This window comes from Strix uralensis, chromosome 8 (genome assembly GCF_047716275.1).
Source record: "Strix uralensis isolate ZFMK-TIS-50842 chromosome 8, bStrUra1, whole genome shotgun sequence".
Classification (NCBI taxonomy): Eukaryota; Metazoa; Chordata; class Aves; order Strigiformes; family Strigidae; genus Strix; species Strix uralensis.
Genome location: NC_133979.1, coordinates 35,531,773 through 35,820,130, shown reverse-complemented (window position 1 = coordinate 35,820,130; position 288,358 = coordinate 35,531,773). Strand labels below are relative to the sequence as shown.

At 38.0% G+C, this 288,358-nt stretch overlaps 1 protein-coding gene across 2 annotated transcripts; it reads left to right on the top strand.

Annotated features, from left to right (window-relative positions):
* Positions 1–57,274: 57,274 nt before the first annotated feature.
* Positions 57,275–282,424, top strand: BRINP3 (BMP/retinoic acid inducible neural specific 3). Of its 2 annotated transcripts, XM_074877281.1 has the most exons (8): positions 57,513–57,630; positions 75,370–75,655; positions 181,353–181,543; positions 191,160–191,350; positions 213,225–213,330; positions 216,680–216,916; positions 240,972–241,194; positions 281,044–282,424. In XM_074877281.1, the coding sequence occupies exons 2-8, from the start codon at positions 75,420–75,422 to the stop codon at positions 282,158–282,160; spliced, it is 2,301 nt and encodes a 766-aa protein (XP_074733382.1). In that variant the 5' UTR covers positions 57,513–57,630; positions 75,370–75,419; the 3' UTR covers positions 282,161–282,424. The 2 variants fall into 2 exon arrangements, with proteins under 2 accessions (XP_074733383.1, XP_074733382.1); XM_074877282.1 differs by lacking the exon at positions 75,370–75,655 and having other exon boundaries at positions 57,275–57,630.
* Positions 282,425–288,358: the final 5,934 nt, after the last annotated feature.

Genomic DNA, 288,358 nt, shown 5'->3' with positions numbered 1-288,358 from the left:
CCCAGGATACAGTTAGCTTTCTGGGATGCAAGCACACATTGCTTTTCATCCACCAGTATCCTCTAGTTCTCCGTAAGGCAATGGCTTAATTCATTAATTTACTAAAGAACAAAATAACAGTAAAAATTGGAGTTTTTCAGCATCAGATAATGTATTTCCCAGGTGTTGAAGTGTTGGAGAAGTTGGTAGAAGTTATTTTCTAGCAGGTTTTTCAGGTTACTAAGTTAGTACAAAGCAACTGCAGTTACCTTTTCTTAGACTTTTGGTATATCAGTGACATAGCCATTGATATTACGATAATATCAAACTAGCCTTCCTTAGTAGATCACTTGGACAGTCAGTCTGTACTTTAAGAATTAATGTTAGCTCTAACAAGAGACCAAATCAAACATGGAGAGCTTCCAGGAAAGCTATTTCCTGTTTCTATATAGTAGACATTATTTACAGCTCCAACATGTTATACACAGGTTGAGTAGTAAATCTGCTTATTCACAGAAAGAATAATGTGTGCCAAGTAAATAGGAATACTGAAGGGTAAGTATTATGTAAGCATTACTTTTGCTTGGAACACTAAGGTTAGATATTAACAAACGTTCTAATAAACTGAAAAATGTCCAGAGGATTAAATGCTAAACCTAGATAAAAAAGCCTGGTTTTCAATCTTATTGAGTCCCCTTGTGTTTTAATTGTATGCTGCTTTCAAAGAATAGAGCAGTAGTAATAGTGGCATACTGCTGCCGTTCATTAACATCACATTTCGATTGTAGGTATAACTGTTTCCTTTCTTTCTCTTACTCCGTTTGCAACTTTGTTCATTCTTATCTTAGAAACACAAAATCACAGAATAATTGAGTTTGGAAGGGACCTTTGAAGATTGTCCAGTCCAACCCCCTTGATTAAGCAGGTTGCCCAGGGCCATGGTCAGTCAGGTTTTGAATATCTCCAACAATTGACTCTCTTGTTCTAATATTTGACCACTTCAGCAGTAAATTAAAAAAAAAAAAAAAAAAAGGTGTTTCCTTATGTTTTAGATGGAATTTCTCATATTTCAGTTTGTGCCTAATATGTATTTTAAGTATCTTATCATTATTCACTGATGTGTTTTAATTGATGTCGAAGCTATCCTGTGGAAGGTGGTTCCACAGGACATATATCTTCCTAGGTCAGCAAGATGAAAACCAGGCCATGTTTAACAACCATTAAGTAAAATGGTGGAACTCTGTCATGTCCCATGGTGCTTTTTTAAAGAAAGACACATCTGAAATAAAATTAAACCAAATCTAAACTACAAAATGATAGTAATTGTTCTTCTCCCCCCCCCTCCTTTTTGGAGGAGATGTTGAAAACAAGAAGAAAAACGGTAAACGCTGTAAATAAGGTCTACGCATACTTCAGTACATGTCATTTCTAGATTTTCCTATTTCATTGTAACAGCAGGAGAAAAACATCTTACCCAAGGCTGGTAAGGAATTTGTCTACAGACTTAAATTTCCTTAGCTTTTTTTTTGTTGGAACTGAAAAACAAATTAAGCTTTATATGCTATATTGCTAATTTAACTGAACTTTATCCTTTTCTCTGAGTAAGACTGAAGAGTTTACAAAAGATTATTTTAAACACATCTGTCTGCAACTAACATGTTGCAGGTTTTCCAGTGCAATTTTCAGTCCAGCTAAGAAAAAAAAAGTGCTCTGTTGATGCTGATGATTTTTTCTTCCCACTCTGTATTAAAGCAACACGCTCATTTACTCTTGGCCAAAACATAGACATTTGGTACAATAATTCAGAAACACATCAATGCTGTCCATAGAGGAGAGGTCCTTGAGTCCAGCGAATCAAGTGTTTCAGATGTTTCCTTGGTGACTCAGAAAGGGTGATAAAGCCTTTGTCACCAAATACCGTGTTCGTTTCAGAGTCCAGTTTTCTTCTATATAGTATTTACATGCTATTTCAGAGACAATGGAATGAATTATCACCAATTATCATTCCTTATCTTTCCAAATCCCTCCTTCCATTTCAATTACCATCATATCTGTTGTATCTCAGAACATCTTAAAAAAAAAATGTCTGAATATTAAGTGTAATAAAGTAGATTTACCACAAAATAACACACAGTACATTCATTATACACTATATATGTTTTGTGACAGGATAAGATGATATCCTTTTTCCTCCAAACATTTCTGACTGTTCTTGCTTAATTTTAACTTTAATAATCAGAGATCCCATAATGACTTCTTTTACAGTTTTGAGTTACAATTCTTTTAAACAAAAGAAAGTTTACCTGCTAACCACTAAAGTTTAACAGATCATGGGGGGGGGGGGGGGGGGGGGGGGGGGGGCGAAAAGGGTTTCTTTAAAAACAGGAAAAGGTTACAAAAGGAAAATGAAAGGTTACAAAAATAATTTCACCATCATTATTCAAAGCAAAGGTTCAATGACAAACTGAGTAGTTCTACGTGTTCTTGAGTATAAGCCTACTCTCTGCTTATTCTCCCCCTGTTCACTTTCTGCTCATTGGGAATCCCATTTACCAATAACATTCGCTGAGCTAGTCCTGTATATCCAAGAATGAGGAAGGATTTACATGAGATCTTCTTATCCATACCCTTCCACTGAGGTTTTACACAGGAAGCTGTGCATGAAACTGCTGGACGATGATCCATCATTTCAGATTAAGTGACTGACTGTTGATGAACCATAATAGTCTACTGTGCTGTTATAGAAAAGCAGATGTAGGAAAGTACAAGATGTCCTTGGGATAAATTCAAAGTTGAAATAAATAATGGTATGAATTGGTCTTCATTTGAAATGAAATAAAACCTAACCAGATCTGATTCAATTGTTTGAATGGCTTTACCTTTTCAGTTTAGTTTTTAAAAAAGTAAATCATACTCAAGAGGACAGCAACTTATGTGTTTTGATGGTGAATCTCCATAAATGTTTGTTATTTATAATTTTCACAAGCAACAGCTTTCAGGATTAGATTTCAGGACATTAAGTCACTATATATGACCACAAAGCCTAGAACTAGCTATTAACTTCTAGTGTAAAGATAATGTACTTTTCCAGCACCTTTCCATTGTAAACTGCTGAAGAAAAATAAAATGCAGCTGTGAAATAAACAACAGATACTCAGGGCTAAAGCTATTTATTTTTACAGTTATCAACTACTGAAATGAGTGATTCTGAAAGAATTGTGGCAATTGGACTATATGCCAAGGTGATTTCAGCAAAAGCACCTTGTGACTGGAGATGTGCTACAGGTGACTTAAACTGCCATTGTTAGTACAAATATGTCAAGCATATTTATATAGTACAATTCTAATTTAATAGAAAAACACAATTAAAAAAAATCAAACTGCAAATCTGATTTTATAACCCTTCAGAAAACTGATATAACTAAAGTTGGCTGAAAGAAAATCACATTTGAGGTGTAAGAAATGGATCAGGGAGAGATTTCAAGAAATCACCATGCTGAATGCTTGTCCCAAAATAGTATTTGTATATAAAATACAGTAAATAAATACTTGTCCCAATTTAATATTAAAAAACCCCCACAAAGATTCTAACATCAAAAAAATTGTTCAAGTAGTGGAAAGGCCTAATCAATAGACTGCCACCCTACTGTAGAATGTAATTTTTCATCTATTTAATAATTCAGTGCTATAACATATCAAAAACAAAGTAGAAAAAAAAATCTTAAAGCAGTGAGCATGACAAAAACATTGAAATATTAAAATTCCCCAGAGTTGGGGGTTTTTTTGAGCACTATCTTATCAAAGGGTAAATAGAAGACCACTTAAAAAAACCTTGCAGAACCATTGACATCATTTCTCTAACTCATTAGGCCTATTTAATTTAATTTTGTGGATATAAAGCCATGGGCTTACCTAATCTTTAATAAAATGTCAGTTTCTGATATATGCGAATTATTAGGATGCAAAGTTAAAAACTGGAGAATTTTACAGGCACTAGTTTCTGGTTTTTAAATCTGCAAGCTACCTCTGCCTTCTAAACTGTATCCTGTTTCATTCATCTAAAATATTTAGCTGCAGAGATATCATGTCATTCATTTTATTTACATTGTAATGAGACTGTCAATGCTCATTAAAAGTGGTTGTTCTCAAAATCTGAAACAGATAAAAAGCTAAGGAAACAGTAAAACAGTATAAACAACCTCTTTTGTGTGTACATCATCCATCCTCACTGGAGCAGTGGATTGACTCTTGTATCTTGATCTCACCCTATTGATTTAGATAATTATTAGAGAAGGTGATTGAGTTACTCATTTTCATTCTGCCTGCTGCCCTGGTGCTTCCTCAAATATTATGTAAAGTCCTTCAGATTCACATATACTCAGTAGTTTTTATGACTGTGGATCTTCAATATATAATTACCAAACTGTAAACTGCTGTGGATGTTCCTTCCTTCCTTCCTTCCTTCCCTTCCTTCCTTCCTTCCTTCCTTCCTTCCTTCCTTCCTTCCTTCCTTCCTTCCTTCCTTCCTTCCTTCCTTCCTTCCTTCCTTCCTTCCTTCCTTCCTTCCTTCCTTCCTTCCTTCCTTCCTTCCTTCCTTCCTTCCTTCCTTCCTTCCTTCCTTCCTCCCTCCCTCCCTCCCTCCCTCCCTCCCTCCCTCCCTCCCTCCCTCCCTTTCTTCTTCTGCTCCCCCCCACTCCCTCCTTGCTCCTGAGAGTCTCATTTTAATGAAATAAAAACCAGTTAAGTTTTTGGCAAATAAGGATGCTTGCCAACTGTATCTTCTATCAAGTATCTAGATTAGAAAGTCCATACAAGTGACTAACTTCGAGGGAAAAGATGACTTTGCAAAGTAATATTACACATACAATATTTTTTAATCTCTTCTGTTCACCTGTCACAAGGCAAGCGGAAATATAAGATTATGTTTGTAGCAAATTTCCTTTCAATTAAGAGAAAGTGAAGCTCAAGTTTATCTATACCTATCACTTGGATCCTAAACAAAGAGAATAAGAGAGCTTCTTTTAAGCTTATGAGTCATTATTCAATCAGTAGAAAGATACAGATTCACTGTATTTAGAACTCAATTCTCCAAATTTCACTCATCTGGATAACAGTTTCTTACACATTCCAGTAAATTCCTGCCACTGTAGAGCAGCGAAGTATGCAAGAAGAAATCAAGATGTTCCAAGCAAACAAATTGTGAAAGATCTAATTCCACATAACTTGCCTATAGCATAGGTTTGCTGCAACTTAATACAACTGCAACCTGTCCTAGACAATCTGCTCTAGGTGGCCTCCTTGAGAAGAGGGGGTGGTCAGCATGGTCTGAAGAGGTCCCTTCCTATCTCAAGCCTGCAGTGGTTCTGTGAATGTATGTATATGCATACATCAGGGAATTAGAGATCAGTGGGATGGAAGTGTTTAAGAGATTGATAAATCAGATCAATTTCAAACTTAAGGATTTTACTAGACTGATGTTTATTAACAGTACACATTGCAATGATTGGTTCTTAATAATAATGCTTAGCGCTACATACTTAAATAATTAGTGATAAGGAGTCTGTTTCCTGCTTTGCTCTGCAAGACCAAAGGGGGTGATGTTATTGGCCCCCTCTACACCCTTTGTATCTTGCAAATTTTACTGATTGCAGGTGATTTCCTGAACCCCGTTTGAGCAATTGTATCCTAAGTCTTTGTTTGGCCTCTTGCAGTTGCGTATTATTTATACATTTATGGTTGGCTGTGTTACGAAATGCTTGATGATGGTTGTTTTAGTAAAGTTATAATGTTACAAAGTACTGTCACTGGTTATACAGGTTTAGTATACTTTGGTCTGGTTCTAAAGCAAGAAAACTGTAATCACATCTCAGTCTGCTCCCACTTTCTGGATGCTATAGGCCTCTGCTTCGGCTATAGGTTGACAGTAAGAATTTTACAACTTCTAAAATGATATGCTAGAATATACTGTCACCTCATCGTAGTTGGATGTATGTCCTCTTCTAAGTGAGAAGCTTGCTGTCACTGACTGAATATCATATTTATAGATCATCTATATCTAGGACTCACGCAAAAACCTTGTGGGGACAGAAACGAGGCAAAAGTATTAAGCCCTCTTTTTTTTTTTTTTTTTTTCTCTGTAGAAAAGTGGTTAATTCCGTTGTAGTATATATGATCTGAATAAACACCCTGTAAATCTTCAAGGATACATATGCAAACAATGATGGCCCAGACTCTGCTTCTATTAGTATTTCCAAAGGTGTATCATTAACTGGGTATTAAATGTGTTAAAATTTATAGCCTACTGTATAAGTACAAGTAGAAATCAATTATTGTTTCTATTAAAGTAGGAGTTATGGACTATTAAGCAATGTCTCAAATGGACCAAGGTTATCACTGAAAAAAATTAATGGAAAACATTCTAACCCAATATGCTCATGAGCTCTCATAGAAAAAGCCTTAATCGTCAGTATTTCAAAATGATGTAGCATTACTAATCAATACAGAGGTAAGAATGACCATCAGATTATATCAGACCTCTGTGTAATGAAAACTAATGAAGTTTATGGAGAAATGACACATGTTCACACACTTGGAGATAGGCTAAAATAAATGAATTTGCTTCACAATAATATGTAATTAACTAGCAAATCCCAGACTACATAAGACTTTCATTGCACAGCTCAGCTGCTTCTGTACAATGGACTTTGTATAGGTCTCTAGTGCTCTCTAACAGCTGATAGAGCTTTCAGAGAAATAGCAGAATTTTGAAATTAAGATGGTCGCTTAGCACATTTTCAAACCTCAAGACAGTTCATATGAAAGCTAATTTAAATTAAAATTTCAATTAAGATTTTGAGACTTGGTATTAAATGCATTGCTAAGATTCAAATATAATAAATATATTACACTTACTTTATCCACTAATTTAGATTTTTTTAAATTAAATTAGATATTTTCATATAAATCCACTGATATTGTAATTATTCTTTCAGTTTTAATCCAAATCCCACTTAAGGCAATTGAAAACCTCTCAATGCCTTCAATGGTACAGGATCAAGCTCTTACTTCTGTTTTTAAATTTAGTTTTGCCTAGGAAAGAACATTGATATCTACTAAGTGGTGACAAAATGAATAACTTCTGCTCAATTTTAATATCCTTTATCTATGTAAAATATTGCATAATACAGCTCCACATACAGATAATTGCAGGAACATAACGAAAAGCTAAAATTTTCTTGCAAAATGACAAGCTAAACTGTGTTCAAAGACCTGTCTGTATTACAGCTATTATTAAAATAATTTACCATACTGGGTAGTTAAACAGCCCTCTTACATGCCTTCCATCAAACAGTGGAAGATGGAATTCAGAAAAACACATCACCTTTGAGTTGAAAAGATAACAAAAAAGGTCATGTTATTTTAGTGAGCCAATGAGAAAAATAAATTAGAAAAAAGGAATTAAAGTTATTATAAGGATGGGATAGTCCTCTTTCAGCCTGTAAACTGCAATATTCTAATACTAGCAAAAGGTAACCTTGGAAAGACTTGCCTTAAGCTATCTAAAAATTCTGAGAGCAGCTTATTTTTATCCAAAGTGTTTAATTCAGAGGAGGGACAAATGAGTGTGCAGAAAACCTAACCCCAACACCCTATCAAAAAGTACAGGGTGGTTATATGGATTCTTGGTGCACTGACACTCATCCTTCCTGAGTCCTCCAGTCTTCTCTTTCCAAGATCTTCTACCCCAAAGCACTGTAAAGGACTCTTAAATTGCGGATGTGCATTGCAAAGGCATTGTGAACAGGCTTCCTCACTTCTGCTGGGTCTGAAGTATAAATATTAGATACTCGTATAATTACATACTTATAGAATTATACATTTTTATAAGTACATAATTATAGTGTAATTGTCCACTGTTTTAAGATTTCTCCTCACTCAAGAGAAAAAGATGATAGAAAACTAGATTTTCAGAACAGTTTAAAAAATTAGATGTTAACTCCACCAGATCAAACAAATGGAGCCTCACAGGAGACCTGTGGGGTTTTTCAGACACATACTCACATGCATACATATATGGAATGCCTTCAACAACACTAGTCAAGTACTTAAAAATTATTTTTCCATTTTAAATGCAAAGATTATGAAAGGAGAAGGAAACACATACATAGTAATGTTTCATGGTGTGGAATATTTATAAGCATACTTGCTGTTTGTTCTACAGGGATGAGAAAGGTTCCATCTCAAAGGTTCAACAAAAAAAGAAAGGTAAATCCACTTTTCAGTGAAATAATTTTGAACAAAATAATTCAGTAAATCCTATTAAATATTTCAGGCAGAACTAGTCTTTACTTATTCTCCTGAGGCCTAACAGTTCAATGGCAATCACACAGTGAAGCACAGCCTTCCTCCCTCACCAATTTCTACTTCTGAGAAAACAAATGAGATCTCATGCACGTCTCTTTCTACCTGCTTTTGCACACTTATGAAGCTTCATCCTGCTATCACTAATTACTCCTGTTGCTGGACTGTGGAAGTCACTGATAGCTTTTATTACCGAGGGCAAATAGTCCTGCTTATCAGAGACTCAGAAAGAAACTTCCTTTCTTTAGAGCGAGGGAGCTATCCCTTTCCAAAAAGGTAAGGCTGATCAAACAAATAATTCAAAGAAAATGTGTATGAAAATCCATTCACCTTTACTCTTTACTTTTTTAAATGTTGATAACTATCTTTATAATATATCATATCCTCATAGAGATAACAAGTCAATCTCCCTGCAGAAACCTATAAAGGTAAATTGCAAACATTTCTTCCAAAGCTTTTCATTTGGAAATACAAAACGTCAAGAAATTTTAGAAATTGTTGTGGAATCCCTATGTTTTGAGATACTTACTATTCGACAGAACAAGGCCCTGATCAACCTGGCTGAATGTTACGGTCAGACTTGCTTTGACCAGGGAATTGGACTAGCAGACCTTCTGAGGTCCCTACCAGACTAAACTAATCTGTGCTTTTATGACTCTGTATTTAAAGAGTGTAATTGTCCAAGATACAAATATCTTCAGAGTTTTCTTTTTCCTTAAATGTGTGTTGAATTCACCAAAAGGATTTGGTGACAGACAGAATCAGGTTATTTGGTTATTCTTAGTTTGCTTGTTATATTCCTTAAGACATAGGGGAAGCTCTGCTGAGTTTAAGAGCATTTTTGGTTTCCTGAAGGAGCCTGCATGCAGGAGAAACGTGATCTACCTCTAGCTGTGGCTGTTTAAAAGTCACATCACAAATGTGCACACACAGGGGGATGCCTGCTGTCTTCTTTAGACAACAGACTTAGTGAGCTCCTGAGTAAGACAAGGAGAATAATTGTTGATTTATGAAAGAAATTTAGCTGATCTAGGCATACAAGTCAAATGTTTAAAGAAAAAAAGAAGTGAAAACTTTACTTGTTTTCTCCATCTTCCCACAGTCTTGATTTTTAATTTTACACAGAAAACATCTTGGTATTTGACCTTTTTTGTCATGCTAGAAAGTTACATGGATGTGCCTCACTCAGACAAAAGAAAAATAGTTAAATGTGTTGGGAAAATTATAATTTCATACTGTATTGGGTCAAACTTCTTTGTGACTGGAGTGGAGTTTTCTAGTTCACTCAGGGTTTCATCTGTTTCACTCAGTCATACACAGACCAACTGTGATGATTACATTTTCTCTGCAAAAAGAACTGTTGTTATAAAGCAAATGTTACATATTTTTACAGTTTTTAGATCTCCTGGTGGTCATCTTCCTGCACATCAAGAGTGGCTTTCAAACTTTGCCCTTATAGCTCAGAAGTCATACATACAGGTCTGCTTGGAGGCTTCTGGGGATGGAAGACAGGTCTCTGACAACACAGATAATTAACTGCAGGCATTTTGTGAATACCTGCACTCGACACATAAAATATCTGGTATTATTAGGATAGCAGTGGATGATCTTGCAGTGGTTCTCCTGTTACTCAAACAAGCAACCAGGTGGATTCAAATGACAGTTATGTTTTATTGAGCACAGCGGTTGAAACAGAGGGGTTAAATTTGTCAAATACAGGGGAAACACCCATTCATAAGCACATGCACACTCACCTACATGTATACTGGTCCTGGAGGCATGCCAAGCTGACTAGGATCAAACACCCCCAGCTGCAATCCATTTTACATCCAACATAGGCCAGACCTTCAGATGTCACAGAGGTGTCATAGTCCAGGAAAGTCATACTAATTTCTATCAGCTGAGTTTATTTCTCAGTGGAAGTGCAAGATCCAAAGTGCAAGAATATTATTGTGCATAAGGGGATAAATCATGATTACACAAAAAAGATAGAAATTATGTACTGATATAGGAGAATCAACTCATGTTCTGTCCTCATTTAATCTTATTTAATCTCATATTAAGTAAATAATTCAATGTTGTATCATATTTTAAGGTTTCTCTACATAATACTTAAAGCTTTCTTACCTAAATACGCTGTTCTTGGGAAAGGCTCAAAATCAAGATTAGAATTCAAAATGGTGTTGATATGTGAAAACAGTGGTCTAAACCCCAAATGAGATGCAGTTCAACAGGTGCATATGCAAAACGCTACACTTACATGCAGACTATAACGCAAATATTAATAAGGGGTATGACTGAAAGGTCTACAAAGGAGGATATGAGGTTTAAAGAGTCATAAGCATGCATAAATCAATAGTGCATTTCTGCTGTAAACAGAAGAAAATGTGCAATATATGCTCAGGAATACCATATATCAAACACATAAAACAATCCCTCTATGTTATTCAGTCCCGCTACACTAAGGATCTCTGGGACAGGCAGTAAATTTCCAGAACAATGCAGTGTCAGTGAAGTTCAATCTGTATTTTCAGCTGTCTAAGGCTTTCACTAAGTGTCTTGAGAAGCTGTAAGCAACGTGCTCTGATCTTGATAACCTGCTAATTAGGTGCCATCAGCATCTCCTGTCTATATAGATCTCATCCTTGCTATTCCTTCTAGTGTTTTTACACACTTAAATTCTCATTCAACCTGAATTCATACCAGTCTTAATATTTCTACTACCAATCTCAGCTGAGGAAAGCTGTGCAGGCATATGTAGGATTGTTTTGTATCAGCTTGGTACAGATCTGCCACACCAACAACAACTTAATTCATGGCACAAAGAAGCACATACAGGCAAAGGAGCATGAACAAATAAAGATGGTACATGTAACTTTTTAAGGCTATTAAAAGGGTGTATTCACACAGATGAATGAAGACTGTTGCATGTTCATCCTGCATTAAGATTCTTATTATAAGAGGCTTACAATGTTTAAGAGGGAATAATTCAAATTTCAGTAGAAATTTTCTATTGTAATGTTAAACATTTACCTTGAGTTTCTTGAGATGAATACCTTTGCTGGGGTCTTGTAACAATCAGTACAAGTCAAAAATGGGAATAAAAACACTGACCCCCCTCTTATAAGAAAAGGCAATACTTCATTTTTTGTGAGACATAAAACTGAAGATGATCTGATATGAAATCATTTTGATTTGTGCCTGTGGAGGATCTTAATCACAATTTATAGAATAATTTATTGGTTAAAAATATACAGATTTATCAATTTCTATAGCCTGACTTACACTCTGATTGCAAAAAAAATAGTTTCAATTCTTAGAGACATTAGTTTTTAACCAATGCAGCAATCTTACAGTTTCTTCAGAGTAACTGAACGCTGAATATGCCCAGTTAGCTCTTATATAAATGTTCATGTGGCATAAGATAGTTGACACATATTGCCTTGAAACTGCCTCTGCATCAGCAAAAGGTGAGCTAGTTTGCATGTTGCTTTTAGAAATGCTTTGGGATGAAATTCACAATGCAGTTCCAGCTTTATTACTCTTGGTTCCAGCATAATTTAATTAACAGGAAGCTCCTTTTCCACTATATGCCAAAATGAAAAATAATTATAGAGTAAATATTAGATTACTACAAATACAAACAAAGACTTAAATGAAAATTATCTGTGACTATAAAATAAATTATATAATGCAATTTTGTAAGAAAAACACAATATTTCTGTAATGTGACAGTGAAATGTGACAACTAATTTTTATTTTCAGTGAACTAGGAAATATAGATGTTCAGAAAGTTTTCTCAGAACAAAATCTGGAGCTCAGATTTCTTGTTTTTAGGAACTGATTGGGACAGGACATCCATTTGAGATATAATGTTCTTAATCTTTCATTTGAAAATGCATTTCACTAATTCTTGGAATTAATCAAAGACAAGGTCAAATCGCTTATGTCACCCTATGCAAAGAAGATGAACGTAGATCACATGGGGAGAAGTATGTCTAAAACACTGCATTCAGATCCAGATGCAAGGATGCACATGCATATAGTTTTTCTGGGGTTTCAATTTCTGTTCAGTCTGTTTAAAGAGCATGAAGATAGACAACAAGGAGTTCACTCCTGTTTAGAATCAGATTCTAGATGTAGACTCAAGCCTTTTGGCATCTGGAATGAGGAAAGCAGTTTTGACTCAGGGTAGAGAGGCTTGTTATTTGTGTTGGCATGTGATGGAAAGCACATTTTACTTCTTACTAGTACCTATGTATGTAAGTTATAATTTGTGTAATTAGAAAAGTAAAAAAAAAACAGACTTCACTCTAACTGCCAAATTACAGTAAGGCAAATGGTAAAGTAATATGTAGTCACAGAACATTTAAAACAAACAACAGGAACTCTATTAAGAAAAGCTTTCCTGCAGCCGACATTAACATAAATTTCATGGCTGGGGAAAAAAAAAAGATCCAATGTTGCATGTTTTCATAAAATTTTTCCAGCTCTCCAAGACATTCATCAGAGTCAGTTGCCTTCTACCTAGGCCTGCTTGTTTGCAAACTCATTTTCCACTATGGGACAAAGCAAAAAATATTCTCCATTATCTTAAAGTAATTGATTAGCGATCTTAAAGAGTGATTTAACAGATTAGATGTCCTCTGGATGGAGAATTTCTCTCTCTCTCTGACCTCTGTTCCATAAAAGAACTCAGCTAGAACATCCTGTGTTGTTCCACCTATATCCCTCATAGAAACATGTTGAATGTCTTTTGTTAAATTTTCTGCCCAGGCCAAACAGAACTAATGTGATACTCAGTAACTATCAACTCAACTAAAAAGTAATGAAGCAAAGTAAATCAAAGTAAAAACCAAAACAACACAAAGGAAAAAAAGAAAAAAAAAGAAAAAACAGCCCTGAAGTAATTTAAGTAAATCTCATTTGAAATGGAGCCTCTCTTAAAATTCTAATAGATTTTGATAAATAACAAAAAGATTGTTTATTTGTGTAAAGTTATTTTTCTTTTTATGCTTTAACAAAACCATTTTCATTTCATCTCCCTTCTGTATTTTGTTTCAGCTTCTCTGAAATGCAAAAAACCCACACCAAACATGTTAAAACATAATATTTTAAACATTCAAAATATCTCTTTTTCATCCATTTGTACCCACTTTTGTAGCTGACTGTATTTACAAGACTACAATATAGGCAAACTATAAAGAATTAATACATTATATATACTATATATATCCACCTTAAAGTTAATACTTTCTTTGCTGTCAGAAAAAGTTCACATATATTCATAGCTTATTACTCTTTAAAATGAAGCCGCTGACACCATCAAAATACTTCTTCAGGCTGCCCTTATGGAAGGAATCAATCCTCATGTCCCCCACAAAAAAGGTAACATATTGAATACCAAGCAATTCCTACTGGAAGATTGTCCTGGTTTTGGCTGGGATAGTTAATTTTCTTCCTAGTAGCTGGTACAGTGCTGTGTTTTGGATTCAGTGTGAGAATAATGTTGGTAACACACTGGTTTTTCAGTTGTTGCTAAGTAGTGCTTATCCTAAGTCAAGGATTTTCTAGTTTCCCATGCTCTGGCAGCGAGCAGGTGCACAAGAAGCTGGGAGGGAGCATGGCCAGGAGAGCTGACCCGAACTAGCCAAAGGGCTATTCCATACCATAGAATGTCATGCTCAGTATATAACAGGGGGGAGTTGGCCTGGAGGGGCCGATCACTGCTCGGGGACTGGGTGGTTGACAGTCAGCAGGTGGTGAGCAATCGCACTGTGCATCACTTGCCTTTTCTTGAATTTTATTTCTCTATTTTTTTATACTCTTTGTTGTTCTTACTGTTGTTATTAATAATAATAATAATAAATAATGTAATAATAAATAGTAATAATTGTTATTTTATTTTACCATTCTTATCTCAACTTATGAATCTTACCTTATTTTTTGAATCTCCCCCCATCGCTCTGGGAGGCAGGAAGAGTGAACAAGCAGCTGAGGGATGCTTAGTTGCTGGCTGGGGTTAAACCATGACACAGATGAACAAAGCATTCTGATAATTCAAGGGCAAATTGTTCTAACTAATAAATAATTGCTTTATCTCTAATTATTCTGAATTGAGTTGTGTTGAAAGCCCACAATAAAGCGGAAGGACAAAATGCAAAAATGCATTTAATTTTATGCTAAACTAAGAAGAATTAAAAATTTGTCTTGATGTCCTTTCTATGAGGAAAAGTACATTCGCTCCTAAAAACTGTTTTCATTTTTTTATTCTAGGATCAAAAGTTCTGATTTGTTTAAGCCAAAGTCTGGAGGCCTAGCCAAAAGGCAATCAGAATCAAAGGCTGCCTCCCTGCAATGTTTCAAAAAGAGAATGGTTAATCATTCATAAATAAAAAGCAGAGTATTCACAGCAGACCTCTAGCTGCTGTGTAATGATGTATGGGGTTCACACTGACAACTCCAAGAGACAGTCTCGAAATAAAACTAAAGCCCCTCTTAAGATTTGTTCTAATCTGTAGAGAAAAGCACAAAAAGGTGAAACAATCACAAATGTAAAACACCACACGGGACTGAATTGTGTATATTTGCCATTAGCCTAAATAAGAAATATTTTCTTAGGTGTGCATCCCACTATTGCATACTGTGGGCTAAAGAGAAGGAATGAAGGAGTGAAGAGAAAGTGTGACCCATGGGCAAGAGCTAGAGTAGGAGAAAGAGAGCGATATCTGTATAGGCAAAGAAAAACTTCCTAGATCCTACTTGTGTCATGCAAGGATAAAAGATCTCTGAGAAATACCTTAGAGATAAGCATTTCTCTAGCCCAAGGCACTCCTCAGTTTCTTCTGTCTTTTATTTCCTAAGATAGCACCATTTAAGGCCCAACAGAACCAAAAATATATTATTTACAGCTTAAGAACTCTTGAAATTAACTTTCATGAAGTTGATTAACTCCACTGAATTTTAAATTACCCTTAAAAATTTCCTTCTTAATTTATCCTTTTTATCTTTGGATTCCCAGTTTGGAGAGAAACTGCAGCTCTCAATTAGTCTGAATAAAAAATTGTTAAAAAATATAAGACAATTTTTTTTAAAGATCTTTGGAATTTTATTTCATCTTAACTAGTTATGAAGATCAGTGTATATATGTTCTTGTTCTTCAGGAAACATTTTTGGCAAAAAAAAAATGCTGTAGCATGTCTCTGAGAAGGAGGGACTTCCATTTTATACTTTTTAATGGTTAAAACAGAATAAATCACTGAAATGGACACCTGCAGTTAAATATGAAAAATTAATTCAGCATAGTAATAAATAAAATAACATCATTCTCAGTGGCCCTAATTAGAAATAAATCTCAACAATCTTCTAACACCACTTCTTATGCTTCACTAAAGCAATTAATTTGAAAAACAGTCTATTTTCTTAAAAACTGAAACAATTAACTGGTCTCTATTTACCCACTTCTGTAGCAAAGGGAAAGATATACTCAACACAGAATCTATAACCTCTTTTACTTATTCTTGTTAAATTAACATAGAAGACACTTATGCTCCCAGTAATCACAGAATTAATGGGAAAATAAGGAAACAAAAGTCAAAACTGCTGACTGCTGACTCTGTTAAAGGGAGTTGAGCTTAATTTTGTGTCTTCTTTACTGTTCCCCTGCTTCTGCAGGTAAATTACAGCAATCACCACCCTGTAGTAGTTTAGAGCAGGCAGACCTGTTCCCAGGAAAAGTACATCACTCTAGAGGGCTCCTTCTGAATGGCCCTAAAATGACTTCTTGCCCTTGAATCCACCTTCCTCTGATCCCTGTTCTGAAAAACAAGGTCTAGAGATAGTTGGCATTAAACTGTTAGTCCTGTTTTTAGATCTATCCAAGACTCTGTGGAGTTCTAAGTTAATATCTCCTTGTGTTGATCCAAGGACAAAATTATGGAAAGTTAAATTAAGACAGGCTTAGGGGTACTTTTTCTTTTCACGCTTAAGCATCAAAGCCATTACAGCGGATTGAGACAAGAACTAGTATGCCAACACAGAGGGCAGTGGCCATTTTTATTAGCCAGATGGAAGTTTATGTTTGCCATAAGATACTTAAATCTTTTAAAGCTTCCTATGTTGGTATTTACAGCGGATTGTGTCCCTCGTGACTTCCAGCAGAAAAAGTGCCCTGATGAATGTAGCTGCGGGTGGTTGATGGGTCAGGTGGAGGTCGCAATTTTGGTAGAGCAGCGCAGAACATTTTGCAGATTTATCATGCATTAGTGTCACTTGTCTTTCAAACATCCTTAAAATACAAGTGTTAAAAGGTCCAACAGACCATCCCTTGCACTGAAAAGTGAGACGAACAATTATGAAATAAGTGGAGCTGCATCTAGGCAAGAGACGAGTCAGCTTACAAGATATATTTTCAATGGGACTTCCGGAAGTTGGTTTACTGTAATATATGATATTAGTTAATGATGAACACAAAAGTAAAAAATTATTTAGACAAACTCAATATGAATTAAACAGCTTAAGGATTTAAGTTTAGTTGGTTTATTCTCCTCTAGATGAAGATACATAGAACAAAATCCAGGGAACATCCACGCAGGCCGTTGTTTATGTGGAAATCTCTGCAAGCTTCCAGAGGCAAAAGTATTTGGGACACTTTAGTTTGTGTCTTCAGACACATGATGATTCAGTAGAATCATCTGTTTCAGTTAATTATTCCTCTTATTACTGACATACTTTCTCCTCTTCCTGAACTGCAGGACCTGACCTCAAGCTCAGTCACTCCTGTGAAGCAACCCAGCCAGAGGCACAGAGGTGCCTAACATCTGAGACAAGAGCTGTATGACAAGAACTAGGGAATTCATGTTAACAGGCTGTTAACAGGGTGAAATTCAGGTTTGTGCCGTAGTTATAATCATGGTGTAGCTGGATATGAGGGCTGTGCCTGTGTCTACACCTAAGGCACTTAGTCCTTAACTCCCTGGTTGGTTGAAGAACTCCCCATCAAGGGATACAGGTTGAAGCTTGTGTTGGGTTTGTGTGTGGTGGGGTTTTGGTAGCAGGTGAGAGGTACAGGGGTGGCCTCTGCTAGAAGCTTCCCCAGCTCCAAGTCAGACACGCCTCTGGCCAAGGCTGAGCCAATCGGTGATGGTGGTAAGGCCTCTGTGATAAGATATTTAAGAAGGGGAACCTGCAGTGGAGGAGGAATGAGGGAAATACTGTCACATCTTAATTTCTCGGGATGACAACTCAGATTTGCCAATTCTCAGGTCAGGATTAAGGTGAAACAACATGAGGGATTCTTCAATTCACAAACTCAATTTTTATTTGGTCACAACAGATATTGTCATGAAACTTTGTCAGTAAGCCTTGCAACCTCTGCAGCAAGTGGTAAACTTCACAGCATACACTGACAGACCTCACAACATATACCGACTAGTGACAGAAACCTGTAACATGTCCCAACAAGCCTTAAACATGTCCTGACAAACCTTACCTTATATGCAGGGATACAGGAATAGAGAATGGGAGAGAAAAGGAGAGAAAGAAAGAAAAAGAGAGAGAGATGCAGGGAGGGAGAGAGAAAGACAAAACCCAAAGATTTGACCAGTCCTGATTCCAGCATTGGTCCAGCCAGTCTAGGAGTCCAGTTCCAAAGGGGCACTGCCACCTGGGGCTTTGACTCCTGTCCTTTTATAATTCTTTCCCCCTCTGCCAGGCAGGCCCTTGGACTCATTAAGCTAATTAGGCATCATGCATAGTCTGTGTTTCTCGAATTCTCTTTGCTTTGGTGCATGTGCAGTTTATACCTTCAGATTCTTCTAGAAATGGGTCTGTGGGCTTGGGGGTCACTGGGGTGTTACTCCCCCTCCCTGCAGGTGTCACTATTCCCTGACTGCTCCTTTTGGTACCTGTCATGAAAACGGCTTCTCTATTGGCTCTTTATGGAGTAGCTCAAAGCAAGGAAGTTCAGCCCCAAAAAAGGGCTATCCCACTTCTGTGGGACCCACTCTTCTCACCATGTCTTCCTGCTGCTGCCTGCACAACCCTGGCATGTTCACAGAGACCATCTTCTTTACCAAAGTTCTTTATCAGATGATTGAAACTATGGTTTCATTGGACCATCACAAATACCTCTGCAGACACTAAGGTCAGTTGAAGAAGAAGAAGAAGAAGAAGAAGAAGAAGAAGAAGAAGAAGAAGAAGAAGAAGAAGAAGAAGAAGAAGGAAGCAGAGGAGGGGGAGGTGTGCTGGAGCACAGGGAGTCCCTGTAGCCCATGTTGAGAGGGCAGGTCGTGCTCCTGCACCCACGGAGGTCACCGGTGGAGCAGATGCCACCTGCAGGCCATGGAGGACCCCACGCCAGAGCAGGTGGCTGCACCTGAAGAAGGCCGGGACTCTGAGGTCAGCCCATGCTGGCGCAGTCTGTGCCTGAAGGACTGCAGACCATGTGAGGGACCCATGCTGCAGCAGTTCATGAAGAGCTGCAGCCCATGGGAAGGACTCACGCTGGAGAAGTTCATGGAGGACTGTCTTCCATGAGAGGGACCCACGTCTGGAGCAGGGGAAGAGTGTGAGGAGTCCTCCCCCTGAGGAGGAAGGAGCAGCAGAAACAACGGGTGACAAACTGACCATAACCCCCATGCCCTGCCCCCCTTGCCACTGATGGGGAGGAAGGAGAAAAATTGGGAGCAAAGCTGAACCTGGGAAGAGGGAGGGGTGGGAGGAAGTTGTTTTTTTAACTCTGATTTTATTGGTAAATTAGTGGTAGTGTTCAAATTAGATTGATGTTATTTTTTCCCAATCAGATCTGTCTTTTGCCTACGACCATAATTGGTGAGTCATCCTTCCCTGTCCTTATCTCGATTCCTATATATATTTTCTTTTCTCCATCCACCCAGGGGGGAAGGAGTGAGCAAGTGACTGTGTGATGCTCAGTTTCCCTCTGGGATTAAACCATGACAAAACTGGAGGTTTTGATGGTATGGCAAGACAGGACTGGTTTTGTTGGTACAACAGTTTGAAGTAATTAAACTATTACAAGTCAAACACAGTTATTAAATAACTAAGTTGAAGTATGCCTCCTAACAGAAAGAACGGGGCCACTTCTGGTCTGTGGAAAAGTCCTATCAAGCTCACTTCCTGCACCTGGAGAAAGGAAGATGGCTTTTGAGCAGTGTTTCCTGAACAGTCCAAATCCTTCCCCTTCGTGCCATCACATAGAAAGCCACTCAGATCTGCACCAAGCAGAGGGCAGGTGAGTGGTGGAGAATGGTTGCAAACAGTTGTTTCTACAAGGGGTGGGGGTGGTCAAAAATCTTTTAAAAACATGTCATCCTGGTTGGCCAAATATTACTGGATCCCCCTGTTCACTTCCAGTGCTTTGAAGACTTCTTTTCAACTAGAAATACCTCTTTAAACAAAATGTGGCTTTTGGGAGTGTTTTTCTCCCACAAGCAGTAGTTCACTAGTGAATTTTGCAAACTAATTGCAGGGAACTTGGGGATCTGCTTGTCATCACTGCTTCACACTGAAAAATGAAATCAGAGACAGAAGTTATAGTCATATTATAAAAACAGAAGTGCCAAGAAATAAAGTAAATGATCCCTCACTGAGCTTTCCAGACTGATACCAGAATATAATTGGTGCCCGTGTCAGACACGTAGGCATACGTGATATGGAAGCTACAGAAAGGCACAAGAAAATCTGTTCTGCTTATGCAGTTTAACTCAAATCAGTACCAAAATTTTTTATTGATTTTATTGAACAATACATAATTAAATGGCAATCACAGAGCTATACGTTCAGGATCAATATCAGCAATATGACATATAAATGACATCACTAGACACTGAACAGCTGATAATAAAAGCCTACACATTTCTAAAGACCCTTTTATAACTGTTGCCACAAAGTTCTAAGTATGCACACACACAAAATGTCATTCACATACTCACACAGAGCCACCCCCTTGCCCCTCCATGTGTGCTACCAGCACACATCCCCTCTCCTGGCACTGCAGGTTCCCCTCCTTGCACATACCCTGTGGGAGGTGTGGGTGCTCCAGTTTCATGTATAGCCCTACCGCTCCTCACACCCCGCTGACCCACACTCTGGTGACAAATACCACCAAGAGTCACAGATGCACACCCAAGGTGGGTCTCTGTGTTTCCCCTGTGTTGTCAACGCACAAGCTAGGTGCTGATATCTCACAGTGTCTGGTGGGGAGGGTTGTTTGTGAGGCATAAACATACGCCTGAGAGGGTTACTGGAAGGGTGACTTCTGGTGGTGTCAAACCCAGGGTTACTGCTGTCTATTACCCTCTTCTCAATCCTAGGTATCCCCCTGCAATATATTTTTTCCCTCCTTAATTTTATGCTTTTCCAAGCTGACTCCTTCTTTCATCCAATGTCTCTTGGTCATGCTCTGGATATGCTTAATTTGGTTGATCATCATCTTAAGCAAACTCTGTTATTGTTAATTTGCTCTTGATCATCATCAGTGTTTGGACAAGCATCCTCTCAGAGGAGAGAGCTTTGGGTATTCTGATCAGACACACTGTTCGTACTCACATTTCTCCTGAGTTATCCAGGTCATGTTACCAGGAAGAGGTGTACTGAGTTTAAGTGGCAAGGTTTTGGTAGTGGGGGGCTTCAGGGGTGGCTTCTGTGACAACATGCCAAAGCTTTCCCCATATCCAACAGAACCAGTTCCAGCCAGCTCCAAGATGAACCCGCTGCTACCAAGGCTGAGTGAAAGCTGTTGCTGGCTCTCACCTTCCCTTAGCAGCCACTTCACAGCTGCCCTGTGAAGAGGAGCACACGCTGGAGAAAGTTTTCTGGCAGGACTTGTGATCCACGCTGGAGCAGCCCATTCCTGACGGACTGTGTCCTGTGGTAAGGACCCACTCTGGAGCAGTTCATGAAGAACTACAGCCCATGGCAAGGACCCACTTGGAGAAGTTCATGGGGGACTGCCTCCCATGGATGAGACCCCACACTGGAGCAGGGGAAGAGTGTGAGGAGGAAGGAGCAGCAGAGACAACATGTGATGAACTGACCACCACCCCCATTCCCTGTCCTGTGCAGCTCAGGGGTACAAGGTAGAAAAATTTTGAGAAGTTGAACTCAGGAAGAAGGGCAGGGTGGGGGGAAGGTGTTTTTAGATTTGTTGTTATTTCTCGTTATCCTGTTCCCTTGTTAATTGGTAATAAATTCATTTCCCCAAGTTGAGTCTGTTTTGCCCATGACAGTATTTGGTGAGTGATCTCCCTGTCCTTATCTCAATCCACCACACTTTCAACATATTGACTCTTCCCTGTCCAGCTGAGTAGGGGGAATGATAAAGCAGCTTGGTGGGCACCTGACACCCAGCCAAGGTCAGCCCAACATAGGAGACTATTCAGATTGCCCAAAAATAGATGGAGAGACATGGAAAAAGTAGAGATTTTATTAATTACTTTTTCAACTTTACACAAAAGGATAACAACGTATTTTCAAAATGTTATTCACCTGAATGAAGAGAGTTTGGAGTTCTTGCTCTGGCAGAGCTCCATCAACTTCACTTTACCCACGTGGTGCGTCTTGTTAATTCTGGCACCTTCTTACATCTTTAAAGTCAAATATGATGTTACAGGTCGTTTACACAACAGTGGTGTAATTATTTCTGCTTTCCATCACAATATGACTTTAACATATGCCACACAAAAACCATACTGGCACTTTTATCTGGCACACTGCCTTACTGATGCAGATTTAATTTGTTACCTTTTATGAGTTCTACTTTCATGTGTCCCACATCAACACTGAATCTCTGAAGTTTTGAAATAATTCTTCCTTAGGTGTATTAACTTGACATTTTCAAAGTTCCGTCTCATTGTGTTACTCTTTCCCAACATTGCTGAGTCCCTTTGCATTTCTTTTCCTTGACTTTAGTTTTGCTTTGCGTGTGAGTTACCAAGGACCACAGTGTTCACTTATCAGAGATGCGATAGTTAACAGATAAAAGTGGCAACTTCATCTTCACTGAGCTGAAAACTGCCTTCTCAAAATCCTTTCTGAACTTAATCCTAACAGCAATACTGTTTCATGTTAAAAACAGCTAACTCATTTATACTACACGTAGTCTTTTATCAACAAATTTGTTTTTTCTTATGGTATACAGCTGACATATATGAAGTTTTCTTATGTTCAGCAAAACATATGTTCTGCTTCTCAGTTACAAAATCAATGCATTTGTTAGTAAGACGTTATTACAGGTAGACACTCTTATACCTATACTGAACCCTTAAAATCAATCCTATCTTCTGCCTGAAGCTAAGTAAAATTAACATAAATTTTCACTATTTATGGTACTGAAAATCTTATTTTTCAGTAGGGAAATGTTTTGCTGATTAGGGATACTAATTACATTCAGACACCAGAGTGAAAAGAGCAGACGTATTTTACTAGAAATAACTAAATAATATAACAGAATAATATAGAAAACATACAGTAAGAAAAGACAAACTAGCGCGCTTAAACAAATAGGAAAATACAGGGTAATGCATCAAATCATTACTACCTGAGAGAGAGAATAGTGATTAAGAAAGATACATCACCACTTGCACCCGTTACCACCATCCAGACCCGCAGTCGCTGGGGAGCCCCGGTCACAGCGAGGATTTGTTGAGCCTGTCCCGGCAAGTGGGAAATCCTACACGGTGCCTCCACCCGTAGGTGAGGCTTCCAAAGTCGCTGTGAGCGGGTCCAGCCTTATATACCTAAAAATCAGTAAGCCAGAATAGCTGGCACCTTTGTTTTAAGCGGAACTATCTGGTTTCCATCTCACATTAGGTTCCCCCAGAGCCTGGCCAGGGCTCAAGGGAGAAGCTCAGGGAGTTTCCCTGATTATCTAGTTGATTTATGAGCAAGGTCACAAGGCCAGACAACTGTTTCTGTGGCCTTGTTATCTTGCTCACACATAAAGAAATATAAGGATACATTCAAGATAGACATGTTTTATGATGTTTAAGCTACATCTTCTATGCATAGTTCACTAATGACTACATACAGAGTTAGCAGTTTCAGTTCAGGGCCTGTTGCTCAGGCTTCAGTATTCCCACCTTTTACATCAGAACAGTTGGTTTGCTATAACTTAGTATAATACCTGTTAACACAATGGTTATCAGTTATAAAATGTACAGGATTCATCTATAGGTCAACTCTGGCTTGGGCCTGTTGTCCAAGCCTTAGCACTTCAGGAAACTTTCACAGAGGAAAAGAGAATACAACTATTATACGTGAATTCAGCCAACATTGCTATATAGTTTGTCTTTTGAAAATGAAAGGTACCAAAAGAAAAGGAACTTCCCTAACTGGGTTATTACTGCAGAGTATGCAGGCAAACATTTTATCCACCAGTAAGTCTAGGATTTTGTGGCTGTGTTCTTAGAATAGATTCCAGCAAGATCACAGATGAGATGGCAGCAGGTGGAGGAATTACCATGAATAAAACAGAACCAGCAGCAACAGAGAAGGTGAGCAGCTGTGCTTAGGTACTCGATACTATTATGCTCTCACTGTAAGATTAATTCCATGGGCATCTCATTGAAATTATTTAGCTGGCTGGCTGGATTTTCCCCTAGACTTGTCTGATAAGTGATTTTCCTTCCTAGAGATGTATTTCAAGTTTATCATTATAAATTTAGGATAATGGCTTAGTAGAGGCTTAACAAAAATCAGTAAGTGTTGCTCAAGAGAAAAAAATATAGTTACATTCCTCTTGCTTTGGAGGTGCTGGAAGTACTGTAGTAGATTCTAATCTTTCCAAATTTGCTATGTGTCTGCACAGTACATTCTTCTTTTTTCTTGTACTTACCATTCCCTCTTGTTCTCAGGTGCCTTCACAGAAGAACCTTTGTTGGGTTGTTTCTGTTTCTCAGTCTGTCTCATCTACTGAAGGATAGCCTGCTGATAACATGGTAAGTCTTTTGATTCCTGTTAATATGTACGTTGTAAAACCCTTGTCAGCAAATTGGATGTTAATAGAAGCAAAGGCAAAACCCCGTGTGGCCAAATTCCCAACAAAGGGAAATCCAGCCAGTGGACTACACTTAACTTTGGTATGAACTGAATCTGAGTTTACTGTTTTTCTGGAAACACAGATGCTGGTGCTTCATCATTGAGTCCCTTTTACCCAGAGGTGAGAGAGAAAGTGGGATTCTTGTAAGCAGCAGCAGATGGCACTTCTGACTATTTTAAAGCAGTCATATTAACAGATGCAATTGAGAAAAACTGCACGGACTTCACTTTTTTTTTTTTTTTTTTGGTGATGGGTAATTTTGGAGAGTTTTGTCAGCTGATTTTGTCATATTGTGAGAAACAATAATTGGTTATTTTCACCTATAAAGTAGTCCCTTTGCTCAATTCTGATACTATGGAAAGAGCTACAAAGGAAGGACAAGAAATTCTGGACTTCTTTAAGGAATGTTTTAAGTTGCTGCGCTGTGTCAAACAAAACAAAGCACACAGATTCAAATTTCTTCTTTTGCTCCTCCCCCTGACAGTCCATATTTATCTTTTCTTAAGGTTTTTACCAGTAAACATTGTGTCAAAATGTATTATTCCACCATCTCTTTCCATCTCAGGCTGAACTGTGACTACAAGTGTTTCAAAAAATGTCTTTTGTAAAGAGGAATTGAGGAAGATGTTCCACAGTTAATGAAAATGTTCATGTAAAATGATTCAAGGGTCTTAGCTGGGAAGAGACACATAAAAGGCTGAAAAAATGATGTATTAATGAAACATTATGAATTTTCTGCTCTGAAAAAAAAAGTAAAAATTTTAATTTCAGATTAGACAATGCATTTTCAATCCAAAATTCAGTTCATATTTTATTATTTTATATTATATTATTATTATTTTATATTACATTATATTGTTGTTGTTGTTGTTATTTTAATCAGTCACCTGCACTGTACTTTGTCCAAGTACTAAACTACATTACCCTAAAATTAGTCCAGGGGAGGCATGGAGGCTTTAAGACTTAGTTGTTCTTGCTTCCTGTCTTGCTTAATGAGATGTGTGAAGAAGAACTGACAGCTTGTTAATACATGGCTAAGAGCATGCTCTTTTCTTCTAGCTTACTCACTTGCATGGGACAGCAAATACTGTGCCCCAGGAAGTGTAGGTCAGGTCGTGTAACATAAGTCTGCTTATACTTGAGAGAGGAAAAGCAACACAGCTCTCAGGAATATAAGCGAGCATTTTATGTTCCATTAGTCTCCTTGCTTTTATTTGCACTTTCTCCAAGAGAAACAGACTTTTATACTATACCTGTACTGACTTATAGCCCATTATACAGAGAAACTTGAGAAATAAATTTGCAGGCATTCACATGTTCCTCAAACCACTCAGCTCTGAGATGCTTTACACAGTGTTATCTCCCCCGCAGAATCCATTAATTGACAAGTCTATTGATGGCAAAAGTGCATGAGGAATTCAAGGTGCATAGCCTGAAAGTAAGAGGAAGGGTTGATGGTCTTTGGTGTCGTAGTACAGGCATATGGACCTCCAAGCTGTGTGCCCGGGCTCTGCACCATGGGCTGCCCAGCAGCAGTAGTGCCATGCAACACAATAGACGCACACTCTAGAGCTGACCATTGGAAGCCCAGAGTGCACATGAAGGACCATGTGATATTTGAACTCGCCGTTAACCACCTCACCCTTGAGCTGAGCCTGACATGCCCACTTTTTCATGCTATTAAGTGAGGCAGACCTTTTTTTTTTTTTAACACTAGCAAAAAAAGGTAGTACTGTGTGTTTGTAGTAGCAGTGGTTACCTTAAGACTGCTAACTCCTCAGAAAAAGAAAATCAGGAAATTAATTGAGTCCCACAGAAGACTAAAGATTTTTCATTTGAAATGTTAGCGTGAAAAAAGGCCTTTGCTCCACACAAAAATCTGAGAATCATATAAATCTGACAATTCATATAAACCCTCAGCAGAGAGGCTGAGTAAAATGAGAAGCTAGTAGATAGCCTAATAAATGAAATAGAGAACCCAAGTAGAAGTTCTCACAGATTGAAAGAGTAAAATCTTTAAAAGAGTTTAAAAACCATAATATCTATTTCCTCACAGTCACTTTTATCTGTAACAGAAACAAATCAGAGCCCACATAATTTGACAAACAAATTTCAATATTAAGTGGGTTTTTTTTAATTTCTCCATACCTTTCTAGACCAGAAAACTTTGAAGCATCCTTATAGCTCTCTTGTATTTGTTTACTAATCTCAGTGATTGTTTAAATCTTCTCCAAGTTAAAAAAATTATCTCTCATTCTTTTCCAATGTGTAAACGAAGCACAAAATTGGTATGTCTGTCCTTTTGTATCTTTTTTTGGTCAAAGACAACTAGTAGAGTTTAACAGCCTGCAGAGCAAATAGAATATATTTGAATCTAGCCTTAAAACTGATATTTATTGCCAGCATTTCTAGGCCTGTCAGTATATAAGGAGCTAAACATAATTTGACATTTCTGCATTCTAATACAATTCATGGTTAATTAGGTTACCAGTATCACTGACAAGGCTTAACACTGCCCTTTTAGGAATTTTTTTTTTTTTTTAATAGTGTGTGCAAATGATCACCTTGAGTATCTGTGTTTTCAGAAAGCTACCTCTTTTCTTTGCCATATGCAAGTGTATCAGCACTTTTTTACCTCCACTGTAAATTGTCAAAAACCAGCTCCATTTTCTCAATACATGTGTGAAAGAAAACATTAGTTTGTCGCTGTGGTACCACAAGCTCAGTTAAGAATCCTAACATTTCCAGTAATTACTGCATTTGGGTTAGAACAGTAGTCCACACAGAAGTATGGGCAGAATTGAATGCAAAGTTATTTTTCAAAATCTATCCTCTACTTCAGTACTCTGCCATGTTCTGTTGCTCTACAAAAATGCTGATAGAAAGACATATTTGAAAGAACAAAGAAAGCAGTAGCTCCATTTTTATCTGAATGCTACATATACTATCTATCTGGGATGCCAAGAGTAATTGAAAATATAAACATTTCTAAATTAAACCTAGCTATCTCCTGGTCTTCTATGGATGCTAGATCTTCCACTAAAATTTTAAGCTGTCTTGTATACAAATGCTTGTTGTGTGCTGCCTTTCTTTAGCTCATAATATCAGTCTCTAGAGAGAAGAATCAATCCAGAAAGTGACGTTTCACAGAACATTTTGCCTGACCAAACTACAGCATGTACATTCAGATCGATAGAGTCATGTATTTCTTCCCTCATAACTTTGTTAAGACAGTGAATTTTAAAATACAACAGCAGTATTTTCTAATTTCTGAATCTACACATCTATTTTGCACTGCCTAAAAATGGCATCCTCAAGAGACTGCACTGTCTTGAAATTTTTTTGTGTAAGAATTTACAAAGTGCGAGTAAATATTTTACTACAGTCTTTCTCTTACATGGAGAAGCCCATCAGAAAAGAGAAGCTTTATATCAAAATAAAATTAAAAGTTTCTCAATATAAGGACAGCAAAAGGGCCAAAAGACAAGCGATGCATCTCTTTTTCCAGTCACTGGGGCCTTCACCTGACTGCCATGACTTTTCAAATATAATGAAGAGAGCAGCTTACCAACTACATCTGCCAGTTTCCTCAGGACCCTGGGATACATCTCATTGGGTTCCATGGACCTGTGTATGTTCAAGTTCCTCAGGTGGTCCTGAACCTGACCTTCACTTATGATGGGAGGGACTTCATTCCCCCAGTCCCTGACCTGAGATTAAGGAATTTGAGAAGTGTGAGAAGAGAGATTACCATTGAAAATTGAGTCAAAAAGGTTGCTGAGCACCTCAGCCTTCTCCATGTCAGTTGTCACTATTCCTCCTGTTTTATTTATCGAGGGAGGGCCTATGCATTCCCATCTTGTGGTTCAGTTTGACCAGGTGATCATTACTCAGCCATGCCGGTCTCCTGCCTTCCTTGCCTGATTTCTTGCACATGGGAATCAAGAGTTCTTGCACTCTAAGAAAAATGTTTTAAATAGCTGCCAGGTCTATTCTGCTCCTCTATCCCTGAGGAGAGCTTCCCAGGAGGAGCCATCCACCAGTTCTTTAACTGAAAGTTCACTTGTCTTGGGTTTCAGATTTTGACTATACATTTCGCCTGGTCTACGTCCCTGGAGATCAGGAATTCCACTAGGGCATGACCTCTGCAGCCCAGGCTAACACCAGTCTTCACCTCTCCAATAAGTTCCTCTGTGTTAGTGAACAACAGGTCCAGTAAGGCATCTCCTGTAGTTGGGCTTTTGAATCACCTGGGTTAGGAAGTTATTCTTAATGCACTCCAAAAGTCTCCAAGACTTCTTGTAGCTTACTGTGTTGTATTTCCAGCAGATGTCAGGTTGGTTGAAATCCCTATCAGGATCAGGGCCTGCGAACATGATACTTCCTGTAGTTGAAGTAAAAACACTTTGTCAACTGGTTCTTTTTGATCAGACAGCCTGTAGTAAGCACCAGCCACAAGATTTCCTGTGTTGGTTTGATCTCTAATTTTCACCCATAAGTTCTCAACCTCTGCACCGCTGTTTTTCAAAGACAGCTCTGTGCAATCAATCCATTTTTTTACATAGAGGGCAACCCCCCCACATTCCTTCCTTGCTTGTCCTTCCTGAATAGTTTGTAGCCACTGACAGCAGGACTCCAGTCCTGTGATTCATCTCACCAAGCTTCAGTGATAGAGATCAGATCATAACTTTCCAACTGCACGGTGGCTTCCAACTCCTGTTTGTTACCCAGAAGCAGTCCAGAGCTTTCCCTTGACAAAGCAGAGTGGACTAGGAGACCTTCCACCATCCCTCAAACTTCTAGTAAAAAGATGCAAATTAAATCTGTATATAATGAGAAGTAAATGCTGTCTCTATCTGAAAATGACTCAAGACTATGTCTAAATTATACATCATCTCTGATTATGAATTTTGCTGTGTGCATGTTATTTGACTTCCAGCACTGTCTCACATCTTCTGTGCACTGGAACTGAGCTCCTGGATGTGAGCAAGTACTTTAGCAGTTACTTTTTTTTTTTTAAAAAAAAATCCTGATTCCTCAGTGCCTAGTCATGGTCAAGATTGTCAAAGAACCCAAAATAACCATAATTTTTCAGTTGCCTTCTTTCCTCTTGCCGTGCAGATGCTTTGTGTTCCATACTCTAAGTATATAAGGATGGTATGAGAAACCTCTTCCTCCATGGCAATGACTGGGAGGTTTAGAGGGTCAGAGAAGTTAATGCTATGCAAGATTAACAGGCCTGATGGACTGTTTTGAATTGTTTGTTACAAAGCTCATGGAAGTTCTTGAAAAGACTGTCAATGATTTTTTGCTTTAAGAGCTGATCCAGGCCCAGTAATGATCACACTTTCTGCATCTTGTTTACGTTATAGACAAGTGAGCTTTTATCCCTCTAAAATAAAACTGGTTTGTTTAGTTTGAGTTGGACAGTCATAGCTCTGTCTGAGTCCCTATGAATTATTTTTAAAAGGGCATAGAAATAGTTCTGTAATTGCAACTGTATTCTTCTGCAAACATATATTTGTGGATAACAAATAAGGAAAAAAATTGTGTCATTATTGCGTACTACACAGCATTCTCCTATTATATACTCTTTTGCACTTTTTGCTATGAGATATAATTACTTAAAAATCAGAAAGAACTTTAAATATTGTCTGGTCATCTGGGAATCTAATTATCCATTCATGCTCTCAAATTAATTTCTGTCACTGATGGGAGGACTGTGTTTCCATTTCTAGGTTAAAAATACAAGTTTTACAAGGCAATAAAAACAAAGCCTTCTGGGTAGTTTTCAAAAAGCTTAGAGATGTATACAATTTTTTAATTTACTTTTTAATTGTAAACTGTATTTTCCAACTCAGGAAGGTAAGAAAATCAAGTTAACCTTAGACATATTAAGCAACATTCAGTCAGAAAATCTTGTGGCTTCACTGAAGTTACAGATGCAAAGAGTTAACTAAATTTACTTTCTGAATTTTTTGTTCTTTAAAGAGTTGGTAAAGACTTTTTTTTCCCTCCCCATCCTTTACCTCTCCCAGAAAGGCCCAAATCCATAATAAAATGGTCCATTAATTTTTTATAGTAAGTTAATTGATGGGATACCAAGGGATCAAAGGACACATTGAACATTTGTTGTCTTCTCCACCTCTTCTTATCCTCTATTTTTCATTGCTTGAGAAATGAAATGTGTAAAAATGGAACTACCTATCTAAAGCCAAGCCTACAGAATGTTGGGAGATTCCCTTTTATTTCATTCCTAAAGTCATGCCCAAGGCCAAGGCAAAGTGACGTAACCCTTGAAATATATTGTTTAATTGGCCAACTACAGAAGTGCAAATTCTGTTATTGAATAAGACCAAGCACCAACATTTGAATAACTCATAGTAACACACACAATATTTTACCCAAATGCAACTTTTGTCAGCTTAAAGAAATGTTTTCTTCTTCCCTATTCCAGTTTTCCTATCACCAAACTTTACATGTCAGTGGGATATGTTGCCAAGAAAGAAGCACTACTTTGTCTCCTAGTTCTGAGTATGTTGCAGTCTTCAGAATGCCAGAGGCAGGGAACATCTGCAGTAAGCATTTCTAGTGACAACCTTTCCAAACCTCCACAGCCTTCCAGTTTGACACACGTAAGCTATAACCCTACTTCTGACTGCTGAGTGGGAATACAGATGATACAGTTAGTGGAAGACTTCCCCAGTAACAGCTGAATATTTATTTGGCAGTGGCCACTACAGCTTTGGCAGGGAAACATCTGCTATTGATTTAGGTAGAAACAGAATTTCATCTTTAAAACAAAGAGAGAATTTATATGCATATTCTAATAACCGATGGTCCTAATTTTGACCAGTGAGTAGTGCAAATCTTGAGACTTTAGTCTTCATGGTCTGGTCTCTCCCTCACCCTGGTAGCGTACATTAACTCCTATTGATACATAAATACACTTATTAAAAAACTGCTTTATGATCTTATGACATACATTCCACTTTTGTAGCAGATGGTACTTCTTGTTACTGACGTTGATCACATTTGTTTTCTAGTAGAAAGTGCAACAATATCGACATAACAACAAATTTAATATGTGAAAATAAAATGAGTTCCTGCATTCTGTGTAGGGATGTTAAAGTCCCAGAAGACCTGGCTTTGTCTGACAAGGTGCAACCTCAAATACACTTTTTTGAAGTTATATTGCTCAAAATATTTAATCATGGCTTTCATCTTAAAATCTCAACTTTTCTTTCTCCCACAATGTCTTTGCAAAGGCAAGCTGTTAGACATCATCAGAGATAATCACTTCAGGATTTCCACTTTTTCTTTCTAATCTCCTCTCCACTCCAGTGACATGTTTATTCTATAAATCTAACAAAAGATCTAGCTTTTCTTTTTCCATTTATATGGGCAATATTTCAAATGGACATGAGGCTTCCCACTGCCTTAAACATAAAGCTGTCTTTTGTGGTCTGTGCCTACATTCAGGTATTTCAAACTTACATACAGGAAAAAAGTATAATCAGAACTTCACAAAAGCCAGAAGATAACAATTTGCATGCAAGATGGTAAGAACAAGTCCAGAGAGTATCAATTTACCCGTAAAAAGTTAAGACACGTGACAGTACTCCCTGGTGCCAGGGATCAACTTTCATAGCTTAAACATCTCCTAACTCCTCTGCTGCTAGATGGAGGGCTGTGTTTTGTAGGGGTAGTGCTTCGAGGGGCAGTCCTACCCTGTGACTCAAGACAAGCTCAACAAGCAGGCCCAAGGTTCAACAAGATCAAATGCAAGGTTGGGGCAACCCTGCTATCAGTACAGGCTGGACGATGAATTGATTGAGAGTAGAACTGTAGAGAAGGACTTGTGGGTACTGGTGGATGAAAAGCAGTGTGCACTTGCAGACCTGAAAGCCAACTGTATCCTGGGCTGCATCAGGGGAAGTGTGGCCAACAGGTCGAGGGATGTGATTTTCCCCTTCTACTCCACTCTCGTGAGACCCCACCTGCACTGCTGTGTCCAGCTTTGGAGTCCTCAGTGCAGGAAAAACATGGACCTGTTGGAGCAGGTCCAGAGGAGGGCTACAAAAATGATCAGAGGGATAGAGCACTCCCTTCTGAGGACAGGCTGAGAAAGCTGGGGTGGTTCAGACTGGAGAAGAGAAGGCTCTGGGAAGACCTTATAGCAACCTCCCAGTACTTTAAGGGGGCTTATAAGAAAGACAGGGACAGACTTTTTAGTAGGGCCTGTTCCTATAGGACAAGGGGTAATGGTTTTAAACTAAAAGGAGAGTAGATTCAGACTAGATATAAGGAAGAAATTTTTTATGAAGAGGGTGATGAAACACTGGCACAGGTTGCCCAGAGAGGTGGTAGATGTCCCATCCTGGAAATAATCAAGGCCAGGTTGGTCAGGGTTTTGAGCAACCTGATCTAGCTGAAGATGTCCCTGCTCATTGCAAGGGGGTTGGACTAGATGACCTTTAAAGGTCCCTTCCAACCCAAACCATTCTATGATTCTATGAGTCAAAGGGGCAGTTGTTATGTAACGAAAAGGGAAAATGCTGCCCTTCTGCTTCTCTCATCCTGTCCAGAACTCCCTCTAGTATCTCTGCAAAATTTGCCAACAGAGCTGCAAAGCTGTGAGCCAGCTCTGCCCACATAAACTCTGCCAGAGGAAAACAGCAATCTACCAATGCTTTTTCTCAAAGTGCTCTTTATTACTGAGAACAGGAAGCTTTTATTCCATCCCTTTTCCTTAACCCCTGTTCCGCTAGTTGCTGATCTTGGATTAGAAACTGTTAGACCTGAAAAGAAAACTAAGGAAGTACTCCATTTGGAAATTAATTCCTCTTAAAAGGGAGGGCAGATCTCCACCTGTTTCCCTCTCAAAATCTCTAATTGCTCTGAGGTCTCCTAAAGAAAAGTGGACTTTTTCATCAAGATAGTCTTGTTATGTGCAGCAGCAGCAGCAGCTAGAGAAAAGTAATCTCTATATGTAGTTAAAATGCTCTGCTTTGGGCTTATTGCTGTGCCATAAATATTTGCATAGAGGTTCATGGAGATTTTGCTTTTGTATCACATCTTAGAAAGTTCAACTATTTTTCCCCCATCACTGCTATCCCCTTCATTAAGTTTTACTGCAAGGGTATCTTTTAAAACAGGTCCTAAAATTTTTGTTAGGGGTGGGTTTCACTGTTGAACTGTATATTATAGAATCATAGAATATAGAATGGTTTGGGTTGGAAGGGACCTTAAAGACCATCTAGTTCCAACACCCCTGCCCTGGGCAGGGACACCTTCCACTAGCCCAGGTTGCCCAAAGCCCCGTCCAACCTGGCCTTGAACCCTTCCAGCGAGAGGGCAGCCACAGCTTCTCTGGGAGACCTGTGCCAGTGTCTCACCACTCTCACAGGAATTTCTTCTTTATATCTAATCTAAATCTACTCTCTTTCAGTTTAAGACCATTACCCTCGTTCTATTCCTACACTGCTTGATAGAGAGTCCCTCAACATCTTTCCTGTAGCCCCTTTAAGTACTGGAAGGCTGCTATAAGGTCTCCCTGAAGCCTTCTCTTCTCCAGGCTGAACAACCCCAACTCCCTCAGCCTTTCCTTGGAAGGGAGGTGTTCCATCCTTCTGATCACTTCTATAGCCCTCGTCTGGACCCGCTTGAGCAGGTCCATGTCTTCTTATATTGGGGGGTCCAGAGCTGGACACAACACTGCAGGGGGGGTCTCATGAGAGCGGAGTAGAAGGACAGAATCCCCTCCCTCTACCTGCTGGTCACGATTCTCTTGATGCAGCCCAGGACACAGTTGGCTTTCTGGGCTGCGAGTGCACACTGCTGGCTCATGTTCAGCTTTTCATCCACCAGTACCCCTAAGTCCTTCTCCTCAGGGCTGCTCTCAATCCACTCCTCACCCAGCCTGTATTTGTGCTTGGGACTGCCTCGACCTATGTGCAGGAGCTTGCACTTGGCCTTGTTGAACTTCATGAGGTTTGCACAGTCCCCCCTCTCCAGCCTGTCCAGGTCCCTCTGGATGGCACATCCCTTCCCTCCAGCATGTCAGCTGCACCACACAGCTCGGTGTCATTGGCAAACTTGCTGAGGGTGCATGCACATTATGTGACATGTGACATTATGTCACACGCGTGCTCTGCATCACAAAAACTAAATCAAATCCATTCCAGAGAAGACAAGTCAATTTTTCAACCGGGTAGCATGGATAGGTTATCTGCAAAGTGGAAAAATAAATTTAGCTTCTTTCCTAAAGTTCTTTCATGGGCACAACCTGGCTATGATTAGTTAGCTCAGTACTCCTTTGAGTGGATGAACAATCTTTTTTATTTTGTAGCATGCAACAGCTATTTGTGTATGTCCTAATTCTGTCCAAATTACTTCAGGCTACTAATCTCTACCTTCATTTAATCTCTTACATGTTTGTTTCTAATTTAGCTGTCACTGTATTTAAATGCCTTGCACTGGCATCTGTCTTTCCCTTTTAGGGTATTTTAGATCCTGTATTTTTCTCTAAGGTCGCAGTTTCCTTTGTGCACTCTTGACAGAGTCTAGTTTCTCATTCCTTATGAAGCATTTCCTTTGTTTCCAGTGTTAGTCTAAGTATCTTCTGTCACGTTTTTTTCATCTTTTCCGGCTTCATATAGTCTTCATATAATATCATAAAATGAAAAGCTCAGAGTATTCCAAATGAGGCTTTGCTATTGCTCTATATGTGAGTATTCAAGTTCTGATTTGTACATCTCACTTCAGAGACATAATACATGCCAAGACATGCCAAGACTTTGTTTACCTTCTTGCTGATACCAGACATTGTGCAGATGGCTAATGCATTATCCTTAATCACTCTCACATCTTGCTACTGCTCTGTTTTGTAGATGAGTGTTCTTATTTGTGCTGTAAAATTTGCATCATGGGGTTCTGGTCTCCATCTCCACTTTCCTTACACAAGGGATAATCATATCCTATTGAATCAGACTGGAATTTAGGACCATGGCACAGGGATGCTTTACAGGATGGTTGCTTCCTCAGAACTGCAAGAAAAAATTGCAAATGCTGTTTCTGCATCTTATACTCTCCAGGTTTTTTTCCCTTTTTTTTAATTCAGGGAAATACAATGAGTCATTCTAGCTGATGACTCAGAAATCAAGTGGCTAGAGATGTTTGAGAATGTATTCTATATCCAGTAATATAGAACATAGATATTTTATAGCTAATAAGGGCCCTACTAGACCAAGTAATGTCAGAGGCCAGAAGTCCACAGTATATTTACAAGCCCAAAAACTAGTTGGCACGATGTACTGAATATAGTAGCCCCACCTGTGTTTGTGCCCAGTATAGCATCCTGTGCTCTCTATGGCTTAATATTAAATATCTATACATAGCAGCTATCGCAACTTCTTTGTTCCCCTCCTCACAACGTGTTTTCTTACATAGAAGGATCTCAACCGTGGATTTAAATAATATTCTGTACAAGCTGAACTCACTTGAGCTCCCTGAATGCTGCGTTAGAGTCCTGCGAGCAGCCCTGTAGCCACTGTGGCCCTGGCAGAATTGAGTGACTGTTTGTTATTTGTGTGCCTAAAATAATTCCAAACTTCCAGTTCCCGAATTCATTTGTTTGTCCGTGTTGTTTCAGTCCCTCTGATTGAGGGGGTAGACAGGAAGCAAGAGCAGCTCAAGCACAAAAAGGGAGTATAAGTGAATCTTCTTTTAAGCCTGCTAATTTGTACCTCCCTTTCTGAAGCACCAACATCACCAGAAGAAATCTTCATTTCCACTTGAGTTCAGAAGGAACAAAACAAACCATTTAGGAACAGCATGTGAATTGGCTGAGCTGTTAGGTCACAAAAAGTGTTCTGTTTGCAAAACATCCATTCAGAACCTCATTACTCCAAATGAGCTCCACCTGCACTCCATTATCACAGCTTTTTTTTTTTTTTTTTAATTAAAGTGTAGGAAAATTTCACCTTATCTAGAATCAAGTCTGTGAAACGGTAGGGAATAGTGTTAGATGGGCAAATTAATATTAAGGTGGGTGAAACATGTAATTGAGAGTAAAAAAGTTGTACATGAAATACTGCATCATTGTAAGTAATAGGATCAGAGGCACATTTGTTATCTAAGTGTCTTCTGACCTTGCTCAGTTCTCAGGCTATAGAGACTTTTATAAGTGGAATGTATTATTCAAGTTTTTGCCAGGAAACAAAAATACTTTCTCTATTCTGTTTTATAAGAAACTGATTCCTTTCCTCTGATTCCTTAAATGAAGCAAAGGACAGTGAACAGGGACAGTGAAGATCAAAAAAGGAACCCCAAGAGGCAAATATGACTCCCTCCTTGAGAAAATCGTTGTTATCCTAGAAATTTTGAAATATAGATGGTTGATATTTTGAATTTCAAAAAATAGTTCGTTAATAAAAATCGTCATCTTTCCTCTTATCCCACCTCATTTTCCAAACACTTGTAGAGATGCTTAAGACACTGTTGTGAGAGTCTGAAAGCATTTTCATTACACCCTGTCCTCTGATTCTGTGTTTTCCAACTAGCTTTTTCTTCCAACCAGCTACCCAAACCCAAAGGACTGTTTTAATGTACTACCTGGAGAATATTCTTGTCTTTCAACTTTCCACTTATTTCTTACCCCTAGGAAGTTTGTCCTTTCACTAGACCTTGCTTATTGCAGTGTTTTAGTCCTACTCAGGCATGCCTGTTTACAAGCAGGTCATGCTATGTTCGTGAAAACAAAGTCTGTCATTACAGTCTCTAAGGGTTCAGAGCAACACCTACACACTACAAGACGTTGCTTCTTCTGGAGAGTTTTTCAATGCATTATCATGTTTTCTTTAAGATTTTCAAGAAATACTTTGTGATATTTTTGTATTCCGCTTAAACCATCAGAGCCAATTTCAGTTTCACATCCCATATCAAGGTCATTCATTCCCTTTGAATAATTATCCCCAAGCTATGCAGGAAGCACTGTACCCTGAAAAAATGTAGATTTGCTGATTTTCTTCAGCACTTAGATGAAACCAAGACCTCTTGGTGGGTAAAGGGAAAAGTAAATAGTTAACAGGCTAGTAATCTGGTCACACAGACTGCAAATGAGACCCATATCTCTTTTCTACCTGATTAAGACTGTAGTCTTAAATATAATTTCATATATTCCTGATGACTACCCAGCTACCAAGCTATTAGTTGTTCTCTGATCATGAAGGTATACAGGTATCCCCTCCAAGATCTTTTGTTGTGCAAGTTTAGCCAGAGCCAGTACATTCCCACTGAGACATTTCAGTCTTGGGTAAATAAACATTTTAGAGAAGCCAGCATCACTATACTGACAGAGGATTCCTGTGCAGCTCAACTTGAATGTAATCACATCTGAAGGGCTTGTGTAAGTGAGGGAAAGAGACTGCTGTCAGAGAAGATGTAGAGGCATTGGCTAGTCAGTTTACTGACTTCTTTTGATTATTAGCAAAAATATTTGAATTGTTTTCCTTAAACCTGGAGTCATACCCAATTTTTAGAACCTGTCAGTGCAGAAGAAATGAAATTTTTGTTCATCCAAATACAGCTTTCCCTGTACTTTACTAATAAGATTTTTACCCTAGTCTGTCTGAACCACTTATATTACATATGCAGAAATTCATTAATACAGGTTAGCTTTAAACCTGCCAATCAATGCAAACTATATCAAATAATATATGGTGGTTTGTATTTGGATTATTGCCACCATCAAATGAAAAAATACTCTACTTCAAAGCAGAGGGGACCCATGGCATAGAATAATAGAAAAAGAGCCAAAGGGTTTATTAAATTTGACACCTAATCTTTCCATCAAGCTTACAAAAATAAGACTGTTCTGCAGTACTGGCCTAGAGCATTAAAGAAGCACTACTGCGAGATGTAGTGTTCTAAGACACTGCTGTAAAAATACTGTTTGAATATAAATGGTGAGAAGCTAGTTCTTATTTATTTTGCCACACGGTCATGTAGCTACCATGGACCACTCTGGAAAGCTGTTGCGCTTAAGAATATGAAGAATTGTCCTAAGTCTGGGAAGACGGCTAAAAACAGATTTCGAAGGTACTTCACCTAAAAGAAGGAGGGTCCTGCTGTGGCCTTAAGCATTGTGTCACTGATTTAAAACATTGTGACAACAAAAGATAGAACCTTCCAAAGTGCCAAGCTCATTAACCTCATAACAGTGGCTCAATCGTTTAATGGTTATTCAAAGTGAAAAGCAAGAGTACCATGTACTCATGTACTCACTCAAAGGTTCTGGAAATATGTTTAACATCAAGAAGACTCCATGGTTATGGATTTCTCTCTGCAATAACGTAGTTGTGAAGAGTGAAAGTCTAACCTAGGCGCTGTTACCCTTGAATCAGGATGTCTATTGTCCCATCTAACATGGTGTTACTCTTGCATGATGAACCTAATCACAGAAGTTCCTGTTGCTTAGCTCGGTTGAATTACCTAATGGGAAAGGAAAAACAGACATTGGCTGGGTAGTGGTCTGTGTTCTTTTTCAAAGACTTCAGTTACTCTAAGATTCCACCCAAGAGCAGTCCTAGGAAGCATGTTCCCATCTTGGAGCTCAGACCACTGATAAAATCTTAACAATCAAAATGTTGCTGTATGCATAAAGAAAAACTGCATAGATGACACTAAGTTCTGGTTTTAGTCACATTAATCTTTTAACTGCCTAATAGCCAAAATTTTCTAGTTGCTACAGAAAAACCTCATTGATAATGCAATAAAAATTAAACAGAAAATGTTATTCCTAGCACCTACTGCTTTGCTATGCCTAGCCTCCCAGTATTCCTCTGTAACCCAAGGTTGACAGCTCTGGTCTTCCTCAAGGATTTGGGAAAGAGGGCTTTACCATGTGCAATTACCACCCTGAAACATTTTCTGGGCTGATTATGATACCTATGGTGAAGGTTTTGTTCTCCTCAGTCTTGGGCCCTGCCTGAGACTTTTACTAGTAATGGCTTTTTTTTTTTTACTAGTAATGGTAAAAATCATATCTGTTGGGTTAAAAACTGGTGAATAAGTTTACTTATCTTGTTTCAACTCATAACACTTTTACAAAAAGCCGAGCTTTCACCATACTGTTCAGCACACTGATCTCATACTAATCTAAATGTTTCGGTGAGTTTAAATTGGTGTGGTTCTCAAGATTTTAATTTCAGTACCTCAAGTGGGCCAGATGCTTACTTGGTTTAATCCATGTACTTCTGTCAAAGTCAATTAATCTGATATAATGCCAGTGCAGGATTGTATCCACTGCACTTTTATCAACCTGTGATCAGGAAAAACCCTCCACTATTTTCACTGAGGATAGTGATAAGACATTCATTTCAAAGGCTTTCTATTTTTAACGGTGGCTCCCTGACTTTCTTCCCTCTTCGTGGCTGCATTTTATGAGCTGCTGGATCTGTCAGCTGAAATGACAAATTTCTAACTCAATCTCTGTTCATTCAGATAGCTGAATGTATAAAATAATGCATGTAAGTACACAAATTACAGATTTAGTGGGTTTGATTGCTATGCTTTTCCAATTCTAATTTCTTTTCTACCATTCCTGTAGCATGTATGTCCTCTATAATACTTTTTGTACCCTTCAGCAATTATCGCATGACCTTAATGTTGACATCTAATAGAGAATCTGTTTACCTACGTTCCTTACAAAACTCTTCATTTTAATTGACAATTTGCACTCTTCATCAGTTTACAAATAAATTGGATTTTTAAAATAAATAAACAGCTGCTTTTTATGTGGAACTATTGGTAGCAGAGATAAGAGCTTAGGTGACTTTGTCCATTGCACTTAGTAAAAGTCTCTTCCTGGTAGTCGCTGAAGTCTTTTTCTCCAGCCTTCTGGCTGCAACACAAACACATGTTTTAGCCTTGATACCATAAAGAGGCCCCATTAATTCTAAAGTAGCTACCATGAAAGGAAAATCAAGTAAATATATTGTGTGAGTCAAAGATATAATTGTAGTGCCTGGAACAAATAATTTGTCTATCTTATGTCTCTAATACTTTCTTTGAGAAACTGTAACATAAATTAAATTATTGCTTCCTTATGCTGTTAATATGGATCTTAACAGGTCTATACAGGTATATACAAGTCTACCTGGTTTAGAAAAGCAGCACAAATATTTCAGATCAGAAGGGAAATCTGAGTAGTTACACTTTTGCTGAAGATGGAGACAAGACACCCATTGCAAAGAAACTGTTATTGTTTGTGACACTTCTACTTCTTTTCTTTTCTATTAAGTATTTCCTGTACAGCTGGCTCCCCACAAGAAGCCTCAGTTTCTATTCTGCTGTCCTATTTGCCCCAAAGCAACCTATCCTAATGAACAACCTACTCATGGCAGAAATGTCTGGACAAGAAACATGGGAAAAATTATCCTAAGCTTGTTCAAGATGGGCAGATGGCTCTTATGATGTAGCACAGGGAATACTACAACATTACTAGAGGGTATTATTTGTCAAGTTATACCAATAAAGAGGAGAAAAAATAATTGTAATGTTGAAATTGATCCAACCAACTAGTTTGAAAAATATATTTATGTTACAAACAGCAGTGTGGTTTTAACCTTATTGAAGTTCAGTGTAATGTAATGTACAGGCTCCATTACATGCTGTAAACTCTGGGCTATGAAACTGTCTACAGCAAAACCAAAAGACTGAAGAAAATGAGGAACAGCATGCTTATATACATTTACTTAAGGATCAAATCCTTTATGGATGGAGATGAGAAATAAAGTGATTAAAACACTTCCATAACTTCCAGAAAATGTTTCTGTGACTAGAAAGATGATATTGTTGTTTAAAAAAAAAAAAACCCCACAAAAAAACCAACTTTGGAGAACATGTTTATTTAAAAAATACAGAGTGAAATTAAAATGATGAGTATCAGGGTAACTCCTGTCATTTTGGTTTGTTCCTTGTTTTTTCCCAAGGTCACAGTCTCCTGACTGTCAATATTGCTTGCCTGCTGTTTGCTGCCTGCTGTTCATTGCCTGCTGCCTTGCCAAGAGAACGCTTTTGCTAAATCCTACCAGAAAGAACCTGGATATAATTGACCCAGGTCTGAGCCAGGTGAGTGCAAACTGTACCAACCTTCTTTCCCACAATCCAGGAAGCCACCAAAACCACTGTCACAATGACTATGTACATGTCTTCGTGCCATATTCCATTATCTCACACACCTGCTGAGTGTCATGCTCTTCAGTGTCATTCTCGTGAACTGTGACATTGGCCTCTTATAGTATCAGGTACTCTGAATGGGGAAACCCAAAATAACAGCACATTATAAATAAGCTTGGACTTCAAGGAAACTCTGGGTAAAAGTATGGACCATGCAGTCATGAGAGGTCAAATTTTTGGCAGTAAAAATGAGACACTTAGTGGATCCACAAAGACAGATAAACAAGACATGCTATTATTAATCTCCAGTTGTATCATTATCTGGAATAACATTGAAACGGAGTTTCTAAAAGACCAAAACTTGTTCCAGAGAGGGGCTGCTTTCTGGATCATGTTTGATCCAATCCAGTGCAAAAAACAGTGAAAAGCAGAGTAAAGAACAAAAATTATAACCATTTGACTGACAGGAATTTCTCTAAAGATTTTAATATATGTTATATACACTGAGCATAACACTGGAAAGCACAAAGTAGATGAACACGTAGGAACCCTTTCAGTGAAGTGCAGCATTCTCTCAGTGTCAGATGGCTTCCAGCCATTAGATGCCCATCAGTATTACTAGACCTCTTAATGAAACAGGCCTAGTTTTAAGTTTATTTGTAGAAACTCAGCACATCTCTGAACAACCCTTATAAAACCCCTAAGGGTCTGCACCCCTCCATTGCAATTTCTGAATGGAATACTGCTAGTCCTAAGGTAATTGGTCCACATAATCCAAAAGCAGAAGTTGGGAAGACTGAGTGCCAGCTGCTGTACAACACAGAAAGGTGATAAGGACATTATGATTGACTGCGAAAAAGCCAGAGGTAAATCAAGCACAGACAGGACTGACAGCAAACTCTGGGATTTGTCTGTCAATATAGGCTTCTTACCTATACAGTGCATTGAGAAAACATTTTGTAAAGAATAATATACACATAAAGCTGTTCTGATGAACATGCATTATTATCCCTAGAGAAAAAAATGTAGCAGAAGTGTAGAAAAACAAAGATTTGGGAGAAAATAGTGAAAGAGATTTGTGGTTGGTTGCACTTGTTTTATGAACTTGTTAGGGTTTCAGAGGTTAGGCTTCTCTATCAGTCTGTGTTTACTGTGTCTCCCAGGACTGGAATTCCTGATGATCAGGTGCTCTCATCTAAATTCAATGCTGACATCTAGATTCAATGAATAGGTGCCATAACTGCTTTTTATACTCTAACTAAATATAATAAGGGATTATCGGTTGAATTCAAACCAGGAGTGTGCTTTTAACGTGAATCTGGTCATCATTGTCACTTACTGCACTTTGGTTTCCACCATGGAACAATCTCCAAACTGAACTCCTTATTAATAAAATGAAACCACGATACTCACTGTAAGTGTTCGAGGACAGTCAGTCCACAGATCTAATCTGGCTGAAGTATCCTTACCTCTCTTCCTGAAACATTCAGGGTGAGGCTTTCAGGTCCTTAATACTAACTCTTTCATTCCACAGATCCTCTCTGGTTGCACTACACCTTTTGGTAATATTTGGCCTTCCAACCCTCAATGGGGCATTAGTTTGGGATTTGGTTGTCTCCAAACCACAAATCCAACAATGGCTACTCAAGGGATGTTGGAGGACAGGTTTAATGCCTTTGCTGACTATGATCTGTCAGTCACCAGCATGATTTTGCTCTGTATAACTGAAAGTGGTATGTACTGCATCTCTACATCTTGAACCTGCACTTGAAGCTCAGAAGTATTTGCCATTTTGTGGTTCTGTTCAGGTCCAGATTGCCACAGAGAATTATAGCCCCAGCCCCTCAAATGGAGCAAAGAAGCGGAATATGCCATTTGAGAACCATCGTACGAACCAAGCTTGTGCTCTTCTGAGGCTAAACATTGTGTTGAGACAGAGACCATCTGGTCTTTCTCTTGGACCAACACTTCCCAAACTAGACATCATGCTTCTGGAAGTGTGACTGTAAATGGTGTTATGAATGCAGCCACAAGGACAACTGCTGTCTTAAATAGTGTTCAATATCCTGTTTACATAAATGTGAAAAATCTGAATTAATATAGGCACTATTAAGATGGTTCTAAACCCCTCAGAGACAGTCCCCTTACAGCAGAGGAAATTTTCTGAGGCCAAAGCATAATTTTCCACTTTGTATTGCCAGTGTATAACAAAGCAGACAGTCCACTGTACGGGTACAAGGCTCTATTTTTCTCCTCCCTTTGGAAACCTTTAACTGTTGGTAACGTTTGGGGTTTTTCAAAAAGGGAGTGGAAGTTACTCTTCAGTCTGAAATTAAAACAATCTTAACTACCACCTCCCTCAAACTACCCAAACTGCTGTGGTTTGCGTACAAAGGGAAAATACTAGATTTTCATGTCAGTTGTTCTCTGGAGCACCTCCCTCTCTCAAAAGCAGGTTGGGAGAGAAACTTGAGACTCCTTTGTACCTTTTTCAGTGTATGAGAATGCAATAGATTTGTACATTTTTACTGTATCTGCCCTCTGAATATTTGGTCCTTTATCCTTATAGTAATTGCCCTGTTATTTCCTTGTAGTTTCACTGTACTTTGGCACTGGACAGAAATTATCTTGTACTCTCATGCTGATCTGTCTTTCATAAGGACTTCAGAATAGAGGCAAATTAACAAAGCTGATAAAGTCCTAGGGAAAATTCTATTGTGCCGTCTATAGCAAGAGCTGAGGAAGCTGGCATATAAAGGAGAGGACCTCTTTTCTCCTGATTTTGTATTTAGTTCATTGCCTACCTTGACAACTTATGGAATGTGCTTGCCAATTTTTTTTCCAATAATAACTTTAAAATAAACTAGAACAGACTCTTTCATTTACGTATAGATTTTGGCCATGGCTCAAGAAAGCACTCAGGCATATTTTTTGATCCATTTCTCTTCAAGATGGCATATAAGCACCTGAGCAAAGATAAACACACAGGTAAGTGTTAAGAAAAGCATTAGGCAAACTCAAAATCTGAACTGAACAAAGGTCTCTCTTCACATAGCTTTAAGGTCCATCTGGAAAGTCAATTTCCCTTCTGTTTGCCTCTTCCATCTTCCTTCAAAGAAAAGGCATAGACAAAGCTGCCCGTCAGTGATGCTGGTGGTGCCTCTGTGAAAACGTATTTAAGAAAGGGCAAAAATTCTGGACAGGCAGAGAAGTGAGGGAAAAAAGTGTGAGAGACAGTCCTACAGACACCAAGGTCAGTGAAGCAGGAGGGGGAGGAGGTGCCTCAGGTGCCAGAGCAGAGATTCCCCTGCAGCCCGTGGAGAAGACCATGGTGGAGCAGGGGAAAAGAGTGAGGAGGAAGGAGCGGCAGAGAGGAGCTGGTATGGACTGACCACAACCCCCATTGCCCATCCCCCTGAGCCGCTCAGAGGTGGGGGAGGAGGTAGAGGAGCTGGGAACGCAGGAGTGAAGTTCAGTCTGGGGAAAAGCAGGGGGAGAAGGTGCTGTTTAAATTTCCTGTCTTTGTTTCTGGTTTACCAACTCTACTTTACCTGGCAGTAAATTAAATTATTTTTCCCCAATTCAAATATGTTTGGCCCATGACAGTAACTGGTCTCAGTAACTGATCTCCCTCTCCTTGCCTCAACCCACGAGGTTTTTCATCTTTTTTTGCCTGCCTGTCCTGTCGAGGGGTGGGAGTGACAGAGTGGCTGGGTGGACATCCGGCAGCCAGCCAAGTTCAACCCACCACAAGTACAAATTATTTCTATCACAAGAGGTACATGGAGCACTTTCTGCTTGGTTCATGCACAATTTCTACCAGCTTCAATGGTTAAGAGTTAGGTCATTGTGAATGTACTTAGAAATCTTTTCTTTATGATGACACATTACTAAAATAAGTTTTAAAGAAACTTTTCTCAAGCTACTTAGAGGCTGAAGTTTAAATATTTGTGGTCACTGAGGGGAGGGAGAGCTTATATACTTACCTCCAGGAAAGGTTTTCTGTGTCCAAAATAAGACTGTGTTTAAGACTAGCCAGAGACATCAGCCATTGTGGTGACATGTTTTGGGAGAGGATTCTTTAAATAATACTGGAGAGTATCTGAGTAGGATGAGAATAACTTTGGGTGTAGAAGTAGATTTTTCATGAAGAAGCTGGTAGGATCACTCTGCATGTCCTTTAACCAACTTGAATGAAAAATCTTATAGAAAACTTGTTAGGATAATGGTTTTAATTTTCCAGCACTGCAAGATGTTGCAGGTGATGATACAGTAATTACTGTGCAATGAGCACATTAAGAAACACCATAACTTAAAATGACTTCATTGTTCCAATTGCTGATCTGAGAATGGAAAATACTCCCAGTACTATTATAAACAGTGAATACATTGACAAACTTTGCAGAAAGTTCTTCTTTGCTTCTTGCCAACTTTACAGCCCTACAGGAAGAGAAATTGTTTAACTAGGCTACTGTAAAGTGCACCACAATTACATGTGACAAGCATAAAGTATTACTTTATTTATTATGCACCTTTTTTTCGACTGTTGCATGTGGTACCTTGAAGAATAAGATAGATCATCTACATGCAAACTTATGAGATGAATGAAATGCAGTGCTGGAAGAATGGGATGTTAAAAAAATATTTGAAAGACATTTATCTTGCATTTCTACAGAAACTTAACACTTTTAAAAACACTAAGATCTGGTGACCATCAATACATGTTGTTAAGTTCACTTCTTCACAGGCTTCTAGAAGTGAAAGGGACTTATCATAAGAAGAATTTGGCATTTTGGAAGAACTGGAAGATTTGAGTCCACATATGTTTTTTTTAGTTTAATGGCAGGTTTATATCATATACAGTTAAAATGCAGTCCTTAAATATATTTACAGTTGAAGTCGATTGCAAGTTGTCGGTGAAACGCCTGGTAAATTTTGCCAGAAATTGACCTATAGAAAGTGGAGATTAAGAAGAACCAATTTTCTCAGATCTAGAGCAAAACTTTTAGTTAGCAGTCTTACTTCAGTTAGCCAGCAATTTTCAAGGCAGGGTGTAGAGGATCTGATCCAGCAACAAGTGTCTGTCCCACATGGTTCAGAAAAAGAAGTATTTGGTAACCCACATACCCATCGACAACTAAAATGATCTAGTGTCTGATCCATTAGCTACTTTTGCCACAGAGATTGTTCTAATTAAAATCTTGTATGTTTTGGATTACTTCTAATTTGCAAGCAAATCAGGAACAATTTTACCATCTTATTTTTCTGACATTATGAAAAATATGTATTTTCATACCAGCTTGGGTTTTCATACGTTTTAATGATTCTTTAAATACAAAACACATAAAATAATTTCCGAGTTATAAACAGTAGACCTTACAGGTATAATCGATCCCTATGTGATAGCATTCCACAGATTAGGCAGCATCTCCTCTCCTTCTGCCATGCTGTCATGACACCACAAGGCAGTATTGGAGCCCTGCAAGGGCCATGTGTGCAAACTTGCAATAAGCTGGAATTCTTTAACCAAAAAAATGCCAACCTCTCTAAGATCAAAGCATAACAAGTAAGCATAAGAGATAACAGCAGGCAATGTGGATGGAGGATTAAGGCAGTGATAAGATCCCTCAGTTATACTTATCAGTTGTGTGCCTAAGTGGATGATGAAGCCACAGTCTACCTACAACCAAAGCAAGCTGGATGCTGCACAATCACATCCTTATCACATGGCATATGCATGGGCTCCCACAGGTGCTTGCTAACAAGTGCTAAAGCCTTTTAGGTTCCCAGATAAATCTTCACCTGCATTATGTAAGACTTTAGCTTCACTTAAGATGTCAAATACCAATAAATATTATCGACCTCCAACAGGGGCTCTAACCTAGCCCCCACAGGGTTCACTGATCCCATACATACTTTACAGCAAAAACACAGCAAAATGAGGCCATCAGAGCCTCCATGTTTATGTGAATAACTTATTTTTGTGTGTGTTCAGTCACAAGCAGAGTAGCATGGAAAATTCAAACCATGTTCAGTTCTCAAGGAAATGAATGACCAAATGAAAGGACAAACACAAACAGAACTCAGTGGAGAAACATGACGGTGGTTGACAGCTACTTAGAGAATGACACATTGCACCAAAAGCCAGCTAATAATATTAGTACTATTTGTATGAGAATGTACTCCCGCCTTCTTAAGTTTTTGTTCTTGTTTTCTGCACTTTCATACATTTCTTAGGATCATACGTAAGTATTTATTTAACAGAATTTGAGATTAGATGAAAAGGAAATCTGCATGGAGCTATATTATTTGTCAGACAAGACCACTGTCTGTTTCAAGAACTCCGCAACTGCTGAAGCAGAAGGACTTCTCTATTTCCAAAACTGGCCTGGGAGGCTGTGGTGGGTTAACTAACTGGGTAGGTAGCTGAGGCCCTACCCAGCCCCTTGTTCACTCACTCGATCCCAAAGCAGGGTGGGGGAAGAGAATAGCAAGGGCAAAAGTGAGAAAAACTCATGGGGTGAGACAAAGCCAGTTTAGCAAGTGTAAAAAAAAACCCCTCAAACAACAGCAAAACAAAAAAGCCCCTCCAAACCAAAAAATCCAAGTGATGCCAAGGCAGTCACTCACCACCTCCCACCAGCAGACTGATGCTCAACCAGTCTCTGAGCAACGGCTACTTTGGAAAAAGTCAGCCCCCAGTTTTATTGCTGAGCATGATGTCACACAGTACTACCCCTTTGGTCAGTTCAGGTTGGCTGGACTGGCTGTGTCCCCTCCCAAACTCTTGCCCACCCCCAGTCTGCTGGCCTTTGGGGTGGGAGGATGTGCCAAGGTGGGAGCACTGCTCGGCAAGGGCTAACACAGTGCAGTGTTGTCAGCAGTGGTTTAAGTTGCAAATCTTAAACACAGCACCACACAGGCTGCTGTTAAGAATATTAACTCCATCACAGCCAAACCCTAGAGAAAATTAAATATTCTTAATCAAGAGGTTTGACTATTCTATAAAACTCAGCCACATACTGAGTCAGTATATTTTTCTAATCACAGTATTTGGTGTTGTGGCCCACTTTTTTAGTGAGTAACTTGTTTTGAAGGTGTGAAGTAGAGCTTTATTTCTCCTACTGTGAAAGGAAAATTCACGTTTGAGAATTCCTTTTATTTTTGTGAGAAGGATGAGTTAAATATCCTTGTCCTTGCTGTCTTTTTTTAATTATACAGAGAAAATTGTTTTACTCATTCAGAAATCAGAGAAGCTGTAAATGTTTTCTTCCTGTACTCATAACTGCATTTTTTTTATCCTATTTATGCAATTCTTTGCACTAGCAGGACCATAATTCTGACTACTGAATATGAAAAAAAAATTCATGCTACAGTTATTTCTTAAGGGTAAACAATGATTGGAGCATTAACTGTAAGGTACAGTTGTAAGGTAGATTGGTTAACTCCATACCAACCGTATTTGGCTTAACACACATCAGCTTTTAGCTACAAAATTTATTCAGACTATAACAGTGCTTAATTGCCTCAGAAAAGCAACTGCCAATTATTTTATGTACTGACAATGAGTTGTCCAAAAAATTCCAGGAGTTGGTTGAGAAGACCTTCTATTGCCTCTAGAGAGTCCAAACAGTGCTCAAGGAGAGCATTACCTTAGGGTTATTTTGTTGTTGAGGGTTTTTTTACCTAGCCATCTAAAGTACAGGACTAACGGGGACATTGAGATTATCCTGTGTTAATATGTTTTGTCAGTGTTGCTTTTGATGTCTTTATCTGGAAAAAACAAGGAAACAGATGTCTGATCTAATGTTCAAAATAGGAACACAACTTAGTGTTCTGCTGTGTCTGAGATTTCTGCCAAAAAAGATCAAGACAGCTAACTCAAAACTGAATGCACATATTTTTTCGAATCAGGTCCTAAGATTTTATTTACTTTCCCTCTAATGTTACTTAAATAAATGCAACTGAAAAGACAGCTTTCTGGTAAAGACTTTTGCACCACCTTAAATGTACAAATTATTGCTGCCACGTGATTCAGCAAAGCACATGCTAGAGAGTAATCAAAGATACAAAGTCAACCTTGTTTGCTGAAGTTTTGAAGTGCCTGCTTAAAAACAAGCGAATTCCAGAGTGCTTCACAAAATACATTTGGGCTTTGTGCTCCACTGCTTTGACAAATGGAGAACATAATCAAATAAATGATGTAAGAGACTCCTTTTTTACTGCGTCCTTTCCTTTGTGAGTAAGAAGAGAACCTGACATCTTCCTACTATCAGTCCCACACCAGTCGGGAAGCAGAAATGCTGCAAGGGTGATGGCTGCTGCTGACAAGAACACAAACCTATTGTGCACCATAATGACCCAACCCAAGCTGTTGCAAGACAAGAACTGTTAAAAAACAAAAAAAGACTTTATACATATATTACTTATTTTTCATATCATTATGTTTGAGTTGGAAATTAGGTAAATGGAGTTCATCCATCCAAATTCTTCATGCTTTTTCTATCTCATTAGCTCCATAGCCCAGGCAAATGATAAATGCTTGTAATATTGCTGTATTTTAAGTGCATGCTAGAGACTGGAAATGCATTGAACAGACTGTTCAAGAAACTGTATTGTTCTTGTTCATTGTCATTAGTGGCCCATGTATTTTGATTCTTATGAGGTAATGACATATAATAACAAAGGTTATTTTCAAATCTTACTACAGATCTTTTGCTCTGCTCATTTCTATGGGAGATAACCACATCTATTGAGATAATGCGCCAGATGTTATTCAGGAAATGACTATCAATTTGAACCAATATCTGTAAAATAATCTATTTTTCAAATGCAAATTGCTTTCTGTACATGCCCTTTTCTTCCCAGCATAACCACTCTGTAAAACTCTACATTTCTAGTGTGTAATTCCTTGACACTGCAAAGTGTGAACTGGGAATTTTACTGGTACCTGTCCGTTGTTCCCTTTTCGGTCCGTGAAAATTTCTTTTATACATTCTGACAAATATTTTTTTTACTTCTGCAAACATTCATAAAGGGAAAGTACATAGATTCTAATCAGCATCTCTTACCCCTTGAATACAGAATTGCTTTTGCTATAACTTAGAGTAAGTCTGTCTTTTACATCAGGCATCAGATATAACAGAACTTCCCTTGACTCCATTACCCTTCCAAAAACTCATCTTGCCTGAAGGTGGGTCTTGCTCTTTTACATGCACCACAGAAAATGCATTGAGGAGTTTTCTATTCATTTCAACGCTTCTTCTGTCCTCCATCATTAGTTCAAATGCATTTCAGACTCTGACTCTGCAGGACAGAGATTTTTTGTGTTAATACCTTGCCCAGTCTGGAAGAGACACAATTCTGAGCACACAGAAGCAATGCAACACTAAAAGCTAGATTTTATTTAAGTTTATGTGACAACACTAAAATCAGGTGAGGATAGAAGCTCAATAGAAGATGCATGGCTTCTGTATTTAAACACAAACGTACTAAAAGTACACCTTAATTCCTCTACAAATCTGCTGAAGTATTAGGACAATGCTTCTCATACTGCTCGTGGGATGGAGGCCTCCATTCCATTTCCATCATATCTACTGGTAGTACATATTGCACTACCTTCACAGGACATTCCTTCTGGTACTGGACTACTACAGCCAGAGACTAAATTTCCTCTAAGAAAACCAGGCATTTGATGCATAGAACTCTCCACCACAATGCTTCAACATGATTTAAAATGCACCTCCTCCTTTACCTTGTTCTCTACAATTGTCTTTTATCTTTCCATTTTCTTGAAAGTAACAGAGCCTTTTGCGATTTTCTAAAGTCCAGCTATCAAGAAAAAGTGAATACCTGAATACATCCGAGGTCATTTTAAAAATACCAAGCCCATATTTTTGCCTGCATGCCATTGGTCATGGAAACATGGCCAAAATATGCCTTACCTTAAAAAAAATAGAAAAAACCCGTTAGGTAACAGTACTGTAGAACATTATTATTCTTATTGTCCCATGGATTTGAAGACAATTACTTAATTTTCTGTTGCCCAATTCAGTTCTAATGTCAAAGTTGGGAAAACTTTAAAGAAGTCAGCTGATTTTACCTGTCAAGCTGTGTGATAGCAGTCACCATTTGCTTTATGCAATTGTTTATAATCTACAGTTATAAACAATGCCTATCACATACAGCCAGTAAACCCCTCTGCTCGTTCAAACACATAGTTTCTGGTTAACAGGCTGCTGTGTGTATTTGTAGTGCAAGGAGACAACCTTGTATCATCCTATGTAGCATAGATAATAACAGCTGTGAAGATGCCACAAAGGAGACTTAAATCTTCCAAGAAGTGGGGGCAGTAGATTGCCAACCCCTAGAGAAGTTCATGCTTCCACACCTCAAGTGCTATTGTATCCCTTCTAGACATGTGTGTCTAGCTATGTCTAGTGAGTTCATGTGAGCTTACAGGTCTTGCAATTAGTATCTTCAGAGAGGCTATCCTGTCTCAGAAGACTGACACTTAATGATAGCAAGAGCTTGAAAAAAACCCCCAACCTTTAAGTTAGTCCTCTGCTGCCAAAGGACAGGGCAAGTGAGTATGCAATCATTGTTAATGCTGTATTTCTTTGATCTAATTTTTGGGGAGAAATTAAAGAAATTCTACAGTACTAGTTCATTCCCTGTAAGTGAATGTTGGAAAATCCTAAAAATAACCTCCTCTGCAAGAAAAGAAAAAGTCACTGGATATAATTTTATTCAAGTGAATCACAAGTCTGTTAAACCAAAAATGTATAGGTCAAAATATGTTGTTGGTGGACAACAAGCTGAACGTGAGTCAGCAGTGTGCCCCTGCAGCAACAAAGGCAAATTGGATCCTGGCCTGCATCTGCAGGGACATTGCTAAGAGAGGTAGAGATGTGATCATCTTGTTCTACTCATCGCTTGTCATGCTGCACCTGGAGCATTGTGTCCAGTTCTGGTTCCCACGATGAAAGAAAGAAATGGACAGAGTGGAGGGGGTCCAAAGAAAGGCCACGAAGATGATCAAAGGGCTGCTGAACCTGCCCTTTGAGGAAATACTGAAAGAGTTAGGTCTTGTCTTCCTAGAGAAGAGAAGGCTTGGGGCAACCTCATCATAGTGTCCCAGTACATACAGGGTGGCTACAAAGAGCATGGAGGCTCTCTCTTCATAAGGAACTACATGGAGAAGACAAGGGGCAATGGGTACCAGTTGCACTGGGACAAGTTTCATCGCAACATAAGAAAGAATTTTTTTACAGTAAGAACAATCATTCAATGGAACAACCTCCCCAGCGACGTGGTAGGGTCCCCATCACTGCACATTTTCAAGATGCAATTGCACAGGGTGCTAGACAAGCTCATCTAGGCTCGTTTTCCCATGAAAGGTTGGACCAGATAATCTTCTGAGGTCCCTTCCAACTTGGGCTGGTCTGTGATTCCATGTTTCTCTGATATGTTTATAAAGAAACATTCTAAATAAAGCATATTAGTTTTTATAATGAGCAAATACAGGACTTGTTTAAATACGCAGTTCAATTTATCGATGCAAATAGTAACTAGAAATGAATCCCAGGAACATGTGATGCATTTTTTTCAAGGAAAATATGAACACTGGACATAGGCAATTAAGCATTCCCCATGTTTTCTAGTGGAATATGCAAATTTGACATTCAAATCAGACTTCTAAAAAAACCTCACCCAAGCAAAAACACTAAAAACATAAGTAGGCCAAAGTTTAAGCCTTTTTGCTCTAACTTTAATTACTTCACCATAATTTCAGTTAAGGGCAAGGCACTCCAGTAGGTTATCATTTTGCTCCTCCCAACTGTTTCAAAAGTCAAGTACTGTTTCCCCTGACAAAATACGTACTGGATGGAATTTTTAGATGGAGAATTTACAGCAGAGTAGCATGCAGAGAATTCATTATAGCTGGGAGAAGGAAGGCACTTTAAGAAGGTGACAATATTGTTTGCATAATAGGTTCGCCTGTTGCAAACTAAGGGTAACTGTTGAACTGGCTTAATAAATTACATTTTTCAGTAGCTGAAGAGAAGCATGCAGCAGGTTCTGGAAGAAAGAGGGTCAAAAGGCTGATTATATGAAGTAAAAAAATAAAATGTTAGTGAACATGCTGTTAAAATGTGCATTTACCAACACAGATACATACTGCTACTTTGTGCAGATTTACAGGACAAAGGAGTCAAATGACCTGTGACTCAGGGCCAGAAGGCTTTTAAGATGGGAGGAGGTGATGTGCTTCTCCCCTCTCACAGGATACTGTGCAGCTCCTGGGTTAAGACTGGGTCCCAAGTTTGGATTTAGCATTTTCAGCCGGTGGTGTAAGCTCCTGCCCCATTTAAGTACCATTTTTTCCACTGTTTGCAATTTCAGTATTCTGCCCTATAATGAGATTTTGTAGCATTAGATTCTAAGGCCATAGATTACTAACACCATTGAACAAAAGGCATCATAGTCCTCTACAACACTTCAACTCTGCTTCAGGACTTCTTTAAGGGCTAAAGTCTGGTGGCAATTAGGTCTTTGAATTGACCACAGTGGAAGATCTGTGATGTTACTCCAAGGTAACCTTTTTTAACCTTTAGGAATTGGGCATATATACACAAGCGAATAATATCAGAATATGCTTATTAGATTTAAAGTGGGAAAGGACCAGAAGAGGTCATATTAGTAGAGTGTAGGAGTCTGAGCTGCGCTGGAGGGAAGTTAGTGCAGGCAGAAGAATGCAAGGATGAAGACAAGGCCAGCAAAATAAGGCTGACAAAACCACACAAGATAGCAGATAAGTGAGAAACACCTGTGGTCAGCAAAAGCACACAAGTCTGAGCAAAACAGGGTATGAGATAAGGGAGTTTTTGGCAAGTTTTGGGCTTTACGTGCTAATTGCAATTAACCAATGCAAATGCTCGTAGAGGCGCCTGAACAGCGCGTGCAGATAACCTGTAGCCTATTAGAAGATAGATGAGTGCGTGTACGGAACTTAGTAGAATATAAATGTAACCAGGATTGGGAAATAAATGGACGATCTGATCATCATATTGGTGTTGTGTTGTTCCTGTTCCCGCATGGAGAAGTAAGGACCCCGGCAAATGGTGACCCCGACAGTAGAAGAAACAATGTTGTACTGCTCTCTAGATGAAAGAAGTTGGCAGGGAGGGAAAGGGAGCACAGCGAAATAAAGATCAGGCTATGTCCACTGCACCTCTGGATGCTGTGAAATGAAAACTGAACCCAGTTGTGAAGGGTCTGAGCCAAAGTCTAGTGAAGTCAGTCTCTTCTCTTTTATTGGGAGGGTCGTACTCAAAATTCTCCTTGGCTGGTTTAAGCTACCTTTGGTGTGAAGTAGCTGCAGAACAATTTCAACCTAGGACATCATTATGGCTAGCAAGAAACCTAAAGAGGAGAGCAGAAAACCATTAGCATACCAGCAAATCTTTTTTTATACACTCACACGGACACACACACATATATAAGCGTCCACTGGATCTTGCTAGCATTGGCAGTAATGGACACTGCCATGAAGATACTGCTGCCCACGTGCACCCTGGCACTGTTGATCTATCCCATTCACACACTATGTCTCTTTGTCTTTTGTTTTCTCTGGGATTTTATCAGTTCTAGAAAATGGACAGTACTCTTATTGAGTCTCTTGAATCCAAAAGTCTATTTGATAGTCATTGCAGGCCTGATGTGCAGCAGTCTTTGTTAAGAAACACAGTGATCTTTACATAAACAGTCTGACCTTTGTAACTGGCATTTTGTCAGGATGGGCTGAAGGCGGGAGGGGGAGAGAAGAGGGGGAGAGGAGCCTGTGCTACTTGTTGCTGTAAGAGAAATTGTATTCTGAGGCGAAGAGGCAAGATGGTATGCCTTTCGTTTTTATAACTGCATAATGAATCATACATATGCCTACATACTTAACAGCTACTACACTTGAAATGGACACTGCATTTTTTTCTTTACTAACCGTAACATCCTTCCTTCACTCCTTTTCTCCCCTCCTCTCTAAAGAAAAAGACAATAAAAACCAAAAGCAGTCTAAATCATTGCTAAGATCAGATCACTCCACAATTCTTCGGTATGAAAATGATTAAGCATGCTGACAGAAACAAACCAATGTGATGCCAGAGGAATCTTGGGTTTCTGCAGCTGCTGAACCTCTCACAACAGATTCTGGAAACATAAAACTGCCAGACTGGCAAATGTACATGAACACTTCACACTGGTGCTTAGAGAGATAATTGAGAGAAGACAAAAACCTTCTTGATCAAAAAGCTCCACAGAAACGAGTCTCTTTTGCAGACCACATGTGCAATGGCCAAGTGCTGGTGCAATCCGTACTGTCCAACGTATACATCACACAGCCTGTATGGTCCCTGTGCTTATGGATCCTGGGAAGCATGGTGTGAACACTGCCAGGCTACCTTGCCGGCTTGCAGGGATGCCAAAGCTTCTTGTCGATGTGCAGGCTGTTCCCTGACACGGACCGGCTTTCAGTTTACTAGCAGCAAGCTCTCAGCTTAACACAGGGAAATACGTTTTTATTAGCCATAAACGCGCGTGTCTGCTTACAGCACATATGTAGGAGAGGGACCGGGGGAGGGGGGGACACACCAAGCGCCAGAAGTGCTGGCGCTGCCTCCCCCTCCCACACACACCTTGAAATTCAGCACACACTCTGGAGCCACTATGCGAGGAAAAGGGAGATTTTTCCACCGACTCAGCTCGTGATTTCCATACAGAGCGCCTAGAAGCGCCGGGAAGGGGGGGATGAAGGGAGGATGCTTCGCTTACCCAGGGCGGGGGGGGGGGGGGGGGCACTGGTGATTAGAAGAATTTCCGCCCCCTCCGCTCCCCCCGCCCCGCAAATGTGTCTCCCCCGCCCCGCGTCGCTCCGAGAGGCCGGTTCCCCCCGCAGGGTCCCCCCCGCCGCCCCCTGGCCCTGCCGGGGGGACGGAGAGCGGGCCCGGCCGGGACGGGGTGGGGGGACGGCCACAGCCGGGCGAGCAGGCAGGTGCCGGCAGGGAGAGCCAGCTCCGGGGAACCTGTCTCCGGAAAAAAAAAAAAAAAAGAAGGATCTGAAACAAAGGCTTGGCCGAGCGTGTGGGGAGAGGCTGCGAGCAGGGGTCCTCTTACCCGGTCGATACCGCCGCTGAGGCGCGCTGGATTGCGGATGGAGGAGGAGGAGGAGGAGGAGGAGCGGGTGCCGCGCCACCCAGCAGCCGGCCCGCGGGCTGCCCCCCGCCGCACCGGCCCCCCCGTGCCGTGCCCCCCCGCGGTGCCGCCTGCCCCGTCCGGGCCGGGGCCACCCCGTCCTCCCCCCGCCCGGGTCGCTCCCCCCGGCGAAGCTGCCGCTGTCCGCCCCCCGCTCCGCGGCTCCCCGCGCCCCTCCGCGCAGGCGGCGCCCTCCCCCTCTCTCGCCCCCCTCCCTCCCCGAGGGACGATCGGCCAAGTCCTGCGAACCCTGCGTGGGCGCGGGGGGCTCTGCGGGGCGCGCAGCCCTGGCACCCCAGCCCGCCCCTCCACCGCGGCCCCCGGCGGGGTGAGCCCCCCCCGGCCCCCCGGTGCCATCTGGCCTTTGCTCCACCTGGCCCGGCGAACCCCCTCTCCTCCTGCCCGCAGTTGAGATCCCACAATTTGTTATTCTTTCCTTGAGCATCACTACCATCACCACCAAAAAACCCACCCCAACCCCAGCAAATCCTATTCCTCCCCGCAACTCCTCTATTCGGATTTCCTTCCCACTCTCCTCCTCCTCCCCCCTCTCCCCCCACCCCTTTCTTTGGGTCTCGAGCCCGTCTCTCCCCTGCACACACACACACACACACACACACACACACCCGCACGGTGGGGATGGTTTGGTGTACTTGCTGCTGTGCCACGCAGAGCTGCTGATGGTTCCCAAAGTCCCACCACCACGCAAAGCCCTCCTCTAGCTTGAAGCCGGAGATCATGGACTATATGCTTGGAGTCGGGATGCATTTTGCTCACAGCCGCTTCGCCTCCTGCAATTTCACCCGGTGAGTAGGTTTTATTTCACGTTCAGATTGCTTGTTTTCAACAAAAAGGACACTTAAGGAAAAAAAAAAAAAAAAAGAAAAGAAAAGAAAAGATAAGCAACGTCTCCGTTGCCTCGCCTTGCTTCTGAACCTTTCAGTCGCCTGGCTGGCTCCACTTTCTGAACTCGGAGGAATTATGAAGCACCAGCCCTGCTCGCCCGCAGCCAGCCGTGCGTTAGCCACCGCTCTCGGCACTAACTTGCAGCCCGCACCGCAGTCTCCCTGCCGAGCCTTTGCCATTCCACTGCTTGTTCATCACATTTTATTAATGTTTTCATCAGGCACTGTACCTGCTACATTCTAGTTTAACCCTTGCAGATACAGCTGCTCGCACAGATGCTGGAAGGGCTCAGGATTTCTGCCCGTGTAGGAGGATGGACAGAAATCGGTGGGGGGTGATTAAGGGAGCTGTGAGCTTGGAAAAGTTCATTCCCCATCCTGATCCCCCGAAGAAGCTTGGACTGCCTTGGGGTGGAGAAGTGTTCTCCAGAAGGGACGGGAAAGGATTTCCAGCCCTAATGAAATCCGTCCTGTCGCTCCTGCTGGCAGGTGAGGGCGGGCGGGGGAGGCCGGGGGGGCTGCAGCCGGCTCTTGCCCGCTCCCTGCCCGCTCCCTGCCCGCACCCTGCCCGCACCCTGCCCGCTCCCTGCCCGCAACCTGCCGGCACCCTGCCCGCACCCTGCCCGCGCTGCTGCACCCCAGCGCACCTCCTGCCTTTAGTTATTACTCTTTTCGGGGATACCTATATTTTTGCTGGCCTGAGGAGCGCAGGGTAGGAGCGAGGCGTCGCACGCTCACACATGTATCTACCTACGGCGTTTTTGAAGCGTAGAGTCTCTTTTGAATCAAGCAGGAGCGTCTTTACTTTGAAAGAAAAATAGAGAAAAGGACCAAGGGAAATAAACACTTTTTGTTAAAAAAAAAAGGACAGGGGCCTTCAGAGTGCTATTTGCAGCTAATACTTCCAGTATTTCTATGTCTCTAATTAGCGTCAGAGATCCATCCACGTTCAATAGCAGAAGGTGTCGAGGGAACAGGTCACTTCTCACGGGGAGCATGGACTTGGGCTCTGTTTACCTCTGTCATTTGGGGGGGCAGCCTAAGTGTGTGTGTGTGTGTGTGTGTGTGTGTGTGCGCGCTCATGTCTCCAAAACAGTACACGCAGAGATCACAGGGAAGGTGCTAAAGGCTTGGAAGCAGGTAGACATGTCGGTGAGACACACCTGAGGTCCGAATTTATTGTGCAGAGGACGGAAAAGATCAATGTCCCCTTTAATACCGTGCTCCCGAGAGTGTGTGTGTCCCCCCCCTCGCCTCTCTCCCTCCCTCCGTCCGTCCCCCCCCCCCCCCGTCTCCAAATTGCTGGCTGATGTCGGGAAAGGGGGAATGAAAAAGCCCTTCAAGCGTGGGATCTAGAATTAATCTTTCCTCCAGCTCCCGTTTTCTCCCAGCAGCTCGAACCCCCCATGCCTACTTCTCTTCTAAACGTCCATCTCCTGAAGGTTTCCCCACTGACGACCTGCCCCCGCCCCCCTCCCCCTCCCCGCCTCCTCCTGCCCCGGGCCCCTCCGCACGGGACTGGGCTGATTAACCAAATCCCAGCCATTTCTACCAAATTACCCGTCTCTGCCGCCTCCCGCACCAGGCTGCTCAGGAAAGTTTCCGTGCAGTCATCCCCCCTTCCCTTCCTAGGTGTAGAGGATTACCCAGGTAAACGCGTTTCAAAAGCTCTACCTGATTGTTAATTTTTTTTTTTTTTTTTCTTTCCCCTAACCCTTGGGGAAGAAATCCCAGGAAGTCCTGAGGGATTAACTCGCTGTTGGAAATAGCTCAGCCGGTGAGCATCACCTCGCCGTGCTGGTTAAGTGAGAGCGCTCTGCAGAAGAGATTTATGTGCCCATCAGCAGAATATTTCCCGGGTTTAAGAGCACTCTATATTCCCTCTCTGCCGACGTGGGTGGGAGATGGTAGGACACGGGATGAAGGCAGCGGAGTTGTTTAGATCGCAGTCACTGTGATGGATCGCAGTAAAACTGACCCAGGGTGGACAGGGTGGCGTTTCTACACACGGCAGAAAGCGAGGGGACACACACTCACACCAAACCCTTCGCATACAAACATCCAATAAATCAATGCAATTAAGGTAGGCTTAATGGGCGAGTGCAACAAGCAAGCTTAATAAAGAAGATTCCCATGAGCCTGGATGGTTCATTTCCAGCGCTCGGCACTCCCAGACCAGAGGATACCTCTGCCCGCGCTGGGCTGGATGACTCAGAACAAAATAGGAATGCCAGGCGGCAGCCTCGGGGCTTTTTGCTTTGTTTAGGTTGGTTCTTTTGTGGGTTTTTTTTTGGTTTTTTTTTTTTTTTTTTACAAAAGACTGGCAGTGTGTAAATACCTCCCGAGCCCCGCGGCGCATTCCCGAGGGAATAGCCCCAAACAGCCCTCTCCATTTAAGTGTCCGGCCTCCCTGCTTGCCTGTGTCTGGCTTCCCTGTCAAGCATCACCTCCGCCGCTCTGCTGTGTCTCCCCTGGAGCTGTGTGGGTCTGGGACTCCCTTTTGGCCCGGAGTTGATTTCCTAGTTTCAAATATTGTCGGTGGCAGGCGGACACCCAGGGAGGGGCTCTGGCAGGCGAAAGATGGATGTCCAGCCTGCCCGGCCACCGGCCCGGGCTTAACCCTGCGCCCTCACCCGCGGCCAGTGCGTGTCCTCGGGGCGAGGGGCCCGCAGCAGCACCAGGGGGGGCTCCGGGCGGGGCGAGCTCCGGTAGCCCAGTGCCCGGCAGCGCCGGTCCCGGCCGCGGGCTCGCCCGCCGCTCCGCAGGGCGAGGAGAGCGCAGAGCCCCGGGGGGGCGGGTGCTTGCCCCGCTCCAGCCCAGAGACCCCCCGTCCGTGCGGGCTCGCCAAGGGGAGGGAAAGAGTTAACCAGGGGTTGCAGGGGGCTCCGAGCAGGAGTCCGGTGTGCGCCTCACAGATGCACCAGCCAATCCCTGGCAACAGGAGCACGAACTATATGTAGCGTGGTGTAAAGAGCGAGGTAAAGAAAATAGAGTGCAGACTGGCACAGTACCTTGGAAGACAGGAGACCTGCTTTTTTTTTGGGCTACGATTTCTGTGCTGCTTAGAGACCATCATGCATTTAAAAAGGTAAGGGCTTTGTTCCCAGCGGTCTGTACTGCGGTTCACTTCCGAATTCAAGTGCATTTTTCTGGGTACCTTTCATTAAATTTAGCGCAGAGTGGGAAGAAAGTGGAATACGGTACGATTTACTGTTTGGGAATTTTTTTTGGAAGACCGCATCAGTTTCAGCTTGTAATGATTTGGTTTAGAGATTAAGCAAGTGTGTGCATGTGAAGTAAATTCATGGGTAGCAGAATAATGTACCGTATGCGATAAGTGAAGGCTGTTCTACTGTAGCATCAAAATCAGTCATGGATCCATATCATATGAAGGCCAATGCGAGATGAACCTGATTTGGAAAAAAAACTATATAGAGTAATTCAGAGACATGTATCTGACAAGCAAGTCTGGCAGATGAAACAGAAATAACTTATTTCCTAGAAAAGCCCATGTCTAACTTTATTTAAACATGGCATCACAAAAGAATGCTATAAAAAGAAGTGAAGTCAAAAGCTTATAGAGTCTGCATGTTCAAAGATGAGTGACTCTGACACATTAAGTATACTGATAAAGCTAGAGTGGCCCTACTTACATTTGCAAGACATAAGAAATAACTTTGGAGGAGGAATCCATTTGGATATCAGACTTTACAGACTGCTGTCAATGCTCAACTCCAACCATACAAGGGGTTACTCATTTTAAATAGGTGCTCTATCAGCTTCACCATCAGACCCAGCTTTGAGAACAGAAACACTTGATTGTATCTCATCCTCTCTCTCTCTAAGCGGAGCAACAGAACTGTAGTCTTAGACGCTTTGCGGTGCTGTCCAATGATCAGAGGTCCATAATGAAACTACCTACAAATTCTTGCCTTCAACCATTTTTCTCTCTAAATCATGTACATAATTTAAGTGAGGGAGAAAAAAAATAAAGATCTGTTATATTTTCAGTAAGCTGTTCCACCTCCAGTGAGAGCTAACCTCCCCAACAGATGCTGAGTTCACCAGAGTTGCTGTGTTTGGGGTGCTTGTTCATGAAACGCTGAAATACTGTGAGTGAAAACGTTAACTAGGAAACATGAAAACAAGCAGCTGAATGTTTTGCAGATCTCGCTGCAGAAGGCAGCATTTGTACAACAAGCCAACAAAACAACTTGAGGATCTTGGAGTGATGTAATCACCCCATCTCATCCTTCCTCATTTTTTCTATTACTGTCTGAATGCTGTTGTGAAGAATTAATTACAGAAGTCTACACATTGTTTACACCAATGTGTGTCTGAAAAGTTAATTCTTTAGTCACATAGATTGCAGTGACTTTTCACTGCTCTCAGTGCCAGGTAGAGACAATGATTTACGGGAGTAAAATATTTTTACTCCATTTAGATTAATTTGAAATTGACTCACCATGTATGACTATGATCAGGCTTAAGAGATTTCTTGTTTGAGATGCAACACCTACTGAAAACAAAAGACAGCTCTTTTTACCAGCAAGCTTGCTTCTTCAGCAATTTTTGAAAATCTAAATGGAAAATGGGAAGATCAATCAATTCACATAAGTTTTTGCTTAGAAGAAAAAGGGAGTGGTGGGAAGTATTAGGTAACACTTTCTAGAAACATTAAGTGTTTTCTTGTTGTCATGTATGCCTAGTGCAGCCCTTTCTTATTGCTCCCAGAGCTTTGTTTCTCCTCAAAATCAGAAGTAAACATTGATTTTTTTTTTTTTTTTTTTTTTTATTCTTCTGGAACACTAGTAATCTCATATGGGAGCAAATTCACAATTTGACAAATAGAGCCAAAATACTCTTGCAGAAGGGTTGCATTAAAGAAAACTGTCCTGTTAGACTGCTGCAGGCAGTAACTTACAGCTAGTTGTTTTATGAGGAAGTTATCTTACTCTTCTTGATCTCATCCTGAACCCTCATAAGAGGGAGCATTTTTTAAAAATAAAATTGCAACCACATTCTCTTCATAGCATTGTTTTCCTATTGTTCAATATGTCTGCTGTTCAGTGAGGGCCTGATCTTGCACAATTAAAGGAGATCAGAGCATTGCTATTAACTTCACTGAAAGCAAGATCAGTTTCCAAGATAATAATTTGGAACTAAAATGAACTTCAGATTTAGAAAAAAAAAGCACAACCATCATGAAGTTACATGCTGCATACTGAGCAGTGTAAAGCTTTGCATATCTTGAGTCAAATAGCATTAAAATACTAAAGAACTGAAGGATTTTTAACCTGATCTTATGTTGTTTTAGGTCTCAGGACTCTATCATCATTGATAAACCAACATTTTTCTATATGAAGTTGAGGAACATTAAGAGAGCTCCATTTTTTGAAGTCCCCCCCTGAGCTGCAGGCGTTCAGTACCTTGCGTCTTAAGTCATCATACTGCTGAAAACTGTAATGGGAATAATTTGGTCTCCTAGCTCTGAAAATAATCATTTATATATACCATAGTAGGTGTGTATACATAAACATAGTTTGTATATACATATGGTTCCATAGATATAAATATGGATGATATGCACTGCACATACCCACCCATTCATCCCTCTGCACACATGGGATGTATATTTACTCTTTTGCCCTGGCTCATACCATGTGATCGATTATTCAGCACAGTCTTTTTCCTGTCTCCCATTGAGAGTCTCCACTTGCTCTATGTGCCACAAAATAGCGTGCTGACAAGAGGAAAGCAGGACACTCTGCCATGTCAAAGCTTTTCATGTTTAACTAATGAGCCTCTCACAAAGGCCACAGATTTCGTTCCACCTTCAAAAGAAGATTGACCAGGCAATATATACTGTTAGCTAAATTAAGACTATTAAACTGTAGTGGTTTCTCTTATAATGAGGTGAGATTCTAAGACTCGTCAGTCAGATACCTTTACTGTAGCGGTCACATTAGTGGTGATTAGAAAATTCTGCTAATTTGCAGTAACACCTTCACTACCACATCTACCAGCACTTGATTAATGAGAAAAGTGGTTTCCAAGGTATTTATTATACATTGTCAAGTAAAGGACTTAAATCTGGGGAATCAGAGCACTACTCTACACCTTTAATCCCGTATTATTCATGACTACTGACAACTCGATAGAGCTAATTTAGCTCTTTCAGTATTTACAATCTATTGGAAATAACAAAAAACACCTGGTTAACTGAACGTGGATGACCACGCCAAAATCAAATGGGATTATTAAAATCTGTTATAAATATATTTCTTCATCTTTTTCTTCTTTCTCTATTTGAGATCTCTATTTCTAAGGAGGCTTAACATCACTGGTGAAAAATACTGCTGCATGCTGAAAAATGGTATTGGCAGCTCAAGAGTATATCTTTAATTATCTATTTTTCACCTAAAACATTATTGAGCCCTCAGCAGTTTGGAGGAGAGACAGAACAAATATTTATTACAACAAATCTTATCTTTAATAAATTTGGGGGTTTTTTGTACTTAATGTGCAGCCCTAAAGGTTAGAATTGCTGAATTCTGAACATGTAGTTTATACATATATGTGTACTTTAGCATCTTGACAGTGACCATATCAGCACTTGTATTTACTTACAGGAAAGATTTAAAAACAGTGTAAGCAGAATGTCAGCATTCAACCTTTTGTTCTTCCATCCTGAACTGCTGGCTGATCTACAGGGCAGAGCTGATACCCACCTCTTTTCCTCAAGAGTGTGTAGATGCTCAGCATTTCTTGCATTAATCACCTTATTCCTTACTTTTGTACCAACGTTTCTAATGAAAATGCTTGTTTATGTAAAGTAGCAATGTTTATGGCAGTAGAGACTCATCCTGCTGCCAGCCTCTAGAGACTATGAATTTATTTCACATAGAGCCATTAGTTGGTGATGGCCATTAGTTGGTGGTGCTCTCTTTTTTAATCACTGCTCCTGTGGGATATGAATCTGACTCATTGGCTTAAAAAGTAAAAGCGTTAGTAACTTACTAAGTACCCTTTAAGCTATCTGTTAGCATAAGTTCATTAGCTTGATTCACATTAGTTGAAGAGACAGTAATGGCTTTTTTTGAAAGGTAATCTTACTTATAAAACACCTTAATTTCTTCATACTGGTTTGTCTTGGTTAGGCAAAGTCTAGAACATTTCCTTTTCCTCAGTCTTCCTGGAGAAAAAAAACGAGGCTATAATAAAGAACCTATGTTCCGCATACTTAGAGAGACTGCAGTGATCTGTAATCTCTAATAAACAGACTGTGTCTCATTCTGCACTAAAAAGATACTAGTTGAAAGTTTAAAGCTTTTCAGCATTAACTTAGCACCTTTCGACTAAATCTGAGTGTGTTTTTCTATGAGCTACAGCAAGAAATTTTGTACTAACAAAATTGATAATTTTCTACTAATGTGGTTTTAGACTATTACGTAGCTAAATTAAAACAGTAGGGAGATTGTAATTTGTGATGAGATACTAAAGCCCACACTTTCTCTACTTGTACCATGATGTTCACAAGAAAGACATCTTTTAGCAGACATATTTTCTCTCTAATTTTGTAATTTCTTCTAAACTTGTCAAAAATCAAGACTTACAGGGAAGCTTTGGTGTTATATTTATATGAGATAGCAGGCTGCCCAGTACACATGACATAATTATTACTTGTACAATCAAGCTTTGTGTGTTATCTGTCCTGAGATGCAATTAGGTCCAGACTGGCTTGCTGAAGCTTTAATCTTTGCTCAGTCAGGCATAAAGTCCTTACTCTCACTATAAAAAATTAATAGCTATAACATGAACATTTAAGAGGACCTGGCTACTGCCCATATACTAGCTACAGGCTTAGAACGTTGCAGCAAAGGGACTTAAGAAGAGTCATGCAACAGTTTACTGTAGGATCAGATGTAGAACCATGGTCTCTTGAATCCTCTATGAGTCCCGTCTAGGGAGCTTGCACAACAGGGAGCGAGTTGTTTCTGACAGGACAACAGTGGTGTAAGTTGATTTTATTTTTCTGCTAGAATAAATAAATTGAAGCTTAGGAACTGAAAGGAGTTTTAACTATCCATTTACACCAGCTGAAAACCAGCTACACCATCTGTGAAATCAGATGTAAAATATGTTATGAGCTGTGGAGCACTTTTGTCTGAAAGACATAATGGAGGAACAAACCAAAAACATTATCATTCTATTAGATATCAATGTTAAGAAATAAAATATATGAAATCGTCCATTTTTACTGCAATGTATCCAGCAAAGTGCACAGAACGAAAAATGCCATGCCATTAGACCTTTATGGAGATTATTTCTAATTAATGGTCTAAACTGTAACCACTCATTTTCACATGGAAAATAAAATCAAGAAGAGTATAAATCCTTGATCAGATATCACCTACGTATCCCATGCCTGAGCCAGAGCTCCTAAACTGAGAAATTCATTCTTAGAAATAAAAAAAACCCCATTATTTTTCTGATAATGTTTTGAAACAGGAACAGGATTATCAATAGGTTAGGTAATATTTGAAGGGATGGAAGTACATGGAACTAGGCTGCAAGATGGATTTTGTAAATATGTCCCCATTACAGTCAATAGAGTTCATTGCTTCTTTGGCCCTCTTCTTAAGACCAGAGAACAGCTACACACCATTATTTTTTCTCTTCATTATCGTACAAACAATATTAGCACTCCAACAGCTTCAAAGAAACTTCTATTTTTGTCTGAGACTGACAATCCCTTTCTTCTCCATCCTTTTCTGAACATTTGTTGCAGAATCTCCAGAAACAGAAATTTTAAGTAGCAACAAAAATAGTAAGCCACTCTGATAGTAGAATGAACATCTTCATTTTTATTTTATGATATTTTTGTCATCCAACAATTTGAAAGTACTCTATAGACATACGTGTTCAGGTTTCACAATACCCTTCTTGCCTGATGTCATGAACAGAAACTATAATCAAAAAAGGTTAAGGGACTTGTCAGTGGTTATGCAATAAAATCAGAGCTATACTTAAAGGTGGGTCTGCTCCAAGTACTCTCCTTCCTCTATAAAACTGAATCTTCTGTTGGTGAGCAAAGTTTCCTCCCACCCCATCTCATTTTAGTGTGATATGAATCCTTCTGCACTGGAGAATAACCGGTTACATTTGGATTGGTCCTCAGCCTTGAAAACCTAGAACCTAAAGCCTTAGTGTAGAACCTGTAAATAGCTGCTTCCTCCCATTCCAAATAGCCCTGGGTTTTAAAACTAGTAGAAGGATGAAATTAAACAGGTAAGAGCTGTTTGTTATTCTGATGTGGTTTACTGGATATAGCTAACTTACATGTGTCTTAGTATGCATGCTCTTTTCATGGCCAGCTGATACTTAGGGGATAAATTGGGCCAGAAAACTGTCTGGGCACTAACAGTTATGGGTGAAAAGGAGATATACTACTAGACTAGTACTTTGTGACTTTACAGTGATAGTTTAATATTTAGTTTTAGGGTGCACTCTTTGCAAATCCTAAGGACCTACTAAATTGCCATTAAAATACACCCAATGAGATTATCATAGCAGAGTATATTGAACATTTTGAAGTTAAACATGAGTTTTTAAAAATTCCAGTAAGCTGGAATCCAAGCTTCTAAATATCTGTCTCCCGTTAGGATTTTCTACAAACTTGAATGCTTCAGTATGCAAAATTGCATGTCACAGTGATAGATGTCAGCTTGTGCCTGAGGAAATACTGGACCAGAAACTTTCCCTATGCTGTTCTTTTTCTTTTCCTGTAGCACAGATACCAAACTTATTCAAAAAGAGATTGTTCTGTTTCCATTCTAACTCTCTAATTCAGCTGTTTTAGCTGAAAATTTTTGGACGATTTGGGAGAATGCTTAATGTAAGTTGTGCAATGGAAGAGTGACTTAAGACTGAAGTGTCACAGTTCTACATGCAAAGATTTTTTGCACATGAGACAGTCCATGTGCACTCATGGACTTTGAAAGATGAAGACTTCATCCCCTATGAACTTTATGATTGCTAAAGTACAGTCATCCAACCTGGAGCAGGTTTAAAGCTTTTGAACAGCAGGTTTTTCTGTGGCTTTGTGGCATCCTGGATGTCCGTCAGCTGAAGGCCAGGGCTCGGTCAGTGTCCTGCTTAGCTGTTCCAGAAATGAACTTCATTTTAGCTCCTTGTGTGACTGATGGATGCTATCCGCCAGGGACTTGGGTACTACCCCTATTTAAAGATAAGGAACTGAGACACCATGAAGACTGGGTGGATTTCTCTCTGTTATGCACCTACACAATTCACGTTTGAGACGTCCAGGTGCCTCATGTCCTTTCACAAACACCGTGCTCTGCCTTTACGTGGTGGAGGAGTGTGGCTCCTCCTGGCTCACAAGCACGGAACGAGGGCTAAAGCAGCCAGCATCTGCAGCCGAGCCAGAGGCTGAGCTGTGGGATGGAGATCTCCAGGCAAAGATGTGTGCGGCCAGGCCCAAAGTCCAGCCAGAGAGCCCCGGGGCTGATGCGGGGGCTGGGACGGTCACACCAGCACCACCCAGGCAGGGTATGAAGGTCCAGGAGCCCCCCTTCAGCTCCCAGGGGTGGGTGGAGATCCCAGATGAGGCTGGTGGGGAGGCCCGTTTGTGCACTCAGGGCCCTGACAGCTGATTTCTTCCTCTCCGTGTGTTCTTTGCAGGAACAGATTCACTCATTAAGGCAGAAAGACTGAAATTGCAATCTGGGGATGCTGCCCTACGTCATCAGCTAAAACACATAAAGATCCATTTGCACAGGAGGATGAACTTAGATTAACAGATTGAAAAAGCACCTGAGGGAATTTATACATCATGATCTGGGCAGCAAAGGAAAAAATTAGGTCTTTTACAAATATCAGGCATTAAAACAATTACCTCAGTACACCTGACAGCCAGTGCACACTTCAAGTGCTAAGGAGACTGGCACTAGCTGTGGCGGGATGCAATAGAGAGCACGTGGGTACATCCAATTAAAGACTCACAGGCACTTGCAGGAGTGAAATTCTTCACGGACAGAGCAAACACCCAGGCACATTTCGCGGGCAATAGCTGTAACCTGCGGCAATCAACTCTCATGTTCCAGACAGACCCAATGATGGCTGCAGAAGTCAGGCTGACATGCGCTCTCTCTCTTTCTGTGGGTGCATTTTATTTTTGCTCGTCTTCTCTGAAGGCTAGGATGAGGAGAAAATAGCAGGATTGCTTTTACGAAAAAAAGAAAAAAATCAGACATCCTGTTTGTTCTCTGTTTCAGCTTTTGAGGACATAGTTACAGGGGTCTTGTCCTTGTCTCACATAGAGAAGAGAGAAGAAAGCTGAAAATCGGCAGTGGATGAAGCTCAATTTCAACAAAGAAAAGGTGTCGCTTTAGGGTGCACGTAGGCAAAGCAGATGCCAGGACCTAATACGAGGACCCCACTTATTTTTAGGCCTGGAATGTAAAACTCACTTAAGGATGTTAGATGTAGAATTATTTTCTCCTTTCAGATTTGCCAACATACCTGCTTTTGAGTCTCTGCTGAGGACAGTTCCTAGGTCAGGACTTATTGCAGCTCACAGTGAGTAACAGAGAACAAGCTGATTCAACGCTGAAAATCATCTGTTGACAAATACATTTTGTCTATCCAGATGCCTTCTAATTCTTGCATAACGGCACAAGCTGTACCCTGCAGCTCATGTATCGGATCTAGTGGCAGGGAAAGCTCTCCATCCTTCAAGTCCCCACACCCCTATTCTGTTTCTTAGTTCTACCAAATGTACATGTTGGCTCTCTTGTTACTGCACCAGCCTTCTGGTGGTTCTCAAAATGTGTGAAAGCTAACTGCTGTCAAACAGCTGCCTGCGAGCACAGGACAGAGTGGTGCACCTCAGCTCATGACTCGTTTTGCTATCCTTCAGGACGTTCAGCTTGGGAGAATTTATTCTGTGGATTTGGGTATCTTCCTTTGAAGAACAGAATCCCTGTGGTGGCTGAGAGCAGAGGAGAGCACTGCTATACTCTCCTCCTCTGTAGCTGATAGCAATTGCAGCGCTTTCTGCTCTTTTCTTTGACAGCACGTCATCAGCTTCATGGCTGTTTCATTTACACCGGACTGTGAGAATTTTGAGGACAGGTGCCTCCCTGGGTCTCATTCATTTAAAGTTGTTAACATGTGAAAAATTGCTTTTTGAAAAAAAAAAAAAAAATCACTGATTATAAGTAGGCCCTGTAGTGCTTTACAAAGGTGGGCAACACGATCATCACACTTCAGATGAGGAAGTGAGAGAAAAGAGACATAGTGATAAACCCAGGGTCTTACAGCAGTTAAGAGTCATATCTGAGACTCACACTACTGCTTTATTCTTTATGCAAAATTTCTTTCCATTTTTCAGTGTCAAAATACCTTTGAAAAAAATGGTCCTGGCTTATCTTGCCTTCTATGAGCTTCACTGCTTTCCATCCAGCTGCAGCAAATAAAATGCTGTTTCTTGTTATTGATGCGAAGTTGAAGTCACTGGTAGCATCCGTGAGAATTTTGTGTAAGAGTTAGAAAATAAAGAATTTACTTCATTCCTGTTTTCCACGATGTGCACTCTAAAAGAAATATCAAGTGTACCCTGTTACACTTAGTACTGTACTTCATCAAAAGCAGTAGCTTTGAAATCCCAAAGGCTAGTAAGTGGATGGAGGGATGGAGCACCAAAAACCTCATAAATGATAAAATTCTGGTCTTACTGAAATCTGCCTACTAAATTGGTTGTATTCCCCACATCTGTTCTTGGATTTTTTCTTTGTTTGTTTGTTTTTAAAGGGATATATACTTATTAACTATTATTTTGATTAGTTAAAAGAAAACTAGGCTTTGTGTTTTGCATAAAAAAGCACCATCTTAGAGACATTAAGGTTTCTAACTCTTGTGGAGAGATGAACATAGGGTTTCCTGGTAAGTTACTTATTACTTTCCTTTGAAAGGACATAGCTGAGAATAACAATCTTACGTTTTTATTTCATCATTATGGGAAGTTACAGCCAGGAGAATCCGACTTCAACATTGAGGATTCTCAACCTTCCATGGAGAGCTGGAATGTTTCAACATTTTAATGGAATTCTATTGAGCATAAAGAACAAAGGGCTTCAGAGAGATCCTGGTCTTCTGCCTTTCCGCTGTCAGAAGGAGATCTCTGTGAGATGCGAGGAGAAAGCGGGAGTGACAGAGGCAAGGCTGTGCTCATTTCTGTGATGCTGACAGAGACTGCAAGGGCATTGTTCCATGTGTAACAGAGGAGGAGCATCTCAGACCAAGGCCACAGCACCTCCCAGACTTGCATGATAGAGAGACATACTGAATGCCCCGATCTTATTTAAAATGTCTGTACATTTAGTGTACAGTTATTGTATTTTTATTCTTGAGAACTGCAGGTGTAGATGTGGCCCAAAAAAGCTACTGATGATACCTAATATCAACTTTATTGACTCTTATATAAAAGGTACTCCACTAGTGAACCAGCAGCGATCTATTTAGTAGCTATAACTCTACTGTATATTAGCACATCTGTTCTATACATGACTCTCACCTCTTAGGAAAAAAAAAAAAAAAGGTTGCATGCAGTGAGGTTTCCTTGAGAAAATTTTATAGTGTTTTCATTTTAGAAAGGACTTATACTTACTGATTTGCTTTTTCTTGAACATTGCTGTCCACACATTTGGGCTGGTCCTATATTATTCTGTATATCTTAATATACATGGGTTATCAATTAATATTCTGTAAGCAAGAGAGCTCCACCCACAAATCAAGCAGAGACTTCAATTTGTACTGTTTTAGGTACAGTAGCTTAGTGAGTTCATAAACTACACATATGTAATTATATACCATTTCTAATGTTAAAAAATTTATTTACCTTAAAAAAGGAAGACTGAGTTTGGTGGGCTTTGCCCTACAATAGGATGAAAACAAAAAGACTACAGATGTTCTGTGTTCTTGTTCACAGCTGAAGCTTGATGAAATTTGTCCCAGTGGCCACAATGTTTGTTCTGTACTTGCCAGTATTATATTTACAGGTGATGTAAGTGCATGGATTTTACCAGTCTTCAGCACGCTCTACATGTTCACGAAAACTAGGACTTAGCTATGGTGTTTCCAGAAGATGCTGAGTCAAATTCATTCTGCATTAATGCCAGTGAGGAGACAATGGATTTCTAATAGAGAAGAATTTAGCCCATTATGCTTCTTGAACTCACTCTAACCTCAGAATTTCGAAGAGGAAGGACTGAAAACTTATTAGCATTTGGAAGTGGTAGCTGGGTAAAACTCTGGGGATAACAGAAAGTAATTGTTCTGAGCAGCTATACCTGATAATTGTCCTCTAAGCTAGCACTTCAAAGAGGCAGCATGTTGACATGACAGTTTTGTTTGAAGATGTCTTCTCTACAGAGCATCTTCTGCACTTTAAAACCCACCAGCTCTGTTACTTAACAGGTGTTCATCTATTTTTCAGTTCTCACATCCCACCCTGAAACCAGCAGGTGCTCTACCACAAATTTAATTCAGATTATTCCTCCCTGGAGTTCTGTGACGGCTGTTGTAACTACAACCTTTGTATGCTCCACATGCCTATAACAGCCTTTTAAAAATGTTTTTAGGGCATTTACATTCATTAGAGAATCTGAGTATTTAAAGTTTTGAGATATTTTTGAGACTGTAACCTTAGGAAAATTCCTTAGGCTGGCATTTTCTAAATTATCTTTTACTAGGAAATACACATTTGAAGTCCTCTAAGAGCTTAAAAAAAAATTTAGCCTTGGTCTTTTCATGCTTCAGTTCCCTGTTTGTTAAATTGAGGTAAAAGTTTACTTCTCAAGGGTGTTATGAGAATTAATGCTATACAGACTGATTCTACAATGGCTGGACAATATAGACAAGTGGGTAAGTATCAGATGGAGATGCACACATTATTTCACTCTCCCTAAGGACTAGATGTATATTTATAATCTTTTGGAAAATACCTTCATATATTTTTAAAACAAGGAGACTATTTGCTTCTGTAACTACACAGGTTCTCTAAAGGTGTTTTGCCAGTGGTTAATTTACGACATGCCACGAGGTGTAGCATTAAGGCAAGCACAGAGCAGGGTTCTTCACTATTCCTTTCCAAGTGCTCATTTGGTCTAGTTTTAGGAAGATGCTACATATACAAAGTAATTCATTTTCCAATCCTAATATTATCATTTTGAATTCAAAAGGGACTCAATTAGTCATCATTACAGTTTAATGGCCTGAAACACTTTAGTGTTAATAAGTACCTGAAAAAGTAAACTCCTACTTCTTGTAATTTAAACCATTACATGATTTTTCCAATAGAAAAGATAATTTAGGAAAAATAGAACCTTATGTCTTAGCTAGCAGTTTTATAACAGCAGTAGGTATGAAAATTAAAATTCTCATTATGCTCTTTGAAGCTTCACATAATGTCAAGAAATTATGCCCAAGGTCTTCCTAGTCTCTGAAGAAGATGGTAGAGGGGAACGACTACACTGTGCAATATATTTTTTCCTGATTGGTTAAAAAAAAAAGATAGGCAGAAGTATTTGTGGTTTTTCACTCTGCTGTGATGCAAAAGCTGGTCTGGCCTGTCTGGAAGTGACTGACATCTTCATTTACGTGGAGCTAATTTTTATCATGATCATCTTGGTTTTTATGGTCCAGGAGATCAATCCATTGCTTTTCAGTTTTGCTTCAGATCTGTGCATGCTTTTTCATATGATGTGATGAAGTTTACACAATAGTGTAATCTCACATACATGAATTTCAGCCCATGAAAGAAAGAAAGTACCAATCTAGGGAAAAGATACTGAAACGTCATACAGTATACACAGATCTGCAGGCTTTTTGCATGTAAGTGATTGCTTGAGAGTATAAAAAATAAGTAGAGAGATCTTTGTTGTAGGCTCCTGGAATCTCATTTCAAAAGGATTTATAAAATTAATGCAATCTGTGTTTTATGATCATAAACTGCTGCATGGTTGTAACTGTTTATGGTCGCAACTCAGTGCTTTGGCATATGCTCAGCATGAAATATAGGAATAGGGTCTTTTTTTTTTTTCAGTGAGCTTACGTACACATTTATTGTTTGCAGGATCAGGTCCAAATCATGTTACAAACAATTCCATTTGTGCCTAAGAAGACGATAAACCTTGACTATTTCTCTGGTTGTATAGACAGATTATTATATTCTCAGACTGCAGATTCCCGTTGGCTCATATGAACTTCCGTGCTCTTCTGGAGGCAGTTAACTTCCTGCAGCTGATATGTTTATACTCTGTACAAAAGATTTCAGAATATTAATGTCTCAAACATATGCACAGAGCATATTTATTCAGCTACACCATTTCCATTATAATGGACGGGTGGTACTGAGTGTGCAGTTGCAGAACTGTTCTGTTGGAAGCATCCTTCATTTGCGGTACACTTAGAAATTAAATTACTGATGGTAAAGAAAAATTTCCCACCAAGTAAAAAAAAATCATAGCAAGGGGCACTGTAAAAATGTCATAATGAGTGTTGTTTTGAGTGAATGTGAATTAAAAAATGTTTTTCCCTGTAAATTCATCAGCTAGAAAAAAAAGCTCTCACACTACTATATTTTAATTAATTCTGTGCTGGTTTACCTTACACTGAAAACAAGAACTGATTGTTTCTATATATTTAGGAATCTACATGACCTTTGTCATTTCAGTATTTTTGAGAACTTCATGCTCTTGCACAGATGTTTTCACAAAATCTGAGCAGGTTATAGAATCATTATCCTATTTCACAGGTATGGGACTAAGGTATAGAGAGAAACTGTGGCTTGTCTTCACTGAGTTCCTACATGAGGCTATGGCTCATACTTGATATTTGATTGGGCACCCAAACAATTGTTTACGCTCCATTTAAATAGTATTTCTGGGCTGAGCCATTGGATCGGAGTGAATTGGACTGAAAGTCAATTGCTGCTGTTAGGGATACTCAAAAGTGCAGCGTCTGGAGCTTGAATAACTCGTTGAACTCATCACTGTGGGTAGCTCCAGTGCTGGCGATCAATGCAGTCACTCTTTGTCCGGCTACACTAGTTTGAACAGAATAACATGAGCCTGTTAACTACGTTTGTAGTGAAGACAAGCCACTAAGTGACTTTTCCAAGGACATGAAAAAAGAAATCAGCCTGGGTCTTCTGAATCCCGTCTGTTTTCTGTCCAGTATCTGAACTGCGACCTTATGCATAGACATTGCTGAATGATTTTGTACTGACGCTAACAGGCAATAATTCTTGTGTTACATATTTTTCATTAATGACTAGCATTATTGGAAAAAACCCCAACAATCCCTTCCCTGATAATCTGTGAAGGTTTCCCTTCAACAGTAAATATTATTACTGATGATGTTAATGGAGACATTAGTTTCACAGCATTTGAAGTACTTAAACACTCCGCTGTTAACTAGCCTAATGGGGTTTATGGTAATGTAAAACGTAATAAAGTAGAGGCCACTATCTCTTTAAGCTGAAAGAAAGGAAACTTGTTTCTACTTCCAAGGGATGCCTAGTGTGTGCTTATCTAATTGACTGTGTATTTTGTCTAGGTGTTGAGGGAAAGCTAAGAGAATGAAGGCTCTAAGTCCCCAGTGGAAGCATGATATGGCGATGCAGTGCTGGTGCTGAATTGTTCTCTCTGATGGCTCTATGGGAGTGGATAGCACTGAGTCTTCATTGCTGGGTTTTAGCAGTTGCTGCTGTTTCGGATCAGCATGCCACAAGCCCCTTCGACTGGCTCCTCTCTGATAAGGGACCCTTCCATCGCTCACAGGAATACACAGATTTTGTGGACAGAAGTCGACAGGGATTTAGCACAAGATACAAGATTTACAGGTATGAAGCAAAGGGAAAGCAATTACAGAGATATCATCCTTAGAAGTTGTAAATTATCAACAAGGGTTTCCTTAAGGGAAAGTTTCAGATGTGGGAACAAATCCATAGACACAAAATTCATTGCTGAAATATATGCAAGGCCATATATGCAGTGTGTACTATGGAAATGCCTACTTGTGTTGTTTCTATTTTGTTTAAAGAACTCCTGGTAATTGATTATGTTGCTTTGGAAAACGTTGTTTACTACCTAACCTCTACTCTGCCCTAGCGACATACTCAAAAATGTCCCAAGGTATTCAAACAGCATCTTTGATTGCAGAGGGCTAACATGGAACACCTTTGATCATGCAGCAAGATCCAGTTCAATTGCTTTCAGTGTGGCTTATCAAGACATAAACTGAGACTTGAAGAATGAAATTGTGGCTCCACAGATACTGCTGGCAAAGCATGGACTTCATTGTACAAACCAGGGCATTTCAAAAGTGACTCAAAAAGTTCAATGCTAGTTTATATCAGTGTTTTGAGAAGCAGTTTTCTCATCCCTGAGGGACTGAACAATAAGACCACTGTGAATTTTAACCCAAATTGCAGGTGTTTGGTCCGTCACAAAACTCAGCGTTAGGCTGGCCCAATTCAAACTGAGATAGGAAAAAATGGGAAAAATTCAAAAGTACAGGTCTGCTTGAGAATTTGTGCCTTGCTGTAGAGTTGCTTTCATGATACATTTGTAACCTGCCGGTTTCAACTCTTTGAGCCAGCACTGGTGAAATAGCTTCTTAATCATTTGCAAGAGGTAGAACTCAGTAACATCCAATAGGTTTATCAAGGACATGGGAATGAAAAGGAGAGTTTAATAGTAGTAACCTAATGACAAATAGAAAGAAGAGGAGAAATGAGGGAGCGCGAGAGATTAAGAACTGAGAAAAGATCTGTAAGCAGAGAGACTTTTTCACTTCATATTGTTATAGATTCCTCCTGGCAGCAAAAAGAAAGGGGTGGCAGCAGGGCAGTACAGGACAGATTTTTAACTTCCCTGATAACTCTCCAAGATATAAACACAGACAATTTTGGTATGGAAAGACACACGCTGATTTAATCTAAAACCATGACACAGCTTGTGAAAATTTCATACCTATTTTAAACTATTATTCCCTAGTGGTATCCAGCTCTTTAGAAGAGTGGTATATGCTTATATTATATTTAGTCCAGTGTCCAGTGACCCATGACAAAACTGCTGGTCTCAGTCTGTAAAGATTTTATTTTTAAGGAATTTACTTAATTCCTTTCCTAAATACATGCAGTAGAGGGCACTCTGTTGCAGGTCAATTTTGCAGTGAGCTCCTTTGCGCTATATAGAGAAATTAAACACATTTTGAAAATAAAGTGTGGTTTGGAAATATGCTTGATGAAGTGGCTTGTCTTAACAGAACAGCATTGCCCAATATTTACTGTATTTTAAAAGCCAGCTGTCAGGACCAATAATGTAAAGCCAATAATGCAGAGACTGAGACAGCATATTTTATTCCTATTATTCTGTATTAGTCAACACTGAACCAAAATTATCTTGCTAAAAACATGAAAGATGGAATTGTATTTCATTTCAGCTCTTTCAATCAGGTCTTTGATAACTTTTCTCATCTCAGCCATCATTACAGAGACATTGTTAAGTTTTATAGATCTGTAATCATATCGTTAATATTTATTTGGGTTTGTGTATAGGTTTCCACTGACTTTAATTTACACAATCTCACAGAAAGTGCTTCTTGTGTTTATTTCTATCCTCTGCCTATTCCCTTCGAGAAATGAGCCAGGAAGCCAAAAGAGGCACAAGCTACCTGAATTAAGAGAAAAGCTGCAATTTTTGATTTAGTCCTCCAAATACAAACCTTACTGCAAAGCTCTCCTGTAAAATATGGTCCCATTAGCAAGTAGTGCAGAACATGGTGACCTTGTTACGAACCACACACTGTAAATTTAATCCCTGTTGCTTTTCTATGAGCTTTCCCAGGCTACAAGATCTGGAGTCTAATTGGTCTGTTCATTCCCTCACTTATCTTTTACCTAATGAAAATGATCCCTCAGGGACACAGTCCTGATTTGAATGGAGAGGTAAGGAAGGCGAAAACATGGGCCTGCACTGGCTCAGCGGGATCACATTAACAAGAGAGAAAGGTGCCGTTCCAAACAGTGCTAACAGGACGGCCTCCTTTCCCTTTGCTCTTCACTTCAGCCCTTAAAGCCCACACCCGAGACCTGACCACTTAAGAGTAAAGGCGGAGGAAAGTCATCTCCCTTCATTTTAACATACATGTCAGGTCAAAATCCATGGGGCTGAAGAACACTGAAATGTATAGGGTGAGAGACTCCAGCAGATTGTGTTCCGTTTTGAATCCTTTCTGATAGGATGCTGGTAGCACAGTGGGGTCAGACAGAAAATTACTGAATACCTTTTTTCTTTTTTATTTTAATTTTTTTTTTTAATGGCACAAATGTGGCAAGTAGCTGCAGACTACCTAAAGGTGTGCCTCTCTTTTGGGGAAGGAGTTGGCTCCAAAACTGATGGGACTGTGGCAAGTAGCCCCTCTCTTTCCATGTCTCCAGACCAATGGCATTCAAGCCATACACAGAAGATGACCCATTTATATCTCTTTGCCAAAACCTAACAAATACTGCTGCCCACGGGAATTAACTCAGGACAACCAACCTAACACTGGGACTAGGTGTTTACAATTAACAGCAATTAAATGGTCTCAATAAAAATAACATAAAACCAGTAGTGATTTGCACATACTGCATGTAGTATTTTAAAATGTGTTGGAGGAGATTTCAGCAGAAGGCTGCTGTATGACTTTAGTTTTCTAACACCGGAACAATTACACAGTGACTAGAATGATATTTTGATTCCCACTACTTTTTCCCCTCCTGTGGCAGTCTCAGGAGAGACAGTAATGATGTAGAGAGAAAAAAATCTCAAGTAAATCATTAAGTTCCCAAATTTTTTTAATTTCAAGATAACATTCCTTATTATAATCAAGATCATCTTAAAAAGCAGACAATACCTGTTATTCTGTGTTTGGTTAAATCAGGTAGTGTATATTTCTGTAAATACCTAAGTGCCAGAGATGAAGGCCTTTATTTTGCACCATTGTTTGACACTGATTTGAAAGGATCAAGGTCACATACTGCAGGCCCATGAAAGATATAGAATGATTAAAATCAAGGTAATAGGACAGTAGACTGGAAAAACACATATTGAAGAGAACAACAAAGAATATTAAAATGAAGATTTCTTGAAACTTGATGGAAGCATTGTCATTATTTTTCAGCTATTGAGTAAAACAATGTTGTGCTACTTGTTTTATTCCTGTCATTTGCATGACAGGAGACAGACTGATTTTAAAGTCTAGTTTCACCTAAAAATATATGGCAATTGCTTTCCATAATGTCCAGTAGTCTTATTTTTTTCAGCTCTTAAATTATATAGCCTGTTTGCATTTAAATAGATGGAGTCCAACTTTCAGACTAAAACAAGAAAAAAGTTATCACTAAATGGACTCTGTGTTGGCATTTCTATTTCCCCCCTAGCTGTTTGTATGCCAACGAGGCAAAAAGCAAGAGCTTTGTGTCCTGGTCACTATAAACAAGTGTTCATCTGACCATCAGTCTGATCAAAATCGTAGAGATGAAGCCAAAGATTGGTACTGAGGAGCACACTTATTAACTGAGCCCTATTTTTTATGAGAGGTCTTAACTTAAGCGTAATATGTTTCTTAATATTTCTTATGTTTCCTAATGTTTCTTATGTTTCTTAAAGTTACACTCTGCCTTGTCTCCCTATCTGGCCTTCTGAGCAGAAAACAACTGTGTGATAAAAACAATAGATGCATAAATTATGGGAAGGTAGCAGTAGAAAAAAACTACTGTCATGCTTATTTTAATCTATACACTAAAGATCAGTTATGTCCATGGGCAAACAGACTGAATCTGTAGTGTGCTTAGCTCCCCAAGGAGAGGAGCTTTCAGCAGTACAGGATAGAGCTGAAAGAGACAAATATAGATGTAACAATGTTTTATCTATCTGTAATAATGTTTTAATCAGATATTGCAGAACACTAACTAATTGTAACTGATATTACCAACGTTGCTATAAGGTGGGAATGGTGGGCTGGTTATGCTGATTATGTGGCAGTGTGCTATTCCCTATAATTCTTTGAAGGAAATATCCTGCTGCAGGATATTCGATAATTGCCATAGTTCTTGGTGGCATTCATTGCCACTGATCTATAAAGCGAAATTCCAGGAAAGCACCTGGATGGCTGCTGAAAACCTCTAAAGTAGTGGGAATGCTGTGTCAATGTTTTATGGAAGGTGGCTCCTGTAGTTAATATCAGTAGATATTTTTGCAAGGAAAACCGAGTTTATAATTTGTTATTTAATACACAATGGGAGTACTGTGCCTCTTATGTAAATCAGTTACCCAGACAAAGGAATTTCAATCCAAACAGAATGAGATGAGAGGTTACCAGGATGGAAAGAGTGATTATGAAATTATGCAAAGAACCTACATTGTATCAGAAGAGGTAATTTCCACAAAGATAGGGAAGTATTCATGCTATCAAATAAAGTCCTGAGGAAATCTCCTCAGGGATACTGTGTAGTTTTGTTCAAGCAAAATGATTTAAAGTCTGAAACAGATGTGAAAAATCAGAGGAAAAAAAAAAAGCCTAGCTTTGTCTTTTAAGGCAGAAATGTTTGGCGCATCTAGGAAAAAACCAACCAACCAACCAAAAAACAGCTGAAAGAGGATACAATTCCTGTCAATATACATATCATATAAATCAAAAGCCATCACTGTCATAAAACCAAATTGGTATTAACTGGCTATGAATAAATTTAGGCTGGCTATTTAATGTTATTTATTTATTAATTTATTTAAAGGTTTCTAATCATTAGAGTAAAATAGTTCTGGGATGTATTAAGTTACAAAACCTTACCAGTTCTATGAACGGGGGGGAAAGGGTTATAAGATGTAATGCTTATGACAATGGACTAGGTTTTAGTAACCATTGATATCCCTTTGAGGTAAGTATCCCTAACAAGTGTAGAATACTAGTTTGTAAAAGAAGGAAAAATCTCCCAAAGAACTGAGTAGCTCTGTGCAGCACCGTACTGTGTGGCCTAAGAAGTGTTCCTTTAGAGGTTGTTTTAAAAGGGATTGTGTTTGTTCATGAACAACTAAAAAAATAAAAATATGAGAAAATAATGCTATCAAATTAAAGATTATTTTGTATTAGAACATACTGGGTTCCTCTCACATGTTCTGAATCCTCTGGTAACTGAACCTATAGGGTAAAGTGAGCAAGACTGGAGATTGTAGTAGAACACTCACTAATAAGTTTTAATACTTGTGTGTGAGGTTAAGTAGAGCCAACATTAAAGTCGGTTGTGTTTTTTATGCCTTACCAATATATTTTAGCTCACAGTTATCAATAGACCTCCTGACACATGTATACTCCTGACAGAGTGTTAATAAAAAACCTAGGGGGTTCAGTTGAGAAGGTACACATCACCATGCCCTGATTTGTGATTTTCACCCCAGTGTTCTGGAATGACATTTCCTTGTGCTTTTCCTGAGGTTGCTTTGAACTGATAGTTTAGGAATTTTAAGGCATTGAGAAGAAATAATAAACTGTCTTCAGTAATTTCTTCCAGTACAAATGTTTAGTAAAATGGAGGGCTGAAAAAAGATGTCTGCCATCATACCTTTCAAAAGGCTAAGGAAATGACGATATGGCATTTCTTGGTGCTGTTATTTTTGATACATTTGATTGTACTCTAGAAACCATCAGCACCATTTTTTGGAAGGGCCCGTTCGGTGCTGGTACTGTTGTCTTTTTGAAATAAGACTGCTTCTTTGGAAACTAAGACAGGAGCTCATTTCTCAGACATGAACCTCAGTTTCCTTAACACAGAACGTCACATACAAAACCTACGAAAGGTGAGGGAGTAGTGACAGAGGAGTGGAACAGCATATATCAAAGAAAGGAATGAGGCAAATTAGTACTGTAGCAGTTGAGGACAGAAATGGCCTGTAGTCAGCAAACTGTAGCTCTAATGGGCAATGATGAGGTAGCTCTCAACAGGTAGCTTAGCAAACTGGTCAACCATTGCCTTCAATTCTTCAGAGCCTTTGCTTCCTTGGGCATTGAACTGCATGCACAGTGTCACTGCTGGGCAGCCGAGATCTGGGATTATAAATGCACCAAAGAGCAAACAAGTTTATGTTCCACAATTGCTGTATCAGTAGGGAATAAACAACAGGAACAGTTCTGTTTGCCTTTTCGAGAAATTCACTGTATCAGTAAATTGCTTCTGGCTTGCACTGTAATTGGCCAGCTTGCTTTAGGGAATTTTCCATTCAACCTGGTGGATAAAAGGTACAGTAATCGGATGGATCATCATTCTCAGGATGTCTATGAAAGGCTAGACTACTGAATGCACAAAGTCTTCTTTTTAAATCCAGTGGCTCATAGGCTGGGGACAGAAAGAGCAGCTCAGAGACAATTTCTGGGATTGTGAGTTGATAGATTTCCACTGGAAAAATAATATTTGTAGTCTAGTACACTGGCCTCATTATTATAGGCACTATAGGTACACAGAACAAAAAGATGCTGATTTTGGTCCTGAGGAATCAAACAGCAATAGTTTCCTACAGTGGAAGAATAGTTTAATTAAAGTAAGGAAAAAAAAAAAAAGTTGGTCATTTTTAAAGAATGTCTGGATCTGAAAAATAGCATTGAGTTTCATTTCTGATTGTGATATACTTTAACAGCCTCTCTTAGTCTAGTTAGCTGGGGTTTGTGAAACTGCTTGCATGAGTACATACCTGAGCAAAATAAAGGCTTTAAATGACCATATTTCCAGGTCTAGCAATATTTGGACAATGATCTCCAAAATCATCTCATTTCCAGTCCTTTGTTTTAAATGCAGATCTCCTTCATAAGAAAGTTTTACCTTTAGGGCCTAAATACCTATCAGGTAGTGATGCTTTACAATTAGCAATTCCTATTATCAGAATTATATTAGTTTCTTGATCTAAGTATCCAAGGAATTCTCTGGAAGTTACATGCTTCTGAAAAGGTGGAAATAAGGAGCGGATAATTTAAACAGAGAAGCTATGTATACATAACAGAAAACTTGCAAAAATGTTTTCAGCTGAATTATAACTGGAGCCTAGTTTAGTTTACCAGTAATCTCAAGGGGTTGACAAGTACATAGAATGGATGTTCACAGAGGTGAAGGAGTCTTTCACTGACGTTCCTATGGATACTTGTGGCCCAGGAAGAAGGGCAGACTGACATGAGGGGCTCAGAGATGGGCAGGAACATCCAAAGAGAGGTAGGGAGTTCTGATTCCCAAATTGTCCTTCTCTTTCCAGCTCTGTTACATATGTGAGGCAGCACAGCAGAGAAGTCATCTGCTCTAGGTAAAGGGCTAACACTTACGACTCAAGAGCACAGGATAAATCAAGCTCACTTCTGACACCGATCCACAACATCAGCCCTCAGCCCACCTTTGAAGGTCTTGGGAAAAGCATGACCAGATGCTGATGAAACAGGGTATTTTTTTAAGAGATTCTGGCTTCCTACAGAATCTTGTAGAAATCTCAGTGAACAAGAAGAAATGTATCTGTGAGCCTTAATCCTACAGCATTCCAAAACCTCTACACTGTTTTGCCACTGACCAGGGTCAGACCTACCCTATATCCCCTCACTCCAGTTTGTTGGCTCAGTATTAAACTACTGGGTTTCAAAACAAGAGTTTCTCTCTGTGAGATAAACAAGTGCTAACGTTGGGAAGGATAATAGGGAACAGTGCTGGCTAGGCCAGCAGGATTAAGAGTGTTCTCAGGAGTCAGTTTGACAAGAACACAAGCGTGTTTAAGCTTGGCAACAAAAGAGAATATCGATGCCAAGATTGCCTTCTGTATTTTTTTTTAATAATACACTGCAGGAGTCTGTGTTTTGACAATCTCTCTTTGTATTTCTTCTTATTTGTTTGGTGTATTTAATCAAAGATCCCAAGGAAACTCAAATAGCAAGGAGAAAAGTGAATCTTATTTTTTGTAAACATTACTATAATCTATTTCCAGAATATACCCACTTCCAAAATCTAATATTTTAGGGATAATTATTAGATCAAACCTCCTACTGATATGCTTCCTTAGAACAAAGAACATTTATTGAGAGAATATGGTGTGTCATCATTTCAGTTAGTAAGTTCATAAATCATTTAAGTTGCCCTAAAAAAATTAGGATAATAGAGGCTGTAACTTAATGGTTTCATGCAATCACTGAAGTAGTATAAAAGCTGTTTAACACTAATAATAGATTCATTCTTCAGTCAGCAGGATAGTCTGCCAGGATCTTGGGCATGAAATCAGGTCATTTTCATTAATTCTTTGAAGATTTTTGGTTAGCTGGGTCTTTGTTCTTTATTTGACCTTCCTTTTCATTTTTGTTTAAATATCCCTGCTAGTGCTATCACTGATATTCAAGATGTAGAGGATTTCAAATGCTGATGACTTTCATAAAGGGGAAAAACAATTGCCAAGATTTCTTTTGGTTACTGAAAAAAAAAGAAAGAGTTTTTTTATTACTTGAATCATGTTCTCTGTGCTTTCATTTTAACCCCTATATTGTTATTTTTCCTTACTGCTGCTAGGTCAGTAGTCATCTCCAAACAGAATGGCTTTCAGGTTTTTCTTTTTGTCCATATGTTAAGTCTATATGGGTGGCATGTTATATCTTACATAGAGAAAAGAACTGAATAGCACAGAAACCTTTTCTGTATAGAAAGACAGTGGTATTGGCTGGAATGTATGATTCTTTGTATAGAAGGGTATTTGTGTCTTTTCCATACAGAAAAAGAACAACTGACACCAAATGTGCTCATTGAATTTTTGTCAGTTTCTTCTACTATCATTGACTTAAGGTCGTGGTCAATATCTTAGAATTCAAATCATAGTTGTCTTCTAGCGCTGATTGATTGATTCTACAGGTTCTACTAGTCACTATTCTGGTTGTGAATTTTTATTGTGTAGCTACAGATTCATTCCAACAGAGACCCTTGTGAAGAAAAGCAATACTTCAAAATAATGTCCTGTTTCTCCATTCTCCCTAGAATCCCAGTATGATTGTTATGGATAGTAGTGTTCTTAAGGTCATTAATGGCTCCATATCTCAATTCATCTTCTGATGCTCTCAATTTCTACTTTATTTATGCAGCTTGAGAAGAGAAGATACTTGTACTGACCGGACAATTTGATATATATGGAGCTCTGAAAACTGCACACACAAAGCCCACTAGCAATTTAGAAGTTGTGTATGCAGGTCTCACATGCATAGAAGAGATAGCGTTTGGCTTTAAGTAATAAATGTTAAATTCTCAAAGGAAAAACTCATATACAGGTTTTGACTTATATAAGTAGCATAATTTAAAATCAAAAGCATAAGTCATTCTACCAAATATTCTGAAAGATCAGCAGAATCAGACCTGAGGAAATATAATTGATTAATTTAAAATAAATATTTCTATTTTAATTAATTTTGAACTATATTCGTACAGTTCTTGAAATTTAACAAATAGGGATTTTTAACTTATACCCTGACTGTTAGTAGTGGAATTGGATGCTTTACTAGGAACTCAAATAGAGTATAGCTTTGCCTACTGATAAATATGCTCTATTAATAGAAAGTATACAGATACAACACATTTTTATCCAGTTACATCTAATTGTATTTTATTTAAACCACATCTAGCCATTTACATAAAATACTGGCTATAGTTTATAATAATAAACCTAAATTCTAAACATTACACAGCACAACCAATCTGATAACCCACATTAACAAACACAATGAAGTCTTTTGTCTACATTTCACACATTTAACCATGCAGAATAAATTAAAAAATAATTATTTCAACTGATGAAAAATGAAGGACCTGTAGTGAGGTCTCTTGTTACAAAGAACTGTTCATTGCCATTTTTCTTTTATAAAAGATCTAATGATGCTTTTGGTGACAAACTACAAGACATAAATAAGTTAGAATAAGTGGAAAACATGTAGTCTGTGGTGCTTGTTCATTTACTTCTTTCTAGAACCCAAATATTTGTGATTACTGCCAGAGTGAATCGATGTGAACACCAGTGCATGCGTGTTTATATACATTTATGTGCATATATATGCACACACCTATATGTATATGTGTGCACATGTATGTGTATATATGTGTGGATATATACATACATATATAAAAATATATATATAGATGAGTGAAAATAAATGAGTTTATTCACATTTTTGCAGTGAGAAGAATCTTGTTTATTAAAAGGCAATCTTAGATCTTCTACAGTCAGATGTCTGAATAAGAGCCCTTGACCAGTACTTTAATGAAGTTTACTCTGGACACTTCCTGATGAATCAGAGGTCCAGAAATTCTCAATAACATTGGCAATGCCAAAAGATCTTTCCTTATTATATCCCTGTGTTAAAAAGCCTGTGTTGGAAACATTCTGTCAGAACTGGCTGCATTTTCCCATGCTTTTGGTCAACTCTAGGTTATGCCACTTACATTAAACTTTAGCTTTGGCTACAATAAAGGACATCTGAGAACCTGTAACACATTAACATGAACTGTCTGTTTCATACAGGGGTAATTATGACTTTGCTCCATTTTTTTTCTCAATCTCTGTATTATTCTAGTTAAATAAATTAACCTTGACAGGGTATAGTTTTATTATGTGTGTATAGAAAATATATATATATATGCATGTATGTGGCTACAGAAGTTCTATATTTAACTCCCAGTTTTCCACAGATTCCTTCTGTGATAATGTCATGTGAAATCCATATGTCATAGACCTTCATAAAATCATAGAATGGTTTGGTTTGGAAGGGACCTTAAAGACCACTCAGTTCCACCCCCCTGTCATGGGCAGGGACACCTTCCACTAGCCCAGGTTGCCCAAAGCCGCGTCCAACCTGGCCTTGAACCCTTCCAGGGAGGGGGCAGCCACAGCTTCTCTGGGCAACCTGTGCCAGGGCCTCACCACCCTCAAAGTAAAGAATTTCTTCCTTATATCTAAACTAAATCTACCCTCTTTCAGTTTAAAACCGTTACCCCTAGTCCTGTCACTACACTCCCTGATAAAGAGTCCCTCCCCATCTTTCCTGTAGGCCCCCTTTAAGTACTGGGAGGATCTTCATTTGTGGATCCAAGATGTGCTCATGCTTGGACAGTGAACCCTCTGATAAGACCTGTCAATATATCTGTTTGAAAAACATTGCAAGTTTTGCATAACTCCTAACTTTCAAGGAATCTGAAAGAAGTTTGTGCTGAGTTCAGTGTCCAAGCCGTGTGCCCAAGTTAACAGCATGTGAGTGCAACACAAAAACTGACTCCTGATCAGTTCTTTCATAAGACTCGCTAGCCTCTGTTTCATTGCTAATTTCCTCAAGGATTTCTTTCCTGCTTAGACACCTTTGTCTTTTAACTTTTTTTGCTGTCAGGGATTAAAGAGTATCTGAAAGATATTTTTATTTGAGTTGCCTCTGAAATTTGCTTTTCCTTTTAGTAAAACTATTTCTCATATGGTTGACTTTGAAGGTCCATCTGTTTATTTAGAATTTTGCCTGAAGAAGTAATGGTTATGTCTATTTTTACTGCTTTCTCCATGGCCCTGGATAAGCACAAACAAATGGGTTCTTGTTCCCTGGTTCTGACACTGAAGCTCTGTGTGACTTGGGTATGCGTGCCCTTGGTACCGAAAACTTCAAGGAGTGTTGGATAGCAGTACAATATATTATGTCCTCTGACACTCACCCTTTCTTTTATGAGAGACAAAACAAACAAACAAACAAAATAAATAAACAGTTCAAAAAAATTTTTGAGCATGATGGTTGTTTTCCCAGACAGTGAGATTGATAGAATATGAATAACTTAAAAAGGAATTTTAACCATAGCAATTGAGTGGAATTTAAAGACAATTAACATGAATGTTTAAACTTAAAAGGTTTGTGAACTAGGACATTAAAATGAAACAAAAATAAGTGTGCTTCTACTTCTGAAAAATGTCTCCATGTACCTATTCTGTATTTATTGGGAAACAAACTTTTATATATAGCAGACACATTTCTTTCTATTTCTCTTGTCTTCACAGTTAAAACATGAGAATTCCAAACCACGAGTGGGTTTGTAAGACTTCATATCATTGTTGATGGCAATAAAATAGTCTTCGTTTGATAGTTATGCTAATACAAAGTGAGATTTGGCAAGTTTCTACACAACAAAAATTGAGGTCACATGACTCCAGTTTCTAATTCAGTTTGAATCTTTGGAAATTCCCGTGTATGGCTGATATGCATGGGTCAATATTTATGTTTCCCTATGAAGTACTGGTTCTGTCACAGCAATTGCAATAAAACAGTAAGGAAAGGTCAATTTTAGTTCAGTAAACTTGGTAGTTATATCTCAGAATTTAGCCAGGGAACGGGACTTTTGAGAGAGAAGGTGGAGTGGAACAGAGAGAGGTCCAGTTACATGTTATCAAACGGATTTTTGGCTGATAGTTGTGTCTGAAGACAGTGTGTAGCTGATATGAAGTGGTTTTATTCTCATGAAATCTGCATTTCTGAGCTGTGGTGAAAAAAAAGCTTGTGCTTTTCTTCTCTGTTTTGATGTGAGATCATCCTGAAATGTGCTAACAAACCAGTAATTTCTGAAGGTGCTAGTCTGGCAAGCAACATTCCTTAAAGCCAGAAAACGAGAATGATGGTAACAATCCCAGGTGTGGAAAGGCCACTGGAGCGATTGCCTGCTAACACTATCTGCTGAGTGCAGGGTAAGAGGAAAGTAGCTGGAGCTTAATACCCACAGGGTAATTACAGGGAACCAGCTGGTTTTTGAGTGCTATAACGAATACAGATTGTTTTCCTACACCTTTTCTGCAAAATAACCTCTAGTCAGACCCAGCCACCAACCAGAGGTTATTTTGCAGTCAAAGCATTTATAAGAGGGTCACTCTTTTGCACTCACATTCCACTCTGTGGGGTCATTTTCAGGTGTGCCTTCGTGATCACATTATTTTGCCCATTATGACTTATGGTCATAAAATGTGAAAATAGTTTTAAAGAGATTTATGGTGTAACATGTCTAGAAATTGGTGAAATTTGTTTGAAGTGGGACAGTGAGTTCAAAAATTATTTGGAAGAGATATAGCATATGCCTGTAACACCCACCTATATTTGCTACCACAAAGCAGTTGCATAGCCTCAGTTTTTTAAGAAACAAGGCTAGATGAAATCTAGAATCAGCATCAGTTTGAGAAGTTGCATTCTTGACTGATAAGGATCCTTAATGCCACTGGCTTGAAAACGTACCAGCTTACTGAGGTGAGATTTTGAGCTAGAAGGACAGGATCTTAGGCCTCCACTGACACCTAGAAGGTGATGCAGGCTGGTTCCTCATGGCCAGATTTGTAACAGGAAACTCAGCACCATCCCATCTCCAGAGTCCCTTTGTACTCCCTGCTCTTGTGAAGGACACCTAGACAACTGAGGGCTGAGAACAGCAGGGCACATTGCAAGGTGTATTTGTTCCACAGGTTATATGTGTCCTTGTTTTATAGTAGGGAACAATTGGAGTTAATTGGCATGGAGTTATGGCAGGTGGTGGTTAATTTTTCAGGAGCTGGGACATTTGTGTTCTTGACAAGTAATGTCTTAGCAATGTAGTCTGAACTTAATTTTTTTAAATACACAGTTCTCAATTCCGCCCCTGACCCTGATACATTTGTTTCTAATTAGAGAAATGGAATATGGATTTAATGCTTGCTGATAATTTTTGCTCTAGGGATTGTCTAATGACCTATTGTGCATGGAGATTTCTAACAGCATTATAAATTGTTCATAGAAGTAGACCATAAAGTACACAGGGCGTAGATGACAGACAATATAGCAAGAACAACTTTCTGTTTGGTAAAAGTATTTTTTTTTAAGTTTTAGGCATTGGATATTACATCCCAAATCCATATTATGTTTTACTATTTTCTTATGGAAGGATGTCACTATCACACCTGGTGTTGCTGCTGGGAAATACTACATTAATGGAATTATTTGTTCTTACCAGATCAAAGCAACAAGGTGGTTCTTCTCCTCTATTCTGCTCTTGTGAGACCCCATCTGCAGTACTGCATCCAGCTCTGCAGTCCTCAGCGCAAGAAAGACGTGGGCCTGTTAGAGCAGGTCCAGAGCAGGGACAAGAAAATGGTCAGAGGGCTGGAGAAGACTCCAAGGAGACCCTAATGTGTCCTTTCAATATATGAAGGGGGCTTATAAGAAAGATGGTGAGAGACTTTTTACCAAGATCTGTAGTGGCAGGACAAGGAGCAATGGTTTTAAAGCAAAAGAGGATAGATTTATATTGGCTATAAGGAAGAATTTTTTTACGATGAAGGTGGTGAGGCCCTGGCACAGGTTGCCCAGAGAAGCTGTGGCTGCCCCCTCCCTGGCAGTGTTCAAGGCCAGGTTGGATGGGGCTTTGGGCAACCTGGGCTAGTGGAAGGTGTCCCTGCCCATGGCAGGGGGGTTGGAACTAGGTGATCTTTAAAGGACACTTCTAACCCAAACCATTCCATAATTCTATGATTCTAAGAATGAATGTGAGAAGCTGTGTGGCTTTCCCCATTCAGGCAATCAGACAACATGAACAGTTTTCCCCTGCACCTTAATGCTATTAATCAGTATACTTTGTGTCAGTTTATAATTTCATGAGATATGTCACTGAATGTCTCACCTGTTGGGTGGAAGGTGGCTCACAGCTTATAACTCAGAAACAAATACAATTGCTTTTTTTTCCTGCTTTGCTGAAAAAACAATCATTAAATTATTCTTTTGCCACAAGGCTAGGTAATACCTTTTAATCAACGCTGAAATGCAATAGCGGAGCAAAATGAAAGACTTCACATTACAGATGCCCTGGACAAAACCCCTCTAGTTGTTTGCCCTTTGACTGTTACTAGGTCCTGAAAATCAGGGACAGCACTATCTCTGTAACAACGTTATGCAAAAATGACATGGAGTTACCTGTAAAATAGTCTTCTGGGATATCAAACCCACTATCTCACATGAAGTAATCCATCTGCAGTTAAAGCGAAGAGTCTGAACTGACTGCCTGCAGAAATTTCTGGGTTTAGACTAGCATGAAATGGTATGTTGATCTTCATTGTAAATAGACAGGCGTACACAGAGGAAAATATATAAGTATAAATGTGTCCACTGTGGACTTAATGCTGAGACTAATCCAGCAAAAGGATTAGGATTTTGGATTTATTTAACTCCTTTCTGACATAAAGAAAGATGTTTTTATCACTGATAACAAATGGTGGAATTTGGAACAGCAGTATGGAGATTTAATTCTCATGCTGTGAAATGAGGAATGGTCACGCTCCTCACAGGCAGAAGCAGAAGGTGGCCTTCCCAGCTAAGGTGTTCAAGGACTATACCTTTACTTTTTATGAGATCTTCATCTACATCTAATGAATGCAGTACATAAATGTGATCACTACCCCACTAGATCCTGAGCCATCAATAATTTTCCACCAAAACACTTGCTTCATGGCAAGCCAATGACCAAATAAATGAAAATTTAAAATTTTTAGGGATTCATTGAAAATTTAAATTCAAACTTGAAAGAAAACAAGAATTTTTTTCTACATCCAAGATATCAGAGACTGTTAAGAATTTGCTTCTCACCACCAACCACCACCCCAAATGCCTCTAATGCCTGATTTTCTTAGATTTTTTTTTCCCTAGGAGCAATTTTAAACACCAATAACTAAGAGTCCTAACGCCACTCCCAAATTAGACCTGAATATAGAGGAAAAAACTGTCCAATGTGTTTCAGTTTTGGTTGGTGTTCTCATCCTGTTCTATGGACATGGTGTGCTGGAAACCAAAATATTCTCTTTAAGAAACTGAAACATTCAAAGGTGATTTGCATATCAGAGGGGAAGTTTAGTCCCAGTTATGTTGGTCCAAACATTGTGCGAAATGATAATGATATAGTATGGAGGAGGTACAAATGCTGTAGAATGCAGGACTTTAATACCTGACACTAAGCAGTTAAATTCTTCTGGTTTGTTACATTTCTCTAAGGTCTTTCCAAGTTAGTTGAACACCTTTATCACACCAAACAGTACTCTAAACCACCAGTTTCACTGAAGTCAAGGTTATAATTAACTTTTTACTCAAAAGTTTGAGAATATGTGTGAGTATGTGTGTGCAGATTTTGAAACTCATTTTTAGGCAGATAGGATGTTAGACACACACCCTGTGTTTCCTCTGAAGTAGTTTGCAGTAGTTTCTGTTTTCAACCATTTTTTTATGCTGATAAGCTTAAAGCAGCAATTTCAGGAAAGAACACAGCTGTCTGTTGTAAACACCTCCTATTTCCTGGTCTTCTCTAATATGCTCATGTCATTTTTGCTGTGCAAATCTTGTCAAGTTGATGGTATTTGTGAAAGGATTAGCTTTATTCTGTATCTTTCTCCACTCTATTGCCAGGGGTATGCAATGGTGCAAGGTGATTTTTTTATTCAAAATCTGACAAAGCATAGAGTAACACACTCCTTGCTATCCAGTAATACCCTGAAAACCAAATGGAGTTCACCTTTACCATTTTACTGCAATGCTTGTTCCTACTTTTTTTTTTTTTCTTCTTTTTTTTCCGAGCTGTAGACATCCCATAACTGCAACATGCAATGGACTGCAGAAGCAGGTTTCGTCCATCAGCTAGAACTGGCATTGTCTTTTCTATTTAAAGATTCACAGTCTTCATGCAGCGCTAACTGCGTAGTGCTGCAACACTTTCAGTTGGTGAGGGGGCTTTTGTTCACGCATTGGTTCATTGGGAAAAGTGATTGAATATTGCAGGATGGTAACTGTCCCGCTCTGGTTTTACTAAACTGGAAAAATTAGCCAGACATGTCAGATGTAAAGTGATAAAATTGTAAGCATAAATTCTAGTTTTCCAGTTATGTATTTATGTGATTTTGTAGGATGAGTGCTACTCAAATATGAAATATTCTTGTATCTCGCTCTTAAAGCATAAGGTGTTTTACACATTTTCATCTTCTGCTCTGCTTTAGTTTCGTGACAAAATACTAATAAAGGTAGGGGAACAAAGCTGATTCTGAGTCTCATATTAATTACTAATAAAAAGTGGCCCATGTAAATTCTTCTAAATACTAAGCCATCTCTTGCTGTCAATATAGACACAATTCACTGATCAGCAGCAATAAAGGCTCTTTAATTGCATACTTTTGTTACACATATTTCTAAGTAAGCATCTTGAAAGTATAAAAAGCATAATTAAAATCTATAATTCGACTATCTGGGTCCATTGATAGAAATATAGCCAGATTTTAAATGAGCTTTAACAGTTTAACAGCTCTGTGCTTCAAAGAAAAGTAGATTAATACAAATAGCCTGCAGGGAAAGATAAAGGCTCAGATCTCAGCAATCTGAAAAACTTTGCATTTCTATGGAATCCAATTTCAGGCTACACAAATAAAGTTAGGAGGATGAGTAAACTTGCTGCATAGAATATTTTGTTATCCTAACTATTGTTGCTCATTGAATTAAATTTGATCATTCTGCTGAAGTTCCAATTTTGCTTCATTCCTCATGGTACAGATCTGTTCTGTCTTTGATGTTCTCTAAATATCATTGAAGCTAACGCCATATCAATTAAATAAGCTAAGTACTGGGTTTTTTCACTAGTCAATTGTTGTTGAAATTTTCTATACAGCTTAGCATTAACATTCAGAACCAGATTCTCAAAAGAGCCTCATATTTTCAAAAGACTTTAGTCCTTGGTGTGACATTTGTTTATTTATGTACACACTTAAGAAGGGTAAGAGCTGTACTGAAGAAGATGGCTCACTAATTTTCAAATTAATAGCTAGGATGGTTCCACTGTCATTAGTGGTCTAACACATTAAATTCATATAAACAGATGAGGTGTTTAACAAGATTATGTCTAGTATTTTGGATTAGTAGGTTCAGATCCTGACTGCAAAAACTTTGGGATAGAGAATGATAGAGGAACGAAATAAATAATTATGTGAAGCTGTAAAAATAAAAGAAAAAAGTTCAGTCTACCAAGAGGAAATCTTGATGGCTTTGTGAGGTAGAGGAGTTTCATACAGGGGTATGAGTTACAGGAGGTGACCTAGTCCTATGGATTTGAATATTAGGGAGCATGAAAGAAGTTTGCAGAACAACAGCATTTATACAGAATAATGAAATTAAGAGGTCTTCAAACAGAATTGGGGAAAAATGTACAGGTGACAAGTTCAGATAAGAAATATATCATTGAATGAAAACATTTCTCCATAATAAATGAAAAGCTACTGAATGCTTGTGATCAGTTCAGTCAATTTATCTGCTTTGATTATTATGGTTAAGCCTTATTATAGTTAAAAAAAACCCCAAACCAAAACACTCAACAAGCTGTGTGATGGTGTGTTTGGTTGCTTGCTTTCTTTTGGGGACTAGTTTATTTCTCAAATTTTTCCAAACAGGTCAAGAAGTATTTCTGAGAGGAGAGAAGCATTTTGGCTGAAATGTTACTGTTACCTGCTTCTCAAATCTCTGTGTCCTTTATTTCCCTGTTATATATATTAGGGGCAGTGGTCTCGTAATGCACCCTGTATCGAGGTGATAAGTGTTCTGCATTAACAGTCCAGGAGCACAGAGGCAGGAGAAAGTCACGCACATGTTGCTCCATTCTCTAGAAGAAGCTGCCACATGGGAAAGAGGGATTAAAAAACCAAGAATAATGACAACTAAAAGACACTGTAACAATTCTTTTCTTTACGTGTCGGCTAATAGGCATTCAGATGGGGGTTGTTTAAGCTTTCAGTTTTTGGCAGATGGTGTCTAGGGCTGGATTTAGCTCAGTTAGTAGTGGATGGGACTGTGAATGGTAATGTCTCTCATCCCTGTAGCCTGATTGGAGGTCCCACAGCACCATTTCCCCATATGGTACATTTTTCTTCTGTTGAAACCACTGATTGGTTGTAATTGTCATTAAAAAGTAGATCTCTGCTCCTGAATGAAAGTGAATTGGGCTATTCCTTGCATGGGTACTTATTTGTAAATTTGAATAGAGCTGAATCCACAGCATAGCTAAATAACTGGATAAGTTACTGGCAACTTTATGGATTGCCTGACACTGGAGCATAAGCAGATACAAGGAAACTTGAGTTCTTCTTCACAGGATTTGTCTCCTAAGTCCAAAGGGGGTAATAAAAATGTGGTCTGCCCACCTGCTACTCCTCATTAACTGAGACAAATCACTGGAGAAGCCTTAGTTGGCGGGGAGTGGGTGACACTGCCCCTGTGCTCTTCGTACACCCCAACCTACTCTTATTCTGCTCTGTCCAAACATGACAACAAGCACCCTGAACTGGTGTAGATCAGGAAAATAGCCTGTGACAAGAGATGGGTGTGTGCAGATAACCTTGTCCCTGGAGCAAGGCAGGAACCCAGGCACCAATGCAAGTCACAGTGTGCACCTTCATCTCTCCTGAAACACCAAGCCTACAATGCTTACCTGGATTCAGAGCAGAAACCCACGAGCCTGAATGAACAAGTCTGCTCATCAAATCTTAAAAGATTTATCCTGAGCTTTCTTAAATTGAATTTTTCTGATCAGATATTTTGGGGGAGAGCAGAACTGAGGCCTGACAGACTTTTGCTAAAAAAATGTGAGGAAAAACAGTAGCTTTGTTGTTTGATTGGTGTGAGGTTGGTGCTGTGCTGTGGAGTAACCAGATCAAATAGAAATGTTGGTCAATTCAACCAAGCTTCAGAAGTTTAACTTCATTTTCTCAAGATAATGTTACTTCACTGTTCATTGACAGCCTTTCATGAGTCAGTATGCTTCCCAATCAGAATATTTTATGATGTACTTGTTCTGAAATTCATTTGCTGCTTTAATTTGAGTGTATACATGTGTGTGTACCTGCATAATGAAATTTTTCATCATCCTGCCTTCGTAGGATGCTTTATGTGGGCTTTGAGAACATCCTGCCTTCATATTAACTGTTACAGCGTTGTTATGTAAATGTAAAAGAGCTCTAGGCTTCTCTGAAATTAGCTGATATTCATGAAATAACCGTTGTGGTAAACATGTATGCATATGTTCACGTCACATAATCGTGTGCACAGCTGTGTATAAAGAGATGCAATTTTGCAGGATACTTTACATGAAGTTGGACTAATAGCTTCACGCAATCATTCAGATAACATCAACAGCATTGTTAAACAAACCCAGCAGAAATGTGAGCTTACTTTGGGAAGTTACTGCTCTGGAAATATTTCAGCAAATATTGTTGGTTCATATCTGTTTCATCTGTTTGTTTTAAAACAGACTTGTGGAAGGGCAATGCATGATAATATATCAGTAGCATCAGGCTGGAGTTCATATGTTTCCCCTATTTAAAGAGTGAACTGCCAAACTGCATACTTTCCAGTGGTGGGCTGTTCTCAGTCTCTGAAACTGTTTTTCAAGGAGTAGTAAGTCACTAGCCAGACTAAGGAACTCTTCAACATTAATTCATAAATACCCTTGGTGACTCTAAAACATTTCCTCCAAAACTGAAGACATCTACTCTGTGCCAATGTCACAGCTTTGTTGAACTGCTCTAGGTACTGTCAGGACTGACATTTGCTTTGGAAATCTAAAAACATAATCAGCTCCCTGCCTGCCATCTCTCTCTTTATGGAACTGACTCTAATGTTAGAAATGATCTAATTCAGAATGTCAAATATTCAATGCTGATAATTCCAACAGTTAAAGATCTTTCCCCCAGTGTCTTTCTGCCATTTAAAAGTGAAGTTGTACTGACAAAATGCTGAAATAAATATATTAACATTACTCTCTAGTTCATTAGGTTAAAGTAAGAAGTTGAGACTGATGTAGGCAGAAATAGTTACAGAAAATCCCAAAGAAACAAAGTTTATTCAAAATCTCTTTCTGCCAAAATAGTCAAGATGGTATATGCTAAGCACTGCATTATGCAATGTTTTTAGTTCTACCTGAAAAGAAAGGGAATAGCAACTAGATAACCCCAAATTCAGAAGTAATACTGCTGTAACCTGTTATCCTCCCCAAAATCCCTAGACATAGATTCTTCTCTGTAACCATCTGGATACAGGTTCCTAGAGTTTTTATAAAACATACTTTCACCTAACAGTTGAATTTAAATATAACATCTCTGTTGCAGACTTGTGGGATAAGTGTCATTTCACTGTAACAGTTAGCATATGGTGCTTGGCTCTGGGAGAAAGAAAACTGAAGTCAAAGCCAAGTTGTTGGGAAGCTACTAGCATGTCTATATGATAAACTGTGCAGAATTTCTTCAGTGCTTTGGGGCTTCTTTCTCACCTACTAGTATTCTGGTATTTATATCTATATTTGACAGTTTTGGAGTGGTCACGGATATCCTTGGAGAGGAAGGAAAAAATTCTTCAAAAATTCTGGTGTGTTGGCATATGTAATTAAAAAGCTATTACTCCAATTAGTGAGTGTCTCTTTCAAACTGCAAACCTTGGATGAAAATAAAGTACACTGAGCAGAGGGACCCCTTTGAGCATGACTCATAGATTTGCTTGCCCATCTGGCCTTTCCCAGTCACATATGCTACAGATCTCACAAACCTCTTGGCAACAACAGGTGAAACACCAGGTTAGACCCCAGACAGCCTTTGGTTTTCCATTTATCTTCTCAGCTAGAACAGTCTTTTTTCCTGTCTGCTTCTTATCACTTCAGTTTTCTTACTAAAACTGGCTTTTAGCAGAGCACTAATCCAACAGTCTTTTTAGAATGGAAGCTGCATTTGTAAGGACCTTGCCTAGCATTGCTCAACCGTTACATTACTCAACATGTGTTTTGCTGGGTGAAAAAAACCCCTACATTCAGATGCAGCCACTCACCTTCCTGTCATGTACGATAAAGTTCACTGAAAGCCTCTTGCAGCCTTAAACCTGCTTTGAGTGGGGAAAGCTACACTGATAGATGAGATTTAAGCATCTCCTACAGTGTGCCTCTTAGGGCCCGACTGGACAAAACACACCACAACTTGTCCTATCCACAGCTACTTAGTATTTACCTGTGGTTTTAATCTTGATATGTTTACCTCTCCTGAAAGTTAGTTAGTGCTTGTAGAACATGTCAGCCTGTAGAAATACTGGTTTTTGAAATTTTTTCTATATTCTCAGAAACAGTTATAGCCCTGGCAATGGCAATGCAATTTTCACTGGTCTCATGCCATGTCAAAAAGCAGCAGTTCTGATTCAGTAGTAACCACAAACAAGGATGATATACTGCAGGTTTTAAACACTTTTATTAATGATCTAGATTTTACAGCTAAATAACAGTTCACCATCTGAAACACAGCTCAGTATCATTTAATGTTCACAAGATTTAATTTTGAAAGCACTTAAAAATTATCTCAAAATTATTTTTGGCATTCATATTTCATTTAGGCACCCATTTAAAGCAGTGAGTTGTCGAGGACTAAGTACTTCTGCATGATCTAAACAGAAATCCCTCCTAAACATTTTTTCCACAGCTCTTCATGGCAGTTTCTGGAATTATCTACTTCATTATGAAAACATCAAAATGTGTGAATTTAATATGGTGTAATGACTTTCAAAAGAGTACAGATATATAAAAGATGTTTTGTGATTCTGTAGAGATTTAGATTGTGGGAAATAGTCACAATTCTGACCAAAAAGTAATTAAAATTCTAATTTCAACTCCCCTCTGGAGAGAACAATCATCCACCTGTTTGTTTTAGTTCAGATTTTCATTTTGTAAAACTCCTGCAGTTTGATTTATTGAAGAATAAAAAATCACACCAACCAAATAACCCCTTGTATTAATATCTAGACAGAAAAAGAAACAGTAACATTCAAGCTCTTCTCTTTTCTTTCTAAAGTTCTGTATTAATGAACTATGAAAGTGACCTGAAGTCTTGGTTGCTGAAAGTTTCCTTCATTTTAAGAAAGCTTTTTGTAATTAATTCTTTGTTATGCTGAAATATTAACACACTGACTGTCATTGCACAAGTCGGTATTAGCAGTACTCAGTGCTGTAATCTCCCCCGTTGTCACTGGGAATGCAGTAATTATGGTGATATTTGAGAAGAAAAAAACACAAATACAGTGAAAATGATGATTTTATATGAGCTGCACACTCATTTTTCCATTATTTCCTCATCATCAGTATGACATCAGTATGACATTTTGGAGTTAGTGTTTTCTGACTGCTTCTCATCTGAGTCTCTGATCAAGTCTTTCATTTGAGAAAGTCACTCATGCAAGCTCTCAGTTCTTGAAAAAGTGGTAACTGTCATGCTGCTGAAAATCTCGTTTTCACATTGGTATAGTTATGCCTAAATCATCCTTTGAATGTATCCAGAATAAGGGTTTACCTGTGGGGGCAACCTCATGGCTCTCTGCAGCTTCCTGAGGGGGAGACGTGGAGAGGGAGGTGCTGAGCTCTTCTCCCTGGGATCCAGGGCAGGATGTGAGGGAATGGCTCAAAGTTGCACCAGGGGAGGTTCAGCCTTGACATTAGGAAGCATTTCGTCTCCAAGAGGGTGGTCAAACCCTGGAATGGGCTTCCTGAGGAGGTGGTCAGTGCCTCAAGCCTGTCAGTATATATTTTAAATGTTATTTTGGAGAAGCAGACTGTATTCAAATTAGAATTGTATCTGGCAAATTATTTCATAGACTAAAATGTGAATAAATTCTGCAGTCCATCTTTTTCATAATGAAAAACTGTATTTCAATTTCAGTGTTCTGTCTATTTTAAAACAGAATGTCCCTGCCCATGGCATGGGAGGTAAATTAGATGATCTTTAAAGATCCCTTCCAAACCATTCTATGATTCTGTAATTCTAAAATAAGCTTTTTTCTTTCTTGTAGAAAAAGTACAAAAAAGTTTATAGATTCCAGAATCATGTTAGGTTTTTTATGTGTTGATCAAACCCCTGGTACCACTTTGCAAAATTGCTGTTTCATCATGCCCTTCTCCTCTTGTGTTCTTTTTCCCTCCCAGTCTGGTCAGAAGGGGGAAAAAAGGGAAACAGTAGTAGTTAACTGTAGAACAAAGATATTTTGTCACATTATTGTTAAAAATAAACCAAATGAAAACCCTTAAAAAACCCCGCAAAACCCCCAAAACCCCCAAACAGATGAAGCACTCTGTATATATTTCACAACAAAAGCAAGGTTCTTGCAGATTGCGAATAAAATCTCGCTGGTTTTAGGGTTTACTGTCTCTTCAAGAATTCAAAGTATAGTGGTCATCCACTAAAATGGACACCATTACAGATGAATGTTTTATTGCAACTGTTTTCATTTCAACCATTTACCTTTTAATAAAGGTAATAAAGTCACAATAAAGCTGTGAATTAACAGTGTTTGTGCCCAGAAGTCACTGTTTGGGAAATGATTCTTAACTAGTGCAGTTCCTTAAGGTCATAGAACAGTTTCTTCAACTTGGGTAAATAAAGTTGCCAAATGATTCTTCTTTTTTTGTGTGCGTGTTCTTAGGGCAGCAGTCTTGCATGCCCTACTGTTAAGTTATCCTGCGCACTAGCTGCTATAATACACATTTTTACTTTACATTTTAGATGTGTCTGCAGTCAAATGAATCTTCAAGAAACTGTGGCACTCCCTAAAATGAGATTCCATGCTATCACTTTGGCTAACACATGCAGTCGAAGGCTTGGCAGAAACATACATATTTCTGATTATTTTATCTCCTGCTGAAACATGAGTAATATGTTGAACAACTGGGAAAAGGAATATGTTAATCTCTGTGTTAGGGAGGTCTTTGGGTTTTTTTGTTCTTTAGAAGTAATGAAGCATGCAGAGATGTTGCAAAGATTCCCAATTATGGTTAAGTAATACTTCTGTCCAGAGCATCTTTGCTTATATTCCCATCATTTCACAAAGGGTACAAAATAGTACTTGTCCGTGTGTCTTTCCCTATGGGGTAACTACTGCTATTGAGAACAGAGCATTTTGTTATGTGTTACTTTTCCGTAACATGCTACTATGACTTCCATAATTTATTTGTCCTCAGTCCTTATGTCTATAATATATCATATTGTCATTTCAATGTTCCTAGCATCTCCCTTCCCGGGGACTGAGGCCCCATCTGCTGATCTGACTTGCTACCTAGGGAGTTTTGTTGCTTGCTGGGGTCTCAGATGTGGACGTTGTGGAGAGACTGTCTGACCCTTGGACTATTGACAGTTGCTGCTCATCCACATGGGCATCAATGTTACTGCCAGAAGAGACTTTTGGTGTTTTGACAGTGACTGAAGGTCTCTGGGGGCTCAAGGGCACGGAAGCTTAGATGGTGTTTCCTTAGTACCCCCAGTGAAGTGGAAAGGTCAGGGAATGATTGTGGGATCCTGCAGGTTAACACGTGTACTGACAACAGGAGTTTGTTGTTGACTCTGGGACCTTCTTTGTGGATCAAGGAGTGATTGAGAGAGGTGGGATCCACTTGACAAAGTAGGATGAGCACATCTTTTCCAACAGACTGAACAAAGTGGTGAGGAGAGCTTGAAACTGTGAACAGCAGGGGAGGGATATAATGAACCAAAATCACATGAGGAAGTGCAGGACTGTGTTGGAGAAAGAAGAGTGCAATATGGTAGGCACAGGAGCAAAGAGGCAAAGTATGTGTACACAAAAACATGCGACCTGGCAAATGAATAGGATGAACTGGAGCTCAAAGAGCAGTCACAGAACTACATTATTATTAGAATAATAGAGACAGGGTGGGAAAGCTCATATAGCTGCAGTGCTGCGATGGATAGATTCAAGCTGTGATGGATTAACCTGGACTAAGGAACAGATGCCCAGACAGCTGTTCTCTCACTCTCCCACCTCAATAGGACAGGGGGAGAAAACAGGATGAAAAAAGCCTGTCATTGAGTTAGAGACAAGGAGATCCCTTACCAGTTACTGCCATGGGCAAAAGGGACTCAACTGAGAGAAAATCAATTTAATTTATTACCAATTAAAATAGATTAGTGTAGTGAGAAATAAACCCCCCAAAATTAAAAGAACACCTTTCCCTACCCTCCTTTTCCCAGGCTCACATTCACTCCTTCATTCCCAACTTTTCTACCTCTTGCCCCCCAAGCAGTGCAGGAGGATGGGAAATGGGGGTTTATGGTCCATCCAGAACAGTTTCTCTGCCACTCTTTCCTCCTCACCCTTTTTCCCTTCCCCAGCATGGGCTCTCCATGGACTACAGATTCCCAGGTACATCCTGCTCCAGCGTGGGGTCCTCCAGGGTCTGCAGTGTAGGTATGTGCTCTAGCATGGTCCTCCATGTGCTGCAGGGGAACAACCTGCAATCACCATGGTCTTCACCATGGACTGCAGGGGAATCTCTGCTCTGGCACCTGGAGCATGTCTTCCCTCTCCCTCTCTGGCCTTGACTGTTCACAGTCTTGTTTCTCCCTTTTTTTCCCTTACTCCCCCAACCTGTCCAGACTTTTTCCACTTTCTTACATGTGTTTTCACCCACTTGGTTAATGGGCTCAGCTGTGTCCTGCAGTGGGTCTGTTGGAGGTGGCTAGAACCAGCTGGAACCAGCTGTGTCTGGTACGAGTGTATAGTGATATTCAGGATCTGGAGGGGAACGAAGATGTAGAATAGCAGAGTACAGACAGACCTTGTGCTTTAGAAGAGACTTTGGGTTATTCATGGAACTGAAAAGCTCATTTGAAGGCAAAGGAGCTCTGGAAAGTTGGCAAGACTGCAAGGAGATCATCCTCTAAGCATCCTCCAAGACACTCAGGAAAATAAATAGATGTATCAGGGGACCAGCATGTCTAAGCAGGCAACTCATGACAGAGCTTTAAAGCAAACAGACATTATACAGGAGGTGAAAACAGGGACAGGCTACCAGGGAGAAACTTAGCAACTTTCTTGAACATGCAGCAATTGTGTTAGAAAAACTAAAGCTTAACTGGTGTTGAGACTTGCAAAGGACAAGGGCATTGAAAAAAACCCATACAATTATGTAAGCAACAAAATGCTGAAAAAGGAAAATTTGGGCCCATTTCTGAACGGGACAGGTGATTTAGAGACAGAGGCACAGTAAGGCAGAGAAATCCAATGCTTTCTTTGCCTTGGTTGTTACCAGCAAGGTTTCCTGTGCCCCTAAACTGAGTGAAGAAGTTCAAGGTGAAGAAAGGCTACCAGCAGAGAATGAGGATTGAGCTGGGGATTACATGAGAGAACTTGAGCCATGCAAGACCATGGGATATACACACACATCCGGGGGTGCTTAGAGGACTGGATGATGTCCTTGTAAGGCCCCTTTCTGATGTGCTTGAAGATCCATGATGACTGGAGAAGCTAATGTTGCAGTCATGTTCAAAAAAGGCTAAGAGAATGATCTGAGAAGCTGAGACCTCTAAGAACACATTTCTGGGGACATAAAGAAGAAGAAAGTGGCTGGGAACAGCATTGATTTACCAAGGAAAAATCATGTCTGACCCACCTAACTGACTGGATTAGTGGTTGAAAGAAGAGCATTGGATGTCATTTACCTCAGCTTTAGTAAGGATTTTGTCAGTCTCTCACAGTATGCTTGAATACAACTTTTGATATTACAGTCTAGATGGGAGGACAGTCAGATGGATAACAGGTTGAATGATTGGTGTCAGAATGTCATTGTTAATTGGTCTTACTCCACCTGGAGCCCATTAACGAGCAGAATGTAACAGGGCTCTACCATGGGACCTGCCCTGTTTAACATCTTTATCAATGACATGGAGGATGAGACAGATCTTAGTCTTGTCAGATTTGGAAATGACACCAAACTGGGAGGAAGTGGAACCATTTGACAGCTTGAAGGCAGGACTGCCATCCAGAAGGGCCTGGAGAGTCTGGAGAAGCAGGCATAGAGGAATCCAATGACGTTCAACAGGAACAAATGCACAATAATAGTGCAAGAGACAACAGACATAAATTGCAACAGAAGTGTGTAGATTGGGTATAAGGAGAAAATTTTTCTCCACAAGGACAGTTAAGAATTGAAGAGGTTACCAAGAGAGACTGTACAGTCTCCATCTTTGTCTGACTTCAGGGTTGACCATGCTTTGAGCAGGAGGTCAGACTAGAGACCTCCTGGGGTCCCTTGCAGCCCTTGGACCTGTGATTCTATGACCCTTATAATGTTATAACAGTGAGCTATTGAGAATATATTGACTATCATTAGAAGTGTTCAGAGAATATTTTTGTGTCAAATGTTGACATTTCAGTAAGAATAAAAGCAAAAGCAACAATGGTGCTTTGGGATGGCAATAGGTATGGTTGGTTTTCCCCTCCTTTTTCCTCTTTGGATTGAGATTGCTTATCAGCTGTGCTGCCCATAAAATGTTGCATGTTTGATGATTAGTTCAGTACAGCGCTGTGACTGAAGCTGCATTGTGGGAGAGGTAAAGTATTCATCACCAGAGGTAATAGAGTATGAGGTGAGTAGACTGAATCCTTCATGAAATTCCATGTTACTGTTTTCAAGTGAGAGCACTTTAAGTTTTGGCCGAACATGGAAGAACTTCTCCCTACCCTTACCCCTCCCAAAACCCAGCGAACACCACTCCTCCCTTTTTGAAGACACAGCTTTTCATGAAAAAAGGAAAAATGAAACTCTGTGAGGAAGACACATACTCTGTCTATACTTCTAACTGATCAAAAGCATTTCTCATTGAAAAGTGTTTAAATCCAGAAAAACTGTTGTCCAACTTCATCGTTCATTTCTGTAGAGAAAGGGTATTCCATTGTATTTTCCTTATGTATGGCTCAAATATATCTGCTTTATGAGCTGAAAAAAATAGGCAGTGGTAGTGCACGTATTCTGGGAGGTTTAGCTCTGTGGGTTTAAAAGAGTAGAGTGGTCTTTCTTCATTGAGTTCTAGGAAAGTTCTGATTTATACATCTCACTAAGGGACTCAGAACTGACTGCTACCTGAGAAAATATGGATGACGAGTCTTATACGCTATTGTTTGAAATAAATTAAGAGTCCAGGGTTTAGAGTGCTTTTTTCAACTTAGAAAACTTATGTCCAAATCCTCTTTTCCTTATAGTTTCACTGTGTGACCATGCACAAATCCTTTAGTCTGCTTTTCCAACAGATAAAACCAATTTCCTGCCTCACAGGAATCTGTCAGAATGAATACATGCAAATGTGTCCAGGTACTACAGCAAGGGTAGGGGGCATGGAGATTAACTGAATGCCACTTTTGCTGAATCTGAACTTGCTTGATCTTTCCCATTTAGACCACAATGTGTCTTTCTAAACTGAGCTCTCTGGGTAATAATATATAATTGTAACCAAAGGAATTCTTGTTATTAATTATCTGTATAACGATAATGTCCATAATACTTTCTCAAATATTGAGCACATGATCATTAAGTTAACAAGGGGCACACCTTCTTATTTAATCTTTCTATAGATGTAAGGGGATTATTTCCTGTATATGTTTATGTGTATCTCCTTAGCTGAATCTTCTAGAAATGAAAAACATAGTAGGAAGCAGTAATAGTGATTATAGATTGAGTTTATCATTAACAAGTTTCACTTCTGTTAGCAGAGGGAGGAATTTAGCTTTTTCAATAGCAACAACGTGTTGCATGGTTTAGTCACTGGTATTACAGCACTGTTCCAATTTTCTGTGTACTGCAGGTATCTTACAGTGTGTATTGTGGGTTTGATTTCTACTTCAAGGTGTTTGCTTTTTATAGAAGGAAAAATAAAGTGATGGGTGGAAGATTTCAGGACAAGTTTTCCAATCCTTTTATCCATGAAGAAGTAGGATCTGGCTTTGTGAAGGAGTGATGGTGAGATGTGAGCTGCACAAGACTTGTAGTTCAAACACAGCTCCACACGGCTCCCTTGCTAAATTTCTTGCAGCTGAAGATGATAAAGTACAGGGTCACAGAGGAGGTACAAATATCAGAAAAGTCTGATTAGAATTTTCCCTAGACTAACAAGGGGAAGAAAGAAAGTGTATCCCAGAAGTAGGAAGCTGAAAGGAACAAAGGATTACTGTGGATTATCCAATAAGCATTAGTTTCCAATGCAGCCTGGTCACGTTGAAGAATTTGTAGGCATTTATAGGACTTTGTCGCTATCTTCCATAGCTGTTAGCACTGCAAGGAAGAATTAGATCCAGAGTGCTTAATTCATGATTAGATGTACTTAAGAGAGAGACTGCTGTTCAGCCACAGTTCCTAGGGTAATATCATTCACTTACACAGGAAGCTTTCTTTCTAATGGACAAATTACAAGGCACAATTCACCACTGCCCTACACTGTAGTACATGAGACCAGGTGAACTCAACAGACCCTTCTAGCCTTAAAACACATGAATAAATGAATCTCTGAAATAAAGATGCACCTTGCATGTTACTAGAAATGAGGGGACAGTCCACACAATGAGAGCATTTGCTGCACTTCCCATATCACACAGTACATTGCAAGTACATTCCCTGCAGTATTTACACTGCATTCATCACTAGGAGTACTTGAGTACCATACAGGGATGATCCGATGCTTGCTTTTTTCCTCTGAATCGTTGGAGACAGTCTGAGACAACTGGGTCCTGCTGTCACGTGTTTTTATCTTGGTGTGTTAAAAAATGGGAATCAGCAAATATGTATAAAGCACTGTAGCCAAGACAAATTTTAACAATTCACATCCAATACTTTCACTGTGTTCACCTTTTGAATATCTGTTTGTTACACCCAGCCAAGGTGATGGCAACAATAATAAAGTCGTTCTATGATTCAATACCTTTCTTTGCAAACGCTGGAGTTGCAAGCTAAACTTTTTAGTGTGTTCAGAGGTTAAAAAGTGTTCTTCATATCACAGAAGAACAAGTGCAAAAGCAATATTGATTTCATTCATTATTCATTGGACAGAGGTGCAACAGGCACAGATTGGTGTATTACCAAAGTTTCTCTCCTTGATTTACCTGGACACAAGATTTTGCAGCACAGGGACTTAACTTTGGAGACAGGCAGTTAAAGGAAAAAAATCCATTGTTTCTTCTGTTTCCTTGCATTTACAAGTATTAAATTACTTCAAAGATGAATTTAAGAAAAGGTGTTCCTGTTTTGAAAAGCGAGTTGCGAGTATGAAGAGTTACTATGCCTCTGACTTAGAATGCGCATGAGATGTGAGATAGTAAGGTAGTTCCTTAGGAAGATGGAAAGAACTGGCAAGTGAGCTTTGTAATTGCCATCATGATTTGACTATTTCTTCAGCAAACCTAGTAGATGTGCAGAAATGGAGCTGGGTAGGAAAATATTCTCCCATGTTAAAAATAGGTTTCAGATACTGGGCTGCACAGTTTAAATATAAAAAAGTGTTTGTGAAACAAAAATCCAAAGAGGAATTATTCAGCTCAGCTAAAGATCTTTATACATTTTTAAAATGTTGAATTTTGACTTTTTCACCTCATTACTCTCCCCATTTTCCAGATGGCTTAGGAATATGATGAACAAGAGAGATACATGTGAGACATCATGCTAATCTTCCTTGTGTACAACCCATTGTTTTTTTTTCCCCTATTTTTGTTTCCTGTCTTTTAGCAAGTTATTAATCCACTAGCACGTCTTCTCTCTTGTCCCATTGCACCATGGCTTCTTTATGAGCTTTTGGCTAGGAAACTTCTCTAATGCCTTTGGAAAGCTGAATGCTCTAAGATTAAAGTGAAGCTGTTTCTGTTTGGATGGGGAAAAGAACACTCTCCCTCTGGTAATCCCCTCCAGAAGAACTGTAATGGGACCATCAAAGCCTGCCCATTTTTCTTTCCATACAGCAGTGGTGCTCTGGGACAAATCCTGCCACAGGCAGAGCAAATATTTGTGCCTCACCAGAGACGTTCTACCTTGTATCCACATAATACTCTGCTGATGTTGATCAGACCCTGTTCCTATTTTCCCAGCACCTTTCATCATGGCTCACATCCTAAGCAGTAATAAACCTTTACCAGCCAAACCAGCATAATCAAATTCCTGGGTCTTGAACCAAACTGAGGAGCCAGTGCTAGGTAAACACGTGTCTTTGCAACACCCTGTGATCACATCCTTCTCATGTAATTTGTAGCTGTATAAGATTTAAGTTGTAAATGAAGACTGAAAATTGAATTTCTAGTTTTACTGAGTAGGCAAGCCAGATTGCCTGTAGGCTTAGTAGCAGATGTATAGTAAAACAGGTCTCAGTACCTTTTCAGTCTCATTTATGGTGCAGAGAAATCCACTTGATCCTTGCAGTACCATGAGACAACAACGGTGCCAACAGTGAATAGTGAAAGAAATCAAAAAACTTACGTAGAAGGTATATCTTTCTTCTCTGGGAGATTTCCTGCAGATAGTCTTGTATAATATGAAGAAACTACACTGAACAACTTCAAGAAGGTATAGTTTAAATCACTAGTATATTTTAATGTGCCCTTTGACTCTGGTTAAAAGCTAGTAAATGGGATTTACACAACATTGTGAAAAAAATTCATTGTGACAGTTTATACACACTGTTTATAAAGACTGAATTATTCCCATATTTCTGTGCCGTAAATTTTGAAACCCTGTTTTAAAAATGAGTCAGATAAACCTCAGTTTTGATTCTGAATTTATCTTTGGGAAATCATCTGTTTTCTCCAAAGCAAAGCACTTGCTTTTGTTGTTATCAACATGTCAGTCAGTTACTATTTTGCATGTTGTCATCAGTCAGATTATTATTCATAAGGTACACAATGATCTCACTGAATATAAACATATTCCAACTCCTGGATTTATAAATGAAAGATGTAATTTTGCATAAGCTGAGACCTCATGCCCTTTGCTGTCTCCAAGGGGATACATCAAGTTAGTCTCGTGTGTAAGATTTCATGGAGTCAGGAGACAAGACAGGGGAAATATAAAGAAAATATGACCCAGCAATTTCTTCGGAAGTTAATACTTCATCTGAAAAACAGCAGTGTTCACCCAAATTGAAGAATGTAATGTCTCCACCGGGGAGCGGCCTTCTGATATTCTCTATTCTCTGTTTTCTCTGCTTGCCAAAACTGATGAAACCATTCTGTACAATAACATGTCTACATAGCTCTGAGGCATAGAATCAAAGACAAAAAACAGAAGGAAGACAGGAACAGTACTGACTGGTTTGTTGAGCATGGGACACACTGCATGTACTTCCCATGGACATGAAGGTGCAGCTCCATCAGACAAAGAGCCATTTTGCCCCTCTTGCTTCAATGGGGATATGTTGCTAAATTCACTGGGCCACTCCACGTGTTTATACAGTGGGAATATAAATATATAATTTTTTATATTTATATAAAAATATATATACAGTCCTTCAATGAAACAAAGAAGTCAGGATATTTAAAAAAGTGCAAGTTATAGCATACAACTAAATCTGCAGAATATGCTGTCACAGGATAGTAGAAGGAGAAGTATTTTATCTAGATTGCAAAAAGGTATGGATGTTTCTGTGACTAGCATTGACAGCTGTAGATTTTCTAACATAAAATTGACAAGGCTGCTAGCATTCATGTGTTGGTTTTTAAACTGGTAACCAACTGGGCAATGAAGAAATTTGCTTCCATGGTAAAGTATTGCACAATTAAGGCTTATCGGTTGAGTGCTGAATGCCTTCAGCTTCCAGTGAAGCTGAGTACCTCACAGGCTTCCATCCCCTGCCAGATGGTTTGTGGATGTTAATCCACCCATCTGTGAACCATCCACTCTACCACAGCCGGAGGTGAGATACAGAAAGCACTGGAACAGTAGCCTGTTAAACCTCAGTCATTTCTGTATACTTGCACTGAAATGTGTGTCAAGAGACAAAGAGGATACAAGGAGGAAAATGTAAATAAAGTGGGAGGAGAATTATAAATTCATCAAAGAGGCAGCCTTAAATCATACTAAGTTATGATCCTATTTCTCCAAAGGAAACTTCTGGACAGGGATATAGATATTGAAAGCATTTCTAACATCTGTAATTTATTTCTATTATTTTTTTCTCCTAATTTTAATGTGATAAATTTACTGACCATTTATTTATCTTATTTTGCTCATTTGGAACTTTTGAAAGTGACAGACTCTACTTACAAAATCCCTCTATTTACAAAAAAAAAGTAAGTCTCGGCACACATGTCGGCTTCCTCCTCTGCATCTTGTTGCTGTGCTTCAGTGGCACTGATGGGAGGCACTTTGGGGGACAAGAGAAGAGAGTACAAGGGAAGAGTATAAAGTCATCCTCAATTCAGAAAAGGCTTTCTGTCCCTGTAAGAATCCCACCCAGAGGTAATCAGGGCTCTTCCTGAAAAACTGGCATTGAAGAGTCAGAAAACAGAAATTATTTTATTTCTTAGTCAGCTAGTGTTGGTTTTAAAATTGCAGTCTGTGTGAGGTGAGGCTCACCTTACAGTTTTACATCTGCCAGAGAAAAACCAAATGAAGTGACTATCGGACACTAATTTTCAGGAGAATATTTCACAGATAAAATATTTTGATTTTGAATCATCATCAGCTGCCAACCTTTTAAAGAGTATTGAATTTCATTCAGACTGCCTTATGACACAGCCACAGGTATGTTAAAAGAGCCACTTGACCTTGGAGAAATTAATATATGAGTAAAGCATATGACTTCCACTGTTTGACTGGTAACTTTTTTATGCTTTCTGCAGAAACCAGCTTTTAGGTATTTTTCCATGCGGTAATCTCTCCTTTCACCCTTTCTTTTCCTCTGATGCTTTAGAATTTGATATCTGTCCTCCTATAGCCCAGTTTAATACTTTATTTGGGTGGTAAGTGGAAAATGTACAGATTTTAAATAAGAAGAAAAGCTGTCTACAGCCTTTAGCCTTCCTTTGGTTTCCAAGATCTGCTGTGTAAAGCAATGAAGCTTGCTGAAAATATGTAAAACACCATTTGCCTTGGACATCTCACCTCCATTTAAAGTAGTTTTGCACCTGGCAATGAGGTCATGATTAAAAACATATTCAAATTGGCTTTTACAGAGTACTGTCACAGCTCAGTAATAATTCTCTCCCATCGAACAAAGAAATTCATATGATGTTTCCCTTTTTTTGAAGTAGAATTTGTGAAATGGTGTAATAGGTTACGTTCTCTAATCTCTCTGAGACTTGGAGCTCATTACCACCCTAAATAACTTCATTGTTTTCCCATTATTTTTCCATTCCATTTATCGCACCTTCTAAGAATTACACGGTAAACATGTCTCTCTAAGAGTCTGTTGAACGCTTATCAGATATCAAGTAAAGTTGTTGCTTTACCCTTTCTATCTGAGAGGTCTGATCCAGGCCTTTTGGAAGACTGTAGGAGGAAAACACACGTAGTTTTACAGCTGGTACAAGGTAGAGAAAGAACCCTTAGCACTCTGACAAAACACTCTGAGCATAGCCATAGCTAAACAATCTCATTCATTCGGTATACTTAAAAGTATCGTTGGACTAGAGAAAAGATCTCTCATCTTGCAGAACTGACCCTACAGTGTGAAAGGAAGAAAAGTGGTTTATCACCTCATTCCACAAAGAATTGGTCTCATAAGTGAAAACAAGCATCTCTATCTTTTTAACAGGCTGGAGAGCCTTTGGGTAATTATCCTCCCATGAAAAATGGAAATAAATAAACTGTTGAATAAGGACATTCACAGAAGAGAAATTTGAACAGGCTTTCTATTTCTTTTCTTCATATCAGATGATTCCTTTTCTTTACCCCAAGCATGCATACATAGTTTTTTTTATCTGACCAGCCCATTTTCCTTTTTCTAGCCTCTGGTAAACATAATTGTGAGCCTATAAAATCCCTCTCCCTTTATCTTTTATGGGGATGCAGCAGTAGTTTGCAGCAGCTCCACACATTTTCAAGTCAGTAAAAACGGCACTTACTCTAATGTAATAATCTTAGAAACCGCATTTATTTAAGCAGTTAATGACTCTTGCTACAGTAAGTTTTCATTAGCTTGTTTTTTGTTTTCACTTTATTTTCAAGTCCCCTCTATTGGGCAAGGAACAATGAAGCTTCGTATCGTGGCAGTTTTTGCTTCACTTGCAAACAGCAGCCGTTCTCTGAACCTCTGATTCTGTGAATCTTCTGCACCATGCTTCTTTTTCCATAATACTGTGAATACCTCTGAGGTTACCTAGGCACATCCAACGTAAAGAACCTGGTGGGCTCACATAAAGACACTCACTTTGCAGTTCCCTGGGAGATGATTACAGTCTACAACATTCAAGAACTTTGCCCGTTGAAGCATGCCCCTTCCCTTCATCCCAAAATTACTACACTGCAAATAAAATGTTATTTTTGCTCTTTGTTACACAAATTGTTTTAGATGGAATACTTACAGATTTCAAGTGTCTTATGCAGAGACTATTTTGGTGACTCTCCTTTTCATTCATCTTCTTACGTTAGCTATATCACCTTTCTTATTAAAAATTTCAGATGACCTTCGTGCCATCAGTATGAAGGCATGTTTATCGCCAAGGAAATGAAATGCAGTAAATACATAACTAGATAGATGTATAACCACAGTAACAGCTTTTTTGTATGAGAAGTAAAATTCAGCTGACTGTGACACTTCTGCGTCTAGATCACCCTACCATTCCCTCAAAAAGGATTTCAACCAGACTTTTTCTACATCAACTGCTCAAAAGTCTCAACAATTATATCGCTTTACACTTTCTATGCAGGTATAGATTTAGTTGCTTCTTTTCTATATGAAACCTCATATACTTCAGGACATTCTGACAGTTCAAATCAGGGTGTACTTCATTAAATACTCTCTGCTTTAGAAGTATCTTCCAAGCCACTTGGATTTTGTGTCTTTCAGAAATCTTTATGCATTTCTCTGTGTCTTTGTGAGGCTAGAAAGGTTAGCTGGGCTAGACTACAGGATATAAATATGTAATACTAAAATTTTAAAAACATCTAGGATGGTTTGGGTTGGAAGGGACCTTAAAGATCACCTAGTCCCAACCACCCTGCCATGGGCAGGGACACCTTCCACTAGCCCAGGTTGCTCAAAGCCCCGTACAACCTGGCCTTGAACCCTTCCAGGGAGGGGGCAGCCACAGCTTCCCTGGGCAACCTGTGCCACTCTCACCAGAAAGAATTTCTTCCTTATATCTAATCTAAATCTGCCCTTTTTCATTTTAAAACTCTTACCCCTTGTCCTGTTCCTACACACCCTGATAGAGTCCTTCCCCATCTTTCCTGTAGCCCCTTTTAAGTACTGGGAGGCTGCTATAAGGTCTCCCTGGAGTCTTCTCTTCTCCAGCTGAACACCCCCAACTCTCAGCCTGTCCTCACAGGGGAGGTGCTCCAGCCCCCCGACCATCTTCATGGCCTCCTCTGGACTCATTTGAGCAGGTCCATGTCCTTGTGATGTTGGTGGCCCCAGAGCTGGACACAGCACTGCAGGTAGGGTCTCACGAGAGCAGAGTAGAGGTGAAAAATCACCTCCCTCAACCTGCTGGTTACAATTCTCTTGATGCAGCCCAGGACACGGTTGTATTTCTGGGCTGCGAGTGCACATTGCTGGCTCACAGTCAGTTTTCTATCTACTACTACTCCCAAGTCCTTCTCTGCAGGGCTGCTCTCAATCCACTCATTGCCCAGACTGTATTTGTGCACCACACAGCTTGGTGTCATTGGTGAACTTGCTGAGGGTGCACTCAATCCCACTGTCCATGTCTCCAACAAAGAGGTTAAACAGCACCAGTCCCAACACCAGCCGCTGAGGACACCACTTGTCACTGCTCTCCACTTGGACATTGAGCCATTAACCGCAATTCTTTGAGTGCGACCACCCAGCCAATTCCTCATCTACTGAGTGGTCCATCCATCAAAGCCACGTCTCTCCAACAAGGAGACAAGGATGTCATGTGGGACAGTATCAGATGCTTTGCACAAGTCCAGGTAGATGACGTCAGGTGCTCTTCCCTTATCCACCAACGCTGTAACCCCGTCATAGAAGGCCACCAGATTTGTCAGGCACAATTTGCCCTTACTGAAGCCATGTTGGCTGTCACCAATCACCTCCTTATTTTCCATGTTCCCTAGCACAGTTTCCAGGAGGATCCACTCCGTGATCTTGGTGGGCACAGAGGTGAGACTGACTGGCCTGTAGTTCCCCAGGTCCTCTTTATTTCCCTTTTTAACAATGGGGGTTATGTTCCCCCTTTTCCAGTCAGTGGGAACTTCACCGGGCTGCCACAACTTCTCAAATACAATGGGTAGTGGCTTAGGTACTTCATCCGCCAGTTCTCTCAGGACAGGTGGATGCATCTCATCAGATCCCATGGACTTGTGCACCTTCAGGTTCCTTAGATGGTCTCAAACCTTATCTTCCCCTACAGTGGGCGTTTCTTCATTCTCCCAGTCCCCACTTTTGCATTCTGCATCTTCTGTAGTTTCCGGATGTAAAAGTAGCTGTTTGTTTACAAAATAGGTAATGAACGGTAGACATAATAAAAAATCAAAGGCTGTTTTTTGCATCTATAGCCAGGAACCATATAAATATATCTACTGATGGAAAATACTGTGTCAGATGCAGTGCAAGACCTCACATTCAGTTTAATCCATACTGTGTTTTCTCATTAAAACAAAGAGCAAGAAGTATGTTGTGAATCAGAGACAGAGTATTTCCTGAACTGACCTCGTCTTTGGTGCCAGTAATAGAACTGGGTTGTTATTAAACCACTGAGTGTCATGCCTCTTAACTGCCCAGTTGGGCCATGTCTTTTTACGCACTTATGCTATTTGCATCACAGTGGCAGGACATATGAAAAAAATCCTGGGGCCATGCAGCTGCCATTTCTTCAAACTACTGCCACTGAAGCACACTTAAGAAGTTAAACAAAATGTGTTTTAATAACTTCCTCGGTGTTCAGACCAAGGAATATAAGCTGACACATTGGACTCAAACGCAGAAGGTCCCTGTGTACCTGCTGAGATGGAAGCATCTGAAATAGAAGAGACAAAGGAAGCATCTGACTGCCTGGGCGAAAGGCAGCCACAGCTGCCACTCCTGGGGAGAGCGTGCAGCCTGTATAGCCCACTTCTTCCATGTGCCAACTCCCTGAAAGGCAGAAGAAAGAGCTGTTGTTTTTCTTGGTGAGAAAATCTGGTTCTCTAGTGGGTTAGATGTTCTGAACAAAACTGGTATCTGAGACACCAGAAATTTGTTATGAAGCAGTACAGTTCAGTACCTCACTCAATGTGGGCTGGTGGTTAAAGTTGCCAATAAGCCAAATTACAGCAGCATAATTGGTACAAATCAGTTGTATTGAACTAGTGCTCTAATAGTTGTGAACACTCCGGTTATTTCTTATTATAAAGAGAAAAAGTGTTTATATAGTTGAAAAAGATCCATCTATAGAAACAATCACACATAACTGGGAGACATACGACCCATAATCTGTCCTAGTGTCTTGGCCAAAAGGCCAAGAAATGTTAAAGCAAATGGATGTGAGCCCCAAAGCCTGGATTACTTTCCATTCATGAAGTTTATTTTCCCTTCAGCTTTAGATGGAGAAACCATTCTTCAGTTCCTTTCCTGTGCCTGACTGTGCTGCCATGAACCGTTAAACGCCTCTCATTTCACATCAGCAATAGTTCTACTCCAGTAGTGGATGAAGCGATTCATCTGTGGAGCTTGTATATATGTTAAAGTTTGCCTAAGAGCTTAATGCTGGTTTGGAGTTAAAAAGGCACTACATAAATGAAAATTGTTATTCCCTATTAATCAAAGTCAGAACGTTTACTTACTTTAGTTGCTTTATTTTCAGTGGAGGAAAACACGAAGTCAAACAGTAAAACCTTTTAATAGTGATCTTTCTGAGCCAAAAAAATGGGGACTGTGTCAAGGTGTTCTCTTTTTTCTTTCTGTCTCTTTTCTTCACATTTCAGTGTACCATCCCATAGTACCATCATCGCTGCCTGTATCATTAAATTAGCTTGATTCAAAACCAGACAATCAGTAAAGGATGGTTCCCTCCCCTTTCATAGTAACTAGAACATTAGGAAAAAAATGTAAAAAAAATTTGTTGCATGTATTAAAAAGTAAAAATGAAAATCATTTTTAAAAGTTTATAGTACAGATTAACTAAAATAGTAACCCATAAGAGGGTTATAAACTTAAATTGTCCCTACTACAGAATGGGAATAAAGAATCTTTTGATATTTCAAATTAACAAAGCAGAGAAAGATGAATTTTTCCTTTTTTTAAGGCATTAGACTGGAGACTTTTTCTCCTCCTCCTTTTCCTTTTCTTTTCCCTTTTCCTTTTAATGTCAATACAGGAGAAAAAGTAGTATCTTGGGTGTTATAGTATTTACAGTATATCTTGTAGTATGTGTAGAATATCTTGTTATTCAGGTTAAAGAAGACCACATAAGCCAAGAAATGAATGCATGGGTTCCTGTGGACCACCTCACACCCCATGCTAAGCTCACCTTGGAGGTCGAAGTATTCATTAACAACAAAGAATGCTTTATTGTTCTTATTCAAACATACACTATTCCATCAGAGAAGAAATCAGATTTATCATTAGCCAAGCTAAGGAAAGAAAATTAGTCCCAGAGGTAGAATAGTGAAAGAGAAGGAAAATAAGTGAGTGCTCTGACTCTTGGCGCCCTGGTAAATGACATGCTGAGCTGCAAACTGGGCTCCACTCTGGCTATGACAAAACTGTTGATGAAGGATGCTGCTTAACTTGCTGAAAGCAATGTTTTTGCACTACCTTTCTGTTGTACAGTTGCATTTCTGCCGCTTGACCTGTACACTCTGAGCACTTCTGCAATGTCACAGTCAGCCTGACTAGGCAAGAAAAGACAAGGCATCCCTTCCTCCCTTTCTGGAAACAACCCAAGCTTAACCAACCTAAGCCACTGCAACACCTCACTCAATGAAGATTTCTAGATGCTCCTGTGATGAGAACAAATAAAATGTTTACATTTATCAAGTAGGAAAGAAACCCTATGAATGTTCGGTCTGGCTTCCTGGGTAATACAATCATTCAATAATTTCTGAACTGAGCTCTTAGCTACTTCAGATATTTTCAGTGATGCCACATGACAGCATATGTTCAGCCAGCTGTGGATGCCAGTTTCAGTGCCTGGGATCAAGGAATTTACAATAATATTTTGGAATATCTGGTTTTCAATCGCCTACCAGAGGATATTCTCAGGAGTATTTTGTGTGATCCTACAGTATTTCAGATAACTTGGGATTTATCTTCAGCAAATGAGTAACTGCCTCACTGGCTAAACTTTCAAACAGTTAGTTATTTTCCTTTTTCTAAAAGGAAATTCAGTCTGGTTCTTCCAAAATTCTTTATTAGCACATTTTATGTTGATGTCAAGACAGTAATATTTTCAATACTTGTTAATATTGATAGGCTTGTTCCTCCTGGTATCATCTTTCTATAACAACCACTATCAGCACAGTGCAACTATAGGTAGGAGAAATGTGCATTATTTGCTTTAAATAACACATTAGAAGGCTGACCTTACAAAAACTGTACACGGTCTTATTACAATAAAGGACATTGTTGTGCATGTTTGTTCAATATTTAGATTAATTCAATCTCATCAAAGTAAGAGGTCTGTTGCTCTGTGAAACTAATATATACCACACACACATAATTACAAAACTTTCCCCCATTCAATTCAGAGAAAAATTCATTTCAGTGGCAAAGTATTAAACCTATTGTTATTGACTAGCAGATGTATTTTCCTTCCTGGTTTTGATTTAGGAACATTAAAAAAAAAAGGAGAAAAACCATCTTTTTCCTCTCTACAATTCCAGTAAAATCACCTACATTGTATATGACATTGTATTCTGCTGTAGGACAAGTTATAGCTGTGACAAAATAATATGATTACAGAGACAGCTCTTCATAAGAATGGAATTTTTTTTTAAAAATAAAAGGAGGTTAAAGAAAAGGTATAATATACAGCTATAATATACCATACAAAATGTATCCCTGGTAATATAAAACAAAGAGTAGAAATTACTGAACAGTGGACAATAGGGATGTAAAATACAAAACCTGGAAGGACTGTTTCACCTTTTTTCATTTAATTGCATTATATTTTTAACTTCTTCATCCTCTGTTAGACTTCAGTTATTTTTATGGTTTAGTCTCTCTTCCTACAGTACCTAACGGGAGATATTATAGAACTAGAGTATTTAACAAAAAAACACCTCAGGTTTATTATTTAAAATGTGCTGATAAGAGAAAACAATTTGTTTTGTGATGCTACAAATTCAAAGGCTTCTGGTTTTGGTGTTTATGGGTATATGGATATTCTCGCTTGGAAAGAAAAACTATTGAAAAAACACGTTATCAGCTAAAGTCAATGTTATTAAAAATAATTGTATTTTAATTGTACCCTCCTTAATGAAGTAATTTTTATTTGCAGAAAAGAAATAAGTTCTTTGAAGAACAATTAATATCCAGTATTAGTAATCATGCAAAACAAGTTTTTGACATGTTGTGATAGCCTTTGGGGCTACATCTTTGTATACAAATGTCTTTCCACGGTTTGTGTGACCTTAGTAATAAACTCATGGAGTTTAAAGAAATTCTGAAGTCATAGTTGATACTTTTCTATACACCATGCCACGTGGCCTGTCATTTGCACTGGATGAAAGATAACTCTGTTTTGGTACTGAAGACCTCTGAAAATTATCTGAATTGCACCTTTGGAAGTGAAGAGCCTGTGCTGGCTCTTGCTGGACTAATTACAGCAACGTATTTCTATTCGTGGGAGTTAAGGTACAGTAGAATACAGTAAAAATGGAAATAGATTTGGAAACGCATTGGGGCTTCAGGGAGAAAAGGGCTGGAAGTGGTGACACACCAAGACCTTTGGTCCCAGCAGTCTGATTCCCACTTTGTCTTTGTTAATAAATGGCTGAATAATGTTTGGTTTTCTGTGGTAGAAAGGTATGAAAAACACGTGGTAGTTCTCTATAGCAGCAAACCTCTCCTGTCACAAGCTATTATGTAGTGCTAAAGCACTACGCATTAAAGTGATTTGATGAACTCATTAGGACTGAATTCAACTTCTAGAACCTGTCCTGTAGAAGCAGTGAATGCCTCAGAATATGAGCATTTTGCTTGAGTGAATTATACAGGATTTTGCAGGGAATAAGATAGTCAGAAATGCTTTAATCAATAAAATCTTTGGTAAATATTCTCTTCCTCTGAAATACTAGGCTTTGGTTAGGGAGAACTAATTGATTAATTTTGAAGGGTTTTCTTTCCTTCTGTTTTTGGACTGCTGTCTGAATCCTCCAGCACGGTAACCAGAGACCAGTACTGGCACGGAGATTTCTTCCCGTGTCACCACCAGTTCCATTTTTGTGCGCTCAGGTGACAACATAAACTTCAGTGGGGTTCTCATTAACACAGAAGTCCTTCTTGAATGCATATTAAATTTACCATGAACCAAACATAGTACTTACCATCCCATGTACATTGACAAGACTTTATTTCTATACTTTATGGTTGGAGCTATTAAGCTCCAATATTTCTTGATTAATATTTTTACATTTGGAATCAGAGGATTTCTTTATATAAGTCTCTGTTTGAGTGGTTGTTTACAAGTTTGTTTGGTCTGCCTTTACATTCCCAATGATATATTAAACATGGTTTGGATGTTTTATTGTGAGGATTAGTTCTAAAGATTTCTTTTTTTATTATTGTTGAAATAGATTTCAATGTTTGCTTTTACAGAGTCTACCATGTTTTATTTTTAAAGTCCAGAGTCCTTAAAGTCATATCGGTGATTCTGGTCAAGAAAAATTAAAACTGGTGTTATTTCTAGGAAGAATATTATTAAGTAACTTTCCTACATATTTTTTTTTTTTTTTTAATTAGGAAACTTTTTTCTATATATGAATACTGTTTCATCCTACTACACCTGTAAGGAGAATGACATGTGTGATTCTAAATACATTCTACTACAAAGATAGCCAAGACTAAGTTCTGTTTAATGGATTCTGGTGATGATGATGACGAAGAATTTTCTTTGGTTTTATTCCCCGCTCCCCTCTCTTTATGTTATGATCTTATAAAAGAAAAGTACGGGCTGAACCCTTAGGGCTGGAGAAGAGGTTGAGAAAGCTAGGGCAGAGCTGCTTTCAGAGGAAGCAAACAAGTGAGTTATAGTGGGAAATTAGAAGCGTGGAGGAGTCAGATTGTGGAGGTGAGGGAAATCTCTTGAAGGTCCTGGGAAATTTCTGAAGGGGTAGGGCTCAGTGCTTCAATGTATGCCTGTTGAACTGGTGAAATTGAAGCCAGAAGTAGACAGATAGAAAATAATGCATAAATTATTTTTTATTTTTTATCTTACCTTTTCCAGTTGCTTTGAGTTTTGTGTATTTTAAAAGTTAGAGCGGTTAATTTTATTTATTCATTTCTTAAATCTTTATGTGGCTATTAGGACCAGGACTTTCAGTCTTTTGGGTAGTTCATATGAAGGAGAGGTCAACACAGATCAACCTCGAAGGTCTGTTCAGCTTGGGGTCTCATGACAGCTAATGCCCACTCTTGAGGGCTGGCTTGTCTCTGAAGGCAGGTTTGGGCTCAAGCAACTGCTTAGTCTCCTGCTGAAAGATATCATTATGTTTCAGGATGAATCCAAATATATCAGGGATTCTGTTTTCTTGGCAAGTGTAGCTAACATCTCTTTTTGAATTTGAACAATATCACAGTGTGTACTTATGTAGGCTGGACTAACAAAGGTGTTCTTAATGTTAAAATAATAAGCAATGCAAAGTCATCCTGTAGGAAATGCAATCAGAAGATAGTTAAGCACAATTTAACTACTTCCAAGGTTTTAAAGTAGCACCCAATCTACTTGTGTCATAATGCAATAAAAAAGAAGATTTTTGATGAGCTGACATTAGTCTCATTATTTAAATTAATTATATTTTTTTTTGCATATACTCCTCCTGGTGTCCAGACAACAGACTAGTTTTTCACAAGAAGTATTTATGGCAGTAAGCTTTTATTTCAATATCAGGCCCTATACTAGCTCCTTATCAATTTTTAAACTAATTTCTGTTTTGATAAATTAATAAACACTAGCCCACCAGTAGCTAATTTTCATCTGTTTGAGGGAGGTATTGCAGATAACTGCAGCTTAGAAGGCAGGTTCATGGAGTCTCTCCCGTTTTCTGTGTCTGTTATTGCACAGTGGTACTTTCCATGCTTACCATGAAAAGTTTTAATTATTTCTAGCAATACAAGATCTGTGGACATTTATGGCCATTAAATAATTTCTAAAGGACATTGCTATCCTTTTGCTTTCTGCCTGCATGAACTGTAAATATCCTTAGCAGAGTTCTCTTGTTTCCCTGAAGTATTTATTTATTTACAGCAGCTGATCTGCTTTTACAACATACTTTTCATTTTCGTAACTTCAGCTCGTAGTTATCTAGTTTCACAAACATTTCCAAGGGTTTTGCTAACCACTCTTCATTGCAAATAATTATTCTTTTTCATGGATTCATTTGGAAAGAATTTCTTACATTTTTCACTAGATATAATTTCAATGATTAAGATACTGTCTCTGGCATTCCTTGAGAGCCACATTCGATACTCTGAAACACGGTGAGTAGGACCTTGCTTCAGGCATGGCCCACTGAATTACTTCGATTCATCCTGTGACTGGAAATCTGTCCGGAAAAAATACTTTTCTTCATAGCCTCACAATAATTCAGGAGATTAAAGCAGATAAAACTATTACCTCCATCCTTGATGGTTTTCACCACTCAGATGGATAAAGCTCTGAGTAGCCTGGTCTGCCCTCAGAGCTGCCCCGTCTTTGGGCAGCAGTTTGAAGAAGAGATGTCCTGAGGTTCCTTCTAGCCTGTAATACATGATCCTACTGTCACAATCAGCATCTGTTCATAAAAAAATGTTTTGTTTGTTTGTTTGTTTTAAATACATTATTTTATTAGAAAAAAAATAGAAATCATAAATGCTTAGCAAGAATTTAATGCTTTATGTTAGTTTTCAGCAGTGAAGTCTCTGAGTATTTTCACATTTATTTTGATATTACTCATTTTTTCTATTTTTTTAGGACTATACATATTTTTTCCAATTTTTGTAAACTGGACATCAGGGGCTTAATTTTTCTCAGGTATTTTCTTCAGTCTTTCATTCATGGATTATCCACAGTGCTAGTCACGCCTGTATAGAGGGAGGGAAGTCTCTCTGATTCACCTATCTGTAATGAAATTTGCATTAAGCTTTCATGACAAATATGTCAGTGAGTGCATAGGTTGTTGCTGACCTCCCTTTAGGTCTTCATACTCAAAATTATGTCCAAGTCTTGCAAAATCCTTCCACTGGAAAAATTTACTTTATACAGAGAAATGAAAACTGACTTGGCTGCAAAAATAAAATATTGCTTGCAATTATCACCGTAAAGGCGGTGTTGCCATGTACTGAACTTGTATACATTTAGAGATTTTGTCATCAGAAGATGCTTTAAAGTGTCTCAACCTCTTAAATAGGGTAGTCTCAAGTAGTCTCTGAAGCCTGGGTAACCTAGTCAGTATTTCTTCTTTCATAGCCAGTCTACCTACAACTGATCATTTGGATGTAGGATTCAGAATTAAAATGTAAAACAGCTTTTGCTTTACAAGATTCTGAATATTTCTACCGTGGTTAGCAATTACCTTTTTTTCCCCCTCCTCATTAATAGAATTGTTTTTTAAAATTTACTTGTATTTTATGCTTACTGTTTTGGACATATCCTTTTCCATCTGGGGTTCTGAGTGTCTGGTTTCTTCAGAATCTCTCAATCCCCATTTTATTGATTAGGTGTTAAGGGTCTGAGCACCTGGCAGCCATGTGGTGCCCTGCTCTTAGAAATGTATCCTGGTTTGAATTGTGTAACTTTCAATATCATTAAGCATACATGCCATTTATCTGCATGAAATTTTAAAGAAACCTACCTTTTCAGAAACACATTCTCATCTCCATTTGCAACTTTGACACAGCCATTTCAAGATTTTCATCAGAAGGAGACATATGTCTGGGAAAAATTGCTTTTTATCAACTGCCTCTATCATCTTCAATGCTCAAAGCATGGCCAGTGTATAATTTAGAGTCACAAAGCAAGTTCTACCAAATGATGATTTGCTTCCCAGCACCTAGTTTAGTTAGACTGCTTTGGTTTTGTGTTTGAACATGTCTGCTTTCCATAACTGCAGTATGGAGGAAAACTACAATTTATTTACACCTAGCTAAAAATATGGAACTCGGATTTAAGGTATGAAAGGCCCGAACTTGAGAAAAGTCACATGTTGAGTTCCTCAGTTTGGGATGTGACTCAAACAAAATTACACTTGTGTTCTCAAGCTTCTGCTGTTTGCCTTTTGTTATGGAAGAAAGACTTCAGCAAATAGACAAGTGTTACAATGCCGTCAAGCTTACATGGGAGAATGTTTTATATTTTCATAGATAAGATGTTATTTAAAACACTTGTAGCTAAGTGCAATAGTAACAGAACTTGTAGCTAATTAGTGCGATAGTATAAAAAGTACCAAAGATCACCTGCAAATGGATGAAGCTGCAACCATCATGTCCTAAACAGCCTGAAAATCCACTATGGTCTACGGTGTAGTTATACACATTTTGAACGTATCTTGCTGCTTCACTTCCAAAAGGACAAATATACCATCCAACACTTTGTTCAAAATCAGACATCTAGAAAGAACTAGAAAGACTCCAAGTCCTAAGTCATCTCTTAGAATTGTTTAAAAACCTCTGTGCACAGTTTTGCAGTGTTTAATTAAGGTATTAAATCTAGTACACATTTTTCATTTTAATGTTTTCAGAGTTTATTAACTACAATATTTTAATTTTTTAAACAAAATTAATAAAGACATTATTTTAGAAAATATTTTTTAAGCCCTAATGGTATTAGATAACCAATGTTATAATAATAAGCTTACAAAAAATCCAAACTTTATAATGTAATATATGACACAAGTCAAGCTATGAGATAGATTAAATAAAAGACAGTAAGAGATAAATAAAAGACAGACAAATTCCAGACAATGGGGCATCAGGGTCTAGATCACTGCCTTCAGTGTATCTGCCTGAAGAAGTTCATGCCACCATGAAAGACTGAAAAATAGTCAGTTCACTTCAATGAAACAGCTGGTGAGGCTGTTAGAAACTCTGTTTTCCTTGTTTCCTGTGTGTCAAAGTGGAAACAATTATCTCAATTAATAGTCCTTTAGACTTGAATGTTCATACAGTTATTATTACTGTCTTTTTGCTTTTGATGATGAGATGAGAAATCAGTCTTGTCTATCAGCTAACGCAGGTGGTATTGGTCACAAAAGTGACTGTATGGTTTAAATAAGTAAGGTTACTAGAGACTTGCAGCTAGACTTGCCAGAACAACCCTTTCAAAACATGAAATATAACATTATGTATAATATATGTAAATTCCTGTTAGATAGTAAAGCTGACTAGGTTTTAACATAACAAAAAGATGCTAAATAGAACTAATGTGTTTAAGTTAACAAAAGCTGAAGCATCATCCATTAGAAGACTGGAATTGTAGTTTTAACTGTTATTTTAGTAGTTATTAGCTTCTTAATATGCTTCTAGCTGTCATGAGAGATACTTTAACTCTCATCCCTCACTCTGAGGCAGCAGGTAAACACTGTTTTATTACCTCTGAAATTATAGTAACTTTGGATCCATATTTTACCAAAAAAGCAGATTGCATATTCAGGATTATTTTTACCTTCAATTTTATACACTTGAGGATTTAATATAATGAGTTTGAGAATCCGTTATTATAAACACAACAAATTATCCACAGGATAATGGATGGAAAGTGATGAATTACCAGAACATAAATCTATAACATTCATTCATGGTTAGTAATAACAGAAGAATGGCAAGGCTGATTTATTACTTGCTAGTGTATCTATTTCTGTTTGTGACTTTTTAAATTATAGTACATAGAAAAATTTAATTCAAGTTATTAAAATGAGAAAACTATTTTCTGTTCTCTATTCTGTAACTACAAAGATTTTAATTTTCTCATAAATTTTGGAATAAGCATAACATTCATCAAAGTGTAAAGAACAATGTTAGACATATAGCTTATTTTAAATCTCATATTTCATCAACAGAAAGGATATTTGTGTCAGACAGTGCAAGAAGTCTGAGCTTTAGGAAGCCTATCAGGGAAAGAAATCATCTTTCATAAATATCTGAAATCCTCACACAGACAAAACAGATTAAATCCATTTAGATGTCAAAATAATACATATAATATTGGTGTAATGGTTTTATTTCCTGTTTGAGCTGTGCTCTTTGGTACGTTGGAGAAGTCTCCTTGTGATAAATTTCAGAACCTCTGTCTCTGCAGTGCTCTAAACTCTCCCAGAAAGCAAGAAAACCACCGGTGTTTACCTCTGGTCACAGTCCCATAAGTAACCATACCTAAAAGGGAACAAAATATCAGAAAGAAAAAATCAACTTTTATTCTTATTGTCCCACTGTTGACAGCTTTATCTGGTTATGGAAACATATTGTTTGCTAGACAGAAGCTAGAAACCAGTGATCTGCAGTGTAGAAGGGCAAACATCATTAGAAAATTGATAAGACATGGGATATTCCCTCCTGAGTGGTTAGAAATTACTGGGGAAGTGTCACCTCTTTTCCTGGGTCCTGACTCACCCTTCCGTTACTGGCTTTCAGAAGGTATATATATAAAAGCGCAGTAGCTATGGTATGTAGAGTACACTTTCAAATGGAAGTGGAAAAGCCACAGGATGAGGAGACATAGCTATCTGAAGTTGCCAGGTCTTCCAGTGATAACTGAATACATTACCTGTAGTTATAGAGAAGATGGAGCCAGGTAGAGGCATGTCAAAATACCACAGGGAAATGATCAGAAGTTGCAACAAGAGAAATTTCAGTTGGACATAGAAGAAAACAAATGTCACTCTCACCACAGTGAGAGTGGTTAAGCAACAGAATATGTTGTCCACAGAGTGAAAATATGAATATCTCCTTTCTTGGGGATATTTGAAATGTGACTGGATAAAGTGCTCAAAACTCATCTGAAATAGTCTGGAGCAGCCTGAGCTAATGGGGCATCCTTACAGCAGGGAGTTGGACTAAAAGAGCCCAGAGGTTTCTCTCAATCTAAATTACTCTCTGAGTCTATGAAATAATACAGAACTTAAGACTCTTCTTTCAAAAAACCACTCATGGTATTATAAAGATTCTTTCTTTGATGTTCAAACATGGTCCAGATGTGGAGGAGGAAAGACACACGCAACAAACTACTTCTAATACTGCTACAATCATTTTTCTAGCAGACTATCCAAAAAGATTCAAAAAAAAAAAAAAAAAAAAGGATTTAAAAATGGGTTTCTCCTTCCTAATGGGTTTTTATTCACTGACACTTTATTTTATTGATTTATAGCCTTCCAGTAATTTGACTGATTTTTGCAATGGACCAGTATGAAATTTCACTCCAAACAGCAATTTTATTTTACTCAGGGAAGAGAAATCTAATTGACAGTTAGATCAGCTTTCAAAGCCTAAAGTAAACAACAGGCCAGTTAAAGTTTAGGTTCTCAGACAGTGCCCAGCTGTGATTTAATATCCAGAGTTAAACTTCAGCCCAGACTTAGGTAATATTTTGCCACTTCAAGAATTTTCAGCTCTGCTTTGGTGTTGGAGCTTTTGTTCTTACAGAGGGGATCTTTCTGCTGAGCCAAGGACATAAATCAGACTTAAAATTCAGAGCGTTCTCAGGGCTGCCTGTCCTCCTGAAAAGATTTATTAGCTTTTAGTACTATCACATAGTTAGCCAAACTGCATTAGCAGAGTTACTTGAGGAAATGCTGCTCTGACAGACAGTCTGAATAGAAGAAAAATAATGAAAAGTTTGATAAATTCAGGTAAGATAAGTGATCTTAACAGATGAACAAGGGATCAAAAGGATGTGTTAGCTCATATCTACAGGAATGCACTTTAACAATTTGCTATATTTTCTGGAAATAAGTGTTCCCATGGTGTTTGTCCCTTTACAGCTAATGGGAGATCAGGGTGGTTTCCTTAAAGATACCATTTTAACAAGGCAGAATTTGAATCCAGCAGGTAATTTCCCTTGAATCAATTTCTACTTCTTTTTTTTTTTTTTTTTTTTCTTATTATTTGCTGTTAGATGTGTCTTATAGTTTAACCTTCTGAAAAACGTTCTGTTCTACACCAAAAAATGCTGGTGATAAGGCTATTAAGGCATCTTCTATGTTCAGATTAAAATTATTCTTCAGAGAGAGCTAAGGAGAAATAGTTCATACAGGCAGGCAAGAAGAAAAAGGGAAGAAAGTCATGTGGGTTTACAACAGTAGAATAAATGCAGAAACTGGGAAAGCAGCTTGATTGATCCATAGGATTTCTTATCTGACGTTAAGTTTTTGATCAGGGTACAGAGGGCACAACTCTGAGAGCCGCCTAAAAACTGCACACATTTTGAGAAGGAACACTTACACAGATATAGAAAAATATGGATATTTATTTATTTATACATATTAAAATCTATATATTTAAGTAATTACTGCAGTGTGCTAGTATGCACAAAAAAAAAGATACTAAAGGCTGCTCATGCTTTTATGAAAACACCAGCATGTTCTGTAACACACTTAAATGAGAGCTTAGTATAAGCCTGTATTCAAGGCTATTCCAAAGACTTTATAAGCATTTAAGAACACACTGAAGAGTTAACACCAGAGATGGAAATCTGTGGAATTTAAAGAGCATGCTGAATACTGTGACTGACAGTAAACAGGTGAAGATTGCTTTGTTGCAAAGGATTCTTAAAATAGAAGTTCCAGACAGATTATTAAAAGATCCTTTTCTGAACTAGAGTCCTCAGCTGAGCTTGAACCTGGCATTTCCTCAGTCTTTGTTTCTGTATTGTGTGCACTTCATTCGACATGATCCTTTATTTCATACACTATCAGCGTGCAGCAGTGAGAATAACAATCACTTGCTCTAAAAAAAAGATCTAGAATGTGTCAGTCAAACAGGTTACCCAACATGTTACACTAGTTTTCAGTGCAAGAAAACAGACCACAGATGTTTACCAGTCAAACCTGTTGCCATTTCTAAATTTTGAAATTCCTCATTTCTTAAGACAAAACTGCTGCATCTTAGTGAGAAGCAAATATTTTGACGTGAAGCAAGACATTACTAATAAAACTGGACTCATATCTACGGTTTTGCAGCTGGGTTGCATTGAGTCATACTTCTTTCTGTTGCAGCTTTTGCATGACATAGCTACCAGAATTTGCATCACTGTAGAACCTGATATCCCCTCTCTGTTCATGCCCGTGCTTCCTACAGCAGAACAAAGTCTGAGAGTGCTTAGTACCTGAATGGGTAGCAGCAAAAAAGGGCTTGGAAAAAGACACATTTATCACCCCTGTTTCTTAGATGGCTGTAGTGAAGCAGAGGTATTTATCAAAGGTCATATAAAAGCTCCCTGAGGGACTAAAAATCTGAACTCCTGTAGGCCATATGCTGAATTTAATGCTTTACCAACACAATACCTTTTCCTCAATTCAATAAGGAAAATTACAACCTTTAAACCAGTGACATGAATATACGCTGGACAGGGAACCATATGAACATCTCCAAGCATGATGTGTATTTCTGTTAGAAATGGTGCACTGTGGTTTGCATTCAATCATTATATACGTTCATTTGAAGAGTATATAAACAGCATATTTATATTTATGAAATGCTCTATAGTTTTGCAAGCCATCAAAGCAGTTTTATTTGAAGGACACTTTTCCTGGCTAGGAATAACTCTTAACTTGAATATATGGGAACTCTTTTGTGTCATGTTTGAGGAAAATGGTTAATTTGAAGCAATAGGATAACAGCAAATGGATGTAAATTTGTACATGTAAGACTGCTGGCCAAGCTTTAGCTCAGTAAGAGTAATTAAATAAAATTCAGATACTGCAAATTGCATGCCACTGGTTCAATTCCAACACAGAGATTAAGAAAATATTTTTTTGCCACAATAAGAATTCAAAAAATCTGAGCTAAATTATCAATAAAATTGGCAATTCAAGCCTTCAGGTAACTTACAGGAAAGTGGCCTGACTTCACGCAAATCTGCAATTAAAGTAAAGATAAAAGAGAGAAATCATTCTTTTTGGTGTCATTTCTGTTTCATTAGATTAGTTGGTTTCCGAGGATAGTGAGGGAGAGACATGCTCTCCTAATAGTCCTGGATGATACACCTAAAAAGGCAAGCAGAAAATGAGTCACAGAGGTTTGTCAGGTAGCTGCAGCTTAAACAATGAAGCCACAAGGTCATAAAACAATCTGTGAAAAATGTTTATCCACAACTCTTCAGGACAAACCTTATCTTTAAAACAAAGTCATTGATGCAGCCGAATTTCCAAACCACTAATGATACCCTCAAAATTGACATAGAAAGGGTGTAATTTTCACAGAAAGCTTCCTAAAATGAACAGATTTAATTATTTTCATTTCAACAGCTCTTTTATTTTAGTATTGGACCATTAAAAAAAAAAAAAAAGCAAAAAAAAGTTTTAAAAAAACCAGAGTCTAGTTTAACTTTCTGTTAGAGATCATGATCAGGGACAAAGACATTCAGGAGTAAATCATGAGCTTGCAAAGGATATGATGATTTGGAAGTTACCTGTTCGGTTGCATAAACATCTATTCATCCACTATAAATAAAAACATTTGGGAATCTTTGGCAGCAGGCTGGCCAACATAGTGAGGTGGCTTTAAACTCAAAGGCTTGGGGTGTCCAAAGTGGCAACGCTCACACCATTGCAACCAACTGGGGAATAAGCCAGGCCAACCAGAGCAGCCACAGATGTTCCTTAGCTGCCTCCCAAGATGACAACCAGAAGAACAACCACCTCAAGTGTGTGTACACCAAGGCACGCAGCCTGTGGAACAGGAGGATCTGGAACTCCCTGTCCAGTCATGATATCATAGGAATAACTGAAACATGGTGGGACAACTCACACAACTGGAGGATCACAATGAATAGCTATAGGTTGCTTCATAATGACAGGCAGGGAAGAAGAGGTGGGGGAGTCACACTCTATGTTAAGGAGAACCTTGAATGTGTAGAAGTCAACTACAGTGATTGTGGAAGCTCTATCAAATGCCCTTGGATCAAAATTAGAGGGGTTGTGTCCAAGGGGGTCATCTTATGGTAGGCATCTGCCACCAACCTCCAAACCAAGACGGTAAGACCAACAAAGAAACATTTGGGTCACTTAAGCAAGCTTTCAGTTAATGGAACCTGGTTCTTATGGGTGACTTCAACTACCCAGACATTGTTGGAAGAACAATACAGCAGCTCACACATCATCCATCAAGTCCCTGGAATGCATAGAGGACTGTTTCCTCATACAAGTGCTCAACGTGCCAACCAGGAATGAGGCACTGCTGGACTTGCTACTCACAAACCAAGAAATCCCACTTTGTAATATCTGGGTTAGTGACAATATTGTGGAGTTTGGGATCCTGCTGAGCGTGCTGAAGGTCAGTACTAAGACAAAGGTGTTAGATTTTAGAAAAGCAAACTTCAGCTTGCTCAGAGTTCATCTGGGAGGCTTCCATGGAGGATAAAGAAGCCAGCGAGTGTTGGGAGTTCTTCAAGACTGCTCTTCTGGAAGCACAGAAACAGTTCATCCACTTCAAAGATAAGGGAAACAGGTGGAGCAGAGACCCCCCCCGGATTAACTGCAAGCTTCTGAGTCTTCTCAAAACCAAAAGAGAGGTGTACCAGAGATGGAAAAGCAGACAATTGCCTATTGAGAACTACAAGGGCATTGCCAGAGCACACAGAGATGCCATTAGAAAAGCAAAAGCTCAGCTCAGATTGAAATTGGCCAGAGACGTCAAAAACTACAAGAAAGGGTTCTTCAGGTATGTAAACCACAAGCAGAAACAGAAGGAAAATATGGGCCCACTGTTAAACAGGAGAGATGAACTAAGATCTTTTTTCTGGCCAGCTGTATTTATGACCTTACATTGCTTAAGCTAGTGGGGTCAGCTGATGAAGTAATATTGTCAGTTTTGATTGCCATTGCCATCCCCTTCACTGGGAAGGAAACAGTGCTGAAATACTCCACTGAAATATTTGGAGTCTGCCTGGTTCTCAGAAGTGATTTGCACTGAGGTGTTTATAATCTGTTCACAAATTTTACTCGTGGGAGGAAAGTAGCTGAGAGCAGCTCTTCAGTGAGAGGATGCTTGTAAATGGCATCACAGATAGGTTTGTCCCATTCTCCAACTTTGCTCTCTATCTGTGTACCTGATAACAGCAGAACTGTGCTCAATTTAAGACTGAGAGTAGTAACACTTAGTTATGTTACACTTTTTGGTGGCTTTTTGGTACAAGTGTATTCTGTTGTCTCAGGGACTAATGGATATTGCTGATATATCTGAAGCATCTGTCCTGCTTTGGAAAATCGTTGGCAATGAGTTCCTGATTAGTGACTGACCAAGCTGTAACTTGGGCAATGAGCATTTTCTGGATAAAATTTGACATATCTTCAAAGATGCTAAGGATGTCATAGGGTTGGGTACATCAATAAGTTGGGTACCATCAGTAGTTATATATAATTTGTGCCAGATGGACCTTTTTAGGTTGAAAAATGTTCAAATAATAAGGAATTGGAGGCAGCAGATTTCATTCATTTCAAGAATGAAATGTGGTGGACAAGGATTATTTTCATGAAATAATCCTTTTTTGCATTCTCTGGTAGAAAGAACTTGTCTGAAAGCTTGGGAAGCAGATTAAGTTAAAGGCTCTCCTCAGTTTTTGATTGTGTTCAATTATTGAACGCCTTTTTTGTAGATTTTGGAGCTCTGTTCAGATGCACAGTTATCTGCTGACAATCTAGTAAAAATTTACACTGCTGTAATCTGAGAACTCACTGTAATCATTTTATGCTCGATTATTGGTGAGGCTGGTCCACTGAGTTAGAGTTCCAAAGACAAAAATTTGTTTACATACTTTTGCATTATTACAGTTAAATTCAGCCTGGTTCTTGTCCTTCACATTTGGCACCTATTCAGTTTAAATTGCTATTTTTGTTTGTAAAAACTATGGGATGTTTTGACTAGACCCTTTTTGTGTCTCCACCTGACACTCCTGTATCAACAGCTGAACATGAATGCTTGGTAAACTCACTGTTTCAGAAACAGATGTCCCTTGATATCTAAAAAATTTCATCTTGCCGTACTTCTAAAGAATATCCAACATGATTTCTCCAACTCACCACCTTATTCATTTTATAGTCTTTTTTTCTTATTTCTTTAAAATTTTGATGACTTTAGAGAGTGACATTTAACAAAAAAAAATTGTGTTTGACTTTTGTTATTCAGCATCTCAAATACAATTATCCTATTAAGAGGAAGAAATATTTCAGGACCATATATAGGAGTGGCCATTTTATATTACTGTTCAGACTCTGAAGGTGAGACTTTAACAAAAAATTCTTTCAAAAAGAAAAAAACAAACCTGTAAAAGCAACAGTGTTTTCAAGAGTAGTATATCTTTCCCCATTAAACCATATCAAGTCTTACCTCAAGTATATTTCTGAGTTTGCCACTTTCCGTTCTTGTTCTAGTGACACTGAATTAACCTTCTATACACAATATAATCTCAAAATCAAACAGTTGTTAAGACCTTGAAGGTAAAAGTCTAAAGATGGCATATGTCTTCACAGAATTACTTGTCTGAATGAAGTTGTCTGTCGTCTTCTTTTTTTTTTTTTTTTTTAAAGAAAGGGAAAAGTAAAAATACCAAGCTTCAGCATATTTGGGAACCCTATCCTTGTTACATTGCAGAAACCAAGTGCTCAGCTATCATGAAAAACTGGTTGTTCTTTCATTAGCAGAAGTGTCATGTTTAGGATTGAGTTCATGTTCACTAATACTTTGAGTTAACTTAACTGGTTTTACATCTTTGCCTTGTGATGGAGTATAAAAATGAAGAATTAGTCCCTGAAGTTCCGTTTGTGCCCTCCAGCATTCTATGTGCAGCCTCAGCTACTGTACCGACTGACTTAAGGAATGACTATCTAAATATCTTAATAATTTAAAAATAAATGTTCTATTTATGATAGAAATTCAGTGTGCCCATTACTGCAGTATCTCTCAGTCTTTAATGCAGTCATCCTCATATCAATTTGGAAAATAGGGTACTATTAGGAAGACCTTATAAAGGGATAAGCAATAGTTGACTGGCAGTACTATGCCTGACATAAATGAAATTGTTTATTGCTGAAATCAGCTATAAAATAAAAATGAAAACAGAAAAGAACTCCATCTCATAGGGTAACTTAAGGAATATAGAGGGCTTAGTTGTCAAGACAGTTTGAGGAGACACAGATCAGTGTCACAACCTAGACTGGAAGCTCAGAGAGTCACAATGGTTCTGTGATCCCCTCAGGTTAAATTGAGGTGAAACAACACCAAATGACCAGTTAAAATGTTTTAGTTGTGGTAGAAAACAATTTGAACTTGGAAAAGGATAATAAGCACTGTGGTCTCTTATAAATCTATAAGAAAGAAGAGAAAGGAAAGAAAAGAAGAAGAAAGGAGAGAAAGAGAGTCAAAGAAATTTGGATCACCACCCCTTGATCCAGCGTTGTCTCAGGTCTGGTAATCTTGGGTGGTGGGTGCACACACAGAAATTTTTCTGTCACCTTTTTAAATTCATCTTATCAGCCGATTAGCATACTAGACAAAGAGAGGCAGGTATTCCATGAACTCATTTCCATGAGAGATGGGCAAAAGGAGGAGCATGGGTTCTGCACGTGCACTGGGGGAGAATGGGGTACATTAACCCTTTTGTCCAATTGAGTCAGTGGTGGCAATCTCCCCCTACCACCTTTACCTTTTCCTCAGTTTTTGTTTCTTGGGCAATTATCCAGTCATTAGCTTCATCTGGTTGGTTGTTTATCTTTCTTATCACTCTTTTAGCTCTTCTTTGAGGCTATAATTGTAATTTAAAGAGGTTAAAAACATGTGGTTTTACTCAGTCTATGTGTCCTCCCTTCGAGGCTTATCTAAGGAATTTGGCTACACAACTGCAAGGGAGCAGAGTCACGCACCCTTAGATACACTCTATGCTTCCCTGGGCAGATAATTCATTCCTTAGACTAATCACAAAGGCCACAGTTTGTCCGTGAGGTTTTCTGTGTTGGTGAATGTTTGAGGCATTACTTCTTTGAGTTCCTTACAATCAGTTGCTTTTTTTGTTTTTTATTTCTATTTGAAGTTTGAATCACCAGAAACCCTTTGCCAGAACTGACAGCTTTGGACTTGCGTCAGTTTGATTTCTATCATTTTTTCATTCCTATTTCCCTTCCACCCTGTAACAGGAACTTCCACACGAACTGTCATGGGGGAATTTAGCATGGGGTAACACAAGAACAGAACCTTACCACTCAGTGTCACAAAATCTAAAATTTTTCTGCTTAGCAGGATTGGAATAACGTGCTCTCATATTTCTATCCTTGGACACTCACACATTTCACACTTATGCCTGCCAAGGCCACAGATCCTCCAGTCCAGTTCAAACCATCACCTTGTGCCCAAGGGGACAGAACACTCACTACATTACCTGCCACACCTGAGTCCTGGGTGGTGGTCCAGCCCCTAGCTACAGCAGTGCCACCTTGGGCTTTGACTTCAACACAGTGTTGGATGTTCCTGCACAGAGCTCACCATGGATAGACTATTGTTTTCACTATTTATTGCTTTACAAATTAGATTGTCAGCATAAGCCACCAATGGCTTTGCTAATTACATCATACTGGGACAATTTCTTTGTTTTCCTCCCTGTCTCAAAACCAGAAAGTGAACTGTCACTATTAATACACAAAGGTGTGCAGAAAGAAAGAAACCTGCAACAACAATTTCAGAAGGACATTAGGTAAGCTTTGTAAGCAAAGCATTCTTGATAGCATTTACCATGTAATCTGCCATCATAGCATGCTGTAAACACAGGAGTTGCTGCCTATCACAGTGTAATTTTTCAGTAACATGGCATATGCTATTAATCTTGTGTTACTAATGCTATTAATGGTATTAATCTTAATGTCTTGTGCAATAATGTAGGGTCATGATGCTACATTCTTATGAAATCAAGAGGTCATTTCACTATACAATTATGTGTACCAGTACGTGAAACTTCAGCATTATGTTAGTATTTAAGAGCACTAACTAGCCGGTGATATTGCTGACACGACTCTCTGAGATCAGCCCACACTGGATTAGCAGCTCACTGATAGTACTTTTACCCTTTACTCCCCCATGGATTTTTATTTCTTAGACAGAGGTAAGAGATTACATGATTTAATCTGTTAGTACATTTTCTAGTGTCACCTGTGTTTGTAATGACATGACCAGTGCCTTGAAGTTTGCATTCGTTCTTCCTGAATACAGGTATTCTGTTTTATGTGTCATGAATCTAATTTCAAAGCCATGCCCTGAAAAATGTCTGCAGTTGCCCAAAATGGTGGTTAACTTTTTTGTGAGATTATATAGTTCAAGACTGAAATAATAATTGTCTGGGAAACAGAAAATGAGCAAATTCTAAGCATGTTTCATCTTGGCATTTCCAGCTAAATGTGATTGTCATTTTGGGTAACTAAATCCAGAAAACTGGCCTGAACAAATGTTATTCTAAAGCTGTATTATTAGTCTGTTTCAAATACGATGCTATACATTATCATATGCTTACTCAGAGGCAAAGAAAAAATGGAGAGGAACTCTGACAGGAGAGACAAGATACATGACAGAAACCATGTGTAAGGAAGGCTGTAATAGGCAAATAATTTGAAAATTTTGCCATTTCTTTTAATATTTGCTTCATAGCTTTTTCTGAAACATCATAGCTTTTGAAAGCTGATGCATGGTTGATGAAATAAAATATATGTAATATGTTTGGATAAGTTGTCAGCTAAAAAAAAAATTCTGCCTACATATAAAAGGAACATAGAATCATAGAATCCTAAAATAGTTTGGGTTGGAAGGGACCTTAAAGATCACCTAGTCCCAACCCTCTTGCCATGGGCAGGGACACCTTCCACTAGCCCAGGTTGCTCAAAGCCCTGTCCAACCTGGCCTTGAACCCTTCCAGGGAGGGGGCAGCCACAGCTTCCCTGGGCAACCTGTGCCACTCTCACCAGAAAGAATTTCTTCCTTATATCTAATCTAAATCTGCCCTTTTTCATTTTAAAACTCTTACCCCTTGTCCTGTTCCTACACCCCCTGATAGAGTCCTTCCCCATCTTTCCTGTAGCCCCTTTTAAGTACTGGGAGGCTGCTATAAGGTCTCCCAGGAGCCTTCTCTTCTCCAGCTGAACACCCCCAACTCTCTCAGCCTGTCCTCACATGGGAGGTGCTCCAGCCCCCCGACCGTCTTCATGGCCTCCTCTGGACTCATTTGAGCAGGTCCATGTCCTTGTGATGTTGGTGCCCCCAGAGCTGGACACAGCACTGCAGGTGGGGTCTCATGAGAGTCGAGTAGAGGGGAAGAATCATGCCCCTCGACCTGCTGGCCACACTGCCCTTGATGCAGCCCAGGAGACAGTTGTCCTTCTGGATTGTGAGTGTACACTGCTGGCTCACAGTCAGTTTTCTATCTACTACTACTCCCAAGTCCTTCTCCGCAGGGCTGCTCCGAATCCACTCCTCACCCAGCCGGTATTTATGCTTGGGATTGCCCTGACCCATGGGCAGGACCCTGCACTTGACCTTGTTGAACTCCATGAGGTTTGCACGGGCCCACCTCTCCAGCCTGTCCAGGTCCCTCTGGATGGCACATCCCTTCCCTCCAGCATGTTGACTGCACCACACAGCTTGGTGTTGGTAGCAAATTTGCTGAGGGTGCACTCAATCCCACTGTCCATGTCTCCAACAAAGATGTTAAACAGCACCAGTCCCAACACCAACCGCTGAGGACACCACTTGTCACTGCTCTCCACTTGGACATTGAGCCATTAACCGCAATTCTTTGAGTGCGACCACCCAGCCAATTCCTCATCTACTGAGTGGTCCATCCATCAAAGCCACGTCTCTCCAACAAGGAGACAAGGATGTCATGTGGGACAGTATCAGATGCTTTGCACAAGTCCAGGTAGATGACATCAGGTGCTCTTCCCTTATCCACCAACGCTGTAACCCCGTCATAGAAGGCCACCAGATTTGTCAGGCACAATTTGCCCTTACTGAAGCCATGTTGGCTGTCACCAATCACCTCCTTATTTTCCATGTTCCCTAGCACAGTTTCCAGGAGGATCCACTCCGTGATCTTGGTGGGCACAGAGGTGAGACTGACTGTCCTGTAGTTCCCCAGGTCCTCTTTACTTCCCTTTTTAAAAATGGGGGTTATGTTCCCCCTTTTCCAGTCAGTGGGAACTTCACCGGGCTGCCACAACTTCTCAAATACAATGGGTAGTGGCTTAGGTACTTCATCCGCCAGTTCTCTCAGGACAGGTGGATGCATCTCATCAGATCCCATGGACTTGTGCACCTTCAGGTTCCTTAGATGGTCTCAAACCTTATCTTCCCCTACAGTGGTGGTTCTTCATTCTCCCAGTCCCCACCTTTGGCTTCTGTGACTTGGGTCTTGTGGCTGGAGCACTTGCTGGTGAAGACTGAGACAAAAAAGTCATTGGCTACCTCAGCTTTCTCCATATCCCGGGTAACCAGGTCTCCCATTTCCTTCTGAAGAGGGCCCATATTTTCCCTAGTCTTTCTTTTATGGAATTAATGACTAAATACAATTAATAACTTAATTTACATAATTCACAGAAGACATAGTCAAGGGTAGTGAAGGTATAACTTTAGAATAAGCTCTCTTTAAAAGGGCATTTCAATGCACAAATTTGCTGTTGATGTTACTCTATGATTGAATATTAGCAGCATAGTATTAAAAGACTATCAAAAAGTCTCAGAAGAGCTATCATGTCTTCTGGTGAATGTCTTTCAGTTTTGGACCTCTTTCAAACAGGTGTCTAGTAAACTGATCACAATTTTGACTGCTACGTCTAAGGCAAATATTTGTAGAACTTTGAACCAGATTGAAGGATTATGGGTTTTCATGCCCTGTGATATGTACAGGGGGTGACACACACAGCAACAACAGCCTTTTTTCCCCATGTTTTGTCATCCTTGAATTCCTACAATGAGTCATCAGCATTTGTCATACCTTTCTCTTGACTTGGGCACCTCCATTCCAGTATTTGGTCCATCGCCAAAACCACAAAACTCACCTCCTGAAGCTTAAGGTTACTTTTGTAAAAAACTCAATTTATATATTGATATCATGAGTCCATAGTGAAGGCTGGTCACAAGAGAAAGAAGAATCCAATGCTAATACTCAAGTTGGCTGAAGTATGATCCACATTCCTGAGAAATTATATCATTGAGCATGGCCTCGCAGTCCAAAGAAAATCTGTAACACTGTTATAAGGAAAGTTCTGCACTCAACTTGTGCATACCATAGAAACATGGCATGAGAGCCCAAGCTGCAGCTGATCCTGAGGTGTGGGTTTGGAGCAGGGTCAGACCACGGTATCTTCCATATTTCCTTTTAAAATGCCCCGAGTCCCCAGGCTGCAGTCAGCTGAGGGGCTACAAGCAGTGGCTTCTTTCCAGGTTCTGGTGTTCAAGTAAACACTTCTTGCAGCTGCCTTTCTTCTACTTCTAGCTGAAATGGTAGAAAGGAATAGAAACAGAATGTAAAAGAAGCTGATCCCAAATATTCTGCTTGATTTTTATATTATGGTTCATTGAAACAGACAGAAGACTTTAGCTTAGTCTAATCCTCCCTACCACACATTTCTGTCAACAGACACACACACCAAAATCCAAAATATTTTTTCATTATTTACAAGTGTGATGGAATACACATTGTAATTATCAATTTATTTGTTACAGAGTTGATCTAGTTGATTTGAAAAGCTGTTTTCACTTACACAGACAGGAGCAGAACTAGCCTGTAAAGTTTATGGAACAATTTGGTATATAGAAATGTTACCACTGTAAACATTTTGCTAAAGAAACCCAAATCAAAACTGTGGGCTGCCAAAAGATAACACAGGTCTTTACCTGTTTCAACGTTGTTGTTGCTGCAAATCTGCGTGGTCACTTTTTGATATAGGACTAAAAACCGCATTGACATGAAATACGGTTATGAAGCATTCATTTCTTAGAATCAAGAATTAAAAGCATATTTTACTGTCACCATAAAATATTTATTCTCTCTGGCACAATGCAGCATTACTGAGTGTACACTTTCAAAACCTGAATGTTGTGAATGCAGACTGAGCTGGTGCTTTTGACAGGATAAAAGTGGTTTAGCCCATTTAAAATTGGTTAGTCTGTGTATATGAGCGCAGAGATACAAATCCATAGTTTAGGATACAAGTAAAAAGTGTTTTTCTAAAGGAACATTTCTTAATTTCAAAGTCTTGTCCAGCTGACTTAACCAAGAAGAGCTTTCTTTTCCTCATCACTGTGTACCATGTTTTATTCAAGTCACACGTGCACAGAACTTTCACAGTATTCCCTTATTGTCAGATAATTTACTTTCAGCTTGATCTTGACTAACTGGCCAGAGCTGGTTTTGTTCATCTGTGAAACAGAAGGTCTTACATCGGTGCTAAAAGTGTTTATGGAATGCAAACACTGTGGAAATACCATCAAAAAGTATACGTGCATGAGAGTATTAGTACTTTAATTTTAAGCTGCTGAAGGAACTCATGTGAGCTTTTGAGGTTTTCTGAGCAAGGGTAAGTTCTGCTTACTTCTTAGATAAGACAGGGTTAAACTATATTGCAGAATATATAAGTTGTCACTATTTTACAGTGAAAGGAAAATTCAAACTGGTAATTTGTGACCAAGGAATGATCTGGCTCAGAGGGCAAGAAAGCTCAGCTGCAGAAGGGGTTAAACTGGCTGGAAACAGGGATACCAGAGATAGAAGGACTCCTTGAAAGGGAATGATGTTTCCCTTGATGATGAGATAAGGAACAGCCTCAGCATTGTCTCGCAGCCATCCTGGAATGGGAGGGCTCAAGGGGCCACCTCTGGGCAGCAGAGCTGGGCTGGGGGATGGGCCCAGGCCGGGCTGTGATGTCCCCCATCATGGGCTCATGGGATGGGTGCTGGGGCCAGTTTATGTAATGAGTTGAGTAGTAACACATCTTTGCAGACCCCTCATAGAACTGCTTATGGTTGTAGGACACTGCCCAATGTATTGCTCTTTTTTTTTTTTTTTTTTTCCCTATTTAAGCACAGATCTGTTTAATTTACCTCAAGGGGTACCGTAAAAATTCCCCAACAACAGTCATGTTAATTTAATGTGATAAGAGATGAATGTAAAGGCAGATTTTTATGATGTCAAATTTCTGTTATGGATTATGTCTTTTTTGCCTCTACCAGTCTTGTTCATTTCTACTTCCAACACCTTCCTTCCTCACTGCCCACATCTAAGCTTATTTTATTTCTCAGTACAAAAATTTGCTATGTCTAATTCTACTGCCCTTCTTTCTAATTTGCATCTGCTTTGGGTCTTATCACTAGAGCCTTCACTTCCAGTGACTCTTCATAGATTGTGACTTTGTTTGGGCTTTGTATTTGCCTTTGTTTCTAATAACAGAAGAATGTTCCTGGGGGGGATGGGGCAGAAGCTGATGAGGTTTCTGATCATCATTAGGAAGAGAAACTGAAATGCCAGTTTTTTAAAACACAGAGATATATTTTTGAGACAGTTCTACATAATCCTTTTGAATCCGTTTGAAAAAAGGAAAATGAGTCCCCGTTGATTTTGAAGAGTTATATCTAAACTGAAATTCAAAAGGGAGAAAAGATGTGCTGCAACTGAAGCAAGAGAGTTTCATATTTAAAACAATTTTCAGTGATGAAATTTTAATTACATTCTAGCATATTTTTTTAAAAAAACAACTTATTTGTTTCCCTGTAACTTTAGAATTCTGAACAAGATACTTCATTGCAAAAGTTTTGGAACAAGATTATTCATAAGCAACATTTCTTTGGACATGTTTAAATGGTCTTCAGTTATAAGATATACAATTCCACTCTAGTACTGTATGTGAATTTCTTTCCAGGAATGCAAATATATGTGCATTAAAGCCAGCCATATATGGCACTAGTGTAGCATATTAGGAACGAGCATTTCTCTAACATCCCTTTTCAGAAAAGCAGATCTCACAAACACTGCCCTGTCTCAAGGGCAGTAAAAGATGACAGCATGGAAGTAAAATCAGAATCTTACAATAGCTGAATAGGTTTTGAGCGGTAGAGTGGTTGCTCTTCTGCCTAATTAGACACTCAAAATAAACCCCAGATAAGAAACTTAAGAGCTATGGTAGTTTGCCATTGAGGGCTATATTCTGGTTTCCTATGGGAAACAGTTGAATTGGAGAGGGGGGTACAAGAGATTAAGAGACATAACCCTGCAGTTAGGTTTCCAAGTAACCCAATTAAAGTTTGCCTTGGAGCTAGTCGTGTTCCCTGTACTATCCTTGTTGATTAAAAGACAGTTTTAGTTCTGTTTTTAAAGAAGATTTAGCAGACCGGATTCTTGTCCTACAAATGAAGTTTGCAGACATTGTTCTGATAATGGCACTACTGAATTTAGTAGCACTACGCTAACAGCAAACCTTGATCCATACATAAGTAAGCAAGCAGAACCCTTACCTTCATCCGCATCCATTCTCTGTACTTTTGGGAAACTAATGTTTGCAAGGAGAGAACCTGACTTTACTCTTCAGTCACTCTAGACCTTTCTTTTGACCAAGAAAAAGCCCTTCCCCTTTTGTACACTTATATGCAAGTCTCAGCCACAGTCTGGCCTTATGTAGTATAAGAATGGGGATTTTTCATGGTTGATTCTCCTCTAAATCCAGGGGCTTTCCACTGAGTTCATCCCTGCAGTTGAATTCTAGAAGATATTGAACAAAGGAAAGCATCTCAGCAACCATCCTAAATGATTTATGATATGTTTCTCATTCACATTATGCCTTATGCTTTGATGCAGATTTGTCTAACCAGAGTGTATGCAGGCAAATTCACACACACGCACACTGTAATAAGGCTTCCTACCCCTCCAGGAGCTTTGAAAAGATGTAGGCTACTTATCCCATTTTTATTCATTGATCCATCCATCCTTGAAGCAAAAGACATACTATATTTCATAGCTTCAGCCACAAGGACCTCCAGCCTCACTGAGGAATTTTCTGAACCACTGACTCTAATTTCCATATTCTGGGGAGAACACTGGAATGCATTAGATTAATATCTGAATTTTGTAAAGCATTTACTATCATAGCTCACAAGAATTATTCATGAAAATAATCTATCTTGCCTTGGCTATGACCCTTTGGAGGAATTTATACTTAAAAATGCTTAAATGTAAATGTCTATGAGGATGTAGTTGATGTAGGGAGCAATCATGTCAACCCTAGACCTCAGAATGAAAATAAAATTAATGTCACTTATGTAGTCCCTTATCCTACTCAAGGGATGAAGCACAGAAGTTTAGAGTCAGTATAATGTTTGAAAAGTGCTTTGTTATAAGTGACTAAGATATTTTGCCTGACATTATTGTTTTTAATAATAACAGTTTTAGGCTTACCTGCATATAACTACAAGCTTGCTTATTTTCCCTAGGAGGCTTCTGGGTGCATTTCATCAATTAAAAGAATATTTTAGAAACCATTAACAATACTCTGCTAAAAATTGACAACACTCACTCAATGCCAGAATAAAATTAAAGCTGTCATGATACCACTAGTGAAAAGCAAATTCCACCCACACCTTTTTACAAGACTTTGTTCCTTCATTATCATTTCAGAGAAGGAAAGACCATCAGATACCATAATGATGGGCATCAGTGAGGTGTTTACAAATGCCATGGAACTGTGAAAGGGAGGAGAAGATTTTTTATAACCAGTTCTGGGAAAGAAGCTTCTGTCATCTCCTGAGGTGATGTGGAAGAAGAGTGACAGGTCATTTAATTCAGGGAGGTCATCTGGGAAATATTATTATATGTCACACAGTAAGAGCAGTCTTGGAGGATGCCTGGCTGCTGCTATGTGCTGTGGTATTTAGGTTATGGGTGGAAACCAGTAACACTTTCAGAACCAGTCACCTACTAATCAAGGGAATTGTTACAAACCAGGAAATCATATCAGAAATTAGATGGTTAATTTTTGTCACTAGTGCAGAAAGAAACAAGAATAAAAATAGATACTAGCTTTGTTCCAACTCTCAAGTAAAAAGGTGAAATTATGACCATTCAGAATAGTTGCATTTACTTAATGTATATCTAGTTGCTTGCTTTTAATTTACATACAACCATAGAGATGGATAGAAAGACATTCATACCCTCTAGTTTGACTATTTTCAGGAGTTTCTGATTTCCAAGAATTTCCTATTCCAGGAATCTCCTGTTCCCAAAAATCCCCTATAACACATCTAATAATAACATAAGCTGGGGAATTCTGAACTTGAAGTTTCTTAAGAAGAAGGCTGAGCTCGAATTTGCCTTTTCTCTGGGCAGGCAGGTTCGATGCTTTCTAACCTCTGCATGTGTGTTTTAGTGATTGAGATAAATTTTGTGCATTTTATGCCTTGAAAATGATAGGAGCTATCAATTTAATGAGCAGTTCAACTTGTTATAGCTCAAGTACTTTGCTCAATTTTTTTTAGTGTGCCATGATCAAGTACAACATCAGGGTCACTAAACTATATTTTCATACTTTAATTACAAGTCCACATATGTGATTGACTAAAAAAGTGATAATTTTGACCTCATAGAAAACAAATAGCTTCAAAAAAATGATACATACCAGATATTCTGTTAGTTGCCTTATTTTCCTTGCAGGAAAACTACATGTAACCCTGACAGAGAAGATACAAGGTTAATGGAGATGCTGACATTTAATGCTAGTAGTAAACATTCCAGAATACAGAAAGCTAATTATTTACAGCTTAAGCAGTGAGAAATTACAAAGCTTGTCTTTAGACCTTGTGGCTTCTTGGATGTTATTTGTATAGGTGATGTATACACAAAAGGATATCTTTTACACTATATTTTCTTTACTGTATTCTCTATAGACATTATTGTTCTGAACTTTCTGAAGGCTAATATCTCACAGAACACAATAAAAAGTGTTTATTTAGAAACACTTCCACAGCTATAATACTTCTTTTCTTACCCTGTAATGCTCCTTTTTAATAACTTTCAGCTGAAAATACTGCCCTTATTTCCCAAGAGTTCCTCATGTTTACTAAATCACCTGTATTGTCCTTTATACAAACCTCCCCACAAAACCAGCTTGTAAAGTCGTAAGTAAAAGATTATTATTTCAAGTAGCAATTCATGGGAACAGAGCAGTCCCTTGCACTTACCAGAAGGAGTGATGTAGTATAATGAAAGCTTCTTATTCTTTTAAACAGTAAGTCTTTTAGGAAGCTTCCATAGGTTTTTTCTGTGAATGGTGTGCACTATAATAATATTTCATAAAGCCTGGTGTGTAATGTCATTTCATACATTTAGAAATTACATTGCACTTAAGTAATAATTTTTTTGTAAGATTTGAATTTAAAGAACTTTTTCTATACCACAAATCAATTATTGGTATTAATTATTAATAATAATAATAATTATTATTAATTGTTATTATCGATTATTTTAATCCATAATGTCATGGTAAGTACCAAAGATGAGTAAACTATGAATTTAGAAAATTAAATGTGTTAGGTGTTTTCTTAGAAATTGTGAGAAATTCATTAGAGATTTCTGATGTTAAAATTTTGTTTTCCTTATTGCTAGAACTAAAGGAAGCATGTCATCTCCCACTGTGATTCCCTCTCCCAAGACTATGTAATTGAGGTCATGAATTAGAAAAAAATATATTATGTCCTTCTTGTGCCTCTTTGGCTTGACTTCGAATGCCTTTTTCATTTGGCACTGCAGTTGGGACAAGACAAATCTACATTAATTTTTGTATTGCAATGGGTGTTGGAAGATAAAAAAAAGAGGGGGTGAGAATAAAATGTTTGTAAAGTCAAATGTCAAAAACCCCACTTATCCTACCTTAAAATCTTTTTATTCTTTCTTGTAGATTTTGGTAGGGAAAACATTACCTGTCTTGTTAGTGCAGAACCCTCGCTTTGAAGCTGAGCATTCTCCACTCTGCATTACACTGATGGGAATTGCCAACACTCAGAATTTTGTGAGCTTGTTTTTTTTGGTTTTTTTTTGCTTTTTTTTCCCCCTCCATCTCTGTAGCAGTCTGTACAAGAAAAAGGACACAAAGGAAAGGACACATGACAACAGAAAGTGCCAATAAAAAAAGTTGGATCAGCAAAGCAAGGGTGTTGTGCAGCTACAAGGTCTGAGAACTAGGCAACTCAATAAAGGTCACTGAAATACAATGCAAGAAAACAGGAATTAGGGGCTCTAAAAATGGTTCTAGATAAGAAAGGGGTGTATAAAAAAGCAGGAAAGATTAAGAAAGCCAGGAAAGTTATGATGCTCTTAAACACTCAATGTCAAATTCTCACTATAAAAATTTGGGGTTTTTGGTGTTGTGGTGGGTTGACTTCTGCCAGCTTCCAGCTGCCCAGCCAGCCACTCTCACACTCCCCCTCCTCAACAGGACAGGGGGTGAGAACAAGATGAAAAAGCTTGTGGGTTGAGATAAAGACCACTTGCCAACTACCATCACAGGCAAAATAGGGAAAATTAATTTAATTTGTTGCCAATAAAAGTCTAGCAGGGAAGTGAAAATCAAAGACAAAAACTGAGACAGGTATTTGAGAATAGTTTTGTTGATTTTTTTTTCAAAAAACTGTAATTCATCCTCATGTGTGATCTGTTCCATTCCCTTTTTCTCTTCTCTCACTGTCAAACATCTCCCCCCCAAAAAAAACCCCAACAGACAGTCCCTTTCTTTCCAGTCCTTAAAAATTTATGAGCTTACAACAATACAGGGATACAGCTGGCCTTTCCCTTTGGGGAAACAGGAACTGGACACAAGAGATATCATTCTTCAGCTTCAGGCAAGACAAATCTGGAAGTCTAGAAAAAAGCTGTACTGCCCTTGGTAGCTGTATTTGGATTCAGTCTTGGCTTCCCAACAGTAGGTGCCCCAAATGGCCACCTCCAGCCTTGAGTTTGCATTTTGGATACACAAGACAGGCAATTTAGATAAGGTGATAATATAGACAAGACTGAGGCTTGAGCTCACATAAAGATGTTGTGAACAAATCAAAAAATTCTAGGTGCCTGGCTTGGTGATAATCTTGTAGCTTGTGATAGATTCTCCTACTCCTCAGAGTTATGTGGTCCTTCTTCCTATTTATTTCTATGTGGAGTTATAATTTTCTGATCTTATTTCTTGCTTGTAGGATAAATTTTCTTCCTGTGCATTTTTATTCATGCAGGCTCCCATCTGATCCTGCTATAAGATTCTCTCCTCCTTTTCATGTACTCAAAAATTGTAGCTGAAGCAATTTCGATAGGCGTGCAATTATGCAGCTGCTTAACGCTCCTGTCTTTCTTGTTGAGCTTATTCTCCTTCCTAGTGTAATCTCAGTGACAGGAGTTATGATACTGGAGTCTCCTAAATCATCAGTCTGAATGCAAACCACAAAGTCTTCTTCCATTTTGAAACCTTCAGCCACAGTTCACGTTATCTGCAGTCTGACCTAGCGGCAAAGTGTGCCTTCCCACAGCCATGCACAAATCTGCCTTCTCTTTGGGCTACTCAACGTTCAGTGTGTCTGTAGCTATGTATCTGACGGAAAGCAACCATGTTTCATGCTGCATTTTTGGGCATCTGTGTGACCATAGTATTTTCAACTGTCACCTAAAAAAACCCGCCTAACAAATTGAAAAAAATATTTGCACCGCCTTTGAGGTATGCCATATGCATCCCTGGAAAGTCATCTTAAAGCACACCCTGTATGACCTATAGATGACTTTTAAATTTCTTACTGTCACAGACACTTCATTCTGCCATCCTCTATTCAGCTGGCTGAAAAAATGGAAATATGCTTCCAGATAAATAAAGATACAATATCACACTCCACCCCCTCTCTCCTCCCCTTGTTTTTCTCCTTTTGAGAAGAATCTGATGCCTGATCTGTCAAGGTCACACACTGGAAAGTATGTATTGCAGGTGTTGGAAGTTGTCTAGCAGTCTGGAAACATTTATTTGTATCACAAACAAATTGTTCATTTAGTCCTCAGACTGTTTAGATCACTGGCTCCTGACATTTTCAAATGACAGTAGTAAAAATGAATGCAGTAAGTGAAGTGTAGTTGTGGTTGCTGTTTTATGTACTGCTTGAACAAAGGAGCTAATGAATCCCTTTTCTAGGGTATGAGGTTATGAAGTAAAGCACAGAAAAGGCTCGTGGGGGTGGAAAAAAACTGAATAACATAAAAAAATATAAATCAGTTCCTGAAATACGATTGGTTTGAAGTGTTTTAGGAAGAGGTCCTATCTTCTGAGCTAAATTTGACAGTGCAGTACACTTCCTTCAGTGTTAGGGGAAGGCTGAGGCACATTCAAAAGGCACAAGATATTTTAAAGGACACAAAGAAAAGCCAGAAGTTGAGTAAGACTGTCTTCAACTCTGCTGTAGAAAATCTGAAAGAAAATCTGTGACAAGAATCCATGTCTATTCCACCACAAGTACTAGACTTCCAATAGGAAAAAAAAATAATCTACACTCTTAAGAATTAAAAAAAATTACTTGGACGAGGAAAGGAAGAAAAGATCATAGCAGAAAGATTCTCCACTAGCTGTAATACTGATATTTTCCAAACAAATCTTTCATTATAAGAGAAATCTGTCACAAATCCAGCTTTATCCCACGTAAGCAATCCCATAGGCTTCAGAGCACCTGCTTCTGTACATCAGTGGCATAACTACCTGTTGCAAAGAAAAAGTGGTTTTGTGAGATTTAAACCAGCTCAGAATTGAAACAATTTATTGGTGCTAAACAATTAACTGTCAGGGTACATTCAGGATCAATAACGGTAATAGAATGGATAAACCACAGTGCTAGACACCTACAAGCATTAAATATACAACTTCAATTTCCAGGAATACTTCTACAACTGATCCCAAGAGATCTATGCTGACACAAACAAACACAAACGTGGTCCTGTCCCCCAAGCTCCCCAGGAGTCCCAGCTGCACACCCAAGGAATATCTCTGGGTGCTGTGCCTGTACCATCACCCCACAAACTGAGAGCCAGACGAGGTGGTGGTTATGATGCTGGTGGGGCAACGTCTGGCTACTGCTTAACGTGACAGAGAGATGTCTTTCTCTTCAACATTACCAGTTTTGGGGCAGATGTCCTCTCAGATGGTCCATTTACACCGTTTACACATATATTTCTCTCTGTCTATTTTGCCTGGAGTAGTTTTATCCTCACCTTGGGAATGGGAAAGTTCATGCCAGTGGAGAGACAGACAGGAAGAAGAAAGGGAGCGAAATGTGAAATAGCATACACAGAAAAGAATGAGTGCTTAGGAGGAAAGTGCAGGCAAAGTAATAAATAGTAACATTGCTATTGCTGGATGTGGAGAATAAGAATAAGCCGATGCAATAAATAACATAATCAAGAGAGCAAACCAGAAAACCGAGATATTTTAGCAGATTATCCTTAATTATTATGTAAAATAAAAGTAATCTTACAATAGAAAATATCTAAAACTTCAGAAAAAATTGAGCAAATGGGGGGAACTCTCTGTAAATTTATCAGTATGAAGGGTCAGAAATAACATTATTTAAATCATCAATTAATACCAGTTTTAGTTAGGTGAGGAAGGAGTTGTTTCTCTTTAAAAATAAAGTTAAAATGATGCTTTTATAGTAAAATCTGGTATTGTTGCTACAGTAAACACAAATTAATCGAAGTGTACATATCCTGTCCTTTATACATATAGAAGAAAAAAATATCCCTACTTCTCAAAAAAACCTTAAAAGAAAAAGCTCTTTCTATCTCTTTCTGTTTGATGCTTGCTTTTAATCTCCCTAGATTTTCTTTCGGTTTCTAAAACCTGTAGCACCTTGAACACAGGTGACTGAGTAATTATTTGTACAACTAACCTCCTATAAAACTTGTAAAAGGATTGAAGAATAATTATTTAGGCACCTAGGGAAAGAGACCAGTGATCAGAGAAAAATTGACCTTATACGCAATCTGCTCAGTTTATAAAGGAATTTCAGTGTTTTACTTTAAAAAGCAGAGAGAGCTTAAATTATGGTCTTTTCTAAATATGATAAAATGTATGTTTTAAGTTTAGTTTCTTTATGAAAAATCACCAGAAAAATATTAGAAGGTACCATTTTCCTAGCACTGTTCTTACTGTTATAAATGATGCGAGTGGTTTCTTAAGGAAAATTTTGAAACTTTTTCAGTGAAAAAATTGAAATTCTATAAGAATTCTGGGTAGATAAAACTAGTGGCCTTCAAGATGCAGCAGAGGTCCCCTTCCTCCTTGGTGGTCCACCTGCTGGCTGAGCACCCATTCAGGGGGTGCAGATGCACCCACAGAGCATGGACACAGACGGTCACACAGACCCCCAGGACCCACACAGGCTCCTTTGTTATCCCAGTCCCACCAGGTCCCTATGTTGGTTCTTTCCCCAACTACAATAATCTCTCATTCTCTGTCCTGGGCACCTCCAAAATAAATGACTTGCCCCTAGTTATTTTTTCCCTGTATAATTTGTTTTTTTTTCTTCTACGTCAGTACACAAATTTGGTATTTCTGACAACATTTCCTAGGCAATCTTAGTGTTAATGATATGGTTTCCTAGATCTGATGACCTTTCAGACTTCCTCCTCAAAAGGTCCCCCAGTGCTCCCCTCAAATATTTATAAAACGTGGCTTTCTCTCACATAAACCCCTTTAAACCCCTGTAAAATCTGGACATTCCTAACAGCACTATCTGTAACTTTTGTCCTCTTTTCACAGTGTTATTTGTTACATTCAGCAATTTCTCATGTCATGCTTGGTAGTCTCCCAGGGTCTGTTCACTTACCCAAATCTCAGGTTAGGGCTTAGTCATCTACCTGCATACCTTAACACTACATGCCTAATTCTCTAGACTCTTTGAATATCTCAAGTTAAACGACCTATACGGCTAGAAGAAAAATGGAGGACTAAAATAATTATTAAATATTAATATCATTTTTCCTTTATTGTATACTGCTACACTTATCAGAAAACATTTTGATAAATCTAATTTTATCTTCACCTTTGCTACAGTATGTTTAAGTCTTTATGACTACACACCAGAAATTTTAATGTTGCTTTTTACCTATTAGCAAAAAGACACTATGAGTGTTTTTACAGGAACAATATACTGAAAGCAAAGGACAGGTCTTCATTCAGAGTTTAAATGTAAATCTTTTTCTGTTCAGAAATGTTTCCGAAGTCTCTCTGCTTCTACATGTTTGTCATGTTTTTTCTCTAATCCACTGCTAAATTAGCTCTTCATAGCTCTGACTGTGCATGACTACCCACATGATTCATTTCCCCTCACCCCGTGTTCAGCCTTGCACTATACCAAACTTCAGGGTAGACTATGTCAGGAGGCTGACAGAAATGTGTCTCCAAAGGATAGAATCCAAAAGTTACCGTCCTTTGCTTAAGAAAAATTCATGAAGCCAGTAAAATATTGATCATGTTATACCTAATTTCCATCAGTAGCCATATACAATAAATACATGACAAATTGATTTAAAACTGGAAAAAAACCCTCCACTTGTCCTATATATCCTGATTTACATGACAATAATACTGAAGCATGTTACTAGACCATGAAGTTAAATGTGATGTCTCAGTGATTCTACAAAAAACACATGCTTTGGTGAGAGCAGAAAAGGCTGGATACACTGCCTCCCCAAACCTTGTTCTGTCATATTAATGTTGAAGAGTTAATGACCTCAAAATGCCCAAACAACTGATCAAAAAGACTCTAATGTACAAGTAGTAACCTCACAGTGACAGTATGATCAACAGTTTGAAAACCAGAAATCTAAACTTCAAGATGAGCCCGGAAACATAAAGGCTTTGTCCCACAAGGACAGCCTTGGATTAGTAAGCTTACTAGGGCTTGTGGTTTGTTACCTTTTGGTTGTTGAGCCATTAACTTTCAAAAAGTTCCTCATCATCCCAGCAATCTGTAGATACTGTTCCTTTGACCTCATAAAAACCTGTGTATACTTATCAACTCATCAAGAATAGGTGCTGAGCCAGGAGTTTAATGCAGTTCTGTGCTGTCACTCAATCCAGCATGCAGAGAACATGAGCTGGAGACATCCCAGACACTTCACCGTGACACTGGTGCAGACTGTCAGGATTAGACATTAGTCTCCCTTGGTATTAAAATACACCTGACATGCTAGAGATAACTGATCACATGAAATTTTGCAATGAGCTGGAGCTTATAACCATTAACTTCACAAATGCCTAGCACTGTCATATGCGAACATCAGAAATATTCAACTACCACAGCAGCTTTTGTCTTGAATTTTGCCCAGCAAGCTAATGAAACTGGAATACTGGTCTCCTGGCAGCCTGTTTCCTTAGGCTATCAGATCAACAAGCATGAACTCTCGAGTAACTGAACTGACAAGATTTTAGCTTTGGCTAAAGCATTAAAGCAATGCTGATCCCCTTGTGGAGTCCTGTACCTTGATGCAGAAATAGTAAGCCAAGTCTCACAAAGGCTGGTTTTGGCAATATTTCAACAAATAAAAGGTGTTGAACTTGAGGCCATATAAAAGAGGTCTGGACCTTTGAAAAACTCCAAATGTGAGTTCTGCTCAGGTGCCTTTGTGCCTGGCTCTAAACTCAGAAAAAATGAAATGCCAAATCCCTAACCTGAGGAACATGTAATTAACACATGAAAGCTGTCCAGATGGTTACCGTTTTCCTACCTGTGCTTTGGCCAATTTGTATCTTTGTATACAGCTTTGACAGCTATTAAATTCTCTTAGTTTTAACACTGGTTTTGGAATGGATTTAATTTTCACACTGAGACACCCAAATTGCTGATGTGCAATGCAATCCAAACCTCACTGAACTCAGCAGAAAAAAATCACAGCCTGACTATATCTTGGAAGTAGTAATTAGTGCCTGAAACTACCCTATAACTGACATCATACTCTTTAAGAAATGTACTATAGTGCTGAAAGGAAAGAAATGCATAGAACTGCATTGCCATGTGTCTGATCAGTGCTAGGTTAACCGTTGGACTAGATGATCTTCAAGGTCCTTTCCAACCTAGACGATTCTGTGATTCTTGTCCATTTACTGTCTTGGCTTACTATCACTAAACATGACTGAATGTGAGGTGGAAGGTATTCTTGTGGGATAGCCTGGTTCAGTCAGGTCATCATACCAAGCAGTTTGACATCAATATACCGTGTAAATAAACACCTTTGTAAATGGAGGACAACCACATTAGTAGTCTTTTAGTACTCCAGAGCTGCAGCTGACATATAGTCAGGCAGCACTTTGACTTACTCAGTGTGAAGTAATTCATGCTGTTCAGCTATACTGCTTCTCATAATCAGGACAGGTTTTTTAAAAGGTACCAACTACTGCAAAATCTTTGGTTTCACAGACCCAAGAGCTGATAAAGGCTGTTAAGAGTCATTTACAACATTTTCTATATTATGATGTTTAAATCTATTATTTTCTTTTTAATGCTCATGCACAGCATTTGCTTGTTCACAGTATTTCCACATCATGTTGCAGACTAACAGGCAAAGCTCCCATGCTTTCTTGGACAAGTGGTGTAAATCAGTTCTCTGTCACAGAATGAGGTGGAACTTGGAGGACTCTGGGTATCTCAGGCCAGACCAGGCTTGATTTAGTTTTCTTTCTAAAATCCATTTCAATCAAAAGCTCTGCTGACAGTAGCATCATTATTCAAGCTGGGAAGAGTCATTCTTTGTTGATAAAATTTGATTTCTTTGTCACAGTTTTTCAGACTGTATCCCCATAATGTGTTGCAATTTTGCAGGAAAAAAAAAGGGTGATTTAATCCACTGTGGTTATTGCAATTACAAATAGTGTTCACAAAACTGAACAGAATTCATAATTGGACAGACACATTCTCCAAAGTGTCACACTGTCATTCAGCCACAGCACAGCTGGGAAAAAGAGTGATGAAGAAGCTAAGCAAAATAACTGATTTGGGTGATTACAATGAAAATGGTTTATTATTGCCACATAGCAGAAATTACCCACTTCCTCCCCCTTGGATTTTGCAGTGAAGTCATAACACAAAACATTTAATTCTTACTAAGGAGTCATACCAGTTTCAAGTTGAGACACTCTGCAAGGAGATATCTCTGACAATGTGCCCTCTGTAGCGTGGAAGTCTAAAAATGGCAGCAAAGCCTGTGCAAAAAGCTTAGAGGAATAGAGATGGAAGACTGATGGATCTGGGCCTTTGACTAAACCTTGTAGATGTTCATGACCATTCCTGGGATATTAATCTCATTACTGTAACTAAATGTTTTAGAAGATCATTTCACAATCATTGGTGCCCTTGCTGGTCAGGTTAATTTTACACATGTATATGGAGCATCCTCCTTTCCTTCAGGGAAATCAGAATCAAAATATGTTTGGAAGTACAAAGTCATTTTGATTTGTCTTATTTAGTAGGTGCTTAAGACAGCAAAGTGGACACTTCACCCAGCAAATGGACCCTACCACTCCAGCTGGCTGAGGTTACAAGAGGCTTCTGCCATAAGAGTGCCGTGGCATGAGTTACCTTGTAAATTAACTCTGCTTTTGGTGAACTTTTCACTTCTTCAATACGTGAAGCAGTAAGCAGGGGCAGTGGGGAAATGCATATAACATCTGACAAGTACCAATTCTATTCTGCTTTCTCATTGAAATACCATGAGGATTAGTACGCAATGTTCAAAAGATTTTGAAGAAGAAAATAACTGTTTAGTTATTAATTAATATTATATTATTAACTGTTCTAAGAAACTACTTACTTCTATATCAGCGAGTATATTTAAAATGATTATTTCTGTTTCTCCCACAACCTTATCTGGAAGCACAAACTGACAGCACAGAAAAGGGAAAGACCAATTTGATGGGGAAATATATGCATTGCAGTCCAAGCACTGAGCTTCTGTCATTGCTTAGTCTTTGTTAATGTGGCTTCCCTTCTCAGTTTACATCCTCTCCCTTCCACCAGTTCAGAGTTGAAGCTTTTTGAGAGTAGCAGAAGCTATTTAAGCTCTGACTGATCAACAACATAAAAATAGGTCACAACCTAGAACATCTCTGAAACATACACTTCACATAACAACAATAATGATACTAAAAATACTAATTTTAAGAATCATATAAGACATCTAAAAGCTTTCGGTTTCTCTGGAGAGCCACAAAGACTACAGCTCTTATTCCAAACATTTCAAAATTTTGAAGGACTCTGAAAGTAGACATTCTTCTATAAAATAAAAACTTCTGTAGAAATTATTCTGGGATGATTTTTTCCCTTTCTTATGGCTATGCAGTTGTTATGGCTGAACATAACCTGTGCATACATGGGCACACTCATGCATCTAAGGTATGGACGCTCCCAAGCCCAGTGGACTGTAACTTACACTACACTGCTGACACAGCCCAAGGAGTCTGAGTAAATAGCGGTCATGTTTTACCATTTACCTACCCTTTGTCAGATAGAGAATAGGTATTTAAGCAGTGGAAAAAAAAAAAAAAAGGCAAAAACAACTGTTACAGATTTTTTTTGTGTTTTTTCATGCTAGTTTTGCTTCCCTGTCATTCATTACAGATAGATTACCAACTGGGCTAGCTTGCAATATCCCTTCTTTGAATTAAGTGATTATAGGGCCAGACAGGGAAAGAGGTGTCTTGCTAGCCAGCTGGATGATTGTGAACATTTTAACTGTGGGTGACACCTTTAAAGAGAGCGTAGTGCTTCTCAACTTCTTCGTAAACTGCTCTAAGATGAACTGACATGGAAAATTCAGGAGGTAGGTATACTTTAGATTCAGATACACTTAATCTCTGAATATAATTTCTTTAATGTGTTGTTTTGAACACTTTTATTACTTTGAATATTTTTAAACTAACTGCAGATCCTGTTAGAATAACTATAGAATTTTATGAGGCTAGAAACCAGTTCCTATCGCTCATGGATACATGTGAGATTGGGATCTGATGGATTTGGCTATCCAGTTTGATCAGGGTTTCCACAGTGAAGCCATGCTATTTATGTTCAACGTCATGAAAACACCAGTCCAGCTTTTCCCCAGTAGACACTGTGGAAACCTCACAGTTAAAAGCAAAATAATCCCACAACAGCTCTCCGAACATGCCGTGCATATTGCTGTTCTCTAACGTTGGAACACATTTTACATATATTCATATTTTGCAAATATTCGTTTTTAGTTGTTGAATCAACATTAGCAATGGTGGAATTATTAGATGCTCTTCCCAGTTATAGTGCTTTTAAGAGGAAGGAAAGAAAGGAGGAGAGAAAAATCTCTTTTCAGAAAGAGTCATTTAGTTGACTTTGTCGTCCAAGAATATGTATGAATATATATATAACATGCCAAGAATATGTGTATGTACACATACTATATATATCAGCAGTGAAAGTTAAATTCTATAGATATGAGCACTATCACCATCTTAACTTTTATGACTTAAAAAAAAAAATTAAGTCCTAGCTAGGAGGGCATTACAAACAGGTGCGGGAGACCCGGGTCCATTTCTGTGCCTGCCAATTGTCTCCTGAATAGCCTTGGTCACTTCGTTTATTTGTATCTTCCCTTTTATAAAGTCAGTCCTTTCTTGAAATGCATTTCAGTCTACTCCTGGAAAGCATGAGATATTGCTGTTATAAATACCAAATTGATTCACCAGTTAAAAATAAAAGAAGTTGAGGATGTTAGAGGAAGGTCAGGATTGAAACTTCCAGTTATGCTGAAGAATAGTATGGTTGTCTAATTTAATACTCACTGATTTGCTAAGTCACTGAACTTCCTTGTATCTGACATAACATTTCCAAAAAACGTAAGCTAAAACCATCATCATCTCTCCACTGCAGAAGGAGACTGTCACAATTATAAGAACATCATTTGTATGAAATAATATAACCCACCTGAATAACTTGAGTTTTTCAGTTCTTGCTTACTTTTCTGTTTATTAAATCCTGCATAATTTCCATGGCACTAGTTTTTCTGTTTCACCATGTCAGCATTTCCATTGAAAACCTCATTTTAATGGGAATGCTGTTCATCTGCAAAAAGTGTATTCTAAGCAGAAAACTCAAACATCCAGGATCAAATTCAAACACACCACCAGTTAAAGGAGTATTAGTAATTTTAAGAAGAGTCGCTTGCCTCTTTTCGAAAACACAAGTGTCAAGAATTTCAGTTTAGTTTTTGAAGATTTGTCTTTGTGACAAATCCAAACCATCCATAAGCTACTTTTTAGAGAAATATCTGCTATCAAGGGAAGGGAGGTGCCTGGGGAAAAGATCTGTTAGACCTGTTTGATGTTGTTAACACATATCAGGAAATAAGTGGCAATCTGAAAAAGCAGGATACTGGGGAAAAAAAAAAAACAACTAGTAAAATGAATGAATACAATTGGCTCTGATCCCAAGGTGCCACTGGGAATTTCCAAATGGGACCTGGGGGATGTATGACAAGTGATCTTCAAAGGAAGTGCACATAGGACTGTTACAAATGATTTATGGTCTGATAAGGCAAGTTACAAGGTCTGATAAGGCAATTATTTGGCAAAAATACTATCCTTAAATCCAAAGCAATCCAAAAAAGGCAGTAGTAGAAAGCATTGGCAGTGTGTTTTGGCCCATCTCCATCTTCTCCTGAGCAGGATGGGAGGAGGAGAAGGGGCCTAACTCTGATTCTGGCATACAGGATTGTCATAGGCATTACGGCTTAATTCATTGTACTGTCATCTAGTGATTTCCAGAACTGCAACAGCCCTAGAAAGAGTGAATATTACAGTCTTACATGATGGGTTTAACTCTAAACTTTCACAGATTTGAGTGCTGGAGTTGTCATGACAGTGTGGAAGGCCAAAGGAGTTCAAAGCTGAGGCAGCATCTTCAGCTGCACCTTGGTGTCCCTGGATCTGCGTGATGCCGACCCGTGTGGGCTCCGTCTCTGATATGAAGCCAAGAATCACCTCATGCACAGCATGTAAATGCTTCAGATCACATCATAGCTTGTTTCTCAACACAAGCTTGTTCACATATTAGTTACACTTTCAAAATATTTTTTCCCCTAGGTACAGCTGTAAGAGCACAGCCACCCAAAGAACAAGTGCTATGATTGCAAATTTAGTGGTTTCTTCAGCATGAACTTTTTTTTCTAAAATGTACCCGTTAAGCATCTTTCCTGTGATTTGTAGCAGCTGTTGTGTCACCATGCCAACTGATTGGTAAAGCGGGGGAAGGGCACACTGAAAGTCATTTCTGAGCTCTGCAATATCTTATGAAGAAAAGCCAGTGATTATAATGAGAAAAGTAATTCCTCACCATGAAAGCTGACTGAGAGCAAATGGAGAAAAGTAGGACTTTCAACTAAGGAAAACCTGAGTAAGATTATCACTCTACATGAAAAAGGTTGAATTGGTTTGGAGATGAGACCTTCCTCCTGCCCCCTGAGAGCAGCTCCTGGGAAGATCTGAGAAGGCTATTGTGAGCACTCTTTGTGCCCGTGCTTGTCTGGTGATAAAAGGTATGAGGATTTAAAGTGAATTTCCTTACTTGATAAATCCAAACCTTTTACTTGAGGAGAACAGTTAATTTTGTCAGAGGTGTGTGTGTAATTGCCTCCATGCAAATGGCAAGTGGGGACTGCAGAAATAACACACAAGCCCTAATGGTGAGAGAGAGCAAGAACTCTGAATTCCTTCATAAAGGTACAAATATTTCAGAAATGCAGTAGTTAAAAGAGAAGTCTCTTGCCAAACTAGAACTGTGGTGCCAAGATACACGAAGACAGCAAAACAGACCCGGGAGAGGACAAGCTAACATTGAGGCAATGACACAGTTGCTGCATATGCAGCAATCTCAGCACATTCTCAGTTCTGTACTCGTAGACACTCGTAGACTCAGTTGTGTATCCCAGACAATACATTTAAGTATTTGCTGCATTGTTATTTAGCAGATGATAATGAAATAGCAGGAAAATATACATGAAAGAAGATGGAAATATCTTGTGCCTCCTCACAGGGAAGCTATCAAGTATAGAAAGAGGGAAATGATAAACAGAGCACTTGGAGGAAGGCGATTGCTATTAGCCACTTCTCCACTGTAAATTGGGCGCTGGGGAAAACAGACAGAAGATCCACTGAAGTGTAACAGAGGGTAATATTTGCCACCATGTGTCAACTGTGCACTCAGGGAATGCAGAGGAATGAACTGCAAGAGGCACTAGTTTTAGAAATTCATCTGTAATCACTTTCTAATGCAGAGGAAAATCTTATAAATAGAAAACAGCGATGAAGGTGAAGGATGATGCCCCTCTCATTTCAGCTTCAAATGAACCTAGTTATGTATACGTTTTGCTTCTTTACTCTTCCCTGTAGTCTCTGTGCTGGGTCTGAAATGTTGTGTTAATTTAAAATGTTTTTCATGGACAGATCTACTGACATACCACATCTCTTTTACAGTCCTGACCTGAGTATTACTTCAGCATCAGCATTTAGATTGCAGTGTAATCTCCTATGGTACATGTAGTGTATGGTTTGAATTTCTAACTTAAAGAATAGACGTGAAGGTAATTGGTCATATCAGATTGTAATATTTGTTGAAAGAATTGCCTTCACAAATGGATTTTTGCACATCAAGCTTATCCTGAATTTTGTATCACTTTCTAAGTTGAATTTACAGAATAATAAAATAGATGTACGCGCAGAACATGCAGGTAATATAGATGTGGTATGAGGTGGACACAAATGAGTGGACTTCACTGTTGCCTAGAAGTTACATCGACTTTGCAATTTCAGCCTAATGTATATAGCTGTGACTAATGCATTTAGTCAGTCTATATTTTTAATGACAATTTGAAGGGTTTACTTCTTCCCTTTTAATGTCAAAATGAAACCGGTAACATTTTGTCCATTTACATCAAGCTTTGATCGAAGTGCCTCTCCTTTACCATTCAGAAGTTGTTGGACAACTTTAACTCAGAAATCACAAGTCAACAACTTTGTAAGTCCTTCCCTCAAAACAAAACTGTTGTGAATGCTCTGTGTTAGAGTATCTAAAAATTAATTTTTCCATAGAAAATGAAATTAACTAAAGACTACACATTCTTTCTTTTCCTTGCTAGCAGACTTGCTCATTGTCAGGAGCCTTCCAGAGGACATTCTGACAAAACTCTTCTCATTTTTATGTAGTTATGATATTGCTTAAGATGAGGTGTGAGTAGTATTGAGAAATACTTTTCTAACAAACCACAGTTTGGACTGCAATGGAGAAACATATAGATTAACTGACAATAACCTTTCTGAGTCAACATACTTGTACTTTGAACTTCAAGCCTTTCTAGTACTGCCTTTTTGCCTTTGATTCTGACCTAGTACAGCTGGAAATAAATATAAATCTGTAAATTCCATGATCACTGTACTTCAAATGTGTCTTTCAACTTGCTTGCTAGAGGCCTTAAACTTGAACTGCACACCAGTAATCAGTGGGCAATATTAACAGTCACATCTCCTCAGATTAATTTAAAACATGGACAATTTCATTTGGGAATGTATTTTATTTAGCATCCGTAAGTCTTTTTTTTTTTTTTTTTTAAAGACAATTTCCTATCTATCTTTCACATATATTGTAGATGCATACTGTATCACCACATGGTAGTGGCACACTATTTGTATATAAGACAGCAAAATATTTTACTTTTACTTATTAGTCTATTAATAAAAGACTGCAGGAATTTTAGTTGCAACTTGCTATGGCATGTAATTTATATAACAAACCTTGTTGATAATGTATCTTAGCGTACTGGGACACTAAAATATAGAGAGAGATATAAAGGAGAATTAATCATATCTGATATCTTCGAGGCTGATGTATTCAGAGCGGAATTAAAAGGTCATTAGTTATTCTGTTAAAGTCATCTGAGATTTTGAATGATAAAGCAAAAATTGAATATTTCTATTCTGAAAACTGATTAACAAGCAGATATACTAAATCAAATTTCTTATATACTTTGGATAAAAAAGATCTTCTACTATAATATCCTTTAACTGGAAAAAATGGAGTCACATCTGTAAGGAATGGGGTATGACTTTGGCTGTTGTCCAGTTCTCCATAAATTCATATAGATCAACAGGAATAGATAAGTGAGCCAATGAAGCTAATTTTAGTTGGCTGAAATCAACACCATCTGGATTTCTGGCCTTGGTAACTTTATATTGATCCAATTCTTTTAGAACAGTTTGATACCAAATATGTGAGCTTGTTTTTCAGATTCATAATTTGTAACGGGATGGCCTGTTCAGATATCCTCTGCTTTGAGTATTTCAGATGATGTAACTTTCTTTTTTTGAACAGAGTGAATAATCCTATTTTTCTGTATATACCAGGTAAACATTAATACCCATTTCTTTGCACAATTTTGGAGAAGAAATATTTCAGTTTAAGTTCTCTCCCCAATGCCACAGGAACAATTTGAAGTGGACAGATCAGCATGTTCTCATGTTACACAGTTCAGTTATACATCTGCTTGCTTATCAGTTATGTTAATCCAATTAAAGAAGATTCATGTAGCGATCACAGTTAACTGTCACTCTGGGTATGGTGTCAAGTAGATACAAAGAATTATCCCCAAAACAAAATACAAGGAAAATATTCTCACTACATTCAAATATTGAATAAGCTATGAAAAATAATCTGTTAATGATCATGCTGTGAACCAAGAGAATTCAAGCTGATCAGACATTGATTGGTTTTTTTTTTTTGTAATTTACTCAAATACAGTTTTAAATCCGTTTTAAGACCAGAAGAATAGAAATACCATTCAAAAATCTTTGTGGCTTGTGGATTTATATTCTGACTATCTCTTCATTTACTTCAGTGGGCTTTGTATTGAGCTTTCATAGAGTAGACTTACAGTAGACATCCTTAAAATTAAGGTCCATTTTACTGTTTGCTTCTAGAATTTTAGGACTTGATATGAAAAATAATTTGCATCTACTAAATTCTTTTCTCTGCTAAAATCTCTAGAGTAAATGAGATGCTTTAACATCATGGGATTATCAACATTTCTGACAGATTTTATTTTTAAATTTACTTAAAGAGACAGTAAGATTATCCACAGAACTCACTAATGGCATTATTTGTGCTTAATGTAGGTATTTTAGTGTATGGTTACTGTACATCTCTTCCATATCTTATACAAAACTTAAATCTAGATATACGCTTATTTATACCTACTGCAAATTAATAAATAGGCACTTATGGATTCACTTTTCTTTAGTGACCGATGCCCATTCAGTACAGAAATGTTTCGGCTGCTGACATTTCATCAATGTTGGATAACTTTGCCTTTTTCATATCATTATGTCGTGTCACAATCACATATTAACAGCATCTGAGGGTCTTGAATTTTAAGGCTCAAAATAATCTTGCACAATATCAGTGCCCTCAAGTATGTTTATTAAACATCAGATAAGCCTAGAAAAATGTCTTTCTTTGATGTTGGTATAAACACTAACTTCTGTTCCATTATTGAGGACACCTCCCGGTGCTAGGCCTCCAGTGGCTCATGGCAAATTTGCATACCTACAACAGGTGCAGAACAAACGTTATTCGCTTCTCATTCCCTAGACATTTCTGAACTGCTTCACACTAACCTTTATTTACTTCATTAGTTGTGCTTCCAGACCTGTATTTAGAAGATTACTGGTTTATCTGAGCTATTGAAAGTATTTTGATGGCTCATCCTTGTAAAGATGCTTCAGGGAGAAGTTAGATATTCAAATGTCTAGTTATAGATAAAAAGGAAGATGAGCATTTGCAATTTTTTATACCTATTTCTGATTGTCTTTAATCAGTTAAATCAAAGGCCAGGTGGGAGATGGAAAGGAGAAAGAGAATTTGAGACACTTAGCATATTTACTTCTAACCGAAGCAGATGCTGAATTTAGAAGACTAGATTCTACCTTTAGTTAAAATTCTTCTGTCTTTAAATTTAATCATGAAATTTATCTCCTTTCACACTAGTAAAGTTATTCTAGATTTTGGCAAAATCTGCTGTTACCATCTTTTATTTCTGTATTTTTTTGTGCATTTTAAATGCTTAGGACTTCCAGAGGGAGATATTTCCATAGAATGTCTCTATTCTTTGATTTATCTTGATTAAGGTAAGACATAGTGGGCAAATTAAAAAGCGAAATTTGTTTTTTTATGATTTTTTCTGCAGCTCTGCAGTGATTTTCCGGTTTTTACCGTTACTTGTGTTTGTACATGTGTCATATAAAAAGAGAAGATAAAGCTATCACACAAGCCCCTAAAATATCCAACAATTTTTTTCTTACTTTCAGCAAACTTGCCACAAAAGCGTTCCAGGTTTGGGTATGAGTGTTTTGCCAACAAGCACAAAGTGCTAGTTACGTTTGCTTTGACATGTATTGAGGTAAAAGACCTGCTACAATAAAGGAAAGATAGAAACCAAGAGGGCTTCAGCAGGTGAAGGGTTATATTGCTGTCTCCTTATTCTGTCTGTCTTGCATCGTTTATTTCTGTCTGTCTTGCATCGTCTATTTATAAAGGATTCATTTTTTTTTGCCACAATTTAGCTACAGCAGTTATAGCTGCAGTTTAAAATGAAGGTGTAGACAATTGTAAAAATAAAATCAAGCATGCCCTCTAATCTCAACTCTGATGCTGTGAATAATATACCTTTGCTGCTGTCAGCAATTTGAATGACAGCTTGATGCAAAGACGTTAGAACAAACTTATCCATCCACCCATACTCATTTTGGCCACCCCAATAATGATCAAGGCTTGTAAAGTGATATAACCTCTTTGCCTATGAAACTAAACATACTTGAATCTTGTCAATTTTGACTATTGGCACATTTTTGAATAGTTATAAATATACAACTTAGATCATCCTATGATGCCACAGTTATTACCTTGCTAGAAAAAAAATTATGCTAGCATGTCTATATTCCTGTCTCATTACCTAACAGTGCAACTCATAGGTCTGTGTACATCTGAACAGAAATGCAGATAATTGTGACTTGAGCATCTCAAGGAGAACAAACAAGCTACAGCTCTTACAGGCAGCAATGATGGCCTAGAGCTTGTGAAGCTCCTCTGCTGTATAGAAGTGCAAAAAGGCCCCTTAAAAATAGAAGGGCAAACAGAGAACCTTCCCACTAACTATTCTATAACATCCAGCGAATCCCTACCCTCATTTAAAATTACTTTTTGCAGAAAGAATATGATGTTGAAAGAGGCATTTAACCTCCCTTCCTAAGCATCCTTTTTCTTTCTTCACCCTATATGGCATTTCCCTCACCCTAAAGCACATAATCATTTAAAACCAACCCTTCCCCAAGCATAACCCTCTTTAAGTGCCCTGGGGGAATTCCTAATTCCTAATTCCTCCCACCTGGTGCCAGTCAGTCTCCTCTCAACAGATTAGCTCTGTATGCAGCTGTAGTTGTCTTCTAATCAGATCAAAAGTATTAGCTCTACCCTTGCTGGTCCCTAGGCAGAGGCTTTGGGTCACTCTGTACTTTGTCATCCCCGTAACATGAAAGTGCATTTTGCCGTATAATTGGGGTGAAGGGTATGGAATTTCTACCCATGCACTATTTGTCAGGCTAATGAAGAATGACCATGACTGGCCAAAAAGAGAAGAAAAATATTGGCAACACCAAGTTTGCCTTCAAGGTAGTGAGATGTAAAATCTCACTGTCTTGAATTCTAGAGAACAAAGAGGAAAAAAAGAGTGGGTGAATAGTTTCCTCTGCAAGTATTCTTAGTTTTCATTTACTAGGTTATGTTCTTCCTGAGCAGCTTCTTATAAAATACTACTCTTCTCATACTGAAAAAGGCATTAATTATATTCCCAGTGTAGATATTTCTGATTACAGAGTGGCACAGAATTCTGCTTTGTATAATATTTTACAAATAGAGCTATTATGACTTCCATGTGTAAGGCATAAATTCTCGATACCTATCATTTTCCAGATGGGAAAACTGAGGCTCAAAGAGGTTATTTTCTATGTTTAAAGAAGTGCAATTTGCAATGCTGTATGACTGAGTTAAAACACATTTTGCTCTTAAAATCCCTAAAGCCCCTTCCCAAACATCATAAGGTCAGGTACATACTGATTAGTCACGTGTTTTGTATCCCATAATACTTACTAGAAAAATGGAAATATTTATTCTGCTACTGTATAAAGGTACAAGGGTATGAAAAACCTACAAAGAGTATGCTTAGTCACCCATGAAAATGAGGTAAAGCCCTCTTACAGATCTGTTTTTCAGTGCCAGGTGTTGTCCACTGTACAAAACCACTTGCATCCCAGTTGTTGGCTGAACAAATACAGTGGAAAAATATTTTGATGAAAAATCTTAACATTATTTAAGAGAAATAGAATCTTAAAATAGCATTGCAGTGACACTTTCTCAAGTTATTGTCATGAAAGATCTAAAGCATGATGTTCCTGTAAACTTTAGAACATCCACGATGTTTTCACATTTCACCTTCTACAGCTAGTTTGTAAGCTTTGTAAATGTTTAATGAAAGATCAATCCTCTCCGTTTCCAGTGTGATGGCAATCCCGTTAGGGGATCGCAATTATCATAGCTGACCTGAACAGTCTGAAACTGCTGTGCTAGTAAAAGCAGAGCAGTGGAAGGACTTTACCCTTCACGTGGGTTTTGCTGCTGCTTATCCATGCTCTATCTTTTGTTCTCCCCTGGCAGCACATTTCAATTATGTCAATGTCTCAACTGGAAGAGCTATTTGTCACCCTATCTCCAGCTGTCAGGGCAGCTATCATCTCTGAGTTACAGGCGCATTTGAATTACTGACTGTGGCACTGAAAGGGCAGGATATCGCTACAACTGTAGTTTATTAAAGACCCACAGCTGTTTGGCAGAAAGTCTGGAAATACAGTTTCCTAATAAATAATTCTCCTCCAGTTTGAAAGAGACATCCTTCTTTCTGTTTTCCTTCCCACTGAGGACATCAGCTTCTCAAGAATCACCTGTTCGCAGGCCATTCACCCAAAATAATGCTTATAGGTTTTTATAATAATTTAACTTTTGGTAAGAATTTTTATAACTTGTAGAATCACTATTAGTTGTCAAGACAACACTAGTTTGTGGTAACGATGTAAAACAAATTAGTACTTTACATGGTCACGCTTCAAGCAATTACTGAAAAACGTACCAGAAGAATGCAGCAATATAACCCAAGTGAGAGCCAGAGGAAAAAAAATCTTCATGCTGATTAAGTTTTTTATTGTGAGGTTTCCCTCGAATCACAAGGGAATAAGTGATTACTTTGTAAGGACAAGGCCATGTGTGAAGGACAACATGTGCATGTGTACTTGCTGTCACAGACAGGACCAACTTTTCCTCTTTCTGTGACTTCAAAGACACAATTTCATGGTTTCAGAGACAAGTGGCAATTTTTCTTTCTGGCTATTGTTATTTGTAGGAATAGACTTATTTTTCTCTCTCCTCTTCCTGGGTGTGAGATGAAATGATAACTCAGTTATCTAAAGGTAGGCCTAGAATCTTAATAATAAAATATATATATGCTTTTTCTTATTTTTAACCCCATGAGGATAAAAATTACATTATATTACTTGTAATTACACAACTTTTGTGTAATTAAAATCATATCTTATTGGTGTCTCTGAGTCAAAATATATCACTGAAACAAAACATTTTATCTAAGTATAGTAAATCTACGGAAAAATTGAAACAGCTATTAAATACTTCATATCTGACATTTTCGGTGAAAACAACATTCTTGACCGCATAGCTCCAGACTACAGCTCCACTCTGGCACTCCAGAATAATGCTTCCTGCATACTGCAACTTCCACTACATGATCAATCCTTTTTGAAACATAATAATTATAATCAGCACTTTAAAATTTCTTTTATTTTATATTCTCATATCAACTTGTAGCAAAACCTTATCCTGCATAAACTGTAACTAAACTCAATTCTTTTGCTGACAGTTCCTTGTTTTTCTTCAGTGATAAGAGTTTCTGCACTCTTTTCAGGAACAATCGTGTAGGGATAGCACCATAACTGCTAATTTGTGTACTGGGAAATCACCAACAGACCAAGACTCCCCTATAAGAGTACGTACAGACCCTGAAGGTGCCCACAAAATGTTTGCAATACTGGCAAATGCTTGGAATCCCAGTAGGAAATAAGAGTAGATGGATGTCAGCAGAATGGGAATATAGCAGGTTGTATGACAGCATTAGTCAGCACGATAGTTTTACTCAGATGGATTTGCAGAAATGTAGGGCTGAGACAGATCTCTTGTTCAGCCTTCTTTGCCTCAAATAAAGTTTGTTTTCCCTAGCTGAGCAACTGTTCACCTCCTGTTTCTGAATAACAATTCATATTGGAAACCTGTTGTCATGTCCTCCAGAAGCTTGTATTCTCTTGAAAAAACAAAATGTCCAACTGTTCCTAATAAGGAGTTTCTTTTACTTTTTTATCTCCTTGTTGTTTTCAAAAGGATTTAAACAGATTTTGTTGGGGGGGGGTTTGGTATCTTTCTTTGGGAGCACTATTCTCATTGAGATCTTAGCAGAAGTCTGGAAAGTGACATACCTATTTTGTTGTCATACATAAAATGTTCTTGTTTTATGTAAGAATTTGCCATATTTGCAGTGAAATTCCAAGCAGATGTAGGTGATTTTTTTAATCTATTCTATTTTACCATATTTCTACTTGCTTAATTATTTATTTTCTATGTATTTTCTCTTTTTTTAAAGCATATTACCTTGCTTTTTATCACATTCTGTGGTTTCCATAAATATTCAAAAACACTTGCCATAGTCCTCAGCTTAGTATCGTCTGCATATTTTATAAATATACTATCATCCTACTCAATAATAAAAATTTTTAAAAAGACCAGGTTCAAGATAATTTCTGTAGGATCCCACACACAGAAGCCTTCTAACTTGATCATGTACCACTAACAACACACCCTTTGAAAGAGATCTAGGTCCTACTCCTACATTCAGACAAACAACTGTAATCACTCTTCCTGCGGAAAGATACACAAAACCTTCATAATTTATTGGGGCTATACATGGATACTAATAGATCAAACTGTGACATGAAAGACTCCTAGCTGATTCATAGCACATAGTTTTTGCACTTCATGATAATTACTGGGGCTACAGAGTTTCCATGGCAAAGGAGAAGATTATGGAAACCTGCAGTTCGGTCTTATATTATTCTATGCAAAAATCTTTTTATTTATGTTGTAAAAGTGCCATTTTTATATGCAGAATACTACAAAAATTCCACTACAAAACCAAAATTTGCACATTTCCTAAGTTTTGTGATATATATTTTTCCCACAGAAGCTGAAGTATACTAAACTATTAACCAGAGAGGGAACAAACAGATTAAAAATTACTATGTATGTGAAAAGTGTTTGTTTTATAACCACTTTAAGTACTTTTACCTTTTAACTTTTCATTGGTTCAGTAAATTAACTTCAGTATGACATGGATGTAATGATGTGGAGGATATTTTTTTCCTGTAATTTCCTTCAGTTTCAGTAATTGAGTTAATTTTCACACGATGTAGCAATACCACGTAGGAACAACAGTTACAACAAAATCAAGCATTTTATTAAAAAAAATTAAAAGATTGTATTGCTGCAACTCTCTATTTCTGTTTCAAGGAAAAATCAGAGAGGAAATTAAATCACCTGCTGTCCCAATTAGCATTTAAATAGTCTCCATTTGGCAGTGAATTTTGTGATCTTATTTAGGTTAAAGAGGTGAAGAAAGTGTTTGTTCCTATCTGTACAGCTGCTGCTGGGTCAACTTTCTCCTGAAAGGATGCAAGGATTCATGATTATGTAGAGTTGTTGCATACAAGAGTGCTTCCTAATTCTTCATATAAAGGGCATTTTTTTGTTTCACCCATATTCAGAACAGAATATCCATGCATTGTCCCTGTACCTTAATTTCCTTGGAGAAAGAGGCCCATGAATGCAGGCTGGAATTATTGCCAGGTTTCTGTGTCAGCGTGTACTTCCCTGCAGCTCAGTCATAGCAAGGGAGATGACATCTCAGTGCAGAGCCTTCATGAAGACAAGATATCCCCAGAGAAGGAACAGTATACAGGCTCTGTGTAGCAATTCTAATTTGCAGGAGTATATTGAGGAAATCCAGTGCTCTTGTGGGAGCTACACATTTCTTTTTGAAACTTGCTTTTCTACTTTTTCTAGCTTGGTTTCAGTGGGGTGATGCCACTTTTGCTAGAGACCACCCCTGGATGTGGCTGTCTGTGACCCTTGCAGGAGAGAAAGAGCTACTCACCACTCTAAGGTGACCCTGTGGTGAGGGGAATTAAGTCTCAATCACTCAGAACTGTCAGGTTTAAGATGACTAAAATCAGGAGTAATCAAGAGCATTTTATTCTATCTGTCTGAGCATTTGTTTAAATCTCGTGACACAGTGCTTGAACTCTTTCCAGAAAATCAAAAGAGAAATGTCTACCTCTGTCTCTTCCTACCTGGTAGAGAAGCAACTGACATGTAAGGGAGATAGAGAGGTTGTGTTTTTGTAGCCTTGTGTATATGTGAACAAACTTCTTACTACTTCAAACTTACAAGAAAAATAAGGCAAGGAGTCTCGTGGAAGGGACATTTCTGTTTCTGTGCTGTTGGGCTATTGACTCATTTTCTACTCCTGATTTATTGTCATCTTTGACACACCTTCAGCTGGTCCCAGGTTCAAGGGTGAAGCAAATTGCTCCACATGTATGGTACAGTAACTCGCTCTGACCTTGTCTAAGACACGTGAAGAATCATTACTGTCTGCACCACAGTAGGTCTAACTCAGAGAAGTTTTATGTATCTACAGATGTTAATGGTCGAGTTTCACACTAATACAGCAATATGTGTTACAAAACAGCCTTGCACCAAGCCAACTCAATGCACAGTCAACATAAAGGTAGCATTTAGCTTGGTCAAAGAAGATTTTTACCATCCTGTCTTCTTTTCCACTGCCTACATTTTCTGAGGCAGGAAGAGCAAACCTTAGTATCATCTATTTGCTGCATTGTTTTCAGTGAGAGTATTCATGATTATGCTGACTAACTCCCTCCTGTAATACATTTGTGAGATATATACATTTACCCTTGGAACTGGAGTTGGAGTTCCCTTCACACTGGCCAGTAGACAACCATCAGATGGTAAAAACGCTTGCTTTATTACCACATTGAACTGTGCTCAAACTGGCAATCTGGAGGTGCAAGATTTTGTAACTCATCAGAGTCCTACTTGAACAGATTTGTAGTAATGCATTGCTACTGTTCATAACTACAATATAGATGACTTCATTTATCCTCACACCTCTTTCAATTTGTGTAACATAGTCTTATCATATATAAAATATTGGTCTCTATTTAACACGTAATCTTGATTTATGAGAAACCACACACCCTGTGGAGGTGCACTGATATTTTTTTAATGGCAGCATTGGAAAGCTGGCGTGTTCTACAATAGGATGGAAATCATTGTGGCCGAGACATTAACAGCTAAGCTTAATTTTATTGTGGTCAAAACAGAATCCCCAGTAATTGCCCTGCACTGCTCCTTGCACAAAGAAGTTGGACAAAAATACCGTCATGTCTGCTGGACATACGGCTTGGAAAGCCAGTTAATCTTGGTTCTATTTCTAGATCTGTACAGCCATGTTGCAGTCTGTTTCTTCCTAAGCAACATTTCTAGGAAAAGACTGTTAACATTCACGTAGGCCCTCGTTACCTTAAGCTTGGTGCAGAAAAGCAGCCAGAACAGTGTCCTAAGCACAGTTGCTATGCCGTGGCTAATAATCTGAAATTACTGGCTAATCAACCTCAAATTGAAATATACCTAGAAGATAAATAACCACATTTTTGCTAATTTTAATTCAATAATTACATCTCTTCGTTATTGCAGCTGGCCTGCATACCTTACACTGCCTCCTAAATAGATTAAAACTCCTGTTTCATGAATAAAATGGCAGAGAAGAGAAAGTAAGGCTTCTGGCCCTGGCAAGCTGACCAGGCATGAACCAGCAGTACGGTTGCACTCCCATGACACTTTGCTCACACTAACAAGCCACCATTTCTGATGCTGCTGCTAGCTCAAGCACAGTGATGACACTGTTAATACAGATACTGATGATGCAGGACAGGCTTTTGCTCAACCATGTTAGTATAAAGACAGAGCAATAGCTAAATGTTTGTGAGGATATGCCATGTATTGCTTCTCTTGGTTGTTTGTAAGATACGTCCCTCTGCTGCAGTTCTTTCTCCAGCCTCTGTCGGATGCATAAAGTCTCACTCCTTCCCAGTCTGTGTCAGTATTATAAATAAAATGTATGGTGTATATGATAATTGTATGACATTATAAATAATATTTTATGTCCTACAGGTGCTTATATCCCACTTGAAATTTTCCAGAATCACTTTTATTCTTCATTCTCAGACCTATTCTACAAAGGTGCTGGGAGGGATAATGAAATAGATGCAGATGCACAGAAATTTTATAATAATGCATTCTCAATACATGAATTTTACAGTAGTAAAATTCAAAACAGAGCTTCATTCTGTCTGAAGCTTCTTCAAAAAGCTCATGTTTAGACTGTTTAGAGGGATTAAGTATCTTATTCAGCATTTTTTAATGTAGTCTGAGCTTCAGAATAGATCTAGGTGCATACCAAGTCTCCAACATATGTGTTGTAATGTGTATTACAAGCTGACCTACCCAGTTTTATACAAGTCCTAGAGTCATGAAAGCTTTGTTTCCAAGTTTATTTCCTGACCTTGCATAATCTCTACATCCATGTCATTCAAAAAGGACTGAAAGTAAAATGAAATGTAACAGGTATATAGGCTTTATTCTTTCAGGGAATTCATTTAACGCTTAACTGTTTCTGCTGTAGAAATTAGTAACTCAACTCCCATTCAACTCTTCTATTTAGTTAAGACCATTAGAAAGCTCTGTAATGTGGAACTGTATTGTCAAGTTTATTGCCTGATTCTCTGTTCAGCTCATTGTTGTAATTCCATTGGTTCTTTAGAGATATTTGCAATTTACACCACTGGAGAAAAGAATTAACACCAGGACCATTTTTCATAAACCAAAGCTCCAAATTTATTTTGGAATTAATGCAAATAGTTGTGCTAAAACAGAAGCATCCTTTGTTATGGTAGAAAATAAAATTGAAACATTTTTATATGCTAAATAAGAATCCTTGGCTTTATTTTTTTGTGTGCAAGTAGAGACCTGAGCATTTCCTGCTACCAGTGAAGCAACATTTAGATAGTAGGATAACATTTAGATGAAAAGAAGATCAGCAGCAAGTTCCCCCAAGAGCTAAGCAATAAACAAACTAATAACACACCAAAGTATTTTCAGGAAGTATTTTGGTTTACATTCTGCTGCTTTCAACAATTTGAATTGCTACAAACAGCAATAGTGTGGTTGTTATATTTCGCAATATCCAAGCAGCATTTATGCCTATGTCTGTGAGATTTACACTTGTGTAAAGCCAGACTCATCCCAGAGTGTTGGTAGAAACAACTGCCTTTATAAATTCAAGTGCAGGTTGAGTAACTGTCATCTATCTAAATAGTACTCTGGCATACACTCTGCAAGAGTGGCATAGAAGTAAATGGGAGACAAAAAGTCTCTTGTTTGGAAGGATAAACCTATAAATTGTGTAGAAAATGTGCCAAATAATCTACACTGTATAAGATTGTTTAAGTTTATACAACATCAAAAGGAATGATTCTAGACATTATGTATATCTTCGTTGATAAGGCTTTGGATCAATATTTGTTTGAGAATATATTTTGTTTGAGGCCAGCCATTTAAGGTACCCTCTTTGGTTGCGTAGATGGGAATTTGGTGTCTCCGTGGTATCGAGCTGAAGCCAATACTGAGCATCAGTGACATCCCAGAAACAAACAAGCAAACAGTTTTCAAAGAATTTAAGAGCTCTCATTCTCTGCCACACTCACCAGGCCATAAAGCTCTTTGGTCTGCTCTGAGTATGGGATGGAAAGAGGTCATGCCTACTCACAATACTCCGTACCCTTAGCCTCACTATGCCTCAGTTTTCCGAATAGAAATAGGGTGAATAAGAAGAACTAGCTTTAAATTTTAAATTATTTATCATAGTTTAGTTTTGTCTGTATGCCTCTTTGTTGCCCGGTACAACAGATCAATTTTTAGTTCTGAAACAATAATTATAAAAATAGTAATAAAAGACATTTCCAAGACATTGAGACTATGAACTGTAGCACATAATAATAAATAATTTTAGCCGTTTATGTTTCCCCTGTGATTCATCTGGGAGTATGCACCAACACTGAAGCAGTGAATCCTCTACTTTATTTTATTTTCTCCAAGAGATCTTTATGCTGATTCAGTCTTCACAAACTCTATTTTCATGTGTTGATCATGCACTAAAACACTTTCACAGATTCAACTTTCTTCCTTATCTCTACAAGAAATCTTGTTCCATTTTTTTTATTTTAGTCAGGACAAGAAGGGAAGGAAGAAGAATATGATTTTCTTGTTGATTTTGACGCAGTAACAGGTACAGTCAAACCTATAAAGTCCCCCCTTAGCAAGAGCTCCAGAGACTTCTTTCATTTTCTTATAAAATTCCACAGTCATTAGATTTTGTTCATGTACAATCAACTACAGGACCATGATATCTATTGGCTCTTAAGGTTAGACAAAAAGACTGTAAATATACCTTTCTGCTTCTCTTTCTCATAATTCTTTTCCTTACTGTATCAAAAAACTCTTCTCCAAGACAGACTTCTCAATTTTGAAGGTTAACTACAGGTTTAGCTTTAGGTAAGATACCTGCTTCTCTGAAAATGTCCTGGGAAACAGTGAGGGCAATCAGTACATTGTGGAAAACATAGGAAACCAGTTTTATACCACCTTTACAAAATTTAAATCCATACCTTTTAATCCTATTGAATTTCAGACAACATTGGCTTTCATAACGGTTGAAAATAAATTGAAAGAAATGCAAGAATCTTCAAGTCAGATGAATCTTTTGGATTTCATTAGTCTTCTGCAAGTCTAAGCAAATGCACCATTTTATAAAACCTGTTGCCTAGATAATAAATGATTCCTATAGGCAGATGTGAACTGGGAAAAAAGGATGTTTTGAACTTGCCAAGACTCTAGAAGGGGTGGATTAGTCTGAGCAATGCAGGTATGAGTTGTTAGAAACCCTCTTGATACTGTCAAAGGGAGAATGAGCAGTCTTCTTAACCCTCTAGGGCATGTGACAAACCATGAAATCAGTACTTCTTGCAGGGAAGAATAAATAAATATAACCCAGCGATAATGAATAGTGACCTGGACTTTTTGAAATTAATTGGATGGACAACTACTTGTGACTCCAAAAATGCCACCATCTGACCTAGCAGGCTGTAAATCCGCATCGTTAGTGTCATTAACACAGGAAGGAATACTACTGGCCAGTGCACATCTAAATAATCAACTCCAGAAATACAAAAAAGCTAGAAAATCTATGTTCTGCTTACTCAGACTGTAAGAAACACCTCCCAAGTACCCCAGTTGTTCTCCATTTTGATGTAGTAGAGGCAAGAGTAGGTTTTATTGAGGTTTTCCTCTCTGCTCTTTGTGACAAATTATCATATGTAGAGGGAATGAATTATTTGCTTTGAATTTAATCCTTGTCTTAAAAGCCTGCACAAACTGGTGCTATTTTACAAGCTAATTCACCAGTTCCTCACAATAGATGGACAGTCAATACAAATGTTTTGTTCAGAAGTGTTTGTACTCCGCCTGTTCTTGCTGTTTATCTGTTGTGTAATTTGCAGCATTGTCCTAGTAAGTGCATTTCTTCATGCTATTACTATATACTGTCTGGTGAGCTTCTTCTGAGGCAGAAGCTAAATAGGATTAAGTCACAAAGAACTATTAGCTTTGTGCAAATACCTTTGCATGAATATAGGTACAGCTAAATATGTGAACAGTGAAACTCTGAATGAATGTTCATAAGTGTGTTTGGAAGTATATTATAAACTATAGGTAAAAGGCAAACACAAAGCCACAAGACAACATACAGAAGTAATTCCCTCTCAGATTTTATTAGAGGAGGAATTTTTTGGTACATGTTTTACAGAGGCTAACTGTCTATCAGACATGGACAAAAGGAAAGCCATCTCTCTTCTGCTGTAGTAAACCCTTTGATGTTCATGTTGGATAAGATGTTTCAAATAATTTCTGTCACAGTAGCTGGGAAAATAATCTGACTATGAGTAGTCATAAAAAGAAATACATCTGAGTACCTTCTAGGTATGTAACACATATACTTTTTATTAAAATTTGTTCATAGATTACATATTTCATATGCATAATGTAAGAAGATAGTGAAGCTGATACTAATGAATTCTAGTTCTGGAAGTAGAATTTCAAGTGGTAAGAAACTGATAGGATGAAAAAGGCATAGAAAGGCAAAAATATTACTAGGATGTTTCAAAGGAATAGTATATTACGATAAAGAGAAATCCTAATGAAAGAACTTATTCATTATAAGGTGAAAAACCAGTATAAATATAAGCAATAATATGGAAAATATGTATGTGTTCAGCAAGCATTTTGGTTTTGACTTTGGGAAAATGACAGACAATTATGAGGATATAGTTAATGAAGAAATACTTTCCATTTCAGTAATGGGAAAAAAGTTTAAAAGGAGATTATTACATCTTGAATTTTTTTCTTTTTAATCATCATGTCTGGATACTTGACAATTTTAAGAGGCATAGATAAGATGTATTCTATACTATCAGGCCCTGCTTCTTCTTCCTGTCAAGGGAATACTTTGCTCATATTGCAGTGTTTGTCCCTATTATCATGTTTCTATGTAAAATTAGATATTTTCAGAAGGCTGCTCAGTCAAGATATAAGTTTCTTCTTCACCTTGAATAGTAAAAATCAACTGTAACAAACATTTAGTAAAGGTTGTAGCAGATTCTCTATCACTTCACTGATTTTAATAAACATTGAAAGGTCTATGACCTGTGCTGGTAAGGAGAATTTTTCACCTGACAATCTGTGAATAACACAGGTTTGGTTATTACCTGATTCCGGTTCTGTCTACATCTGTGTGAATCTTCTGTTTAGAAGCAATTTTTTTCATTTTTTTCTCCTAGCAAATATTTTCCATACGTATGTGTTACTGTTGTGGAACTGCTCGTAGGTGGCTGCGAGGTACGGGGGTATTGCTACTATGAGATCCTCTTTTATAAAATCTATAAGTATGTGGTGTGGTTGGGGCCAGGTGGTGTATGTATGATCCACTCTGAGAGTGTCTCCTATAGAGGAATTAGCCAGTGTACAACGTCCCCCAACTGCTATAGCTATGCATAGCTTCTGCATGGGATGGGCCAGAGGAAATGTGGTTGATAGTGTTATGACCCTTATCGGAGCCAGGCTGTTGAGCTTGTCTTTGGTTTGTGTCTGTGGAGCTGGCAGCCTACATGAGCCCCAGTCACAGATCAGTGCATGATGCAAATCATGGGCATTATAATGTTTCATTGACCTTTTTCTTCTGAAGTTTAATATGGTAGTAGTTTTGTTTTATCTCATCTTGGTCTTATTCAAGCTATGCCCTCAGGCATTAAGAAATCCTCAAGCTTTTAAAAGAAGCTAGACTGAGAAAAACACCATATATTCTCCCATTGAGCTGTTCTGCCAACAGATTAACTTGCAGCTGCATGGGAAATATTGGCTTCAGAATTCCGCTGTCATTCCAGCCCGTTTGAAACAGTCACCTTGTCACCATCCAAGAGTGGAGCGGTCTCGTTTAGATGACATTAAGAGAAAGGAACACACAAGAGTTCTTTAGTATTAAAAATGATGTGAAGTCCATTTTCCAAGAGTGCTTTCCAAGCAATGCCATAATACTATTAATTAATATTTATGCTTACCAGTACTAATACTGTTTTATAAAACACGTAAGTTGCTTACAATAAGGCCTAATACTGCTTATTTTTCCTGGGCTCTTTTTTGTGTATGGTTGACCTTAGGAGAGACTGTTGTGGTTAAGAAGATTCTATCAGGCTCACTGTAAATCTCTTTGTAGGCTCTGATTTAATAATCTGCAACAGCAGATTTTATATTCCCATTTCAAATCTTCTACACACTACAATTTTAGAGTACAATAGCGCTTTTTTTTGTTTCTTTCAACTAGATATTTTATATAGAGCTTTCCCTATATCTCCCCACACCATGCGATTTAAAATGTATTGAAATGAATGCAGTGGTAGAGGAAAATGTATAATTTATATACGCATTTGGAAAAAAGCTATGGCTTGAAATTCAAAAGAGACACTGACAGCCCTTGTTGGCCTGCTGCCCTAGAATTATTTTCAGATTCATTTGCAATTTGAGCTTCTTTCAAGATGAAAATTTGTCCACAACTTGTACGGTACACTACTAAGGGGTGTTTCATGTCAGAACATTACTGTTTGATTAAACATCACTCTGAACATCATAGTATAGTGACACAAATAAAAAATATTACAAAATAAAAGAAATGGTGTTGAAATAAAAACTGTATTTTGAACTGTGCTTGTTTTTACCCCACACTGACTCCCTGACTGATCATTCTTCAGTCTAACTTTCTCTAAGTAGAACAAATGGCAGGACACCCCATTCAGCAGACAGAGGCTGTGGCATGCATGCAGTACAGCTGGTCAGAATTGGCACTACTGTGCTTGAGGGCTCTTGCGTATGTGTTAGCCAACCAGCCAGGAAACAGATTTTTGGTAGGACGTACAAATCCACAGTTCTTGTATGTAGGAAGATAGAGAGAATGCTGCCCATGGCCTCTGGCACTACTTATGATAATAACGCAGTTCCATTATAGGCTTCATCCTAGGAGCCAGACTGACTTATTTCTTCTCTCTTGTACAAGCCCAGGAACACAACGCCATCATCCTTCTCAACAACAGGCTTTGCCCTGAGCATTAAAGAACTCTATCCAACGGTTAACATATTGTTCGGGCTGGAAGTAGATGGGCAGCACAGGGAGTGCCACCTGCTATTAAATCTTAGGTTCTTGATAGCACCATGACAGCTGCTAGTCTTGGCTCTTACACAGCAGAAGAAGAGGAAGAGGAGGAAAGAATAAGCTGCTAATACCTCTAGTGTTTGCATTCAGTACATAATTGGTTTTCTTGACTAGTGGCCAGCACTGATGCTACGATATTCTGTGGGAGGTGCTCTTCTGATGAATGGTACTCCAGAGACTTTGGAGGGGAGTATTTTCTCTAATAAGAAGATCATTAACTCTGTCAGGCCTGCTAGTCTACCTTTGGCAGTGGACAGGAACACGATTTCCAAAGGAGAATAATGCACTTTTGGTAGAAAAATCGTTTGAGGGCTGGAGAATTTGTGTTAGAGAGAATGACTGCAATACAAACAGGTAAATAAGGGTTGAGCTTTACTGTGTGGTAAGAGAGGGGAGAAGGAAATAGGAGAGAATATATCCCTGCTTGCAAGGTGAAGTCCAGAGAAGAAAGGGAAATTATATGTATAGGTATGTAAATACATAAATAAGTAAGTCACATAAAAGGAAGGTAAGGATATGATTTTACTTATAGTGAAATTTCTGGAAAGAGAAATTAGCTGTAATTTTAGGATAGCAGTTACTAGTGATTTCCACATACTCAGAAAGTATTTGTGAAAGCCTCCTCACTCTGTGTGCTAGAAACTATGAGCGTGAACCCCCCATCCTGAACTCCAGGCCAAGTTTCCCTGCTTTTACACTTTGGCCTCATAAACCCAGTTACTCTGAAATTTGAAATCTTTCCTCAGATTTCCTGTTGGTGAAGCTGCTAGTCACTTCTTGATTGTCCACATCTAGGTATTACTGCTTCTGCAGTCAGGCAGTTCACTCTTGGTGTCCCATGTCTCTCTTGTATCTTCAGAGATGAAGTTTCTTCTTGTCTCTCCCAGAGGATTTAGGTCTTCATATTCCTCTCCATGTTCCAAAACTTAAGAAAGACTTTAAGAAAATATGAAAGTTGTTTTTTAAGTTCTCTAAAAGCTTCAGCTCAGTCTGTGGCAGAGTTATAAAACTGTCATCTTTTTTAAAAAAAATCCAGCTCCCATATTGTACTCCTTCAGTTTCCTCAGCAGTGAATTTCAAATGATGACTACTTGCTGCACTAATAATTGTTTCCATTGTCATGCTCTGAATCAAAAAAATGCCAAAACTTTTACAAAAGCATTAGCCTACTTCCTGTCTCTGAACGAGCATAAGATACAGCAAAACAATCTTTTCATAGCAAAAACTGTGGAAGGAACTCCAGTTTGCTTAACTAAGCTAAACAAATTTCTCCTAGTGCTAGAATAACTCAGTCCCTGGGTTCAGTAAATAAAGGACTTGTAGTAGAACAGGAGGACATCAGCTTGAAAATACTTCTGAATTTGGTATGGATGAGGCCATCATTTAGAGTTTTATTCTTCCAAGAAATCATTTGCCACTTTTGGAGAAGAGCAGTAAGATTCAGACAAGAGCTGTAATCAGTTACACAGAAAAAATATTTAATCTGCCTGATGTGCATTAAAAGCTCCAAAAATTGGAAACTGAAATTGACAATGCTCAAACTGAAAATAAAATGTACTCTCTGTATTTAATACTACAACAGATTGTTGAGAAATTCTGAGAAATCTTCAGCATCAGCTTTTAAGTCAGGATGAGATGTTTTTCTGGGAGATGGTTTCTTCTTCAGTCACAAACTTGCTGACATAGGCAACAAGAGTGATTTGGTGATATTCCTTTAACTGTGTTAAAAAATGAGCAGGGGGTTATGGTGGTCTTCTCCATCCTTAAAAACTGACCATGAAAATTGAATGAAGGGTAGCAGCAAACTAGCTTTTATAAGAACTGCAATTTTTCTGTTATTCTTGTGTTTGAACCTCAGCTTTGATACGGACAGTTAGTCAGATAGCAAGTTTAGAAGAAAAGGTTTCATCAAGGTATGAAATTAATATTTTACATTATAAAGCTTGTATTCTTTTCTTGCTGTCAAAGCAATTCTGTCTTGATGGTCTGTTCAGTAACTACAATTGACCTATATTTTCTGATGTATTCAAATGAAAAAACCCACTCAGATATGCCCAGAAAGCACAGAATTTAAATAAAACCCCCTGTTTTTCTTATTTCTTTTTTTCTATCACTTGAAAAGTACATTTACAGTGCAGGATAATTCACTGGTTTTAGTGCCTGCATTAATGTGGTCAATATGCCCAATGAATATTTTTTATTTTAGAGACAAAAAAATGTTTGTGTGTAATTTTTCTCATCTTTTTTTTTTTTTTTTTCCTAATATGCAGTAGTTCCATAAAAGCTCAAAAAATAGGTGATTGGTTTTATAGCTTCTTAAAAGGAAAATAACTTTGTGAGAGAAAACTGTAAAACCTTACATCTAAGTTAAAAAAACCCACATCTATCAAATAGTGATTTCCAAATACTAATTTAGGCACACTGGTGATGGGCAGAGTCTTTAAGAAACTGGGAGGGTCTGTCTAGTCTCATGCTCTTGACTGGTAAATTGCATCAAATTTCAGGTAAGTTACATAAAGCTCTTTCTACTACAATTCTTCCGATTTGCTTTTGATAAAAAGTGACATCTGCAAGAATGTGTCTGAGGAAAGGCAGTTCATAGGAGCTGCACCAAATTGTCACCTATTACATGTATAAATTTAGGCTGGATTGGGAATAAGACAGTTTGGATCTGCAAGAGAAACAGGATGCTGGAAAATAGAAAAACTATACAAGAATGTATTTATCTGGGTTCTGCTAATAGTTGTGGACTTAAAAGTAATAAAAAAGATTAGTGTTGATGATGTATTACCTAGCTCATCCTAGTCATTCAGCTGCAGGCAAGTGATTTGTTTCAGATATCCCTCAAATGTTATTTGCTTACTGCATCCTTGATTTTTGCTTTCTGTGTTAATTTTGTAAATGAATGTTGTACTATATTAGCTGGGACCTTCAGTAGGATCTTTCAAGCTCTCCAATCTTTTTGCTTTTCTACAGTCTTATGTAAGGGAAATCTTAACTGACATAGTTATATGAATGACTCAACAAAAAGGGTAGCTAAACCACAGTCCACAGGTTGCCTTGGACTTAATTCTCACAGTACTCGAGTCTGTAACCAAAACAGCTGTTGGTGTGCCTTGCAAAAGCAAAGTTACTGCAGATGAGGTGTATCTTGGCCAGATTTTGAGGACATTGTGTCCTTTCACTAACAATTCTATCTGGTATCTTAACTGAGAAGTAAATGAATAAAAGATGTGTTTATTGCTGTGTAATTGACTTGTTTGTTTTCCCATCTATCATTGATTTATTTTGGAGAGGGGAAGGGGACAAGTCTTTGAATTCATTTATATACCTCCTACAACTGAAAAGTCATCTGTTTTTAGGAATCTGCTGTCTGCACATTTCCTCAAAATGGAGGCCAAAAGTAAAGAGGACTAGAAATGTCATAGTAAGGTCAAATGTGGTGTGATAGTGTTTCTCTAAATTGTTCAAATCAGCCAGCTACATACTGAAGTGATTTAACAAGCAGCAAATAACAAAAGCCTATTTCTTGAAATGTTTTTATAATCTGCCTTGTGCTAATGAAAACACTTGTTGCATTCGGTCCAAATTTGGGGAAATTATTAATTTAGTTTCAGTTTCTAGCAAATCTGGTTGTTCTAGGGCTGTATTCACATCAGAGGCTAAACAAAAACAATAGGAACAGCAACATTCTAAGTGTTTTATTATTTTTTTTTTCCAAACAATGATTTTGTTATGGAGTACTGCCTCCACTTCTAATAAATAACCCTCATTGCTTGTCCTATGCCTATAACACATGACAGAGTATCACTGTCAAGGCCTGTTGTAATACCCAGCTAGTCGCCCCCAGCTAGTCAACAGAGCAGAGTAGTTTGCAAATGAAGAACATTTGTCTGAATGACATATTTCTGAATGAGAATTGCTTTGTTTTGCAGAGAGTTTGGCCGCTGGAAAGTAAACAATCTTGCTGTTGAAAGAAGAAATTTCCTTGGCTCCCCACTGCCACTTGCCCCTGAATTCTTCCGTAACATAAGGTTACTCGGACGCCGCCCGACCCTTCAACAGATCACAGAAAACCTTATCAAGAAATATGGGACACATTTCCTACTATCAGCTACCTTGGGAGGTAGGGTTAACGCTTGGAAATATTGTGCATGAGTTTGGTGTGACTGAACTGACAGTGTTGGTCACAACCGATTTCTCTGTAAAACTCTGGTGCTCCTTCTTAGAGCAGCTGGGCTGAGCAACTCTCCCTGAGCTGGACTTTAAAACATGGGAGCAGGTTTCGTCTACAAGCCTCATGGCTCCTTCTGCTGATGTTAAACTTTGCTTCATTGATGCTGTGTAAACAATTTTACTGACAAAAAGATAAGAAATCCTGTTGCTAAGATTTTACCCGAGTTCCTGGTGTGCATGCTCCTGGTTTTTGGGGATGTTTCTCTGCACTAAAAGGTCATTAAGGAGAGTGACATTTTTTCCTGTAAAAGGCCCTTATAACAATATACATAATAACAGATTACACCCGTATCTGGGTACATTATAGTACTGCAGAGATGAAACAAGAAAAACAGTATCGATTATTTCCAACAAATCTTTTCAGCTAGGAGATTTTTAAACTACTTTGGCTGCTGGGAAGTCCCTATATTGTCACTCTACCCTTTTTAGAACTAGACTCCACTTAAACAGTGGGACTAAATTTTCAAAAATGGGACAATGAGGTTTAGCCATGTGATTCCTATTAACTTAATGGAATCTGCATCTCCAAATCCCCATAGACTAATTTGGAAAGGGTAGCCTGATGTATAATTGGGATCCAGTCACCAAATGGATTGAAGAAATCCAGTGAAGAGGCCTGATGTTCAAGAGAAAGCTTAAATTGTTCTGAATGAAAGATAATTAGTACCTATGATTACCCATCTAGGCATTACAAAATGAACTGACATTTTAGAAATGCAGTTTTATCCCTTGGTGGGTGATTATATTAAAGATAATTCTGGTGATTGAGTATCCTTCCAGCAGGACAGTCTTGTCAAAATCCTTTATTCACCTGAGGAATGGTTCTCTTTAATACATTTCATAACTGAATTCTAACCATATATTAAGGAAATGACAGCCTTCCTATTCTCTTTTGGCTGATATCTGAGATCTATAACAACTGAAATGACTCACAGTAGCTCCGTTTTGGAAAAGACCATTCTAGAAACAAGGTGAATTTCTGTCTTGCTGTACTTATTTAAAATAATAAAGAACTAATTCCTATCATTATTTTGGGAACTTGTTCTTGCACAGCAAATCCATCAACATTAGAATTTTAAGAACAAATTACATGTGTTGACCAGCAATTTGGAATAAAATTCTCATAATTTCTTTTAACTACTCAGTATAGTTCTTCCATGCCAAAAGTACACTTTTTTATACATCATCATATATTTTCTTGTGTATACAGCACATAACACATCTCAACAGAAAAACTAACTGCCAAATAAACTATTTCTTAAAATATAAAGCATAATAATCAAATATTTGGCTGCAGCATGTATCCTAATGCAAGGGTGGTAAAATTACTTTCTAGTATCATTAGCTATTTGCCAATTATTAACTAACAAAACTTTCAGTACTAACAGCCATATGATGAAATACATTTTCAAGTTGAAATTGGACCTACAGCTCAGAGGAAAACAGTCTAACACAAGAATAGCTGCTCGTTAAAAGTACAAAGCACCAGTATCACACTGATCACAAAAGAGCTACAGACCTGACACCTTTTAGGAAGCATGGCCCTAAGTAAAAGCTAAAACCTAAGGGTAGTTCTTTTGAAGATGTTTGAAAATCGTAGTTTAAACATTCAATATTCTTCCCAAAACCTCAGGGTTTGCTGCAGGGAAACTGGGTAAGGTACCCTTTGGTCATCCCTCTTCAGACCACGTCACAAAGGCCCTCAAATGCAGTAGCTGCCACATGCTTGCAAGAATTTTCCACTCACAGGGAGACTGTTAACTTCTGGGCTCTGTCAGTGCTGAATGAAGTCAACTGGAGTTTTTGTATTAATGTTGATGGGTTTTTATTTAGGTCCCTAGCCTCAATTTTTAGACATGATTTCAGGCACACCTCTTGCCTTCCATTATCATTGGATGGGTGTTGAATACTTTGAAAAATTCGTTCAATTCAAATAATTACAGGGAATTAGTAATTTCCAAGAATGCTTTCATGAGATAACTAATAACCCCATACTTTCCTGTATGTGTTAGTTCTCATTTTGGGGCTAGATTGAATGGGGATTCCCAGAGATATTTGTCCACACTTTATTAACATGTAATTACATTTTTTCCTTTCAATAATGTATTCATACTTTCCCTTTAATTACAAGTTGTCTTAGTCTGAAAGCTTTGTCACTTATAGCTCCTTAAAAGCAGAAGACCAAACTGAGTGTGCATACTGTTTTACTTAATGAATCCCCAGTCGTCTGTATTCATGGACATAAAGGAAAGCTTGGCAAATAAATGGTCCTGTGCTAAGATTTGTGTGCCTCTGTGACCATTTGGCTGTCATGAATATCCCTTTTTGACCATAAAGGGAACTCTTGCACATGGTTGTTTGTGATACGTTCCCAAGTCTTTATTCACAAACACAGAAATATACTCCTCAAGGGCATTCTGAAATGAGAACTTAGGGAAGTTCCATTTTTCTTGCTGCCGCAAGATAATGTGAAAAAATGACATTTTTCACTGTTTCTATTTGTTATGGAAATTTTATCTTCTTGTGACATAAGCCAAATATCCATAATGAGCAACTTCAAGCTGCATGATAGAAGGACCCTATGTAATGCAGGGTTTGCTGTGCAAACACTGGATTGAGCAGTGGGTTCACGAGCAAGCTCACGTGCTTGTGCACAGAAGTAACTTCTGCTTCTGCACTGACTGTCTGAAGAGTCAAATCTGCAGAGAAGACAGCTGTGGCTGCTCATTTTTATTAAATTTCCTGCAAAAATGGGGATGCTGGGCCATCACTAGGAGGTGAGGAAGTTTCCTCCACTCCTTTAGGACAACGCATACCTTGTTTGTGTTAGCAAAACTGCAAATTTACACAGCCCAGCCAATACTGACCAGAACAGCTTTAGGGGAAAGGCAAGAGAGGACACATACAAGGGAACTCCATCCTTGAAGGTGAGAGAAGGCTCTGCTGGAGAAGTCCCTGAGCATCTAATTTAATTAGACTTGCTCTGAGCAGGGAATTGGACTGGATGACTGCCAGAAGTCACTTCCATCTTAAATTATGTTCCGACTCTACGAAATATATTTCTAAATTCTTTATCAGCTTTTAACTAGCAGTTCCAAAAAGCAAAGATTCTCCTTTGAATGAGAGACAACACACAGTATTACTTTTTTTCCTTTTGTTCTGCATTTATACTTTTCTCTTTTGCTTGCTTGCAGCATGATTCAGTGAAGGTCCAGCTTGCTGAATAATATACAAGAGCATTAGCTGCTCTACACTCTGATGGTTTACAAAAAATAATGAGCAGCAGTGAGCTTCAGAACTGGAAGTTATTGTGAAGCCTAGGGCACCACTGTGGAATAAGTGTAAGAGGATGAAAATATCAGTGGATCCCACTTTAAAGGCATTCACTTTGATGTTCTTCCTACATACAGGTGTAAAGGCTACTCAGCAAACGAATAGATGTGGTGATGAGGAAATTACAGATAACAACATCCTATGATGAAATGATAGGCCCTTGTTCCAGGCATTTGGGTTATGTGAGTCTGATTTGTGTGCTTTGCAGGATGAAGATCATGGACTTTGCAAATGAGTCTTCCTTGCATCCGGAAACATGATAACTGTTCTGAATAAACAAATTTGCAGGAGGTTGCCAAGGCTTCTTATGAAACTAGAACCTTTTTAGGCAATTGGCTAAATGGTAGTCTTAAATGTTGGAGATGATTGATTTATTTTTGCTGTTATTGTCAGTCGTAATTGCTCAAAGTGTTCGCTACCAGACCAATACATTCACCTCTCTGAGTCAGGAAATATCCCTTGATAATGTTGAAGGCTTTGAGAATCAAAAGAAAAAAGGTAGTTTTGTCTTTACAACAGACAATCTTAACAGGTGTCAGCAAATCAGTTTAACCCCAACCTCTTGTCATTCCCTTCTCCGCTGATTATAGTCCCGCAAGTGAGTTTGATAGTTACACCTTTACTAATCTATGCACTGAATAAAGAGGGTCAGATTTTCTGCCCCTGATTAATATTCCTCTTGAGCAGTATATTACTCTGTGTACAGAGATGGGAGAAATTGTCAGGTGGTGTAAAACAGGGAATGTCAATGAATTCTGAAAGATTTATGATCACTTACACTAACTGCTCATATGACTTTTGTTTTCTACAACATTTCTTTCAAGGTAAGATACAAACTATTGGCAAACAAGGGAGGGAGAGTCCAGTCTCAAATGGCTGATGTGAGAAAGAAACTTGAAAATCTAGCATCAGACTCGGAAACACACACACCCCAGCATGTAAATTTTCCAGCATTTAAGACTATGGATGTTAAAAGGAAGGAAAAAAATGCAAAAATATATTCTTTTTCTTTTCTCTCCCTGTCTACTCAATGAAGAAAAATTTGAAATCCTAAACCAGATGGTATGTATGGAATTAACGTGCACCGTTATTCACTTGAACCTCAGAAATGATACCACATCTGGCCTAGCATTAATTTATAGACTTTTTGAACCTGTGCACTTCCATCAGCATCTGCTTAAGTTTGAGAAAATGACCTGATAAAACCCTAATGGTACATTCTGTGATCCATACATGAATAGATTTTCCACTCGGGCTAAGCTATTTTTTATAACAAAGGCATAACAATTTTTTTTTTTTTTTTTTTTTACTATAATGTGTTACAGCTAATGTAGCTGAGCTATTCTATTTAATCAGAAACTTTTGAGGAGTTCATAGTACAAAGACTTTTATGCCTTTGTAAGATACATATATGTGTAAGGAGGCAGAGCTCTAAGTAAGTAACTGTGGATGATGCTCAGATATATCTGCCTTTGAGGGTTAGCCTGTTATTAGTTTCCTCATTTTCTGTCATGAAGGGATGGGAACTGCTTGGATCACTGACTTTTCCCACTACTACTCAGTCTACACAGGGTAATTGAGGCAGATAATAGTACTAAGTATTTAAATCATATGAATATCTATTATTATGTATAACAAAATATATTTACTCCTTCAATAGACGTTTATATTTAGTTACAGTTGTTGCAACGTTATTCCAATTCTACCATGTCAAAGATGGTGATTTACAATTTTTATTTAAATGATTCCTGAAGATATTAAGATGCACACAAAACTGGTTTCTAATTTCTAAGTGCCATTTATAAACTATTGTTTAGGAGTCTTATATCTAAATGGCTACGGATGGGTTATGTGTCGAGGTAAATTTCTATATACCTATTTTATTTCATGCTTTATTTTTTGAAAAACAACATGTAGGCTATTTTTCTCGACTCAGGGGTTAGTTTAACTCATAAATACAAATAATGGAAAATCTGTTCATATAGACCTGGAAAGAATTAAATATGTAGACTAAGTTATAAACTTGCAAATCCCAGGGCATGCAGGGACATTAGTACATACTGTGCTAAGGTCAGTCTGTATTGGGAAGGTCAGTGTCCTGCCCCCCCAGTGAATATCTGTCAGTGACAGCAGCTACGTGGTAATAAAGCATCAACATAGTGACCCTGCAAATTTCCTGAACCAGTCATTGGATTATGTGGTGTTGCTTTGTGAACATGACCAAAATTTTTTATGCTATTTCTTTTAAACCTGAGAAAGTGAAGTTAACTGACTTGAATTTTGTGAAGCAGGGAGAATACTGCCTTCAGCTGTGGAAAGCACAGCTGTGCGGATCCGCTGCTGAATAATCATGTTTTCTTAGTATTCACTGTCATTAATCCTTTTCAGTTCTTAAAATTCATAACCTTGAATAGTTTTCTAAATCACACTTGTTTTTTAGCTAATGCTTGTATGTCTTCTTAGCCTATTTCATGGTGGCAGACTGTAACCAGTAAAAAGCAAGATTCATCCATGTTTCAAATGTGACAGAAGAGTCTCTTTTGGCATGGGTTTAATTTTCTCTAAATTAGCTTAAAACTCAAATTGTCTTCCACAAATTAAATGAGTCAGTGATGTTACTTTACAAACCCCCGAGTTCTGGGTGCGAACAGGAGCCCTGTTACAATTTTGCAGTGACATGGATGCCTGAGCACCAACGTATGGGGAAGTTCTCTGGTTTTTAACCCACTTTTTCTAGCAAGTGCTAAATCAGCTCTGACAGATGAAGATCTTTCAGAATCTGTAAGATGTCTTTTGAACAGCAAATATTTTCGAAATGTACGTAATTGCACCTGTATTAGCATAGTGCCTGAGAATACCAGTGATGAAGTAGGACCTGCTTGTCTGAGATGCCATACAAATGCAATGCAGAGGTTTTTGAGGAGAAAGACCTTCCTTCACGTTTACACCGAGGGCCCCATCACTCCATTGCTCAACACTGAGAGATGTAATTTGATGTGATCTGACTCAAAGTAAACATTCAAAATCATTTCAACCCGGTTACAGAGCATGAAAAGCAAGATGTATCTGTCACGGAGCAGGGATGGAGACTGCAGGGCTGGGGTTGCTACAGGATCCTGCCTGCCAAAATGTACCCACAAGCAACTTCCATGGCAAACACTGGAGCAAGCAGAACTAGGACAATAGGATGATATGATAACTGTGAGGGGGTTCAAAGGTTATTTTCCTGACATTTTCTAATCAAAACAAAATAATGCAACACACAACACTGTCCTTTTTCAAGTTATTTTTTTGAGATGGGGCTTTTCATTGCAGTTCTGCTCTCCACCCCCTGAAGAACAAATGTTTTTGACGGGAGAAAAATAAACAAACTCTGTTTTAATAATAAAACTCACCAGAATTCTGTTGAAATAGAAGCAGTCCCACTATCTTTACTAATGCTAATACAGATCAATCAAAAGAGTTTACACTAGAGCAAGATGGGGTGCAATACAGCTAATGAAACACAAAGAACCTCAAAAAATTTTCTTCTCTACTTTCCAGAGACTTTCTGCAACATTAAGGTCTTAGGTTTTTTTACCTTACAATTTGTTATATTTTTAGTGGAAAGCTGGTTGAGCTTGCAAAAGTCACTTTAATCTAAATGCACTAAGACCTCTGGAAAAAGGGAAAAAAATCTCCTAGTGAAATTTTGCACCTTATTTGCACAGCCTGAACCGGTCACTGATACAGTATTTACCCGGTGAGTTGTGATGTTGTGTGCTCTGATACAACTGTGTCTTTGTAGCTCCACAAACAGCTGCACAAAACCCATGCCCCCTGGCTCAAATCTCAGCCCACTCCACTGCTTTTCATTTCAGAAACATCTTTCATACTGGCTAGAGTCACAAGACACGTTTTGAAAAGGCAGGTTTTATTGCATAGAACGCCAACAATGCTGGAACCTAGACCAGGTTTTGATGGCAAATTTCTCTCAAAGTACAAGTCATTAGACTTCGCTTGCTTTTCCAGTTCTCTTCTCACAGCAGTTGGCATGGCTGTATCATGGTGTGAATAATGGCCCACCTGGCCACAGGACCAGCACCACCTCACATTGGCATTGCATAGCAAAGTGTGGTGCACAAGTCTGTGCTAATACAACGTGCTAACGCCTGCCCTGCCAAGCAACCTTCGTCTGCTTTGCAGGAAGTTCTGACAGTAGTTAAATAAAATGTGAACCTATGTTTACTTGTTACAGCGGAAAGATTAGGTGCTGGATGGGGAAATCCTGTTACATGGGGAGGCTGCTTTAATTCCTGGTTCTTTGGAGTTTGGGCAATTAATCCCTGCTTTGATGACTGCATGAACAGAAAAAACGACCCGTTATGAAACTGTAGGAGGAGAAGTATAAATGTGGTGGTGAAAACTGAGATAGGCTCCAGCTGGAATACCCAGCTGTCCTGGGCAGGAGCTGTCCCTTCCAGGACAAAATGAACATACTGGACAAGCCTGGCAGGTCTAATTAGATAAGAGGCTCCTGGATAATGGCAGTTCTGCCTACGTAAGGTCTGAAGGGCCTGACTGTCCTCTGAATTTGTGGGAGATTGGGAAACACTGTAAGATACATTGATTAACATGAACACACACTCCTCTTTCTCCAAACACAAATGAATTTTGCAAGCTGAGGTAGCTGCGGGTCACATTTGTCAACAGATGTGGTCTCCTGCATGGAGGCACGCACTCTTCAGTTAGCATTGCTCACCACCAAGGTTTTCTCCCTTTAAAGATGATGTCATGTTTTCATCCTATATATTATCCCTCTACAGCTATTACTTTTTGGCATGTAAACCCATCCAAAGCTGGCATCCTATCCTCTGAATGGGCAAAATGCCACTGCAGCAGATGGGTGAGCAATGAAACTAGCACAAGTGGCAAGTCAGACCCTACCAGGGTAGCTTCCTTTCCAGGAACAAGGAAATGGCATTCAGTGGAGGTGTGCAGCACCTAAAATACAGGCATAATGATATTATTAATTGATTCTTGAGATTAATGTTGAAGAGTGCAAATTACCAAACACAGGCTCAGAGAGTGAAAAAAGTGGTTTTGTAGTTACTTTGGATATAGGTTGCACAGAAGAAAATAATGAGTCAATAAATTACTTCTGTAATTCATTTTCTGAAGTAAAGAGTTTTGCCTAAACACATTACTAAATGAATGAATTCTTGCTTAGCCTGAAACAAGAGAAAAAATATCCATGAAATAAACAATAAACATAGAAAACTCCTTACAAATTTAACAGTATCAATAGGTCTGATATGGAATGGTTCTTAAGAACTTGCTCAGGTAAAAAAGTGAGATTTTGCTTTGGTTTTGTTTTCAATAATCCTACAGGAATTACAATTTCTAAATTCAATGGTATTTCTCCTTGTGTCTTTAAAGAAAAAGGAAGTAAGAAATCCACAAGTTAAGATTCTGGAACTTCTCTTTGCTTTTGGAAAAGCACCTCTGCATTGTAGGTTAGGAAAGGGTTATTAATGTTTCCTTTTCTTCAGAGAAACTTATTAACATTCTTACTATGTATTTTTATACTTTTCAGTTATATAAATTGGGCTTAAGACAACTGTTACAACAGGTTTCAGACATCTTAGCATTGCTGAATTGATTAGAAAGCACAGGATTTCTTATAACAAGTTGTAACAAGGTGTCTTCTGAAATTAGATATGATACACGTTTTAAAAGAAGGAAACAAAAAAAAGTCTCAGGTATTATACTAATTTCATTTTCTTTTAGGCTAACATTAAATACTAAAAAAATAAAGTATTAAGCAGCCTTGGAAATAAACACATTTTATACATGATTTAAATTGAATGTCTAAAGAATATCTCCATTTTGTTGGTAAATAGGACTTAGTATAGCAGATTTATCCCCAGTGTCATTGCATTTTAGCGTACATGTGTTGTATTGTATAGTTGTTATTTATATGGGGCACCAAAAAAAAAGAGAATAAATACCCAGAATGGTATCTGTTGTCCATATGCTTGGGCACTGACGTATCTGCATCTGCCACCAGGGAGGGATATCTAAACATTAGATAACAGCTAGGGAAAACTTCAGCTTGCCACCTTATTTCTAGCAAAACAAGACTTGCAGAAGATGTCAGTGATGAATGCCGTGGTTTCTGTTTCCCTGCTCAGGAGAGGAGTCACTCACAATTTTTGTGGACAAACGGAAGCTGAGCAAGAAGTCAGAAGGAAGCGATCCCAGCACGAACAGCTCTGCGGTGACTCTGGAGACCCTACACCAGCTCGCAGCCTCCTACTTCATTGACAGGGACAGCACCCTGCGCAGGCTCCACCACATCCAGATTGCCTCCACTGCCATAAAGGTAGGGGAAGTCCTCTAGGACCAATCTGCAGATGTCTTTCCAGATTCACTAGCTGCTCCTCAGGAGAAATGTGTTTTGATTAATAAAAGAAGATTTGTTAGCAAAACAATAATCTTTGTTTAAATTTTTTTATTTGAATCAAAGCATTCAATTGATAATGAAGATTCTAGTTTAGAAGAGGGTCTAATACACTGAAGATATTACTCTTGATGAGTGATACACAATTTGAATGATACAGATGGCCTTTATGGAAGTATTTGGTCATTGAGACAATCTCCTTTACATGTGTGATCAACAACTGCATTTATAGACATCTATATTTATGTACAGACACATACAGTTTACAATTCCCTCATACTTCTTTTTTTTCTTCTTTTTTTTTTTTTTCAGACATAATTATTGCACTACTATGACCGAAACATTAATTTTTTATTTTTTTATTTTTAGTTTGACAATTGGAACAATTTGGAGCTCTTGGTTCTGCAGTTTTGTGGAGGCACAACTTATTTTCTGTTAGGAACTTCTTTCAGTACAGTTTGTCAGTCAAAGCATCCTGCCTACTGATGCTGTAGGTCACTCATAGCACTGGAGGATGCTTGGCTAAGATCAGTGCCCCGGCAGGTTTTATATACAGCAACAACTGTTCATTCAGCAGCTCGGTAGCCTAATGTTTCTTATTTGAAATAACCTCTCTTCCATTCTCTTCATTTCCACCATTGAAGAGCAAATAAAATTCTAACTTGCAGTTGAATATGCATTAATTATGAAGCTTTTAATGTAAGATGTGATTTACAATCCTTTCTGCTCACTGGATCTTTCCACTGGTAACTAAGGTCTTCATTAAAGACCATCTGAAGCCAACTGCAGTTTCCAACTACCTCAGCTGTTACTCAAGTAAATATAAATTTACCTCCTTGGGAGAGCCAGGGCCTTTACAGTGAGAAGGATACAATCAGAATGTGTGGCTTGGCAACACTGGCTCACTTTGGCTGTTGGTGCCTGGAGGATATCCCTCCTGTCCCACCCTTTGTGGGCCAGCAGCACAGCAGCTAAGCCCAGCCCAGAGCTGGTCACCCGCAGGTGCAGGGTGGTGTGTTCAGGGAGCACAGCTGGAGAGGCAGCAGAACCAACACAGCACCCGATCTCGGCTGAGGGCTGCCCATCAGATCACACAGTCTTGCTGCAGACCATGATACTACCCATCCCTCTGATGTGATTTATCTTCATAATCTCATTGTTTATTACGTAGATGTACAGCAACCTTTTAAACTAAGCTCCTTCCATCCAAACACATGCAGAACTTTCCTTTTATGCTAATTTATGGCTGAAACCAGTGGTAACTGAAGTGGCAGAACATAGCAATGTAGAGACAAAACACTGTCTAAAAGAAATTTCCTCTTTCTATTCACTGAAAATTTTTTAAAGCAAATTTGTATCATAATGCAAAACTCAACCCTGTTTGTTAACAATTTATGTAATGAACCTTCTGCATGCCCAAAGTTTTTTAACAAACACTACGAAATGACTGTTTTCTCTCCACGCCCCTCATTGAGATACAAATGCAAGCTGTAGTCCATCAGCAAATCTGATTTGGTTAATTGACTGCAATAGTCTCTAGAAAATGGACATCATATACAACAGTGTTGACGCATGAAACCCTCGCTTTTTAGCTTGCTTTCATTGAGAGACTGGGAGCATTTGCATTACAAATTTCTATTATCAGAACACTTACCTGAACAAAAAACCCTGTTCCTGTTGAAAACTAGGAACACAAAAGCAGGCAGGGGAGGCATTTTTTTGTTCTCTCCTCGCACGGATTTTAGAAACACTGCTGGTTTTAAATTGGAAAACCATCAAACAAAGTTCTAGATCCATGGTGTAAATAGCGTATTTCAAGATATTTATTAAAACATGTATTAAAACTGCCATCTGAGTTAGACGACAGGCTTTCTGTGGGGCTGCAGAGCCAGATCTCTCTGATTCAGCAGAGCAACTTGAGGGCTAATTCGAGAGAAGTTACACGCTGGGGGACCTGAGGACCAGGGTGGCCATCAGCCAGCTCTGTGCCTTCCCCTCCTGGCCTGCTCCAAGGAGGAGAGTGAACCCAGTGCTTTTTACACCTTAAACTACTGGCCAGCTTTTTAAGTCACAGCATCTTCTGTGTCTGGCTTGCTCACCAGAGCTCTGCTCAGACTTCCTCTGCACAAGAGGCCAAACTGGGGATTTACAAAGGGAGTCCAAGAAAAGCTCCCTTAGTTTGCCATAACACCTTTCTGACCAGCATCAAAGAAATCCAGTATAAAAGTATTTGAACAGGTTTAGAAGTCCCCAAAATTCTGAATTTATGTTAGAAGTTTTCCAAGTGATACACAATCATTTTTTGATTGCTGACCAGTTAACAACAAAAAAAAATATGTTTAGAATCTATTTAGTACTTGATACTATCATTTTTCATTTTTGGATGGCTTTTTAATATGCAGTATACTTGACTCTACCACACTATCAGAGTTGCTTATATTTTAGGAAGAGAGAACTGAGAGTATTAATAATGTTTCATAAAGCTCATACTCTTACTAGGAAGAACTTAACTAACCTTTTGGGAATGTGTATCTGAATGAAACAAAAAAATACACTATTTGGAACAGACAAGACTTCAAACACAAATCAAAACACAAAATTTGTGGTTAAATCAGAACACTTCGGTGCACAAATGAGCTCTGCCACAAAGGGTTAGTGGAGTTTTGGACTTCGAAAAGAATAGGAATCATTTGATAATGTTTGTGTATTGGCTTGTTTGTTTTTCACATTCCCTGTGACTATGGGCACTCTGAAACGGCAGCAGTAGTTAGAAACAACTTTGCACAACTGTGTAACCATGTATTTTCTGTTTGTAGTGTTCTGAGATGGCGATCTTGATGGCTATGACATCCATAAAAACATTATTTGAGAAGAGAGATTAAAAATATATTTTTTTCTTTCAAAACCACAAAAAACCAAAGAAAGTAAACATTTTTTATTCATTTTTTTTTCCAAAATCAGTACAAGCCTCCTTTTCAGGTTAGACTAGACCACTCCTCACACCACTTTTTTGCTATTTCTATTAAAAAACCCCATGTTTCCTCTTAAAACATAAACAGATAATATTTATAAGCACCATGATGGACCTCCTAAAAAAGTCACTATATTAATTTTGTGCCCTTTCTTGTGATTTTTCTTTTCTCCTGACTTATTTGTGTTTTAGGCTATTTGGTTTGGACATTGTAAGTCGGTAACACATTAATAAGACTTAATGATCATTTAGCAAAAAAAATGTAATAATAACATTATGGGAAGAAATATTACCTTGTCTACAGGAGCATGAAATAGTAAGAAAAAAACCTAAGCCTGCAGTAGTAGAGGGGGTGTTGAAGCTACCTTGAAAGCATCACTGATTTATCTAGGACAGGAAGGAGGACGAGCATTTATCAGAGCTATAGCAGTGGTCAGTCATATGCTAACATAGCAATGAGGAACTCACCCACTCAATCTAGGGCTGCAGCTAGGTTTGGCCATTCAGTTTCTAACGTTTCCAGCTTCTCCATCTAGCACTTCCTTAATAGATTAAGGTCTGAGGTCTTTTCTGCTGGGACGTGGAGAAGGATCCATTAAGTATCTTGAGTTACAGAGCCAAATCATCAATAGATCAAATATTAGGTGAGAATGATCAAGCTCAATTAGTCTTCTGGGGAAAAAAAAAAAAAAGTCACCAGCAACATATATGTGGTTTCCCAAATTCAAATAATTTCTCTTTGGAAAGTAACACATAATGAAAGATTTTTCTCCCTTATGTAAACAAAACAATGAATACTTGAGCAATTCTTATATTCTTCATTCAAATTCATTGGGATATGTGATAGCTGACTTTTTTCCTTACAGGTCTTGATGCATTATTTTCTGGGACTAATGCAGGAATATAGTATTTTGATAAGTTTCATAATCAAGCTTTTTTATCAAAAATCTAAGTTATGTCACAAAGAAAGGAAAACATTAAGAAGCGAGAAGTGAGAATTAACATTAAAGTCTTCATGTTTAATTCTTATTTATCTAGTGAAAAACAATACTATTCAGAGCAAAATCTGTTAATGTGCAGCATGAGGAATGGACTGGGAGAGATGTATTTGACGAATCAAGTTTGTTAATCAAATTTGTTTGTAATCGAGTTTGTTAGATGTGACATAATTATACTTAAAAAAACCCGAGTGCAACTGATCAAGGCTTTACGTTAATGTATTGTCACATAGACAATACATTGTTTATTCCACATTAAGAAAGGTAAAATTACCATGTTATAATATTTTCCAAGTGGAAATTAAATGTCCATGGGAGCTACCCAGAGTCTATATCAATATTTAACTTATTTAAAAGTCTCTGATACATACATTCTTTCAATATTATTTTAATGCATGCATTTTAGTGTAAGTGGTTAGGCTCATATGCTAAATCAACAGTTTGCAGCCTCAAGGGCCTCATTGGAAACTCACCAAGTGCCTGAGGGCTGCATCTAATTTGCATATACATTTACATGAATGTACATCCTGTTGTGTTTGAAATATTACAGATCCAACATTACTTCCTTTGCATGCTCATTTCAGAAGCTTTTTCCTATGAAAATTTCTCTTCAGATGCACTGATGGCTGTTAACTCTCCCTATTAACATCCCTATTAGGATGATGGGGTGTGTTCTCCTCTTCTTTAATAAAATCATGTACAGTCATGAAAGCAGAATACAAATAAAGTCAGCAAATGTTTTTCTTTCCCTGTGTGGTATCTTTAATGAGCAATATTCTCGGCCCTTCCAACTCCATGTTGTTCTTACTTTTGTACAGTCCTGTTAATTTCACCTATTGAAGATCTAACCATAGCTGGTGACCTGGGGGAAGGTGAAGTGACCTGAGACCTAGGACTATGCAGTGACCCTAACCCATATGACTGACCTCTTTCCTTTGTTGTTTGATGCATGGTGTGAACAAAACATGAAGGTCACAAGTTACTGTAGCCTCTACTGTGGTTCTGGCAACATGTCCTGTCATTGCCCACTTGCAGAATGACCTTGGTGTACTACTCTGAGATCATGCATCCATATTCCTAACAACTAATAGCGACACCTTTTCAGTGGTGGGTAGATGGGAGATGGCTGTACATAGTACGTCTAGATTTCCTTCTTCTTTCTGAGTCTAATGGGGAGAGGGACCTGGGGGTGTTGATTGACAGCCGGCTGAACAGGAGCCAGCAGTGTGCCCAGGTGGCCAAGAAGGCCAATGGCATCCTGGCCTGTATCAGCACTAGCGTGGCCAGCAGGGACAGGGAAGGGATCTTGCCCCTGTACTCGGCACTGGTAAGGCCACACCTTGATTACTGTGTTCAGTTTTGGGCCCCTCACTACAAAAAGGACATTGAATGACTCGAGTGTGTCCAGAGAAGGGCAACGGAGCTGGTGCAGGGTCTGGAGCACAGGTCTGATGGGGAGCGGCTGAGGGAACTGGGGGGGTTTAGTCTGGAGAAGAGGAGGCTGAGGGGGGAACTCATCGCCCTCTACAACTACCTGAAAGGAGGTTGCAGAGAGCTGGGGATGAGTCTCTTTAACCAAGTAATGAGCGATAAGACAAGAGGTAATGGCCTCAAGTTGCACCAGGGAAGGTTTAGACTGGATATTAGGAAGTATTTCTTTCCAGAATGGGTTGTTAGGCGTTGGAATGGGCTGCCCAGGGAGGTGGTGGAGTCCCCATCCCTGGAGGTGTTTAAGAGTAGGGTCGACATAGCGCTGAGGGATCTGGTGTAGTTGGGAACTGCCAATGTTAGGTTAAAGGTTGGACTAGATGATCTTCAAGGTCCTTTCCAACCTAGATGATTCTGTGATTCTGTGTGATTTAATGCAGTTGGGAGACAGCAGTATACTCCTGCTCAAATGACCCTGATTCCTGTTCACTAGAAGCCACGGTTCTACCACTTTCAATAATGAACTTCTGCACTAAGTCCAAACAATTGTGCAGAACACATAAGAAACACATTGGTCACACAGTAAATTAAATATTATTGAATTACTCTCACTGCATTCTGCAAAAAGATAAACACAATTATGTTAGGCAAGTATAACATTGCGGGTTAATAACGGGAGGCTGTAACAGTAGTTGTCTTTTGGAGGATATCTTCTTCCATTCCAGAACACATTTTCTTTCAGGGAAGCTGGGGCAGGTGAATACAGTGTAGGTGTTTTCTTAGGGTTCAAACAGCTGTGGGACAACCACAGTGTAACAAAAGAAGAGGAGGCAACAGAAGAACAGATGCATAAACTGAATTTTCCACCAGCTATTTACAGCCAGATTACAGCCCATTTATTCTGAGTGAGAAAGAATAAACATCTTTGAGATTGTGCCCTCTAATTTCAATTAAATTTTATTGTGCAATTTGCTTTTTTCTTCCTCCAAAACACTTTTTTTTTTTTTGCTATGAAAGATTTAAGCACTTTTGTTGTCTCTGAAAACTTCAGATTACAAATAGTTTATGAGAACAGGGTTCTATTGTGATGGTAACTATATCTGATTATCTATAATTGACTCATGGTGGGCTGTTAGAGAGGAAACTTAAGTGTAATGAAATTAGTTTCTCACTCAAAACTCAGTCTGAAATACAGACCATTTGTTTTGTCTGAAAAAGCTTGTTTGCTTCATTTTTTTTCTTTCATACCTCATACTTGAATGTGTTTTTCTGTGGATTCAAGTAATTGCTGTAATCAAAAGTAGAAATGCTGAAATACTATAAAACCTTGCGCTTTTGTCAGATTTCTGGCAAATTCTAAACGTAGATAGTTTTCACAGTTTTGTACAAACAGCTAAACTTTCGAAGCTTTTGAAATTCAGATCCTGAACCCTTCTTTCCCTCACTTTCCCCATTCAGTTTATGGACAGGATTTAAGACTGTATAGCTGAGAAACATTGTCAATGACCAAAACTTGGGAAACTCAAGAAACTGTGCCCATCAAGAGCTTTAGGTTGAAAATCAGTTAGAAACATTGAGCTGGAAAGACCTGTAACATAAGGTCTTTCCTTATTTGACTCCATTGAAGAAATTAAATATGTAAGTTTAATTAAAAATGTAGGTTTAATTAAACAAGCCTAGGGAAGTAAAGGCCAGAAATGATCATCCCTTTTCAAAAACTTGTGGCTTCCCCACTGTGTAGGTATAGTGACATTACTTAAGTATGTCAAGGAAAAGCCACAGTACAGATTTGCAAGGACAAGTGTTCATGACCATTATGAAATTCCAAGTTCTCTACTACCTTCAGAGGTCAGACTGCCTTCATACAAGACCAAAGCTTGAAATTTTTCAAAGGGGGAGTTAAAAATTAAGATTTTCAGGAAATACATAGAAATTGTGCTCCCAAATCTTTGTCTTGGTGTGGTAAACTCCCATGACACTTTAGTGAGAGTTGAATCCTTTTGCAGGTTACTTTGAAAATCTCATTCATTATTAAAAGCTTCGCAAAATCAGCTTGTAATTTTTATGGCTAAGTATTGATTTTTAAATTCAAATTTGGGTTATTATCTAATCTTACCAGAGGAACTGGGTCCTGCAGTTAGGCATCTATCTTCCGTCATGTTTTGGGCATCACCTGGCTCCTCAGGGTCTTTCATTAATCTGAATTTTACTGTGGATTTGGACAGGCAAGTTTAGACAGCTGGGATCAAAATGCTGATGTTCTGGTCTTTGAGCTTGGCTAAACCCTGACACAAAGCACATCACAGAAGCTGTGTGCTAGTAAACGGTGTTAACATCAATGAAATGTGAAACACAGGACGTGACATGAAAGCTGTACCACGATGCTGTGCCCAGACACATACGCTGTTTCTCAACAGAGTTTATTTGCTCAGGAGCAGTCCTGGACTTCCACAGTTATATCCCTTCTTTTTCTGAAACTAGACCAATTTCAGGTAGCTAAGATGTCTCTGTACCATGTCCTACTGCAGAGCACAGGATTTGTGTTTATCTCATTATAAAATTGAAATCCATGAGCTTTTACACACTTATGTCTGGGAGCTGTTGGAGATCTTTGGATCAAATTTGCTATAGGTATAAGGAAATCTTGTGATTGCTACATGTGGACCATTAGCTAATTCTAAGAATACACCAAGTGTAAAGGTTAGGGATTTATTTCCATATCTTATTCAAGAATTTAAGGTGATGATATTAAAAACAACTTTAATCCATTTGGACAGTTGAATTTTAATTAAATTGAAACTTCATGGCTGCTTTCTCTAAAAGGTAATGTAGAGGTCAGCTCTCCGGCTGGTGTAAAACAGCACAATTTCTTTGAGAATCTGGCCCTCACTATTTCAGAGAGTGAGAGGAAAAGGGGGCAAAAAGGAGCAGCAAGTTAATGCAATAACATGTTTTACTAAACACTCTTAGAATGCATACTCAGCAACATAATTGACACGATACATCACAGCAGCTGCAGCATGACACTCGTAAAAAGATGTGTTTTAGCAGCCTCTAATACAACCTACACTGTCTCATTATATTTTCAGCAATGTGCATAGAGGAGTAATGAGTGCAAGAAGTTATAACATCGCCAGCTAGTTGGTAACACAGCATGAAATGCTTTCAAAGCAACAAAATAGCGTATAATAGAGATGCTAGGGTATGCATTTTGGAAAGACTTTAGATGACTATTCTTCACTTTAAAAAAAAACAAACCACAAAACAACAACAAAAAAGGATAGACCATATGACATGATAGACCATAACAAATTGTAGGGCTTTGTTTTATCAGTTATGTAGTTTAGTCAAGAGAGAAGGGTAAAAAAAAAACCCTAAGAAAATAAAAACTGCCAAACCCTAAGCAGGTTATAAATACACATATGCAAACAAGAGACCTTAACAGCACTCACACAACACTTGCCATCACAGTTGTCAAAAACCTATAAGCAATTCATGCTACAGTCCCTAAATGTTTCCTATTCTTTTTTTTTTTTTTTTTTTCCTTAAAAACTGAAGCTGAATTAAATAAACCCAGAAAATGGAGGAGGGTTTTAATACTGAGAGATCCACAGTGAACATATTGAACAATGCAGTTAGAGCAGAGCATTCCAGCATTAATTTGGAGGCACTCAGGCTTGTATGGATTTTAATTTTGTCTTTATTCTGGCCGTGCAGTGGTTTGTGTATGGATTGAGAAACTTCCTTCGTCACTCTTCATGTCCTCCACTCTCTAATTGACAGCAAGGACTATAAAATTCAGAGAACATTTCCCTACCTCTGAACCCTAAGAAATATGAGATAGCATGTATCAACATCTATGAACATGGAAGGTCAGACTGGGAGAATATCTCAGGGCAGTAGAGACTCAGTCAGAAGAAATAAGCTTAGGGGATAATAAAAGACTGTTGAAAGGTTTCAGTGTTCATATTATTTTTCCTATAGGATTTATACCCATAATACATTTTCACTTGTTTTGCTGTTATAGATTGTGATTAAAACTGCAATCATCCTCTTCAATCTATTAATTTAATGGTAAAAAACACTACTGAAATTATCCTTCATGTGAGAATCCTTTATAGGTAACTGATTCTGAGAGTTACGTCATTGCTGTCCTCTGCAACTTACAATTTTTACTACTTGTAGGGCTTCAGTACTTCAGCAGGATTTACATTTCTGACAGTAAAACTATAATGTAATCTCTACGAAGATAATGCTTATAATGACTATATATGATGTGGCAGAAGCTGGGTTTAAGAAAAGTTTCATTATTCATCCAGGAGACTTTCTATAGTACTGAATGATTACTACAGTGTTTTCAGATTTCTAATGTCTGAAAGGTTGGTAGTCTCATCACTGCTCTACAGAAATTATTGATGAATCAAGTATGCAAAATAAAAAGACTTTCTAATTTTGCATGGTGAGATCCTAACCTTATTCAATGAATAAAGTCCACTGAAGTCAAAGAAGTTTCTTCACATGCATATTGATATCATTAAGATACGGGTTTTTTCCATTCCACCTCAACCATCTTCCTAATTTATCAAACTGTTATTCAGTATCTCTTTCTAGATTGCCCAAATTAACCCCCTCATTCCCAGGGAATAGTTAATATATTTCATGGTCTTCGGATAGTCTTCCTTTGATTTTTGTTAAAAGTAATATAAAAATTAAAAACAAAGAAAAAGTAAAAAAAAAAACAAACCACACTATAGCGTCACAGTTATACTAGTTCATAATGTTCCAATATTTATAATAATTCCACTAAATAGAGTATATCAGTATACAGTCTCCTACCTGGTATGTAGATTTATAAGGAAATATAATTGTATCTTCTCCAGGAGTACCTAGAGCCTTGAAAATGAAAAACCATTCCATGTTTTTCCTACAGCTTTTCATCAAATCCCTGATGTGTAAAAATAAGTGATGATAAAGTATTGCAGATAATAGAGAAAATGGTTTGAAGAGGACCATTACAATATTTTTTCTGTTATATTGTACTCTATTTAAGTAGTTCTGGTTCTGTTTGAAATACGACATTCACAGCAACACTGAGCCATACGTATCATTGTAAGAAATACATACCCTATGTTCCTTCCAGTATAGCAATTTATATACTTGGTTAAAGTATAATGACAAAATCCGTGGGTTTGCTTTTCTTTTTTTCTTTTTTTTTTTTTTAAGATATGCAAGAGGATTGAAGCATTATGATTTTATTCTATGCTTGAAAATTTTCATTTGATGATAAAGACCCATCTATTAAAAATAATCCTGTAGAAAGGAGTGGGCATATTGCACATACAGAAGTGTAAACTATCACACTGCTTTTTCTCGAGGTAAAAGACAAGGCATTTCACCTATTAAACGTCACAGCATCAGGAGATTACAATGCTAAAAAGACAATAAAGAGAGTTACTTAAGATAATTAAACTGAATTTATCAACAACTTTGGTGTTGGTTTACACTGGGCAAGATCTGTCCTTTCTTGATGAAAATATAGAAAGCTGGCAAGACTATAGTGTATGATATAAAGTGTTATATACTACTACCAGAGTGGAGTAGCTTGGAAAGAATTGTACACTACATACTAATTAAACGTTCTAATAAGTAAAAAGGCATGAAAAAAATATACAGTGACATATGAAATTAATCCAGGCATTTACATGTGTAAGACCTGTAATTCAAAAGGCAACTCGTGTCAAAGGGTTTTTCACCTACTATATCATGAAAGGAGCTGGATACTTAGATATCTCTAGAAATTTTCTAACTTACATGGTAGTCCACATGGAAACAAATCAAAACCTGCAGGAAGCAGAGTTCCTTTCAATTCTGAGCAGAACAAAGCCCTTCCACTTCCACGGGACTCCACAGTACTGATAATAAGCGCTACTCTCTATTCGTTTCCTCCTTCTTCTGAACTTCCCTCTTCCCCTAGATTGTCACGCTCATAGCAACTCTAGCTCTCTCTTTTTCTATTTTTTGGTTGAAGAAATGCACTTGCCTTTATGATACATCATTCTTTGCCCTAGGCGTTGTCTCATCTATGTCAGGTTCAGAAAGAAATTAATAAAAAAAGCCCTTGGACAAGATTCAATATTCTAAACATTTTTCACAAAAATTGTATCAATGCAAGATCCGTAGTAGGACACATTCATGTATGCCTTAATGAACAGGCCTTGATATTTGATAGGGCTTTCTATTCCCATGAATCAGGATGATTTGAACAATTTTCCAGCTAGGCACAGTGGTCTGTCTGGATAACATTGTCCCTGGAGCCTAATTCTAAGAGCAGTCTTCTGTACATTAAAAATTCTCTTTTTGTTTAGTTCATGAAATAACAATATTGAGAATCACTCAGTTATTAGCCAAAACTTTCCAAAGAGCAGTCAGTGTTTTCATTCATGAGTCTTTATAAATGGTGAATGAGTTAAGGTCTAACAGCAGTTTGATGAAACATGCTCAATGCCATGTGCCAGAGGTATTTTCACCTCTCAAAAGCATGGAAACGTCCATGGTGCAAATCCAAAATATTCCACTAAATACAATGTTGATATACACTGGGGAGGATCTGGTTTTTCTTGATGAAAATGTAGGATCTTGGTATGTCTACAGGCATTTTCCATCCAGAGGTAATTCTTACCTCTCAAGATGGCTTTTTGGTTTGAATTTTCTGTGTTTCAATTTTGTAATGGTCTTTATTAGTGTAAATTTACAGAAATACTTGAGTACCATTTAGTATGTTTGCAGTTATGAGTATTCTGATTATTTTGTCAAACTCAGCAAACTTATGAATCCAGTTTTACTTTTGTTCTTCTGAGTAAAACACTGGATTCTGATTTGAAGTTTCCACCTCCTGATGTGATGTGCAATTTTGGACAGAGATACTCTTTCTTTTCTTCTCTATCACTTTTTGTGTGTTCATTAAAACTTTAAGGGATATAATGAAAATATACTTTGGTACCTACACCTTCCCAGTTCTCATTCACTAAAGACAGTTTCTATAATCTTCAGACTTTTTAGAGTTTGACATTAAAAGTTTCTATATTTAAGGATGGGCATAACCAAAATCAGCTCAGTTCTTATGCTACAGGCTTCTCCACTTGACTTGTGCATATGTGCCAGGACTTAGGTGTAAAAGAAATGATCTTTTTTTCCATGTATGTTGACAGACCAAATCTGAAAGATCAGACTGTGTACAGAACACAACTACCAACTCTTATTTCCAATAAATTTTGACTGAACTGAAAAACCTGGATTCAGTCCTCCTTTCCAATCTATAGCAGACAGGCAATAGAACTATCTGGAATACAGTTGGTCCCGAGAATAAAAAAGGTAATAAAAAAGGGAATTTATTCTTTGTTGGTAAAAGTGTTACGAGTTTATGGGTTTTTTTTAACCAAACATTTTTCTTTCCCCTGGTTCTTCTCTTGCAAATTTGTTTCTTTCCTCTTGCCATGCCTTTCTTATTATTTTTTTCTTTTTATCTAGAATAGTAGTCATTATCACATCAGCAAGTTTTCTGTGAAAATTGTTACCTGAAAAGTAATTTTTATTTATATACATACAATTATTAAAATAATTGTTTGGTTCATAGTAGAGAGTTCTAGGTAGAACTGTGTGAATGTTTATATCTTAATCAAATATACCCTAAGGTTTGGTGTATTCACCCACACCTTGGGCTTGCAGCAAGGTGACATAACAGAGAAAGCCAATATCCCAAATAAACTGCCTCCTTTCCCAGTCATTCTTACCTGGTGCTTCCTCAACTACTTCTGTCTGAAACCAGCCTGTGAACGTTGATGGTTCTGCATTCCAGACTAGCAGCTGGGATAGAAATAGGGAGACTTGGGAGATATTTTTGCTATGAGTAATTTCCATATGAAGATTAAGCATGGTAAATGAGGACCGGTTTTATTCTTTTTTGACTGCTGGGGTTTAACCTGTTGCAGACAAACCCTGAAACGTTTCCTTAACTTTCAGCACTACAGTGAATTCAGAAGTAGTCTGTATGACAGTGAGCCAAAATACAACTAAGATTCCCTACATCTTGTGAGAATCTCACAAGTCAAGTCCTCAGAACTGCTTGGATGATATAAAAGCTGTGGCTTATTTTTAAAAGTAAGCACCCAGCACTCTTGAGTATTGCAATGAGTTCCTGAGTGCTTGCTTACATTAGCTTTGATTATGAGCATTGCTCCTTTAACTCACTCAAATGATTTAGAAAACATCAGCAAATGTGTATGCTTCAGAATAGATTCAGCACTAAGTCCTTTGTGGTTTACCATGCTTTAGCTCGTTTGTTATGGGTCCTTGATCGGAGTTTCAAATGCAATTGCAGATAAATATTTGAAGTTGGCTTTTTTTCCTATCGAATAATATTTAACAAACAACATATACATATAGTTTAAAAGGTAAGCACCAGAGATTTGATTTCTGAATCCTGTCTGTTATAATTTATACAGTGAACAAGTTTGGCAATCCTATTGGCCTACTTTGGGTAGGAGTCATATACTGTATAGCCATGATAGAATATATGCATGATACACATACTTACTGCAGCAATATTTGGAATCAGATTCCACTCTCAGATGTTCTTTCCATGTTTTTTCATAAATTTGTGGGATTTAAAGGTGAAGATTTGCTTTCACCACAGATTAAACTGTGTAATAGTAATGGAGCAGCATAATCAAAGTTATAGAGCAATACACCTAAACTAGACCTAACACCGAGGAAGCATCCATATGCTTCTCTTTTCTAAAAAAATTGATCCAAGCATTTCCCTTTAGTTTGAACATCTGACAGGGATTTAATGATTAAATTATAGATCAGTTGTAGTTGTTAACTCTGTAAGTAGTCCTTCAAATATACAGGAAAACATGTAAAAACCAGCAGCATAAAAACAAGAGTTTTCCGAAACTATAAATTGAGAGTTGGCAGTACCAATGAGACAAAAAGGGCAAATGTGTTATAATCATTTACCAGAGGGAATAAACGGGTGGGAAGGAGTGAAGATACAACCTAAAAATAAATCCCTAAAAACATAGATGTGACCCAGGCAGAGAGCAAGCCAGCAGACGTGCACGTTATGGACAGTAATGTGATTTCTTTTGAGAGGTTAGAATGACAACCCCATAAGGGGTAGTTTGACTGGAGTATGGTAAAATAAAGTGGACATGAAAAATGTCCTGCTGCAGATGTCACAGTAAGTGAGGTACAGACTGCTAGGAATTGTAGCGCTATGGACAGCAAAAATAAAACAGGAATTTACATGCACTCCAGGGGAAGAAATAAAAGATCCGGAAATAGCTTAAATTAGAAAATTTTTACAGATATTACCAAAAATAATATTGCAACTAAGTTTTAGAATTGCACAGAAATATATAATCACAGGTAGGATCTCCATGGAAAATCTGGTTCTTAATTAACCTTTCCTTATCACTTTAATTTTTGAACTTAAAGACTAAATCCTTTTCATGTTATTTTTAGGTCCTAATGTTAACCTTTAGCACTTATATTTTCTCTACCACAAGTTATTCTTATTTTTTCTCTCAAAATATATCCATTTCAACCTGACCACTTTAAAGGTAAAATGTTTCCAAATTACCCAAAGATTCACCTACACTTTCGTTTTCCCGTTGCTTCACAAAGAAAAAGAACATTTTAAATTTTACTCTTATTCAGGAAGGACTATATTTTTTTATTCATACTTTCCCAACCTAAGAAAATGATTTTTCATTCAACTGCAATAGTATTATAACTAGTAATATCTGTGAGTCTTATAAATAACCAGATCATGCTGTCTTCTCGAAACTAATGGGGGGACAGTGAAAAATCCCAGTAGCTTCAGCACTGCATATTGGAACTGAGCCATTAAGATACAAATCCTATTCCTAATACTTTTGGGAAATCCTTGGATGGGATTTTGCAGTTGAGCTAAACGTAGGGAGATGGTGTCCCCCTTTACAGCATGTGCCCCAAGATTTCTTTGGAGATTTTTGTCCTTCATATAGTAACAGAGTTATGTTTGGAAAAGGATGGAGGGTTAGGAATTGGCCTTTACTTCAGTAAGCTTCTTTGGTTTTGCTTTCTGCAGATACCTTGATTTTTTTATGAACATGAAATATTATTTCAATTTGTATATGTGCTGTCCTTTTTGTTTCTAATTTTATCTTTTTAACAAAATATATAGATTTCATTTATTGTTTGTTGCTCATCTGTCTCTTTAGGCAATAAAAGTTGTGAAAAATTAATATTAATAGTCATTTAAGTAAGATGTGGGAAAGCAGAAGGATCTAAATGTAAACCGAAACAAAATTCTCAGCTTTTATTATGTTTTTGCGAAGTCTATTACTTCTCTATAAGAGAACTTCACCCTCATCTATTCTTCAAGATTAATTAAAAGAGATAACTTGTTCTTTCTGAGAATGCCTGTCCTTATTCTCTGCAAGAGGCTGATGCACTCCTGATTTCTGAAACTGCAGGAAATAAAAGCTCTGGTATTGCTGCCCTGACTGTTTTTTCAACGGCCTCATTTCCTGCAAACTTCCCTGTTGCTTTACATAAGGATACGTAGGAACATGGCACCTGACATGCACTGGATTTAAAATGTCCTTGAAAAGGCAAAGCTGTGGCTGGGATGCCAGAATTGTCAATGCTGCCAGTGATTTCAGCTGGGGTAAATCCTCACTTCCCATTTCCATAGCCTCAGGAGTGTTACACAGTCTGCAGAGTGAACAGAATAAGGAGTAATCATTTTCTCCTCCCTCCCTGACCCCTGTCTCAAGTATTTTTAGAAGTTAGTTGAACCTACATATGTTTCCTGCTGGTTCAGAACTGAGATATTTCTGACAGTTCTGGTTTCTTGTCTAATTTTCATGTGGTACAGCATAGATTCAAAGATTTGTTTCGATGTTCTGGTGGATTCTCCTAGAATTTACAGATAATAAATTGCTCTCTGAGACAGTGGAGAATAGACCTGAACAGACTAGTGATTGCTCCCTATCAGATGAACCTAAACAGCCTTAAAAAATCATAACATTTTAAACAAATGTAACAACAGAGCAGAATTCAGATAGTCTGAGTTAATTTCCAGTTCCTAGAATATTCTGATTTCCGAGGTATTTAATGCTTTATGTAGGGATAATACACTTCAGTTTCACTGTTGTTGTAATGTAGTAGTTTAGTTCACAGTAAATTCCTGAGAGTGTAGAAACAAAGGAGAGGGAATGGAGGGATTATACTGATCTCTTGGGAAGTTTTATTGCTGCATTCAGTGAAATTGAAAGTCATCTCCTTGCCCAAAAACTTGAAAGAAGTCATTATTCCACTGCTAATGGAGTTAATGGAAATTTTGCAATTTATTTCATTTACAGAAAGATCGAGTTTACTGTTCCTGTTCCATCTCACAACAGCAGATGATAGAAAAATACGATGGGAGAGATTCCAGGTCTCCTGAGTTAGTGGGCTCTTCAAATTAAAAAGTCAGTCCTATGCTAGAAAATGTGTTGAACATGTTACATGCCTATGAGGTATTGTTTTAGAATGCTGGCAATTAAAAAAAAAAATTTTAAAACATTAATCCAATCCCTGACATTGTGGGTGCTGTTTGTCTTCTACCTCCTTCAGAAACGTTCATCTAGCTGGTAACATGATAAGTGTCAGTGCTTGAAACATTCAGAAGATTTGACTTATTTTAATTACACACTAATTAGTGGGAGTCTTTTAATATGCTCAATGACACAAGTAGGGCAGGAGAGCAGCAACTATTGTGTGGTAAGGCAAAGTGCTGAAAGAAAGGTGCTTTTGTGAAAAACTGTCCAGCCTGGGGGGAAAAAAAAAAGAAAGTTGGCAGGAGATCCACTTCTAAATAGAAAGTACATTTAGTTCCTATTCATTTGATCAACTTTTTTTTAGGTGAAATGAGCACTGTCCGCAGAATGTGCAGGGATGACAATGTGTGGGAACACATGGGCTGGAAGACAAGTCCTGAAGGTGAGGTTGATAGGAGAGTCATACAGGAGAATCCTAAAGAATTCCGGCTTCTCCCTGCTCCATACTTTTGCCCTTTCTTCTGTCTGCACCAGTCTTTCAGAAGAGACCTTCTTCCGTGAATAGTCATGTATATATGATAAGTTTGCTCAAAATCATTATTTGAATGTTTAAAATATTAAAGAGGTTTGTACACATATGAATGCAGTTGCCTAGTTTGAGGTGAGAAGCATTATCTCATCCTCCTTTGTGTTGGCTTAGTTATCTTCCTTAGAAGCCAAATAAATTTTTAAAGGGTCTTGCTGAAGAGGATAGTCCTTTATGCAAGACAGCACACCACCTCTGCATGGGCATGTAGTTAGGAATATTGGCTATGTGCATTTAAAAGGACGCACCAGGAACAAAGTCTCTGCAGAAATATATTTCCCTTTTATTAGGAAAGCCTTCTATAGGCTTAATTATCATGGACAAAAAAAGCACACTGTTTCCCAGGGAAATACTACCCACTGATATCACAAGAATTCAGCCCTGCTTAAGTGCTAGGAGATATGTTCTCAGTGCACTTATAATCGGGTCGTTATCACCATGGTTATGAGATTTAACTGACTGAAAACTGTAGGCATTTGTCTCATTAATGCCAAATGTTATAGTTTATTTCTGGGAACTGAAAACCCTGCTGCCCAGGGAAACCTGTTCTGTGATAATCTTTGAAAACAAGGCACTTGAGAATAGCCTGCCTGGTTCATGTCAGATGGTTTCACACATATTTTGTTACTGGTTCTTAGGGGGTTTTGGTTATTAAATAAGTTTGTTCTGTGGTATTTTGCTTTGTGAGTTAGCGTTCTTTATGGACTGCAGGTCTAGTTCTTACAAAACAAGTATGTGGTTATGATGCTCTTTGCTCATATGCAATCACTTCTGAACTATGCTAGCTTCTTAGCACACCCTATATTTAAATTTTACCTTTCCCTCTCCTTTCTGGTTTATCTTTTTTTGTACACTTTCAGACAAAACACTTTTCAGCTGTGATCTCAGGACTTAATATAGTCACACTTCTCTGTTTGGAAGATAATTAAAGAAGTTCCATTGCCCTTCTAATTTTATTTCTCTTGCTCCTGAATCAAAAAAAAAAGTAAAAACATCAGCGATTTCACTAACACTTGGATCAACCCAGAATTAATACATTTGGACCTTTCTTTTCCCATCTGTAGTCTTCTTAGTTATGAAAATAAGTTATCTCAAAATGAAATCCTTGCATTTTATCAGAAAATTTGACAGAAAAGTGAGGCTTTCTTTAATCAACTACTCAAATTGTTCTTCTTATTTACAATCTTTGTTGACTGGATTTGTACAGAGTATAAAAAAGCATATGTAACTACCTTGCTTTGACCTCTGACTAGAAGTGTCATCCACAGAACATTGGAGTTTGGGTGATTTTTACCTGCTTTACTCTTTCTTTATTGTTTATTGGGATTTCAATTTTATTCTTGCAATGTATGTTCTGTGCAGAGGCTAAGAGTACCAGAGCAAAGGACTTGACAGTGCCAGGTGAAGGCACTTGGAAAAGTAAAAGAATGAATAATACAAATATATAGATTTGAGTGAAAACAAACCTTGAAAAATGTCCTTATTTACTGCTCTATTTATAGAGCATTATTTATTATTGCTATTGTTAGAACAGTATTTTATTGCTTACCTATAACAATCATGAATGTTTGTAAATCATCTCAAAACCTAACTGCACCCAGTTTTTTTCATATATGTAGTTTTCTTTTAAATCAGTGGATTTATATAACCAGTCTCTAAAAGTCAAAAAAGCTATTTAATGATGATTTTTCCCCATTCTGCCTCTTGGCACATCTAAATACACCAAGTGCTATCACTCCCATCATCAAAACAGTGGTAGGCTCTACCTCTGTTTTGCATAATCCAAATGAAGAATGAAGATGCATGAACAAAAAGGGACGCAATAATTATAAAGATACTTAATAACCTTCCTTATTTTGTGATTTCAGGAGGCATAAGAATGATAAGAATGGATAGGAATTGTAAAATTGGCTTTATAGTTTATACATTTCATATAACTTTATGAAGCTGCATTGCCTTATACACAAATAGTCAAAAAGAATAATAATAATAATATACAAAATAGAATAACACTGAAATTAATGGATCTTTAAATAAAGAATTGCATAGAGAAATGTTGAGCATAATCTTTCAGAACTAAGATAAAACTCATAACAACAATCACCTCTCTTATTGTCTTCTGGTTATTTACCTTATTTAATGTAGGTGACTGTTACTGTATAAACAGATTAGGATTCTGTATATGGGCTGGAGGGGACTACCCAAAAAATGAGATTTTAGAATGGAATTTTAGACCACTTGTTGGGAGAGGGAGAGGACTGAAGGATCACAGGTAAATCAAAATTGTCTTTCCAGCCATGTCCAAGCCAAATCTTATGCCCATGCAAGAATCTTTGTGCTGATTCAAGATGATTAAGCAAAAAACATAGTAAATCTGGCCCTGACATAAATATTAAAGATTGCCAAATATGTGCAGGGAGGAGACATCCTGACTCCATCTCATTTCCTTGCGCAACTGGCACTCTGCTAACAGGTTTGGCTGGAGCCAGTTCTGTGTGTCCTCTCCACCGACTGCTGGCGTTGCAAAGGCTCTCCTTCTCCACTCGCAGGAACACTAGTTCAAAGTGACGGAAAGGTGCCAAGAGCTTGGAACAGCCTAAGATTTTGTATTTGCTTTGCAAAAGTGCAAACTAAAAAAAAGTGCAATTTAATTGGAAAAAGTGAAATCTCGGTGGTTTCAAGAATAGCATGATCCAGCTGAAGCCACCTACACATGCTGGTGGTAGCACAGACTGTAAGAGAGCCAGGCAATCCTAAGCAACATGAACATTCATGGGTTATTTTAGCAAACCTTCATACTCTTTTCAAAATAGATTGTTAAAAACAGCAAGCTACCTTCTGTTCGTAAGAATTGATGTTAGTTGTCTGTTTGCATGTCATATAGCTGCTTGGTGGAGGTGTGTATTTTGGAAATGAGCTCCTTGTCCCTATAATTTAGGCTTATTCTTCAGGAGATCCAGAGGTAAATACAATACCTGAAGTAACAGAAAATAGAAGTGGTTGTATTCAAAACTGAGGCAGATCACCAAATAAAGGTAAATCTGGCCACAACCTCTGAGATGGTAAAAGGAAGAGAGTTAAGAAGTTCCAGGATAGTGTCTGGGAGCAGTTTGTGAGGGGATATATAGAGGGGTCGGATGTACTTTGGCAGTAAAGGAGACTGGGACCGTACCCCATGGCCAGCATTTCCTGCTCTGGATCTGTTTGTATTACTTTTATTCCACTTCCACATTCTTCTTTCTGCCTCGTCTTGGTATAAGAGAGTTGCACCCAATCCAGTTTAAAAAAATGTGAGATCGTGGTATACCCATCCCCCCCAAACTATCCTAAGTGTTTGTGTTTTTAACTTGAGGCAAAACCCCTGCCCTCTGGGCATCACAGCATTGCTTCAAAAGCTGCAGTGCTTCATTGCTGAGAAACTACATTAGACCCTTTTTTTTTTTAGCTTAAGGTAACACTTAAAAAATAAATTAGCCTTTATAATTATTTTGTTGATACTTAAGAATTATCTATAATATTCCATGAAGCATATAAATCACTTGCTTTTTTTTAAAAAAAAAAAAATTGCATTTACTCATTTAAATAACTGCTCGTTGCCAAGCATAATCCTCAACTGTTAAGTCAGAGCTCTACTTGTGGTGATTCTGTTTTAATGAATTTAGCTGTATTTTGATTCTGTGGTCATGGTTTTGGTCATTACAATAGGCAGGATGTCTTTAGTTTTATGCCTAAACTTATTTTAGGCCTTTGATGAAAAATATCCCACTGCTACCACCATTATAAATACAGCTCATAAAAGGTTTTTACTTCTGAATCCTGCTGTGCTACACAGGAAAAGTCAAAGTTTTTTCCCATGATTTCAGCAAGGAGTTGCCATGTGCACAAGTGTCATTAGTGAAAAATCACAGTCTGCATTTTTATGAATTATGTTTGGTAAACTCATTCTAATTCCCATAGCTACGAAGAAATAAACCATCTTTAGACTGTTGGTCAGCTAAAGTACTTGTAAGGATTCTCTGCAACAGAAATAGCACTCCCCAAAGTTTGTGGTACTGGTAAAACATTGCAGTCATACTTTTCGTAATTAAATCAAGCTATTTCACCTTCATTAAATCTGAAATGTACCACCAGCTGAATTAAAGGGAAACTTTACGAAATGAGCTTCAGAACTCCTCAGTCTGTTTTGAATAATACAGCAAATGCTTTTCCATTCCCTTACCATCAGGTAACAGAAACGCGGACTGGTCCTCTTGGCTGCAGTAACTATGACAACCTAGATTCTGTCAGCTCTGTTCTGGTTCAGAGTCCTGAAAATAAGATTCAGTTGCAAGGTATGTAGGTGCAATTTCATTAATTTGTTTTGGAACAGGATGACATTTATCACACTATTTGTTTTTCTTTCTTCCACCTCATAAAAGGTCATTTTCCTAATTTTTTGTGTGTGCGCAATAAGTACATTCTAGACAAAGTGAAGGAAATGTCAGTAACTCATGTTGCCTTTGAAATGGAAACAATTTCTGTACACATCACAAAATAATTTGAATAATGCTGTTAACATTTTACAGCCCTATTTAGCAACCACTTGCACACCTTTTAAACAGCCTGAATTCCCACAGATTCCACCAAGCAGGGAGTGACATTTAGTGTGCTCAGCCTGCTTTGTACATACTGAGTAGTAGCTTATACATCATGCAGTTGTCCCACTAAAATGAATGGAGTCACCAGAAGAGCAGGATATAGATTTTTCAAAGACTCTAAATAATGAAGAGTGCAATGGTTCCTCTTGGGACTTTTAAGAAAATTTAGGCATCTCATTCATTAGACAAATAATAGTAATTATACATTAAAAAAAAGAAAGCAAACAAAAGCAAAAATGAGAAAGGAAAAGAAAAAGGACAAAGAGGAAAAAAAAGGAACAGGAAAAAAAGGGGGAAAAGGGAAAAGGAAAAGGAAAAGGAAAAGGGAAAGGGAAAGGAAAAGGAAAAGGGAAAGGGAAAGGAAAAGGGAAAGGGAAAGGAAAAGGAAAAGGGAAAGGGAAAGGGAAAGGGAAAGGGAAAGGGAAAGGGAAAGGGAAAGGGAAAGGGAAAGGGAAAGGAAAAGGAAAAGGGAAAGGAAAAGGGAAAGGAAAAGGGAAAGGGAAAGGAAAAGGAAAAGGGAAAGGGAAAGGGAAAGGAAAAGGGAAAGGGAAAGGAAAAGGAAAAGGAAAAGGAAAAGGAAAAGGAAAAGGAAAAGGAAAAGGAAAAGGAAAAGGAAAAGGAAAAGGAAAAGGAAAAGGAAAAAAGAAAAGTAAAAAGAAAAGGGAAAAGGGAAAAGGGAAAGGAAAAGGAAAAGGAAAAGGAAAAGGAAAAGGAAAAGGAAAAGGAAAAGGAAAAGGAAAAGGAAAAGGAAAAGGAAAAGGAAAAGGAAAAGGAAAAGGAAAAGGAAAAGGAAAAGGAAGAAAAGAGGCATATTTCTAATTCAGTTTCTGTTAATTCCAGTAGATGCATATCCCGACCTGCATATTAGGTACATAAACATTTTTGAAAAGTCACCCTCTAGGGTATTAGGCCTTTTTTTCAGTGACACAAATGTAGAATGAACAACTTATTACTATGAAAACAGACTAATTTCTCTTTAATTTATGTACTTGTGTGTACCTCTGTGTCTATACAACGAGGGAAGAATTCAGTTCTTAATTTGCAGTTACAGGTAGCTATACAATTATTTCCAGTTTTAAAAATTTGTCATATTGGTTCATAAATCAGTTGGACATATAATGTGAAGTTGTTGCTGACTATTAAGAATGGCTGTCAGGGAATAAAATGTTTCTGTTTAAAACATCCATGTGCTTTTTTTTCCTTTTCCTTTCTCTCTGCCCAGAATAGCTTAAAAGCCATAAAATCATACAATGATTTCAGAGACAGTATATATTTTTTTAAAAAGAATTTCACTGGGATGCAATGAAATTTTTACAGAAATATTTTGTGTTTTTTAATGGTTTCCAGCATATGCACAATGTTTATCAGCTAAAATTTGGAAAATAATTTTTGCATCCCTCAGACAGTGGTTTGATGCATGCCATTGGATTGTCATTATGAGAAATAAATTATCAGAACTGCACAAACTATTTCATAATTATCATGGAAGAATTGAACAAGACTCACATTTGCTGATCTGTCTGGCTTTTTGTTTCCTTTTGCAATTCCAAGGCTTTTCACAAGTATACACAAGTACATTGAAAAGTTTAATCAGGTAACAACAGAATTGTACAATTTGTGGCATGAGGTAGAATGAAGCACAGACAGACCTGGTTTTAGCAGTTGTGATATGACTTTTGACTTGGAAGGGTTATGAAATTACTGTTAGAGCTGTCTTTTTTATGTACCTAAAAATAAGGGATAAATCTCTATGAAATTGCCCAAGTGCCTATGTAGAGGAAACCTACATCACAAATAACCAATCCATATGCTGATAAATTACTTGGCCCACAAATAAGCTCCACTGGTTCTAGAGAGATTATTTTTGCCACAGAAAAAGCCAACAAATAATAAATAAAAATTTGTGATGTACCTTGCAGTGGCTTTCTGACTGGTTGATTACTATTGTAGCTACAGTGACTGACAGCTAGTTAGTTAAAATGCTTCTATATAAAAGATTCATTCCCATCACTGGGATCATGTAAACAGTGGTCAAAATTTTCAGATGAGTAAGTCTAAATTTCAGCTCTCAAATATTCTGAATTTTTGATTCATTAGCTCTGCGGTTCTGATACATCAGTGTGACATGCTTTTGCAAGGCCTCTGCATGTCATGGCAAGGTAAAGTGTGAAAACACTTTGCAAAGGGATCTGCGACATAGCAGGAGTTTTTGAAACACCATAGGAGCTAGACCGTGCACTCTTTCTCCAGGCTAAAGCTTTAGTAGATTTAAGAATTAATTTTCTTTCTCAAGGTTTTATAGCCCTACCCATCACATCCAATTGACTGTCCTTTAGCAATTAAATACCAGTGAATAAGAAATTAAAGATCAGCCAAATTTTATTTTTCTAAAATTTCCTCCAACTCAATTTTTCCCATTCTTAGTTTGTCTCTACAGAATCATGAAGAGATAACTAGAATTATTTAGATAAGCTATATCTTGTTGTGTCAAAAGCAATATGGAAAACAAGTCCAATACAGAATGGAGATATTTACCTTCACACCTCTTTTTCTGATTATGCTGTCTCTTTACTCTGTCTTTCAGGGCTGCTTTCCCTTCATCAGCACTCTCAGAAATTTGCATTAGCTGCTAGTACCAAGATTATAATTCAGCTACATGCTTCCCTACTGCAAAGCTTTTACAGCTGAGGCTGTTCATTCAGCAATTCTTTACAAGAAGAAGTTGATGTAGTCCTTTCTTTCTGTTTTCGACAATCCCCTTAGAAAGAAATCGCACCAGTAAATGCTCTGAGGACACGGGTTATCAATTAGTGGGATGGATGTTCCATACTGAGAGAGAAATGTGAAGAATATTTCTGAAATTAATTCTTAAGAAAGGAAATATATGACATAGTGCAAATGTTAGACGTATGTGTAAATTGTCCTAAAAAAGCCATATAGTTTCCTTTTTCATAACTGTTTGTTTGTTGTGAAACAGGCTGGGGAAGCTGCTTGGTTCAAGCATTCCTTTGTGTTTAATAACATAATACTCTTTTTCCTTCAGGTCTTCAGGTCATCCTGCCTGAGTATCTGCAAGAACATTTTGTCCAGGCAGCTCTGAGCTATATTGCCTGCAATTCAGAGGGGGAGTTCATCTGCAAGGACAATGACTGCTGGTGTCAGTGTGGTCCCAAATTCCCTGAGTGCAACTGTCCCTATATGGACATTCAAGCCATGGAAGAAAATCTGCTCCGCATAAGTGAGACTTGGAATGCATATAACAGTGAATTTGAAGAATCTGGTGAGATGTTTTATAAATTCTTTGTCTGTTTGGCTGTGTGTCACAAAAAGTATTTATACAACAGACTCCATCTGAAATCTCCAGAATGCTTCATACATCTAAAGCTAAACATACTTAAATGCATCCTGGATCCAAGTTTTAATTATTATAGCTTTCTGAAAAGAAGTGTTGTCCTCACCTTATGATGATCAGCAGTCTGTATAATTACATTAGGATTTATGCAGCTGTGTTTGAGTATTCATCTTCTATGCTTTGTGGAGCCCAGGGCTGTGAGGACTTTGTCCCTGTTGGAGCAAGAAGTGTACTGCATGAGGCAGAAAGCAGAACAAATGAGTAACAAAGTGAGATTATACACTTTATATGGGTATTCCATATTTTTGTTCGGTAATGCAGCTGAAACAGCTGCTTCATTTCACATCCATTTTTTAGTGTTGGGTCAAAGTTTCTCCTGTACTTCTCCTTTATCCTGTTCCTCCAGCAACACCATGAAGCTGACATGGAGAGCATATGGGCCATTGATTTACCAAGTAGTCAATAGTTCATCCATTGTAGCTGGCAACTTGCTTCTTCGTATGATTTCTGTTTAAATGGACCTATCCATGTTGTCTCTACAACACGTCTGTGCCACATTAGTTTTCTTTAAACCACCAAATTTTGTTTCATACATCATTTCACCTGTCCTGATCATCAGAATTTCCAGTCCCATAGAGAATGGGAACTGCAGGTAAAATCAGCTTCTGAACAACTGTTTTCACAACTCACTCACTCGGTGATATCAGTAACAGCTGTCTAGCCAGATGGTGGGAAAAGTAAGGAGAGCTCAGCAGACCTGGGAAAAATCACCAAGAAAAAAAAAAAAAATAAAATGAGGGAGATAAGGAAAAAGCAGAAAAAAGAAAAAATCACAGTTTTTATTGAGTTGTGTTGGAGAAAGAGAACAAGTCAGTAAAAGAGAGAGGGAAGAAGACTAGTCAGTGATTCTGGGAAAAGTGTGGGAGAGAAGAAGAAATATCAGTACAATACTTAGCTGTGAACAGTATATTGTATACATTCATTTCTTCTATTTGTTCTTTTATTGTTAAAGACTGATTTCTCAATTCAAGGTTGAGGATTTCAAAAGACCCTATTTCAGTTAAAATTTCAATTGTAACTTTTAGTGAGACCTGATGCCTAAATCTGAGTCTGTTTGGAAGATCTCAGGCCCTTTTCCAAGCCCTGGTCTCACCCTTAGGAAGACACCAAAATTTACAATATTACTTCTTGGAGTATCACAGACTTCTCTGATTACAAAAGCATGAATTTATGTTTTGGCTTTGTGTATGTTAAAATACATTTTCCCAGTGACTATTTTGACACCTTTAAGCATTTCTGGAGTCATGTTGTCATTTACTACTTTGCAGACTAGGACAAACGTGTTGACTCTACAAAAGGGCACAGTTTTGTTTACCGTATTTTCTCCTATTTGAATGGGATGTGATACTATTCAATGCCTAAAGAATGTCATTTGATGGCACCTACTTAACAGCAATTTTAGTTAATCTGAAAGAGCACACATACCTGAATCCGTGGAGGATTCTTATAGCAGGCTATATGGGGGCATCGAACTACTTACAAGTTTGAATAGTTGTCAGCTACATGTATAGTCCTATGTTCAGGACTGAGACATGAATGTCAGGGGAAAAATGGGTAAGAGTTATATTCTGTGCTTTTAAAAAAGGCTCTTTAGCTATGTTGTGTGAATCACTAAAATGGTAACTTCACATACATCTGTCAATTAGGTAATTGCTAGCAAGTGTGGTTACTAAAAAGTGTGAAATATAGATTATTAACATCATTAAAACATATGCCACACCCACTCTTTAGCCCTTGGAAGCATGACTTCCACATCTCATAGGTAGCTTACAAAATCTATACTTTTAACTTACAAAAATCTTTGCATAAAAATGTTCATGGAAAGACGAGATATGGAACCTTGTATGTGGATGGGTCTGTACTTTGTTGAAAAAAGTCATCATGTGAACTTTGGATAGATAGCTCAGTCATTGCCCATTCAACCTCCCTATATGAACCACGTATTACAGTCTGAACAGCTCTTCAAGTACTGTGACATGTGGTCTGTAAGCTTTTCTAGCCACAGTGATTACAAACATATTCTGAAAAATGTAGAGCTTGTGCAACATGAAAAACACTGTCAACAAATATCACCATGATCTGATTCATGTCAATAGCATGTTCTGAGAACAGAAGTGCCCTTTGTTAAACAAAACTAATGTTTTAAATAGATATTTCATACCTTTGACGTGGAATATATATTGTTTAGTCTTTATATAAATCTGTAGAAGTCACCTTTTGAGAGGAGAGGATGTTCTTTTATTCTAATCAATTTATAATATAAATAAATTAACTAGAAAAGAGTAGGGTGCAAGAAGGCCAGATTATATAGTAATTAAGAGTTTGAGTAGACAAGGGGCAGGATAAACCAGAGTACTAACTACTGGCCCATATAGTCTACTTATAACTGCAGAGGAATGAACGAATGAATTCCATTCTCTGACACTATGAACTCTGGATTCAAGTAAAGTTAAAACAAATGTATTACTTACCTAACTTTTCTGCCTTCCAAACCCTTCCTTACCTTACATATAACAAAACAGTCCTCTGAATCCAGAAACAAATTTTGTCCCCTAATACAGACCTGTAAAACTTACTGGATTCACTTGAGGTCATGCACATTATCTGTGGACAGAATTTAGCCTAAAGAGGAAGAAGTAAATATTCTATTTAAGTTGGTTTGTTTACTGTCAGTGTTATCTCTCCTTCTGTTTGTTCAAGATAAAACAACTGAAGAACAGATTTTTTTTAAAGAAAAAAATGGCAGTTCTTCAGTGCCTAAATCTGATTTGAAATCAGTGGGTAGCTAAATTTAGTTTGTATCTTTGAAACTCTCTATCTGAATTTTCAGAAATAAAGAAAAGGAAAAAAAAAAAAAAAGCAGGACTTTTTTCTCTATAGCCTACTGCTCTCTTCAAAATTAGGTAGTTTACATTATTGTTTTACCTTTTAAATCATGAGATGGGAAAGAAAAATATGTGGTGGACACCAGGTTGACCGTGAGCCAGCAATGTGACCTTGCAGCAAGGAAGGCTGATGGTATCTTGGGCTGCATTAGGAGGAGTGTTGCCAGCAGGTCAAGGGAGACGATCCTTCTGCTCTACTCAGCACTGGTAAGGTCACACCTGGAGAGCTGTGTCCAGTCTGGGCTCCCCAGTACAAGAGAGGCATGGACATACTGGAGAGAGCCCTCGAAGATGAAGGGTCTCGAGCACCTCTCTTATGAGGAAAGGCCAAGAGAGCTGGGACTCTTCAGCCTCGAGAAAAGAAGGCTCAAGGGTATCTTACAGATGTAGATAAATACCTGAAGGGAGGGTGTGAAGAAGATGGAGCCAGGCTTTTTTTGGTGGTTCCCAGTGACTGGACCAGAAACAATGGGCACAAACTGAAACATGGGAGGTTCCCACTGAACATCAGGAAACACTTTTTCACTGTAAGGGTGACCAAGCACTGGCACAGGTTGCCCAGAAAGGTTGTGGAGTCTCCCTCCTTGGAGATATTCAAAAACCATCTGGGTCTAGGTGGCCCTGCTTGAGCAGAAGTTTGGACCAGAGGTCCTTTCCCACCTCAACCATTCTGTTATTCTGTCATCAAAGAATTTTCCTGGTTATCGCATAGGAAGACTCTGGTCTGTAATTTGGGTTTTCTGGTAGTTACTATTCCCTTTTGAGCAATTATAAAACATATTCCAGTTCAGAGTGTGTCGTTCATTGTTATGTGCAGATTTCATTTCACTCAGGCTCTTCTGGCACCTTTTAACTACTTGCATTTCATTTTGGAGGACATGGACCAGTATGTTATTTATCTCTCAGTAAATCTGTCTGCCTTTTTCACCTCTCTAGCTGCCCTCCAGCAATATGTACTTGATCACTATTAGCTCAACAAGCTTCATATAACATCTTAATATCAGCGTATGTACTAAGTTCTCAAAGAAATTACAAGAGCTACTTTAAATTGTTTACTCTGAACCATCTGCTTATTCTTTATCATATCTTGTGTCCTCCAGACTCAGATACTACCCTTGCAAATGAGCAGCTGTTTCCTTATCAAAAATCCATGCTGAAGCTGTTCAACCTTTATTAACAGATTTCATTAGTTTCTTGAGGCCTTTGACTGAATTAACGTGTAAGCAAAGTTCTCTCTGAGAACATAATTCCAAGAAGGAGTGTTCTTATCATCTAACAAGTGGCCTAAAAATATCACCTCTAATGGAATCAATCAGTGTTTCATTTGCCCTTTCTTAATGTGCATGAAACTAGCCTTTCACAAGAATCTGTTGCCTAAAAGGACAACTAGATAATCTAGTTGTCCTGCTGTTATCACAAGCCATTATGTTTCTCTGAGATTCCAGAACATGGAATCCACCTACATTAGTTAAAGTACCACTTTAATCATCAGTAGTATGCCTGTAGCCTGCCCCACCTTTTCAATGTGTTTGTTCTTTTAATATTGCCAATTTTCCTGTACCCCTTCTGCCTGTAATACTAGGAGCATGTACTTGCCCTGCTCCTACTCCTACCTCATCGTTTCAGTAAACTTTATCCTTCCATTTCAGGAAAAACCTTTGATCTAAGCACTCAAATGCTAATAAGTTTCACACAGTAAAGAACATCAAAAGATTCCTTGAAAAAATTCTCAGATTTTGAAGTATGTCAGACTTTCACAGGTTATGGTTACAGCAGTGTTGACAATGGTGTTAGTGAATATGTTGTCTTGTTATACATCACAAATTTTGGAAGTTTTTGGGACTCTCTTGACAAGACTTAATGTAAAAAGAAGCAAATTCTAACATACAACTCTGTCAATGACTGACTGGTAATTTAGTGTTTTACAGAAATTATGACCCTTAAAACACATGAAAGATATGAAGATCCATAAAAATATCCACAGGCTCTGAATTCTGACAGCAAGGATAACAATATGATCATGCATTGTCTGTACCATAATCCTGGTGTGGTTGACTGCTGAGTGCCTTTGGAAATCTGGTCACTTCATTTAAACAATTTAAATGACAGCAATTTTCTTTTAAAGTGGTCTGCTCAGTGACATCTAAAAGAAATTTGTAACAGTTCATGTTGCAACTTACTTTCATTTTTCTAAATGAAAAAGTCTATTAAAATAAATAAGGACATGAATGGTAGGGTTGCTCAAACAATAGAAGATGGCCAAAGTGCATTTTCATAATTCTTTTTTTAATGCTACCATTTATGAGATCTCTTGGAAACATGAAAGTAAAATCTTCCATCGAAGCATTTATTTTCACATTGCTGACATGCAATGGCAGCTCGCTGCCTTGTCTTTGCATATTTCCAAAGTGATGAACAGTTGATGTTTTTTTTCCCCTTGAAGGTAATGATATCTCTTTTGGAATATTTCCTTGAAAGTCATGGGATTGGAAGATTTACAACAAATATTATTAGGTATATTTTCAAAGTAGCTTTGAAATTGAAAAGTTATTCTTTCAAACATTTAGTTTAAATAAAAAATACTATGGAAAGAAATAGCATGCCTGCAAAAAATTGAACAGAAATTTTACTGCTACACTTGGACTTAAAGGTGATTTAGTGAAGTGCTGAAATACGTGCTTATTTTAATCATCTGTAGTCCGCTAACTTCATAGATTTGACTTGTGTGCTTAAATGTTCAGCATCAGCTTAGATAGATCACAGCCAGAGCCATCTAGGACCTTGAAGAACTTGGCCCACTGAACACCAAAACTGTTTATGCTAACAGACGTGTGGCTTCACAGGCATAATTAAACATCAGAAGTCATCCTGTAAATATTTTGAAATGTATCCTTCTACAGCTTTAAAAGACAAACTTCTCTTCTCAAAATGTGTTTTTGATTTTTTCAGTCACTTCTGTATCTGCTTTATAGAGATATTTCAAAAGGTAAGTTTCAGTATCACAGAAAGTGCAAGTGGTGTGAGTACAGCCAAAGTAAATTGATATTAACTTTCACATTAATATTTGCTGAAACTATTTTTCATTGTGCATCTATCCTCCATCATTTGATTGCAAAGTATGAGCTGAAGTGAATTGCTGTTGCAAGCAATTTCTTCTTAAATCCCTGGATTCAGTGGATTTGGACTTCATGTCTAATGCATTTCATAATTCCCTAATAACTCCAGGATGTCTTGCTATTGAGCATTGGTTACCCTTTACATGTACTGACTTAAAATCATCTGAAAAAATCCCCAGTTTTGAAAGGCTCACCTAAAAATTAGATCTGAATCCTCAGTTAATGTATAGCACTACACAGAAAGTTACCAAAGTTTTCTTGTTTGCATCAGCATAGATTGCTTTTGAAGACTTCAGAGTCCTGCTTCCTCAGTTCAATTATTTTTTTCCATTTCTTTCTAATGATTGAATTAATGATGTTCCCCAAATCCCTTGTTTAAAAGAATTGGATTTAAAGGGTTGTAGAAAGCAGGTTCTAATAGAGGAGATGATAAGCTTATTACTGAATTAAATATCAGTAATACTAAAGATGAGGACGTCCAGGCAGCCCATTCTGTTTTGGGGGGTAGCATTTGCATCTTCTATAATTACTTTTATGTAAAATCTACAGAAAGTAATAGGAGAGATCATCTCCACCGTTCCATAATTTTCAGCGAGATTTAGAGAATTACCCATTTAATAGTGTCATGAATTTATATCTCCATCTTCAAAACCACAAAATATGGAAAACCACCATATTTTGATGATACACTTTAAGAACTGTCTCCCTTCTGCTTCAGTTCATATTTTCCCATATGAAATATGAGTATACTGCAAAATGCCAACTTTGAAACAAGAAAGTCTTTCTACTAAACACATCTACTTCCCAGATCTGCAAATCTGTTTTATTAAAACTAAGCACAACAGAAGCCCAATGCTGGTCTTGGAAAAAGTGAATAACTAATGTTCTCTCACTCTTGAAGTTAATCTAGACCTTAATCAATAGAAACTCATATGCAAACTTGGACAATATTTTTACTACTGAATGCTACTAAAAGACAAAAAATGTTTCAATTCACACTTTGCATTTGGGATTGGTGGTGGTCTTGCTGTATAGACACCTGAGTCATCTGAGTCATGACTTCTCAAAAGATTGATGAACCATTTGTGGTCATATTACATGTTTTTATAAAATAACACTGTGTGCTGACTCCAGGCTTCAAAACTGTTCTGCTGTTCCTTGTGAAGGATGAATATCCCTGTTCTCACAGTGAAGGTGGTTTACAATACCCAGACAGCAAACCGTGGTAAAATACGGTAAAATCAAGACTAGAAATTACAATTGGCACTGACGTGGAAGTGCAGATGCTCAGGGGAGAATTATTTACACCCACTGCTAGCCTTATGAATTTGCTACAGATGGGCAGCATTGCCTTTATGATTATTGAGGCTATAAAGAAGATGTAAAGGAGGAATTCTAAGATTGTTCCAAAGTCAGAGGTTGGGTATGACAGTCACACAGTCAGTCAATACATACATCCATAACAAGTGATCATATTTGATCTCAAATCTACACAAATCTTAGTATTTCTCGGGAAAGAGAACTTTACAGTCATCATTCTTGAATGTAGAAATTCTTAGATGCTGAGCACATAGTAATACATCTGTTGAGGTGTTTTCTTTTAGTCAGTTTGAGTAACAGTTAAAAAACAGCAGATGTAGCCAGAGTAATCACTTATTTAATTTGCTAAAAAAAATTTTATGCTTAAATAAAGCAGACACAATACCAGTAAGTTAAACAAAATGTAAAGTTAAATCTTTAACTTAGTTTTAAATAGATTAAATTTAAAGTTAAAATTAAAAAAAAAAAAATCAATAATTTAAATAAATTTAAATAGATTGTCCAGTGCTGAAGACAGAAATCTTAGACGTCTGGTTGACAGAATGCGTTATGATGAGAGCCAATGGCAAATCCAAATCTTCAAGATCAAATGTGAATCACAGCATAAAGACACAGGAAACCTGGGGGAAAGAAGTTTGCATCATCAGATAAGTACTAGCTTTTTCATCATTTCATACACTGTTGTCAGATGAAGTTCTGGAATCATCTTAATTATGAATTATATTAATATCTCCTAGCAGTGCATTAAGGAATGCAACCAGTGTCCCTCATGTGGTTCATTCTTTCTCTTCCTCTCCATCAGACAAGCATTTTAAAATATTGTTGTGATTATAGTGTGTCAGGTTCTTTCTGATGGATGACTCCAGCAAAACTACATCAAGTCTGTATTTAGTCTGTGATGTTTAACCTTAACAATCTGTCTATTTAGTCAGAAAAATCTAATATAACTTTGTATGCCATTTCAATAAGTCAGATTTTTGCTATTCCTCTGGTGCAAATTCTTTCTAAAAACTGCTTTAGCAAAAGTGGACACCATGGGATTCCTTTCTATTGCCTCTCACTATCTTCAAATCAAGGTCACCTAGCTGACAAGTAAAAAGGTAATTTTTCCCAGCTGCCAAGCCTGCATATTGACTACATCCTCTAGACATCAACCTGGGTTCTATCCTTCTCCCTTATTACCAGCAGTAAGGACAACCCTAACATCTAAACAATGCCCTCAATAACTCTTGTGTAAACGACAGACTGCTTTTTAATCACTAGGTTAAAATTATCTTGGTGTTTATAGGGTTTCCTATGTTCCTTCTACACAGGAGGAAAGAAAAAGGGAGAAACTGCATTCTAAGACAGACATTTTAAAACAGCTAATGTACCAAATGTCTCATTTACACCTATTCCAAATTACTACAAGTGAGTAAAAGGGTGGAAGATAACTGCAGGTTTAGTTTGGAAATGTCAGTTTAAACATAGATGTTGCTATATGTACATTGATCGGAAGAAACTTCTTGCAATTATAATGGAAGAAAAGTGCCCAGTCTGACTTTCAGACTCTATGTTTTGATTCCAAGTCTTAAATAACATTGCAGGATGAGTAGGTTTGATTTGGCATCGCAGAGAGACTGTAAATTTAGAGTCCCACACTGTCATCCGCAGTGAAGACAGTTTCCAACAGAAGTTTTCTCTTACTGCAGTCCGGTGACATATTACTGCTTTTCCAGTTACTGTGTTTCAATTCAAATGCATGTAGCATAAGCTTAAAAATGAGATCTGGAACTAAAACTGAATACTGGAGGATTTCTTCAATTTATAAAATCAACAAATTTAACCTTTCTCTCTAATAAGCTTTGTTTGCATTGATTCAGAAGGATGAAAGTACCCATCACAGAGCCCTTGCAGGCTCGTTGTACATGGTACACCCAAGGCGTGATTCCACAGGTCATTCAGGTAGCACAGCCTGTCTCTCTGTTGACCAGAACAGACTGATTGCAATGCAAAGTGAGTCTCATTTGAAATCTTAATTGAAAGACTCCTTGTGAAAAGTCTGAACAGAAACACTGGCAGTTGAAGGTGCTTTTTAATCACTGAGAATAAAGACTTCAATCAATATGGTTCAAACTATTTGCCCCTGAGCAGTAGAGTGGTGGTTTTCTTTAAAATGGTGCTTACAGCTTCAGGCTCAAGGCCAAGAAAACTTAGCCCCCTGAGTTCTTAATATAATTATTGTTTTCTCTATTATCTTGCAAGAGTGTTAATTTGCCTCCCAGTAATTAACTTCCCTGTGTGGTTGTCAGGAAGTTTATTCAATAGCGTGAATAGATACACCAAGCTGTCATTCCTTCTGTGACCAGTACTCCCCTCCCCACCTCTCCCACCCCTGTGGAGGTGTCACTGTTTTAATAAAATGAACAGGTGGGACGTGCCTAATTTCTTCAGAGAGCAGCATCTAAAGTGTTCATCTCCTACTCCAAAAATGAAGGTACAGCCAATCAGGTCCCGTCAATATAATTGCCCCTGTTCCAGAACTAAAAGCATTATATGACTCCTGCTAAAGCAGCACCTGGCAAATCAACTTATTAAAGTTTCACGTGGCATTGCATTCTCAGACACCTTAAACATTGTGATGGCATTGTAATAAGAGGAGGAGCAGAAGGCTTGATCTAATATAATTCAACTTACGTCCACCATGTACAGGACATAATGTAATTCCCTTCAAAGCTAGTGACAAAAAAACCCTCATTCTTGGTGGAATTCCAATCTGCCTTGGCAGCTTTGGACTTTCTTTATTAAAATGGATGTCACTCTGCGGCCTCTCTTTTCTTCTAAGGCAGTGTTGTCTGTTCTGATTCATAGCTTCTTAAATCTTCTCTTGTAACAGCTTAACACTGGTTATTTACTTCAATGTGTTTTCCAAGAACACTCTTCAGTTTCACTCCTTCTCCTCCCTGAACTACCCTTCTGTGATACCTTATATGTTTATTTACCTTACTCAGTTTTCAAACTGCAGGAGTTACCAGCATGACCAAGAACAAGTAAGGTAACTTTTGGGGTGAGAGAGGTTATGTTTAAATGTAAACATAAGAATTATGTCCTATGCATTTATAGTGTTATAGAAAGATAATAATAGCTACCACTAGATAGAAATTGGAACATCCATGTTGCAGGAGTACTTGTAAACCATGTTGAAATGATGAAAAATCAAAAATCCAAAATAACCCACAGATAGATTTTTGAGAAATTTTTCTCGAAAGCTTACAATGAGTTCCAAGAGATGTCCATTCGAAGGGTAGTGATATGAACATTTTTAAAAGAGTAATGAACCAAAATCACACCCAAAGGAAAAACTGACAAGATGAAGGGACTGTCCTTCAAGTGATGGGATTTACAGAGACAGCTACTGGAGTCTGGCTGTTTGGTTTCTGAAAAATGAACTTGCTGTCAAGGTCATATTTAGATTAAGAATAAGTCCCTTCTTGATTATAGGAAATGTGAGGCCTTTTAGCTCTCAGCAGAGACTAGGAAAGCTTGTTATCTCCTGCCTAGTAAAATTTCAGAATTAATCCATGATTTGCAGGATGATATTCAATCTTTACTACCAATTTTGACTCTGCAATTTTTTCCTCTTTATCTGGGCACCAGGAGAGTCCAAGGTTTGTGAGGGAAGCATCCTGTTCCTATAACAGGCTGACGTTACTTGCATTAACAACAAATATAAAACATACATATATATATACATGGCTATATATATAAACATAAGTAACATATATGTAAAATCAGTTGTTTTGTAACATTTGCATAAGGTTCCTCAGAAATTATATGTTAATGAACGATCAGAGGATCTCTGTTCCCCACCAATTCCACCTTCACCTGCACTGATACTTACCCTGTTCTTTCCTCCTTGCAAAGGGTAGGGTTTAGAGGTGCTACCCCTGCAGCATTCCTCACTTCAAAAGAGAAAGCCAGCAGGAAAGAAACCCCACAAACCTACCACATAAGAATAATTTTGCTTCTCCCGAGGCTTACAAAGCAGATAGATTAGAATCTACCAGTTCAAATAGCCTGTCCAATATTAAGTGTTGAGCTTCTCTCCTTCTTCATATGCAGTCCATATCTTCCATATCACACACATTTCCTTCCTTCTCTTTGTCCTCCAGAATGTTTAAAAGATAGTTCATTTGTTTTGGAGAAGAAAAGGTTTTAATTATAGGGAGAACTGAATTATTTAGTGTAGATGGGGGGGGGGGGAGCAGAGGGGGAGGAAAATTCGGCTTTACTATCTTTTCTGTGAAGAATTAAGGTTGTTTCAAGCTGCAGTCTCATGCTTTCTTGAATTGGATTATTTTCAAACATGTATTTCTTGGAACACAGCTGCTACTTCTTTGACAAATTAAGTAATTCATCATGAGCAACTAAAATTCATTGCAAAATAAAAACAAATATATGTTCATTTTAGTACTTTGTTTTCTCCAGGCTTTTGAATCATGGTGGGATATTTTAAAAAACATATATCTTTTATAAATCTCTTTAATAATATCTACACAATATTGAGGCAGCACTTTATTGAACAGCAACAGTATCCAATCATTTGAAATATAGGTCCTATTGCTTTTTATTCTCTCAGACTACCAGCTTTGTGGTTGGAGGTTTCAATTTACAGCTGACACTGGTATTTGTCTTGCTGTCATGTTTATCGCCCTGATTACAATTAAAAGCATTGTTATGGGAAAGGAATGATAATACCATGGTCACACTCTTAGAGCAGGTTTTTCAGATAGAGTACAGTTATGTAAAAAGTGTGATAAAGTGTTGGGGTTTATAAGATCTTGCCTACCAGAACTCTTGCTCCTCATATGAATTGTAGGAACCACTGAGGTCTCCAAGGAGGATGCAGTTGACTGGAACCATAAGCAAACTTAGTATTATTTGTAACACATGGCAACAATTAAATTTGGGGTCTACTGTGCTAACTGCCCTATAGAGATATAAGAAGAGACAGATTCTTCTCTGAAGAACTTGCAGTCTAAACAGAAAAGACAGTTGAAGTGTAGCAGAGATAAAGATTTATCTACAGAATATTACAAAATATTGAAGCAGTTGTTTTGAAAAAAAACAATAATAATCTTTCAAGAATTGCAAAATAATGCTTTTTTTTTGACAGAATACAGTAAAGGTCTTTGACCTTCATTTTTTCTTTTTTTACTTTATATCTTTTATGTTATAATACAAAATTAAAGGTTGACATAAAACCGTAAAATTTCTGTTCTGTCAAGGTGAAGTATATTGACCGATTCAAGGCAAAGTAAAACAAGAAAACATTGCGATGTTCTTTTTAGAGGATTTCAGAGAAATTAGAAGCATTTGGAGAATTTTAGAGAATTTCAAAAGATTTAGGTTGCACTCTAATTTTGGAATGCTAAAAATCCTTTCACAAAATGGATTTTCTATGCTCCGCACAGTGCTACTTAAGAGCCTTCTTTGTTGTGAAATGAATAGCTTTAGAAGCTTTCCTTAGCTTTTGTGCAAAATTAATTGGTAGTCTTCTTTCCAGCTTTTATCCTATAACAAAAATAAACCAGTATTTATATTAAATAGTAGGCTTATTTACAGCATCAGCAGATAAGGTCAGCACTGAAATGGTCACAGAGGTTAAGCAAGTTGGCAGAGCAGGGTTGGATGGCTTGCTTCACTACTGTGTGTCATCTTTTCTGTAGGTAAATAGATTGCTAGAGTTACTGGAGATAATTCCTTAGTGTTTCTCAATGAAAGATTTGGTCTGAATATTTCTCTTTGGCTCTGACTGTTGCTCATTTTCCTTATGCAATACTATCTGTTTAGTTTGGCTTGCTATTATAATCAATTGTGCCAAAGGAAGGCTGGAGTCATATTAAAACCAGGTGTAGATAAATGATTAGCATAGACAAGGAGACAGATTATTTTGAAAAAAATCCACACCCTAACTGAACTAAAACTGCAGCTGAAATTTCTCATTTAATATAAAGTTTCAGGTTCCTTAAGTAGTTTTTCCTCCGACAGGCAGGAATCTGGAAAGACGTTATTACAGGCACCTCCCTTTGGAACATCATCTCATGAATCTTTCCTCGGAGGGGGAATAATATTCCCTCTACAAACCACTGGGGAAGATGAAAAAAGAGGTAGGGTCTTCACAGAGACCCTGCAGAGCCAACCAGCTGAACCCTCAGCTGCACATGATGGGCAGCCAGAGTCTGTACACCATCAGGTGGCAAATGCAGACTGTCAAGATGGGGGAACGGGAGCTTTGTGACTTCTGGCACCGGGAAAACTGTTCTTTTTCCACCTGTAGATCTGTGACTGCAGAAGTTCAGTGTCCTGGGGAGTCATCAGAGCCAGCCAGGCCTGACGCGATGTGAGAGACGAGAAACCAGGCCTGCGAGAAGTAGGCAGGCAGTAAAAATGACATTTGAAGATGAAGGTCTCTCTCTGCTGATCTGACCTGCTCTCTGGGGATGTTTCCTGGGGACTTTGATCTGGGAAGTTGAGGGGAGAATGCTGAGGCTCATTTGGCTCATCTTAGACTATTATCCCTTGCTGTTCATCCATATGAACACCAACAATACTGCCAGAGGAGAGATGGAGTGTATCAGAAGTGACTACATGGCTCAGGCTCATGTGGTGTCCTCTTGGTCCTACTAAGTAAAGTGAAAAACTTTCTTAGGAATATAATGCAGGGTCACAATAACGAGAGTAATGATAAAACAAGGGCAAATGGAAAACTACCTCGAGTATGCCTCCTCAAATGCACTCAACCTGTGAAATGAGTAGAATGAACTAGAATTCTGCATGAGATCACAGAGGTACCACATTGTTAGGACAACACAGACAAGGTGCCTGACTTGTCTTGGGGGACAGCGTGCCTGACTACAGTACTGTGAAGTATGGATACAAGTCCATCAGGAAAGACAGGCAGGGATGATGAGAAGGGCAGTTGTCCTCTATGTCAAGGAATAGCTTGGATGTATGGAGCTCTGCTATGGGATAGGCAACAGGGATGAGAGCTTGTGGGTCACGGTCAGAGGAGAGGCCACCAAGGGTGGCATTGTGGTGGGACTGTGTTCCAGACCACACAGCCAACATGAGGAAGCAGATGAAGCCTTCCTGAAGCAACTCAAGGATATGTCTGGATCACGGACCCCACTCCTCAAGGGGAACTTCAGCCTCCCTGACCTGCTGAAATGCCAACACTGAGGGACATATGCAGTCAAGAAGGTTTTTGGAGGGTGTCAGGAATAATATCATGATACAGATACTGGATGGATCAACAGGAGTGACACAGAGCTGGACTGGTTATTCCCTAAGAAGGAAGTGCTGTTTGAGGATAGGATAATCAATGGCAACCTTGGCTGTAGAGGACATGAAACAATGGTGTTCAGGATCTGGAATGGAATGGGTAAGGAGAGCAGCAGAATGTAGATCTGGGCTTTAAAAATCTGTCTTCACTTAATTGTGGGAAGTGGTAGGTGGTGTTCCCTCTGAGGCAGCTCTGAAGACAAAGGAACTCTGGAAAGTTGGCCAGGTCTTAAGGACAGCATCATCCAAGTGTAAAAACCATCTATCCTGACACTCAGGAAAATACATAGATATACTGGGGAACCAGCTTTGCTAAACTGGGAACTTATGACAGAGTTCCAAAGCAAAAAGGCAGCATACAAGAGGTGCAAACAAGGACAGGCTACCAGGAAAAATTCAGAAATATTGCCCAGATGTTTAGAGATGGTGACAGGAAAACCTAGAGCCAATACTTGCAAGGGATGCCAAGAGCAACAAGAAAAGCTTCTATAGTTGTCTCAGTAATAAAAGTTTGAACAAGGAAATGTGGACCTGCTGCTGAATAGGTTGAGTGATTTAGTGACGTATTTGCTTCAGCATAAACAGATAAGGCAGAGGTACTCACTGCCTTCTTTTCCCTCAGTGTTCACCAGCAAATATCCCAGGAGCCTAGTAAGGGGATTCGAGGGGAAGAGGAGCTACAAGCAGTGAATAATGGTGGAATCAAGTGTTATTTGAGAGAACTTGACCCATGATAGTCGATAGGATTGTTACAGAGGCTCTCGAATAAACAAAAAACAACAAAAAATTAAAAATGTATTATCACCACAATTAACTAGCCCTCCACAACTATTCAACAACAGGTTGGAATGCCCATGAGAGGAGAACAAAACACCACTTCCTAAGGTTTAACAACAACCCAAAATACTTTATGGCTTCCTAGGGTTTAACAACAACCCAAAATGCTCTATCACTCACCTAACAAGTGAAGACTCTCAACCTCGAGAAACTTCTCAGGGAAGTATTCTGACCCAAGTAACCTCAAGGAGTTTCCTTAGTGGCGTCCCAACCCAAGGGGAGAGTCCTTGACTGCAGTGTGTTGCTCCAGGGGCGATTAGCTCAAAATGGCTTCCCCAAGGGACTCCATTTATACCCAAGCTGAATCTGATCTGTGGTCAATACCAGCTCCCTTTGACCAAAGGCCCCCAACTACCCTGAAACCCTGAGAGCAAGGGCATGGAAAAAGCAAATCAATAGGTGCTACACTTCAGCAGCCAAGAAGCCCTATTTTTTTCGGGCTGGTGCACCTGGCACAGGGATTCAACAGACTATATCTGTGGGTTTTGAGAGAGCTAAATGATATCCCTGTAAGGCCTCTCTCTCTGTTAGTTTTGAAAGATCATGGAGGGTGGGGAAGATCCCTGATGACTGGAGAAAGGCACATATTATGCCAGTCATCAAAAAAGACTGGAAGGATGATCCAGGGAACAACTGATTGATCAGCTTCACTTTGGTCCCTGGGAAAATCATGGATTGAATCCTCTTGAATCACGTTTCTGGAGATGTACTTGGTTTATGTGGCATGGTTTTGGTAGTGGGGAGTCTGCAGGGGTGGTCTGTTTTGAGAAGACATTGGGCATTGTCCCCGTGTCAGACAGAGCCAATGCCAGCCGGCTCCAAAGCTAAATGACTGCTGCCCAAAGCTAAGCCTATCAGTGACACTGGTGGCATCTCTTTGATATCATATTTAAGAAAAGGTAAAAAACACTACACAGCAGCTGTGAGAGAGAGAAGGGAGAAAACGTGAGAGAAACAGCCCTGCAGACACCATGATTGGTGAAAAAGGAGGGGGAGGAGGTGCTCCAGATGCTGGAGCAGAGATTCCCCTGCAGCCCATGGTGAAGAAGACCATGGTGACACAGGTTGTCCCTCTGTAGCCCATAGAGGACCACGGTGGAGCAGAGATCCACCTGCAGCCCATAGAGGACCCCACTCCGCAGCAGGTGGAGATGCATTGAAGGAAGCTGCAGCCCATGGAGAGGGGCCCATTCAGGAGCAGTTTTTCTGGAAGGATCTGTGGCCTGTAGGCAACCCATGCTGGAGCAGTATGCTCTTGAAAGACCTCTGGCCTATGGAAAGGACCCATACTGAAGCAGTTCTCGAAGGACTGTATCCTGTGGGAGGGACCTCACACTGGTGTAGAGGAGCAGCATGAGGGGGAAGGAGTGGCAGAGATGAAGTCTTAGGAACTGACTGCAATCCCCATTCTCCATCCCCCTGCACTATTCATGGGGGAGAGGACTTAGAAGAGCTGGAAGAGTAAGGAGTGAAGTTGAGCCTTGGAAAAAGGAAGGACTTGGGGGAAGGTGTTTTTAGTTTTGTGGGTTTTTTTTCTCCTCACTATCCTACTCTATTTTTAATTAGCAATAAATTAATCTTCCCAAAGTTGAGTCTGTTTTAGCCATGTCAGTAATTGGTAAGTGATCATCCTGTCCTTATCTCAAACCATGAGCTTTTTCATCTTATCTTCTCACCCTGTTCTCTTGAGGAGGGGGAGAGAGAGAGCAGCAATGTGGGCATCTGGCAGCCACTGAAGGTTAAGCTAGCACAAGGGACATGATTGAGAAGATGATAACTGGGTAAATCATGTCTGACTCTCTTCATTTTCTCTATGGCAAAATGCTGATATATGGATGAGAGGAGAGCAATGGATGTTGTTTACCTCAGTTTTAGCAAGACTCTAGCCATGTAATCTGGGCATGCAATGGGATTTTTACTCATCTGTTTGTACTTCCATCCAGACCACTGTATCTTAACTTGGATACCAGAATACTGTGGGGAACAGAATGTAGGATTAATAGGTCACGTATCCTACCTGAAGACCAGTGGCAAGTGGAATACCGCAAGGGTCTATTCCAGGACTTGCTCTGTTTACCTTCTTTAGCAGTTACTTGGAGGAGGCAATGAAGTGCACTCCCATCAAGTTTGCAGATGGTACCACTTTGAGGGAGGGGGACAGGATCCAGGTCATATACTCAAGAGCAGGGCTGCCATCCAGAGGGACCTGGACAGGCTGGTGAAATGGGACAACAGGCACGTCATGAAGTTCAACAAAGACTGGGCAGGCCTGGGCAGACAAAGCCCCAGCAGTGACCCTGGCTGGACCTGCCTGGCCAGTAGCAATTCTGCAGGAAAGTTCCCCGGGGGCTGTTGGCAGTGAGTGGAGGGGAGCCTGCAGTACACTGGCAGCAAGAGGGCAGCAGTAGCCTGGATGGTACGAACAGAAGCATGACTAGGAGATCAAGGAGGGGATTAGCCTCAGTACTTGTTAGACCACATTCAGATACTGTATCCATTTTGGGGCTCCACAGTACAGGAAACGCATTGGGAAACTGGAGCATGGTTAGTGATGTCCCCAGAGTGGTTGGGGCTGGAGCAACCATCCTGGGAGGAGAAGGCACAGGAGGAGGGCTTGGTCAGCCTTGGGCATAGAGGCTTCAGGGGACTCAAAACATCCACCTTGTCTGCAGGGAGGGGATCAGGAAGACAGAGACAGGCTCTGTATGGTGAGAGACAACAGGCAGAAACTGAAACAAGAGAGGTTCAGACTGGAGTTATGGAGAAACTTTTTCTCCATGAGGGCAGTTGAGTCTTGGTTACTCAGAGAGGTTGTGCTGCCTGTCTCCATCCACAGCAGTTTCCAAGACCGAACTGGACCAAACCCTGAGCAACCTAGTTGTCTAGAGCAATCTAGATGTCAGAAATGACCTGCTTGAAACAAGAGGATGGACTAGAGACCACCCAAGGTCACATCAAGCCTGAATTAACATCTAATCCCGTCATGATGGTTTAAGAAGAGAGATGGCTTCCCAAAGTAGTAGTGGTCTATAGAAGGTAGTGGTCATTTGTAAGTAATTCGCAAATATAAGAATGAGAAAACATGAAACACAGTGTAGAACGTGAGTTCACTTCAGCTAATTCTGAAATTGTATGAAAAGTGCTTATTTGGACTAGCGTGTCAGACTACATAATTTTTTGTTCAGTCATACAGTATCACACCCTTACTTGTTAAAGGCTACTCGATTTTTGTCAATTTGCCTTAAGCCCACTGTAACATTTTGTTAGAGCCAAAGGAGAACAGTTTTACATGAGGTATTATACACTTCTAGATTGTGATGGCAGAATTTTAATACCTTTAGAGCAAGTTAAGATGCTTGATAGAAAAAAAGGATGTATGTACAAGTGACAGATGCATAGATTTTACAGACAATGCAGAAGTGTCACAAATGCTGTCAATCAAACTAATGAACATACACCATTTTACTCACTACAAAGTTTGCCAAAGATTTTTTATTGTTATTCTTAGATAAATAAGGTAGCAATATGTTTCATTATAGCATCATTTAGAGAAATGACAAAACAGCCCATTTCAATTGATGTCTAATGGTAGATTTTGACATGATAATATTATGTAAAAAAGGGCTTTCTCCTACAGACATCCTTTTACTGAGCTTTGTTAAATGGAAAAACTGCTACAGTCTAAATTGTTAATCATTTTAGAAAATACGTAGATTATATATAAGCCTATTGTCAATAGTATGTTTCAGTCAATAAAGGATTCTCAAACTGGCCAGGCAAAATACTCTTTCAGTTATCATCAGGCTGCTTTTGCTCAGAAAATATTATTGTTTTTCTATATTTGAATGATAAAAAAATTAAAATTAAGTTTAGGTTAGACTATGTAATCCACAATTAGACAGAGTTATATATTCACTGAAACATTATGTTGTAATTTCCAATACTAAAGGTTTTGATGCTATAAGATTAAATTATTTCATTCTAGGTAAAAGGGCTCATCAGAATATGACATTAAATTAAATGGCAGAATCAAACTTGATGGAATGTCAGCTCCCCAGAAACAGTCATTTCTAGATACTGAAAGATGGCTGAAATTTCTTTCACTCTGTTGTGAAACGTTTTCTTTCTTAACATATCACCAAATGCAGGTTATTTTCAAACTGTGTTTTGTTTTACATTCTCCTAAACGGCATGTAGATTGTCCCCTCACTTAATTTCTTCACATGTACACATATGCTGTCATTCATTTCAGCCATAATACAGAGCCAACAGAAAAAAAGAAAAGAAAAAAGAAAAAAAAGAGCTATGTATATTTTTTCCTTTGTTAGAAATCCATGTCAAATTTGAATTTTCCTACTTACCAGGGGACTCAGGAATTTTGATCTTCCATAAACTACATTACTAAGTCCTCCCTAGACACAAGCTATGGCATAAAGGAGCTGTTGTTTTATCCTCCTGCTCATGTTATCCTGACTGCAGAAGCTGAGATTGTCCTCTGCTTTTACACAGAGTGTGTCCTGGGCCGTGAGGATGAAATCGCTCTAGCAATCATAGACTAGAAATAATCTCTGTTACATTGACTGGGGAAACAGTGGCTATATCATTTAAAAGAAAATTTTAGGAATGACAGTTTGAAAGCTCAGTCATGGACTTAATAAAGAAAATAGGAGCAGAAAGCTCAAGGATATTAAGTGGCATGTTAATCCTGCCAGCATTACACTGCACAGTCAGATGTTAGCCTGAGGTACCATTATTAACCTGCTGTTCTGAATTCCCAAACTGGTATAAATCTGTTGACTTCAAAAATGCTTCCAAAGATCCTCCAAAAGGGATGTTAGGAATCAAGTTAACACAAGACATTTTGATAACCTGGAAAAATTCAAAAAAACACTAAGCTTCAGCTGAAACAAAAACATGAGTGTGCCGTGATCTTCTAGGTGTGACAGTCTTGTACAGATCTTGTAATTCAAAATATCGGGGATATGCAAAATACTCGTAGCAGAGAAATCAGGGGTCCTGTTCTTTTCCAACACAGAGCAGGCACCTTTTATCCTTGTAGCAGAGCACTGTAAAATCCTTTGATGAAACTTACTGCATTTTTCTGGTCTTTGCTGGCTCTGTATGCGGAATGTTAATCATTGTATTCAGCACTGAGCCCTGCTCTGATACTGAATAACACTGAGAATCCAAGTTACAAGCTAAGTAGCTCTAGGTATTTCTTACAGCCTAAATGTGTCTGATACTCATCTGATTTCAGCAATAATGTTTGCTCCCATTGTGATATTTTTCATTTATTCTTTTCCACTGAAATATGGTATGCCATTTTAATCTCAAGACACTGTTAATACAAGGAAGATTTACACTGCAGAAAGGGGGAAATGAAAAACAGACATGACCAGCCATAAAATACAAGTTAAATAAACTTGTTTGATCAACCTCTGCATATAATGTTTTACATTTTTCCTCATTTTTTGCAATTAGTTAAGAATATGAAAAAAAATGGTATTGCATGTGCTATCCATTTGAAAATAAATGAGGAAGTGCTGAAATCATATCATATGTGGTATCAAGTATTATGTTTTAAAAGTATCAATGTCTATGGCCCCCCAGCACTGTAATACTGGCTGTTAATCCTCAGGAATGGCTGGTACAATGTGTTGATTAGAGAGTTTAATCATCTCACAGTGTTAGGAGTTCATGTTGTAGTTTCACAGATCATGAAATGTGTCTGTTTAAGATATGAGCACATTATCTTTTCTTCTCTTTTCTCAGAAGGCACTATGTAACCGTGCTCATTTTATCTCTGTCTCTCTTCTACCTGCATTGTGGTGCTCAATTAGCATGATCATATAGGGCACAGGGATAGACAAAGATGATGTTTATTACAGGGAAAAAAAGAGGCATTTTTCTTATTGGAAATGCTTTTTCACTGCAAGTTAAGGAGTGTAAACCCTCTTTATCACTTCTAAACACTGCACCCGATTAGTTGTTAGCTGTAGAGCTTACTGCCATTGTGCAAAGGACGGTAAACTGACAATGTTTCTTAAATAAGTTACTGCAGCAATACGAGAACTGAAAAGGCATCTTCTGAGAATATTCTCTCCTCAGGGATTTGGGTTTATTTTTGGCTTCATGAAACTAATTTTAAGTAGGTATACCAGTGTCTCAGAAGAACGGAAGGGAAATGAGAAGTTAGTGATTAAAACAGGTAGTCGGGAATGTGGCTTTTGGATCTGATCCTCCCTAGGTGTGCTGAAGTCAGTGGAGCTTGGCCGATTTATAGAAACTGCAGATCTGTGCTTAGCCAAAGGACATACTTTGTAACAGTTCAGTTAACCTTATTTCCTATTCATTTCCTTTTTTTTTTTTTTTTAATTACCAGTTTGTTAAATTTGAAAATGCACTCTTTAGGCTTGGAAGGCTTTACCAAGCCAATGGGACTGTGCCTCCTTTAGACAAGCCAGACATAACCCTCTCTAACAGCATCTGTGAAAGCCCTGAAGGGAAGTGAGGACTGGGAAGTGTAGTGTGAGGAGACAAAGACATAGTTGTCACTTGGGAAGGGGAAAACAGGGAACTGTTTTTTCCAAAACTATACTAAGACTCACAGAAATGCTCATCTGATAATGAATAATTTATTAAATACTTCTATTAATTCCAATTATTAATCTTACTCTTTTTGGATAAAGGATAAGAACCAACTTCTTAGACAAAATTAAGGAAGAGAAAAAGCAAAAGATAAGATATTCCAAACACTTGATAAGATAAAGAAACAGTTCCTTTCCTCAGTCCCTTAATTTGTACCTATGAACAGCAGAGGGGAAGCAGTGCTGTCCTCAAGAGGAGAATAATGGTCAACTAATACCCAAAGAGGAAGGCATGAGGAGAAAATGAATAACACATTGACAAGGAGCTCCCAGATGAATTATTAAAACCACTTTATTAAATATAAAAACATCATCTTTGTCCCTTGTCTTTCATTTTTTACCTTCTGGAAGACCTTTCAATGTCTTTTATCTTCTGACAAATCTTCACCCATCACAGGAAATACTATGCCAACATAGGGCTGTTGTATTTCATCACAGTCCCATGTACCTAAGAATGGGGATGAGGGTCACTCTAGCTCATTTAGAAAATATCTTTTTTCTCCACCCATAAAATAGAAAATATTGTTACCTTTTTTTGTGTAAAAATGTTAAAAAAGATAAGCTAAAGCTAAAACTGAAAGACTTACAAACAATTATAGTAATGGAGTATTCTTTCATGTGAGCAGACATTTTCCCCAATCAACACTCTCCCATGAGCAACCTAAAATTATGTTAAATATTATGATGAACTCTTTTTAAGAGGGAGGCTACTTCAGTCAGTTGGATCATTGCATTCACATGGTCTGTTGAAGTGTAGACTACTCAAAACAAGCATGCGGCAGGGTGAAAGCCAAACTGTGGGATAAGTGACTTCACTGCAGGAATGAACTGAAAGAAAAAATGGATTGTGAAGGGTGGGAGGATAGCAGCAGGTAGAAGGGCAGACAGGAAGATGTACTGATATATAGAAACAAAAAGGATGAACATGTGCATTCAGGTGTGCTACTCATTTTCTCATTTTTTCCCCAGCAATTAGAGCCCTTTTAAATGGAAGTTTATTTGGGTTCAAAACTTATAAATCAGCTTGTAAATTATCCTACCTATGCAAATAGACTCACTGATTAATAAAATTCTGTTAATAAGATTCATATGTATCTTATGTGAACTGCCAGAACAAATCACAAAGCATAAGATGTTCACAATAACAGTGATCCTGTGATTAAGAACTCCTTTTTAGCACTTTAGATGGGGATATGAGTCAAAAAGAAGTTAAGGGGGACATTTTTGAAGTGTCAAAGTGCCATAAAATGCCTTGAAAGGCTCCATTTCAATTCTAAATACTTCTGAAAGTCTGATCCTTAATGACTTGTCTCAGGTGAAATAACATGTCTAAAAGAGAGCTGGCCTGTAAAATCACATTTACTTGCATTTCCTAAGTTTTGGAATATATGCCTTTTAAAATAGTTTCCTATCATCTCCAAATGATACAAAATACATTGATCTTTAAATGCATATTTATTTTCAGATCATAGATTTGAAGGTAAGAAACTCTGACTCTTATTTAATCTTCATACTATCCAGATTGAGAAATAATGACAGTACTTGTATTTGTTTTAACATCAATTTAAAAATTGTTTTTAAATAACAGACTTTCGCTGGTTTTATTCTAATATTACCACTAAAAATGTAGTTGCCTTTTTACTTTGCAAGAGTTAAAATGTTCAATTCTAAAATTGCAAATGTTCAAGTTTAAAAAATTTAGAAGTTCAAGAAAAACCAAATTGGAAGTTAATTTTTGCTGCAACAATAGCCATAACTGCATAATTAAAGACTAATAATTTTTTTTTTTTTTTAGATGAATTCAAATTATTTATGAAAAGGCTGCCCATGAATTATTTCCTGAACACATCTACTGTAATGCATTTGTGGACAATGGATTCTAATTTTCAACGTCGCTATGAGCAGCTAGAAAACAGCATGAAGCAACTCTTCCTCAAGGCACAGAAAACTGTTCACAAGCTCTTTGGCCTTAGTAAGAGATGCCATAAACAGCCACTCATCCGCATGCCAAGGCAGAGGTAAGAAAGCCTATGAAAACCTGAGAAAGTCAAACTGCTGTCTGGACACAAAAATCTCCTCAAGGGCATAGATGTTGGAACGTGTACAGCATATGGTACATGCACAGTACACAGTCTTTATGTTCGTAGGAGTTGAACAGTCCCAGCTTTCAATATTGCTCCACTCATGTTTTCCTAAATACGATGGGTAAGGTCAAAATAAAACCTGATTTGTGTATGACTGTGTATTATGTGAGGCAACTTAAAAATAACATAAGCGTACAGCTTCATCCCATTTGGTCTGCCTCTGTTTTACAGAACCATATTTTCAGTGGAACTTGGCCAAGTGTAACAGTGCCAAATAATTGTGTACTGAATACCTATTCTGAAGCAAGCATAGCTATTTTAAGAACTTTCCAGGTCATTATACAGTATATACTACATACTATTGATTTCTTGTCTCATTTGTCAGATATGAATTAGATTTGAAAAGGTGCCCAAGGAAAGAAAATAGAAGTGTTTTAGTCCTTCCTAGAAACAGAGAGATCCTGAAAGCCAGCTAGTCAAATCTGTATTAACATAAATAGTTATCGTTGATTGCTGATTGAAAACTGCTTTATTGAAATTAGTGAAACAGCACTAGAGTAAATCTGAAATGAATGAACTTTGAAGGATGTTATTCTTCTGAGTGCAAACATCGTGGGCCTAGTTCAGTGCCTCCTGCATTTAGCATGTATCTCCATTGATTTTAAAGAAATCTAGTTTAGGTTCAGTGTTCCAGAAGTGCCAGGGGTGCTTTACTCTCCCCTGCTTTCGGCTCAGGCTCTATCAATTCTTCTTTGCCTTTTTGTGGCACTTAGCTAACCCCTCCCCTTTTTCTTTCAGAAGGAAACAGCCGTTATGGCTCTCATGCCGCTCTTTTTTTATATATTGTGCTTCGCTTTGTGATCTGCTAGTTGAAACAAAATATGTTTTTATTCACTTGTGGGGTCATTTCATAATTAGAAACCATTCCACTAAGTAAGGTTATATAGTTATATAGTTCTTCAACAACATGTCATGTGTTTCTTGGGCATGACGTGAATGAGCATTGTGCCAAAGAGCTGATTAAACATGAAAGACTTCATCAGGAACCCAGAGCTTTTTTAAAAAAACAGAAACAGAATTCAACGTCTTTTTTTTTTTTTTTTTTTTTTCTCTCTCTACCAAAATTTAAAACAATCAGGTCTTCCAAAATAACCACTACAGCATTTTGGAGCAATCGTTGGTACAGACAAACTGAGATGTAAAAAGCAAAGATCTAATTGATCAAAACACACCTTTCTTGTTTTATGAAGTATTTTTCAAATACAGAACTTTCGAGTTCACTGTTTATTTGTTAATAAAAAGATGTAGTGCTATACAAAAAAGATGTGGCCAGGCTGGAGAGGGTCCAGAGAAGGGCCACAAAGATGATTAAGGGACTGGGAAACCTATCATGTGAGGAAAGACTTGAGAGAATCGGGTTTGTTCAGCCTTGACAAGAGAAGGCTTAGGGGAGACCTTATCACCATGTTCCAGTATTTAAAGGGGGGCTACAAAGAAGATGGAGATTCCCTTTTTACAAGGAGTCACATGGAAAAGGTGAGGGGTAATGGGTACAAGTTAATCCTGAGGAGATTCCAACTGGACACAGGAGAAAATTTTTCACAATGACAAGTCAGCCATTGGAATAATCTCCTCAGGGAAGTGGTGGATTCCCCAACATTGGACACTTAAGATTAACTGGACAGGGTGCTGGGCCATCTCGTCTAGAGTGTGCTTTTGCCAAGAAAGGTTGGTCTAGATGAACCTTGAGGTCCTTTCCAACCTGATGTTCTATGATTCTATGATAATAAATTTTACTAGCAATGAGTTTGCCTATTTTACAGGGAGTTGTACTTAACTTTCATAACAGTTTGATTTTGCAATGCATCTCTAATTTAGGAATATCATAACTTACTTTTAAGATAATTATGTCCCAGTTTAGTGACTGCCCTAAAATTTTCTCCAGTCAGTACAGAGGGAGATTGGAGATATGATGGCATAATGATGATCAATAGATGGCTCAAATATCAGTACTAAAGGTAGGTTGGGGAATACTTAGCCAGTGGGATGCATTTGCTAAAAGAGAGCATTTTTAAAGGCTGGATTCCATCTGACTATCTGGGAAAATTGCATTCTGACATCAAGGCTTTTATGACTGATAAGAAGAGCTTTAAACTGAGAATTGAGGGGAAAAGGTCAAAAGAAACTGGTTTAATTTCCAAACCTGGTTAAAAATAATCTGATAGACCAAGATATAGGCATGGATAAAGGAGTATCAGTGGTGAAAAGACAGATAGTGAGGAGAAGAAAACAGTGGTGTTGATAGAATAGTATTCAGGTACTTCTCATGATGAGAGTAGTATTCAAACAAGGTGCTGGATTTTTTGATACAGGCACTAACAGGTAGGCTGTGCTAACAGGTCAGCATGCATATGAATATTTGGTGATGCAATGGAGAATGAATACCTGAGTAATGCATTGGAGAAACATGAATTATTGCTCAGACTGTAAAAACAGACCTTTCAGCAGAAAGTGAATGGAATAACAGAACTAAAACCAAGTACTAAAACTCCTTGTGTTTAAGGGAAGATAGAAATAAAAGCAAAAATCACAGTTTCGTGTGCCAATGATATTCTAGGCTCTAAAGAAACAAGAAGGGGGAATTGAACCAAAATGTAATCCTTTCCAAAGGCTGTCCAAACCACTCCTTCAGATTAGTGTTTGGGCTCTGCTACTGATAGTTAAGGGTGAATTATGGAAAGAGAAATTAGACAGAGTTAATGGACATGTAAATATTATTTTAAATTGTATTTTATGGGCACTTGTCTTTTCAGATACAGATTAAAGAGCCAATGCTTCAGTTTTTAATAAAGATCATGATGCTGGCAGTGAGTAAAAACAAAGTAACTATGCTAATGTTTAATTTTACACTGTATTTCACAAGTCAATAGAAAATGTATACAAAGGATTTTTAAAGAAATATGTTGAAAGTGGAAGCTGGTTTTCTCTTTCGTGAAGCTGGGAGGTATGTCCTATAATTCATGAAAACTTTCTGTGAGACTGAATTTTATAGGGATTTATCTATGTAGTCTAGCCAGAAAATGTTTTGTCACACTTGAAGGAGCTCCTACATACATTCAAGGTTATAATTAATTACTGAAAATACCTGTCTCTTCTCTGGCCTCAAAATTTTGTTATTGAACATGAAACAAATTGTTGGTTGATTATTTTTAAATGAGATTCAATTAATCAGTTAGACAGAATTGCTTGCAACTTTTTTCCATATTTCCTGAAGAAACAAGCCACTTAACAATCATAAGACTAAACTACATCTATATTTTAGTTTTCTAATCCTTGAACCAAAATACCATTGAATCCTCTCCTAACGTAATTGTTCATAGTAAAAAAGAGTCAATTAACTTGCAAGTTAAAGAAAATACATTCCTGTGTCTCCTTTTTAAACACAGTTTATATTCTTCAGTTAGAATAACGTATAGTTTTCTTTCAGTCTTCACTAGCCATCAGAACCATGTCTTTTTTACTGCAGCATTTTTGTATACACTGGGGATGGGAACAGGATTACGATTTTTATTTTATTCTGTTCATTGCAAATCTTTTCAACTTCCAGATGTTCTTCCCAGCTTTTAAGCTTTTTTCATTAACATGAAACAGACCATTGTTCCTTTTCCTGAAAGTCAAATCATGCCAAGATACATCAAAAGTCCGTAGATTTCCATTATAAACCATTATGGTACTGCTGAGTGTAACTTTTAAAATTCACCTGAATTAATCAAAACAATTTCTGTAATCAGTGAAGTATTTACTGGTTGTCTGAGTTCGAAGAAAAGTACCAACTGAAAATTCAGAATGAACAAGGAGCACAGAAATTACTATGTCGATAATCTGTTCCCATGTTGTGTATAGGGATGGAATGATAAAACATGCAATTTCAAGAGATAAAAACAAGATTAAAAAAAAAGGCACCCTGAAAAAAAACCTTGATATTCTGTGGAGTATTGCTACCAGGTGAGCTACTGCCTCCATGAGTTTGAGGCTCTGCTACTTCAAAAGGCTCAAGTGATTATTACGAATAAGGTCTCATTGCATTGGCACATCAGCCTTAAAAACTTGCAACTTCATAAGCTCATTCATTGTGTTTGCTTGGCCAGAGCCCACCGCGTGTAGCAATTGTTATTCCACTAGATGGCCAGCTCTTGCTGCAGTTTTTGTACAGGAAGGTTGCTGAAACACTGCTTGTGGCACAACACATTGTGCTTTGCAGGATTCAGTAGGTTTTGTAAAATGTATATAGCAGGGTTGTTGAAATGGTACTAGGAGCACAATACATTTTGCTTTGTAGGGATCAAGATGTGGTGTAAAACCATATGTCTGCCCTAAGCTCATCATGAATATTTCTGCATTAGGACCATGAGGTGTAAGGAACTGCTGTTAATCTTTGGAAGCAGTTTGCATATGGTATCTGTGGTCTAAGAGCTGTGCATGTGTAATCTCATGTTAATGTCACCTTCAGATTGAATAGTCTCATTTTTCAAAGACAAAATAAGTGGAGGGACTAAAGAAGTATCAATTTTACTCAATAGCGATGTCCATATAGGGCAGTAGCTCACATATGGCAATGGGAAGATGTAAATCAGCAAGAAAAGTTATGGTCACATATTTGTCACTGTGTTTTAGGGAGGGAAAGTTGGTTTTGTTTCTGGTTTGGTCAACACAACAATAAGATTTATTTTCAAATGTATGTTCAAACTATATGCTGAGAAGCTGAAAATCACAGGAACAGAAGACCTGTTCTTACCCATGAATTGCTGTCAATGAAACACCTGACGTGAACAGAGCTGAGCGTAAGCAGGCACTTATATCCACCCAAATTATGGAACCAAAATGAGAAAACTGGAATATCTATGCTTAAGAGCATGAAAGAAATATAAGCTGTGTTGGCAGAGAAGGAGAATCTTCACTTTCCCAAATATTTTTCAATAAGAATGGAAATGTGATTGGATTTAATATCCAAACACTACTGAGAGACATTGAAGACAGGGAAAAGCTTTCATTTGTTCTTTCAGAAGTACCAGTTTAGCACTTGATTTCATTCTTTTCTGTGTCGTTCAAAGTGGCTCCTTGGTTAATGACATCCATTTGAGTGAATGCACTCAGTACAGTATTTTGCTACAGGTACGGACCTTATTTGTATGTAGTTTAAATCACTTTGGAACGAAAAAGCATCACTTGAGGCCAAATTTAACCAGCACAATTTGTGATTTAATAAAGACATAAATAAAAATATTAAAAGGAGAAACATCATGTAAATGCAACAATAAGCCAGTGGAAAAAAATTACATCTTCCCTGGCATAATAACAAAATGGAAGTATGATGCAACAAACTGCAACTGGTGATTATGAGCAACTCAAGTAAATAAGAACTTCAATTTTAAAAGACTAAGGTACAACACTTGCACACAAAAGCATGTGATCTAGAATAAAATGTCAGTATTTGAATTTTTTGAAAGACTGGATGCTTAATATTAACATATAGTTTACAGTGAAGATGTTGGTTATAACAACAGTCTACCCAGTTTTTAAAGGACCTTATTCTGGTAACGCAAGCTGAAGGCAAATATAGACAAAACTATTCAACAACTTGTAAAAAATATTTTAATTAACATATAAAAATCCTTATTTCTGAAAGGAAAGCCATTCTCAGCAGCCTTGTGTTTGAATCATGTCCTTATCTTCATAAAGGATTCATTTTTAAGAAACATACTCTGAAGCTAATGTAGATTTAGAAGGAGTTTGTCACCAGAGGCAATGAATGACTGCATCAAACAGAAGAGCTGCAGAAAGAATTCTGGTTTTCAAAAATAGAATTTATTCTGGAATTTCCCACAGAACACACCACAGGCAGCTATAAAGGGATGAAGGGCCATGAATTTGCATTTTCTCATTTTTATCTTATTTTTGAATTTCACAGAGCAAAAATTTCACATGCCCTAGGAGCACAACAGGGCCTGAATACTGTGAAAACACCTCAGAGAAGGGACTGGAATCTTAGTCTTCTCCATATGCAGGAAAAAGATTTTTTATAATATCTATAACATAGTCCATCAGAATACTGAGGCCTTGAAACCTGTTTTCTTCAGAATCCTTCAGAATGAAATACCAAAAAAAAAAGATAGTGTAGATTAATCCCATGCCCTAAGGATGTTACACAGGATTAATTCCTTACATCCCAAAGTTGGTTATTAGCTATCTTAGATTGCTTTGCTATAAGTATAATTGATTCATGGGCACAAAATTGCTAAGGAATAAAATCTTCCACCAAGAAAGCCACAAAGTTAAATACATGGAAGTTTTACAGTACATCACACAGAGATTTTTATTTTTTTTTCAAAGCACATTTGTGGCATTGGATGTAAGGGAAAAAATCTAATTACACATCACTTAGCAGACTACTAGAATGAAGGTGAACAGTTAGTCTAGATGAAAATTGTGTTACGGAAAGACAGTGTAAGACAGCAGAAGCTCAGCTGAATGGACTGGGTCTAATGTGTATGATGCTTCCTAACAAGAGGTGCTAAACAAGCAATATTCTGTCTCATTTTAGAACACCTTCTCCTTCTAATAGATTACAAAGTATCACAGGGAAGTTTCTAAACAAAAATTGTTTGAAGAAAGAACAAAGAAAAATGTACTTAGATTGCACATCATTTTGTATTATAAAAAATACCAGAAATTTTTTTTATCTGCTTCAATTAAGATATTGCATGTGAGAGTTAAAAATGGATTTGCAAGTTTCAATGTAATGGAACGCCTCTCCAGTGGAAACTTTGATTTGAGCTAACACACCAGATGCACATCTAAAAGTTGCATGCCATAGAAAAAGAAGGTGATAAGATGAAAGTATGTGAGATAAAATGAAGGTCAGTTTGGCAGTGGTTGCTTTACTAAACCAAATAATAAGTCTGCATCTTTTCTCAAAGGAAATAAAATGATCTGCTTTGAGGTGATACCTTTAATTGGATTGGGGATTAGAGTTATTTAAAACTAACGTGACAGACATAAAAATATGATATACAGGCCTGCAAATAGTACGACTGATAACAATGACAAGCTAAGGTAAAGTCTTGTGTATATGTGTGTTTTCACACATATTTTAATAGCTGTATATACATAGGGGCAGACTGCTCTTAGCATCTGTCCTTGTAATATGTTTTGTCTCAAGGAGATCTGGTTTTCTAATGTTGCAGCACTTTATTACATACTCACAGAGGCTGTTCTTGATCACATGCTATACAGGAAAATTTTTTCACCCTCCCCACAACTCCACTTTTGAATTTTTTGATGAATAACAACATTAAAATAAAGTAATTTCACCATATCATAAAGTGCTGTGAAACTAGTAGACAGGTTATATTAATGTCACAGAGCAAGATTATTCCATGCTCTGGAAATACCATACGTGCAATATGTGGAATGAGGCCACGTCTCTCATGCCAATGTTCTTTTTAAAGTATGGACTGCTTACCAGTGAAAATGTACCCTAATAATGGCGTTTTATCAGTCATATTTTACATTTTGTCACATGATGGAAACTGTTAAAAAAAATAATTATCTTAGCAGGAATCATCTGACATGAAAGGAGTTATACCAATATAGTATAATATGATATAATTAACTTAATATCGCAGGATGTTGTATTACACCGTGTTCTGAGACTCGCAATACTAAAACATGATTACTGAATCACTAAGCACTATTAGAGTATTGCTGCACTGGCAAATAGTCTGTACTTTAAAAGGACAAAGCATTGGCATGAGAGATGTGACTCCATTCCATTTGTTGCCCATATATTGTGTAATAGTTCTGAATATTCAGACAACACCTCAAAGGAGACAGTATTCAGAAGTGCAACAGCAGAAGATGACTCAAGGTAATAATTTCACTCAAGAAGAATGACTGCTTTAGGGTCCATCTTTCTTGTGGACTCTTTTCTAAGAGTAACAGAGTGATAGGAATGGAAATCCCATGTTCCTTTGGAAGACCAATTTCCTCTACACAGTCCAGCTGAGATGGCAAAGTTGGGCTCAATTTCCCCTTCTCCCTCATGAAACAGTATCTAAAGTATTCATTTTTTTCAGGTCTGTTAACACTCATTGCACTACAAATTACCTCTGTCCCTTCCACCTACCAAAACCCGTTGTTGTTTCCAACCCAAATGTCTAAACTTCCTTTTTTTTTTTTTTTTTTTTTTTTTTCCCAGGCAAATTTTGTAATGCAATTGGTGCTATCAGTACTGGAGCCTGAAAATTTGAAGACAATAAAACACAAGCAGCTTAAAATAACATTTTACTTTATAGACATGTGGTATTAAAAAAGAAAAACTCAGATTAAGAAAAAGTTGCTGCAGAATTTCAGCTATAAAGATACAGTATCCAGCACATTTAATCCCCAGTGTAGATCTACAATACTGAGGGGCTTGCTTTTGGCCTTTTGTTTTTTACTGTGACCAAACCGCTGTAAAGGACCTTCCCTCAAGCCAAATTTAAAGATATCTTAATCACTTGTAGAAACAACATCAGAGCCAACACTGTGGTGACTCACAAAGCTTGCAAGCCTAAACTTTAAAATAATTACTTGACATGTGGATAGATTCTGGCACACATTTCTGGGCTTGGCAGCTTCTGTTTGCTCCTAGCCTGATGACCATCTGTCTTTGTAGTCATGACATGTGACATAATGGCCATGATCCTCTCTAGATAGCACCCCCACCTTCAAGCATCATGATAATGTATACCACAAACGCAACTGAAGGTCAGGCAAGGACACCAGGGTGAGATATTGGATCTTAGAGCACCCTGTGTTTCAGGCCATCCCCAAATCCAGAAAGTTACAGCATCTTCCAGATTTTACCTGTATAATAACAGCATATTTGAAAATTGCTCTATCTGATCTAGAAGAGTATAAAATGTACCCTAATGACATGTCTTCTGTCACCTATGAGCTATTAAGTAAGAGAGGAGAATAAGAAAGAATGATCTTTGATAGTCAGTCTCTAGCATCAGGGTTCCTCTGTGGAATCACCAAAGTCCCTCTGTCTGTGCCCAACACAGTACAACAGAGCTGACAATAGGCTAACAATATCACATCTCCCTCACTCTCTTTTGTCTATTGTGTTTCTTTAGAGTGATACACAGACTGTCTCTCGCTATGTGTACAGCACATGTCACAGTGGGGCCCCAGTCTCAGTTCAGGCTGGGATAAATTGCTGTAACATAAATGCTTTTGTGGTCTGTGCTATTTAAAGTAAAAATGCGTCTCCTCTGTGGGAAGGTGGTATTAATGCAAAGCACAAGAAAGTTTTGACATGAGTGCAAAATAAAAGGCAAGACGAAGGTTGGACTTGTGGGGGATGGGGGGATAGTGCCATGCATATCCATATTTCAGGCAAAACCTTTCATCGCTCTGATGCCTGACTTTGTGAAAGAGGTCTCTGCTTGTCAGGTCATGTCTGTCAGCACTCTGAAAACAAGCTTTTCAGGATCTGAATCAGAAAAACTCAATTAAACAAGTGAAAGAACTGTGAGATATGCATTGACATAGAAACAGACACATACAAGCAAGTATCTTGTATTTCTCGCCTGTGTTAAGTCCTGTGCAATTGACTCTGTTAGCTGACTCAGAAGGTGAGATACTCGCTCTCCAATGGGACATCAAATGCCAGACTTTAACCTTCAGGGTTGCGCCTCAGGTCATCTTAGCTAAAGATATACAATAGATTTGTCTTTAGATACATTTGAAGATTGGAGATCAGTCCTGTAGATGGTGGGTTTTCAAGCTTTTGATTTTTAAAAATGCTTTGAAAAGTTCTGTAAGTGTGCATCTCAATTGTTTGTATTGTCTCATGTCTACTCTTGTTCCTTTTTTTAAAAAATAAACCCTTTGCTTCCAACATGCAGAATGTACCAATCCCACCATTGTGTTTTAAGGGCTTCTAAATGACATAATTCTGGGAAAAAGTTTCCTATCTGGCCAATATGTACAGATATGATCATGAAAAGACTTATTCAAAGTTTGATATGGCTGTTTCATACTATGTTGTTCTTCCATTTGCAACACAAAGAAAGAAATAACTCTAATATATCAGCTTCCAGATCAAAGTTAGTATTTATTTCTATTATGTCTTTTATAAACCAAAAATACATTAATTTTTGGTGTTATATGTTCTCTCAATGTGCCCTTGATAAGAGCAAAATAAATGAATAGAAAGAATAAGGTGCATATTGAAGGGTAAAGGGTAAGGAGATATTTCATTTTTCTGAAATTAAACTGCTAGATAAGAATTCAGTTTGTGCATAATTGCTATGGACACTGTCAAGGGTAGAGTAATTTATGGACAGAAAGAGTAGGAAAAAAATTATATACAACAGTAGTCAATTTTTTGAAACATTAAAAAACCTCTGAAAAATTTAATTTTTCAAATTATGAATTCAATACTGGTATCTTATGCATCTAACTATATACAGATAGGTAAAGGCAATGTACAGCTCGTTTACCTCAAAGAATACCAAGCAGCAAACTCAACATCTCTGCTGACATCGATGGTATGACATGAGCTAGAAACTGTCCTTGCTCCTTTCCCTTGTCCTTCCTGCCTTCCCTAGTTTGTGAATGAATTTAGCACTCCAGAGGTGCCAGACAGACAGCTTGGAAGCATCCAGCACCCTGATGTGCTCCCAGAGAGTCAGGATCAGTACTAGCAGGCCCAGGCTTGCACTGTCTTGCCAACATGTCTCAATTTTCACTGGGAAGGATGATAGCTGGAGGGTGTAAAAGCAAGTCCATGATAAATAATAAACTCCGTAGTGTTTTATTCCTCGGTTTCTTGGCTGAGAGTCTTGGCAAGGGCGCCAGCTGTGGTGGTGACGTGTGCTGCATGGACAGATGTCACCCAGGGAAAAGCTTTATTGTTGAGGTGTTCACCTCATATTTTCTGTTGTCAGAACATTTACATTCCTGACAGATTTCCTATAAACTTAATGTAGCTCAAGGGCTGCATGCAGAGACCCCAGCTAACACAAAGTAACTCCAGAATTTTCCGTTCAGCTTATGCCTGATATGTGGCAATATCCAGTGAGGTATAACCTTGTTTCCAATATGACTGTACACAACTTGGATATTTTTTCTATCTCAAAAGATATCCCAAGTATTTAATAAACAGCAGATTATCATCTCTTACTCTGGATAATATTAGAATTAGAAAAATTTCAAGAGCGGGTTCTGCTGTCCTTATTCAGGTTGACCAAGTTGCTTGTTCCTGGAATAGGATCATTTGCTTTCAGATTACTTACCAAAAAAGAGAGTAGAAAATAGAAGAAAGGCAGAAGTTGTCCATTAGAAACGTTACGTTTCAGTGCAATCATTAACTGCCATGGATGTTTATGGTCTGTGAAGAACTCATTATCTTATTGATGTGTAAACTTAGGTCACATGTTTTTTATAGTTCTGGAAAGAAAAGAAAAAAAAAAAGCTTTATTATTGAGAGTTTCCATAAGATGTTATTGTACAAAAGGCATAGACCTACATTTCTACATTTTTTTCCCCGATATTTCCCGATATTTATATTCATTTGGAAAAGCGCCATAAATATACCACAGAGCATGAATACAAAGCACTGTGTTATCAGTAACGTTCTCTAAAAAAATAATTTTAAAGTCTTTTTTTTTTTAGGCAGGAAACAGGAAAGCTTCAGGCTAAGAGAATGTAAATTAAATTTTATTTCATCAAGTAGTGAAGGACATCAGGGCCTTAAAGCAACATCTGAAATGAAAACAAGATTTCCTTTCTATTGTTTCCTTTTTCCACATTCACAGTTTGACCTGTATTTTGGAGTTAAACAATTGTCTCCATATCCTACAACTGCATACCAACAATGACCAAGTCAAATGTCTAAAATGTCTTACGGCTTCAATACACACCTCAATGAAAGAAATGGCAGGAAGATTATTTTTGGGGGGTTTTGTGGGTTTTTTGTTTGTTTGTTTGTTTGTTTTCCACAGGAAGGTGTCAGAATTCATAAGAGGAACTAACAGGAATAACATCCTGGGATCCTATGTGATCTATCCCACGTGGCTGCAGGGCAAGTGTTGATTCAGAACATATTATCTATTCACCCATCTAGTGCATGTTTTTTTGGACTCTAAGGCATATTAAAGAGCTACAATCAGTAGTATAATTTAAAATTGATCACCACAGATCATTAAAATAATCCCTCATGTAGCTGATGATACAGCACAGCTGCAGAAGGCATTAATTCCAATTAATTTCTCAGGAAATTGTCCAAGTCATAGCATTATCGGTTTTATAGAAACCCATATATGGAACCACATATGATAAGTATAAAATAAAGGACTTATGTATTGCAAGGAGCAGAAGTAGTAAAAATTGTTGGCACTCCAGACAGAAGGTGACACTTCCTAATTTTCTAACATAGTTTTATTTTATTATCTTTAATGACTGACTTCTCTCAATTGTTAAGCTATTAAAGTAAGAAGATGACCCAACCCAAATTAAGCTAAAACCTTCCCTGAATTCTACCCACAATTGCCTTTTCTTTGCTTACTTTTTAATAATAAATGAATGTATTTGTTAAAAACTCAAGAATTTATAAAAATAAATATGATCTCTACAGAGAGTCGAGGTTTTTCCCCATTGTGAAGCTCCTGTTGTATCTACCACAAAATTTATTTTCTCCAATTTTTAGTTAAAAAATAAAAACAAAGTTTTTTATTATTTATTTTCCTTTGATTATCTGGAGTTTTGGTCATTCAGATTCTTAGACAAATGGTTCCTGTTCTACCCACATGACAAGAATGACTTCGCTATGCATTCAAACTTCTCCTCCTTAAATAAAAGCTCAACAAATGTCACGATTTGTTGAATCAATTAAAGTTAATGTCTAAGTCTTTGTATTAAAAAAGAAATTTTCAAAGAAATTAACTTTTCAAAATGCATACCCTTCTAAAAAACAGCAATTAGAAATCTCTCTCAACATTGCTTAGACTGTGCTCATTATATTTCCTAAAATTGTCCTTCCTTATTTTAATTGGTGATATTTCCAATAGAATCTGAAATCAGGACCATTATCTTAAATCTAAACCTTTTATTAGTTTTTTTTTTGTTTTTTTTGTTTTAATCTTCCAAAATTAAGAAACTTCTGATTGATAGTTAAGAAAAAATCCTGAAAAAATCTTTAAATGACCTTAGAAGAACCCAAAGGCATCATGCCCTTGAAATTGTGCAGATATTATTCCACACATTTTTGGACAAAGTTGCCTTAGTTTAGGGAAAAAATGGGAACAATAACTGATGATTTTTTTAATCTAAGTTGAAAGCTTACCATCTGTGTAGATTGCTTTATCACTGTATTATCCGCAGAAAGCACTACTGGTTTAGATAATTCCTGGAGTGATTGCTAAGATACAGTGTAAATATAAATGACATAGTTGGCAAATATGTCCAAGATGTGAGCAAGGTACTGTGAAATGGACAGATAAGGTGCTGACTGTGTTGTCCCTAATGTTTCTCTACAAAACTTCAGTTAAATAAATTCTGAGTAGAGACCAATGTAGCAAATCCCAAGACAGCATGCAGACTTTCTGTTTCATCAATTTAGCCCTCAATACCTCTCAAATACTACCTCAAAGCACTGGAGTAGCATTTTCTATCTTGCTGAGTCCAGTCCACAGTTTAATGAATCTTGCCACTGGTATGAGGTTGTTCAACATTAGAGTGATTTTTTATTTCTTCAGCTGACCATCTGCTGCATATGTAGACTACTTGTCTATGTATATCCACATTTGGATATAATGTCAACTGTTTTGGAGAGGAAGCATTTTACTTGTGGATTAAGAGATGAGCAAAAGTTCATAAAAGCCAGAATCCTCAGCTTTGAATGATAGAAGTAGAGAAACAGGTTTCCACCCATGAATATTTAAAAGGAAGTCTATACAGAGTATCTGCATCTGTGCTTCTAAGTGTTGCTGCAACTTGGGGTTGGATTAACTTCAAAGATAAAAATAGACCCTCTGTCTGTGAAAGGCAAAATTTCTCTGTACTGAATAGCGATTAGTGTCCTGACACAGAGGAGTGAAGCTTTATAAAGAAGTTTTCTATAGGAGGCACCTGTGAATCTTGGCAAATAATGATTCCAGAGCCTGTTACTTCTTTTTGCTGAATAGCAGACAGTCATCTGGGTATAGAGCTCTATAGACAAATTCAGATGAATGGTGCCATGCAGTCATGAAATCGATGACAGTGCAAGTCTCACAGTCTATGGGATCACACATCTCACCCAAACTTGCAAATATATTCTACAAAAAACCTTTTTTAATCTATTTTGTCTTTGAAGTTTGCAGGAGCATTCACTATATCCTTTCCACCCTTTGTGTGAAGGTGATTGTGAAATGAAAACAATATTCTGTGTGTGTGAAATTCACATGATTTTTAGATAATTCCTAGTTTAAATGTCTAGTCTTGATAGCAAACAATGTTTGCAGTTCATAATCCCTAATCATTGATAGAAAATATACAACTCTGCACACACAAAATCATAATCACACATTTACAGAAATGCAATGAATAAAATTAAAGAGAACATTTGCAGAACTCTCTCTTCAACAAAACAATTTTCCTTCAATATTGTCAAGTAGAAATTTCTTATGCACACAAGTTAAAATGCACAAAGCTTTGCCTCCTAAAAAAGTTAAAAATAATTTCTTAAATCCACCCCCAGGAATTTTATAAAACTGTGGATTCTGCTTTTGCGCTCTGAAAAGCTTTGTTTTAGGAGGGTACATCACGGATTAATCCCTCTGAGTCATAGTACTTTCCATGCTTTGGAAGAAAAAGCTCTATTTCACATTTTCTTGGTTCTAATCTGAGATATTGCCTTGATAATTAAGTAGGAAACCAGAGTTTCCAACTATTGGATAAAAAATAATAACTAGTTACAGTAGTTTCCTCTTTTCCTGACCTTATTACATATTCCTTTTTAGATCTGAACTCAGTTGCTTGATCACAGTTCAAATCCAACATCACATCAGTGCTATCAGCTCCTGGAAAGAAGTGAGCAGTTTGGAGTATTTACTTGTTTGCACTCATGTCTGCAAGATCCCCCAGACCTTAATAAGATTTTAACTTCTTTATTTGCAACATCAGCCTAGCATGGATTCATTCTTTTGAACCCCAAATAATCTAATATCTTCTCCCTGAAATGATGTGGGTTAACCACTTACTGTTATTTCTGCCCAGTATCCTCATGGAAAAATACAGATGCTACATCAGTTCAGATAATCTGTAAAGGAACAGAATAATTGATTTTTTTTTTTTTTTTTTTTTTTTTTTTTAATGTGGTTAACACTTTGTATTCATGTATGGAAGCTGGTATACTTCTGAGGTTTCATTTGCTTGCCTAGATTTCTAGGCTGTTCTGCATATGTTGTTGACATCAGAAGGTGCTGAATTAACATTTCCACTGGAGGAAAGGAAAAGATTGAGTGCTTAATTTCTTGAGAAGATAGCTTTTAAAATGCAGTTAAGGTGTGCAACTGCCAGTATTAAGGCACCTGAATGGCAGTAACACTTTGCATACTTTTAAGCTGTAAAGTAAAACTGAGTATGATTAATGGGATGGCTTTACACATAACAACACAGCTGGGGATTGTGTTATTTTATATTCATCTTCCAAACTCCCATAAAAGTAGATTATTGTAGCATAGCACTTCTGAATAGTTACATGATGACTGGAGTCTTAACGGCTCCCATGTTCTTACAAAAGGAAATATACTGCATAGAAACTCTGTTTTCCTCTCTGGAATTCACCCTTCAAGGAGGATGAGGAATATAAAACATTGGGAGGCTCTTTAGGAGACATTGGGGTCATTATACAAATATCGGAAGAGATGTAAATATTTGGTTGAGTATGGGAGTATATGAACAGAATATTTGCTTAACTTCTGTGTCCCAGGTGGACTGAGGAGAGGTTAAGGACACGCCTGGGGCAGCTGGCAGTTTGGTACTGGTGCCCTGAGTACCAGCATCATGTTGTTACTGTACTTCATGTTGAAGGGATTAGCTTCAAAGCCATGACTATAGTCAAGAAAGTGCCTATGTACTTTTAACGATCAAGTGCACATTCCTTCAGTGTCATGTCTGAGCCTGAAGAGATGTCCCAGAGCATCTGTGGTACTGGTAGTGGCACCTATGGTGGGACCTGTACATGACCAGCTGAATAACCTTGAACAACAATGGAGAGGTGATAGTGTATTAACAGCTCTGAGTAAAAAGGGTATTTGACTTACGGTTTTTATTGCCCACTAATTACAAGACAAAAATTTGCAAGGATATAAATTCTGCTGAAACTCAGCTGGAATTAGAATTGCTGCTATGTGTCATGTGAAATCTCACTCACAAAGGAAGTTCATTTAATGGGCTTCTGACATCATCTGGAAGATACCCACTGATCTCACGACATAAGAATAAGAGTTCTACTTTATAATGACTATAAAAATTAAGATACTTTTTATAATGAATTAATTTTTTCTTGATTAATATTTTTCCAAAGATTTTATTATTACCAGTTGAGTCACAAGAAGAGAAATTTCTTATTGCTTCTCTCCCTTTCCTTTTTTCTGTTATTTGTAAGACAGTATAAGTTTACCATTAATGAAATATTAACACTTTAATTTCATTAATTTTAACAGTATCCATAGTGAAAAGCATTTGGTTTGATTTCTGCAGCAGCAATCATATTGATCGACAGAACTACTTGCTCTCAGTCGGACAGGTATCAAACAGATACAGGTACAAAGAAAATTAACACTAAAAAAATGAAAATTTTCTGAAGTTGCTTTGTACAAATAAAATTTCCTAATATGATTTAGCTCTCTTTTTTTCTTTTTAATAAAAGAATAATACTAATTAAACCCACATTTCTGAACTCTGTGTTCTTCATCATGTATGTTAAGGACCAAATAAACTATTGACAGGGGCTGATACTACTTTCCTGTAACAATTTTAAATTTGTCATGGATATGTTAAGCTTTCAGTGAATGAATAAGAGAAAATGTTAAATGTGGTTTTAAATCCTTAATTTTTTATAGAAAATTAACATTATTCATCTGTTTATTTGTAAGCATATGGCATTGTATATCTTTGTGAGGCAATGACTGTGTACTTAAAGCTAAACACTGAAGGCTGTTAGTCTTTTCAGTATATTACTACAGCGTCATTTTTGTGTTCCTCAGGTTCTTACAAGGATAGATCCTGCTAGGAGAAACTTAGGCTTAGTAAGAAATACTTTGGCAGGTCAGAAGGAAATGAGTAATAATAGGTGATGTATCGCTTTACTTGACAACAAGTAGGAATATTGTAAATATACTAACCTTAGCAAAACCATCTTCCTGATACATAATGTAAACACATATTAACAAATTGTTATGGTTAAAAAATTCTATGGATATGGTTAACAAATTCTATGGTTAAAAAATACTCTTGTCCTTTATGCTTTAAAAAACAAGTCTAAATAATAGCTTTCATGCAGTTGTTCAAGCCCTGACACACTGCTTTGAAGAACCATCTTTGGCTGCGAAAACAAGGGTATTCTTAAAGAGCACCCCTCCTCGAAATGGTTCAGCTTTGCATATTGACTGTAGTTGTGAGCTTGACCGTAACTCTTCTTTGGCACCCTGTGATAAATAGATGTGCACAGTACTGGTGGGTTTCTGAATATACCAAATGTTGGTTGAGCTATATTGAAGAACAAGTAAGCTGTTGACATGAGCAATGAGTAGTGTTTTCTTGGGGTCATTTTTCATTTGTCATAAACACATTAACCCGGGAGAAAGGTGAGATATCTTAATGACTTCAGAGAGAGACAGGTTTTGACTTTTGACTAACTTCACTGTTCACAGAAGATCTGTTAAAGATGTGACTTTAAAAAAATCCCAAAATTTAAAATATATCAGGCATCTACCAGCTTGTTTTCTTGTTTCCTTTTTTTTTTTTTTTTTTCTTTTTTAGGAATCTTTGTATATTTTAAGCAGTTGTTACTTAAAAAAAAAGATGATTTAAAAAGAAAATAGTTCTGTATGTGCTGAAACTAGTAAGTCCTGCTTCCCTATAAATTAGCCTCTCATTATTGAAGTCCCATGTGAATTTATGGAATATGTGGGCTCACACTGCAATTTAATAGGATCTCTATCTTATGGACTATCTTCTTTTCATAAAACACAAAAGAACTCAATGTTTTTGATATTTCTGATGTTTCGCCAAATTTTGTAGATATTAGCTGAACACTTCTAAAACTTGTTAGCAGAAATAATGAAGGAATGGTAGACAGGACTGAGAGACAATACTGATAAACAAGCATTGTTTTCTTCAGAATCCAAGTGGGAAAATATGCAACATGAAAACAAAACAAACAAGAGGGATTCCTTTAGAGTCCCAAAGGAGAAAACTTAAATGGCAATGAGGGTATCGGAAGTCCCAGCACCAGAAAAAAAAAAATATGAGGATTTATCCTTAATGAGTATCTCATCTTCTGTTTAGATTTGTGCGTGCATATTTGAGAACTTCTCTATGTTCGTATATGAACGTGATTTTTTCCTAAAACTCACTCAATTTTAAATTATTTATGAAGCAGAACATCTATTCACCGCTTCTTCCTTTTCCTTTGAGATCTCTGTTAATTATCAGTACCACCCTCAGGGACAGATTTTCAAATGATCTTTTTCAGCATCCGAAGAGCATCAAGGAGGTTTAAGTTTAATAAGGATATATGTGGAGATTTAGAAATAAAAGAAAGCAGAAACAGCAAACATACCTCTACATGGGCACATGGTAACTATAACAATGCTGCAGCAAAATTACTTCTGTTTCTACAGATTCTTGGATGTTTAAAGGACTGATCCATCAAAACCAGCCACATTAACAGTTAATAGGGAATGTAATAGACCACTTTTAAGTTGAATAAAGAACAAACTTTAAAAATTATAATATCTCAAAAGAAATAGACTATAAGTTTGAAGAGACAAATTAAATTGGGAAACAAGCAAATCCCCTCACAACATAGATGATGTAGGAGTAGAATCTTTTTTTTTTTTTTTTTAATCAAACCATCAGGGTAGGGTTTGCTAAGTCAAAAAAGGAACAATCATCTTGCCTATCTATAGTAAGTTCTCTGAAGTAACAAAGAGAAAAAAGATACTATATATACACAGTCATCTTGTGGAAAATTGCAAATTTAGCAACAGATGGCAGGAAATGGAATTTGCTATCTTATCAGGACAATAAAGCAGAAAACAGTTGGGGTAAACTTGTTACAAAGGAAAAAAAAACTTGCAAAAGAAAATAGAACAGATACTCTAGTTCACATTTATAGATTCTATTAAGGACAATCTGTTTTTAATTGGCGAGGGCTTCCTGAGCCTGTAAATGTAGTATGTGTGCTCATCTAAAAAAGTATTTGCAAGTTATTGTCATGCTGAACACAAGTGCTGCTCATGCACTAAATTAGATTCACTGCTCAGAGCCTACATGACTCTAGTAGCAAAACAGAAGAATCATGAGTAGTGTCTGAAACAACATCTTCACAAATCACTTACATTGTAGTGGATCCTGAGTAGAAAAGCTGCATATTTCTACAGCTGAGCTCAATCACTGTTATATCAAATGTTCTGAAAACTTATTATACAGATGACTAATATATTCAACATGGCTCAATGCAGACTTGAATGGTCTGAAATTCTCTCTAAAACAGAGTGAGACATGGGAAATTCATGAGCCATTTTCAGTGTAAATGGATGAAGAACTGGTTGCAACAAAAGACAAATAAGTAAAAAATTACTCCCAGTGGATTCATAAAATACAGGGAAATCCTCGGTTTAGGAGCTGCCCCAAATGTTTGTACTTCTAAACTTTGGATGATTTATTTTCTTGTTCATTTTTTTGTTGTTGTTGCTGTTTTGTTTTAAGGTTGGTATTTGACGAGGAAAGGAAAGGGTATGAATGATGTAATGCAGTGATAGTTCTGAGTTCACTGTGATGTGACCTCATATGACCCTTAGAAGTAGCTTTGGGTCTCTGTCCTTGGTGGAGTGAGTATACTTTGGGGGCAGAAATTCTCATCTGTCAGTCATTTCTGAGAAAGATCTCTGCTCAAGGAGAAAAAGAATTCCAGCTATGTCTAATGTCTGAACTAGTCACTGACAAAAGAAGAACAAAATAATCTTTTATCCACCCCCTTCTATCCAATGTGACTACAACACACTGCTTCCACCCTCCCTCCACATAAGAAAGCTATTCCATAATTGCTCTGGTTCTAGAACTAGAATAAGGTATTTCTCAGCACAATGTAAATGATGTATTTTCCTCAATATTTGTCAAGTTTCCCTAGAAAAAAGTTCATAGATCATCTTTTGTTTATTAGTAATAAATGTCTCAGTGATATTTAGAGGAAAACCTGGTCACTCTTATGTGTAAGGTGTTCATAATTACCGCTGTGTTTAAATAAGATATTGTAACTCTGTACTCCAAAGGAATCATGTATAAATGAAAAACAAACAGAAATCTAAAAGTAATCAAGAACAAGATAAAAAAATCCTTTCCAGAATTACAAAGATGGTGATGTTCTACAGAAAAGTTTGAGAGTTTAGAAAATGTTGTTTTTCTTTCTGATGTAACACTGCTGAAGCTAGGCTTCTGCAGAGGGGTTTTACTTTTTTGTTCATCTGTTCATCACCTTGATTCCATTTTATCTCAAGTTCAGTGGCTCTGTTCCTAAACTGAAGTTCCCTGACTCTAAGTCATGATTCGTGCTTTAACAAAGGGCACGGGAATTAGCTACCCGAGGCATCCTGTCAGAATTCAGTCAGTCTTATTGCTTTCTGCCTTCTGTTCATGTACTTGAGAACTATACTTGACTTTAGGATTACCTGAAGCATAAATACCTTGATTTGGGGGTGGGACATTATGTCTTGGCATTACAGATGCTGCTTTTAAACTCATTCTAATGGGTTTATGTTTTACATGCTTAACTACATTAGCTGAATACAAGTTGGGTAAAAACCACAGCAATTTTTTCATGGTGCGCATTGTAAAAGACCAAAATATAAACTATATTAAACAGTTCAAAATTTAAAAGGCCTATAAAACAATTTCCTTGATAACCATGCTTAACTTCAGTAGGAAATTTAAAGTAATGTCAGTAGAAAGAATCAATCAAATTGCAGATCAGTATGTACCAAAAGCAATAACCCCCTTGGCAAACAGTCAAGGCTTTCTTCCACAGCAATCCTTTCCTCCTCTCTTTATAATGGTTACTTTTACCCTAATTATCTTCTTCATACTGAAGTTGGGGAATTGTTGTGTTCCTCAGCCTGAAGGATATAGTAGGATGCATTAGAGATTATGCCTTGGCACTTCAAGTTTTCTCACCTATCTCAACTATTTGATCCTGGGAAATTAAATGATCTTGGAATTCCCAAGAAATCTTTTATTTCTAGAGCTAAGTGTACAGATATTTCATTCAGGAGTTCAAGTGTCCATATGTGGACAGGTAGTCTATGCAGCAGTTCAGTCCTGTATGAAAAATAATAATTGAAATGGTTTCCATAGAAACTAAAAGCAGCCACTGGAAACTGCTAAATAGTATTAAAAGAATTCAGTCAAGTTATATTTGAGTAAATAAGGATCATTTGCAGCGTACTACTGTTTGCAAGGACAGGTGGTATTCTTAAATATTTTAAAAATTACATCCTTGAGCTGCAGCTTCTAGTCTGGCATGTGGTTTCTCACAGGGCTACAGGTTGGTATTAAAAATATTAGGACTATGTAAGTGGTTGTTCATGAATGTTCTGAAGTTAAAGGGGTCCTTTTTACCAACGTCATCATTAAATAGATTAAGAGAGTAATAAGCATTCAGATAATAGTAATGTTTGACAGAACTATATTGCAATAAGCAGCACTGATTGCAAAACTCCTGCCAGATATAAAGGCAACAATAATTTGCACTCCTTACATCATAGAGTTTGTCTTTCTATGAATGAGTGTTTGCCTGTTAAGAGTTAACTTCAAAATCAAACAAACAAGCAACTTCTGAGCAAGGTCAAATTTTCTTTAACTTTCTGGTAACGTCAATTCTAGCTGTAAGCAGCCTTGTGAAAAACACTGTATTATGTGTGGATTTGGGCTTCTCAGTCCATTTGCCAGCAGAGACTGATTGTGTTGCAGAAGCAATGTAATTACTCATCAAGGTGAGAGTGTGTTGGAGCTTACTTTCCTGCTTACTTTCCCAGTGACAGGCCCGCTTACCTTTGCTGTCAATCAAAAGCTCCACAAAATGGTAGTAGCTAGAGACCAGGGAAAAGGCATTAATGGACTGAACGAAAGTGCCATAGCAAGCAGGCTGAAAAAGATCCCACCAAAATCTCTCTGCCCCTGCAAATACTCCTTTAATATAAATGCTAAGTCACCTTATCCACCAAAATGCATGTAAAAGATACCTCCAAAACCCACGTATACAGATTGTATATTGGACAAACAGGAGAAATAATGGATTATATGTTTGCCTGAGAACATTAGGGATATTTTTATGGTTATTTCTTGTTATTCAGTGGTATTCACTGTGCACAGTAGGAAACCCTCTGCAGGACAGAGGGAATATTAAAGATCTAGACTTGTACTTTAGCTAGTGGCTCTGCAGTTATCCACCTCCAGTCCTGATCAACCCCTCACTACATCCCTGATGTTAACACATCCTACATCTTATTTCTACTCCTTTTGTCTATTTTGCACTTAGATTGGAAACCCTTCAAGGCAAATACTCTTGAGGCAAATTGGCATTTTCCATGTGGACGATGTCTTCAGGGTTTTTCTGCTGTCAGTTTTATTATAAATACAATAGAAAGTACAATAGCATTGTTAGACTGTTGAGAAGGACGGGTGGAATCCTTTTTGGGACATCTTGGCAGTGCTGTTACTCTAGTAATTAACTATTTAAAAATTATCACTATGAAATTCTTCATGTTTCATGACATGATTCACAGTCCTAAAGTTTAACCATCCTTTCTGATCTTAACTCATTAAAAGTGCAAAGATTTTGAACTACAGGAGTTGTACAGTTTTGTATGAAGTAAAAAAAATGAGCTATTTACTCTGTATATAGGTTCAAAGATGAATACATTCGGCATCTAAATACATCAAGCAAAAGACAGCAAGTTGCTGTACATGGTATTTCATTCTGTAATAACTGAGGACAGCATTGCACATTTCTGCAGCTTGTACATCAATCTCCCTTCAGGGAACTCTGCAGAAATAAGCAAGCTGATTGCATTTCAATACAATTTTCATATCAGAAACCTCATTTAAGAGAAGTACATTTTAACAGCTTGACATAAGCATGCAGTACACATGGTTCTCTGAAGTTTGGGGATGTGACCAGCAAGTTACACTACAATGATGCAGCATAGCTCTATTTTATTTTTTTTTAAGCCAGTCTTGTGCTTCTTTTTGTATGTGGGAAACCTATTATAATTTCCGTCCCCAGTAAAAAATTCAAATTTATCTTACTCTACCATTTATTTCCATTAATTAGAATCATCATTATTCCCCTGATGCCCTCATGACCCTTGTTCCCTTGGTTCAGCTGCAGCCCCTGAGAGTGGATTTAGGAGGACTTTTTTCAGGGTATTTTTGTAGCTTGTCCTCTCCCCCCGATGCCAGATGAAAGCATCTGGCCTTTCTAGAAGGGAGAGATAAACCTTTCAGAGCGCCTAGGGCGTTAAGGAGGAGTGTGCGCTTAGATATATATATACCCATATAGATATATATAGAAAGCATACTGGAGACCTTGTTAATGATAGAGTTCCTCCAGAGTCTTTCGTATCCCACAGTGCTCATAATCAAAGATATTCAAAATAACTATGTTAAGAATGCTAAATATGTCTTAAAACATATGTTGTTGTAGGCTCTGAAATGTTATATGTCACTTGTCAGAAGAATATATTCTTAAAGAGTTTGGGGTTTTTTCCCTACAAGGAAATCTTGTCTTCTCCAATCCACTTTTGGTTATTAATGTTAACTTTTAGAAATTCTTTCTGAAAGACAAGCTCCTTAAATTAATTCCTTCCAGTAGTAGCATGTTAGTTTCACTAAGGAGGAATTTAAAAGGGACTAAAATGTTTGTGGGTTTATTTTTTTAAACTCCCTTAAATAAAAATTGCAAGGTATTAAGGAAGCTGTTCTGCATTGGGAGATTTTCTTTCTACTCTTCAGTATTATGGTATATAAAAACATGTAATAATGAGGAGGGGATCAACTCAACAGAATAAGATTGAATACTTAGATAAATAGCATATCAGAAGTAATATTTTCTTTCTTTGCAACAAGAGTTGTCACTTCTTCAGAGTGTGATGTATGGTTGATTACCCTTCATACACTCTTCTCAGGGGGAGGGGATTTGCACACAGTCCCACTGCTGCACTCCAGCATCTGTGATTTACTTTAACAGCTAACATGCTGATGCAGAAAATAAAACTATGGACAAAACAGATTGCCCCAACCATATTTTCAAAGCAAATAAAGTGTCCAGAAAAAAAATAAATTAAAAAATGCAAAGTTCACTTATATATTTGTGAGTTATCCTAACAACTTTGAGTTTTTGAGAGAGTTACAAAGTATTGTACAGGAGTTAATGAACTCCAGAACAACTTCAGTGTTGGTACATATCACAATTACATATTTTCACGTGGTTCTGCCAGAAGAAACTCAGAGAGGTTACCAAGAGGTGTTACAAATCCTGGGTTCTGCCACCAACACCACAATCACCTGTAGCTCGTGTGGGTTATTCTAACCCGAGTGAGCTAGTTATACTGACAAGTGGAAAGTACAAAGGTTTCAGCATCTGCAAGAAGTATTATTATTCTGAACTACATATGTAGATCTTTTCTTCTCAGCAATCATTCGGTTGGTTGGGGAATAAAAATAGTTCTACAAGTTAAATTATTTAATCTTTGTGTAATTGTATATATTCCAGAAGAAATTTGCACAGCTCCCTAAGATGGGACTTCAGTTCCTCAGTCTCAGTTGTCTATACCCGTTTTCCTTGTTTAGAGATCCATGTGCAGAAGATTGTTCTTTTGTTGACCCAGTGTCGGCCTTTCTATCAACTTACACGTTGCATTTCAGACTGTGGGCTGGTTTGTTTGTTTAAGGAAGACAGAAGTGTCAGAAAAGATGAAATTGCTTGATATTTGCTTATAAACATTATTACTATACTGCATCTTAATTTATATTATATTCATGCAACATCTGATCATTTATATTAATACTTTCCCTATTTATGACCATTGCACAGGTGACATCTTATTACAAAACTTATCCATTATTAAGTGAAATACAACTTTTCTAGACAGCCTTTAATTTTCCTTCAGAAATGTAAGGGTGTCCTTACAATTTATTCAAACATATCATGGCAGAAAAACAAACCTCTCTTCTGTAACGTATTTTGTGCTTATATTAAAACTTTAAGGGTTTGCTCAAAATTACGGTTATTTTCAGTTATTATAACATGAAAGAAAAATGCACACTGATCTCAGAATCTTATTTTATTTTGTTTAATATCATGATAAGAGAGCTATGAATACAGAACTGTGTTTTGTATTCTTTAATTAAAACCATTACTCTTTACTGGGAGATTCTTGCTTTGGTGTAATACTTCTGATTTTACACAATGGAAGAAAATGACATATTGTTGCTGCTTATATTACAGTAGCATCTAGAGGCAACTAAATTTATAATCCAAATAGGCAAACAGTGGGAAAAAAATTAAGATCATTATCAAAGGAAAAGAGCAAGTGACTTGGTCCATAGTCATGGTCATACAGAAAGATTTTGAAGGAGCCAGGAATAGAATCCAGATTTTCTCTACCTCCATAATTATAGCTGTAACAAATTTTGCAGGAACAGAAACAGATTGGGTTTTTTTTGTTTTTGTTTTTTTTTTTTTTTTTTAATAATTTCAGTTATTTGTATCTGGGAATAAGGATGCCTAAAATAGCAATAGAGGTTCTGTCTCAAAACCAGTAGGAAAATAGGGAACTATAATGGTCTAGTATCAGCTTCACAGATGTAATCATGGACTTGCCTTTCTGCTACTGGCTGTTAATAAGGCTATGATTTTACTTGTAGTAATGAGGTTTAATTCCAGAAAATCATACTGATGGTTGATTTTTCTGGCACTAAATCTCTTTCCATATCCAAATTTACCCCTCACCATGATTAAAACTTAGGATGCTTTTGTCAGCACAGGTTTTTTGTATTTTTAGTATGGTTTAGAGCCACCCTGCCAATTACTCTTTCACATGTTTTTTTCATTATCCTACAAAATATTTGAAAGCTTTCAGCTCAGAAATTATATCCAGCCTCTGAACTTTCTATTTTACTCCTATTTTGAATAAAATACTTCAAGAACATGGATGCTGCTTCCTTCTACCCTAAGTACAACAGTAAAACATACAGTATTCTGTATGCATTTTTCAACAGTTTTTCTGATCTGATGCATTACATATGAAGACTTTTCAGTCAAAGCTACTTTTTATATTAATTCTAGAATTTCCACTGCAAAGCAGAGCTGCTGGTACATTTTGTTATTGTTGCAAATGCAGTTCATAGCTACATCTTAGACTATCTTTGAACTTGTGCCTTTGGCCTCAAGTTGTATGTTGACAAGGCTCCCTTCCTCCTACAGATTAAGTGTTTCAAAATAGCTTAATGCCAGCAATGCAAGCGATCCAATGAAGACCTGTCTTCATAATTATATTACAGTTGCTTCATAGATATATGTATTTTAAGATCCAAATACACCCTTAAATTAGTTAATTTAACATTTCCATCTTACATTATTCAGTGAAAGATATTTTAATTTCAAAATGCTATTTAATTTTTCTCCTGTTTTTCTAAACGAGAGGGTTCCTTCTTTTCAGTTCATTCATTGTTGCATCTATTTTAAGGGCAGCTGAACACAGAGCAAAGATCTTCGAGCGGCCATTGCTCAAGCTATATTAATGTGAACCTCTTTCAAAGCTAATAAATCCATCTGGGACTAAGGTTAGCAACAGTGCAGGGAGATAATCCGGGCAATCCCTAATATTGAGTTGTGGATGACCCATCATCAGAAGTGTTCAAGGCCAGGTTAAACGGGGCTTCAAGCAACCTGATCTAGTGGAAGGTGTCCCTGTCCATGGCAGACGGTTGGACTGGATGATCTTTAAAGGTCCCTTCCAACTTAAACCATTCTATGATTCTGTGACTGTGTACAGTTATGTATGTGGCATTATCATGCCCTTATTTTACCTATCTCTATAAAAGTAGAGGGCGTGTATGTCTACTTTCAGTTTGTCCAATTTTATAACACTTCCTCAGTTTTCCTTCACACAAAAAAAGGATGATTATGCTACAGTAAGCTTGGCTGTTATTTTTCTAATGCCTTAAAGGGGCATATACAATCTGACTGTCATTGAAACATCTAGATAAGCTTTTTATAACTTCATAATTTTTTTGTAATTATACTTTAATATACATCTGAAAAAGTGCATCTAAAATTCCAGAGTTAATGGATAATCTGTGGCCCACGATGAATGTTGCACTCATCTAATACTACAAACACAAGCAGATGCATACATAGATACATAACAGATGAGTGGCTTCAAGAAGTACACATGGGTTGGTTGGTTTCAGGTTTTTTGTTTGGTTGTCTTTTGTTGGTTTTTTTTGTTGCTTGGGGTTTTTTAGTTTGTTTGGTTGGTTTGTTTTGTGTGTGTGTGGCAAATTCTTCCTCCTGTACATGAAAACTCTTATTTTTCTTAATACCTCTGTTCCCTTTTATTCTGCTTTTGACACCATTAATTTGACTGGCATTTCCTTGGTCTCTGCTGCACCATCGATCAATATTTATTAAAAAGCTCTTAAAGCTTGTCTCTGATTTGAACCTCTTTAAATAAACAGCTGGTACTACAAAGCAGTTTGATTCCTATTTCAATATAACACAATGGTCATTATGATTATAGCTGTGTCAAAAATTTGTGGGTATGTTACCTTAAAATGGTTTTCCTATTAAAAAAACATTATGTGTGTGGTGGAAATGTTTCATACTAGAAAAACTTTGCTGTAAGAATTAAAAGGGTGCAACACTGATATAGCTAAAGCTACAAATCTTTGTAAATAAATTCATAACAGGCTAACTAGAAATATTCTCCATAATATTTAATATTTAATTTCAAAATATTTTTTAGTCTGGAATATCATGTACAGAATCATAGAAAGGTTTGGGTTGGAAAGGATCTTAAAGATCATCTAGTTCCAACCCCCTGTCATGTAACCCATGGCAGTTCTGTTCTATGAGGTGTGACAGGTTTATATCATTTAACACAGGGGTTTAATTCCTCTACTTCTGATAATACAAACAATGTCTGGACTGTAAAAGTGACATTCATTATTGGTTTTAAAATATAGAGTATAAGCCTTAAGAAGGGGGGGGTGGGCAACAGCTGCAGATTGGTGCACAAGGGCTGGAGAATCTGCAAAGATTCACCTTAAGTATGACTAACAGGGCAGAACAAGGTATTTTACTTCCATAAATCAATGTAGATTCAGTTTAGATTCTTACTAATCCCAGCAACCTAATCCCAGAATCAACCTCCTGGTTCATCCAGTCCCTTCCCTGTACTATAGCAACCATAGCCGGATGTCTTTAGTCACCCCATCCCCTTCTGTGCTGGAAGCAATTTTAATATATGGAAACAATATTTACGTAAAGATTTCGTAGTTAATTAATATCCTTTCTGTGTATGCTAACAGGGGATTTTTATCAAAGGCATCCCTCTAGGTAGAGGCTTTTCTTTCCCTTATATACATTTAGAAAATTATTATAGTCCTTCTCTATAGGATGCTTACCTTGTTTTCACTGTGGTCCATATAGCTAGCTTAGACCTTTAGATCAGCTTTAAAGTATCTGGCTAGGGTGGAGACCGCTGTGAAATTTTAAAATGTGAACTCAGAACAGATCCACTGCTCCTGTTTATCATCTTTTTGAGTCAGATTTGTAGCTGTTGTTGCGAGCCTCACTGGCATACCTGTAACATGAACCACAGTAAAATCATTTCAGGCGTGTTTATTTGAGCGGCGGTTATAGTATTGCTTTAATTTTGTGAGGCTGAATAAACTAAACCCGTTCATTCTTCTAATCACTCACTGGCCTTCTGGTGACTGTACAGTCAGTAGTTTTACCTTGATTCCCAGAAGAAAAATGCATTCCCATAAAGACCATTATCAAATTTAGTAGCAATTAATGTTCTTGTTATGAATCACAGCACAGAAACAAAGTGCTTGGAGTCTTATTTGTCCTTCCCAAGAGGTGATCCCCCAAGATCAAGAGTAGGACATTTTAGAGATGCCTGTGAGTGTATCTGGTGTTGATGTTGCTGTCTTATAGATTTATACTGGACTCAGTCTCCAAAGGAGGGAATAATAGGTAATGGGTATTTTACTGCCTATACACTTCTTGTTAAATTGTCTTCATTTTTTTACTTAGCATCTGCCTCACTGAGTACTCATCATCTGCTACTGAACCATCTGATGTACAACAGATGTTAAGCACTTAGTGAGGCAGAGAAGGAGGTAAAAGTGTCATATCATGATTAAATACTTGCTACAACTATTATATAGGGTGACCATACTGCTTTGTTCTTACATTTAATGTTACAGTGTATTGAACAAGAGCAAGCACATGTTTTGGGTTAAACTTGCATGTTCAAATGAAATACTTGATAAGTATAGATTACTCCTTGTAGTATACTTCTTATCAAATTATATAATGAATTACAGCTCCCTGGAAATTTCTTAGATTTTTTAAAAAACTTCATTTGTTTATTAACATTGAGTCATTGAAATCAACATTTTAAAAGCAGCACAAAGCTACGAAAGAAGTGCTAAGTCCAGGATGGACTTTCTATGAAAACATAAATATTATTGATTGTCCTGTTATTTGAAGACCTGTACTCTTTGTAAGAAATAGACCGTTAAGCCTCTGCTCTGACTTACGCAGAGTGGAACACTGAGCCAGATAACACATACAAAGTACATACTCCTACCCTTTAGTTAAGACCCTTAAACCGTCTGTCCAGTATTCTGAGGTTTCAATCTCATCTTTGACTGCAAAGAGTTTCTACTCACATGAACCACTTCTCTCGTGTGGATGAATATGTCCCTTCACCCCTACTTAATTTGTTTGATTATATACATGAATATACTTAGTTGTATTTCCACAAATTTTCTCAATTCTTAAAATTTACTGGGAAACAGATTGTTAACTAATTATGATTTAAGAACAGCTCCAGCTCCACCTTCTTATCTTCTTACCTTTTCCTACTATACTACAAGAAGATCAGGCTGCTGTTGCTGGATGATGAGACTCTTTTGTGGGTGAACCTTCTGTTGCATAGGATGTGCTAAGCAGTTGGTTACCGTGCTTTCAGCTAGAATACTTACAGGGTAAAGAAAGCCTGCCATAATCTCACATTTACACAAGCATAATAAAAAATAGGATAATCCTGTGGAAGTTAATGTATCAGTTAACATCAGCCAAGTTTCTGATGAGAATTGTCTTAATGAGAAATATAAATCTTAGTGTTTTGGTAGATGAAATAATTCTACATGAAGGTGCACTGCATTACCTCTTTATGAAATGCTTTCCAATTCTTGATTCTAAAGTGCATTTAAAATATGTTGCAATCTTTTCTTTTTTGCAATGAAATAGTTTCTCAAGTTGTGATTTCAAGTGTATGTTTCACCAAAAATAGCTTTTTATTATAGCTTATCACATAATTTTTCATGATGGTGAAGGCACAGATATTTCAGGCATCCCATTTTGCTTTGAAGCTCATTGAAGTAACTATGGAGATTCTTGCTACTTTCACGAGGTTTGGAATTCAGAAGTTCTATATCTCAATATTTGGAAAACTAACACATCAGACCAGTAAATATAATTTTCCAAATCAAACAACAATGTTTGCTGTGTCATTAAAAGAATAATTGGAGAGCTCTTTCAACCTCCCTCAGAAGCTAATTGTCTTAATTTATTTATTAACTTTTATAAACAAGAAGCAACTGCTCAAGATAAGCAGCCTTTGTCAGTAGTCCCCCATTAATACAATGAGAATAGAAATGATTAAATAAAACTGATTAAAGGTAAAAGAACGCTCGGAATGTGCACAGAACAATGTGGTGGGGAATGAAGTACCAAGAATTTATTACATCTGTAAAGAAGAATAAAAGTATAGTAAATTTTCAGCAAAGCCTCTTATTAACTTTAATGTGGACTTGAGGAGCTTAAAGTCAGAGATTCAGATTCTGTCCCTGTCAAAGTAAACAGGAGTTTTTCTCAGTGACTTCTGTAGACCTCACATATCAACCCAACTTTAAAAAAAAAAAAAAAAAAAAAAGTAGGAAAACACATTAAAGTCCTATGACAGAATTAATAAACATTTTTCTTTCTGGCATCAGACTAAGGAGTGGATCTTGAATATGTCCACCATATGAATAGAGTGAATAATGAAAGAATGGAATTAGGAGGGATATACTCAAGATTTCATAGAGTACTTAGACAACCAAGCACTAGTTCAGACAAATAACTTAGAAAATGAAAGAATAATTAGACTATTATAGTAGAAAAAGGAAATTAATCACAGAATCACTTAGGTTTTTTTCTTTAAGATCATTGAGTCCAACCGTAAACCTAACACTGCCAAGTCCACCACTAATCCATGTCCCTAAATGCCACGCCTACATGTCTTTTAAATACTTCCAGGGATGATGACTCAACCACTTCCCTGGGCAGCCTGTTCCAATGCTTGACAGCCCTTCCGGTGAAGAAATTTTTCCTAATATCCAATCTAAACCTCTCCTGGCACACACTTGAGGCTGTTTCCTCTCGTCCTATTACTTCTAACTTGGGAGAAGAGATGAACACCCACCTCACTACAACCTCCTTTCAGGCAGTTGTAGAGATCAATAAGGTCTCCCCTCAGCCTCCTTTTCTCCAGACCAGACAACCCCAATTCCCTCAGCTGCTCCTCACAGGAGTTGTGCTCTAGACCCTTCACCAGCTTCATTGCTCTTCATTGGACACATTCTAGAACCTCAATGTCTTTCTTGTAGTGAGGGACCCAAAACCGAACACAGTATTCAAGGTGTGGCCTCACCAGTGCTGAGTACAGGGGGACGATCCTTTCCCTGGTCCTGCTGGCCACACTATTCCTGACACAAGCCAGGATGCTCTTGGCCTCCTTGGCCACCTGGGCACACTGCTGGCTCATATTCAGCTGGCTGTCGACCAACACCCCCAAGTGCTTTTCCACCAGGCAGCTTTCCAGCCACGCTTCCCCAAGCTTGTAGTGTTGTGACCCAAGTGCAAGACCTAACACTGAGCCTTGTTGAACCTGATACAATTGACTGGGGAACACCACTTGTGACTGACCACCATCTGGATTTAACTCCATTCACCACAATTCTTTGGGCCCAGCCATCCAGCCAGTTTTTTACCCAGCAAAGAGTACATCCGTCCAAGCCATGAGCAGCCAGTTTCTTCAGGACAATGCTGTGGGAAATGGTGTTAAAGGCTTTAGTAAAGTCTAGGTAGACAACATCCACAGCTTTTCCCTCATCTACTAAGTGAGTCACCTTGGCACAGAAGGAGATCAGGCTAGTCAAGCAGGACCTGACTGGCCTGTAGTTCCCCTTGATGAATAGCGTCAACCAATAACTGACATTGGCTGTATCTTACATGAAGAAAATAATTACCTGGAAGAAAAGTGAGTTTATGTTTGTCTCACGCTAAGTGCACTGAGCTTCAAAAATGTTCCAACTCTCTGCCATTGTCTGGGAGCAATGGCAAAATTATCTAAGAGAAAAAAGAAATCTGGATCCCTTTAAAATCCAAAAAGTTATTTAAGCAATGTTTTGATTTCCTTGAACAATTTTTCATTTTAATGATATTTTCAGAACTACATAATATAGGAGTAATGACTGAATTGGAATGTCAGTCTTGTGTGAAGTTTTCTTGTAACCTTTGACTGAGGTCCTTGCTGAAGATATTATACAGCTCAGTGCTCATGATAAGTCTAGGTTGGTATCGTATAACGAGCTCAGGAACCGTATCAAAATCTTGGATGGCTTAAACATTATCCAGGAAGAGAGGTTCTTTTTTTCCCTAGGTATTAGAGATCCACCCTACCTCTACTGGCAACAGGCACCGAGGGAGGGCAACACCTTAAAATATGAAGTTGTAGAAGTTCATAAACATCTCTAAAGCAGTATAGTTATGTACTGATTTTAATACTTCCAAGAATATTGTTTGTAATTCTCTCAAAAACTCCACCTACGAGTAAAATGAAAACAGAATCATAGAATCATAAAATAATTTAGGTTGTAATAGAACTTTGTAAGTCATCTGCCCAAACGAGGGTCACCTTCAAAGGCTGGTCAGTGTTTTGGATCATCAAGCTTTTAAAACCTCCAATGATGGAGATTCCAGATCTCACTCATCAACTTCCCGCTGTGTTTGGCCATTCCTCACAATGAAGAATTTTTCCTTTTTTCTAATCAAAATTTCTTTGTACGCTGTTTCTTGTCCTTTTACTGTGCACCTTGAAAAAGTGTCTGGGCCCAACTTCTCTACATCGTTCCAGAAGGTATTTGGAGACAGCATTTCTATCCTTTAATCTTATGTTCTTCAACCTAAACAAACCCAGTTCCTTCAAGCTCTTTTCATGTGTTATGTGCTTCAGCCCTCTGAACTTCTTGGTGGCCCTTCACTGGACTTGCTCCAATCTGTTAATAATTCTTGCACGGATGATTTAAGTCCAGACACAATGTCCCAGATGTCATTTTGCAAGTACCTGGGGGAATATTTGCTGCCCTTGACCTCTTGGCTCTACTAAAGCAGTTGGTCTTCTTTGCCACAAGACATTAGTCCTAGCTCATGGTCAGCTGTTCAGCTTCATATCTGCTAGGATTACAGGTGCTTTCCTGTAAAGCTGTTTTCTGGGGGGTATACCCAGCCTGAACTGTTCAAAGGTGGTTCCAGGTGCAAGACTTTGCATTTTTCTGTCTTGGAACAGATCTTGTTAGATAAGAGCAAGGCAAAGAAGATACTAAATACATTCACCATTTCTGCTGCCAGATCTCCTTTCTCTTTCAGCAGCAGGCTTCTATTTTCCTCGATCTGGTTCTTCCTGAAAATGTACAAGTCCTCTTGTTATCGCTCACATTGCTCACTCATTTCAAAAGAGGCTGTGTTTTGAAGTTGCATGTCATTTAATCATTGTATGTGTAGGTCATATTTCTGTGGTCTTCCCAAGCAGCCTATCCCAACTTTCAACTTAGGTAGACTTCTTGGTATTTGAGATTAGACAGAAGTTCCCTGTGCATCCAGGTCAGCTTCCTGCTGTGTTTGTTCAAATTCCTGCACATCCAAATGGACTACTGTGCTATAAGGACAGCATTCTTGAGGATCAACCACATCACCTGGGCTGTTTTACCTTTTAAGGCAGCCTCACCTAGTACCCAACCTATTAATTTCCTGAACTAATTCCCAGATAAAGGCTGCTCTCCTGAAGACCAGGATAACTATTTTGTTATTTGCTTCCCTCACTTCCTTCAGGATTTTTGATTTGACCATCCTGCAGTCAGTGCAGCTTTCTGCCCTGCTCAGCTTTCACAACATCCGTGAGTTCTTCCCTATTTATGAGTAGCAGCTCCAGCAGAGCATCTTCCCTGTTCAGCTCCTTCAACACCTGCATAAAAAAATGCATTTCATTACTCTCCTGGATTGTTCGTGTCCTGCCATGCTACCCCACCACTAACGTCACTGCTGGAATGGTTGAAGTCCTCATGAAGTTCAGGACATGTGGTTGCTTCCTCCAGTTGGTTAAGGAAGGCTTCATCCACTTCCTTTTCTTGATCTGTTTTGTAGCAGATTCTGACCACAGTCCCCTTATTGCTGGCCTCTCATCTGATCCCAGCCCTTAAGATCCTGACCAGTTCATTGCTCATCCAATAGCAAAGTACTCCTTTGTGTGGAGTGCAGCTATCCCCCCTGCCCACTTGTTCTCACTAAAGAGTCTCTATTCATCCATCACAAGCACCCCAGACTAATCCCACCACAACTCTATGATCTCAATGAACTCATAGCAATGCAAGTGTGCCCATGCCTTCTGCCTGTTTCCCCCACTGTTTACATCTGCGTCCAAGCATTTGAGATGTGTCCCTAGTTGTACCACTTTCTGGTGGGAGTGTTTTTCCCTAGATGCTTTTTTCCCTAGATGCTTTTTCCCTAGCACACATTTTGACTCCAGCCCCAAGCTAACATTGCTTGAAGCCCTTCTCGCAGGGTCAGCAAGTCCGTTGTCTAAGATGTCACCAGCTATTTTCTTCTAAATCCCATCTTTCCCCAGCTGCCATCCATCCTCAAAGAGGATCCAGTGGCTGTAGAAGCCTAAGCCCTGCCTATCTGACCGCAGCAGCTGTTCAGCCAGGTGTTGACCTGCGGGAGGCATCTGCTTCTAACCAAGCCTTTCCTCTTGAGTGACGGGTCCAGAATTTTAAACAAGCTTTTATTTCTAGGAGAAAAATAAAGCTTTCAGAATGTGTGAATTTATCTAAATAAGGATGAGTGGCTTAAATAAAGTAGGTATTGCTGACATTTTATGTACTTTCACTTAATTTACTTAATTTACTTGAGTGAACACAATAAATTTACAGAGTAGCAGTATTCCTTAATGACAACTTTTAAAAAGTCAAGTAAGGAAGTTGATTTTGTTTTTTAAAAAAGAATTTATGTTCATAAACTCGTCAAAGACAAGCAAGTATAACTAGAACTTCTTAAAATCTCTCTGGTTAAAACAGGATAAAAAATCAAAATAAGGTAAGAAATATTAGAAGGTTATTATTTTGAACTATTTTTTGGAATAAGGAGAAAACCTCCTTCCCTCCTTGGTCTCCTTGTAACTGCTAATCACCAAAGATATAGTTGTTTTAGTAAGCTAAACACTGAGTTACGAACTGATAGTTAAGTTTTAGAAAGCAAACTTACTTAATTGTGCAGCTTTGTAATTTCAGGCAGACTTTTAGACTGCTTCTTCTATCCCTTAATAAGAAAAGAAGGAAGGTAGGCACATTAAAAATAAAAAGAACAAAAAGTGACATTAAAGATTTTGCCTCTCATAATAATGGAAACAGTAGATTAGATCATTAATAAGGAAAAAAAAAATGTTTTAACGACTGTGTGGCTGGAGAAGTGATTAACCCAAACCAAATCAACCCTTGCCACTATATTAATTTTGCTGGTTTAAGTAAGCTTATTCCAACAGTAGAAAATTTTCCTTTTCCAACAGTGCCATCTCCCTCACCAGTTCTCCCTCCTTCAGTCAGCTCCATGAACCAAGAGAATTCCTTCTTTGCTTTCCCAGCTCTCTTCTCTTCATCAACCTGCAGTAATGCCACAGTCTCCTTTTTTTCTTTGCCTGGTGCACCCTGCATTCCAGATACTTGTCCCATCTAACCATGCTCAGGTGTATCCACAGAGGCAGTAATCCTCTTCTTTTCCCAAAACCTCTTCTATATAAAAAAACTAATGTGCAGAACATTCTTTGACTAATTTCAATGCCAAATAATAAGCAGAATAATAAGTAGTGATACATATTTTAAAAATATGTAATCCTATCCACTAGATCTAAGAAGAAGAAAGGGTTGGTGAGACGTAACAGGGATCAAGTTAAAGCTGCACACTATATCTCCTTTATCTTATGAGGTGGGTTAACCTAAGCTGGCTGCCAGATGCCCACCCAGCTGCTCTCTCACTCATCCTCTTCAATAAGAGGGGAGGAGGAAATAAGATAAAAAAGCTGTGAGTCAAGAAAAAACCAGCTGCCTGGAACCAGCTGAAACTGTCTGGAACCAGCTGTGTCTGGTATGGGGCAGCCCTGGCCTCTTCTCACAGAGGGCATTCCTGTGCCTGCTCCTCTGCTGTCAAAACCTTTCCAGTGACACCTAATACACCTCACTAGAGCAATATTCACTCATTAAAATCTATCAGAAAGTATCTAAAATTAGGCTCCAAAAATTCATAGCAGGTGTGTAGTTCAAAGCTATCTGTGCTGAGCTCCAAGCCAGGATAAATTATGAATCTCCAAGCCATACAGAAATTTCTTGTCCATACTAACACAATGCCAAATCCAGGCTACTAGTTTCTGCTGAAAAACTAATGTAGCCATGTGGCTCTGGCTTTGGAGCTCAGGCACCATTAGCCGCCTTCTGACTAGAATATATCATGCAAACATATCCTCAGGTGCTACAAACTATGTAGCACGGATGTTTTGTGTGAGTGAGCCAAGCAGATTTAGTCTCTATGGGTGACACTTTGTGATACATGGGAAAACTTTACAGTAAGTCTTCAGATGTTTATCCTCTACTGAGATGAATTCAATACCACAGCTGTAAGCTCAGAGTTGGTCTACACAAAATGAGGTATTCTGGAAATGTACTCCTAATATATAACAAAACTTTAGAAAGGCATGGACTTCTGTTCACAAGAGAAGTGGAAGAGGATGCTAAAATTCACATTCACAAACCTGATAAAAATCAGCTGTTGAACACGTTTAGCCTTGATAGAGTAGCCATGTGGAACAAACTGGTAGTAACAGTACGAGCAGAAAACTTGGAGATTAAAAAGCAAATGGCTTATTCTGTTACCTGTCCAAGGTAAAAAATCAAAATACGGTACCAACTCTATGAAGGATATTGTGAAGTAAATGGCATAACACAAAGATATAAAGGAAAGTAGAAAAACCAGACCTTTATATCTTACATCCAGCAGCTTTTGGAACTCAGTATCAGTTCTTAAGTAAGCACAGAGAGCCATAAAGAGTTAGGAAAAAGCTGTAATGAGAGACCTTTGAAAGGTTAGTTTCACTCTTTTGGACAAGGATCCTCTCTGTTTTGATTGCTGTGATGCATCATAGGGCTAATAGCAATAAGATAGACCGTGTAAGACCTAGCCTGGCTGCAAGTTCATCCCATAATGGGAAACAGGGTCATAAGACACCTGAACTGCTGTTCCTGTGAGCTGCCAGGGCAAGCTCAGTAGGTACAGATTACTGTCAAAACAACTCAGACAAAGTACACAGGAACTTCCCATTCCACCTGGGAGAGCAGTAGCTTTAATGTTCTACTCGGTTTTGAAGTAACTTTTATATTGTGACATTGACCTTGCTTGTATAATGGACGTTATGATTTTTAATCAGGAAATGAAAGAATAAACTTGCCAAAATATTTTTGCTTAATGCTGACTTTCAAATAAGCACAAAGAAGAATGGTGTTAAGGCGGTCATGTCATGGATGTTATTATATTTACTTCTAGAAAATACTAATAGACTGTATGTATTTAAAAACAAATAAACAAAACAACCCCCACCCAAAAAAAGAGAAAGGAAAAAAAAATTAAACAGTCACCACCGTATATGATATAATTTTACTGATCTTTATTTTCATGTTTCTAAAGAAACAGACTTTAAGATGCCACAGATTTTTAGTTTTAGCATTTGTTTTATAGTCAGAAAAACAAACAAAAAAAATTAAGGTTTCTGAACTATTCAATGATTGAGACAAATTCACATGTGACTTAAAAAGTCAGCCAGCAGTAGATGAGCCTCTTGCATTTTCCCTTTGAAACAAAACAATGAAAAGAGAAGGAACCATACAACCATCGTCATTCATTGGCAACAATAGATCTGACTCTGCAGCAGTCAGAACATTTAAACTGTGCATTGCTAGGGTTAATAAGAACTGAAAATACAGACTATTGACTATTTCCATGTAACTCCGTTGCTCACGTTGTCCTGCTTTTACTGACTCTGCCTCAGCAGCCTAAACTGTAGGTTTCATGGTCTGTTTTCCCAGTGTGATGTAGCACATTAACTTCTGTTTCTAGTGAAACCAAAATGAGATGACAAGAAGAACATTAAAGTGATCTTTTAATTTCATCTCCAAAGATGAAAAGTAAACACAGCATGCTCATGCATGGCTTCCTGTAGGGATATTGTTGTGCTGGAATGCAGCTGAAGAATTAAGACTGAATCAATTTTAGTGGGGTGCAGGGTCCTATTTGCTATTCCAGGACAGCATTTGGCTCACTGTCTATAAACCAAAGCAGCTCCAGCCAGTAACAAGAAAGCTTGCGAGCTTACAAAAATCGTAATGAAATAGAGAGGTGGTACAGAGTTATACACACTTTGATACATACAAAGCACCTCTCTGATCAAATAGTATGAGGAAAAGTAATCTCAACTGCATAGGATTTCTAGATGTTAATCTGAAGACAATTACAGAAAAATGGCTCTTTGTCAGACTTCCTTGACAGACATACAGAGAGAGCAAATACATGAACCAAATGTTCCTGTTGTGCCTGTGAGTTTACAAGGAAACTTTTGTGATTTTGCACTGTTAAAAGGCAATTTATACATGTATTTATCTGACAGCAGATGCTGTCATCTGACTTTAGTGCCTTAATCTGCTACTAAAACCAGTTTTATTTTTCTCTTTCCAATAAAAAATAACAAGGTTGTATTTACTGTGTGCAGGTCTCTCTTTGTGTTAAAATAAGTTATTTTAACGTTGCAGATCTTCCAACTATTGGCTCAACCGTATCCAGTCCTTTCTCTACTGCAATGAAAATGGCCTCCTGGGAAGCTTTTCTGAAGAGACTCACACATGCACCTGCCCTAATGACCAGGTTGCCTGCCATGGGTTCCTTCCCTGCACGGTTGGAGATGGCTCTGCGTGCTTGAGCTGTGCTCCTGACAATCGCACCCGCTGTGGGAGCTGCAACGCTGGCTACATGCTGAGCCAAGGACTTTGCAAGCCCGAAGTGGCAGAATCGACAGAGCACTATATTGGGTTCGAGACTGACCTTCAGGACCTGGAAATGAAGTATTTATTGCAGAAGACAGACCGAAGAATTGAGGTCCATGCCATTTTCATCAGCAATGACATGCGCCTCAACAGTTGGTTTGACCCTTCTTGGCGCAAGCGGATGCTCCTTACTCTTAAGAGTAACAAGTACAAGTCTAGCCTTGTCCACATGATACTGGGCCTCTCTCTTCAAATTTGCCTAACTAAAAACAGCACCTTAGAGCCCGTTCTTGCTGTTTACATCAACCCTTTTGGGGGCAGCCACTCTGAGAGCTGGTTTATGCCTGTGAATGAAAATAATTTCCCAGACTGGGAACGGACTAAACTAGACTTACCCCTTCAGTGTTATAACTGGACGCTGACTCTGGGCAACAAGTGGAAGACATTTTTTGAAACTGTACACATCTATTTGAGGAGCCGAATAAAGTCAAATGGTCCAAATGGCAACGAGAGCATCTACTATGAACCCCTGGAATTTATTGATCCCTCAAGAAATCTGGGCTACATGAAAATCAATAACATCCAAGTGTTTGGCTACAGCATGCACTTTGACCCAGAAGCAATTCGAGACTTGATTTTACAGCTGGACTACCCCTATACTCAGGGATCACAGGACTCAGCACTTTTGCAGTTGTTAGAGATACGGGATCGTGTAAATAAACTCTCTCCACCTGGTCAACGTCGTCTAGACCTCTTCTCTTGCTTGCTCCGTCATAGACTCAAACTGTCTACCAGTGAAGTGGTGAGGATTCAATCTGCTTTGCAGGCCTTTAATGCCAAATTGCCAAACACAGTGGATTATGACACAACCAAATTATGTAGTTAACCATAAATGTGAAGCACAACGCAAAACCTTGAAGGAGTTTTTACAGTGCTTTTGTGGAACAGTTTATGTTTGGAAGAGTAAATTTAAATTGTCTTTTCAATATCTGTCTTATATCAGTCAATACTGTTGGATGGCAATTTACACACATGAACTTGCTGACAATGAATATATTATACCTGCAGTTTTGGTTTATGAATGAAATAAATACTGACACCAGTCTAGAAGACATTCTACTTTTTACAATAAATTTCATTTGTAATTTTATATGTTCCGTGGCAATGCTTTTGTGCATTACATCCTCTAGAGGGAACATAGAAGGATACCAATAAAATTTTGTAGCTGAACAGTTATTAAAAAGAAATGCTGTGGGATTCTTTTTTCTTACACAAAAGTACTAACCTTGATACACTTTTGTGTGTGTTGAACACAGGAGGTGTAGGTAAAGAGGAGATAGTGACTCAAGGTTTTAACAGAAACAGTCAAAGCCATAGAATATTTTCTTCTTAGGATGTGGATCTAAATGTTCATGCTGAGCTGAAGTGACAACTGTAGTGATGCTTTACTTGCTACACCTGAGACTTTTCTAAGGCATGCCCTTTTCAAGGTGCTTAACATGACATGCAGACTCCCGGAGTGGTAATATTCAGTGTTTTAGGATGGACAGGAGGTTAGTATTGTGAGATGCACAGTAATGAAAGATTGCATCAGCTGAACAGGAGACAGGTGAGAGGCTGGTTTTGCAACTGATATTACTCACGTTACAGAAGAAACAACCTTTTCCAGCCAAATCGCTTTTTGAAAGTCTACCTAATCCTTTGCTTTGCATAGTTATAGAAAGAATTAAGCAATGTATACATTACCTCCTCCCAAATACACACATTATAATATTTATCTAGAATCATCTGTTTTGAACTATTTACCTAAATACCATCCATGCTGATTAGATTCAAATTAATTTAAAAAATTTCCGTGACAATGCAACTGTTTAATATCTGGATTTTTTTTTTTTTTATTGGTACAGATAATAGCCTTTCAGTGCAAGATTTTTCAGTTTTAGAAAATATACCCTTTTACAGATACATGACAGCAATTGAAATCTAGTTTATAAAGCTGAAACTGCAAATAAATATGTCATTATCAATTAATGAAATTAATTAAATATGCATGACTCTGGATCAGAATTAGGTTCTTTGGTATATTACACATTCCAGCAGAAAAAGTACATCTAAGATGGCATAACTTGGGACTCTCAAGAAGGTTTTGTTGCCAATTGCAAGAGAATAGAACAGATGCCTGGGCTGTCAAAAATCCTTGAGAGTAAATGCAGTGTAAAGTGAAGGAAATTGATACGAAGTCTTTTAGTAGCACCTCCTTACGTTAAATCTGAATCTGCGTCATTGATGTAAAAGCCAACTCTTTTTTTAAAATGGGAAAGATTTACATATAAAACTACCATTTGGTGTGCAAGCACAACAAGAAAAAATTCATATTTAATTCATACACATTTTTAATTCAACTAGACTTCAATTAATTTCAATTAAATTCAATTTTATTAATTTCAATTTAATTATATTATAATTTAATTCTGAATTTAAGGTACACTCCTCATTTCGTTTCCAGCTAGGCCACAGCAGCACAAGAAATGCAGTTCTTCATAAATATATGTAAGCAAAATAAAATGCAAGGTGAGAAACTTCAGAAAGCCTACTGCCAAGGGAAATCTCTTTGGTAGCGATTCCTGTCTCTCCTGATTTCACCAAATGTTTATAAGGATTACTATTTCACCACCACACATTCAGATAATTCCTCAGACCTGCTATACTTAGAAGCCCCCCAGAACTAAAATTAGCTTTTTTTCTTGTAATCAACCTCTAGATGAGTTCCTGTTTGTTTTCTATTTACAGCTTTTTTTTTTCTGATAAATAATGCAGCTATCTCAGCCCTTCTTTTATGTTTCAAAATGTTGGCTTGCTCTTGCATTGGTAAGACCTTCTCAGTTAAGATACTTACTATTCCTGTTTTCATCTCCAAGTCTTTCCTTTGGTATATCTCTGGCAACTATAATAAATTGTAGAATCAGATAGTTTGGTTTTACTACTCAGTACCTTGTGTAGTCTTTTTAAATAAACAGACTATGATGTCATAAAATGAACAAAAAGAAAAAAAATCATCTTCTGTTCACTGAAAGCAAAATTTACAATAGAGATGTGGGGCAATGATAAATAAAGCATTTGCTTATGTTATCCTTTTGTTAGAGAAAAATACTAATATGTCACAGTAAATAATCTGAAGTATTTTCTCCCCCTTTTTAATGCTCCTTCCTAAAATAGTTCCTCAATGACTGTTTTTTCTTTCTTTCTGGGTTGTTTTTGTTTGTTTGTTTTGGGTTTTTTTTAAATATCTTTCTCTGCCAAGATGGAAAGTTCTTCGCTATGCCCAAATATATACAAATAGAATGTACAATAAGAAGCAGCCAGAAGAAGTTTCAGTGAGACATCATTTCATTATTATACAACACATTAAGTGTATTTGACTGGACTAGTGGAAAACCCCTGTTGTTACTGTATCTTTGTACCAAATTAAAGGTGTGATACAACTTTCTTAGACTACTAGTCATGGACTAGTTTCGGAATTTGGAACCTACAGGATCTTGGAATAGGGAGGGTTTCTATTTTACCAAAGCTGGATTCCATAAAGATAAATATAAAAGGAAAAAAAAAATAACAGTAAGAAAATACAAGTCACAGGATTTATCTGGTTCCCAAGTTACAAACAAGAGACAACAATATTTCCCTTTTGATACTTTTCCGATTGAAATCTTTCTATGTTCTCCAAAAAAACTTCAGGGTGTACTTAAAAAAAAAAAAAAAAAAAAAGAGAAGTCTGGATAAGTCAAAACAGTCAAGGTCTTGATCTATAAGAAAATTTTGTAATAAGATATGAACACAGTTGTGGGGAAGAAAGAACTGTGGTTACATCTATGTACATTCATTTCCATCTGGACATTGCAGATAATATTTAGTGCACGCTACATCAGATACTGTCTCTGGGTTTTTTGCTGTCCGTTTCCCTTTGTATTCACCAATGCTTTTATTACCTACCATTACAAACTAAAAAAAAAACCCAAGGAAATTATAGTAATATGCGGAACTGTACCATGACAACCTGAAACAGTATTCAAAACAAACTTTAGTGACTATAGTTATAATAACCAGGTAGATATTAATTATAACATAGAAACCTTCCTGCTTAAGTGAAGGCAACTCTTATCTGATACAAAATTCTTATAACACTGTTTTCCAAGCAAATATAAGTCAAATTGTGTCTGAAGGCTGGAAGCCAAACTAATGTATAGAAGTTCTACTGCAGGAACAAAGGGTGGGCTACCTTATCACTGCCTAGAAAAGAGAATTAGGTTTGCCAGAGTGTTCTAAACCTCTGGGTGACACAATTCAGAATACAGAGGCTGAATTCAATCATATTAAAAATATCATGAAGATGAAGAAACTTTCATTTCTCTCATTTTTTTACTGAAAAGGCAGACAGAGGCACAAAGAAAACATTTTCAGATGCTGGTGGCTGAAGGTGGGGAGGGGTATAGTTGCACTTCAGGGTATTTCTTCCTTTGCCACAGAACAGTTATGCAAATACTTGGAGGAAGAGCCTCTGTTTCCAAAAGTATGCATATGCTGACTGCGTGTATTGTGAAAGTACTTATTCAACAGATACTTCAAGTCGGCAAAGAGGCAAAAGCCAAGAGGTCAGTTGTTCCCAGGCTGAGTAAGCATCCAGGCAGCTTGAGCAGGAGAGATGACAGAGGCAGGAAGAAAGGTGCTACAATTGTCAAAAGGTCATTTGCTTGAAAATACAGCACATATTCCAGGTACAAAGCAAAACATAGCAGAGCACCAAGGAAGAAAAATGATCAACACCCGCATCACTACTCCACTGAGCTACATCTAAACTTTAAGTCCTACATGGCAATAGAGCTGCAACAGCAAGTAGGTAAATGCTATGGTGAAGGGTCAGTCTTTTACAATCCAGCAGCTGTTGTTTCCTTGACAGGTAAATGACAGAATCTGAACTGTAGTTGGTGCTCCTACAGCCACCCTTATGAACGGGAGCATGCTCTAGACGGTGCAATGGAGCTTCTGCCAAGATGGCTAGAGTGCAAGTGGGAAGCCAGAAAAAAGTGGAGAGGCAAGGAACCAGGGTCTCATTTTACTAGGCTTTTAAACAAGTGGGAGAGACCTGTATGTGCCCTTATAGTTAAAACAAGAGACCAAGATCACTTTGGGTGTGGTAGGAGTTCGGTAACAAGAAATGTCCTGACTCCTTTTTCATGAGAATCAGTGACAGGAGAGATCTTGACACCACAGCTAGTATGGTGTTATTACTGCCATACACAGTTCATTGAGACTTACAGCACGGGCAGTTTATAGGGCTACATGACTGACTTTGAGCCTATTTACTCCGCTTCATATTCTAAGCAAGAAATCTATTCTACATGTAGCATAGTAATCGAATGATCTGCATATAGATATCACTTATGAAGCAACTTATAACCCTGAGGCACAGTGTCAACTTATCCAGATGACAGAGGAGCGTATGCCTTTCTGAGACATTCTGGGTTCACAAATTTGGCAGAGCGGCCACACCACAGATGACACTACTTTGGGAGCGAGTGCGCGTGGAGGAGTAGGAGTCATAATTCCTTTCTCTCCTCGCCAAACCAACAACATCAAGGTGTGAATTATGATTAAGGAAACAGTTTTATCTCCCAGAAATGGTACAATTTTTTTCTTCCCTACAGATTATTTCTTGGATAGTAACATGCTATCAGTGTCTCTTGTCAACACACTTACATATTCCTCTTTATTTTATGGCACATTTTAGTCCAACGTATGCATATATGAAAGAGAAATACAGCTAAATGGCAATGTTAGTAACAATACCTGATGCTGGTTTGTCTGCTCTCTGGACACAACTACACTAGTTATTGCATGTCTGCCTATGATCTCCTCTTCAACATACAGCAAACAGAAAGAGTAAAACCTCTTGGGAGGCAGAGGTGGTTTTGCTCTGAAAACAATAGTCCCCTGAGAGGGCCTAATCCAGAGCATGACCACCTTTCGAACACATTACAAGAGCTTTCCTTTTTTAAAAAGAAGGCTTTTTGTCATTTCTCAGCTGACATGAAAGCAGAAGGAAAAGAGGATTAAAACAAAGCCAGGTGTGTGCATATCAAACTATGATTCTTCTGTGGGGAAGAGGGAAAAACAAAGAATATTTGAAGTCTCTTTGGGATCTCATCACAGGTGTGTAACTCACTCTCAGAGCATTTAGATACAACAGGGATAAATGCAACCGAAGACCTTAAACACAGAGATTAGGTACAATTGCTTAGCATGAATGTGACACAAGAAAATTAACTATAATTAGCTCTGAACACACAAAATTTTGTCTCTCTCAGCAGGGAAAAAACTTTAAGCATTAAATGTGCATAAGAGAAAAACAAAAGATAATTAATATTATAAATGTATAGATCTTCTTCTATGTGTCCTTTTTATCAAGACTCCACCCCTCCAATTCTGTTATTCAGTATATCAGTTATGTATTAAGACATAACTCCTTTACCTACAAAATTAAGACATCATAACATGAGAGAAAATTTTTATGTGAGTTATATTTCCAAATAATTTTAAGTAAATTTGTTTTCCATATAATTATAAATTTTCCAAGTAAGTCCTTCCTCACCATTAAACAAAAAAAAGGCCCCAAACTAATAAATGTAGTTAAGGCAATTTCCAGAAGGAGAAGACAGGTGATATATGATGTATACATCTTGTTCAATGAATAAAATTAATTCAACCAGTTCTGTTTGCAGAAGCTGAAAGCAGTTCATATTCTATTTTAACAATGTAACAAATTTATCACATAATTTATTATCAACGTAAATTGCTTTGTTGTATGTGTGGTTTTGAAAGACATTCCATAGATTAGACAGTAATTCTACAGTGTAACAGTGATCTGAAAATGATTTTTTTTTTTAAACTGGTTTTGTTCCACTGACATACTGTGAATTTAATTCCTCTATTTCTGTCTAATGCTCAAGATTTTACTACCAAAATCAGTATTTCTTGAGGGGACTAGTTTGACAGCATTAGATATGAAAGTTCTTCTTTAACAGCAGGACAT

Excerpts from the sequence above, each read along its gene's own strand:
- BRINP3 (XM_074877281.1), top strand. The coding sequence starts at position 75,420 with ATGATATGGCGATGCAGTGCTGGTGCTGAATTGTTCTCTCTGATGGCT. Across the intron at positions 181,544-191,159 it reads ACTATCAGCTACCTTGGGAG|GAGAGGAGTCACTCACAATT; the intron begins GTAGGGTTAACG and ends TTCCCTGCTCAG. Across the intron at positions 213,331-216,679 it reads AAATAAGATTCAGTTGCAAG|GTCTTCAGGTCATCCTGCCT; the intron begins GTATGTAGGTGC and ends TTTTTCCTTCAG.